Source organism: Bos mutus, chromosome 3 (assembly GCF_027580195.1).
Source record: "Bos mutus isolate GX-2022 chromosome 3, NWIPB_WYAK_1.1, whole genome shotgun sequence".
NCBI classification, from domain to species: domain Eukaryota; kingdom Metazoa; phylum Chordata; class Mammalia; order Artiodactyla; family Bovidae; genus Bos; species Bos mutus.
In genome coordinates, this window is record NC_091619.1 from 57,695,814 (window position 1) to 57,903,797 (window position 207,984).

General features: G+C 37.4%; 1 protein-coding gene across 2 annotated transcripts; it reads right to left on the reverse strand.

Annotated features, from left to right (window-relative positions):
- Positions 1-62,984: 62,984 nt before the first annotated feature.
- PRKACB (protein kinase cAMP-activated catalytic subunit beta) lies at positions 62,985-207,739 on the reverse strand. 2 transcript variants are annotated; one of them, XM_070367779.1, is made up of 10 exons: positions 207,439-207,739; positions 116,505-116,566; positions 114,000-114,128; positions 99,569-99,667; positions 98,490-98,572; positions 95,207-95,333; positions 94,206-94,301; positions 90,998-91,120; positions 77,609-77,773; positions 62,985-66,237 (listed from the first exon to the last, which is right to left on the reverse strand). In XM_070367779.1, the coding sequence occupies exons 1-10, from the start codon at positions 207,482-207,484 to the stop codon at positions 66,112-66,114; spliced, it is 1,056 nt and encodes a 351-aa protein (XP_070223880.1). In that variant the 5' UTR covers positions 207,485-207,739; the 3' UTR covers positions 62,985-66,111. The 2 variants fall into 2 exon arrangements, with proteins under 2 accessions (XP_070223880.1, XP_005887485.1); XM_005887423.3 differs by lacking the exon at positions 207,439-207,739 and adding an exon at positions 151,524-151,801.
- Positions 207,740-207,984: the final 245 nt, after the last annotated feature.

The following is a 207,984-nucleotide window of genomic DNA, read 5'->3' on the forward strand; positions in this document are numbered from 1 at the left end:
TACTCCTTTTACCCAAACACACGAGTGGCATCCTCTGCTTGGAACACCTATTGTGTGGCTCACTCAGTTGAAGCCTTGGGCATGCAAAGGGAGAGTGAGTAATTGCCCATTACATTTGGACAGCACTTTACAGTTTACAAAGCACTTTTTACTGACTTAGTTCATTTTATTAGAACCAGAAAGCAACACAGATACGCGGAGGAAAACTCAAAAATGCAAGGAGTCTTTTGTATTCGCACTTCCGGAGGTTGGGGGTCCCCCCACCCTTCGTCCTCCCCCTCCCACCCTTCGCCCTCCCCGCCCCCACCCGACCCCCCAGCACAATTCTTTTTTTCCTCCACCCCTTTTCTTAGCAGCTGGGAAGAGAGCGTAGGGAGGAGGCTGTGTCAGATGTGGTGGGCGCAATGAAAGAGGGGAGCCTGCTGTGAAGGACTTCCTTGAAAGAGCTGATAATAAATCTTTACTAAATATGGAAATAAGTGAAACCAAAAGAAGAACCTATGGACTGGAAGAATGGAGGGGGAAGGAAAAGGCAGGTGGCACAGATGCAGAGACTGAATAGGAGGTAGTGATTAGGCTAGAGACAATATGAGAAAGTTGTATCCAAAAAATTAAAATGAAAAAAAAAAGCAAAATGAGGGATTTTTTAGAAGCCAGATAGACCTAGAATCTTGCTTTGGAGCTAGTTCTGTGACCTTAGGTAAGTTGTTTAACCTCCTCAAGCCTCTTTTTCATCTTTAAATTTTAAATAATAATAATTCCTACTATGAATAATGAATCACTCCTATTTTGTCATGTGGCTGTGCAGACTAAAAGCGAGAAGCATTTAGTGTAATGCCTGGCATATAATGAACACTCAATTAAACATTATAATTGAATGTTTATGATATGCCAAGTACTGTGTGTGTGTGTGTGTGTGTGTGTGTGTGTGCGCGCGCGCTTGCGCGCTTAGTTGCTCAGTCGTGTCCAACTCTTTGTGTCCCCATGGACTGTAGCTGGTCAGTCTCCTCTGTCCATGGGACTTTCCAGGCAAGAATACTGGAGTGGGTTGCCATTTCCTACTCCAGGGAATCTTCCTGACCCACATCTCCTGCATTGCAGGCTAATTCTTTACCACTGAGCTGCCAGGGAAGTTCCTAAAGCTAAGTATAAATAATATTATTAATAGATATTAATATTTTCTGGATAAACTCCTTTTGTGGATGTATCAAAAGATAAATTGGCGTAGAAGTACTAGTTAGGAGGCTGTGACAATATTCTAAGTTATAGGTGATGAGAGTTTGAACTAGTGATAAAAAAGGAAGCAAATATGGGACACCTCAGCGGGCAAATGGACAGAACAGTACAATCAACTGGATTCAGGAGTGAGGAGTAGGAGACAAAGATGGTTGTCCTTTCTAGATTAAGGGGATGATGTTATTCACATAAATAGGTACAACTGAGGGAATAACGGGTTTTGTAGGAAGATGACTGACTTTGGACACGTATAACTGGAGGCTTTCTGTGTCTCAGTGACAAAGTGGCAGTTGGAAGTGTGACTTTGGATACCATGTGTAGAAACAGAACTCTGAGACTTAGTTGAAGATCATGTGGAGAGGAAAAAGGTCAGCAGAGGAGGGCAGGGGGAGGGGAGGAGTGAGACTATGACACCAGGCAGGAACTGGGGGAGGGGAAAGGGAAAGATGCAGGAAAGAGAAATGAGGAGAAGCTTGTCAAAGGTCCCTGGACTTACAGATCAAGATCTCTTGGGCTGAAAGTACCTCCAGGAGTTGGTTTGGAAATTCACCAGAGTGATTTTGCTTGTTCCAGTGATTGTAGGTAGGGAACTCCTGGAACGTAGTTGGTTGGACAATGACACTGGATATCTTGCAATGCCCAGGACAATCCTGCTCAGCAAAGAATTGTCCCACATCCTGTGTGAATTGATTGTCCTGCTCCTCATTCGTGTAGATGAAAAAGCTGTTTATATTTATGTGAGTCTAGAATCTATTTTATATATAAACATAAACTGTTTTTCACATAGTGAAATGACAGTGCCATTCCTGGACTTAGAATCAGCTATATAGTTCATTTTGTGCTATCCATTTCATGAAGATTCTACGGATGGATGCAAGCATCTGACTGCTTCATTGGTTCTTTTAGTTTAGGGATACCTGAGTCGTTCCACATTGAACCACATGTTTATATTTTCCTTTCAGTATTTGAATTTTTAAAAAACTACATATGTAGGTAGCTTATGACTTCCCTTTCACAGTGTTAGAGGATATTAACCCATATTTCTTGTTAAAGGGTGCATTAGGTTTCACAAGGCTGTGAACCATTTTTTTCAGTCAACGGATATCTTTTGAGTGACTGCTATGTACTAGGCATCATTCTATTAATAGATACTTGAGATGCATCAATAAATAAAACATAAAATTTTAGTGCCTTGTGGAGCTTACATTCTAATGTGTGTGGGGGAGAGATAGACAATAATTGATAAATATAAACTAAATAAATTCTATATATTAGAAAGTGACAAGTGTTATTAAAAAATAAGCAGGATAAAGCAGCTTGGGGCTCCCAGGTGGCCCTAGTGGTAAAGAATCCACCTGTCAATGCAGGAGACATAAGAGACTTGGGTTCAGTCCCTGGGTCTGGAAGATCCCCGGGAGGAGGGCATGGTAACCCACTCCAGTATTCTTGTCTGGAGAATCCCATGGACAGAGGAGCCCCGTGGGCTACAGTCCATAGAGTCGCAGAGTCAGACATGACTGAAGTGACCTAGCATGCACACAAAGGAGACTGAGAATACAGGAGAGAATGTGGGTTGAAATGTTAAGTATAGTAAATTTTATCGAGAAGGTGACTTTCAGAGGAAGAATGGGTGTTGGTAAAAGAGTGGCCTTGTGGATTTTTGAGGGAAAAACATTTCAGAGAGAGAAGAGTGAGGCATAAAGATAGGAATACCAGACCACCTTTCCTGCCTCCTGTGAAACCTGTATGCAGGTCAAGAAGCAACAGCTAGAACTGGACATGGAACAACAGACTGGTTCAAAATTGGGAAGGGAGTACAGCAGGCTGTATACTGTCACCCTGCTTGCTTAATTTTTATGTAGAGTACATCATGCAAAATGCAGGGCTGGATGAAGCACAAGCTGGAATCAAGATTGCCGGGAGAACTGTCAATAACTTCAGATATGCAAATGATACCAGTCTTATGGCAGAAAGAGAAGAGGAACTAAAGAGCCTCTTGATGAAGGTGAAAGAGGAGAGTGAAAAAACTGGTTTAAAAAACTAAAAATCTTTAGAAAACATTAAAAAAACTAAGATCATGGCATCTGGTCCTATTACTTCACACAAATAAATGGGGAAACAATGGACACAGTGACAGACTTTATTTTCTTGGGCTCCAAAATAACCGTAGATGGTGACTGCAACCATGAATTTAAAAGACACTTGCTCCTTGGAAGAAAAACTATGACAAACCTAGACAGCATGTTAAAAAGCAGAGACATTACTTTGCCAACAAAAGTCCGTTTTGTCAAAGCTATAGTTTTTCCAGTAGTTGTGTATTGATGTGAAAGTTGGATCATAAAGAAAGCTGAGCACCGAATAATTGATACTTTTGAACTGTGGTGCCAGAGAAGGCTCTTGAGAGTCCATTGGATTGCAAGGAGCTCAAACCAGTCCGTCCTAAAGGAAATCAGTCCTAAATATTCATTGGAAGGACTGATGCTGAAGCTGAAACTCCAATACTTTGGCCACCTGATGTGAAGAGCCAACTCATTTGACAAGACCCTGATGCTGGGAAAGATTGAAGGCAGGAGGAGAAGGGGCAACAACAGAGGATGAGATGGTTGGATGCCATCACCAACTCAATGGGCATGAGTTTGAGCAAGCTCCAGGAGATTGTGAGGGATAGGGAGGCCTGGAAATCTACAGTCCATGGGGTTGCAGAGTCAGACATGACTGAGTGACTGAATAACAGGGTGAGTATGTGTCTGGAGTTTTCAAGACATAGCAAGGATGCCAGTGTGTCTGGGTTAGAGAGAGTTGTGGGTGAGAAGCAGGAGAACTGAGGATGACCACTGAGTTGGAACAGGGGATGAAGGGTGGAGGACTTTACAAGCCCTTTGCTTTTCATGCTGAATGGAATGGAAAGCTACTGTAGACTTTTGGGTGGAACAATAATATGGTCAGGCATATTTTTAAAGGGTTACTCTGGCTTCTCTCTCTAGGACAAATCACAGAACAATGGTGGATATGCCAGAAGCTATTGCAGTAATGGAGGCAAGAAATAATAGTGGCTTGAACCAGAGTGGTAGCAATGAAAAGTGATGTGAGTGAGGACTCTTGAATTCCAGGACACTGTAGAAGAGTTTCAGGATTGGGGAAGCTGGAAGATCGAGACACATTAGGGGATGTTTGGAGCTTTGTTGTAACGAGACTTCAGGTGGGAACTGGGAGTCTGCTCTAGGCTTAGGGACAGGAGACAACTGTGTTTATAGAGTGATGGAACTATGAGATGTTTATTCTTGGAAGGAAGGTGGAACAGTTCTTCCCCTAAGAAAGGCAAGAAAGACAATGGAATTAATCAGGAAGATTCTAAAGAAAGAAATGTTTAAAATTTTTATTCATTATGAAGACAAACTATGTGGTAAAAATTAAAACAATCAGAAATTAATAATAGAAAGTAAAAATTCCTAATAAATCCATTTCTAGAGTAATTTATATTAAATGTTTGGTATATGTTTTCTACATTTTTTCTTCTAAGCATATGATTTCTCTTTTTTTTGAAGGTGACCTTTTTCCCTCTGCCTAGATTACTGTAGGATTTTTTTCTTCAGTCCCTGAAGTTTTAGAAAAAAGCTTTTATTAAATTTTCTTGGAATGTGGTGAGCCCTTTCAAAGTGTAATTTCAAGATCTCCTTTATTTCAGAAAATTCTTCTGTTATGTAAATTTTTACAGTTCCATTTATTCATTCACATCTTCAAAGACAAGAGTCATTCATATGTCAGTTCTCCATTGTTTCTTGTCCACATCTTTCATCTTATTGGTGATTACTTTCTTTCTAAATAATATTCTGCTAAATTCTGTGTGATTTTTTTTCAATAACTTATCCTCCAAGTTCAATTGTCTTCAGTTTAAGTTTACTTCTTGGTGTTTTTAGTGTGATTTTCAGTGATACATCTGATGCTTTTTGGGGGGGGACTTTCAAAAAAATCTTTGAATGACGTCAGTGAGATCTAAATTATTGCTCAAAAATAAAGTGAGTCATTGTCTTGCCCCCTCTCCCTGTTTACCTGTGAATCATCCACTTAAAAAGTAAACTGGAATATAGAATGTTGATGGCTTATAATCTTTGATTAGCCATTCAGTGATGGATCAGCTGAACAACAGGGAAATCTACTGTGGATGACAAAGAAAGAGAGGCAGAGAGAGATAAAGGGGAATTTACTTTTTTTTTCTACCTATTACCTACATTTTTAAACAAAGTATTCAAGTAACTTTTAATAATATAAAAAGTAATGTTAAAAATAATTTAACATCCAAATGTAAATAAAATATCAACACCAGAGGAGAAATAAAAATACAGATAGGTAGATGCAGCATCCTACAAAGTTATTAAAATTAAGTTATGACCAAATCTTTAAGTTTCCTGGCAACCAAAGCAAGAAAAAAATAATCCACATAATTAAATATATGATTCCCATTGACTCTAAAAGAAAACTAATAAGTCAGTGAGATGGAAATATTTTGTCACACTGAGTTCTGAAAAAAAAAAATGGAGCAGTGTTCCTAATGACTTTGATTAGTAAGTACAACTGTGTCGCTCTTTAAGCCATTTCTTACAGCATTGCTTAATGAAAACTGAAAACCTGGCATCTAAAATAATCCAGAGAAAACAAATCCCAGTGGCTCTAAGACAACATAACCCAAGCTTGTTGAAAGATATTCCTCTTTGGAGGAATAAATGGTCTTCCTGGACTGAATTGTGTCCTTGTGAAGGGTATGTTGAAGTCCTAATCCCCGGCATCATAGAATGTGACTTATTTGGAAACAGAGTAATCTCAGGTATAATTAGTTAAGATGAAGTCATCCTGGAGTAGGAGGAGAGCCGTACTTCTGTAAGACTGGTGTTCTCATAAGAAGAAGTAAGACACAGAGAAAGGCCTTCCTGAGTGGCTCATTGGTAGAGAATCTGTCTGTCAGTGCAGGAGACTTGGGCTTGATCTCTCGGTCAGAAAGATCCCCTGGAGGAGGTCATGGCAACCTACTCCAGTATTCTTCTCTGGAGAATCCCATGACAGAGGAGCCTGGTGGGCTACAGTCCATGGGGTTACAAAGAGTCGGACATGACTGAGCAACTGAGCACCCAAAGCAAGACACAGAGAAAGGAGAGACTATGTGAAGACACAGAGACACAGAGGGAAAGAGGGTGTTGAAGATGGGAGTTGTGCTGCCTCAAGCCAAGGACCATCTAGGGCTACAAGATGCTGGGAGGGGCAAGGCAGGAAACTCCTCTAGACACTCCAAAGGGAACTTGACTCTGTTACAACTTGATGTCAGACCCCTGGCCTCCAGATTGTGAAAGAATTTATTTCTCTTGTTTTCATAAAGTTTGTGGTCCTTTATTATGACTGCCTTAAGAAACTAATATGATAAACTGTATTTCTTTTGACAATATTTAATTTATTTAATGTATTTTATTGAAGTATAATTGATTTACATTGTGTTAATTTTTGCTGTACAGCAAAGTAATTGTTATACATGGATATATATATTCTTTTTCAAATTCCTTTCCATTATGTTTTGTTGTTGTTGTTGTTCAGTCTCTAAGTCATGTCTGACTCTTTGTGAGCCCATGGACTGCAGCATGCCAGGCCTCCCTGTCCCTCACAATCTCCCAGAGTTTTCCCAAGTTCATGTCCATTGAATCTGTGATATTATCCAACCGTCTCATCCTGTGTCCCGCTGTTCTCCTTTTACCAGCATCAAGGTCTTTTCCAATGAGTTGGCTATTCGTGTCAGGTGGCCAAAGTATTGGAGCTTCATTTTCAACATCAGTCTTACCAGTGAGTATTCAGGGTTGACTTCCCTTAGGATTGACTGGTTTGATATTCTTGCTGTCTCAAGAGTCTTCTCCAGCACTACAATTTAAAAGCATCAATTCTTCGGCGCTCAGCCTTCTTTATGGTCCAACTCTCACATCCATTCATGGTTACTGGAAAGACAATTGCTTCGACTATACAGACATTTCTCAGCAAAGGGATGCCTTTGCTTTTTAATAATGCAGTCTAGGTTTGTCATAGCCTTCCTTCCAAGAAGCAAGAGTCTTCTAATTTCATGGCTGCAATCACCATCTGCAGTGATTTTGGAGCCCAAGAAGAGAAAATCTGTCACTGCTTCCATTTTTTCCCTTTCTATTTGCCATGAAGTGATGGGACCAGATGCCATGATCTTAGTTTTCTAAAAGTTGAGTTTTAAGCCAGCTTTTTCACTCTCCTCTTTCACTTTCATCAAGAGGCTCTTTAGTTCCTCTTCACTTTCTGCCATTAAAGTGGTATCATCTGCATATCTGAGGCTGTTGATATTTCTCCCAACAATCTTGATTCCAGTTTGTAACTCATCTAGTCTGGCATTTCACGTGATGTACTCTGCATTTAAGTTAAATAAACAGGGTGACAATATACAGCTTTGTCATACTCCTTTCCCAATTTTGAACCAGTCATTTGTTCCATGTAAGGCGCTAACTGTTGCTTCTTAACCCGCATATGGGATCTCAGGAGACAGGTAAGATGATCTGGTATTCCCATCTCTTTAATAATTTTTCATGGTTTTCTTTTGTGATCAGCACAATCAAAGGCTTTAGCATAGTCGATGAAACAGATATTAATATTTTTCTGGAATCCCCTTGCTTTTTCTATGATCCAGCTGATGTTTGCAATTTGATTGCAAACAGATCTGGTTCCTCTGCTTTTTCTAAGCCTAGCTTGCATATCTGAAAATTCTCAATTCAAGTACTGCTGAAACCTAGCTTGAAGGATTTCAAACATAACCTTACTAGCATGGGAAGTAAGCCCAATTGTCCAGTAGTTTGAACATTCTTTAGCACTGCCCTTCTTTAGAACTGGGATGAAAACTGATCTTTTTTTAGACCTGTGGCCACCGCTGGGTTTTCCAAGTTCCTGACATATTGAGTCCAGCATTTTAACACCATTATCTTTTAGTATTTTAAATTGTTCAGCTGGAATTCTGTCACTTCCACTAGCTTTACTGATAGTAACGCTTCCTGAGGCCCACTTGACTTCATTTCCAGGATGTCTGGCTCTAGGTGAGTGACCACACCGTCATGGTTATCCAGGTCATCAACAACTTTTTCGTACAGTTCTTCTATGTATTCTTGCTGCATCTTCTTCTGCCTCTGTTAAGTCTTTACTGTTTCTGTCCTTTATCATGCCCATCCTTGCATGAAATGTTCCTTTGATATATCCAGTTTTCTTGAAGAGATCTCTAGTCTTTCCCATTCTATTGTTTTTCTCTATTTCTTTGCATTATTCATGGAAGAAGGCCTTCTTATCTCTCCTAGCTTTTCTCTGGATCTCTGCATTCATTGGGTACCTCTTTCCCTTTGTCCTCTGCTTTTTACTTCTCTTCTTTTCTCAGCTGTTTGTAAAGCCTCTTCAGACAATGACTTTGCCTTCTTGCATTTCTTTTTCTTTGGGATGGTTTGTTCACTGACTCTTGTATAGTGTTACCTGTGTCCATAGTTCTTCAGGCACTCTGTCTACCAGATCTAATCCCTTGAATCTATTCATCATCTGCACTGTATACCATGAGGGATTTGATTTAGGTCATACCTGAATGGCCTACTGGTTTTCCCCACTTTCTTTTCTTTTAGCCTGAATTTTGCTATAAGGAGCTGATGATAGCTTATTATCAGATCAGATCAGATCAGATCAGTTGCTCAGTCGTGTCCGACTCTTTGCGACCCCATGAATCGCAGCACGCCAGGCCTCCCTGTCCATCACCGACTCCTGGAGTTCACTGAGACTCACGTCCATCGAGTCAGTGAGGCCATCCAGCCGTCTCATCCTCTGTCGTCCCCTTCTCCTCCTGCCCCCAATCCCTCCCAGCATCAGGGTCTTTTCCAATGAGTCAACTATTTGCATGAGGTGGCCAAAGTACTGGAGTTTCAGCTTTAGCATCATTCCTTCCAAAGAAATCCCAGGGCTGATCTCCTTCAGAATGGACTGGTTGGATCTCCTTGCAGTCCAAGGGACTCTCAAGAGTCTTCTCCAACACCACAGTTCAAAAGCATCAATTCTTCGGCGCTCAGCCTTCTTCACAGTCCAACTCTCACATCCATACATGACCACAGGAAAAACCATAGCCTTGACTAGGCAGACCTTTGTTGGCAAAGTAATGTCTCTGCTTTTCAATATGCTATCTAGGTTGGTCATAACTTTCCTTCCAAGGAGTAAGCGTCTTTTAATTTCATGGCTGCAGTCACCATCTGCAGTGATTTTGGAGCCCAGAAAAATAAAGTCTGACACTGTTTCCACTGTTTCCCCGTCTATTTCCCATGAAGTGATGGGACTGGATGCCATGATCTTCATTTTCTGAATGTTGAGCTTTAAGCCGACTTTTTCACTCTCCACCTTCACTTTCATCAAGAGGCTTTTGAGTTCCTCTTCACTTTCTGCCATAAGGGTGGTGTCATCTGCATATCTGAGGTTATTAATATTTCTCCCGGCAATCTTGATTCCAGCTTGTGTTTCTTCCAGTCCAGCGTTTCTTATGATGTACTCTGCATATAAGTTAAATAAACAGGGTGACAATATACAGCCTTGACGAACTCCTTTTCCTATTTGGAACCAGTCTGTTGTTCCATGTCCAGTTCTAACTGTTGCTTCCTGACCTGCATACAAATTTCTCAAGAGGCAGATCAGGTGGTCTGGTATTCCCATCTCTTGAAGAATTATTATAGGATATTGAATATAGTTCCATGTACTATGAAGTAGGATCTTGTTGTTTATCCATCCTGTATAACAATAGTTTGCATCTGCTAATCCCAAACTCCCGGTCTTTTCTTCCCTCACCCACATTCCCGCCCTTGACAACTACAAATCTGTTCTCTCTATCTGTGAATCTGACTGTTTTATGAAAGTGGAAGTGTTAGTTACTCAGTTGCTTCCGACTCTTTGCAACCCCATGGACTGCAGCCCAATGGGCTCCTCTGTCCATGGGATTTTCTAGGCAAGAATACTGCCATTTCCTTCTCCAGGGATCTTCCCCATCCAGGGATCAAACCTGGGTCTCCCACATTGCAGGCAGACTCTTTACCAACTGAGCCATCAGGGAAGCTTGTTTTGTAGGTAAGTTCAACAATAACTTTTGTAGATAGATTGTTTTGTAGATAAGTTCAACAATGGTTTATAAATGCTTATTCTCTCAATCAAGTTTTGGTATACATTGTTGTGTGGCCAGACCACTCAGGATGGCTGTCCTCTTGCTCTTGTATACCCTGCTCAACAGGTTCCTACTTTACCTATGCCCTACTCACAAGACTAACCTTCCCTCTCAGTCATGGAGCCTAATCAGTAAATGCTTATGCACTTGCTCCTGGCCCCAGATGTTAACTGTTCTAATCTTTAGATTAGAACTATCTCCACATTAATAGTTCATCAAAGGGCAGTGGAGGGTGTGTTCCTCTGCAGGTTTCCCTGGTAACCGGTGAGCCAGCCTATAATCGGTAACTTCTCTCCCCTGCCACTTCAGACATGTAAGATCTGCTATCCATGGAACCACTGATGTCTCTGTTGCTGACTCCAGGCTCTTTGTTTGGTCTTGAAGCTGGGCAAGTACAAGAATTGCAGACCTGCAGGGTACAACCCAGCAGTTGGACAGTAGAAGGTTTGGTAAGGGACTAATGTAGTTTTTATGTGCTGATACTGAGAATGGGTCCGTATACTTTAAATGAAAAACCCTTAAATATGTGCCAGCTAAATATTCCTTGTGAACATTGTCATACCTAAGATTTACATCTGTAATGCTGGCCATCACACCTGTAGGAAATACCTGGTGTGTACATGAAAACAAGTCCAGGATTTTTTGTTTTTAACAGTGTGGGATCTGTTTTGTCACATGAAATCAAAGAACATTGCTATAATTTAGTCTAGAAAGTTTACAAAAGAGGTGATACCTGTCCCTCACTGCAAGAATTGGACTGACACATGATTACAAGCCATAAATCAGTTAAAAAAAAATGCAGGTTAATTTTAGTACAGTTGATAAGCCAGGATTTATAACAATGGATAGCAGCTCTGCTATCTGTTGAAACTACCCATAATCATTGAAACTCATCATTGGCATACAGTCTCACATTCTCTATAGTAGGAAGGACATATATACAGATTTTCCAAAAATTGTCTTCCTTCCTTCCTTCCTTCCTTTATTTCTTCCCCGTCCAGAGAATTTTATTCCCAGGCAGATGGTATTAAGAAAGCAAAATTTGTACAATTTCACCCCCTTATCCAAAGGTCAAACTTCTGGACATTCTCCAAAACCCAGCAGCTGTCTAGAAACATGAAAAGGAGGATGTAGGTCTCTGAGAAATAATTACAGATCCCTGAATTAAAATTGTGATATTTGCAGCAGAACTATGGTTAACTGGAGACAGACTCAGCAACAGGGGAAAGACACACTAAACAGCAGACGTGGGGTGACAGTGACTTACCTACAACAATGAACATTGTACAGTGAGATCTGGGTCCACAGCGAATGCGATATCTAGGGGCAGGGAAGGATCCAGTGGGAAGTTTCTTATATTTGAAGGTGTCTGCAATTACAGATAATAATAATATTAAGTTAAAATATGTGGAGGAGTTCTCTTACTCTGAAGTGCTGAACATGAGTGATGAAATATATGTCATTGTTTAAATGCATGGATACATTTTAAAGTAAGTGAGTGTGCTTAATATGTTAAAATAAATTATAAAGGAAATTAAAATGTGAAGATGGAGAAAGAGACTATATCAAAGTATCTATCATATTTTTAAAAGAACAAAATAAAACTTCTAGACATGAAAAATGAAATGATTAAAATTAAAAGGCTAGTGGAAGAATTAACAGCAGAGGATCCTGCAACTGAAGAGACAATGGGAGGGGTGTGGTGAGTATAGATTGGAGGACATTTCACAGAATGCAGCACAGAGAAATAATTGCTGGATGATTGACAGAGATGTTAAGAATTATGGAGGATAGAGTGAGAAGGTTCAGTATGCCTCTAACCAGAATTTCAAGAGGAGATAATAGAGGAAAAGACAAGGCAATATGTGAAGACACGTCAATGAGACATTTTTACAATTGATGAAAGATAGTAACCACAGATTCTAACACCCAAAGGATCCCCAGTGAGATAAATTTAAGCAGACACACACACACCTACACACACTGTTGTGAAACTTCAGAATGTCTAAGACAAAGTGAAGCTATTAAAATTAGTCAAAGAAAAAAATACAGATTACCAGTAAAGAAATGAAAATAAGACAGCTGAATTCTCAGCAACAGAGGTGGAAAAGACAAGATTGTAGGAAAATATTTTTAAATGTCCTGAGGGATAGCATCACTCATATAGAATTATTTCCCTAGTGGTTCAGATGGTAAAGAACGTACCTGTGTGCACTGGGACGACCCAGAGGGATGGTATGGAGAGGGAGGAGGGAGGAGGGTTCAGGAGAGAACACTTGTATACCTGTGGCGGATTCATTTCGATATTTGGCAAAACTAACACAATATTGTAAAGTTTAAAAATAAAATAAAATTTAAAAAAAATAATAAAAAATAAACAGTCAAAAAAAAAAAAAAAAAAGAATGTACCTGTAATGAAGGAGACCTGAGTTCAATCCTTGGGTTGGGAAGATCCCCTGGAGAAGGGAATGGTAACCCATTCCAGTATTCTTGCCTGGAGAATTCTAGGGATAGAGGAGCCTGGTGGGCTACAGTCTATGGGGTCGCAAAGAGTCGGACATGACTGAACGACTAACACTTTCACTTTCACCCCTTAAAACTATAGGCCAGATTAAGTTAGATTATGCTATGGTAACAAATTAACTCTGAAACCTCTGTGGCTTAACACAGAAGTTTCTGGCTCATATTATGCATCCAGTATAGGACAGAGGATTTTCTGCTTCACACACTCACTCAGGGCCTCAGGCTGACATAAGCTCTGCTTTCTGTAGTGGCATCACTCAGAGCTACACGACATACAACATCATTCATTTCAGGAGGGAAAGAGGGACATGGAGGAGCACAGGTTCTATCTGCTTTTGTCTGAAAGTGAAACACATCACTTCTAGTCACAGTCCTTTGGTCAGAATGAGTCTCAAAGTCCCAAAGTAATTGCGAGAGATTGGTAAATGAAGAGAACTGTGTGGATACTTGAGAAATACTAATTTTCTCTGTCACAACTGTTTTTCAAGATGGGGATGAAATAGAGGTAGTTCAGGAAAACAAACACTGAGAAAGTTTAACATCACTGACCTCTTAATAAAGGAACCTCTTAGGACATCTTCAAGAAGGGAAACAATCTGAGAAAGTCTGAGCAAAAAAACTGAAGTTAGTAAAGGAAAAAAGCAAAGTGTTGGGTAAATATAAAGGTTAAATAAAATTTAAGGTACTCTGGAAGAAGATCAAGGGTGATAGACATTTGTCTTATCAGATGATGAGACGTATTACAAAGGTATTGCACTGAAGACACTGTGATATAAGCATGCTGCTGCTGCTGCTAAGTCACTTCAGTCGTGTCCGACTCTGTGTGACCCCATAGATGTCAGCCCACCAGGCTCTCCTGCCCCTGGGATTCTCCAGGCAAGAACACTGGAGTGGGTTGCCATTTCCTTATCCAATGCATGAAAGTGAAAAGAGAAAGTGAAGTTGCTCAGTTGTGTCCGACTCTTAGCGACCCCATGGACTGCAGCCCACCAGGCTCTTCCATCCATGGGATTTTCCAGGCAAGAGTACTGGAGTGGGCTGCCATTGCCTTCTCTGATATAAGCATAGGGAGAGATAAATGGACACAAAGTATATTAGAGAGCCCTGAAACAGACCTGGCATATGAGAGAACTTAATATATGATGGAAGTGGCCTTGCAGATAAGTGTAATTGGCATTGTGATAATGGGTTAACCACTTGGGGGAAAAATGCAATGCACTTGGATCTTTGCCTCACATCATATAAAAAAACATCTACTTCAGGTGGATTGAAGACATAAATATGAAAAAAAAAAACCTTAAAATTTTTAATTGATAACGTAGGAGACTTTATGCTAGCAGGATAAAAAATTTTCTTAGAAAGATACAAAAATATAATTTATAAAGAAAAATATTGCCTGGATGGGAGGGAGTTTGTGGGACAATGGATATTTGTATATGTATGGCTGAGTTCCTTTGCTGTCTATCTGAAACTATCACAACATTGTTAATTAGCTATACTCCAATATAAAAAGTTTTAAAAAATAAAATTAAAATATTGAAGAAATTTTAATTAATTTTATTATTTAGAAACTTAGCTGCATCAGAACATAATACAAATCAGAAGATACTTGCAGCATATTTAACTGACAAAGTAGTAATATCCAGAAGAAGAAAGAATATCCAAATCTCAAGAAAAAAGCTCACAATCAAATGGATAAAAACAGGCATTTCACAGAAGAAGAAACCCATATGGCTAAAAAATTAAAATATTCAACCTCAATATTAGAAAAATAGAAATTCAAATCCTGAGATGCAGTTTCATCCCCAATGGTTTGGCAAAATTTTAATAGTTTGAAGAAGTGTGTTGTGAGGTATGGAACAGTCAGAACTCTTATTTTGCTGGATTGTAAATTAGTCTGATTATTTTGGAAAATAATTTGACATTATCATATAAAATGAAAGATCCATAAACTAGTATTCAGCAATTCAACATCTAGGCTTATACTGTGGTAGACAGAGCCTAACACCCTCCACCCCAGGATATCTGTCCACATCCTCATCCCCAGAACCTGTGAATATGTTAGGTCACATGGCGAAGAAGAATTAAGTGTGCAGATACGATTAAGGTTGCCAATCAGTTGATATCAAAATAAAGAGATTATCCTAGATTATCCAGGTGAGCCCAATAATCACAAGGAAACTTAACAGTGGAAGATGAGGCAGAAGAGTCAAACCAGAAGAAAGTGATCAGTCATTGTGGACTTTGAAGGGTCTGTAAGCCAAGGAATGTGAGCAGTTTCTGTCTGCTGCTGCTGCTGCTGCTGCTAAGTCACTTCAGTCGTGTCCGACTCTGCGGGACCCCATGGACTGCAGCCCACCAGGCTCCGCCATCCATGGGATTCTCCAGGCAAGAGTACTGGAGTGGGTTGCCATTGCCTTCTCCGCAAAGAGTCTCTAGAGGCTAGAAAAGTCTAGAACTTCCAGAAAGTAATGCAGCCCTGCTTTTATCCTAAAGAGACCCATTTCAGATTTCTGACCTCCAGATCATTAGGGTAATACATTTCTGTTGTTCAAAGCCACTGAACATCTAAATTAGAGATAATTTGTTACTATAGCCATAGGAAACTGGTACAGTAGTCTAGAGTAACTTTCGTGCAATGGCAGCAGGAGATAGATGGTGAACTTTATATAGCAGCATTGTTCAAAGTCATGAACAATTGAAAATAATCCAGATCTTCATGGTTAGGAGAGTAGATCCATAAATACTGTGGAATAATATATATCAGTGAAATGAGTAAACCACAGGCATATATCAACATGATATTGAATGGAAAAGCACGTGACAGACAGATACATAAGTTAGAATGTCATTTATATAAAATTAAAAAAAATAAAAGTCCAATATGTTGCTTAAATATACATAGTAAAATACTGTCTAAATAAAAGCAAAGGAATTATAAATACAAATCAGCGTTAATGGTTGCTTCTGGTGGTGAAGGTGGGACTTGCAGATCGGTGAAGAACATACACTTCATCATTCAGGCTTCTGTAACAAAATACCATAAATTGGATAGCTTATAAACAACATACATTTATATTTAACAGTTCTGGATGCTGGAAGTTCAAGTCAATGTGCTGGCAAATTTGGTATCTTGTTTACAGGCAGCCGTCTTTTCACTATGTTCTCACACGGCGGAAGAAACAGGAAGCCTCTTTCAGTTCAGTTCCCTTCAGTCGCTCAGTCGTGTCTGACTCTTTGCGACCCCATGAATCGCAGCACGCCAGGCCACGCTACCATCACCAACTCTCGGAGTTCACTCAAACTTACATCCATCGAGTCGGTGATGCCATCCAGACATCTCATCCTCTGTCGTCCCCTTTTCTTCCTGCCCCCAATCCCTCCCAGCATCAGAGTCTTTTCCAATGAGTCAACTCTTCACATGAGGTGGCCAAAGTCCTGGAGTTTCAGCTTCAGCATCATTCCCTCCAAAGAAATCCCAGGGCTGATCTCCTTCAGAATGGACTGGTTGGATCTCCTTGCAGTCCAAGGGACTCTCAAGAGTCTTCTCCAACACCACAGCTCAAAAGCATCAATTCTTTGGCACTCAGCTTTCTTCACAGTCCAACTCTCACATCCATACATGACCACAGGAAAAACCATAGCCTTGACTAGACGGACCTTTGTTGGCAAAGTAATGTCTCTGCTTTTCAATATGCTATCTAGGTTGGTCATAACTTTCCTTCCAAGGAGTAAGTGTCTTTTAATTTCATGGCTGCAGTCACCATCTGCAGTGATTTTGGAGCCCCCCAAAATAAAGTCTGACACTGTTTCCACCGTTTCCCCATCTATTTCCCATGAAATGATGGGACCAGATGCCATGATCTTCATTTTCTGAATGTTGAGCTTTAAGCCAACTTTTTCCCTCTCCACTTTCACCTTCATCAAGAGGCTTTTGAGTTCCTCTTCACTTTCTGCTATAAGGGTGATGTCATCTGCATATCTGAGGTTATTGATATTTCTCCCGGCAATCTTGATTCCAGCTTGTGCTTCATCCAGCCCAGCGTTTCTCATGATGTACTCTGCATATAAGTTAAATAAGCAGGGTGACAATATACAGCCTTGATGTACTCCTTTTCCTATTTGGAACCAGTCTGTTGTTCCATGTCCAGTTGCTTCCTGACCTGCATACAGATTTCTCAAGAGGCAGGTCATGTGCTCTGGTATTCCCATCTCTTTCAGAATTTTCCACAGTTTATTGTGATCCACACAGTCAAAGGCTTTGGCATAGTCAATAAAGCAGAAATAGATGTTTTTCTGGAACTCTCTTGCTTTTTCGATGATCCAGCAGATGTTGGCAGTTTGATCTCTGGTTCCTCTGCCTTTTCTAAAACCAGCTTGAACATCAGGAAGTTCATGGTTCACGTATTGCTGAAGCCTGGCTTGGAGAATTTTGAGCATTACTTTACTAGCGTGTGAGATGAGTGCAATTGTGCGGTAGTTTGAGCATTCTTTGGCATTGCCTTTCTTTGGGATTGGAATGAAAACTGACCTTTTCCAGTCCTGTGGCCACTGCTGAGTTTTCCAAATTTGCTGGCATATTGAGTGCAGCACTTTCACAGCATCATCTTTCAGGATTTGAAAGAGCTCAACTGGAATTCCATCACCTCCACTAGCTTTGTTCATAGTGATGCTTTCTAAGGCTCACTTGACTTCACATTCCAGGATGTTTGGCTCTAGGTGAGTGATCACACCATCGTGATTATCTTGGTCGTGAAGATCTTTTTTTGTACAGTTCTTCTGTGTATTCTTGCCACCTCTTCTTAATATCTTCTGCTTCTGTTAGGTCCATACCATTTCTGTCCTTTATCGAGCCCATCTTTGCATGAAATGTTCCCTTGGTATCTCTAATTTTCTTGAAGAGATCTCTAGTCTTTCCCATTCTGTTGCTTTCCTCTATTTCTTTGCATTGATCACTGAGGAAGGCTTTCTTATCTCTTCTTGCTATTCTTTGGAACTCTGCATTCAGATGCTTATATCTTTCCTTTTCTCCTTTGCTTTTCACTTCTCTTCTTTTTACAGCTATTTGTAAGGCTTCCTCAGACAGCCATTTTGCTTTTTTTTTCCATGGAGATGCTCTTGATGCCTGTCTCCTGTACAATGTCACGAAGCCTCTTTACAAGTACTCTAATCCCTTCCAAGAGGGTTCACCATCATGACACCTTCCAAAGGGCCTACCTCCCATATACCATCACTTTGGGAGTTAGGATTTCAACATATGAATTTTGCAGAAGGGACACAAACATTCAGACCGTAGCAAGCACACAGGGAGCTTCAGTGGCACTGGCAGTGTTCTAGAATACTGATTTCACTGGGTTTGTCATGATGCCTTGTAACATACATTTTGTATGTGTTGGTTTGTAAGCACTATTTACTATATTAAGAAATAGATGGGAATAAAGAATTCCTAAGTATGACAGAATGTAGATTTTGTCCTATGGTGCTTGAAATAATTAACTGAGGTGTCTGAGGCATTACAATCTGCTTGATGCTCAAGTGAGTATTAGAAATACTACTTTTACATAAACTGAGTAAGTGGGAGTTTTGTGGCTCATGTGGCTTAACTGGCAGCTGATTTTTGTCCATAGGGTCACAGCCAAGAAGTCGAGTGAAGGTGACCAGTTCATGGAGAGAACTGGGAGACCAAACAGCCTTCCTAGCACCAACTCCACCCTTAATTATTGGTCAACACTAATGCGTGCTTGCTCTGTCCAGGCACTGTTCTAACCATGTACAATTCACACAGCTACTCTTTGAAGCAGGTACTATTATTATTTCTATTTTACAAATGGTCAAAATGAGACCCAAAGATACCCTGCTCAAGACTACCCAGCTAGGAAGTGGCAGAAACTTGTTTCAAACACAGACAGATTGAGTCCAGAGCCTATACTCTTATTCACCACTGTATACTGCATCTCAACTTTATTGTCATAAGATTTACACTGAGGCAAGATCCCCTGGAGGAGGGCATGGCAACCCTCTCCAGTATTCTTGCCTGGAGAATTCCATGGACAGAGGAGCCTGGTGGGCTACAGTCTGTGGGATCACGAAGAGTTGGACATGACCAAAGTGATTTAGCACACACACACCATGCACTAAATTAAAATGCCAGTTCTTGTGACATAGTTGCTCTGAAGTAGGTCTTGAAATGAGCACTGGAATTTGCATTGTCAGGTGGCACTTAAGCATTTGCCACTAGTTTGACTTCTGTCCAATTTACCCTCCCACAAACACGATCGTACTTCTGTACTTAAAATTCTTGTGTGTTTCTCCCTGGCATCAGGACTCCAGTTCAACCCTCCTGGCTCAGCATACAGGCCCTTCATTCTCTGGCCCCTGACCATCCTTTTTGGGTCACAACCATTCCCTTAACCCTTTCTTTAGTTCCACAGACCCTCTTGCAAAACCGCATATGGTATTTCACGTGTCTGTTCCTCAGGCATGCTGCTTTTTCTCCCCAGAAACACTCTTCCAACCTCTTGACCTAGCTAACTCCTACCCATCCTTCCAATTTCTGAAACTTCATTTTATACCTTTGCCCAATATTGATTTAGAAGCCTCCCCTCTGCTCTACCATAATACCCCATGGTTTCTGAAATATCCTATAAATATTTCATGGTGGTAATGGCACTACATTGTAAACTTCAGTGTACTCAGATATTTCCTCCTTTAAGTCTGTAATAATAGTAATAAATGTCACTTATGGGACAGTTATAGGCAATTCACATATTATTTCTCATTCTTGATCCAACTCAATTTTCAGCGGCATTTGAAGGTTGAGGAACTGAGGCTTAGAGAGTAAGGTAGTCAGATCATGATCATGGCAGTATCACACTCACACCTGGTTCTGCGATATCTTTGAGTCTTTCTCCCCAGCACCAGGCATGAGTGCTGACACCTTCCTGGTTAGATGAAGGTGAATGGATGCATGGCCTGGATTGCCATAGATGCAGGTTTAGAAGAAAGAAGTGAGTGAGTGAAAGTTGCTCAGTCGTGTCCGATTCTTTGTAACCCCATGGACTACACAGTCCATGGAATTCTCTAGGCCAGAATACTGGAGTGGGAAGCCTTTCCCTTCTCCAGGGGATCCTCCCAACCCAGGGATTGAACCCAGGTCTCCCGCATTGCAGGCAGGTACTTTACCAACTGAGCCACAATGGAAGCCCTAGAAGAAAGAAAAAGCAGAGAAAAACAAAGGCAAATTTGAAGTCAGAGTGTGAAGGCTCTTGCTTAGTTTCTGCCTCTGCCTCTTCCTAGATGCTAAGATCAGCGAGTTCCCAAATGCTGAGCATGTCCACAGGCTATTAGTATGGCAAGCAGGCTTCTCTGGTTGGGAAAGAACTTTGCACTAGAGGCTGCAGATCAATGGGGAGGCCAAAAGCGTCTTAACCCAGAGGCAGAGTAGCATTAGTGCTAGTTTTCTTTGCAGAAGAATTGTGATGTCATGCAGTCTTTATCTTGGTTCCTCAGATGGGGAAATAGTGATTTGCTATCTCTGTCTGCAGCTGTGACCAGAGATTGATGTGGGCTTGGTCTCAGGGCCGGAGCTTGCACATCGCCTGCCTTTTGGTTTGTGTCCAAGGCTGCTGTTGTCTGAAAATAGAAGCTGACACTGCCTCTGACTCAGTCTCTTTCACCTCATGTTCTTTCTGGTTCATTTGTCCTAAAAGTATTGACCCATCTGATTCCTTGCTATGTGTCAGATTTGCAAACTTTGAGAGTTATTACAGAGAGATTTAAACTTTCTTTAATTCATCCCTGGAAGTTGGGTGTCTTGTGAATCAAAGGAAATATGTATTTTTTTTATGTTACCTCACTAATGATATACAAGGTCATGGGGCATTCCTTATGGTGCTTCTTTTGAATAAAGTAAAGGCGTTTGTTAAAGCCACTGCCTTGGGGTCCATCCCACCTCAGTTAGCAGGGAGTGAGGGTCTGCCTCTGGATTAGCCTTCTCAGCTCTCTGTGACTTGCTGAGCCCTCTTAAAGGCTCCTCTCTACCCTCTCTCCTTTAATGTCTTCCCTTTAAGCAACTGTTAACGAGGACTTCTCCACGCCTATCTGATCGGAAGTGGTAAGGCTGCAAGTTCTCAGCACCTGCACCAGCTCCCTCTGTGTTCTAGCCAGTCAGGCCCTCTTCTCCATTCTGCACCTCTAAGAGAAGCCATGAGTAGGCTTCTGCTTCCCCATCTCCCACCTACCTTCCTCCCCATCGAACTATGAGACTTACGCAGAGATGACTGCTTTCAGCTCATTTTGGATTTTCATCAACTGGTTAGGCTCTGTGCGTTTAATTCCCTGTGATGCAAACTCTCTTCATTGTATGTAACTAAGCCTGTCTGTTTCTCCTGACACTTGCAGGTTTACATCATCCCAGATCTACCACCATCTACTGGTTGGGCAACCCTGAGCGCATCACTTTGCCTTTCTAAACTGCAGCTCTGTCCTGTATGTGGACGCCTTAAGCTTGCTCTCCTCAGCCTCTCCCTGTGGTCCCCAGACTCATGACAGGTGCGGGAACTCGGAGTCCAGGAGGCAATGATTCCCACTGCTCTGATGCAGGTCCCCATAGGTGTAGAGGGCAGTACTCCTCCTGGAGATGTGCATGACCATGTTCTTGGAGGCCACCTGAAGGCAGCCTCTTAGAGTCTGTCTCCTCTTACCTGGGCCTGGTTTAGGGAGCTGATGCTGGGCCTTCATTTAACTGGATGTACTTTGGAGTGTAGGGGAAGAGCTACCCAGATTGTAAATCATTGATCAAGTGTCTCTGTCCACAACAAGCAGGAACTCTCCCACCCCGTTTCTGGGACTGAGGCTGCTCTTCTTTCCAGAAATGTTCCGGGTTATGCCTCATTATTTCAAAATTATGCTTCAGAAACCCTAACACACTGGGGCCCATGGGTGGAGTTTTCTTAAAGATTCCCAGGCTCTACCACTAAGTCTGAATCAGTAGATCTGGAGTAAGGCCTGGAAATCTACATTTTAGAAGCAACACACCTGATTTTATGATCAAACAGATTTGGGAAGGACAGAGCTCTTCCTGCATAATTCTCTTTGTTTAACTTTTCCTTTCTGAAGGACGGTTGCTGGGCAGCTCCTTTTCTGCAGCATAAATAAGCAGCCTTTCCCAGGTATGCTTAGCAGACAGGTGTGTCCAAGTCCCTCCACAACTTTTACCCAAGTCAGTTACTTTTATTTCTAACACAGGTCTATGATGGAATGTTCTTCCTAAGTACAAGAGATCTAGGTTTTGTTGGTCCTGAAGCTTATAATTTAGAGATACTGTTAAAGGAAAGAAAGATTAAAGTATGAATACAACATTCAAGATAGCCTTGGAAGAGCCTTCTGCTTGCGAAAAACCTGAAAGTTTAAACTTTATCACCTGTACAGCAGCTCTGCCTCTGAGCAGATCTCTCCTTCTGGAGCAAATCAAAAGAACACTGTTACTCAAATCGTCTATGAGTTCCATGTATATTACTAGATGAATTTGTGGAAATGTAAAGGGGGGAACCTCCAGAAATAGATAGTTTTGGCCCAGAAGAGTCTGGAGCTGAGTTTTTAGCCATAGCACAGTGGCCTAGGCTTAGTTGGTGTTTACTTGTTGTTATTCCATTTCTTTGACATTGGAGAAACAGTGACAGTAACATGGCTCCTTATCACCCACCTCCCGTTACTTTTTGACCACCTACCACTTTCCTCCTTGCTTCTCCTTTTCAACCACACTGGTCATCCCTGAGTCAATCCGGCTCACTCTTGCCTTGGGGCCTCTGCATTTGAGGTTCCTCTTCCTGATATGGTGTCTCCATGTTACAGAAAAAGACACATGGGTTCAGAAAAGCACAGCACTTTGACCAAGTGATTAAAGCCCATGAAAACATCCATAACGTTTTTCCAAGGGTCTCATTCTTTTTTTTTATTGAAGTATAGTTGACTTTTTCCACAGTTTATTGTGATCCACACAGTCAAAGGCTTTGGCATAGTCAATAAAGCAGAAATAGATGTTTTTCTGGACCTCTCTTGCTTTTTCCATGATCCAGCAGATGTTGGCAATTTGATCTCTGGTTTCTCTGCCTTTTCTAAAACCAGCTTGAACATCAGGAAGTTCATGGTTCACGTATTGCTGAAGCCTGGCTTGGAGAATTTTGAGCATTACTTTACTAGCATGTGAGACGAGTGCAATTGTGCGATAGTTTGAGCATTCTTTGGCATTGCCTTTCTTTGGGATTGGAATGAAAACTGACCTTTTCCAGTCCTGTGGCCACTGCTGAGTTTTCCGAATCTGCTGGCATAATGAGTGCCACACTTTCACAGCATCATCTTTTAGGATTTGAAATAGTTCAACTGGAATTCCATCACCTCCACTAGCTTTGTTTGTAGTGATGCTTTCTAAGGCCCACTTGACTTCACATTCCAGGATGTCTTGCTCTAGGTGAGTGATCACACCATTGTGATTATCTGAGTTGTGAAGATCTTTTTTGTACAGTTCTTCTGTGTATTCTTGCCACCTCTTCTTAATATCTTCTGCTTCTGTGAAGTCCATACCATTTCTGTCCTTTATCGAGCCCATTTTTGCATGAAATGTTCCCTTGGTATCTCTAATTTTCTTGAAGAAATCTCTAGTCTTTCCCATTCTGTTGTTTTCCTCTATTTCTTTGCATTGATTGCTGAGGAAAGCTTTCTTATCTCTTCTTGCTATTCTTTGAAACTCTGCATTCAGATGCCTATGTCTTTCTTTTTCTCCTTTGCTTTTTACTTCTCTTCTTTTCTTCTTTTGACTCTGGGAGTTGGTGCTGGACAGGGAGGCCTGGCGTGCTGCATTTCATGAGGTTGCAAAGAGTCGGCCACAACTGAGCAACTGAACTGATAGTTGATTTACAACTATTAGTTGCATGAGTATTTACAAATATTAGTTTCCGGCGTACAAATTAGTGATTCAACATTTTTATAGATTACACTTGATTTAAAGGTATTATAAAATATTGGCTATGTTCCTGTGCTGTACAATATATCCTTGTAGTTATTTATTTTATACACAATGCTTTGTACCTATCTCTATATTGTCCTTCCAATTCTCTCTCCCCACTGATAGCCACTAGTTGGTTCTCTGTACCTGTGAATCTGTTTCTATTGTTATATCATTTGTTTGTTTCTTTTTTTAGATCTGACATGTAAGTGAGATCTCACATCTTTCTCCATCTGACTTATTTCACGAAAGCATTAATACCCTGTAGGTCCATCCGTGTTGTTGCAAATGATAGAATTTCATTCTTTTTATGGCTAAGCAGTATTCCATAGTCACATTCCACGTATGTTATGCATCTTCTTAAACCACTCATCTGTTGATAGAAACTTAGGTTGCTCCCATATCTTGGGAACTATAAGTAATCCTCTATAAACATTGGGATGCATATATTATATATTGAAATGATACTATTTTTAATATATTTGATAAACAAAATTTATTATTAAAATAATTTTACCAGTTTCTTTTACTTTTTTAGTATAACTAAGAGAAAACAAAATGACATAGGTAGCTCACTTTTCTGGCTTCTATTATATTTACAGTTTATATCAGACAGCACTGGTCTACACTCTCCCATCCCTCCCTAAAAACTTTTCTCATCTTGTCAACTGCTCATTTCAGTGCTCGTTCACTCCCGTCCAATCCAACTGCATTGGCTTCCTTACTGTTCTTCAAACACATGACTCTATCTGGCATCCTCCTGCCTCAGGGCCTTGGCTCTTGCTAGTTCCACTCTTAGAAAATGTTCCCTCGAATTATTCGGATGATTTATTCTTTAACTTTCTCTGGACTTTATTCAAGCTTCACCTTTCCAATGAAGCCTTATCTGACCACCCTGCTGAAATTAAATTCCTCATCCACCTCCACTCCTGTATTCACTGAGCCCCTTCCCTGATTTATTTTCTTCCATAGCATTTGTCGCCATGTAACCCACTCCAGTATTCTTGCTTGGAGAATCCCAAGGACAGAGGAGCCTGGCAGGCTACAGTCCATGAGGTCGCACAGAGTCAGACATGACTGAAGTGACTTAGCAAGCATGCAGCACAGCATAGTATATATATATTTTGCATTTATTTTGTTTATTAACTAATTGAGTCTCTAGAATCCATGCAGGTGGGGAATCTTGTTAAAGCTGTACTCCTAGCATCGAGAACTATGCTTAGAACATAGTAGGTACTCAAAAAATATTTGGTGAATGAAAGGCTGAATGAGTTTTAATCAACCACTTAATGATACAGGTCAAGAACTGAGGACAAGTGGCTCTTTCAGGGTCTCATGGAGAGTGAAGGGCAGAGTGGAAGCACCCTCTGTAGATCAAGTGCTAATGACCAGAAGTGCAGGTGCCACCAGCTAGATCCCAGCCCTTTGCTTGCATTTGTGTTACTTCATTGGACTATGCCCACAATTTCATGCCACTTTTAGGACTTGTGCTTGAGAGAAGGATGTACTCCAGAAAAAATATTCTACCTCAGTTACTAAATCCAGGAGATAACCTCTAACATTCTCTTTTACTTCAAGGATAAACCTTTGAGTTTTTGTTTTTGTTTTTTTTCTAGACAAGAATTATATTTCTCTGTGGATCTGTGAAAACTAGTAACATTTTACCAGGAAAAAGATTGCTAGAAGGAAGTCATTACCTTTGATAATATAGTCAGCTTTCTGAATTTGCAGATGAGGAACCTGTGGATATAGAGGGTGGCTGTACTGCACTATTTTATGTAAGGAACTTGAGCATCTGAGGAACTTTGGGTATATGCAAGCATCCTGCAACCAATCCCCTGTGGATACTGAGGGGCAATTCTATAATGAAATACTTGTTATAACCTGAAGAGTTTAGACTGGTTCATTTATTTGACTAACCAGTACATATTTATGGATATGTGCCAGGCATCATTTTAGGCCCTGGGTGCAGATAAATGTGACATGATCTTCAAGGAGTTAACAGTCTATTGTATATGGGGGCAGGGGAGGAGGCAGAGGGCAAGGTAAATGAACAAATACAGGATGTGTTAGTTTTTATAGCTTCTGTAACAAATTTAGAGGCTCAAAATAATACCCATTTGTTCTCTTACAGTTCTGGAGATCAGAAATCCAAAATGAATCTTGTTTGGCTAAAATTAAGGTGCCAGGAGGCCACATCCTTCTGGGGGGTCTAGGGAAGTATCTGTTTTCTTGCCTTTTTTTTAGGTTTTAATGGCTGCTTGTCTTCCTGGCTTGTGGTCCCTTCCTCTACCATCAGAGCACATCACTCCAATGTCTGCTTCCATGGTCACATTGCCTTCTCCCTTCACTCTGACTCCTCCTAGGTCCCTCTTATATGGTCTCTATGATGATAACCAGGTAACCCAGGAAATCTAGATAATTCAGGAAAACTCCTCATCTCCAGATCCTTAACTTAATCACATGTGCAAAGTTCCATTTGCCGTATAAGGTAACATTTATAGGCTCTTGGGATTAGGACCTTGACATTTCGGAGGCAACATTATTCAGTGTATACCACAGAGGACAATGTGGAGGACAAAGGGTCACAGTGGAGTTAAGTACCAGATTCTTTGTAAATATAAATGACACTGCAGACAGAATGTGGGGAAGTGGGACGGCTTTATAGAGTAAGTGACGTTTTAATTGAGGCTTGCATAGTAGGAATGGATGGGTGGCATGTATGATGTCTACAGAATGCACAAGGGAAAGGAGGCTTAAATGAAGATAATTTTTGCAATAATGATCTATCACTATATAACAAATCACTCTGAAACTTGGCAGCTTACAGTAGTAAATGTCTGGGATCTCACATAGCTTCTGAGGGTCATGAATCTGGATCCTCCTGCCCTATAGTGTCTTGTGAGGTTGCTCTTAAGTGTTGGCAGGGACTGTGGTCATCTGAAGGGGCTGGAGAAGTGGTCTTCAAGGTCACTCACATGACTGTCAGCAGGAGGTCTCAGTTCTTCAGGAGGCTGAGGCTGCTCCATAGTGTTGCTCACATGACACAGCAGCTGTCTTCCCGGAGGGCAAGTAATCCAAGAGAAAGACAGTTCAAGATAGAAGCCTTAGTCATTATAACTGAATTTCAGGAGTGGTTAGATTATCATCATTCAACCATTCTATTGATCACCCAGACCCACTCTGGTACAATGTGGGAGAAGATTACACAAGGTCATGAACACCAGGAGGTGGGGATCATGAGGACCATCTTGAAGTTTGGATCCTGGAATATTCTTGAGATGATAAGAGTTTCTCATTGCTCGAATGTTTGACAATCATGAAGGATTGGTGGGGATGAGGTTGATGTGGGAAGGGAGGGCTAGAGCATGGCGGACCTATACCCTTGGCCAAGGGTTTGGAGATAATCCTTTTATTGATAGGGAATTATTGCAGGGGCTTAGAGAAGTGACGTGATCAAATTGCTTTTTAGAATGATCATGTGTGTGGTATGTATGGAGGGTGAAACAGAGAGAAAATAGATTAGAGAGTAGGAGTGGCTAAGAAGTTATTGCAATAGTGCAGGAGAGAGGGGAGGAGGCTTCATATAAGGCAAGAATATGGAAGAGCTGAGGATGACGGATTCAAGGCATATCAGGAAGTGAAATATTAGGGAGGCAGAGGGTCAGGGAAGGCCTCAGGGTGACTCTCAGGCTGCTGGTTTTCAAGATGCATGCTGCTGCTACTGCTAAGTCACTTCAGTCATGTCCGACTCTGTGCGACCCCATAGATGGCAGCCCACCAGGCTCCCCTGTCCCTGGGATTCTCCAGGCAAGAACACTGGAGTGGGTTGCCCTTTCCTTCTCCAATGCACGAAAGTGAAAAGTGAAAGTGAAGTCGCTCAGTCATGTCTGACTCTTAGGTAACATTAAAATAGTACAGAAGGAAGGATATGGTTGACATGAGAGCCAAAAATAGTTTCGTAACCTGCCTATATTTGAATGTATTGAATCTGAGCTGCCTGTAGGACTTACAGGTATAAAGACAACTGATGGCTAGTTAGGAATAAACCTTGTTTAGACTAACAACAGTAAGCCCTTCTGGGCATTTTCCAAGAGAAACTGTATTCTGGCCAGAGGAGTGCTCTTCTCACTCTGAGTTGGTATTACATCCTAAACTAAACTGAAGGTCACTTTTTAGATGCCATCCTCATAAGGTCATCATCCTTAAAACTACCAGTTTTTTTATTGCCTGCTGTATATCACACTCTGTGCTATGCACCTTGTGTTCTTTATTTCATCTTCACACTAAGATGAATGTTATGGAGATACATGATGTTATCATGGGCTTCCCTGTTGGCTCAGCAGTAAAGATCTGCCTGTCAATGCAGGAGACACGGGTTCAATCCCTAGGTTGTGAAGATCCCCTGGAGAAGGAAATGGCCACCAACTCCAGTATTCTTGCCTGGGAAATCCCAATGGACTGGTAGGCTACAGTCCATGGGGTCACAAAAGAGTCAGACACAGCTTAGTGACTAAATAACAACAATGTTATTACTTCCTTTTAAAAGATGAGAAAGCAGGTGCAACTATTCCCATTTTTTTCAGATGCAGAATATATATTGTACAATATACAATTCATTGTGAATATGTAACATCGGCTCGAGGTTATATAGTGAGTACTGGTGGACACAGGTCTCAAACTGAGATCTTTTGATTGCAGACCTTGGGCCTTTAATTGAACAGTCACCTACAAGGTGCTTTCTAGAGTCAGAGACACTTTCAAGCAGGGTGGGGTTAGGGAGTGATGATTTACCACCCGCCATACAAGAGATAGCAAATAAGGAAAGCAGGGGCAAAGTCAGAAATCCACATAGCAGTGCTGTGGAGGAAAGGTCAGACACCCTCTTCCTGTTCAACATGGAGAGATTTTGGCCTACTGACAATGTTTGCTAGCTCTTTCTTAGGACTCTCTTCCAATTTTTTTGTTTTTGTTTTTTGCTATATCTGAAAAAATGTGAGGAATTGCTTTCATTCATTTTAAAAAAAATTGTTCATTTTCTGGAAAGTATAGCATCCTGCGTTAGCCAGATGGCCTTTGGATGCAGAGGGAATTTAACCACAGCACATTTTTCATTAGAAAAGAGATAGGGGAGTGGGTGGATGAAGGATGTCAGACAGATTATGTCTTTTCCTTCAAGAAGGTTCCCATAACAGCAGATAAATTGGTCTGGAAATAGCTTCCGAGCCATTTCTTTATGTAAAACTCAGATTAAAAAAGAAAAAAATATATTCTCACATCTAAGATTGTACTGTGACATTTAAGAACAGATAAAGGGACTGGTGGTCGTGCCCAGCTTTGCAAATTCCCTGTCCTAGAGAAGAGCTGACCCCAGACCTGCTTCTCGCAGATCAGGGTGTGAGAGCACAGGATCTCACTGACTGGCAGGGAAAGTGTCACAGCTTCTCTGCAGCCGTCTGGAATTTCCCCTGAGAAAGCAGAAGACAAGGCTAAATATAGACTTTCACCTTGAAACGCCATAAAGGTAATAAAACAGGGCATGGTGGGTTATGACAGGTTCCTTTGCCATGCTCCTACTTCACATTTTCTGTGAGTTTCCAAGCAACAAGCTTATTGAAACTAGAGAAGTAGGGAAGTGAGCAATGAGTTCAGAGAACTCAGCCACAGAAATGCCCAGACAACTCTGGACATCAGAGAACTGCTTTCCCCATCTCCCTGACCTGATGCACCCCCCACCCCACCCCCCACACAGTATACCCAGAACCTGGTGAAACCAGCACGTAGTAGCTGTTCAGTTAGGACTCAGGCCTTTGCCTTTATTGATACCTGACCATACATCAGACTTTCTGTGTTTATCTAGCAGGCATCAGTGTTAGTAGGAATATGGGTTCTATCCTAATTTCTTTTGATATTTGTTAGGTAAGTTGGAGAACGCGATGGCACCCCACTCTAGTACTCTTGCCTGGAAAATCCTATGGACAGAGGAGCCTGGTAGGCTGCAGTCCATGGGGTCGCTAGGAGTCGGACACGACTGAGCGACTTCACTTTCCCTTTTCACTTTCATGCATTGGAGAAGGAAATGGCAACCCACTCCAGTGTTCTTGCCTGGAGAACCCCAGGGACGGGTGGGCTGCTGTCTCTGGGGTCGCACAGAGTCGGACACGACTGAAGCAACGCAGCAGCAGCAGCAGCAGCAGTTAGGTAAGTAAAGCAACTCAGAATCTGGGGGAGCCCTAAGTCATTATTCAAATTCCAGAACACAGCTCTCCCAGTTGTGTTTAGCTCATATGCCTTAACAGAATTTCTAGTTCTAGTTTTGGTTTTAAAATACTGGCACTTAAATAAAATTGATTTAATTAAAACCTAAAACAGGGACCTCTGTGATGATCCAGTGGTTGACTTCACCTTCCAATGCAGGGGGTGTAGGTTCGAACCCTGGTCAGGGAACTAAGATCCCACATGCCTCACAGCCATAAAACCAAAACATAAAAGAGTAGCAATAGTGTAACAAATTCAATAAAGACCTTAAAAATGGTCCACATCCAAAAAAAAAAAAATTGTTTAAAAACCAACCTAAAACATCACTGAGTTTTCTAACTAATTTAACTCATAATGATTTTTTCCTTCTCATTTTTATTTTTCTGTGCAATGAAATGTATAATAAAACTATGTAACTTCTCTGGTCCAAGTTAAGAATTAATATGATGTTTACCTTAATATAATGCCTGTCCATACGCTTCTTTGTATGAACATTGTAAAAATGCACAATTTCACACAAATGGGCTAAGGAAAGTAAAAACCATGGAAAGACTGCTTAACAGGAAATGAAGCCACACCCCAGGAGGCCCACAATAATGAAGTCAGTGCTGAATATATGAAGATTTATATGACATGTTAACAGATTATTACCACAAATTATATTACTAAGTCAGTCATGGGAAATTGGTTCAGAGCCAGAAGGAAGTCAGTCTAAGAACAAATTCAGCCTTTGGGTTGAAGCTTTTCCATCTGCCACAATCACAGAACCCTTTCAGGCACTGTAGAGTCAATGCCTACTGGACATAAGATCAGGATATTAGTCAGTGTTGACTGCGTGAGACCTAAGGAAAAATATTCTGTTCCTAAGGGGCATGACTGGTCCCTGTAATTGTCTTTCTAATTTTACTGTTATAAACTATGCCTGTTGGAGAAGTAATATTACTGAAATAGACATTGTCTGAGAGGTTTCCAGAGAACTAAAATTTTGTAAATGTATTTTTGGCTGGCCTCTGACGTGTTTGATGTTCTCCTTTTCAGGGACACATGCAGCTATCTATAGGGAGAGGAAGTGCCCCAGACCCATATGTGACAGGAGTACTCAGACTGGGGCTAGGTATTTCTGAGGTACAAATGGAACCAGTTTAGTAGCCCCAGCACCTGACTCTGACTCTAGTTTGACTTCTACCTTTGCCTCCAATTGTTGTCTTGTTAGCTTGTCCAATAGTAGCTATTCCAACTGATGGGCTTCCTTCTTCTTCCTTTTTCCATATCCTTTATCTGTTTTCTCAGGTCTATTCTTTGATCTGGCACTTGCGTCAAATACTGTCTTTGTAACTAACTTCTCCTGCTCAGTCCAGGATCACTTTCACAATACACCCCTGGGTGCTGCTGCAGGGGGCTCCTGGCCCCTGCCCTGTGAGGTCCATCTCAGTGTATCAGGGAGATCTCAACCAGCTCCTGGGTTTCTTTCAAGACTTTTTTTTTTAATCAGATTAGTTTGGGTTTATAGCAAAATTGAGAGGGAGGCACAGAGATTTTTCGTATATGTTCCTGACCCCACACATGCGTAGCCTCCCCAACATCAACATCCCCTGCCAGAAGGTACTCTTGCTATGACTGCTAAATCTGCACTGACACATCATAATCACTCAAAGTCCATGGTTTCCATTAAGGTTAATTCTTGGTGTTATACAGTCTCCCAGTTCAGAAAAATGTATAATGACATATTTCATATAGTGTTTTCATTGCCTTAAAAATTTGCTGTGATTCACCTATTCATCCCTCTCTTTCCATTCATCCCTCTCTTAGCCCTTGGTTACGGGTTATCCATAGTTTTGCTATTCTAGTATGTCAGATGCTGCTGCTGCTAAGTTGCTTCAGTCATGTCTGACTCTGTGCGATCCCATAGACGGAAGCCCACCAGGCTCCCCCGTCCCTGGGATTCTCTAGGCAAGAACACTGGAGTGGGCCGCCATTTCCTTCTCCAATGCGTGAAAGGGAAAAGTGAAAGTGAAGTCATTCAGTCGTGTCCGACTCTTAGCGACCCCATGGACTGCAGCCTACCAGGCTCTGCCATCCATGGGATTTTCCAGGCAAGAGTACTGGAGTGGGGTGCCATGTTGGAATCAAATAGTATGTATCCTTCTCAGATTGACTTCTTTCACTTAATGATATACATTCAAGTTTCCTCTGTGTTTTTTCATGACTTAATAACTCATTTCTTTTCAGTGTTGAATAATAGTCCATTGTCTGGATGTACTTCAGTTTATTTATCCATTCATCTGCTGAAACAACATCTTGGTTATTTCCAAGTTTGGGCAATTATGAGAAAAGCTGCCATAAACTTCCACATGCAGGTTTTTGTGTAGATGTAAGTTTTCAGTTCCCTTGGGTAAATACCAAGGAGCACGACTGCTGGATCATGTGGTAAGTGTGGGCTTCCCTGGTGGGCTCAGATGGTAAAGGATCTGCCTGAAATGCAGGAGACTGGGATTTGTTCCCTGGGTCAGGAAGATCTCCTGGAGAAGGGAATGGCTACCCACTCCAGTATTCTTGCCTGGAGAATTCCATGGACAGAGGAGCCTGGCAGACTACAGTCCATGGGGTTGCAAAGAGTCAGACATGACTGAATGACTAACACTATGTTTAGTTTTGTGAGAAACTGCCAATCTGTGTTCCAAACGGCTATACATTTTACATTCCCGCCAGCAGCGTGTGAGAGTTACTGTTGCTCCACCAGCATTTGTTGCCAGTGTTGTGGATCTTGGTCATTTTTCTGAGTGTATAGTGGAATCTCATTGTGTTTTTAATTTGCATTTCCCTGATGACATGTGATATTTCCTGCAAAAATTAACTCTTTCAAGGCTTGAGATACAGAGCAAGAAACTCCCAGCCTCATCCAAACCCTGTGGATCTGTTTTTCACCTAAAAAATTTTGTATTCCAAGAATAGACCTGTTCTCCTGAATAATGGCATTGACAGGAAGTGAGCACACAGAGACCTCATCTTGTGACGGAAGCCCAGCGTGACACTCTTGGTCATGACTACAGTTAGTGTGAACAGTAGCCAGTGCCTTTCTATTTCCCTACCATTTTTCAGCCTGGAGCTGCTTCTTTCCAGGGAAACAGTTCTACACTGATATGATTGACGTCCTTCTGCAGGGCTCCTCTGGGGGCCTTCATAGTAACTGTGTCACTTCAACATGTCAACATTTTCTGAAATGTGGACAGTCTGCTGAGAATGGTCTTCATACTTGAAGTAGATGTGGAAAGGCTTCATATGGTTAATTGCCATGTGTGTATCTTATTTGGTGAGTCTTGTTAGGTCTTTGGCCCACTTTTCACTGGTTTGTTTACTTCCTTATTGTTGGGTTTTAAGGGTTCTTTCAGAAAAGGCAATGGCACCCCACCCCAGTATTCTTGCCTGGAGAATCCCAGGGACAGAGGAGCCTGGTGGGCTTCCGTCTATGGGGTTGCACAGAGTCGGACACGACTGAAGTGACTTAGCAGCAGCAAGGGTTCTTTGTATATTTTGGATAACAGTTCCTTATCAGATATATGTTTTGCATAATATATTCCCTGTCTTTTGGTCATCTTCTCACTCTCTTGACATTTTCTTTTGCGGAATGGAAGTTTTTAATTTTAATGAAGTCCAGCTTATCAATTATTTCTTTCATGGAACATGATTTGTATGTGGAAAGTCATCACTTTACCCAAAGTCATCTAGATTTTCTCCTATGTTATCTTCTAGGATTTTCATAGTTTTGTGTTTTACACGTTTGATCTGTCTCTTCAAAGAAAGTGTGTGTTTTTTTTTTCCTTTTTAGTATGCCTTGCAGTTTTTTTCTTGATAACTGGGCCTGATGTACCAGTTAAAAGAAACTTCTGTAAATCGGCCTTTGGGAGTATGGCAGTGAGGTGTGGGAAGAGATGGAGAGTTCTATAGTCTTGTCTTGTTTTTAGGACTCAGTCTCTTGGTGAGCCTGTATGTCTGGACTTTGAACTTCACAAGTATTTTTCTCCACGCTTTGGTGGGACAGGATGGGATGGAGTTGAGTATACCCCTTCCCCAAGTCCAGTTAGGCTCCTGATAAGACCTCAGGCCTTTGCTCTGGTTAACAAGTTTCCCCTGTGTCCAATCTCCTGATCAGCCTTATTAAGAACAGCTGTTCTCTGACATAGTTCAAAATGGTTCCTTTTGCCTCTCCCCTGCAGGAAGCCTAAAGGAGTTTTTCTCCAAGGTTTGCTGTGAGAACCTGCTCAAGTTCTAGAAGGTAAAACTTCCAAAAATTTGGGGCTCCCCCTAAGACTGGGTCCCCTGTAGTTTTTAACTTTCAGATTTGTCCACATTGAGCCTTCTTTAATTCATTGAGTGCATTTCAGGTTTTCTATCCCGTCACTGGTTCCCACGGTAGCTTCTGCTCAAGAATCTCTGCTCAGGTAAGCTGTAACTCCCTTTATTTGCCTGTCTCTCTCCCCATTATTAGGAGCAGTGGTTTGTTCTGTGTTCTCCCTCTCTTATGAATCCCAGAGAGTTGCTTATTTTTCAGTCCATTCAGTTTTTTGGTTGCTGTTGTTTTTTGGCCGTGCTGTGTGGCCTGTGGAACTTTGCCCACCAGGGATTGAACTGGGGGCCTCCTGTAGTAGAAGCATGGAGTCTTAACTGCTGGACCACTGGGGAATTCCCACTTAGCTTTTTACTTGTTAGCCCTCAGTGGTGATTGTAAGGTCCTTATATTCAGGACTGAAAATGGTATTTGTGGGTTTCTTGCCCTAGCTGGAGGGATTTATGAGTCTCTAGGCTCCCTGGGTCCCAGCTGAGACATACTGTGTGTTATAAGCTTTTCCATTCAGGCCCAGGAGAAACATTTGCATACAGGAGAGTCTTCCTGCTCAGAAAATAAGATGGGATCCTGCCTGGGATAAGACCTGTGGATATACAGCAGTCCCTTGGGGTCTGTGAGGGACTGGTTCTAGGACTCCCTGCAAATGTGAAAAATCTGAGGATACACAAGTTCCTTATATAAAATGGCATATAGCACACATGTCTTCTTGAATACATTAAATCATCTCTAGAGTACTTATACCTGATACAATGTAAGTGAAAGTGAAGTCGCTCAGTCGTGTCCGACACTTAGCGACCCCATGGACTGCAGCCTACCAGGCTCCTCTGTCCATGGGATTTTCCAGGCAAGAACACTGGAGAGGGTTGCCATTTCCTTCTCCAATGCAGGAAAATGAAAAGTTAAAGTGAAGTCTCTCAGTCATGTCTGACTCTTAGCGACCCCATGGACTGCAGCCTACCAGGCTCCTCCGTCTGTGGGATTTTCCAGACAAGAGTACTGGAGTGGGTTGCCATTGCTTTCTCCAGATACAATGTAAATGCTATTGTAAATGGTTGTAAATACAATGTAAATGCTGTGGAAGGCAGCTATGCTAACTGTTATACCACCAGCACCTCTGTAAATGCTACATATAAATCATTGCTAGAGTGCAGAAAATTCAAGGTTTGCTTTCTGAAACTTTCTAGAATTTAATTAAAATTTTTTCTTTTGTCCTGGTTCAATTTGTGGATGTGGAACCTGTGGATAGAGAGAGCTGATTGTATAATGTAGGCCAGACAGTGAATGCTCACATGGTCAGTCATCAATCCTGTGAGCCTTGAGAATTAAACTCAAATGCCCAGAAATAACACCTAGAATCCCCAGGCTTTGTCATTTATATCCACTTTTACTGCGTAGGTCCTTTTAATGCTTTTGAAACTTCACTGTAGGTTTCTTGGCTGACAGAGTAATCTGCTGCTTGGGTGTGTGGGCTCACGTTACCCACTCTGTTCAGATGCTTCCTTTATTGTCGTGAATATGCTGACCAAGAGGATGTGGGCCCAATTTCACTGCCTACTCTTATTCTATTTTTTTTCCAGGAAAAAATGGAAAAATGGTTACTTATTTATTGTGGTAAAATATGTATAACATAAAAGGTATCATTGCAACCATCTAATGGCATTAAATACATTAATTCACACTGTTGTGTAATCTTCACCACCATCCATCTTCAGAAATTTTTCCTTTTCCTAAATGGAAACTCCATACCAGTTAAACACTAACTCCTCATTCCTCCCAGCCCTAGCTCCTGGCAACCACCATTCTGATTTCTGTCTCTCTGAATTCACTGCTATAGGTAACTCATATGGGTGGAATCACACCATATTTGTCATTTTGTGACTGACCTGTTCCTCTTAGCATAATGTTCTCAAGGTTCATCCAAGTTACAGCATGTGTCAGAATTTCCTTCCTACCACATTTTGTTAAACCATTCATCCCTCATTGAACATTTAGGTTGCTTCCACCTTTTAGCTATTATAAATAAAGCTCTATGAACATGGATGTACAAATATGTTCACATTCATGATTTCAGTTATTTTCTGTATAGACCCAGAATTGGAACTGCTGGACTGTATGGTAACCTTTGTTTTTTCTGAGGAATTGTTATGCTATTTCCCTCAATGGCTATCCCATTTTACATTGTACCCCACAGCAATTTCTCCACATTCCTACCAATACTTTCTCTCTCTCTCTTCCTCCCTCTTTCTTTCTCACTCCCTTCTTCCCTCCCTGCCTTAATGGTAATAGCCCTCCTAATGGGTGCAGAGTGGTATCTCGTTGTGGTTTTGATTTGCATTTTCCTCATGATTCCTCATGATATTCCACATCATTTCATGTGCTTATTGACCATTTGTATATGTATATCTTTGGAGAAATGTCTATTCAAGTCTTTTGTCCATTTTCTAATGAGTTTATTGGTTTTTGAGTTGGGTTATAAATCTGAATTTTTTTTTAATGGTCTTTAAAAAAAGAAGAGAAAATGAACTCGCTCAGTCGTGTCTGACTCTTTGCAACCTCATGGACTGTAGCCCACCAGGCTTCTCCATCTATGAGATTTTCCAGGCAAGAGTACTGGAGTGGATTGCCATTTCCTTTGCCTGGGGAATCTTCCCGACCCAGGGATTGAACCCAGGTCTTCTGTGTTGTAGGCAGATGCTTTACCGTCTGAGCCAAATGTCAAATAGTAGTTAAAAAATAAATATTTTTTAAAATACTGTGGAAAAAACTATGGAGGCCAAATTCCATTAGTCAGGTGGCTCTTGCCCAAGTACTGTCTGGTCACTGTCTTGGCCTTAAGTGCGGATGGCTCTGAGGGGCATTGTCCAGAAAGCAGAGCCTGGTGGGAAGGACTAAATGGAGAGCATTCACTGTTTATAACATGTTGTGTTTTATCTGAGCCACCCGGGAAGCCCTCCCTGGGTTGGGAAGATCCCCTGGAGGAGGGCATGGCAACCTACTTCAGTATTCTTGTCTGGAGAATCCCCATGAACAGAGGAACCTGGCGGGCTACAACCTGACGGGGTTGGAAAGAGTTGGACACGACTGAGCAACTCAGCACAGCACAGCACAGTCTTGCCCAAAGCCCCATTTCTTCCTTTTTATTACCAAAGCCGAAATCCATATGCCTCACGTGTGCTCACCATGGCAATGAAAGCAAATGATGTATTTATTTAATAAAGGGCTTTACCTGGTGAGGAGTCAGAGAAAGCTTCTCATCAACAGAATGTGAAGTATTAAAGACTTTGTTTAATTGTACAACTTTCCACTGAAGAATATTCCTTTATAAAACATGTATTTGATTCACTGTTTACAGGAAGAGAAAATGGCACATTTATATGAAAGTATATTAAATGAGATAACTCAAGGAGACAGCAAGTGACCAACACTGATCTCTTCCAGCACTGCTGGGAAAGGTGCTGTAAGTGGGCTCAGTGGAACTGACCTGGACTGGAAGGTCCTGGGGCTGATTTCTCTCCCTGCTACTGTCTTGCTGTCTGACCTGCCTCATTGACTTCTATCTCTTCCTGGATAAGATGGGCTTAATAACCCCTCCTTGGAGAGGTTTGTGGAAGGTATGAAAGGTCTTTTAAAGTGGAAGTGCTCTTTAGATGCAAACTGTCCTTTTTCCACATCCTCCTAGTCCTGGGAACAAGCTTGGGAGTGGGGAATGCTTGACCTGAAATATGGTCTGAGCCTCCTTGAGTGTTAACACTGAGCACCAAGGGCCCTGGACCTTGCCTCTTGAAGGTCAATCAGATTTTTTTCTGCTGTTATCATTATTGTCCTTGACATTTTCCACTTGGCAGCTTGCGAGCGTCCTCCTGACCTGCTGGGAAGCTACAGCCATTCCTGTCTATCACACCCTGGCAAAGACACTGCTGGGGGCAGCCAGGGTGGCCTCGGTCATCAGCCACCCACCCCAGGACAAGCCCAGTACTTGCTCTTAAAACTCCTTCCCACCCCTGCCCAGGGCTCAGAGGTACCCCCCGACAAGCGAGCACAGTTGTCCAGGTCAAAGTCTCTAAAGACAGAACGCCTTCTCACAGATCCTGAGAATACACTTGAGGACCTCTAGGAATCTTTGGGTCTCGGTGGAGGGAGCAGTGTTCTTGGAGACCCAGTGATGGAGGCATGGCCTTTCCACGCCCCAGACCCTCCCCGCTTCCAGGCTGTGCTAGGACAGAGCTGCTGTCTGGGTTACCTTGGGCAAGTTCATCAGCATCTTGAGCTTCAGTGTCTCTTTCTATAAAGTTAGAATGGTAATATCTATTCAATATGATGAGAGGGCTAAAAGAGACAGCAAACTTAAAGGGCCTGGTATTTGGGGTAAGCTTAAAAAAGTTAGTTCTTCAACTTAGAGGTGGAGAAAAGTACCAGGGGCAGGGCTGAGAGGCATTTTCCAGGCACATGCCTGAGGAGCAGCCTGTCCATTCTTCATCTCCATGGAGCTGGGGTCCAAGCACTGGGCACCCTCCTGCCACCCAGCAAGTCTCCTGTCCTTGGTGTTTTCCTGGGGTGTGGGAGGGCTGTAGCAGCTAGAGTTGGTGTCCTGTAGGCCCATCCTCTGTCCTCCTTAACCACTTCTCCTGGGAGGCATAGGAGCCCTGGTTCAATCACAGTTCGTGGGGGTCTGCCTGATGGCCAGATTGTCCCAGAATGAGTAGGAAGATTGGGCTCCTTGCTGTGTGCTTCTCTATAAATGACCACAGCTGTCATTATGCAGGGCTGAGCCTGTGGAGAAAATCGTGTAACTGCAGATTAGGGCCATGACAAATTTCATGGTTTTCAAAATCCACCCTTAACAATCCTTTTGTCACAGGCCAGCTCCTTCTCCTGTGTTCCCTCAGCTGCTCTTCCAAACCTTAACCCTTGCCCGGAAGTCTCCTAACTTGCCTCTGCCCTCGGCCTCTTTGCACACGCACTGGCCTCCACTGTTCCAGGAAAACCAGGTGCCAGATGCTGCCTTCGCATTCTCAGCCTGCATCTTCAACGTTGTTCATCTGGCAGCAGGCCCTCCCTCCTCCTCTCCAGCCTGAAGAGATGGGAGGCCTTGCCTTCTGCTCAAGGGCACTCCTTCTGTAGTGAACTTGTGTTCTTTTTTCTCCTCTGTGTCCCTTCTTCTAGTGAAGAAGCCCCATTGCCTCTTTGAAACCATCCTCTTTCTTTCTTTGTTCACGTGGTTGAGTTGGCATTGACCCCACCCCAGTTCCAGAGAGGACAGGTAACCAATTTAGAGCCACTCAAAACACTCCAACTTTTTGGCCACAGAAATAGGTCAGAGTGAGCACATAAATGAAACCTGGGCCCTCAGAATCAGTCCAGAGCCACTGAGATGTAGTTTATTTTACTGAGCCCATCAGGCTTATGGGTCATATAATGATGGAGGTGGGGCGCCATATTTGCTGCTACATGGGTGCAGACTGCTTGAGGAAAGTGGAGCTGGGAAGGGGAGGCGGAGGGAGAGGGAGATGCCTGACAACGTTTTGTTGAGTCTTTGGAGGCAGCAATGCCTGGATTTTTTTCAGTTACATGAATTAGTGAGTTCTCTTTCTCTTAAGTGGGTTGAGTTACTGGCACTTTCAACTAAAGAGGCCTGAAAGAAAACACCCTCCCCTTTAAACCCTAATGTCACTAGAAAAGGATTATATCTCTGTCTGTGTTTTCATTCCAGCACTCAGGGTAGTGCCTGGCACATAAGTCAGTACTCAGTAAATATTTCATTAAATAATATTAACTAAATGGCCTGTGACTAGGGCTGGTGATCCCTTCTCTTCACCTCACCTCCATCTTTATCATTTCCCTTCCTGTGTTTGGAGCCTCTCCCTTCCTTAGACATTGTAAATGTTCATGTGCCCTTAATCCTAAAAATAAAACCAAGCACATAACAACAAAATAAAAAAATCTTCCTTCCTTATGGCATTTCTTTCTAGCACCCTGACCTACTTTTCCATCTCATCTGAGCTCTTCAGAAACATATTCTTAACTCACAGCAACCTGGCTTCTGTCCCAACTCTTTAAACAATGTCACGCTTATCATCGACATGAGAGAATGTAGTCAAGACTCTGCAGCCCCTCATTATATCTGCATAGCGGGCTGATTCCCCTTCTTTCTAAGAGGCAGGATGTCCCTCAGAATCTCAGACTCTTCCCACTGAATCTCAGCTCACGGCTCTTCCTTTTGCCTGAAAACTCTGCTTGAAGTCTGGCCTTCCGTTAGAGCATCTGAAATTTCCTTCCTGCCTTGGAATTGCCGTGGCACAAGCTTTCTCCTTGGCCTTTGTATTTTTCCCCTGGTGGCAAGGTAGGTCAGGCCTCAGTCATCCAGTGTGTTCAAGGCCCACATTCGTGTCACATATTGACCTTTAGACTTATGCCAAGTCTTATACCACAGCTGGCACTCTCAGCTCAATCATTTTCAGGGGCGGCCAGTCTTCTAGGTTAGCCCTTTAGGTATTGAACTAGGAGTGTTCTCTGCCACCTCTTGGATTAGGTTAGAGTGAAGTTTCATTTTATTCAGGTTATTGTACTATTACCTAAGGCAATAGCTGGAACAACAACCACCAAAGGCCATTTCAGGAGTGAGACTATAAAAGGAAGTGCCTTGTCTTCCTGATCCAGGAATCCCTCTGAAGGTTAATCCTGGCTGGTTCTGATGACCTAACAGGTGGTAGAGGATTCCAGGCATCTAAGTCAAAAAGCATGACTTCGTCTATGCAACAAGCAAATGTGCACAAATGAATAATTTATAAAGGCTTAAGAGGTAAATGATCTCTGTTCATCCTGCTGGCTTTGGAAAACCACCACATCCTCTCGTGGCTCCATCTCTTTCATTTATCCATTCAGCAAACATTTGGCAAGTGTCTACTGCCTGCAAGGGGGTTATTATCCATATAAAAACAAAACTCATGCAGATAAATAGCTTTAATAAAATGTGCTATTAAATTTTAAATAGGTTTCCTTCTGTTAAAGGCCACATGGAGACTTAAGAGTTAAGTCAACAAGTGTGAAGGACTCATTTAATCTGGTAAACCAGAACATCTCATTCCATGATGACTAAACTTGGTTCCATATCAGAGTCTAGCTCCATCGTTTGGGGTGGACCCTGGAATTTTTAACAATGCCCCTGAGTGATTCTGATGTTTAAGTTTATCATGGATCCATTTCGCCCTTTGCCTTCAGAACTGGACTTGATATCTAGGGGTTGTTTAATGGTATCTCCTTCTTGAAAATGGGTCATTTCTTGATTCTCTGGACTTCCCAGGTGGTGTGGTGGTAAAGAATCCGCTTCCCAATGCAGGAGACATAAGAGATGGGGGTTTGATTCCTGGGTCAGGAAGATTCCCTGGAGTAGGAAACAGCAACTCACTCCAGTATTCTTGCCTGGAAAATCCCATGGACAAGGAGCCTGGTGGGCTACAGACCATGGGGTCACAAAGGGGTTGGACGCAACTAAGCAGGCATGCTCACACTCCCTCGCTGGATTCTCTAACCGTACTTCCTTTGGTTCCCTCCTGTCCCTTTTTCTCAGCCTTTTCCCCTGCTACTTCTTTTCTACGAGCCACATATTAGCTTTCTATGGCTGTCAAAACCTCAAATTTAGTGTTCTGAAATAAAACAGATTCATTATTTTACAGTTCTGTAGGTTAGAAGTCTGATGTGGGTCTCTGTGGGCAAAGACCAAAATATCAGCAGGGCTGCATTTCTTTCTGGAGATTCTAGGAGAGGATCTACTTCCTTGCCTTTTGAGCTTCTAACGGCTGGTGGCCCTTCTCCATCTTCAAAGTCTGTAATGGCTGGTTGAGTCTTTCTCACGTCACGTTGTTCTGACCATGCATCTGTAGTCACATCTCTGTTTCTGGGGCTCCTCCTTCCTTCCTGTTCTGCTTTAAGGGGCTCCTCCCTTCCTCCATCTTCAAAGCCGGCACTTCTCACACTGTGTCACTCTGACCTCGTCTTCTGTTTCCTGCTTCCACTTTGAAAGATTTCTGTTATTATGTTGGGCCCACATGGGTAATCTACCATCCTCTATTTTAAGGTCTGCTGGTGTGCAGCCTCCTGAGGGTTTGGATGTGGATGTCTTTGGGGGAGGGCATCACTCTGCGGCTGCAGGGCCCTTCGTTGTTGTTGTTTATTCTCTCTTTGCAATTTTTGGAGGCTAAACAGGCCACGTGAGTGAGTGAGGCAGGACAGAGAGACAGAGTGAACTGGATGTCCCTTTTAAATGGGCAGCAGTTAATCCACTCCCGTCATTTGTTACTATGTGAGAATGTGGTCCCAGATTTGCCAGATCTTCTTTTCTTTAATCTGGAATTTTAGATTTCCTTTCTTTATTATATCCTCCAGCGTTTCAATGTTGGCTAAGAGTTTAAATATTTAAAGGTATCTTACAAGCCAAACCAAACCCATCTACTGATGTATGCAGCCTTGAGCTGTCCATCTGTAACCTCTGCCCTGTCTGTTATCACCGGAAACAATCTCACTAAGCCCAAGCATTCAACCACCCCTGACACTATGCGGGATGACTCCCAAACCTCTGAGTCCATCTAGACGTCTCTGATAAGCTGAGAACAGCATCTATGACTACATTCCCCAGGGCCATACCCACTCATGAGCTCCCTGGAAAAATCTGCTTCTCAAGCTTGAAACCTGGGGGTCCCTTACTTTCTGATTCAATGGCCCCATAATTCATTCTACCTTTGCACTTTACAGGGGTCCTTGATTATCCCTTTGCTGGATTATTGTCCCACTCTTTATACTCATTCTGTAGGTTTCATTCTGCATCCTGACCTGATTGCAGCCTAAGCTCTAAAAGGCAACAGGCCACCTGAACTTTCACATCTACTTAACATCCTCTGTGCTTTCCAGTATCCCACAGGCTGTGGTCCAGAGTCTGCAGTATGGTCTTCCATGCCTGTCATGATAAGAGCCTGCATTACGTCTCCAACCTCCTCTCTTACTGCTTTCTAATTGCTGGCTTGGATTTCTGCATTACAGAACAGTCACTGTAGCCCCTCTGTACTTGATGTGGTATAACACCTGCTCATCCCTTGGCCTGAAGTGCCCTTCCCCACTGATATACCTGGAAACCTACTCATCCTTAAACCCAAGCTCAGGTCTTGCTCTGTGAGATGTCCCCTCTTTCCCCTCTGCCTTTTCACAGCCCTTCCTTGCAGATTTCACTGCTTTGCTTATGCATTTTTTATTGAACTTGTCTCATGTGACTTCAAGAATTTGTTCACACATACGTCTCCCATCTTTGTGTTGTATCATCTTTTTGTCACGAGTACTTAACCCTGGGCCTCACAACAGAGGTGCCTAATAATATTTCTGAATGAACGAATGAATGAAGGAGCCATGCTAGACAGATGGCATCTGTCCTATTTATAATCAAAATTACCCCAAGGAGTTGTAATTCTTTGATGAGTTTCTCATTTCTCCCTTCAAATAAGTTTCTATCTTCCGCCAGCTGCAGAAGCTCTTTGAATGATTTAAAATGCAGAATTCAAAATTGGCTGCCAAGAAATGCCACTTCATTTCCTTTCTAAAATAACGTGATTTTCCCCCGTGACCCAGACGAAGCAACAACCCTTGGCTAATGTTTCATATAAAGGGGATTTTTTTGGTAAAAGGAGGGTTAAGGGGAGTGAATTTTAGTTTTTCTCATTTCCTTGGTCTTCTGTAGGTGTTCCTGTCCAGGTGTGAAGACTCTTTCCTGTCTAGATGTGCAGGGGAAAGCCACACCACATCAGGTATTTAATACTGCAGTGACGCCACCTCAGGAAGTGCCAGGGACCTGTGAACCTTGCAGCCTCCTTCAATATAGTCATAGATCTGGGCAAGGATGACAATTTACAAGGCGTTTTTCTCTCAGACAGGGAGCAGATTAGTTTTCTAAAAATGGAAGGACAGGCACAAAGCGGCACTTGTCATCTTGGGGAGCCTGGCCAGCAAACCTTGTAGACCGACTGGAAGAGCTGGGCTGAAGACCAGCCTTAAGGGCAGTCTCACAGTCACTTACCATTGGCCCAAGAGTAGCAGGGCAGACTCCAGGGGCAAAAGTGAACATTCGGCTCCTGGACCCACAGCACTTTTCAGTTACTTACCAGACAGATTGCCTGGTAAAGATTGTAGGGAGAAATATCAATAATGTCAGATATGCAGATGACACCACTCTTATGACAGAAAGTGAAGAGAAACTAAAGAGCCTCTTGATGAAAGAGGAGAGTGAAAAAGCTGGCTTGAAACTCAACATTCAAAAAACTAAGATCATGGCATCTGGTCCCATCACTTCATGGCAAATAGATGGGAAAACAATGGAAACAGTGAAAGACTTTATTTTGGGGGGCTCCAAAATTACTATAGATGGTGAGTGGAGCCATGAAATTAAAAGATGCTTGTTCCTTGGAAGAAAAGCTTTGACCAATCTAGACAGCATATTAAAAAGCAGAGACATTGCTGACAAAGGTCCGTCTAGTCAAAGCTGTGGTTTTCCCAGTAGTCATGTATGGATGTGAGAGTTGGACCATAAAGAAAACTGAGCACCGAAGAATTGATGCTTTTGAACTGTGATGTTGGAGAAGAGAGTCCCTTGGACTGCAAGGAGATCAAACCAGTCCATCCTTAAGGAAATCAGTCCTGAATATTCATTGGAAGGACTGATGCTGAAGCTGACACTCCAATACTTTGGCCACCTGATGCAAAGAACTGACTCATTGGAAAAGACCCTGATGCTGGGAAAGATTGAAGGCAGGAGGAGAGGGGTCGACAGATGATGAGATGGTTGGATGGCATCACTGACTTGATGGACGTGAGTTTGAGCAAGCTCTGGGGCTCGGTGATGGATAGGGAAGCCTGGCATGTTACAGTCCTTGGGGTCACAAAGAGTCAGACACGACTGAGCAACTGAACTGAGCCGCACAGCAATCACTGTTTTGTTGTTTGAGGTTTTCCTCTTCCCCTATCTCCCTGGTATATCAGGCCCCCCTGCTCCTTGAGGGAAAGGCACAAGAGGAAGAAGAATTAACACCCACTGCACACCTAACGCAAACTAGGAAGTGCATTAGATGCTATAGAAGCTTTCTTCTTTTAACATATTTTAATTTTATTTGCATTCTTAAATCTCCAGTTTACAAGTGAGGAGACAGGACAGGTGAGGCCTAGTAACTCGCTCAATTCTACACAACCAGGAGATGGTAGGGCTGAGGTTTATTCCCGGTAGGTGTTATTTTAAAGCCCATGCTCATTCCACTTATGATACTGCTGATACAGGAAAATAGTTGTAAAATCTAATTTTTGTGCTTATGTACCAGAAACTTCAGCTTATGTTATCTCATCCAGCTTATGGTTTTACTGGACTAATATGTCTAAAGTATTCTTAGGCCAATATTCAGGCAATCAATCGACACACATTCTGTAAAGAGGCTACCAGATTGATCTAAAGAGGCATAAGACTCAACCCTAGCTTGCCAGTACTTACAGGCTGTATGAAGAGATGAAGAAAGTAAAGAGAAACACAAGAGCACTGTGATAGCATAGGAACTGTGGCAAGTAAGCATGTCAGCAACTCTGGATCTTTCTACTGTGACACTCACAATGTGTGATACACTCTCCTGGGTGTTTGTGGGGTCGTAGCTGTCACATCCCCTCTTTTGCCCACTTAAAGTGTGTTCAGTTCAGTTCAGTTGCTCAGTCGTGTCTGACTCTTTGCGACCCCAAGGACTGCAACACCTCAGGCTTTCCTGTCCATCACCAAGCCCTGGAGCTCACTCAAACTCATATCCATCAGGTTGGCGATGCCATCCAACCATCTCATCCTCTGTTGTCCCCTTCTCCTCCTGCCTTCATTCTTTCCCAGCATCAGGGTCTTTTGACCCTGATGAGTCAGGGTCAAAGAACTGATGAGTCAGTTCTTTGCATCAGGCGGCCAAAGTATTGGAGCTTCAGTATCAGTCCTTCCAATGAATATTCAGGACTGATTTCCTTAAGGATGGACTGGTTTGATCTCCTTGCAGTCCAAGGGACTCTGACGAGGCTTCTCCAACACCACAGTTTAAAAGCATCAATTCTTCGGCGCTCAGCTTTCTTTATGGTCCAACTCTCACATCTAAACATGACTACTGGAAAAACCACAGCTTTGACTAGATGGACCTTTGTCAACAAAGTAATGTCTCTGCTTTTTAATATGCTATCTAGGTTGGTCATAGGTTTTCTTCCAAGGAACAAGCGTCTTTTAATTTCATGATTGCAGTCACCATCTGCAGTGATTTTGGAGGCCAAGAAAATAAAGTCTGTCACTGTTTCAATTGTTTCCCCATCTATTTGGCATGAAGTGTTGGGAGCAGATGCCATAATCTTAGTTTTTTGAATGTTAAATTCAATGTAATATAAAGTGTGTTAGACTGCAAATAATTGCAAGGATTTTGTCAAAGAGATCACTCCAATCAGAAAGGATCTTTGGCATTTTAATTATTAGTAACTAAATATCAGTTGCAACCTCACAACGAATGACAGGACACTCTTGTGTGTGGAGCTGCTGAGCCCAAGAATCACTGCAGGGGACTGCCAGTGGTCTCATGTGGATACTGAGATGAGAGGAGGGGGGCCTTGATGGGGCTGAAGCACACTAGAGTGTCTTGTAGGAAATTGCAGATGCTATAGACTCAAGTCGGAGAAGGCAATGGCACCCCACTCCAGTACTCTTGCCTGGAAAATCCCATGGATGGAGGAGCCTGGAAGGCTACAGTCCATGGGGTCGCTGAGGGTCGGACACGACTGAGCGACTTCACTTTCACTTTTCACTTTTCACTTTCATGCATTGGAGAAGGAAATGGCAACCCACTCCAGTGTTCTTGCCTGGAGAATCCCAAGGACGGGGGAGCCTGGTGGGCTGCCATCTATGGAGTCGCACAGAATCGGATACAACTGAAGTGACTTAGCAGCAGATTCAAGTCTAGCGTTGTTCCTGACATATGGAGACTCACAAATGAGCTGAACTGAAAAATGCAGGGCAACAATACCAAAGACCTGCAAATCCTGGCCAGTCACATCCAAGGTCCAGCACATGGCAGGACCTCCTTCCTTCAATGCAGACAGACAGGTAACACCCCCACCTCCCTCCCTGTAGCTTCATTATCTCAGTGAATCAGGCAGACTGAATTTTCTAAAGGAACTGCATGGAACTATCAGACTGGACTATGTTTTAAATTGAATAACATGAAAACTCATTTCTCCCTTAGCCAGAGAATAGGGGCCAGAGGCAAGGTGGAGTGGCAGGAGGTGAGATTAAAAAGGGATAAAGTAAAGGAGCTACATATTCTCTGCCCTGAGTGGAGTGTGAAATTAATTTTGTGACATTGTAACATTTATATTGCTATTTGCTGGTTTTTCAATTTTAGATATTCTCTTATACCACTCCATGGCGTTTTCTCCCTTTTCATCATAATTTCTGAGAGTTAATAACACTATCTTTAGTTTTTCTATTGGTACCTTTATTCAACTTCGGATTACATGCCTAAATCTCCTTTTCTTGTCCCATCTACTTTCAGTGATGCCCCAACTTTCTATGATGTAAGATAAGGGCACTTCAAATCTTCCACCTTCTAATTTCTGTCATTTGGATAATTAATGTTTATCTTCTGTAACTATATTTGAGTCTTATTATACATTATATATAGGTTGATCAAAATAGTCAAGAATCAAAAATAAAGTTGTTACTTTGAGTATGAAATACTTTTTATGAAATACATGTCAATATCACGATGCCAGCACCTTCAGGGTCACAGCTGCCATTGTAACAAATTAAGCTTAGCACCTACTACACACCATGGTTGCATAATGGCTTGCTAAACAACGCAGATTTATAGTTTTGGGAGTCAGAAGTCCTCCGTGAGTCTCCTTGGGCTAAAATCAAGGTGTCAGCAATGCTGGTTTCTTCTGGAGGCTCCAAGGGAGAAAATTTGTTTCCCTGCCTTTTCCAGCTACTAAAGGTCACCAAAATTCCTTGGCTGGTGGCACCTTACTCCATTTTCAAAGCAGTATTTCTCTGGTCCTTCTTCACTCACCACATTTCTCTCTGACCATAGCCCGTAAAAGTCCTCTGTTACTAAAGATTTATATGGTTTGATTGGGTTTACCTGGATAATCCAGGATAATCTGCCCATCTCAAATTCCATAATTTTAATCACATGTGCAAAATCCCTCTGCTCTGTAAGGTAAGATGAGCACAGGTTCCAGAGATTAGAGCATGGACATCATTGAGGAGTTACTGTCCTGCCTACCACCCAAAATGAAATGTTCCTGATGTTGAGAAAAAATAGATTCTACCTTTTAGGCCTCATCAGTTGCTCAAAATTCACACCACATTTTTAATGTGCTTCATTTGTGGATTGCAATTTTCCTACTTAGGTTTTTTTTATTATTTTTAGTAAAGACTTTTGTTAGAAGAAGTACATTTTCTCCTTAACAAATCCTTAATAATATCTACCTACTTTTTTCTGTATTATTAATCATCTGCATCTTTCATTTTTTTAAAGATTGAAGTGTGATTGAGTATTTTTTTTTTTCCTTTTTAAAAAAAAAAAACAGTTATTTTTTGAGCTCACCTGATTCTTGTTCTAGTTTGGACCAGTTGCGCTCTAGGCCTACCGTTCTGTCTTCACCTTGGGTTTCTTGTCCTTGAATTCTTGGTAAAGCCCACTGCTTATACTCTACATTTTTATATTTGTTGTTTTTCACTCTAATTCCCAAGGAACTTTTCATGAAACGATGAAGAGAACATCTCTGAGTTCTTAGATGTGAAAAATGACCTCTCTGAATCTTTTGCATTGCTTTGTTGTATTCACTTGTATTCCCTCGATTCTGATTTCTAATATAATTTGGCTTTCTAAAAAGAAAATTATCATTTATATTTTTTCTGTGAATTATTTGTGCTTTTTCTTCAAAATTTTAGTTGGATTATCTTTTGCTAGAGCTATATTTATATGTAGTGAAGATTAATCCTTTGTAATAAATACTGCAAAATTTTCTTCCAGTATAACAGTTATTAAAAAATATTTTTGTGAATCTTTTTATTTTGTATATTTAGAATTTATCTTTTAAATTTATAGTGTTCAATCTCTTATGACTTCAGCTTTTGGGGTTTTGTTTAGAAAGACTTATGTATTCCAAGTTATACAAATATTCTGATTTTTTTCTAATAAATATGTACTTTTATTGTTTAGTTTTAATCCATCTTGAATTTGATTCTGTTTATTATAATTTGTTACAATTTTCAAACAAATCAACACCATTTAGATATTCAGTTTATCTTTTCCTCCACTGTTTGAAATACAATCTGCATTAGATTATTAGCTTGTATGTTCTTGGGACTATTTCTGAACTATTGTTTTGTGTTGATCTGGTTCCTCAGCTGTACTGTGTTGTTTTAATTACAATAGTTTTAAACTCTAGATACTCAGGACAACTTAACCTCTCCTTGTTATTTTACTGAATCATCTTAATGAATTGTATATGTGAATTCTTATAAAATCTTGAGAATAAGGTTGATAAACTCCATAAAAATTATCTAGGATTTTGATTGGATAACATTGAATTTATAGATTAACTTGAAGAAACCTCACAATATTGACTTTAAAACTCTTTTTTTTAATTGGAAGAAAATTGCTTTACAATGTTGTGTTGGTTTCAGCAGCAGTATTGAGGAACCTATTTGCAGGGAGATGCAGATATAGAGAATGGATGAGTGGACACAGCAGGGGAAGGAAAGAGTGAATGGAGTGAACGGAGAAAGTAACACTGACAAATATACGTTACCATATGTAAAGAAAAAATCGAAAAAGCAAGAGAGTTCCAGAAAAACATCTATTTATGCTTTATTGACTATGCCAAATCCTTTGACTGTGTAGATCACAACAAACTGTGGAAAATTCTTCAAGAGATGGGAATACCAGACCACCTGATCTGCCTCTTGAGAAACCTGTATGCAGGTCAGGAAGCAACAGTTAGAACTGGACATGGAACAGCAGACTGGTTCCAAATAGGAAAAGGAGTATGTCAAGGCTGTATATTGTCACCCTGCTTATTTAACTTATATGCAGAGTACATCATGAGAAACGCTGGACTGGAAGAAGCACAAGCTGGAATCAAGATTGCCGGGAGAAATATCAGTAACATCAGATATGAAGATGACACCACCCTTATGGCAGAAAGTGAAGAAGAACTAAAAAGCCTCTTGATGAAAGTGAAAGAGGAGAATGAAAAGGTTGGCTTAAAGCTCAACATTCAGAAAACTAAGATCATGACATCTGGTCCCATCACTTCATGAGAAATAGATGGGGAAACAGTGGAAACAGTGTCAGACTTTATTTTTTGAGGCTCCAAAATCACTGCAGATGGTGATTGTAACCATGAAATTAAAAGATGATTACTCCTTGGAAGGAAAGTTATGACCAACCTAGGTAGCATATTCAAAAGCAGAGACATTACTTTGCCAACAAAGGTCCATCTAGTCAAGGATATGGTTTTTCCTGTGGTCATGTATGGATGCGAGAGTTGGACTGTGAAGAAAGCTGAGCGCCGAAGAATTGATGCTTTTGAGCTGTGGTGTTGGAGAAGACTCTTGAGAGTCCCTTGGACAGCATGGAGATCCAACCAGTCCATTCTGAAGGAGATCAGTCCTGGGTGTTCTTTGGAAGGAAAGATGCTAAAGCTGAAACTCCAGTACTTTGGCCACCTCATGCGAAGAGTTGACTCATTGGAAAAGACCCTGATGCTGGGAGGGATTGGGGGTGGGAGGAGAAGGGATGACAGAGGATGAGATGGCTGGATGGCATCAGTGACTCGATGGACGTGAGTCTCAGTGAACTCCGGGAGTTGGTGATGGACAGGGAGGCCTGGCGTGCTGAGATTCATGGGGTCGGAAAGAGTCAGACATGACTGAGCGACTGAATTGAACTGAACTGAAAGAAAAAATCATTCTGACACTTGTTAAAATGGTAATGAAGACTTTATTCAGGACTACTGCAATAGGTGTCAAGACTATCACAAAACGGGAGAGAGATCAGGTTCAGTTCTAAACACAACAAAGACAAGCGAAGATTACAGCCAATGAGCAGAATGAGGGGTGTCAGTGGATGAAAAATTATTAAGACGAGACACTGAGGGAGAAGGGGTTCTTGTAAACTGGCTCAACAGGATTCTTGCTGCAGGAAGGTAATAGTGATAAGATATCAAGCGGTTGGGGGGATTCTTACTAAACTGACTTTGCAAGTTTCTTTTAATGCAGGGCAAAGCAGGCTAAAGACAGGTACCAAAGATAAAGCTGAGTGAAAAAGGGCACAGAGGAGAAGGTCTAAAATTTGGTTGGAGAGGGAGTTTTTGTCACTCTTTCTATCCAGAATCATAATGGTTTTCTATATTACTCAAATTACATACTATGTACTGCTAAAAAGATTCAGGTTTCTTTAGTTAGAACTCACTCCTTTTTTGTTATATTCATTCTTTAGTATGATACAGTTTTTGTTAATATTATGAGTGACGCTTTAAAAATTACATTTCCTATTTTTTATTTGAGTCATATGGGAAAACCTGATTTCTGTAGGTTGATTCTGTGTTTAGCCATTTTATACTTCTCTCTTATTAAGTTTAGTCATTTTTCAATTCATTGTCTTAAATTTTAAGCATGTTTTTCCACTTCCACTTCAGTTCAGTTCAGTCCAACTCGGTCGTGTCTGACTCTTTGCGACCCCATGGACAGCAGCATGCCAAGCTTCCCTGTCCATCACCAACTCCTGGAGCCTATTCAAACTCCTGTCCATTGAATCAGTGATGCCATCCAACCATCTTATCCTCTGTCATCCCCTTCTCCTCCTGCCATCAATCTTTCCCAGCATCAGGTCAGAAATAAAGAAAAATAAAGGGCAGAAATGGTATGGACCTAATAGAAGCAAAAGATAAGAAGAGGTGGCAAGAATACACAGAACTATACAAAAAAGATCTTCATTGACTTCTTTTAGGATGGACTGGTTTGATCTCCTTGCAGTCCAAGGGACTCTCAAGAGGCTTCTCCAACACCACAGTTCAAATTCAATTCTTTGGTGATCAGCTTTCTTTATAGTCCAACTCTCACATCCAAACATGACTACTGGAAAAACCATAGCTTTGACTAGACGGACCTTTCTTGGCAAAGTAATGTCTCTGCTTTTTAATATGCTGCCTAGATTGGTAATAGTTTTTCTTCGAAGGAGCAAGAGTCTTAATTTCATGGCCACAGTTAGCATCTGCAGTGATTTTGGAGCCCCCAAAAGTAGTCTCTCACTGTTTCCATTGTTTTCCCATCTGTTTGTCATGAAGTGATGGGACTGGATGCCATGATCTTACTTTTCTGAATGTTGAGTTTTAAACTGACTTTTTCACTCTCCTCTTTCACTTTCATCAAGAGGCTTTTTAGTTCTTAGCTTTCTGCCATGAGGGTGGTATCATCTGCATATCTGAGGTTATTGATATTTCTCCCGGCAATCTTGATTCCAGCTTGTGATTCTTCCGGCCCAGCATTTCTTATGATGTACTCTGCATATAAGTTAAATAAGCGGGGTGACAATATGCAGTCTTGACGACTCCTTCTCTATTTGGAACCAGTCCAGTTCTATGTCCAGTTCTACCTGTTGCTTCTTGACCTGCATACATATTTCTCAGGAAGCAGGTAAGGTGGTGTGGTATTCCCATCTCTTTAAGAACTTCCACAGTTTGTTGTGATCCACACAGTCAAAGGCTTTGGCATAGTCAATAAAGCAGAAGTAGATGTTTTTCTGGAACTTTCTTGCTTTTTTGATGATCTAGCGGATGTTGGCAATTTGATCTCTGGTTGCTCTGCCTTTTCTAAATCCAGCTTGAACATCTGGAGGTTCATGGTTCACATAATGTTGAAGCCTGGCTTGGAGAATTTTGAGCATTACTTTGCTGGCATGTGAGATGAGTGCAATTTTGCAGTAGTTTGAGCATTCTTTGGCATTGCCTTTCTTTGGGATTGGAATGAAAACTGACCTTTTCCAGTCCTGTGGCCACTGCTGAGTTTTCCAAATGTGCTGACACATTGAGTGCAACACTTTCACCGCATCATCTTTCCCAATTTGAAAGAGCTTAACTGGAATTTCATCACCTCCACTAGCTTTGTTCGTAGTGATGCTTCCTAAGGTCCGCTTGACTTCACATTCCAGGATGTCTGGCTCTAGGTGAGTGATCATACCATCGTGATTATCTGGGTCATGAATTTCCACTTTGGTGTCAATATTTCAAACTCTGTTTATTTTTTGGAATTGTTTTGTTAAGGTCTCAGGAAAAGGTTGAAATATAAATGGTGTCTTGTTCTTCACGTAAATGTAAGTGCTTCCACTGTTTCACTGTGAAGTAAATGTTTTGTGATAGTTTTTGTAGTTACCAGCATCATGTTACTATAGCTTCCTTCTATTCATAGTTTATTAATACTAAGATTTTTTTAAGAATTTTAAAATTAGGTGTGAATGCTAATGTAGTGAATTATAATAATAGAATAATCGATTTACTAAGGTTGAACTTCCTTTGAATTATTGGAGAAAAACCTATTTGAGTGTTTTTCAAAGTGTACTTAGAAATTGCTCGTGGCTTAAAAGGAAAGATCTATGCTATAATCTGCTTCATATTCATTTCACAAATTTTCCTTTTATCTATTAATGCTTACTAAGATATTTGCTAATTTCTTTGCTCACTATTGCTTCTTATATCCATCCACTCCTTCTCCTGGATTTCCTTTCTTTCTTACTGAAGTACTTAAAAAAGATTTCTGTCAGTGAGGGACTGAGTGATTAGTTCTGACTTTGAAAATGTCTTCTCTGTTTTTCCTTCTCTTCAAGGATAGCTTAGCTTGAAATGGGAGTCTAGGCTGACTGATACTTATTCTCAGCTCTTGAAAATATTACTCTGTGATCTTCCAGCATGTATACTTGCTAATAAAAAAAAGTCTGTCTAATTGCCTTTTTTGTAGGTTGTTTTTTTCTTTCTGTTTACTCTGAAGATTTTCTCCTATGCTTTGATGCTCTAGAGTTTTCTCTGCTGCTTAGTGTGAATTTGCTTTTATTTACCTTTCTTGATGTACTTATCAATCTAAAATCTCATGTTTCTTCAATTGTAGAAAATTCTCAGTCACTGTTGCTATGACAATTGAGTCTCTATTACTTTCCCTTTGATGTATTTTGGATCCTCTCATTTTATCCTATAATTCCTCTCAACTTTTACATGCTTTTATCTCTCTCTGCCGCATTCTGAGTTATTCATTCCGTTTTACTTTCCAGTTCTCAAATTCTTTCTTCAGCAGTGTGTAGATTACTATGCAATGATCTTCTGTTCCTCTCCTCAATGGATATATATATATATATATTAATGAAAGTTTTTCTTTATTTGGGTATATTTGTTGCACAATATTTTATAAGTTATAGATGTCCAACATAGTGATTCCCAATTTTTAAAGGTAATACTTCATTATTTATTATAAAATATTGTGTGTTGTAAAATACGTCCTCAAGGCATTTATTTTGTACATAATAGTTTGTACCTCTTAACCCCCTACATTTTCTCCTTCCCTCTTCCCACTGGTAAACACTACGTTTGTTCTGTATAACCGTGAGTCTGTTTCTTCTTTGTTATATTCACTACATCGTTTTATATTCCATGTACGCATGCTGTGTTAAGTCACTTCAGGGGTGTCCTGCTTTGTGCGGCTGTATGGACTGCAGCCCTCCAGGCTCTTCTGTCCATGAGGATTCTCCAGGCAAGAATACTGGAGTGGGTTGCCATCCTCTGCTCCATGGGATCTTCCCAACCCAGGGATCTAACCCATGTCTCCCAGATTCTTTACCTGCTGAACCATTGAAGAAGCCCTTTTGTCTTACAGTTTTTTTTTTTTTTTTTTCTGGATACACACCCACCCAGGAGTAGGATTGCTAGACCACATGGCAGCTTTGCTTTTAGTTTTTTAAGGAACGTCCATACTATTTTTCATGGTGGCTGCGCCAGTTTACATTCCCACCAACTGTGTGTGAGTGTTCCCTTTTCTCCACACCCTCTCCAGCATTTGTTGTTTGTAGACTTTTTGAAAGTAGCCATTCTGACTGGTGTGAGGTGATATTTCATTGTGGTTCTGAATTGCATTTCTCTAATAATTAGTGATATTGAGCATCTTTTCTTGTGCCTGTATCTGTATGCCTTCTTTGGAAAAATGTCTATTTAGGTCCTCTGCCCATTTTTTGATTGGGTTGTTTGTTTTTTTAATGTGGCCTAAGGCTGCATATTCTCTGCTGACCCTAGTGGGCAATAAAACCCCATCAGCCGTCCTAGAGCTTCGAGCTAGTCTGATATTCCATGAGCCACTCTGACATTAGCGCCTTCTCATGCCAGGTTTTGAGCTTCCTCTTGTTTTCTAGCACTGTGCTCTTTCCTTTATTTATCTTTTTTTTTTTTTTTGGAAACTGTCTGTAGCTTTACACTCTGAGCTTCATCCACGTTAAGGTTTGTAGCTCTAGTTTATTCATTTTATCTCCTATATAGAGCTCAACCCTGTGGAGTTACCTCTATTTATTTGTTCATTCTCATTTCAATGGATACTTAGATTATTTTCAAATTTTTGCTGTTACAAGTAATGTTGCAATGATTTTTTAAATACATATCTCCTACAGGACAAATGAGTTTCTCTAGACTCTATTGTATGAGTGAAACTGGGGCTCACAGAGCACATATATGGGCAATTTTACTAGACTTTTCTAGGTTTGCTTTCCAAAATGGTTGACTAGTTCATATCTCCAATGCAGTATAATAGAATTTTTTTAAATTTATTTTATTTTATTTTTTAAAGTAATTTTATTACAGTATAGTTCATTTACAGTGTTAGTTTTGGCTGTACAGCAAAGTGAATCAGTTATACATATATCATTCAGTATAAGAGAATTTTGATTGCTCCACATTTTTGCTACAATTATATGTTAAGCTTTCTAGTTTTTGCCCAACTGACAGGCATGTGATAGTCTTACTGTGGTTTTAGCCATTACATTTTTAACATTTTATGACGGTATGCCTGCTACATGTATCTTTTCCTGCATAACAAATCACCCCAAAAGTTAACTCTTAAAGCAACCCATTTACTAAGTTCAGATATTTCATGGGTCACAAATTCAAACAGGAGCAGAAATGGTTTGTCTCGCCATTAAGACGTCTGGGGCATTAACTGGGAATATTATGCAACTGGAAGCATCTCCACAGAGGGGACAAGTGCCACCTGAAAGCATCTTTACACCTCGCTTCTCAATGGGAAGAACATCAAAGAGTTTGTGACCATGTTTAGAATGGCTGTCACGCCCCACAAGTGCTGTTCAGTCATTTTCTCTTAGATAACATTCAGTTAACAGGGTGTAGTTTATTTTAAAAAATATTTTACATGTTATTCTTAAATTTCATGTTTTTATAGAAAGATATCAAATGTTTCCAAAAAGTTTATTGAAGGATAAAAATAGAAAATAACAAAATAAGTACTTCATAATACTTTTAATATCTTAAATAGTGAAGTAGATTTCAGTGAGAATATGAATTGGGAATCAGTGTATTGGAACAAGTAAATCTTTGAGATTGATGGTTTCCTAAATTATAATTGTGGCAAAGCTGTGGGACAATGAAAATGAGAAGAGGGAAGACTCAGATGTCTCTGAGAATAGAGTTTTGTGGGATTGGTCAGCCCTTGCCCCCAGCCACTGATGTTGTTTACTAGGATAATTTCTTAATAAGTGGTGTGGTGCCAGTGCTTCTGTGCCTCTCATTCTGGTAGACCTATCAAGTTTTTCCACAATGCACAAAATAATTATTTTCCATACAAATTTTTTGGTTTTTGTTGGTGAAGGTGTAGAACAGATTTTGGTGAATATCAGCTTTTTTTTCTCCTTTCTGACACATCTTTCTTCTGAGAACTATACCTCCCGCAACCCATGTAATTCTAGTGAGGCTGTTGTCATGTATATCCCCTTACTTGGGCACAGAGGTAGGTTCTGACCCAGGCAGGACCCCTAGTCCCATTCAGGTATTGACATAATTCATGAGACCTTCTCCTTCATCAAGGACTATGAACTCTTCTGAAAGTGCAAGCCTAGAGTGCTGGTGGTTTTATTTTCTGCCCCATGGAGCGTGTCTCCTGAAACTGAAGTCAATTCTGAGGAAAGCAGGGTTAAGAGGTGAAGTGAGAGAGAGGCAGAGTTCCAATGATATATAGTTTGATCTTATATTGTGACAAAAACCCACCCTTGGACTTCCTGGTTCTGAGTCCACTGCTTCCCTTTTTTGTTAAAGCTACTTTGCATTGAGTGGTCTGTCACTTGCTGAGCGAGCGAGCCTTGACTAGTATCAATTCCCAAAGTATAAAAGCAAGATTCAGTCTTCCGCCTTATAGCAAAAATTGTACTGAGCATACTAAATTAAGAATTGTGCAAAATCAGCCCCAAATACTTGACAAGTATGTATTGAGGGAAAGCAAAGTGAGAAAAAAATTGGTGGCATACTATCTAGAAAAATGTAGGTAAAGCCACTGACCAGAGATTCTACATTGGGCTTTGGGTGTTGAATTGTATGTGAAGGAAAAAGGTTCAGCAACTTTTTCATTTGTTTATCCCAGGGAAGAAAACTTTTATTTGGTTAGTGATTGTTTTCTTAGCCACAGTATAGATAGAAATGAGGTTATCTGCAGATCAGTAAGTGACAAAGAAGAACATTGCTACTTGAATGAAAAAGGCTTTTTTCTGGATGCTAGTAACCATATTTATTCATGGAGAATGTTCTGCACTTAACTGTGTATTTCTTGACTTTGACAGTTATTACAGAAAATAGTGAAAAATTTAATAACAGGGAGCTTGTGGTCACTGAGTATGAGTTTTTAGCATACTGTATGAAGGAACAGGCAGCAAAGACAAGAGTTTTTTCTCCACATGACAATGATGTTGGGTGTTAAAAGGAAGATTGCTCCTGAGCTTGGGAAATGAGGAATGAGATGAAAATATTTCTTCACGGCAATGATACTGCTGGTGATGCCATTTCAGTGACATCAGATGGCTTGCTCAAAAGTATTATTTTCAGTCATAAAAGGAATGGATCAGGATTTCTTTAGAAAGCTGAACTCTGATGGAACTGGCTTAATTGCTAAGAGTAAGTATCATAATAATTGAATTTTTAAAATGGATGAAGATATTAACGCTCTGACATGGGGCATGTTTATTTTTGAAGAATTACTTTATCATTATAAAGAATGCAAGCAATTCAGCAAAGTGCAAAGGAGAAGTTATAAAATCACTCCAAATTCCACACCGTTAGTACCATGCTGACCCACTCCAGTGTTCTGGCCTGGAGAATCCCAGGGATGGGGGAGCCTGGTGGGCTGCCGTCTATGGGGTCACACAGAGTCAGACACGACTGAAGTGACTTAGCAGCAGCAGCAGTACCATGCTGGGCTTTCCTCCATGTGCGAACAGAAACAGAAGGCTAGAGACACAGAGAGGTACTAACTAGACAGCACTTATTTAATAAAAATTATATCATACTTTTAATAGAACATCTCCCATTTAATTTTACTTATATTATAAAATCCAATTTAGTAGAAGAAACTGAAATGAAAATAAATGTAATTGGATTCAACACAAGAAGCTGAAGTAAAAATGAAAGCTGCTGATAAATGTTCTTTCCCCACAAAATAATTGCGAAATTATAAAAAGAATCATTGAGAAGTTAGAGTCATTATCTTATATTACCACATGCACTAGTTTTAGATTCTATTAGTTGACTTCCTGCCATAAAAGATAAGGAAATGACCAGTCTTACTTCCCTTTCCTACCTTCCAATTTTGTTAGCTATCTTTTTCTAATTGTGCTAAGGTTTAAAACATTTACATCTGGTTCTGTAACTTTAATTCCCACTCTTGTGTGTGTGGTTAGTAGGACAAAGAGATTCAGTGTTCACCATGGGTTTTGTATCTCTGCTTCCTCATTACTGAGTTCTTTTTCAAAGATCCAGTTGGATGTGAAGGGGCCATAGGTTTTCTTTTAATTACTCAAAGAGACTTTGTGCCTTTAACTTAAATGCAACTTGATTGGGTATACTACTCTTGGCTCACATTGTCTTTCACTTAGAACTTCACACCATCACTGTCTTTTGGCACCAACTAATACTAAGGAGACATCTGAGATAAGCCAGATTCTGCCATCACCTGGAGGGTCTTAATTTTATGCATAAAAATTTTAATCCTTGTAGTTCAAAACCTTCACTGGACTATGGTTTGGTGTTGAAACCTGTGTGTCAGTTTTTCCTGAAAAGGTATTTTTTCACACACTATTTCATCTATAGTTTCTTATTTCAAGGATGCCACTTGTGAATTATCTTTGTTCACAGTGTCCATGACCACCTCTGAATTTGAATATCGTTTTCATTTAGTATCATTATCTCACTGTAATAGAAATCTTACCTATTAGTATGTCTGTGGCTTTAGCCCCCACTTAGCACTGTGGATTTTCATCTTTTCTGTCTGTGGAGATGTTTGTCTTGTTTTGAGTGCAATCTATTAATGTATCCTTAAAGATATTTGAAAATATATTCTATCATTTCTATGTGGAAAGTAAGCAGCCTCTAGAAGCTGGAAAAGGCAAGGAAACCTAGAGCCTCTAGAAAGGAATACAAGCCTGCTAATGCTTTGATTTTTAATCTAGAAAGACTCACTTCGTATGTCAGCTCTAAGATAATAAATTTGTGTTGTTTTAAATCACAAATTTTGTGGTAATTTGTTACAGGAACCAAGGAAAAACTAACACGTTAAAGTAATCATTGGCTGTGAGTATTACTACCCCATCAATAATCAGACAATGAACCAACTGGGTTTCTCTCACCAGCCCTTTATCCCCATCCCACTTTCCTTTTGGCTGTTGGATTAACATCAGCATTAAGAGATAAACAAAGAGGACAGTGAAAAAGTTGACTTAAAACTCAACATTCAGAAAACTAAGATCATTGTGTCTGGTCCTATCACTTCATGAGATGGGCAAACAATGGGAACAGTGACAGACTTTATTTTCTTGGGCTCCAAAATCACTGTGGACAGTGACTGCAGCCAGGAAATTAAAAGATGCTTGCTCCTTGGAAGAAAAGCTATGACAAACCTGGATAGTGTATGAAAAAGCAGACATTACTTTGATGACATAGGTCTATCTAGTCAAAGCTATGGTTTTTCCAGTAGTCATGTATGGATGTGCCAGTTGGACTATAAAGAAAGCTTAGCACTGAAGAATTGATGCTTTTGAACTGTGGTGTTGGAGAAGACTCTTTGGAGTCCCTTGCAAGGAGATCCCAACCAGTCCATCCTAAAGGAGATCAGTCCTGAATATTCATTGCAAGGACTGATGCTGAAGCTGAAACTCCAATACTTTGGCCACCTGATGCAGAGAACTGAGTCATTAGAAAATACCCTGATGCTGGGTAGGATTGAAGGCAGAAAGAGAAGGGGTCGACAGAGGATAAGAGGGTTGGATGGCATCACAAACTCAATGGACATAAGTTTGAGTAAACTCAGGGAGTTGGTGATGGACAGGGAGGCCTGGTGTGCTGCAGTCCATGGGGTTGAGAGTCAGATACAACTGAGCGACTGAACTGAACTGAAAGACTCTAAACTCAATGAGTCTGGTGTGTTCAATTTTATGTTGTATTATCAAGAAGATAGTTTGATGCCAGGGGTAAGTCAGACCAGGAGTTAGTCATGGTTTCAGTTACTACGCTCTCTCTCATTAGCTACTGTTTCCTGCCAATACCCCAGGGAAGAATAGAAACAAGCAGCAGGTGAAGTGAGGTCTGTGACCATTGTTTTTTTTTTTTTTGTTTGTTTATGGTGAGTCTTGATGTTATTTAGTCACTCAGTTGTGTCTGACTCCTTGTGACCCCATGGACTGTAGCCCGCCAGGCCCCTCTGTCCATGGGATTCTCCAGGCTAGAATACTGGAGTGGATTGCCATTTCCTCCACACGATCTGTCCAACCCAGAAATCGAACTTGCTTCTTGGTGTCTCCTGCATTGCAGATGGCTTCTTTACCACTGAGCCATGGGGGAAGCCAGTATTAGCCAAGTATAAAGCATTTGAGGGGAGATGACTGGAAGCCATTCACCATGGGAGTATACTCATTGGGTGTACTTGTTTGTTAGGACTGCTTTTACAAAGTACCACAGACTGGGTGGTTAAACAACAGAAATGTATTGCCTCACATTCTTGGAGGCTAGAAGTCCAAGACCAAGGTGTCAGCAGGGTTGGCTTCTTTTGAGGCCTTTCTCTTTGGCTTGTAGATGGTCCTCTTCCTCTTATGGTCTCACATGGTCTTCCCTCAGTTTGTGTGTTCTCTGTCCTAATCTCCTCTCATAAAGACACAGTCTTATTGCATTAAGGCCCAACCATATGACCTAATTGTACCTTAATTATCCCTTAAAAGGGCCTACCTTCGAATACGATATTCTGAGGTACTGTGGGTTAGGACTTCAACATAGGAATTCTGGTAGGACACAATTCAACCCTTATCAGAAGGCATATAGAAAATGTTCAGCAAAGCTAAACTGAAGGTATTTAACGTCATATCCAATATTTGTAAGAGAAAAGTTGAGGGAATTTCAAATGATGATAGTTCTGGAGTGAAGATATACCCAGATCTTTAGAACCAGTTACATACAGAAATGAAGAAACTAGAATTTACACAAGCTTAACAATGATAAAATGAAGCAGTCACTGGCTATACAATGCATCAATGTTTATAAACGTTTGTAGTAACAAAAAATAGTAAGTTATTAATTACCTAAAAAGGTATTTCTTGAGGTAAATGACAACTGTAGTAATACACATTAATTAATCTGGCTGAAACCAGAAGAGGTAATGGTGAAGCTCAAAAACACCTCTAAAGGAAAAAAATATATAAATTTTTTTAATATATTTTTATATTTATATATATATATATATAAATATATATATATATAAAAGTTCATTATTACCAAGTAAGGGTGAGGGCTTTTCTAGTGTTAATCTTTAGAATATGAATATTTTCAACATTATTTTATGAGTAATATAGACTAATAGTATTAGGAAAAAGTAGAAACACTTTAAAGACTATGGAATAAGTCTAGTAGTTTCTCAGTGAACACCCAGTTAGAATAGGCTAGTGGCCATTTGACCCTTTATTGCTCTGTTCTCACCCAAATACATAAGAACTAGGAATCCATAAGCATCTGAAGTATACACAGAAAATAAATCAGGAAATAAGGGTACTAAATAGAATCCAAGACTCAAATTGTTCTATCCTTTTAAGATACTTTAATTTTGCAGTTATTAATTAAAAAACACAGTTGTTTTCAGCATTTCCTAGCTACAGGAGTGCATAGGAAATTCCATTCTAAATAAAGAAGTAATTAATGAAATAACAACACACCTTAACATTTTACATTGATAGGTTACAGTTTACAAGGTGCTTTCACATACATTATTTCATTTGATTCTTCAACAAGCAGAAAAAACAGTAGGAAAGAAAAATGATTTTTTTAGGTTTACAATGAGTATTTTCAGGCCAATGGGCACTCACCACAGGAACATATCAGAACAAGACAGCAATGCCCACAAGCCACAATATCATTTTGGTAGGTTGACAGTTTGATATCAATTGGATAATTAGCATCAGTGAAGGAGGAAGGAATCAGAACAGACACGAGGTTCTCATGATATTCAAAGAACTGTAAGAACACTGCAAGAATTAAGGAGAAGAAAGATGCCCTAGAATATCGGCTTACTGAGACTTACTTCAAAGCATGTTATCCCCTCAGAATGTCAAAAATCATCAAACATGGGGAAGTTAGAAGGGACCTTAGAAACTGCCTAATGGAACGCGTCCATTTCACAGATAAGAGAACTGAGGCCAAGATCACTGCTGACAGTGACAGACAAGGCTCAACACTCAGATGCCTTGACTTTCAGTCTATGGCTCCTTTCCTGACAATGTCATCTCCTTACTATGTCTTCTGTTTCAAATAATGTAATCTGAGATTAAATACTGATTCATTCCACTTATTTCTTATTCAAGTTTATATCTTATTTTTGGCTAAATTGTGGCTGAAACTGGGAGTTTTATATAATTCTAAGATATTCTAATTCAGTGTATTTGAGTGGTTGGAAACAGACTCCCTTGATGGATTGGGACAAAGCTTGCTGATATCTTTCAAATGGAAGTTCAATGGAATGGCTAAATAGCCCTCAAAACCAATGCATGCCTACGGGTCATCCACCCAGGCAGATTTTATAGCAAATTTGTGCCAGGTAACAGTAATTCAATGATTTTCTTTTTGTTTTTTTAAGAATTCATAGAAATCTTTTTAATTACTGAAAACTAAAAATGTAATAATCAAATCGCCACCCCATGATTTACTAAAATTATGTAATAATTTTACAATAATATACAACATAGGTACCATAGCATTTATAGCATACATATTGAATACATGATCAGCATGTTCTTGGGTCTAAATGAAATACAAAAAACCTAAATTATTTTATACAAATGATGTTTTAGATTTATTAACATGATATTTATTACATAAAATCTGCTACAGCAAAGTATTTCCTATTTTCCTTGCACATTTTAAATATACGTGGACCAACAAATCAGCATCAGCTTTAGGTGACATGACCATGCAGAAGCACTCGACAGCCAAAGACGTACAGACTGATGCAGAGAGCATCTCAGACACATTTCTTCAGCATCTTCAAAGGGTTTACAAAGGTGTGGTACACAGGAAAAGAAGTAGAATCGGTGACCTACCTGCCCCGATAATGAAGCAGAGTGTTTATATACATTAAGATCAATTTGATTAAACACAACCCATCTTATATGCATGTAAATTGATCATAAAAATGAACACAGTTTATTTTCAACTATTTTGGTGTGTTGTTTTAAGATAGGTCACTGACACACAGAGATAAAACCAGACAGGAAATTTAAAAGCAAAGAAAAAAAAATATTTAAAAATTGAGTTAAGCCATGGATTCTCAACAAACAGTGAACGAAATGGGCAAAAATGCTTGAAATTTCCACATGATAGCAATGTTATTAAGTCAGCTGGCAAAAAAATATTTATATAAAAAAACAAATACTAAAATTGTATTTGCATGATCATAATTCCATTTACTGAAAGAAGCTAGAAATTATGACATATCTAAAAATACCACACCTCAAAATTAAAATACAATTGTGGCAGTTTTGTCCCCTTTCCTCACTGCCGAGGCACAGGACGAAAGCTGAAGTTGCAGCAGCGCCTCTATCTCAGGCTGACACATACAGTACACCAGCATAATCACCTGGCAACAAATTTTGTTCTTAACTGTGACAAAGCAAAGCAAAGCAAAACAAACAAAATACCTCTAAACAAAAGTGCCTCTGTATCATTTACAAGAATCCAGCCATTTGTTTGGCTTAGATGAGTATTTGTTCACATCAATGTTCTTTTTAGTTCATTTCTCTTCCTTTAAAAAGTTTACAATGGGGACTTTTTGAGAAACTTAAAAATTTGTCACTTTCATTAGTCATGTTCTATTAAAATACTGTCTAAAATCCTTATGGAAAGTTAAAGTTTATAAATCTTAGAACTCTTCTCTTGATACCTACATAAGTGCTGGTACCAAGTGAGAGAATCTGGATGATTATGATCCATGTTATTAGTTTTTCCTGCAAATGAGACTGTCACACTGCACAGGTTGGTCACGTATTTACTCAAAGGGAGGATGACAGAAAAGGCAGTGAAGTGACACAGAGCTTCTGATCTGTATGAATCCAAACTGCTGGGTCTAGCTACTCTGCATTAGTGAGTTCTAGGAAAGTTAATGTTTTATTTGTGTAAATATCCTTGGTGAAAAGACATTCTATCTTTAAAAACTGTCCAGCATTTTGGCAAAAACTGAGTATGAGCTATTCAAAGTAAAAATAATTATTAGAAAGCATATCCTCAAGCAACTGACCAACACAAATATTGGTTAAGAGTTACTAAAAGCAACATTTATCCTTCCCTTCCAAAGTCACATAGCCATAACACTGCCCATTTGAAACACCAAGAAAATAAAATGAGCACTATTTGCAGAAAAATTAATGGAAATGAAACAGGACGGAATGGATGTGGAAGAAGAGAAGAATGACGAACCAAAGGGAAGCAGGAGAGTGTCTAGTTCTGTGTTATGGCACAGACAATGCTTGCTTAGCGGTGCCTTGTTACAGAGGTGGATGCAGAGTGCACACACGGATGACGGGAATAGAGACCTCACTCAGTCGCTGGAATGAAGGAACTCGGTAACTGCTTTGACAAGGAGGGTCTCGGCTCTACCTTATCTCTTAACAGAGTGCAAAGACTGAGTGTGAGCTCCGATGTCATCTTGTTGCTCTAAAATTCACAAAATTCTTTCCCACATTTTTCTGTTATAGAGACACGGATATCTTCTTCTTCATAGTCATCAAAGTTGCTGGTATCTCCAGAGCCTCTGAACTTTGGTATGAATGGAGCTTCAACCTATAATTGAGAAACAGAGAAAACAAGAGTGATACTATGATTTATTATAAGAAATACATATATATATTTGGTCTTAGTGTCAGTTCTTGGCACAAGCTCCTAAAGCCTTTGGATCTCCTGAGTTGAGCATGGCAAAGGTGTCTTTTTTATGTTAATGAGGTGTCTTTGGGAAAGCCTATAGGTAACTTAAGTAGGGTGGCTGGTTGCCAGGGTACCCAACACTGTGATTAGAAGGTTGGAACTTTCAGTTTACTACCTGACCTGGGGAAGGAGTACATCAAGGTTGTATATTGTCACCCTATTTATTTAACTTATATGCAGAGTACATCATGCAAAATGCCATGCTGGATGAAGCACAAGCTAGAATCAAGATTGCTGGGAGAAATATCAACAACCTCAGATATGCAGATGACACAACCGTTATGGCAGAAAGTGAAGAGGAACTAAAGAGCCTCTTGATGAAGATGAAAGAGGAGAGTGAAAAAGCTGGCTTAAAACTCAACATTCAGAAAACTAAAATCATGGTATCTGGTCCCATCACTTCATGGCAAGTAGATGGGGGAAACAATGGAAACAGTGACAGACTTTATTTTATTGGGCTCCAAAATCACTGTGGACAGTGACTGCAACCATGAAATTAAAAGACGCTTGCTCCTTGGAAGAAAAGCTATGACAAACCTGGATAGCGTATGAAAAAGCAGACATTACTTTGATGACATAGGTCCATCTAGTCAAAGCTATGGTTTTTCCAGCAGTCATGTATTGATGTGAGAGCTGGACCATAAAGAAGGCTGAGTGCTGAAGAATTGATTCTTTCAAACTGGGGTGCTGGAGAAGGCTCTTGAGAGTCCCTTGGACAGCAAGGAAATCAAACCAGTTAATCCTAGAGGAAATCAGTCCTGAATATTCATTGGAAGGACTGATGCTGAAGCTGAAGCTCAATACTTTGGCCACCTGATGCGAAGAGCCAACTCATTGGAAAAGACCTTGATGATGGGAAAAACTGAAGGCAGGAGGTGAAGGGGATGACAGATGATGAGATGGTTGGATGGCTTTACCAACTCAATGGACAGGAATTTGAGCAAACTCTGGGAGATAGTGAAGGACAGGGAAGCCTGGCGTGTTGCAGCCCTTGGGGTCGTAAAGAGTTGGTTGGACAGGACTGAGTGACCAAAACCACAACCTGATCTGAGGGAAGAGGGACTGGAGATTGAGTTCAATTAGACTCTCCTGGTGGCTCAGTGGTAAACAATTTGTCTGCCAATACATGAGACACAGGAGATACCAGTTCAATCCCTGGGTTGAAAGGATCCAGTGGAGGAGGAAATGGCAACCCATTCCAGTGTTCTTGCCTGGGAAATCCCATGGAAAGAGGAGTCTGGAGGACTGTAGTCCTTGGGGTAGCAAAGAGTCAGACATGACTGAGCAACTGAACACTCACACCAAAGGGCAGTAATTGAGTCAATCATGCCTATATAATGAGGTCTTCATGAAACCCCAAAAGGAAAGAGTTTGGATTTTGGAGAGCTTCTGGGGTGGTGAACCAGTGGGGACTTGGGGAGAATGGCATTCCTGGACAGAGCACGAAACTAGGATCCCCTTTCTACACACCTTGTCCTAGGCCTCTCTCCCATCTGGCTATTATTGAGTTACACCGTTTATAATAAACTGGTCACCCAGTAAACAACTTTTCTCAGTTCTGTGAGCCAGTTTAGCAAATTAATTGAACCCCAAGGTTTTGGGGGAATCTTGATCTATAGCTTGTTAGTTAGAAGCACAAACTGGACTTGCAGTTGGTATCTCCAGACAGGAAGTGTCAGAAGTGAGTTAGTTGCTTGGTTGCATGGAAAAACAGGAAAAAGAAAGGCCTGAGAATTTCTAAACACTAAGGAAAATAAATTCTTATTATTACTAATGCAGTGGCAATCTTTAAATGCCTTTAAGTCCCTAAATGATAAGAACATTAAAAGAAGAAACTAACTATAGGTTTGCTGTTAATCTTAACATTTTCATTCAAAATATGGTACAGGCCAACAAACTTGAGATTTCTAGGATAATTCACTGCTGCCATCAAAATGCTGGTACTTAAGGTTACAGAGGATGAGATGGTTGGATGGCATCACTGACTTGATGGATGTGAGTTTGAGCAAGCTCTGGGAGTTGGTGATGGACAGGGAGGCCTGGCATATTGTGGTTCATGGGGTCACAAAGAGTTGGACACAACTGAGCAACTGAACCGAATTGAAAGTTACAGAACTCTAGTTTCCCTTTATCAGTTTCTTATTTCTGAAGTCTATTTTTCTATCCTCCTTTCCTTAATTCCTTCCTGTTTATTTATTTATTTTTATTCCCAAGATTATTTTGTTTAAAATATCGGGCTATCAAACTTTCTGGGAAATTTGAACAAAAAGTCTTTTAGAATTACAAAAGTGTTAAATTCTGAACATTTTTCTCTTTGGATCCTAAAAATAAAATGTCTTTCCATTATTTAAAATAAGTCTTTATAAAGATTATGTTGTGCATTAAATATGTCTGAGGAAAAGATTTTAAAAGCTGAAAAAATAACATCACAGTTTACACAGCATCTATAATGTTTATAAATAATTATATGCATGTGGTTTCATTTCTTTCTCAAAATAACACCATGAGAGAGGCAGGGCAGGTAGCCTTATTCCCATTTTACAGATTATAAAACAGAAAGTTGATCAAGTTCATATGACTAGTAAGTAGCTAAAGTAGGTTTCAAATTCATAAGTCTTCACTTTTAGTCCAGAGCTGTTTCTAATATTTATACCAGTGATTTTCAATGAGTTTTGATTAATATGCCTTTACATCTTTTACCTGATTTGCCTCTTGAGAAATTTGTATGCAGGTCAGGAAGCAACAGTTAGAACTGGACATGGAACAACAGACTGGTTCCAAATAGGAAAAGGAGTATGTCAAGGCTGTATATTGTCACCCTGCTTATTTAACTTATATGCAGAGTACATCATGAGAAACGCTGGACTGGAAGAAGCACAAGCTGGAATCAAGATTGCCGGGAGAAATATCAATAACCTCAGATATGCAGATGACACCACCCTTATGGCAGAAAGTGAAGAGGAACTCAAAAGCCTCTTGATGAAAGTGAAAGAGGAGAGTGAAAAAGTTGGCTTAAAGCTCAACATTCAGAAAATGAAGATCATGGCATCTGGTCCCACCACTTCATGGGAAATAGATGTGGAAACAGTGGAAACAGTGTCAGACTTTATTTTTTGGGGCTCCAAAATCACTGTGGACGGTGACTGCAGCCATGAAATTAAAAGATGCTTACTCCTTGGAAGGGAAGTTATGACCAACCTAGATAGCATATTGAAAAGCAGAGACATTACTTTGCCAACAAAGGTTCGTCTAGTCAAGGCTATGGTTTTTCCTGTGGTCATGTGAGAGTTGGACTGTGAAGAAGGCTGAGTGCCGAAGAATTGATGCTTTTGGACTGTGGTGTTGGAGAAGACTCTTGAGAGCCCCTTGGACTGCAAGGAGATCCAGCCCGTCCATTCTGAAGGAGATCAGCCCTGGGATTTCTTTGGAAGGAATGATGCTAAAGCTTAAACTCCAGTACTTTGGCCACCTCATGCGAAGAGTTGACTCATTGGAAAAGACTCTGATGCTGGGAGGGATTGGGGGCAGGAGGAGAAGGGGACGACAGAGGATGAGATGGCTGGATGGCATCACTGACTCGATGGACGTGAGTCTGGGTGAACTCCGGGAGTTGGTGATGGACAGGGAGGCCTGGTGTGCTGCGATTCATGGGGTCACAAAGAGTCGGGCACAACTGAGCGACTGAACTGAACTGAACATCTTTGAGTATATATCACCAATAAATATACAGTTTTTTATTTATAAATAATTTACACACATGGCTAAATTATTACAAGATACACACAAACAAGACATCTAAAAAAATAAGGTAAAAAATAAGTAGGAATGGGAAGTCTAACTGGTTGCCTTGTGTGCCCTGTGTGGGGGCCTGCAGGTCTGCACCACACAGAAGAATGAGCTAAGCAGACAGTCGCTTCATGTCTAGCCAGGCAGTAATTTAGGATCACACCTACTGAGACAATCATCTCTAGAAAATGACTGTACAGTGTGAGCTGTCCAGGCCATTTTCTTCCATTTCTGTCTTTCTGCCAGATGACTTTGACTATTTGTTGTTCATGAGCACTTGGTCAAAGTCTACAGACTATGAAAACTATTCAAATTTACTATTATTTTTGTACTTATCTACATACTTATCACTGACATGATACTAAAACAAATGGCTATTTTAAAGTACTGAATTATTTCTATTTGTAAATTATTCAGAGATTCTCAAGTTTATTTCTGTTAATCATAAAGATTTACTATTAATCAATTTGCCCAATACAATAACCAGTTATACTGTGCTACTTCTCAGCAGACAGGCTGTTTAACCTAGATTCATCATTTGGATGAGCAGTAGCAGTTCTACCCCTTTTAAGAGTAATTGTTTAAAATACACGGTATGTATAGAATAGTAAATATTGGCTAAGTAACAGAAATGTTTATTTCTAAATATAAGTTTTAAAATAGTCAAAATACATCATAAATTTTTAGAATATTAATAAGGACAAACCTCAAGGAAATTTAATTAATTCATCTAAATATAGCATTAATAATACTATAACATAAAGATAATATAGCGATAATTACAAAGGTATATAAATGATTTTATAGGAAAATATAAAATTCTAAAATTAACTCAATAAGAGGCAAAATTTGAAGAGGCCAATATCTACAGAATTAATTTGTTTTCATTTCCAAGGTATAAATATAATTCCTATCTTTCTTAAATTTCCCAAAGGAAGATAGAAAATTTCCAACTTAATTTTATGAATCTATATAATTTCAACTCCAGAAAAACAAAAACTATAGGTTGATAAAATTTAAGACTACGGAAGTAAAAATCCTAAATAAAGCTTTAGCAAATTAATTTCAGGCAGATATTAAGATAATAATACCCTATGATTAAAGGATATTCATTTCAGGAATGTTAGGATATCTCACCAATATAACTCTTTATACTAACATGTCAAAGAAGATAAAATACAATATACTGGCACTCAAGGATATTTCCTTAACCTGATCAAGAATACTTATCCAAGACAAACGGCTAATATCATATCTGGTGGTAAAGCATAAAAAGCATTCCCATTCAAAAGAGAACAAGATAAGACTGTTCAACAGGCCCACTATTTTGAAATATTGTTCTAGACATTCTAGCATATAACAAAATGGAAATAAAAGATATTAAAAAGAAGACAAATGACACCTCTACCCACTGTGATGATCTTCCAGTAAAATCTAAGGAAATCAATAACAGAATTTACTTAGTAAGGTGGCCAATCATAATAAACATAGAAATGTTTTCTCCCCCATACTCTTAATGGGAAAGAAACATACTCACAGTAACAACCAAAATATAAATTTAAGGAAAAACTTTGAGAAAGAAATTGGACTTGTATGAAGTAAGAGGTTTCTAAAACCTTACCAAATAACAGAAAATGTTTGAATAACTGCACAAATATAACATGTTCATTATGAAGAATTTTTAAGATTTTGGTTTTCTTCTAATTAATACACGTAATCCCAATTAAGATCCCCCAATACAAAATAAATCTTTGGGAAGACCAACAAAACAAAGGAATTACTGCTTATTGGGTACAGAGTTTCAGTTCTGCAGGAGGAAGTTCTGGAGATGGATGGCGGTGATGGTGGCACAATAGTATGAATGTACTTAATGTCCCTGAACAGAACACTTACATTTGGTTAGCATATTGAATTTTATGTTATGTGTACTTTACTACAATAAAACTGGAGAAAACTGAAATATGTATTTTTCATAAATATTTATAAAAATTCCACATATTAAATATATAAGTATCTTGAAAATTGAAAAAAATCACATTATAAACCTACATAAAATGATGTGGTGGTTCCCTGATGGCTCAATGAGTAAAGCATCTTCCTGCAATGCAAGAGCTGCAGGAGACTCAGGTTTGATCCCTGGGTAGGCAAGATCCCCTGGAGGCTGGAATGGCAATCCACTCCAGTGTGCCTAAAAAGTCCCATGGACAGAGGAGCTTAGCAGGCTACATAGTTCACGGGGTTGCAAAGAGTTGGACATGACTATGTATGCATGCACAGTCTGAAGTTGAGGGGAAAGTGAAGGCCTGAAGGATGCAGATTTACTATTGAAGGTGGTTACTAAAGTCATGGGAATGGACTGTAGTGAGGAAAAGTACAGAAATAAAAGGAAGAAATATGCCAACTGTTGACAGTGGTACTGTCTGAATGATGGGATTATGATGATTTAAAATCTATTTACTTAACAAATTACCTCATGACAACTGTATGAAACACACCTCAACCAGCAAGAAAAATAGAGCCAATCTATTTACTTTTTCTCTCCAAACTACCTTCTTTTGCATTCTCTACTTTAACCTAAATGTTGAGGATGAGAAATCTGATGCTTTAAAGTAGTTAAGTAATTTCCTTGAGCTCTCACTCCTAATGGTTGGCTGATTTGGGATTCAAATCAATGTCTACATAACCCCAGAGTTCACGCTCACACTTTACTGCCTTCTGAGGCAGTCTGAAAAGGCAAAATGATAGGATACTGAAAGAGGAATGCCCCAGGTCGGTAGGTGCCCAATATGCTATTGGAGATCAGTGGAGAAATAACTCCAGAAAGACTGAAGGGATGGAGCCAAAGCAAAAACAATACCCAGTTGTGGATGTGACTGGTGATAGAAGCAAGGTCCGATGCTGTAAAGAATAATGTTGCATAGGAACCCGGAATGTTAGGTCCATGAATCAAGGCAAATTGGAAGTGGTCAAACAGGAGATGGCAAGAGTGAATGTCACATTCTAGGAATCAGCAAACTAAAATGGACTGCAATGGGTGAATTTAACTCAGATGATCATTATATCTACTACTGCAGGAATCCCTTAGAAGAAATGGAGTAGCCATCATGGTCAACAAAAGAGTCTGAAATACAGTACTTGGATGCAATCTCAAAAATGACAGAATGATCTCTGTTCGTTTCCAAGGCAAACCATTCAATATCACAGTAATCCAAGTCTATGCCCCAACCAGTAACGCTGAAGAAGCTGAAGTTGAACGGTTCTATGAAGACCTACAAGAACTTTTAGAACTAACACCCAAAAAGATGTCCTTTTCATTATAGGGGACTGGAATGCAAAAGTAGGAAGTCAAGAAAAACCTGGGGTAACAGGCAAATTTGGCCTTGGAATACGGAATGAAGCAGGGCAAAGGCTAATAGAGTTTTGCCAAGAGAACGCATTGGTCATAGCAAACACCCTCTTCCAACAACACAAGAGAAGACTCTACACATGGACATCACCAGATGGTCAACACCAAAATCAGACTGATTATATTCTTTGCAGCCAAAGATGGAGAAGCTCTATACAGTCAGCAAAAACAAGACTGGGAGCTGACTGTGGCTCAGATGATGAACTCCTTATTGCCAAATTCAGACTTAAATTGAAGAAAGTAGGGAAAACCACTAGACCATTCAGGCATGACCTAAATCATCCCTTATGATTATACAGTGGAAGTTAGAAATAGATTTAAGGGACTAGATCTGATAGATAGAGTGCCTGATGAACTATGGACTGAGGTTTGGAGACAGGGATCAAGACCATCCCCATGGAAAAGAAATGCAAAAAAGCAAAGTGGCCGTCTGGGCAGGCCTTACAAATAGCTGTGAAAAGAAGAGAAGCGAAAAGCAAAAGAGAAAAGGAAAGATATAAGCATCTGAATGCAGAGTTCCAAAGAATAGCAAGAAGAGATAAGAAAGCCTTCCTCAGTGATCAATGCAAAGAAATAGAGGAAAACAACAGAATGGGAAAGACTAGAGATCTCCAAGAAAATTAGAGATACCAAGGGAACATTTCATGCAAAGATGGGCTCGATAAAGGACAGAAATGGTATGGACCTAACAGAAGCAGAAGATATTAAGAAGAGGTGGCAAGAATACACAGAAGAACTGTACAAAAAAAGATCTTCACAACCAAGATAATCACGATGGTGTGATCACTCACCTAGAGCCAGACATCCTGGAATGTGCAGTCAGGTGGGCCTTATGAAGCATCACTAGGAACAAAGCTAGTGGAGGTGATGGAATTCCAGTTGAGCTATTTCAAATCCTGAAAGATGATCCTGTGAAAGTGCTGCACTCAATGTGCAAGCAAATTTGGAAAACTCAGCAGTGGCCACAGGACTGGAAAAGGTCAGTTTTCATTCCAATCCCAAAGAAAGGCAATGCCAAAGAATGCTCAAACTACCGCACAATTGCACTCATCTCACACGCTAGTAAAATAATGCTCAAAATTCTCCAAGCCAGGCTTCAGCAATATGTGAATCATGAACTTCCGGATGTTCAAGGTGGTTTTAGAAAAGGCAGAGGAACCAGAGATCAAATGGCCAACATCTGCTGGATCATTGAAAAAGCAAGAGAGTTCCAGAAAAACATCTATTTCTGCTTTATTGACAATGCCAAAGCCTTTGACTGTGTGGATCACAATAAACTGTGGAAAATTCTGAAAGAGATGGGAATACCAGACCACCTGACCTGCCTCTTGAGAAACCTGTGTGCAGGTCAGGAAGCAACAGTTAGAACTGGACATGGAACAACAGACTGGTTTCAAATAGGAAAAGGAGTACATTAAGGCTGTATATTGTCACCCTGCTTATTTATATGCAAAGTACATCATGAGAAACGCTGGGCTGGATGAAGCACACGCTGGAATCAAGATTGCCAGGAGAAATCTCAATAATCTCAGATATGCAGATGACACCACCCTTATGGCAGAAAGTGAAGAACTAAAGAGCCTCTTGATGAAAGTGAAGGAGGAGAGTGAAAAAGTTGACTTAAAGTTCAACATTCAGAAAACGAAGATCCCATCACTTCCGGTCCCATCACTTTATGGCAAATAGATGGGGAAAAAGTGGAAACTGTGGCTTACTTTATTTTTTTAAGCTCCAAAATTACTGCAGATGGTGATTGCAGCCATGAAATTAAAAGACACTTACTTCTTGGAAGGAAAGTTATGACCAACCTAGACAGCATATTAAAAAGCAGAGACATTACTTTGCCAACAAAGGTTCATCTAGTCAAGGCTATGGTTTTTCCAGTAGTCATGTATGGATGTGAGAGTTGGACTGTGAAGAAAGCTGAGCGCCGAAGATTTGATGTTTTTGAACTGTGGTGTTGAGAAGACTCTTAGGAGTCCCTTGGACTGCAAGGAGTCCAACCAGTCCAACCTAAAGGAAATCAGTCCTGGGTGTTCATTGGAAGGACTGATGTTGAAGCTGAAACTCCAATACTTTGGCCACCTGATGCGAAGAGTTGACTCATTTGAAAAGACCCTGATGCTGGGAGGGATTCGGGGCAAGAGGAGAAGGGGACGACAGAGGATGAGATGGCTGGATGGCATTACCGACTCGATGGACATGAGTTGGGTAAACTCTGGGAGTTGGTGCTGGATAAGGAGGCCTGGCATACTGTGGTTCATGGGGTCACAAACAGTCGGACACGATTGAGTGACTGAACTGAACTGAGCTGAAAGGACTAATGTGGTCCTGGAATTGGGAATTTGAAGAATCCAGAATTAAATATGTTGTTGTTATTTAGTTGCTAAGTCCAGTCCAACTCTTTGCAAATCCAAGGAATGTAGCCCCCCAAGGTCCTTGGGATTTCCCAGGCAAGAATACTGAAGTGAGCTGCCATTTTCTTCTCCAGGGGATGTTCCCGAGCCAGGGATTAAACCTGTGTCTTCTGTATTGACAGGTGGATTCTTTTACCACTGAGCCACCAGGGATGCTAATATAGATGTTATTTAACAGCTCAAACAATTTAAAGCATTTAACCTTTCTAAGCTGATTTTCTTATCAGTTAATTGGGAAAAATGGCATCACCTATCCCATAGAATTACTTCAAAGATTAAAATGAGACATTACAGTGTTGCTTTTATAAATTTTAGGGCACTACATTGGTGCTGGCAAATTTAGGGAAAATATGATATGTTTGTTTATTTCTGGAGGAGGAAATGGCAACCCACTCCAGTATCCTTGCCTGGAAAATCCCATGGAGAGAGGAGACTGGAGTCCATGAGGTGGTAAAGAGCTAGACATGACAGCATGAAAGCACATTATTTATTCACTACATCTAAAATCTATTTTAAGTTGCTCTGGACTTTGTTCTTGACTATATAACACATTCAGTTGAGATAATAATGCTAACAGCAATGTTTAATGAATTTAATGGTTAGAGATTATCTGAATCCCTCTTTGAGATACAAAGGCTGTACTGGACTCACTTTACTTTGGTCTTGCTATGTTTTTTATTTACTGAATTAAAATTTTTTTAAGTGTTAAAAAAATATTTTATAAGAATATAAATTAGAAAAACGACTATTTACAATTAGAGCATTTACATTTTTTTTCCCAAGGAAATTCACTCATATGGCTTGCTTCATGGCATTATTAGATATGGCAAATTTCAGAGACATTAGATGTTTTGCTTTTATAGGAAAAGAAAAAGAAAAAATTAACATATTCAAGATGAAAACACTTCATTCATATAAATTATCTTTAACTGGGCATTTAAGAAGGAAAAGGAGAGATAAAGGTAATTCAGCATAGCAAAAGTTTTCTTAAATGTCTCAATTTATCCCAAAGGTAAAGTAATGATGATTGAAAAATATCTTAATGAATCCAACAATTAAATGTTATTAAATCTGGCTGTGTACTTCTGGGTAGGTGGATATATTCGTTTACATATTGTCTTACTACTGTGACTTTACATCAGCTTTGAAGTGCAGATTATTAGGACACTAATATGTACTTGCCATGGCATGTGAAAAGTAAAAGGTATGGGTAGGAAAAATTTGACAAGGAAAATATTTCCAAATGATCATACAGACTATACGCTTTCCCTTCTATCAAGGAGAAAACTCATTTAAGTTGTGAGCTCTAAGGTTCTTTGTGGTTTAGTTGCTAAGTCATATCTGACTCTTTTGCAACCCCAATAGACTGTACTTGGCCAATCTTCTTTATCCATGGGATTTCCCAGGCAAGAACATTGGAGTGGACTGTCTCCCATTAGCAGGCATATTCTTTACCACTGAGCCACCAAGGAAGTCCTATAAAAGTTCTTTAAGTCCTACATAAGATTAATTCAAAAGGTAAAAAATATTAAAACTTTGTGCTAAGTTGAAGATACCTCTACTACATATAATTTAAATAGTAACTTAAAAAGCTTTTAAATTAAAGAAAGAACAGGCTCACCTTTCTCTGGTAAATAGCAATCCAGTCTGTTGTGGCAAACCACTTGTGAGTTTTTATGTCACTCACACCATTCTTTAGATTTCCAAACCGCTTTGTTAAGTCTACCTGCAGCAGGTTCCTTAGAAGGTCCTTGAGATCTGAACTGAAGTGAGAAGGGAATCGAACCTGCAAAACAGACCATGTGGTAAGACACGCATTCTAAGATTCAAGATACTTCTGAAAGGTATTTTTTTTAATGTGATAGATCATTATATAAACAAAAATATGTAGTGATGACTTGCAAATACTTTTAACTACATACTTCAGTCTCCATAGTAGTCCTTAAAAAAGGTAATTATTTAAGTGAATGAATTAAAACTGTTCTTTTAAGATCTTGCTTTGGTCATAAACTTTGGAGCTACTGTTGATGTGGCAAAGAATGGGACATGACTGAGTGACTTTTACCTTCACTCCAGAAAAATGGACCCCTCTTCAGAAAAATGTGCATAATTACAGAACTTTTCCAGCAATGTCAGAAGGTTTACCCATCTTCAAGAGAGACCCCTTGGATCCCATATTATAAACTTTTGTCTTAGAAACAAATTTAAACTTGTAATTTAAATAGAAAAAGCAGCATATGAAAGATATCAGTATGCACATTTTTTAAAGAGATGATCAAAAAAGCAGTCTAAAAATGATGATAAAAACCCACACTGCCTTTCATAGCATAGGAAACCACTTTTCTTTCACTAGTGGGTGACTTTTAAGCATAATTCTGCTATTATGCAATAGTACAAAAATGATTTAGGTTGGTTTAAAAGCAGTTTCCACTTTCTATATTGTGAAGATTTTATAATTAGTTGATTGGCCTCCAGCCTTAAAAACAAAGAAAAAAACTCCAAATAAGTGAAGATGTTATAAATCAGGTAATCAATAAAATAAAGTACCAGTCATTGGAGACCTAGGTCTACTTTCTGTTTTGTTTAAACACTCTTCTCCTCTAACTCTCTATTCCGACCTAACTCCCAGTTCTCACCCTATTATTAATATGAGTACTGAAAAATTAAAATGGGTACTATTAAGGGATGATTTTAGAATGAATAGCTATACCTATGCCTCCTTACTATTTTCTTTCATTATTACCTTTTCTCCATTGTCCTATGGAACTGTGTTCACTCATTTCCACTGCTCTTTTCCCCATCAAACACACACATATGTATGCATATAGCTACATGTGTGTGAGCACGTGCACTTTCATTTTAATCCCATTTTCCTGTTGTGTGCCCAATTTCATGCTCCCACCTTCACTAAACACAAACACCATTGTCTGGATTATCAGGGCCTTAACTTCAAACTGACCATAAATTTTGAAGAAATGCTTTAAAGGGTTAATAGATACATTTCTGAACCTGCATTCTTTCTTGGTTCTCTACAAGTGCCAGCAGCCCCTATAACGTGCACTGTGTATCATGACATTACCTCAGGTGATCTTCACCATGCACTCACTCATTTAACTACGCTGCAGTATTCGTGCATGTATGTCTCACCCAGCCTGTGAACTTCCGGAGGGAAGATACTGTGTCATTTTTGTGTTTGCAGTTCCAGGATTTATTAGATCACTTTAAATAAGACAGTTCACCCATCTGACAATAGTGTATTGAGTACCTACTATGTGCCAGGTACTATTCTAGGTGCTGGATGCACAACAGTGAACGAAAACAAGTCTCTGATTTCTTGGCGCTTACATCCTAATCCAATATGACATTCTTGATGAATACAGTATTACCTATATTCTGTTAATAAATACAGAGAGACTAAGATTCAGAGATATTATATGCCTTACCCAATCATCACACCAGAAAGCAGCAGAACTAGACTAGAAACGTAGTCTTACAAATCCCAGCTCCATGCATTTTACTCTTTATTACACTCCAAATGTATAGAACTTCTTACTTTATTATATTCTGACTTTGAAAAAGTTCAATGTCCTCGACACAGATTCTCACGTTCTCAAAACAGAAGTTAAAAGAGGATGCAGAGCTAGAAATTTATGGCAACACTAGGTTCATCATCATAGTCTTCTGACTGCCACTCACAGCTGTTCTGTAAACAAACGTTTCTCAAAGTGTGGTTCCAGGGATCACTTTCATCTACTAGGAAGCAGAAGATAACAATGCAGATTCCTGGGGCTTACTTCAAAGGTGATAATGGTACTGGCCTGAAAATCTGAGCTTCTGTCTCTAAACAATTCATCTATACGTGAAAGCTTGGGAAACACTATTTGCAATGCTATTTACTACATTAAGGAGAAGTTTTTGTTTTTTTTTTCTGCTAGTGACAGATTAAAAAACAATTTTAGTATAAATAATAAACTAAAATCACCATCATAACAGAGGAAAACTAGTACTTGTGTCAAGTAACCAAAGACTATTTGAAAGTTGAAGGTTTGGCATCAACTCATAGTAGTGACTAAAAAACCTCATTTTTGCAAAGCTTGTATTAGTACAGATTATAAGAGGTTATATGTTAAAAAAAAAAAACATGTGAACTACCACCCTCTCTAGTTCCTACTTTTGACACAATGGCTTATTAGAAGTTGGGCACTGTGCCAAACACTTTACATGCACTGGCTCATAAAATCCAAACTATAACAGCTAAGTATGATTGCCCTCATTTTATACCTGATGTAATTAAGACCTACAGGGATTAAGCAATTTGCTCAAGATTACAGAGCTAGTAAGTGGCAGAGCTATAATAGCAAACCAGGACTCTGACTTAAGGGTATATACTTTAACTTCAGGTTACTGTCAGGAACCTTATAGAAGACTGCAATTTTATCTTAAAAAATATCTGCACATTTCTTTATCCTACTTGGAGTAAAAAATAGAGAATACAAGGTATTCAAAGACACCCCATCCACTTGAAAAATACCACAATTATTTATAAAATGATTATATTCTAATTTTGTTTAGATTCTTAAGAAATACCTTATTTGAAGTAGACATCTTCATTTAGAATAGAGGTTTCATGAACTGTTCAATGTAATGTGTCAGTTATTCTCCCCTTCATGATGTTCAGAATGGTAGATAGTGATGTACTACAAATAAATCTTTTGAATTCAGGTAATATGCAATGAAGTGAAAAAAGAATACAGACACCTAAATAAAACAGTTCCTTACTTGGAATGCAAATACAGTGATGGTTCTGAATTAGTTAATGAGTATGTTTATTCGTTTAATCCTCAGAACAGTGTTTCTCAAGTGGGAAGTAGTGGTAGGGGGTTGTGATGATAGATATTAGAATCATTTGGGAAACTGAAATTCTATACGCGTCCTCCTCACTTCCACATCACACCTTCTTTTCCCCCAGAGATTATGATAGGTAGCCCACACTCCCACAGTAAGCCATATTAATGATGGGTATCTGTCATATCCTTTACATGAGTTTGGGTAGGCTCTGGGAGTTGGTGATAGACAGGGAGGCCTGGCATGCTGCGGTTCATGGGGTCGCAAAGAGTCGGACACGACTGAGAGACTGAACTGAACTGAACTGACTGATGTTTTAAATGGAAGAATTTTATTTATAGTATGTTAACCTGGAAACACCAAAGACTTCTATAATGAGAAAAATGATGAACTCTTCCTTCAAAACTGTATCAAATTCTGATATGCATTGTTTCTTTGCTGCTGCTGCTGCTATGTCGCTTTAGTCGTGTCTGACTCTGTGCAACTCCAAAGATGGCAGCCCACCAGGCTCCCCCGTCCCTGGGATTCTCCAGGCAAGAACACTGGAGTGGGTTGCCATTTTCTTCTCCAATGCGCGAAAGTGAAAAGTGAAAGTGAAGTCGCTCAGTCGTGTCTGACTCTTAGCAACCCCATGGACTGCAGCCCACCATGCTCCTCCACCCATGGGATTTTCCAGGCAAGAGTACTGGAGTGGGGTGCCATTGCCTTCTCTGATTGTTTCTTTAACTATTATCAATTCTAACATATGTAGATATAGAAAGTAAAATCAGAATTCTAGAATACTGCAGCTAGAGGGAGTTTAATTTAGTCTAAAGCTTCATTTTAAAGATAAGGAAACTTTTTTTTAAAAGAAATAAAAATACGGAACCTGAGCTCCAGTGAGACTATCAACTCAGTTTCATTGTTGGGAAAATAACTTGATTCTCTTGACTCCTACATCTTTCTTCAGGCCAGGATAGCACAAAATATGTGATAGGGCAAAAAATGTGAAAGCAGCTGTAAAGAGCTAGATTTGGAAAAGAGACAGTTTAACCCCATTAAACCGCTGGATCTAAGTGGTAAGGTTATTGGAAACTGGGATCATTTAACATGAAAGAGGGCTTTGTGCAGTATGTGCTCCCTAAAGTGTTTACTGGATGTTTATCCTCTAATATTTCCTGCTTAGGATTCTTTTTCAACCTTTAGAGACCAAGTTATTTCTGAGTTTCCTAATGATATATTCTTAAGAATAAATCTACTTCTGCAGTGAGGTACACACACATAAGCTTTCAATATATGATGTGCATGAAAATCATCTGAAATAATTTAAAAAATATACATATAATTGGAATATACAGAAGACCAACTGAACTGGTATCTCTGAGAGTGGGCATCTATTTCATGAAAGCTTCATGAAGGCAGAGGCTGCAACTGATTTGCTATATCTAGCACTGCTCATATACTATGAGCTTAATAAATACCTAACAAATGCATGGACTTAAATTCAATAAACACTGATTCAATACCATCTATATGCTAGGCACAGATGTGCTTGGGGTATAGTAGAAAAACCAAAGTAAGACAAAGATTCCTGCCTCCACAGTGTTCACTTCTAGTGAGAAAGAAACTTAGCAACAAACATGACCTTCTAAAAATGTTGTCATCCATCATTCCTGGCAAAACCTTTCTTTGTAAGGTTTTTAATTTTTTACTCTGAACAAAATGGGGGTCACTGCAAGGTTCTGAAAGGAGTAACAAGATCTGACAATGTTTTTTAAAGAACCACTCTAGTGACTCAAAAGAGAGCAGTATCAGTGGAGGTGGTAAGAAGTAGCTGAATTCTGTGCATATTCTAAAGATAGAGGCAATATGGTTTTCCTATGCATCAAATACAGATTGAGAACTTCGGGGTGTTTTGGCCTGAGTAGCTGAAAGTAACTGAAAGGATGATGCTGCCATCAAATGAGATGGGAAAGATGGTGAGAGGAACAGATTTGCTAAGGAAAACAAAAATCTGTCAGTTTTAGACAGGTTGAATTTGAGATATTTATTAGACCTTTGGGCTTCCCTGGTGGCTCATACAGTAAAGCATCTGCCTGCAATGCCGGAGACCCGGGTTCGATTCCTGTGTCGGGAAGATCCCCTGGAGAAGGAAATGGCAATCCACTCCAGCACTCTTGTCTGGAAAATACCATGGATGGAGGAGCCTGATAGGCTACAGTCCATGCGGTCGCAGAGTCGGACACGACTGAGGGACTTCACTTTCACTTTTCATTAGACCTCCTAGTGGAGATCTCAGGAAGTTGGATACAAAATTATGCAACTTACGAGTCACGTATAGCTAGTATTAAGCTTCCCTGGTGGCTCAGATGGTCTGCCCGCAATGAGGGAGACCTGGGTTCGATCCCTGCATTGGGAAGATCCCCTGGAGAAGGAAATGGCAACCCACTCCAGTACTCTTGCCTGGAAAATTTCATGGATGGAGGAACCTGGTAGGCTACAGTTCACGGGGTCACAAAGAGTCAGATACGACTGAGTGACTTCACTTTCTTTCTTTATAGCCAGTATTAAAAGTTATACAGAGGATGTGCCCACCAATGAAAGATGTGCAAAAAAAGAAGATCGAGCCAAAGAGATTTAGAAGGAAAGATGAGTAGAGGGTAGTGATACATGTACATATACAGCTGATTCATGCTGTTGTACAGCAGAACCTAACACAACATTGTAAAGCAATTCAGTCAGTTCAGTTCAGTCGCTCAGTCGTGTCCGACTCTTTGCGACCCCATGAATCGCAGCATGCCAGGCCTCCCTGTCCATCACCAACTCCCAGAGTTCACTCAAACTCATGTCCATTGAGTCAGTGATGCCATCCAGCTATCTCATCCTCTGTCGTCCCCTTCTCCTCCTGCCCCCAATCCCTCCCAGCATCAGGGTCTTTTCCAATGAGTCAACTCTTCGCATGAGGTGGCCAAAGCAATTATACTCCCATTAAAATAAATTTTAAAAAGAAAAAGAATGAAGATATAAATCCAAGCATTCTAGCATCCCCTTTTTAAAGAGTTTCATGAGAATTATATGTTTTTTAAGCCAATTTAAAAAAAAAGGAAACATGAGTAATTCAGAAATAAAGCCAAGATCATGAAGAATCACTGAAGCCAAATGAAGGAGTAATGAAAAAACCACTGAACTAGATTCTATTTCTTGCTTTGCCACTAACTGGCTTTTATCTTGGAGAAGGAAATGGCAACCCACTCCAGTATTCTTGCCTAGAGAATCCTGTGGACGGAGGAGCCTGGTGGGCTGCTGTCCATAGGATTGCCCAGAGTCATACACGACTGAAGCGACTTAGCAGCAGCAGCAGCTTTTATCTTTGGGCTATTCAGAGCCCTGATTTACCTACACATAGAATAAGGGAGTTAAACTAAATAAAATGGAACATTCTTGTCACCTCAAGAATTCTACTAAGCTATTTCTTTGGTAGAAAGAATACCTGGGTTCCAATCCCAACTCTAGTTCTTTATACTTTAGGCAAACTTTTACCTTTCTGATAAGTGAGATAACCTCACTTATCTCATCCATAAAATGATAAAAGTATATTTCATCTGGCAGGTATGAAAATAAATTAGGTGACTTTTATGAAACTGCCTTTTCTTTTTCCAGCCACGCTATATGTCTTGTGAGATCTTAGTTCCCTGACCAGGAATTGAACCTGGGTCTACGGCAGTGATGGAGAAGGAAATGGCAACCCGCTCCAGGATTCTTGCCTAGGAAATCCCATGGGCAGAGGAGCCTGGTGGACTACAGTCCATGTGATCACACAGTCAGACATGACTGAGCGACTGAGTACTACGGCAGTGAAATCACCAAGTCCTACCCAGTGGACTGCCAGGGAATTCCCTATGAAACTGGCCTAGTATCTTATAGGCACTAATTCAATACATGTTTCATTTTAGAATAATATCTTAATGATCTGAAGCGGAATTTCCGATTCAAAAAAGGAACCTAGAAGTCAGCAATATTTTTCATTATGTTTCCAGACTACTCAAGGACAGAGTGTACTAGAAAAGTCATTGCAGAGTATAATAAGTTCCTCTTTTCTTCTTTTCTCATGCTCCACCTTTTAAATTTGTACAACAAATTCTCTTCTTAAGGCACTTAAATTTGATAGAGTGAGGGAGAAAATAGACAACTAAAGCATTGTTTTATAAGGACAAAATTGTGAATATAGCTGATACCTTCTTAACTCTGTAAAAATATATTACACAATGTGTTAAAATAACTATGAAATTAAGTCTGAATTGAGCAAACAACCGAATATTTGTTCGGCTGTAACATCAATTATAAAGTCTTGTGCATTTTGGTTTTAGGAATAACTATTACCTTTTAAAAATTTAAGAGGAAGTTATATCCAAGAAGAAAATCAGTGCATATTGTTATAGTATCCATCCAAACAGGATGATTTAAATTCACTCTTTTTTAATTTTAGAAACAAAGTGAGACAAAAGTCAAATTTGTCTACTTTTAGCTTTATCACAGAAATTACAAAGTTGATCTCTGATTGAAGAGGAGAAAATTTTTACTGCTATTCTTTTGCAGTTATGGAGGAAAAGACTGTTCAACTAGTAACATTTTATCCTGCATCAGGATAAAATTTACTGGGCTTAGATGACTCAAAAGAGTTTGTACACAGTCAATAATCTGTCAACTTCTGCCCACATTGCATACTGGGATATTTTAAGAAATTCTCTCTCTAAATTAGTATAGCTCTAAGAAATCTATGATCCTAGTTAAAAAATTATCTAGCAAAACTGAGCATATACATTAGTTAACTTTTCAGAACACATAACTTTTCATACATACTTTCTAGCAGATATGGTGATAAGTTCCACACTATCTCACAGGACTCAGTCTCATAGGACTGGATCCTATATACATAAAAGGAAACATCTAGGACATTAACAAAATACTTATATTAGTACCATGATTGTGGGCTCTCTGATCTGTTCTCACCTATGCAGAAACAGTGCATAGATAAAATGAATTCAGATGGTTGCATAAGGCTATTATCCACCCCATCCTCATTCCATATGCAAAACAAGTTGCAATCATTTGCCGATAGGACTCCTAAAGTAAGGACTGTCTCACAGCAGGTATTAAGAATTTTAAATGTTCACAGCAAGGTGTTAAAAAACTGCCCTGGATTTTATGGATATATTATAACTGCTTTTGTATTTTATGAAAATAACTATTGAGTACTATAAGTGTCTTTGACTATAGCCATGGCCAAATAGAAAATGGCATTTTAATTTCTCAAAAAAGTATTAGCACTGGGGCCTTCAAAAAAGTGTAGTGGTATATCTGCATATGTGTATGTTATTTAGGAATATACAGAAAAGAGATAATATAGCAGGCTTGAGACTGCTACCCTTGAGGAAGGCCTGTCGGCAAGTTTGGCCCTTGGCAGGTATCTGGGAATTGGAATGGTCACAGTTCAGGAAACTGAAAAGAAATTTCCCTAAGTGACACAAGTGGCTCACTGCACCTAGATTTACTACAAATGATATGGCTTATGCTGAACATTTGCTTTTGTTGTGGGAATCTCAGATTCTGGTATATGCCAGATAGAAGATGTATATGTGATTCCAATAAAATCCTTGAGCCTTGAGTCTTTACTGTACTTCCCTGGTAGACAACATTTTATCCATGTTGCCAAAATTCATTGCTGGAGAAATAAAGTTTGCCTTCTGACCCCTTTGGGCAAGGACTCTTGAAAGTTTATGCTGGTTTCCTCTGGACATTACCATAAATGCCTTTTCCCTTTGCTGATTTCACTTTATAAACTTTCTTGTAAGATACCTTACAATGAAGGTACTTATTACAATGTAAGATATTCATTCCCTGAATATCCCTATATGATGAACTTTGTGAATCTTCCTAGTGAATCACCTAATCTGGGGGTCGTCTTGGGGACCCTAGACACAAAAGGGAATAGTCATTTGGCTGCTAATCAACCATATTTCACTTCATGTGAATGTGGATGGCCCTTTAGGAAAAAAAATTAGCCAATTCTTTTGGTTATTCTGTGTATACCTAGGTTTATAACTTGATATTTTGTATAGTGTCTTCTTGTACATATTTGGTGGTCATTAAAAATGGAATCATACTTTAGGAGCTAAGAATTTTTTTTTAATTACATAAATAAAAAATTCTTGGTTTTCACACAGCTATTACTCGCTTGCTACCTCATTTGCAAATACCATTTTTCAGTACAGTGTTAACTTTTGCATTTCTAAGAGTAATGAAGCCAGAGAGAGTTGCTGTGGAAACCATCACTGATTCTTGTTATAGAGTACATGGCACTGAGGTATTAAATTTAAAGACTATATACAGAAACTCAGCATATGTATTGCTAGGATGAGGCATAGTCAATGTGGGAATTATAAGAGTTTTCTGTTAACTAGGCATTTCTAAACCTGAATCTTAATACTGTATGAATAATTTGACATTTAAATACCACCTGCTCTGTTTTTTATTAAAGGAAAAATATGTGTAGGAGAGAATCTAACAAGCTGATTGATCATCCTTCTGTACATTGAAAAATATTAGTTTGAGCTAAAATACTGTAAATAGAGAAAGAATGTAACAATCGAATGTTCAAAAATACATATGTTAGTGAACTAATCACTTTATTAAACTTATTTGAACTTTGATAAGTCAATAATTCCTATAATCTTTATATTAATAATGTGGTTTCAAAAATATACTCATCATAAAATACTGTTGCATAAAATAACATGTTTTTTTAAAAAATCAGAAAAATTCTGAATGAAAAGTATGTTTTTAACTATTTGACATCACTAAAACCATTAAGAAAATTTAAATACAAATACAGGATCTGTAAGACCAAAACTGGATTATCAATGATCTGAACAATTAAAAAACTTGAAAACAAGTTAATCTCCAATTTGACTTTTAGCTGCTAAACAGAGAGACAATAATGCTTTATAATGTGGATAGAGACAACTTCTAGTTTGAATCTGAGTGCTGAAACAGATGGTTTTAGTGGAAAATGTGAACATGATTTCATATTTACATAATACAGATCCTAGAGATCACTCAATAATAATATTTTATTTTCATGAATTCTACTTTAGATGAGAAAAGATAATAAGAAATGAAAACAACTCTATATCCATTATGGGGAGAGATAATCTGGCACCTTTAGTTAAAAACAGCAGTACACCAAACACCTTATCATATCTAATAAAAAAGAAAAAAAGTCAGATATTGTGATATAAAATTCTATATTCCTACTCTTCTTTTCTAAGATAACCAGGATTTAAACTGTTATAATTTTAGAATATCTGCAGATTTAAATTTTACGCTAACATTGGATCCTAAATGTTAAAGTTTGATATGAACATATTCATAAATAGCCAAAAAATTTTACACAGTGTATACTGACTGACAAATAGAGGCCTATTCACACAGATGAAGATACACTTGTTTTAATGAAAGTAGTTTTCCTAAGTGAATAAAATTTAGTTATGACAATAGCATCCTTATCAGAAAGTTTGACTTCTCCTATGAAGTTTCCCTGGAGGCTCAGACGGTAAAGAATCTGCCTGCAATGCGGGAGACCTGGGTTTGATCTCTGGGTTGGGAAGATCTCCTGGAGAAGGGAATGGCTACCCACTCCAATATTCTTGCCTAGAGAATTCCATGGACAGAGGAGCCTGACAGGCTACAGTCCATGGGGTTGCCAAGAGTCAGACATGACTGAGCCACTTTCACTATGAAGTTAAAGATGTTTAAGCAATATAGTAGATTCAGGAACTTTGTAATTAACTGTAATTAAATTATTTGGAAATATTACTATAAATTCTGTACTCTTAGTCTTTGTATTAGTAAAATACACTTCTCCCATTCAGTTATTTAAAAGTATTTTAGTATATAGCCTTTGGTCTTTATTTTCTCTTGAGATGTTACATAATTACTTCTCAAATTCTTAAAAAAATAAATCACTGCTTTGTCTATTAATTTTTCTTGATTTTTTTGTTTGTTAATCTCAAAAGTTCTTTTGACTTTTAATATTCTTTTGGGTGAAAGCAATTACAAAGATAAAAAATCAGAAACCTAGAGATCTACAAGTGTAGCAAGGACAGGAGTAATACTTAATTACCTAAATATTTCATTCTGCCTTTCTATATTACTTTAGTGTAAATCTTTCAATACCTAGCTTAATTATCTATAAGAGGTATTCATTTTTTACCTTCGACATAGTTTAAGTATGTGCTCTTTAGTAAGTCCCCTAGTTTGTGAACACTGCCACAATGTAGAACTTTCCCCCTTAAAATGCAGTAAATTGGAACTGAAAACCTTGTGATCTCTGTAGACTGCATATACACTATGACATATGAACAATATTGTGTTGAGATGTGGGTTCTAGGTGGCTGGAGAGACTCATCCTATCTGTGTCTTATCCCTAAAGCTCTAGCTATGCAGCATCCAAAATTTAAATTTGAGTCTTGGTAAAAAAATAACTACATTATGAATAATCAGGGTACCTTTTGAATAGCTGACATTATAAATTTTAAGTTCATGAATGCAAAGGGTCAACTTTCATACTAAATATAGAGGATGAATCTGGTTGAGATACAAAGAAACAGATTTTTTTTTTTTCTATCACTTTCCAGATTCTTTAAAAGTTTGATCAGATTAATTTTCACCTTGATATTGTTGTTGTTTAGTCACCTAGATATGTCTAACTCTGTGACCCCATGGACTGTAGTCCACCAGGCTCTTCTGTCCATGGGATTCCCCAGGCAAGAACACTGGAGTGGGTAGCCATCCCCTTCTCCAGAGGATCTTCCAAGCCCAGGGATTAGAACCTGGGTCTCCAGTATTGCAGGCAGATTCTTTACCATCTGAGCCACCAGGGAAGTTTAGAAAGTCACAACATACAAAACAGCCAATTGAATCACATCTCAAGGTAATGTCATGTCAAGATTGATGTTATATGATCAAAAGCAAGCAAGCAAACAAACAAAAACTAATAGAGCATACCACATGGAGGAATAAGAAAAAGGAGGAAACTTCCTTCCCATGAATTCTGTCAAAAATGTATAGAAGGTCTTCCAGGAATTTTTGAAAGCTTAGTTTCTTTTCTTCGTGGTGGGAAGAATCAGGCTCATCTCTACTTAAACTGACAGCAGTATTTTTAAAAAGGACCAGAGGTATGAGTTAAGACAAGAGTCTATGGCTGACTTTAAACAAAATACACTTGGAAAACAAAATTAGGAATTATAAATGCAAAAGAAGAAAGGTTAGTATAGTACTTCAAAATGTAAGATATTCCAACTTATATCTACTCATATTCAAGAAGAACTAATGTTTTTTCCATATTTGCTAAAGATCAATGGCAATTGTAATCATATTAACGTGAAAAACCATTAACATCATTTCTTTGAATTCTCATCTTAAAAGGCTTATCTATTCTAAAATTGGGGCTTCCCAGGTGAAGTGAGTGGTACTGCAGGAGAACTGACTGCCACTGCAGGAGACATAAGAGATGCAGGTTTGATGCCTGGGCCCAGAAGATCCACTGGAGAAGGGCATGGCAACCTACTCCAATATTCTTGCCTGGAGAATTCCATGGACAAGAAGAGCCTGGAGGGCTACAGTCCATGGGGTTGCAGAGTCAGACATGACTGAAACGATGTAGCACACACATTTTATAATTATTTTCAATTTTGTGTTGTTTGACATAATTTAAACAAGTCTCTCCTAAAAAAGCATGGGCATATAAAAACAGCCCCTAAAATTACTCTCCAAGCAGATATCAACATGAAATAACTAACAATTTTTATTTATTTGAAGAAAGATAGAAGAACTATGGCTATGATCCTGAATTTTACAACTGATAATGATAATAATGATGGAAACTGCTTTATTATTTTGTCATTGTTTGTAAAATTGCCCTTTTTTACCTAAAAGACTTCAATGATTCAATATTTACTGTATCTTAAATGAGTGCTAGATATAAAGGCAGACTCTGTGGATATTTCTATATTTTTCCCAATTTAGGGTAATATCCAGATGATATCAAATAGTTTCAATCTATAATGCTTAAAACTCATGTAGAGAGATAATCAATAATTAAGGAATAATAAAATGTATTACTTACCTTTCCAGAAACAATTTTTTCATAAATCTGAATTGGTTGGTCTGCAAAGAATGGGGGGTAGCCAGCCGCCATTTCATAGATTAACACTCCTAACGCCCACCAATCCACTGCCTTATTGTAGCCCTAAGATAAACCACACCAAATGGCAATCATTACTTAATTCTCTCAGAAGAGAATGAAGTCAATTTATTTCAAAATGATCTTCAAGCACATGAAATTTTCAAAAAGGCAGTTGCTGAGCAGTTATTCAGGATAAAATAAAAAAGAATATATTCCAGATATTGAAACTGAATATTAAGAAATACTATTAAATCTTCTTCCTAAAATCATTAAGAGTATTAGAGACAATAAAATATGCCCTGTTTAATTGGGATAATTTAGTTTTTGTTCAACAATAGGAAGGGAATTGGATGAAATTACCTCTTAAAGCCTAATCTATTGTGTAATATTATGAATCAGATTTTCTAGAGAATACTTAAGAAAGGTCAAAAGTTTTGAAATGAGAGTAGATATTGTACTTCATGATAAATGCTAAAGTTGACTTCAAAATATATTGGTGGGTTTAGGAGGGTAAATATATTAGGGATAATCCCATCAGATCTTATTAAAACCAAAAGCTTAATGTGGAACCTAATGAATGTAAATATTTAAGTAAACTTTATCCATCCACTGTTTTTGTTTCTCATCTCTAAAAGGTATACAGGAAAGATACCTAATTCATGGAGTTTTATGGGGACTACATCAAGTGAAAGGAAATAATTAATATAAAAGTGTGTTATAAACCAAATGTACAATTCTAAGGTTATTCTTAATTGAGTTTTTCTTTTCATGTTAAACTTACTAAAATGAAGATCTAGAAGTATTGATAAGAAAATAAGAAAAAAATTAATATGTTTATATAAAGTTTGATAAACCATAATCAGTGTCAACTGGCACAAAAGATTATGGGGGAAAAAAAATACAACTTTATCATGGATAGAAATGAGCTGAGTTCTTGCCAGATCTTTTGGTCTACCCACTTAATTACCTTCACCACTCCCACTATTCCAACTTTTCATTAAAATTTTAGCTTTACAAATAATTTTATTTTCAAATTACTGGTTAAAATATAATGATATAGAGATTCTATTTTTCTTTTTATTTCCTGCTTCTATATGTTTTAAAGAGAGAGAGACTAGTAAAATAGGGATAACACTTTGTTTTGCTAATAGAAATGGGCATTAACTATGCTTTTCTTTAAATGCAACTCACTAATAATGTAATTACAATGTTTTTTGCTATAACAAAAGCATATACTGTTAAAATAGATCCTTTTATCAAGTTCTGATTTCTTTGTTTTAGATTGTGTGCTAATGTTTATAATAAGTATGCCAGATGCTTTTAATACCCTAGTTAAAGACAATTAAATCAATAAGAAAAACTAAATTATAATAGATAGATGGGCAAAGGACATGAACTAAGGACTCATACATACACACAAAGCAATACCAAACTGTTATTAAGCATTAAAAAATCTAATAATCAAAGTCATGAGACTTAAAATAATTAGCTATCAGTTACTATCTATCAAATTACTAATGATCTTTTAAAACAAGAATACCCAATGCTGGAGAAAGTGTGGTGAAATAGATACTCCTTAAACACTACTGAGAAGTGTAAAATGTTACAAATTTTTTTGGAAAGTCCTTTGGCAATATGTATTGAAAACCTTAAAAATATGTATGTATTGAATATGTATTGAATATATGTATGAATATGTATGTTTCAATATGTATTGAAAACCTTAAAAATATTCTCTGACCCTGTAATTTCACTTTTAGGAATCTATCTTAAAAATAATTTAAAATATAGAAAAAAGCTTTATGGACAAAGGCATTTATCACAGTCTTTTACAAAAGAAAAAAAGGGAAACAAGTTGAATATTCAACAACAGAAGAATGACAAAATACAAAATAGTGCATTTTAAAACAAGCAATTAAATTACGTTTGCAGGATAATTATTACTCAAGTGAGAAAAGCTGAATACAAAATTGTATATTCACTGAAACATGGATAGAAAAATATATTGAAATGTTTTTTAAAAAGGCTACCTCTGGGTAGTGAGATTGAAAGTTTTTTGATTCTTTCTTTATGGTTTTCTATATTTCCCAAATTTCAGACAATGAATATCTATTTCTCTACACACACACACACATTTTTTCAGGTTTTGGTGCTTACAGTGGCATCACATTATCTGTTAAATGTACTTAAAGAAAAGAAATGTTAGTGGCAATGACATTTAATTATAAAAGATTAAAAGTTATAGATGATTTAAATTATGAAAGATAATGAAAGGAAAGCTGAAAGAATTCTCTTGTTCTAACACTTCTGCAGTTAGCCAAATTTCAATTATTCAGAGGGTAGTTAATTAATGCATAAATATCAACACATATATCTTATCCTTTTCTCTTTCCTGACTCCTGTCTGAACCATTACTATCAGTTTCTCCTTTCTAGCTTTTACCACCAAGGGATGGAAGTAGAAAGGAAAACGAAAGTTAAACTACCCTTTTAGAAATGATTAAAAATTTCTCTCACCACATTTTCACTGTTGAGAAAAAGTAGAACTGTCTTCAATAAGATTACAACTGTCTTCAATAAGATTATAACTATTTAATTGCTATAATGTTTCTATTTTTAAACTAAAATTTTAAAAAATAATTCACATACTTTTTTTCCACTTAAGTGGTAAAATTGAAACAATGTGTTAGGGGAGTGTAATCTCCTCCATTCTGTCTCTTCTTAATAAAAATTTGAAGCAATGGACGTTAAAAAGCTTGTTCTAACTACCTAACAAAAGGAAGAATAGACAACTAGTACATATATATCATCTTTAATTTGCCTCTTGGTGTAACCCAGAGCAAGGACTCTCTGCCCTCCTGTTACTGGGAATAATTATGAAAAGGCTATGCTTCTGGTTTCAAAACATGGATTTAAAGGCCATATTTATTTAAACTAATTCTCTCAGCTTTAGAGTTAAAATCAACAGCTTATGAGATTAGTGGTAGACTCTAAATAATTGATTTTTAGTAATTATGCACAAAGATTTAAATTCATATGTAGATTAAATAAACATGTAAAATTAGATCATAACTTTTTTTAAAAATAAAAGTCCACAGTGATGCATGCCTTATATTTTTACTTCTTACATAATGATACTATAAATATACCTTGCTGAGAATGATTTCTGGAGCCAAATATTCTGGAGTGCCACATAATGTCCAAGTTCTGCCTTTAACTCTTTTGGCAAACCCAAAGTCTGTGACCTATAAAAGATAAAAAGCCTGTAAACATTTGTTATTTCATAATAAATATATTTACTGTACCTAAGTTGAAAGTTAAAAATCAGGGTTAAAATTAACACCCTGAAAAAAAATTAAGTCCATGTAATTGAGACTAATCCATTAAGGCCACTATTTAGTGAATAAAGATTAATGCAACACCAACCTGGAAAACCGTTCCCTGACTCAACGAAACAAATGAACCAAAAAGTTTCAATAAACATGAAGCAGTGCTAGAAGTGTTCCTGAAGTTCAACATTGTCTTCTGCCCTTAATTATATCATCAGAAGTTGCAAAGCATCATTGGGAGAATCTTAACTGTGTAAAAAGGAGTGCTCCTGATGCATTGAGAGTAGAAACGGAAAGGAAACACTGCCACCAGTCCAGTATTGGTAGCTGGGGATCCTCTGGTAACTGCACTGTAGAGTTAAAAAGCATAGTCTCAGGACAAGCTGATGGGATTTAAATTATGCTCTACCTGTGTGACCTTGCAGTATCTTAGTTTCATTAATCTTAAAATGAGAATAACAGTAGTATTTACATTTCATACTGTTATCAAAATTAAAAGAGGTGACACATGTGAAACACTTGGAACGATGCCTGGCACTAAATGAGTACTCACAAATTTGGCTATTCTTCCTTTATGCAGGAGCCTGTGCACAACCTGTGCACAGTTCACAATGAAAGGAGATATAAACAGGTTCTATCTTTGATGGAACTTTTGGTCCTCTGTAATAGCAACAGAACTGTTAATTCAATTTAAGCTATTAGGAAGAACTGTCTCCCTCAAAGGAAAAAAAAATCCAATTTTGGTAGTTGTGGTTAAAAATATATAACTTCTTACCTAGTATGTTCTCAAATAAATTACACATAATGTGTTCAAGTCATACCTGGATATAACCTTGGTGGTCAATTAAGAGATTTTCAGGTTTTAGATCTCTGTAGATGAGGTCTAGTGAATGGAGGTACTCGAATGTTAGCACTATCTGAGCTGCATAGAACCGTGCATGGGGTTCACTACGAAGAAACAAAACATTGATTTTTGGTAAAATGGGTTAACATATAGTAACTAGTAGATTACACAAAAAATAACATGAGGTAGAGGCATTTTGGGAGCAAAAGATACTTTTTTTCTTTTAAACATATGTAAAGAATCTTGTTAGTTTCCAAATATTTTTAAATCTATAAATCATCTTCAAATAATGCTTTTATATGCTTAGTGAGCAGCATATGTTGAAGAAAACTATAACTCTCAGATTGCCATTGTAATTTAAATTATTGTTGGCCATACTACAAGATACTAAGAATGAAAAGCACCAGTTAGATTGTCTATCAGGGCCATTGCTGTTGTTGATAAGCTCCATATACCTTTCCCATAAATTTCTAGTACTTAAAGAATTTCTGCTTTTATCTGCAGATTTAAGCCATTATACCCATGCTGTTACTATTACAAAAGGGATATATGCTCATTATAGGAAAAAAGCCATAAAATATTAACAAAGAATAAAGATACTAATAATCTCATTCAGAAACCAGATTCAATCCTGGTGTTTGAATTTCCAAATCTTTCACTATGCATGTTTCTACAAATATCTAAACATAGGTATAATCTGTATATTTACATAAATACACACAATTCTGGATGCATAGATTAGATTAACTGATTTGTTGCTGCTTCTGTTGTTTAGTCATGTCCAACTCTTTTGCAACTCCATGGACTATAGCCCACCAGGCTTCTCTGTCCATGGGGTTTTCCAGGCATGAATACTGGCATGGGTTGCCATTTCTTCCTCCAGGGGATCTCCTTGACCCAGGGATTGAACTGATGTGTGTATGTGAAAGTTGCTCAGTCGTGTCCAACTCTTTGCGACCCCATGGACTATACTCCAGGCCAGAATACTGGAGTGGGTAGCCTTTCCCTTCTCTAGGGGATCTTCCCAACCCAGGGATCAAATAGGGGTCTCCTGAATTGCAGGTGGATTCTTTACCAACTGAGCTATCAGGGAAGTCTCCTGCATTGGCAGGTGAATTCTTAACCACTGAGCTGCCAGGGAAGCACAGATTAACTGACAGATTAGGGTAATCTTGATGCCACATTCTAAGTATTATTCCAAAAGGATGTACTGATTTTCCAGTTTGAGTTTCTGGTTCATCTTCATTTGAATTCTGCTAATCTTCCTAGTATATTGCAATGACTTTCAGATTTGTGTCCTCAATGAACAACCTTAACTATGAATAGAATTTCCCTCAAGATGGTTCATAGGAGTTTGATTTGGTAGCACCAGAAATAGGAATTCTAAAAAAAAGATTGTATATGCTGTTCCTTTTGCTTGTCATGTACTACATTTCCAAGGTCCTAGCCTGATACATACCAAGTGCTCAGCAAATATTTGTTAAATTAATGAATGAATATGAGAAGGAAAACTTTTCTGTGGCAATATTTTATAATATCCTTCCATTTCCAGCCCTATCACAACACTGTAACAAGCTACAACACATGTTCTATGACAAGAAATGAGAATACTGTAAAGGAGACTGGAAAAATCACCCTGGTAATTGAAACATTTATCCCCAATTCTGGAAACGATTGACCTAGGAAGTCCCTTCCTATTTTCTTAATATGCCTGTTTGTATAAGATCTACTTTTATCTTATGTTTATCATCATAAACATAAGATGCACTCAGCATTTTGTATTTATGTCCACATTAATATTTGATCGGAGGTACATAAACATTACCCAGACTTTTAATCAAATTGTTGAAACGTAAGAGCAAAATATTTCTATAAGGATAGTTTAATGCTGTAGCAGCTTTAAGTCTAGACAGCTACTATGTAAGTAGAGAATCGTAACGACTCCATTGATTCTGATTAATGCTACGCTCAACAATAATTCAGTCTTGTCTCAAAGTTTCTAAGGCTGGAGTTAACAACCTTTCAAGTGTATAAATAATGTGTGAAAGGTTAGAAAGATAGTGTCTCTGTGCGAATTATGCCAACCACTGGCCTTCCTATTTATCAAGTGTTAAAGAAAGAAGAGTGTGGGGAGTTGCAAAGAAAGGAAGTAGTCACAGAAAATGGATAAACTATTTTTTGAAGACAGGCTTAGGTATGGTAATTCAGTGTTAAACTTAAAATTATCATAGGGCAATTCTGGACTGCCTGGACAAGGAGTGTAAGACAGGACAACAGGGAGTTAAAACAAAAATCATTAAATAGAAGTTACTCTGCATTAGCTCAGTGCTTGACACATATTGGATGCCCTATACATTAGGTTAATAAATGAATTGTGGTTTAGGCCTCAGGAAGCTAAAATAACTCTCATATTGGCCTATTATGAATATAATCTCATGCTAATCTCAATTCATATTTTTATAATATGAATTGAATTATCATCTTCAGTCATCTGAATTCATACTGATGTTTTAATTATATCAATATATAGTATATTGAGTGAAGTTGAACTTGCTCTTGGTTTTAGCCTAATTCTAAAAGTGATTATTAATGAATAGTAGGAGTTTACAAAGTATTATGCACAGGTAAAGCTAATAGAATCTAAAAACTATTTTAATAACTGTGTGACCTTATTAGCAATAACTTAGTAAGTTACTGCTTTTTAAAAAAATTATATACATATGTTTAAAACTGATACATACGTTTAAAACATACATATGTTTATGTATATACATATGTTTGTTACATATTTATACATATAGATATGTGTAAGTTACATACATGTGTTTAAAACTCAACATGGCAACATTAGGAGAATAAATTTGTGCAAAATGAACTTTCATAATTTTACCACCATGATACTATGATTATCTTTTCTATATATTTATTAATATATTTCTTACTTGTCTTCATACTTACATAAGCCTTTTCCTCAGAGATATATTACTAATATTTATTCACTAAATATTAGTTTAAATTCAATTAATTTTTACAGTACCTGGAAATTCTTCAAATAATGGACCCTCATGATACCTACTAATGCTAGAATATTTACACTGCTATAATGGTGTTTTTAGTTAACTTTTAAAACTCAATAATGTTTGTATAGCTAAAATATTACTAATTTAAATGAAATAAATTTTTAGCATTGACAAAAACTTATTTGGTTTAAAACAAACACACAGCATATAAGTATTTGAGAAGCATAAAGTATTAGTTACCTGAACCTTCCAATTCTTCTTAGATGTGAAAACATTTCACCACCAGGAACATATTCCATAACCATGTATAAATTAGAATTATCCTATTAAGTAAAAAGAATAAATAAATCAAAACTATGAAACTTAGATTATTTCTCATGAAAATATTTTAAGATGACACCATGTACAATTAGAAAAAGACAAGTTAAAAATCTGATAGATTACTAACATCAGGAAATAGAGAATAAATGGAACATGCTCTCACTTTTGTACACTGGGGCACTTATTTTTTTCCCTGGTACTCTTGCCACAGATTGGTCTGGGATTTTTGCTGTTCCTGCTCTTACAGGAAATACTTAACTCTTGAACAATTAAACACTGGGGTAATGACTTAATGCTATAGTGTAAGCAAAAGTTTAAAAATAATTTGAAAAATAATATTTACATTTTATGCACCTAAATAAGGTCAGAGAGATTAATAATTTTGAACATCATTCTAAATACACAGGTCTTCACTTGATTTAACGAATAAAAGAGGACAAAGGAGAAAGATTAAAATGTTCCATATTAATCCACTGGTAGAGAGATGCCAAGTATCATCCCAAATAGCTGAAAAGCTGCCAACTTAAAGAATAAATCTTTTGCAACTTTATAAGGTGCTTGAGCAGAGGGCCAAAGACTATTTTGCTTCAATAAATGAAGAGGCTAGAACACAAATTACAAGTAAAAGAAGACGGTGAGACTGCAGCAGAAAAGGTTCAAGAGGAGAAGCTATGTGGGTGTATCCATTTGTATGAGTGTAAGATATGCTTAATAAGATGTCACTATGAATTTTAATAAACTGATATACTTGATCTTATAATACCATTTCATGAAAAATTACACATTATCTTTAACAATTTCCTCAAGAACAGTAAAAACCTTTTCAAATGTCAGCTAAGTTTTTAAGCACAACAGGACTTACATAAAATCTAAATATATTACTTTTTTGTTTATCCATATTTTCCAGCTTTATCATATAGATTAGAATCCTACTACAGTTTCATATTTTAAAAAATATGAAGTTGAAAATATTTTATTTTGATAGAAGTAAAATTTACCTTAAAAGCATATTCCAGTCGAACAAGAAAAGGAAAATTCACTGCCTGTAATATTCTTTTCTCATTCAAAGTATGCTCTATTTGCTTCAGTTTAACAACCTGTAATTGAGAGGAAAAGATATATTTAATGTATTTGAACAAAATTTAAAAGTTTCTATAATTTAAAAAATTAATTAATTTATTTTAATTGGAGACTAATTACAATATTGTGGTGGTTTTGCCATACATCGACATGAATACAGGTCTGGGACAATTCAGAAGGATGGGATGGGGAGGGAGGTGGGAGGGGGTTTCAGGAAAGTTGCTATAATTTAAAAGAAGAAAATTTTCCATATAATAATGAACTTGCAGAAGCAGGATTGCCAATTTAAATACAGATAATAAGAATAATAACTACCAATGAGAATTATCAGATTCAAATGAAATACCTAACAGGGGTTTAAAATTTAGTCTTCAGAATGTCAAATATAATTTTCAGTTAAGAAGCAAGAGCTATGAAGAAAGAGGTTCATAATAAATTACCTAAAAAGTTAATATATGACAATACTTGGGTCTTAATGACTTATTGGCCACTAAAAGAACTGGTACAAATAACTGTAATAAGTAGGTATTGATTTTAAATCTTGAGAAGATAAGCAAGAAAATTAAAGATTAAGGTAAAGTCAATGATTTTTAAAAAGTGGGTAAAAATGAACAATCTGTTAATATCATTATATCTGAATAAATACAATAACAAATTCTAAAACTTCAATTTGTATAGCCACAAACTATTGACAAAAATGACTGTCTTTATAACAAATAGGTCATTTAGGATTGATCAATTGATCTATTCCACTGGATAGTCTAATCAATCAGGTCCATAGCAGGGAAAGCAACTTATCTTGACCTACTGAAGACTGTTATTTTATACCAAAAGAGGTTCTATTCTGAATTGAACATTAATACGAAAGGTAATTAAAGGGCTTCCCTGGTGGTCCAGTGGTTAAGAATCTGCCTTGCAATGCAGGAGACACACTGATCCCTGGTCCAGGAAGATTGCACATGCCTTGGAGCAACTAATCACATGCGCCACAACTCTAGAGCCTGTGTTCCGAAATGAGAAGTCACGGCAACGGGAAGCCCGTGCATCACAACTAGACAGTAGGCCCCAAATACTACAACTAGAGAAAGCCCGAGTGCAGCAACAAAGACCTAGCACAGCCAAAAACAAAAAATTCTTTAAAGTCTTTGTATAAAAAAAGGTAATCAAAGACACTGTCCATTATTAGGATATAAAATTACAGTATAAAAATAATGCTGAGTAAAGAATAGTTGACTGAGAGTCAGAAGACCTGTGTTTTAGTCTAGACCTTCTATTCAACCAGCTTTGTGACACTGGAGATACTGCAACTCACTGCTTTTTCCTACCTGAAAATATGAAGTGGCTGAATCACTATTAGTCCATACTTATTACAATAAATTATATAACATTAGCTGGAGAATTATTGTTGCTTTGTGCTTACTTTTTATTCATAGACTGATTTTATTTTTTTTTTAAAGCAGTTTCAGGTTCACAGCAGAATCAAACATAAAGTACAAGATTTCCCATGTATCTTTTGCCCCACACATGCCTAGCCTCCCCTATTATCAACATTCTTCACCAGAGTGGACATTTGCTACAATCAATGAACCTATACTGACCCATTATTATCTCCATTAGTTTGATCAGGGTTCACTCTTGGTGTTGTACATTCTATGGGTTTGAACAAATGTGTAATGACACGTACCCACCATTATAATATACAGAGTAGTTTCACTGGTTTTGATATCAGGGTGATGGTGGCCTCATTCAAAGAAGTCACAAGCATTCCCTCCTCTGTAATTTTTTGGAATAGTGTGAGAAGGATGGATGAAAACTCTTATTTGAATATTTGGTAGAATTCATCTGTGAGGACATTTGGTCCTGAACTTTTGTTTGTTGGAAGTTGTTTTTTTTTTTTTTTTATTTACTGATTCATTACTGGTAATTGGTATGTTCATATTTTCTATTTCTTCCTATTTCAAGCTTGAGAGAGTGTACTTTTCTAGGATTTCCATTTCTTATAGTTTGTCCATTTTATTAGCATTGTAATCTCTTGTGATACTCTGTATTTCTGTGGTGTCAGTTGTAACTTCTTTTTCATTTCTGATTTTATTTGAGTCTTCTCTCTTTTTTACTTGATGAGTCTGGTTAAAAGTTCTTATTAATTTTATTTATCTTTTAAAGAACCAGCTCTTGGTTTCAGAAATCTTTTCTACCGTGTTTTTTTTTTTTTTTTAGTCTCTATTTCATTTATTTCTGTTCTGATCTTTATGATTTCTTTCCCTTCTACTAAATTTGGGATTTGTTTATTTTTCTTTTTCTAGTTCCTTTAGGTGTAAGATTAGGTTGTCTGAAATTTTTTTCTTGTTTCCTAAGGCAGTCTTGTATCACTGTAAACCTCCTTCTTAGAAATGCTTCTGCTGTGTCCCACAGATTCTGGATCATTGTGTTTCATTTTCATTGTTTCCAGGTATTTGCTCATTTCCGCTTTGATTTCTTCAGTGACCCAGTGGTTGTGTAGTAGCACACTGTTTAGCTTCCATGTTGTTTGTGTTTTTTGCACTTTTTTTGTAGTTGATTTCTCATTTCATATAATTGTAGGCAGAAAAGGTGCTTGATATGATTTCAACATTCTTATATTTATTAAGATTTATTTTGTAGCCTAGCATTAATCTATCCTTGGAGAAGGCAATGGCAACCCACTCCAGTACTCTTGCCTGGAAAATCCCACGGGCGGAGGAGCCTGGTAGGCTGCAGTCCATGGGGTCACTAAGAGTCAGACATGACTGAACGACTTCACTTTGACTTTTCACTTTCATGCATTGGAGAAGGAAATGGCAACCCACTCCAGTGTTCTTGCCTGGAGAATCCCAGGGACGGTGGAGCCTAGTGGGCTGCCGTCTATGGGGTCGCACAGAGTTGGACATGACTGAAGTGACTTAGCAGTAGCAGCATTAATCTATCCTGGAGAATTTCCATGTGTGCTTGAAAAGAATGTTTATTCTGTTACTTTGGGGTGGAATTTTTTGTATATAGGTATTAAATTCATCTAGTATAATTTATCAGTTCACACCAGTGTTTATTGATTTTGTCTCACTCCAATTGAGTGATATAAGTGAGATATTAAAGTCCCCTACTATTAATATGTTACAATCAATTTCTTCCTTTATGTTTGTTAATATTTGCTATATGTATTTGGCTGCTCCTATGGTTCTTCAGTCACTCGGTTGTGTCTGTCTCTTTGCAACCCCATGGACTGCAGCCCACCAGGCTCCTCTGTCTAAGGGATTTCCCAGGCAAGAATACTGGAGTGGGTTGCCATTTTCTTCTCCACTCCCATGGTAGGTGCATATACATGTATAATTGTCATTACTTCTTCTTAGATTAACCCCCTTTGTAATTCCCTCTTTGCCTCTTATTATAGTCATTGTTTTATACTCTATTTTGTCTTAATATAAATATTCCTATTCCAGTTTTCTTTTCATTTCCATTTGCATGGCATATTTTTTTTTTTTTTTTTACCATCTCTTCACTTACAGTCTGTGTGTCTTTAAGATTTGTAGTGAGTCTCTTGTAGGCAACATATACATAGGTTTTGTTTTCTCTTTTAATCCATTCAGCTTTTAGTTCATTTACACTTAAAGTAATTATTGATAGGTATGTACTTATTGCCATTTGGGTAACTGTTTTCAGGTTTTATTTTGTTCCTTTCTTCTTTTGCTAACTTCCCTTGTGATTTGATATCTATCTTTAATGTTATGTTTGGATTCTTTCCTCTTTTTGTGTGTCTGTATTATAGATTTTTGGTTTGTGGATACAAGTAGGTTTATATATAGAAATATATATATATAGTTACTTAAATCAATCATCTCTTAAATTTTAATGCATTCTAACAATCCCACATTTTTACTTCCCCCTGCTAAACATTTACGGAGAAGGCAATGGCACCCCACTCCAGTGCTCTTGCCTGGAAAATCCCATGGACGGAGGAGCCTGGTGGGCTGCAGTCCATGGGGTCGCTAAGAGTCGGACACGACTGAGCGACTTCACTTTCACTTTTCCCTTTCATGCATTGGAGAAGGAAATGGCAACCCACTTCAGTGTTCTTGCCTGGAGAATCCCAGGAACAGGGGAGCCTGGTGGGCTGCCGTCTATGGAGTCGCACAGAGTCAGACATGACTGAAGCGACTTAGCAGCAGCAGCAGCAGCTAAACATTTAATGTTTTTAGATGCCACAAAAGATGTATTAAAACTAATAAATTATTTTAGTAAGGTTTCACAATATAAAATAAATAAGAATATTTTGTGTTTTAATACACTAAAAACAAACTATCACAAAGAGAAATCAAAACAGTCTCACTTACAATTGCATCAAAAAAAAAAAGAAAAAGTAAAACATCCAGATAAATCTAACCAAGGAGATAAAAACCTGTACTTGGAAAATGAAAACACATTGATGAAATAAACTACAAATGACACAAACAAATGGGAAGACACACTGTGCTCATGGATTGGAAGACTTAACATTATTAAAACGGCCATACTACCCACAGTAATTTACAGATTCAATGCAATCTCTTATCAAAATACCAGTGGTATTTTTCACAGAACTAGAATAAATAATTCTAAAATTTATTTGTAAACACAGCCCTGAATAGCCAAAACAATCTTGCAAAAGAACAAAGCTGCAGGTATGCTTCCTGATTTCAAAGTATACTACAAAGCTATAGTAAACAAAGCAGTATGGTACTGGTATAAAGAAAGACAAACAGACCAACAAAACAGAATAGAAAGCTCAGAAATAAACCCATACTTATATGGTCAATTAATCTACCAATGAACAAGGCAAGAATCTACAATGGGGAAAAAGACAGTCTCTTCAATAAATACTGTTGGGAAAATTGAACAGCTATAAGCAAAAGAATCAAAGTGGATTATTTTCTCATACCATATACAAAAATAAACTCAAAATAGATTAAAGACTATTGTAAGACCTGAAACTATAAAACACCTAGAAGAAAACACAGAAAGTATGCTCTTGATACTTGTCTCAGAAATATTTTTTTGGATATGTCTCCTCAAGCAAGGGAAGCAAAAACAAAAATAAACATATGGGACTACATCAAACTGAAAAGCTGGTGCACAGTAAAGGAAGCTATGAACAAAACAAGAAGACAGCCAACTAGATGAGGAAAATATCTGCAAACAATTATATGATAAAGGGTTAATACCCAAAATATACAAAAAAGTCATACAACTGAATATCAAAAAACAATCAGATTGAAAAATGGGCAGAGGACTCAAAAACACATTTTTCCAAAGATGACATACACAAAGTCAACAGGTACATGAAAAAATGTTCAATATCAGTAATTATCAGTTCAGTACAGTTCAGTTGCTCAGTTGTGTCTGACCCTTTGTGACGCCATGAATTACAGCACGCCAGGCCTCCCTGTCCATCACCAACTCCTAGAATTCTCTCAAACTCATGTGCATTGAGTTGGTGATGCCATCCAGCCATCTCATCCTCTGTCGCTCCCTTCTCCTCCTGCCCCCAATCCCTCCCAGCATCAGGGTCTTTTCCAATGAAGGCCAAAGGATTGGATTTTCAGCTTTAACATCAGTCCTTCCAGTGAACACCCAGGACTGATCTCCTTCAGGACGGATTGGTTGGATCTCCTTGCAGTCCAAGGGGATCTCAAGAGTCTTCTCCAACACCACAGTTCAAAAGCATCAATTCTTCGGCTCTCAGCCTTCTTCACAGTCCAACTCTCACATCCATACATGACCGCTGGAAAAGCATAGCTTTGACTAGACGGACCTTTGTTGGCAAAGCAGTATCTCTGCTTTTCAATATACTATCTAGGTTGGTCATAACTTTCCTTCCAAGGAGCAAGCGTCTTCCGACTTCATGGCTGCAATCACCATCTGCAGTGATTTTGGAGCCCCAAAAGGGAAATGCAAATCACAATCACAATGAGCTAACACCATATACCTATTAGAATGGCTATTATCAAAAAGACACAAATAACAACTGTTGGCAAGGACATGGAGAAAATGGAACCCTCCTGTACTGGTGATGGGAAGATAAATTGGTAAGGTCCCTATGGAAAACAGTAATGGGGTTCTGCAAAAAAATTAGAACTATTACATAATCCAGCAATTCCACTTCAGAGTATTTTTCTAAAGAACACAAAAACACTAATTCAAAAAGATATATGCACCTCTATGCTAACTGCAGTGTTATTTATAATAGCCAAAATATGGAAGTAACCTAAGTGTCCATTAATAGATGGACTGTTAAAGAAGATGGAATAAAATGGGATTGACTCAGCCATAAAAAAAGAAGGAAATCTTGCCATTAGTGACAACATAGGTGGACTTAGAGGGTATGAGGGTATTATGCTAAGTAAAATAAGTCAGACAGACAAAGAAAAATACTGTTATGATATCTCTTATATGTTGAATCTAAAAAACATATGAACAAACAAAACAAAATAGAAACAAACTCATAGATACAGAGAACTCAGAGTGGAGGGGGTTTGGTGGATGAGTGATACAGGTAAGGGAGATTAAGAGATACAAACTTTAAGAGCTTACAAAAGAAAGAGTTACAAAATAAATGAGTCACAGGTATAAAGTACACCATACGGAAAATGTGCTCATTGTGCTGTGCTTGGTTGGTCAATTAAGTCCAGATCTTTGCGATCCCATGTACTGTATCCCACCAGGCTCCTCTGTCCATGGGATTTTCCAGGCAATAATACTGGAGCGGGTTATCATTTCCTCCTCTAGGGGATCTTTCTGAGCCAGGGATTGAACCTGCGTCTCCTGCACTGGCAGGTGGATTCTTTACCACTGAGCCACCTATAATCAATAATATTATGATAACTTTGTGCAGTGACAGATGGTAATTAGATTTATTGTAGTGATCATTTTATAATGTATACACATATCAAATCATTATGTTGTACACCTGTAACTAATATAGTATTTTAGGTCTATTATGCTTCAAACAAACAGATTTGAAACATTTTGTTGTTGTGCTAGCAATACAAGTATACTAGTCACTTATCCTGTCTCAGATCCAATTATCTCATCTAGATAATTAGGTTAAGAACTAGTTGAGATGGCTCTCTAAGAGCTCCATGCTCAGATTATATAAATCAGGAGCAGAAAGTTCAAGGATGAGTTGAAGCTTGGACAAGAGTACACAGGGAAAGCATACAGAACATGAAGTAGAAAGAGTGGATAGTCCAGAGATTGAGATTAGCAGTCTTTACAGATAAGACAGAAGAAAAAAAAATAGAACAAAATATGAAAAACCACATGAAAAAGAAGAGCCCAGAGAGAAAACAGTATAATCAGGAGCATAGGGTTCCAAAAGTCCAGGGACAAGACGGTTTAAAGACAGCAGTCTGTACAGTCACAGGCTCTAAAAAAGTCACATAAGATGAGCAAAAAGAGTCCACTGGACTTGGTCATTAAGTCACTGGATTGGTGACCCATGGTAATGTTATTTCAGTGGAGTAGCAAGAAGTAGGAGATAAACAAGAAGGCAGCTAAATTGTTGTGGGTTAAAGATTAAAAGGAAGTGGGTTAGTGGGCAGGGTGATTAAACTATTTTTTCAAGAAGCATAGCTAGAAAAGATATGTGAAAGAGGGCAGAAGACAAAGATACACAAATGTGTGTATGAGTGTATTTAATTTTAGAGACTTAAGTCATTATTCCTTTTCATGTTAGAAGTTAATTTTGTTTTTGTTTTAAAGTAGAGGTTGGACTGAAACCTCAAACCAGTCTAATGTTGTGCTGTCCAACATGGTAGCCACTAACCACATGAGGTTATTTAACACTTGAAAGGTGCCAAGTTGAAGGGCAATGTACTGTTAGTGTAAAATAAACATCAGATTTTGGAACCTGATATGAAAAAAAGAATACAAAACACCTCAGTAATTTTTATGTTAATTACATATGGCAGTGATAGTATTTTAGATACCTCAGGCTAAATAAAGTTCTATTAATTAAGATTAATTTTTACTTTTTTAAAAATGGAGCTACTAAAAACCTTAAAATGACATATGTGCCTCACATTGTATTTCTGTTGAATACTACTAGTTTTATCCACCATCTATAACCCTGATTACTAGCTAAGTACTGTTTCCTCCATATTTTCCTATCTATACTCCAATAAGCCAAAATGTCATTCTTGGGTACATAACGTCTGTAAGATAACAAATCAAGATTTGCCATTTTTCTTTTACTTTCCTTCAATCATGATTACTAGAAAAATAGAAGCTTAATATTTAAAGCATGAATAATTCAGACATTCTGATTCATTTGTGCGTGCTCAGTCATGTCCAGCTCTTTGCAATCCCATGGACTGTGGCCCACCAGGCTTCTCCGTCCATGGAATTTTCTAGGCAATAATATGCAGAAGGTTGCTATTTCCTACTCTAGGGGATATTCCTGTACTAGGGATCGAACCAACATCTCTTGCATCTCAGGCAGATTCTTTACCACTTAGCCACCTGGGAAGACCTTCTAATTCATTAGGTAGTGGCAATATATTATAAATATTCAAATTTAATTTTTAATTATTTTTTTAGCTATAACTGATATATAACATTATTAGTTTGATGTGTACAATATAAAGATTTGATATTTGTTACAGTATGCAGGTTTTCAAATTTTTCCCTGCTTAACTTACATTTTAAATTAAACAACTCAATCATGTTAAACAACAAGGCTTCAACTGTCAATTAAGTCATAAAATAAATCACTAAATTTCTATTACCTCAATCTAAGGATCTAGTAATTGGTCCCTGAATTTCTCCACAAGACAAAATGTAATAGAGATGCTTGTTCTTTACATATAGAATTCAGTATTTTGTTAGAAAATATATACAAACCTATTATGTATATTGTCACCCTGTTTATTTAACTTATATGCAGAGTACATCATGAGAAATGCTGGACTGGAAGAAACACAAACTGGAATCAAGATTGCCAGGAGAAATATCAATAACCTCAGATATGCAGATGACACCACCCTTATGGCAGAAAGTGAAGAGGAACTAAAAAGCCTCGTGATGAAAGTGAAAGTGGAGAGTGAAAAAGTTGGCTTAAAGCTCAACATTCAGAAAACGAAGATCATGGCATCCGGTCCCACTACTTCATGGGAAATAGATGGGGAAACAGTGGAAACAGTGTCAGATTTTATTTTTCTGGGCTCCAAAATCACTGCAGATGGTGACTGCAGCCATGAAATTAAAAGACGCTTACTCCTTGGAAGGAAAGTTATGACCAACCTAGATAGCATGTTCAAAAGCAGAGACATTACTTTGTCAACAAAGGTTCGTCTAGTCAAGGCTATGGTTTTTCCTGTGGTCATGTATGGATGTGAGAGTTGGACTGTGAAGAAGGCTGAGAGCCAAAGAATTGATGCTTTTGAACTGTGGTGTTGGAGAAGACTCTTGAGAGCCCCTTGGACTGCAAGGAGATCCAACCAATCCATTCTGAAGGAGATCAGCCCTGGGATTTCTTTGGAAGGAATGATGCTAAAGCTGAAACTCCAGTACTTTGGCTACCTCATGCGAAGAGTTGACTCATTGGAAAAGACTCTGATGCTGGGAGGGATTGGGGGCAAGAGGAGAAGGGGACGACAGAGGATGAGATGGCTGGATGGCATCACTGACTTGATAGACGTGAGTCTGAATGAACTCCGGGAGTTGGTGATGGACAGGGAGGCCTGGCGTGCTGCGATTCATGGGGTCGCAAAGAGTCAGACACGACTGAGCGACTGATCTGATCTGATTATGTATAAATTATTATTGAAATAATAATATATCCCCGTGGGGAAATTAACAAGATGGCACCAGTCAGGCTCTCTCACCCCATGCTCTCTAGCCCTCTCGCCCTATGATCTGTCAACAATGACTTTGCTGCATTAATGACAGCTGAGATAACTTATAGCACTACTCATGCGTGTTATAAGATACTTGCTTGGTCACTGGCAATTTTGTGTGGTATGCCTGTATGAGCTTCACATGAAAGCACTGGCTGCTGCTGCTTTGGGGCTACTCTAGGGCAGCATCATGATTATTTTATGTGAGATTATGTTCTGGCTACATTATGGCTACATTATGGTTATATTGTAGCTGGTGCTATGACTGCTGCGTCAGCCAGAGGAGAGGCTATGCTATGGCCGCTGTGTGAGCCAGGAGAGAATAAATGTGTCTGCAATTCTTACAGCTGCTCGTGTCTTCTTCCAGCCTCTTAGCTAAAGCCTTGCCTACCCTGAGTTCAGTGAACAGTGTGAACAGGATCAGCGATACAATCCGCATACACTCAAACTATTACCTTTGTGTGCCATATAGTCACAATAAATAGGAATGCAAGTTAAATGTGACAATAAAATCATCTGGAGGTGTCAGTTCAGATCAGTTGCTCAGTTGTGTCCAACTCTTTGTGACCCCAAGGACTGCAGCACGCCAGGCCTCCCTGTCCATCACCAACTCCCACAGCTTACTCAAACTCATGTTCACTGAGTCGGTGATGCCATCCAAGCATCTCATCCTCTGTCGACCCCTTCTCCTCCTGTCTTCCCAGCATCTTTCCCAGCATCAGGGTCCTTTCAAATGAGTCAGTTCTTTGCATCAGGTGGCCAGAGTATCAGAGTTTCAGCTTCAGCATCTATCCTTCCAATGAATATTCAGGACTGATTTCCTTTAGGATCGACTGGTTGGATCTCCTTGCTGTCCAAGGGACTCTCAAGAGGCTTCTCCAACACCACAGTTCAAAAGCAACAGTTCTTCGGTGCTCAGCTTTCTTTATAGTTCAACTCTCACATCTATACACGACTACTGGAAAAGCCATAGCTTTGACTAGATGGACCTTTGTTGGCAAAGTAATGTCTCTGCTTTTGAATATGCTGTCTAGGTTGGTCATAACTTTTCTTCGAAGGAGCAAGTGTCTCTTAATTTCATGGCCGCAGTCACCATCTGCAGTGATTTTGGAGCCCCCCAAAATAAAGCCTATCACTGTTTCTACTGTTTCCCCATCTATTTGTCATGAAGTGAAGGGACCAGATGCCATGATCTTAGTTTTCTGGATGTTGAGTTTTAAGCCAACTTTTTCACTCTCCTCTTTCATCAAGAGGCTCTTTAGTTCTTCACTTTCTGCCATAAGGGTGGTGTCATCTGTATATCTGAGGTTATTGATATTTCTCCCTGCAATCATGATTCCAACTTGTGCTTTATCCAGTCCAGCATTTCTCATGATGTACTCTGCATATAAGTTAAATAAGCAGGGTGACAATATACAGCTTTGACATACTCCATTCCCGATTTGCAAACAGCCTGTTGTTCCATGTCCAGTTCTAACTCTTGCTTCTTGACCTGCATACAGGTTTTTCAGGAGGCATGTAAGGTGGTCTGGCATTTCCAACTCTTTAATAATTTTCCACAGTTTGTTGTGATCCACACAGTCAAAGGCTTTAGCTTTAGTCACTAAAGCAGAAGTAGATATTTTTCTGGAACTCTCTTGCTTTTTTGATGATCCAACGGATGTTGGCAATTTGATCTCTGGTTCCTCTGCCTTTTCTAAATCCAGTTTGAATATCTGGAAGTTCACGGTTCACATACTGTTGAAGCCTGGTGTCAATGTAAGTCATTCTAGTGCATGTGTTTAATAATTCAGCTGATAAAACGGAAATTTACTCTTTAGGTAAATAACAATGAATATACTAATATCATTGCTTTAGATTCCATATATAAACAATATCACGTAATATTTCTTTCTCTGTTTGACTTATTTCACTAGTATGATAATCTCTAGGTCCATCCTAGACTTAGATACTGCAAATGGCATTATTTCATTACTTTTATGGCTGAGTAAATACCCCATCATGTACATATATACCACATCTTTATTCATCTGCTGATGGACATTTATGTTGCTTCCATTTCTTGGCTACTATAAATAGTGCTGCAAAGAACATTGGGGTGCATCTGCCTTTTCAAATTATGGTTTCCTCTGGATATATACCCAGAAGTAGGATTGCAGGATCATATGGAATCTCCATTTTTAGTTTTTTAAGGAACCTTAATACTGTTCTGACTCTGATGCTGGGAGGGATTGGGGGCAGGAGGAGAAGGGGACGACAGAGGATGAGATGGCTGGATGGCATCACTGACTTGATGGACGTGAGTCTGAGTGAACTCCGGGAGTTGGTGATGGACAGGGAGGCCTGGCGTGCTGCGATTCATGGGGTCGCAAAGAGTCGGACACGACTGAGCAACTGAACTGAACTGAATACTGTTCTACACATAATGGCTGCATCAACAATGTAGCGGGTTCAAATACTGTTGAAGCCTGGTGTCAATGTAAGTCATTCTAGTGCATGTGTTTAATAATTCAGCTGATAAAACGGAAATTTACTCTTTAGGTAAATAACAATGAATATACTAATATCATTGCTTTAGATTCTTTTTCTCTATGTTGGCATATTACATATTTTTCTCAATATGTTGGCATATTACTTTGCCAACAATGGTCTGTCTAGTCAAGGCTATGGTTTTTCCTGTGGTCATATATGGATGTGAGAGTTGGATTGTGAAGAAGGCTGAGAGCCGAAGAATTGATGCTTTTGAACTGTGGTGTTGGAGAAGACTCTTGAGAGTCCCTTGGACTGCAAGGAGATCCAACCAGTCCATTCTGAAGGAGATCAGCCCTGGGATTTCTTTGGAAATCCTGGGATTTCTTTAGATTCTTTTTCTCCATATCTTCTCTAGCATTTATTATTTGTAGACTTTTGATTATGGCCATTCTGACCAGTGTGAGGTGATACCTCATTGCATTTTATATTTTCATTTCTCTAATATGGCATCCGGTCCCATCACTTCATGGGAAATAGATGGGGAAACAGTGGAAACAGTGTCAGACTTTATTTTTCTGGGTTCCAAAATCACTGCAGATGGTGACTGCAGCCATGAAATTAAAAGACGCTTACTCCTTGGAAGGAAAGTTATGACCAACCTAGACAGCATTTTCAAAAGCAGAGATATTACTTTGCCAACAATGGTCTGTCTAGTCAAGGCTATGGTTTTTCCTGTGGTCATATATGGATGTGAGAGTTGGATTGTGAAGAAGGCTGAGAGCCGAAGAATTGATGCTTTTGAACTGTGGTGTTGGAGAAGACTCTTGAGAGTCCCTTGGACTGCAAGGAGATCCAACCAGTCCATTCTGAAGGAGATCAGCCCTGGGATTTCTTTGGAAGGAATGATGCTAAAGCTGAAACTCCAGTACTTTGGCCACCTCATGCAAAGAGTTGACTCATTGGAAAAGACTCTGATGCTGGGAGGGATTGGGGGCAAGAGGAGAAGGGGATGACAGAGGATGAGATGGCTGGATGGCATCGCTGACTCGATGGACATGAGTCTGAGTGAACTCCGGGAGTTGGTGATCGACATGGAGGCCTGGCATGCTGCGATTCATGGGGTCGCAAAGAGTCGGACACGACTGAGCGACTGATCTGATCTGATCTGAATATGTAATTAGAAATACTGAGTATCCTTTCACATGCCTATTGGCCATCTGTATGTCTTCTTTTCAGAAATATCTATTTACATTTCCACCTATTTTTGATCGGATTTTATATACATATATATTGAGCTGTATAAGCTATTTATATATTATGGAAATTAATTTTTGGCAGTCAAACATCATTTGCAAATATTTTCTACCACTCTGTAGGTTGTCTTTTTATTTTATGGTTTCCTTTGCTGTACAAAAGCTTTAAATAAGTCCCATTTGTTTATTTTTGTCTTTATTTCCAATACTCTAAGAGATGGAGCCAAAAAATATTAATGTAATTTATGTTAAAGAGCGTTCTGCCTATGTTCTGCCTAGAGGTTATCACACTAAGTGAAGTAGGCAAGGTAGATAAAGACAAGTATCACATTATATTACTTACTTGTGAAATCTAAAAACATAATACAAATGAATTTATTTACAACACAGAAATAGGCTCACAGACATAGAGAGCAAATAGAAAACAAACTTATGGTTACCAACAGGGAAAGCTGGGGGATAAACTGAGAGTTTGGGATTAAAAAATACACACTAATAAATATAAAATATATTACCAACAAGAACCTGTATAGTACAAGAACTATACTCAATATCTTGTAATAACCTGTAATGGGAAAGAATCTAAAAAAGAAAAAAATATATATACAACATATAAAACTGAATCACTATGCTGTATACCTGAAGTTAACACAAAATTGTAACAGCATTGTATTTCAATTTAAAATTTAAAAAAGTTTTAAAAAATTCCAAAAGAAAACCAGACAAATAAATACACTAACCTTCTGCTTATCTAAGATCTTCATGGCATAATACTGTTCAGTGGCTTTGTGTTTCACCAACATGACTCTTCCAAATGAACCTGTTCCAAGGGTTTTTTTCCTTTCAAAATCCTCCAGCCCAGCATTATTCTAAATATACAGGAAAAAATATATTTTATAATTAGAAGTATTGATAAGAAGAATATGATAACTATAATAGACTTAATAATATATTATCAGAATAGACAGTTTATAACTATCCATTTAAAAACAATATAAAAAGACTACAGAAATTCCAGTTTATTGATTCTGTTTTTCCCTTTGAATAAGAAAGGATCTTACATTTGAGGAGAGACTTATATCATAAACAAAGAGTAATAGTAATGTGAGGAAATAAGATCCTCAGTTGAAATATAAAAGGTCACATTCCAATATGAATTCATAGTACTGGATTTATAATAAATTAGATACATATTTTGGTAATTAAAAAGTGACCAGAAGTATGTAATCATGGAAGCCACACAGTGCATTTGCAAAAAAATTGTAATGAATAGATAAGCTGAGCATCAGTCATTTCACCAGTTATCTCTGAAGAAAGCAGTGTCTTACTATCCTTTCTATGTCTTTCTATCCTTATATAAACTAGATAATAACAGCATGAGAGATCCAAATAATTTTCTCTCTCTTATGTGATAATAACCCTGTATTACCTTAAAAAGTAACAATAAGGTAAAAAGAATTCCTCACTCCCACAAAGATAACCAAAAGTTGGAATCCCAGAACAATAATCAGTCTCTTTTTCTCCTTGAATAGATGCTTTGTTACAAGCAAAATGTCTTTGTTTGGCTTTAACTATAGCATAGAAGCAAAAAATTGGAGGCATCAATCTACTGAATTTGTTGCTGCCACAACAGAATGAAGATTACAGGGAACAAATTATGCGCTTAATAGCATCAAACAGTAATTGCTGACCCATTTGTTTAATAGGTTTTCATTATAAATGTCTTCATGAAAATCTTGGAAAAAATAATTCCAAGGACCAGTCTGTATAGCATTAAGCTTAAGAAATATATGATGCAATATGGTTCTTTTATAAGTAAGGAATTTGAATTGCTACTGGAATTCACTGTAGTTGAACTTAATCTTTTGCAAATCAAACCTTGCCTTTGCTCAGAGCTTCTTAGTAAATCATTAAGGAGAAAGCAAGTGACTCTAAGTTTTTATTTATAAAACTTGTATTCATTCCTATTTCTCAATTTTAAATTGCTATGAGATTCTGTATCAATACAGAAAGAAAAAGTCCTTATAATTCTGTTTGAATTAATTAATTTTATGGATTAATATTTAATTTTTGGTTTTATCAACAATGGATTGAAATGTTTAATAAAATTCCCAAATTAATAATGAAAATAAACATTATTAATAGACAACAGAATATCTCTTTCTGCCAGTCATTGCTTTTCATACAAATATGACATCTTCCTCACCTCCCTGGAGAAGGCAATGGCACCCCACTCCAGTACTCTTGCCTGAAAAATCCCATGGATGGAGGAGCCTGGTAGGCTGCAGTCCATGGGGTCGCTAGGAGTCGGACACGACTGAGCGACTTCACTTTGACTTTTCACTTTCATGCATTGGAGGAGGAAATGGAAGCCCACTCCAGTGTTCTTGCCTGGAGAATCCCAGGGATGGGGGAGCCTGGTGGGCTGCCGTCTATGGGGTCGCACAGAGTCGGACACGACTGAAGCGACTTAGCAGCAGCAGCAGCCTCACCTCCCTTAATGTTTCAAATTAGACAATGTCTAACTTCTTTTAATCATCAGAGTGACTGTGTTTTATGGCTCATGCTCTACATCTTGGTAATGATAGCATCTTCTTAAAACAAAGCATTTTACCTAGAATTAAATATTTTTTAGTAAAAAAATATTTGAAAAGGATTTTTATGCTAGGAAAAAAGTTTTTAAAATTTAAACTACTAAAAGTCATTAATTATTTATAAAAATAGATTCAAAAAAGTTTTTGTCAAGTATAGATGGTTCTTCTTATACACAGTTTTTAGATCTTAAGATCTAAAGTACTTAAATTATATTGAACTTAACCCATCAAAACATTTATGAATCTTTGTGTACTTGGTATGTTGTCAATAGCCAAGTATTTGTGATTAAGAATTTGAAACTATACAATATGATCCCTACTGTCATAATTCATAAAAATAATAAATATTCTATCAAAGACATAAATCAAAATTACTATCAGAAACTATAAACAGTTTGTAGGAACTTGGAACTAGTATCAAAATGTACCATTGGGTATTATATTGGAAATTAGTTCCTTTTCCAATTTAGGTATACATAAAATTAGTAATGAATCAAAACCTAATGTTATAACAAAATTCTTACATTCAGCTTATATTTATTGATGCTACTTGGAAATTAAGTTTTCCAAAATAGTAAGTTATTTAGGCAAGTATCATGATTTTACTTAAAGCGAGATTTTAAATCACAGAAAATTTTAAATGTTCCTTACCGGAGCAGGATTTTCCCATTTTTTTAAAAAGTCTTCTTTGGCTTTGGCTAGAAACTCTTTCACTGAAAATATATTAAAAAAAATTGACTTGTAAGAATATCCATACTACATATATATACATACACATAAGTATACTTGCTTAAAAAACATAGACTTAGGTTAACTATAGTTGTCACGAAACATATATTCACAACCATGGTATACTAGAGAGCTATTTAGTTTCTTTAAAGAAGAAGCAAACATTTTCTCAAGTTTCTAAGAATATTTAATTCTGTTCTATATGAAGGTCACCTTGATAATAATCTAATAATAAAAATATGGTTCCTGAAAATAATGAAAAATGTTAGAAATGAATACAGGGAAAAATACTTATTGTAAAAAAAAAAGCCACCAGACATTAACAGAGCCTTTAAACATAAGAAGTGAAAACATCTATAGAATGTGAATTTATTCATTTATGGAATTTCAAAAATAAGTGACTTTGATAAAGGGCTGTTTTCAGGCATAAGGATTTACATTATTAGATTTGTATCCTCTCTACTAAAGGTAGAGAGAAAGAGGGAAAATCACAGACTAACACAAGAATAGCCACAAAGACTTAAAAATAAAACAACCAAAAACCCAAACAGCTTAAAAATCTCATTCTAAATTGAGAGCAAAACTAAATGCCTGAATGCTTAATTCATAATGTAAACTAAAGTAAAGTAATTCAAAATCAGATGGTTATATAGTGATCAATAATAGTCACATTATTTTATTGAGCTGTGGTTTGAAGTTTTAGATTTGCTAAATGATGAAACACTTAAAAGAATTCTTTTTCATAGTCTTCCCACAAAGCTATTAACAGTGACTTCTGTTTACAAAAGAACTTCAGGGTTTTAGAAACGAATAGGAAAAAAATTCCAGAGATATAAAATGGCATTAACAAAATTTATCATTGTTCCCATAGTTAAGTTTGAGATAAAAACGTAACTATAAAAGAAGTAAATCTTTTAGTCTTTCTTTTTTGGGGAAGGGAGAGTTTCCAATATTCCTCTGATATCTGAATCTATAAAGAAACAAGAAAATAGTATTTAAATAGTGTTTAAACAGTAAAGGGCAAAAAAGTGGCACATCGGCATTTATTTCAGAAGTTATAAGAATGATGAAAGGGATGATAAAAAGACAAAATTAAAAGTTCAAGTGAGGGGTTCACAAATAATTTAATAAGATCATCTACTGATACTGTATTATTAAACTACTATTTAAGTAAGATATTTAAGATATACATTCCCCTGATGAAGTACCTTTGGCAAAACACTGTTAATCAAGAGGCCTGTTGACATTTGCTTTGAGATTTCAAAATGGTGTTAAGAGGCACCAAAAGCAGACATTAGTTTTATGTAACACTCACTAGTGTGCATGTCTGAAGATAGTATTTTACTACTTTATATAAACTGTCACTTGTATTTTGCTGGAAAATACTCTCAAAATGCCTATTTTAGGAAATGAGAAAAATAATTTTTAAAATTAGAATCTTCCCATTGTATAAAAATCTCATTCACCAAAACAATGAATCAAATAATTGCACCTAATTATGCACATATGATCTAATTTCTCCCAAGGGTGGATTTGGGGCGTGGAAAATTATTACATTTTCTTTGACTTTAGGAAGGTTCAAGTCATCCTACTTCTGAAACTTAATGTACTAGTTACAATGGAAGAAGAGTGGTTTTGAAAAATTTTTCTTTTCTTTTTTGCATAAAACAGATATATCTGCACATGGCATTGACTTGGAAATGACAGCTACAAAGTAAGTTAAAAACATAATTTATTGCTAAATGCAACTGTGGCTTTTAAGAAACAACTTGTGATTCCCAAAATATACCCCTGATTTCTTTTGAAAAATATTTTTAGTTATCTTCTATCTATAGAACTTTTTGCATATCAAATTGCAGTATAAACTCTCCAGATGCCTACATGAGTATAGATAATTTGGAGACATGGAAGAAAATCAGGAAAAGAAAAAAGAATCCCTAACATCCTGTTTCAGCTTCTCCTGTCACTTTTTGCTAATTGGATCTTGAGTTAAAAAAAGTAACTGGTCAAAGGAAGGACTGGCAGTATTTGCCAAAGATGGTAAGTTGAAGGAAAATTTCCTTTTTCCTGCTTGATGAATAAACTAAAGGAAAAATTTTAAGTACTGCTTAATTTCATGCACTAATAGGATATTCAGGAAAATCTTTGAAATACATCAGTGTTCTGAGTTTACTGTCAAGTAATACTGTAGAAAGTAAATAACAATTCTCATAAAGGCCTTATATAAAAATTATCAGAAACTATGTGAATTAAAGATGTTGAATTTTACAAATTATTTCAACATATAAAGAGATTCCCTTTTAGAGTAAGGATAAGCCTTAATTATAATGTCATTAGATAGTTCCACAAAGACAATCTTGCTCCTGAAACACTTTTTGTCACATAAGTATATATATACACATACACAAATCTCTAGTTTATATGTGGACTATTTAGATACAAAGATGACATAGTTAACTCTTTGTAAAAGTATTAGTTAACCAAAATATATATTTTATAAATATAAACAAAAAATATTTCACAACATGCTAGATTAGGAATAATTCTAAAACAATAGGTAATCTAGAGACACATATATTTGCTTTGCATTTTATTAAACAGTGGTAAACTTAACTTTCTAAATGTTTATCTTCAGTTATTTTTAAAGCTTATAACCACTGATGGTGTGTGTGTGCTAAGTCACTTCAGTCATTCGGAGTGTTTGCAACCCTATGGACTGCAGCCTGCCAGGTTCCTCTGTCCATGAGACTTAACAGGCAAGAATAACAGAAAGTGAAAGTCACTCAGTTGTGTCCAACTCTTTGCTACCCCATGGACTATACAGTCCATGGAATTCTCTAGGCCAGAATATTGGAGTGGGTAGCTTTTCCCTTCTCCAGGGGATCTTCCCAACCTAGGGATTGAACCCTGGACTCCTGCATTGCAGGCAGATTCTTCACCAGCTGAGCCATGAGGGAAGACCAAGAATACTGGAGTGGGTAGTGTATCCCTTCTCCAGGGGATACTGGCGTGGGTTGCCATTTCCTACCCCAAGAGATTTTCTCAACCCCTAGGATCAAATCTACATTTCTTGTGTCTCCTGGTGTTGGTAGGCGGATTCTTTACCATTAGCTCCACCCAGGAAGCTCTCACATGTGTTGAGCTCCAAAGCCTGTGGCTGTAGCAGGATATCACAATGATTTAATTAAGTTTAAATGTAGATATGGCTTATGGGCTTCCCAGGTGGTGCAGTAGTGAAGAATCTGCCTGCCAATACAGGAGACACAAGAGACATGGGTTCAATCCCTGGGTTGGAAAGATCCCTTGGAGGTGGGCATGGCACTCCACTCCAGTATTCTTTCCTGGAGAACGCCATGGACAGAGAAGCCTGGAGGGCTAAGGTCCATAGGGTCACAAAGAGTCAGACACAACTGAAGTGACTTAACACGACATACATATATGCTGTAAAATTGGTTCTAATACTTCTTAGTAATCATAAATACCTATTTAAAAACACAGTGATTCCTAACTCTCCTTAGGAAAAATCATCTCAACAAAGGATTTTTCTGCAAATATATTTTGTTCTGTGTGCTGTGCTTAGTCGTGTCCAACTCTTTGCAACCCCATGGACAGTAGCCAGCAAGGCTCCTCTGTCCATGGGGATTCTCTAGGCAAGAATACTGGAGTGGGTTGCCAGGCCCTCCTCCAGGGGATCTTCCCAATGGAGAGATTGAATCCAATCCTCTCGAATTGCAGGCGGATCCTTTATGGTCTGAGCCACCAGAGAAGCCCAAGAATATTGGAGTAGGTAGCCTATCCCTTCTCCAGGGGAACTTCCTGACCCAGGAATCGAACTGGGGCCTCCTGCATTGCAGGTGGATTTTTTTACCACCTGACCTACCTGGGAATGGTCAATAATGGAGCAAGCTAGGTGCTAAAAAAATGAAGACACCAAAAATTAACTCAATTTCTTCCCAGAAGTATATATTTCAATTATATTTATTTTCCAAATAAAGTTTTCTCTTTTTCTCTTTTCTCTTCTCAGTTTAAGAAGTGAGCATACCAAATGAATATATATGTTCACCTAGGGTTGATTTGTAGAAATATTTACCCCTATTCATGAGATGAAGGAAGTGATACTTTTTATGAACATCCACAAGTACATTAAAAAAAACTTAATTCTTACCACCCTCAAAGTATTTTTGAATATATTTACACATAGGCTATTGTTAAAAATTTGAGTTCATTTTAAACATTAGGAAAATTTATTAAAAATTTAAGTATGGAATATTCCATGTTATGAAAATCAAGTATGAAATATTTTATGTTATTCAGATAATTCTGCAATGTTTCACTAATTATAGGTAGTATATTTATTTATTAGGCAGTTTTTGGTTCTGTGTTGCTGCTAGATTCGAGATTGCTACCTATTATAAAAAGAGCATGTTGTTAGTTACAGTATGCTGTTATGCAACATTTAAAGGAGGTTATCATTCACGTTTTATAAGAAATGTTTAGAAATCTTTTATGGTACAAATTACAACTACTCCAGACAGTGAATTCTTCAGTTTTCTTTGTAATGAGATAAATGTCACCTCCCTCTTTTGCAGTAAAAAGACAATTTTATTTAACTTCTTTTAATGGGTGTCAGAAAATAGAAGAGAAACAGAAAATAGGACAAAATAGAATATAAACTTCCTAGGGTAAATACCCAATTAAAATATTAGCTGTTTTTTTTTTTTTTCAAAATTTACAACAGCATAATTATCTTCCAAAAACCTTTCATTAACCTGGGTTATTTAAGTGGTGTGTGCTTATCAGTTTTGTGCTACCCTCTATATAAAGTGTACCATGTACACTATTTCACAGTACTATATGTTGTTTCTAAAATATAAGAAACTATAATATAAATCATTTCTGTAGATAAAACTCAACACAAAACTAAATAAGCCATTTCTTTCAACTAAAATATTTTATTAACTCAGAATATTTTATAAAAATATAACTATACTAATAGCATAACAACTTGCAAACAACCAAATAAAAAGTCTTGAAAGGTAACATTTGTTTTATTAAAAGTAGTTGCCTACCAGATACTTCTGAAGACGAGCAAGCTTGTATCCGAAAAATAAACAATGATTAAATGACACAGGACAGCATATTAGCATGAAATCACCTATACACATTTTCACAGAATATTTTGTACAGAATAAAGTATTAATGTAGAAACAATTATTTGACTGAATATATTCAAATAGAATATTTTAGGATTAAATGGTAAGGAAACAAAATCAATAATAAGTGTTTAGTGCCAACATCAATACTAATTTTCTAATTTTCCTTAAGATCACAACTAAAAGTTTAACTTCTCATAGCAATTGCACTAATAATACTAAATTTAAATATACATCCTATAACCACTGCAGTGCTATCTCTGGACTTTTGTTCTTTATTCAAAACTTCACTGTAGGCAAAGACACTGAACTGTAATACTTCGTTAAGTCCCTTCTGAGAGACAAATAATGTCTTACAGACAAACAGTGTCTTCATTGGTGCTGTTTTAACCATCTTCTTAACATTTGTAGAGCATTGTTCAATGGTACCAGAAACTGAGTCACAATTGGGGAACACAATAAAGCATAAACATATCGCTACTATTAAGCAGATGAGAAGCTAAAGGGGAGATAGATGAACCACTGTAATGGAATGTGACAAGGATTACAACTAAGAAATCTATAGGTGCTAGTCTAGTGCAAAAGAGGAAATTCTTGGGTAGTAAGTTAAGTCATAAAAGATGATGTGGCATTTGTGCTGAATCCTGAAGGATAAACAGTTCCTCTGGCAGATAAAGTTGAGGAGAAGGACAGGCTGGGATGATCTTGAATAAAAGGCATGGAGGAAAGAGCATGGTTTATTCAGGAAATGGCAACAGACTTGCAGACAGGGTAAAGGTGTACAGCAGCAGTGGCAAGTGAATGCGTAGCAAGAAAGTGCCCAATCAGGCAGGTAGCTGTTTACCACAGCCACTCTTTACAATGTGTGGGAAGGAACAGGAATAAACTGTTATTCCCAATTGCTATACTCTACTCCTGGGAAACAGGAGGCAAGATAACTTGCTAAAGAATGAGGGGAACCAGATAGAGTAAGCAGGAATACCACTGGAGATTGCAGGTCTGAATATTTTAAATCTTGATGGCATACATTTAGGGAACAGAAGGAGGAGCTGTCCCTCTAAAATTTTCTATTAGGGAAAGACTAAGTATTTGGTACTATAAGCAATTGTTTTTTACTAGTATCTTTTCTTATAATAAGTTAAAAAATTTTTTACTGAGCAAATTATAATTCATGGACCTCCCTCCCTAATCTCTTTGTAATTAAATTATTTTCATTTTCATTCTTTACCTAAATAAAAGCATATTCTATTTGAGTTATTCAGTGTATGTCAGAAAGCACAAAATAGGATGGGAATGAAGGTAAATTACCTATGAAAATACCAAGTTCTATCAACAAATAACAGTACAATCCCTTTCAAAACCTCAAGGAAGTATAAATCAAGTAAACTGTAATAGTTTGTCTTTTACCATCACTACTTCAAACACCCACCTCTTTAGAGCTCTGTATCTGTTATTTTTAAGTATACCCCCCACACACATACATGCTGTACAAAAAATTTCAGTAAGCTAATACATAAAATATTCTAGTCACAAAATACCTCATAAAAATCTAACTTAGAGCAATAAACCAACAGAATTATTCTGTAAAAATTGGATTCCTACCAGATGCTTCTGATGATTTGCGTGCTTGATCAAAAAGAATAAATTGAACAGATTAAATAACATAAAATAACATATACACAAGAAGTTATCAATCCATGTATGTTCATTAGATATTCACAAATAGGAACAGAATGAAAACCACATATTCAAAAATGTTTTATACCATGATTACAATTAATTCTTTGGATACATATTTTTTAAAACCAGTTAAAACTCTACTCTGCAAATATATTAATGAAACACCATATTTCTATCTTTTTAATCTGAAAAGCAACTGTGTTCACTTTGTTGAAGAGACATGTTGCTTCAACATATTCAAACATGTTTATTCAAAGCAAATTCACTGTAACCTTAAAATGAGCATGTATATAAAAAACAACTCTAACTACTACAACTGTATTTGTGCAGTTCAGTGGATGAGACCATGCCTACTTTTGTTTTCTAAGATATTAATTAGTCTTGCACAAAGTCACACATGGATGAGTGGCTGGAAACTTAATAGGCATTAAAGGCTCTACTTTGTGTTGCAATACTAATTTTTACTGTTCTGTCCTCTCCTTATGATTTTTATTAGTTAATTCTTTATCAAGTCTTGGTTACAAGTGAACATCATAATTGACTCACTCTTTCACTACACGGCTAAAAAAATTTAAAACTTTTGGTGAGACATATATAAATGATCAAACTATAGAAACACACACTAACTTACTTGATTAGTATCTATTTATCAATCATGGGCAGATGGATACACTAGGAATCCACACAGTGTACTAATTCACTACTAATCACACACATATGCCTTCTCTCCCAACTTTCTATCTAGGAATGCTGTGGATTTTCTAACCATCCAAACCATGTTTGACTGAAGATGTTCCCAATAGGATTTTATAATAATAAATATCACTAAATTTACAGTCATAAAACAAATGACCCAGAAAATTTTTGAAATGCTCTTTGAAATGCACTATACTTGCATAACTGTTCACTGAGGCTTTTTCTCAGAGGATATTATACCTACCACAATATATACTAAAGATTTTACATTTGGTTCTGAATTCAAATATTTTGTCTTGTTGCTGGACAATATAGAGCTAGGAGTGGATCCCTAGCTGATACGGTATGTACGTTTTCAACTAAACTAGATAATAATAAATGGCTCAATAAATGGTTGTGCCAGTTTATATTACCACCATATTCTTGATGATCCATACCTCAACAAAATGCATTACTGTTTTTTCTAATTTTTGATAATCTAGTGGGTATGAAATTTTAACTGCTTGTTAAAGATTATAAATATCTCAATAGAATTTTATAATTTTTCTCTTAAAGGTCTTATTATTCTTTTATTAGATTTATTCCTAGGGTCTTTAGAGCTCTGGTGGCTATTGTAAAAAGGAGATTTTTTTTTTTTTAATTACCATTTGTTTGTTGCTGATGTATAACACACAAATGATGTTTATATAGTGGTCTTATTACATGGCAGACTCTCTTATCAATTCTAAAATAACACTGGTAGAGTTTCTTGAATTTTCTATGTAGATAATCACATATCTATGAATAATGATACTTTGGTTTCCTCCAACATTTTCTTGTCTTACTGTTCAAGTTATGAGTCACAGTGTAATACTGTACAGACAATGAGAATCCTGTTCCTGTTACTAACTTCAGAGAACATGTTTCTAATTGATTTCTTTCCCATACTTTACTTGTAAAGTTATACTAGAATACACAGATTTAAGAAATTAAGAATATATCCTCTTTAATTCTTTGAAGTTTTGCACAAGATCAAAATTTTTGTTCTTTGTGAACTTGACTATAAAACTGTCCAGTCCTAATTTTGTTAAGTTTTTATTTTAACTATGATTAAATTTTAAATAGTTTGTAATCAAATTTTTAAAAAGTCTCCATGAACTAACCTTTGGCTCTGATGAATCTTTATTTTCTATTCCACTGATTTTTGCTCATGTCCCTATTAGTTTTCTTCTTTTGATTAACCATGCTGTGTTTTCCCTAACTTTACTTGCACACTTATATCATAAATATCTTTCCCTTTTCCTAATATACACATTTAAAAATTTGTCTCTAAATCCACTTTAGCTGTACTCTACAAGTTCTGATACATACTGAATTTTAAGTTTATTAGTTATTTCTTGACCTGTGTGTTACTGGAACTTTTTAAATCCCCAAATACAATATTTGTGTTTACTTAATTAGTCTTTTATTATTGATTAAACTTTACTGCTTTGCAGTCAGAGACCACAGTGAAAGAAAAAGTGAAAGTGTTAGTCACTTAGGATTGTCCAACCCACTGAGAACCCTATGAACTGTAGTCCTCCAGGCTCCTCTGCCTATGGAATTCTCCAGGCAATAATAATAATAATAATAATAATAATAATAATAAATGGCTGCAGTGGGTTGGTATTCCCTTCTCCAGGGGATCTTCCTGACCCAGGGATTGCACCGAGGTCTCCTGCATTGCAGGCATATTCTTTACCATCTGAAGCAACAGGGAAGCCCAGAGACCAAAGCCTATATCTCAATTCTTTAAAGTATTTCAAATATATGTAGTCAAATTTTGTAAGTGTTCTAAATATTTCTGTGTACTCTCCAATTACTGGGTAACAATTCTTTATATATATCTATAAATATTACACAGTTGTAATTTTTCTTTCTAAATGGGTCAATTTTATGTATTTTGAAGCTCTGTGGGAGGCATATATAATTTTTTCCTCATATTTCTTTTTTACGTGATTATTAATTTTGAACAGTAGTCTGAATATGAAAATTCTATTCTCTGACATTCTTGGTAGGATCTAATGCTGCAGTACCTGCTGACTATCTTTTGCTGTAGATTGTGTGTGTGTGTGTGTGTGTGTGTGTGTGTGTGCTGTGTATCTATTTTGATTTTGGATTGTGAGTTCAAAGTTTAGTTGGCCTTTATCTGTGAGAAAATCACAGGGTTTGATTTGAGGATATGCTTCATATTAGCTTCTGCCTGGCATCTGATAGATGTTACCAGCCTGACACTGTTACTATAAGGTATTTTACTTAAAATTATTAAACCACACAATTAATACAGATTAAAACATGAAATCTACTGGAGGAGAAGCAGTTGATTATAAACTCTCAGGAGAAGAATCCCATACACATGCACACACGGCCCTCCCAGTTCCCCAGGAACCAAAGCCAGGAAATGCAAGCTTCCGTATTCTCACCCTGTGTCAGAGGAGACATTTTATTTTTTAGTCTATGCTTTCACTGAGGTTATGATCCTTTGTGGATCCTGGCTTTACATAGGAATCTAAGATATCCCAAGTTGAATGGATCAAAGAAATCATCTTCTGTCTCTGTGAGGCTGTTTAAAACAAAAGCCCTTTGGTGACCAAGGTATAAAAATTTCCTCAGGATACTCAAGTATGCTCTCCATTACAGCTCTGATTTTTCACTCACCATTTGACTTTTTGCACACTGGGGATTTCTATTATATTCCTGTAAGTTCAGGTATTCATTGAAAGGGATGCTTGTTACATTTTATTTAGTACTTTCTTCTATGTGCTCTTGTATCTTTGTCAATTTTTGGTCTAGAAGAATTTTCAAATTATCCAGTCTCCAATTATGAATTTTTTTCTTTATAAGACAAACTGTGTGTTACATTGTAAGATGCAAAGAGACCTGGATGTTTGTGGAATTCCTTATTTTTATCCATGTAATTCAAAACTTCCATCAGGATATATTTAGGTGCTGGTGTTTTTGTTAAACTTTGTCAACAATGAGCTCCAAGTTATACATTTAAGTTTTTCTTCAACTAAGTTTTCCTAAATCCTAATTTTTATTATTGTTTTTGTTCTATTCATCATTATCTGTTCTGAGGGAATGCTATCCATCCGATTTGTAGAGCTTCCTACTTTATCTAACATACTTTTCACCTCGAAATTTTTATCCTATCCATTTTCCCTACATTCTGGTAAGTTTTATCAAGTTAGTTCTTTACATCATTAATTCACCTTTGTGCAGTGATTATTTTACTCTTTACTGCTTCTAATGCAGTTTTATATTCTACAAATACCAGGTTCATTTTCTTATAATCTTCTCCTACCATATCATTATTGTTCCTTTTCTATTCCTGCCTCTCACCCAGCTCTCCTCTCATCCTAGTCTCTTGTTTCATCTTTCTATCTTTCACATCTTATTTATAGAGTCCATGTTCACTTGAAATTTTTAAGAACTCCACATAGATGCTATTACAAGTTCTTATTTTAAATCCTCCCCACAAACATTTTCTAAACATAAGGTCATTCTCTTCCTCTTGAAGGCTATGAACTTATCCTTGAGCATTATCTCTTTTATAGGCTACACACTGTTGCATTTCTTGTTTATTCATTCATGAACAATGAGAAGCTTTTCATAATTTTATGAATGCTCCCACCCCAAAAAGTTGGATCCTCCCGTCTCCTATTTGGGTATGTTAAAATCAACTTTTCAGATCTTTTAGTTGATACATATACATATTTATATTATCATTTAAATAATCCAGTAACTTTCAAAAATGGGAAAGGAGCCAGGACTATATGGTTCTTCACTGGTAGTGATGCCCACTACATCAGGTAAGAGCCCTGTTACACCTGGAAGAAGAAAAGTCACTTTTCTCAACTTGAGTAGACTAACAAATTTCTAGTTGTCCCACTATTAACTGTTTTAGAATGAAAGAAATCAGCAGTGTTGGATCTTTCTCTCTTCTCTCCCACAGTCTTTCTTTTTAAAAGCCTTATCCATCCAAGTTAATAAGGGTGAAACTACTTTTATTTCTTTTCCATGAAGGCAAGCCACTCAAAATAAAACTGTTACACTTTGGTGTCTGATCTTCAATCTAATACTGTTTATTTCCAGGCAAGTACCCTTCTTTAACACCACTGATATACTGCTTCCCCAGTACTGTGTTCTTAAGTTTTCAATCTAGAAAGTATATATCTAAAAAGGGGAATTAATCAAATGCTTTTGCTCAAATCTGTAACTTTCCTGTAATTCAAAGCATAGCAAAACATTTTTTTTTCAGAGATTTGCCCTCAACTACAGCAGGGCAAACAGTTTTTATTTGAGATTTTGGTATCATGATGCTAGTTATGTTCCAATAAGCACATGAACCAAAAAAATAAAAACACATGACTGATATTCTTCACCAATAATGTAATAAAAGTGTTCAAGTATGTAAAAAATGAATAAGTTTTAATCATTCATTTACTGCACATGAATTTAAAAATTCATTGCTATGTTTGGAGTACCAAGGTAACAGCTGGAAATACATGGATGAACACTGAACTGACCCTGACTTAAGAAGTTCAAAGGATAGATATTGGAAATTGATATGCAAGTACATAAATTCAGTATAATACAAGTAATTGTTATAGTTTATAAGTTTGCTTTGAGAGTACAGAGGAATCATCTAACTCTAGAGAATCAATAATGGAAGCACTGAAAAGCATAGCTGGTTTTCAGAATTTTTATGATAAAAGGTATAAATATGGAAAGGTAGCAAGGAATAATACATAGCATAATATAACTAGATCTGAATTTTATGAGAATGATGCAGATAAAGTTAGAAAGGCAGGTCACTGATCTTGTATGCCCCACTAAGGAGTTTAGCCTTTATCTGAGAGACAAAAAGGAGTAACTGAAAATGTTGGATTAAGAAATGGACATATCTGCAATTTTAAAATGGCAGTATGGAAAATGGTCTGAAGAGATACAAAATTGGAGCTGAGACCAGTGAAGTTGTTACTGCAATAAGATTGAAAATATATAGAGTTCCTGATCTAAAGGCATTCTTAGTGTCAGTGATAATATAAAAATTTGAGTGATTTTTGAGACATTTCTAATGTAGAACCAATAGAAATTAATGGCTGAGTGCAGGTCTGGGGAGTAAGAAACATGTTCAGAGTTACTACAAGGTTTCTATTTAAGTTCCTACATGGGGAGTGGGATCATTAACAAAAACCAGAATGAATGATGGAAAGAGAAAACGCACTTTGCACTGAACATTCAGGTAACTACTGAAGATGCTGGCATGGATGAGAGCTTTCAGAGGGAACACAGCCTTAAAAGAGGGCCAAAGATAGATTCCCAGAGAAAACTATTCCTCCCCCCAAAGCTGATATTTGATAGGCAAGGAAGGAGAAAAGAAATCGCTTTTTAACTAGAAAAGTACTACATACACATAAATATCACACATATATATTGCTAAAGACTGAGGTAATAGGGTCTGGCACTTGCTTATTTTTACAAATAAAACCACGCTTCACTTGAAATTTTCCATATTTTGAAATGGCTAAGGCATGTAACCACTTATGTACAAAATTAATTGAAATTGGACAATTCTGAAAAAGTCAGAATGTTTAGCTGTCACTACTATAATTCCTGAGGTAGAAAAGGCTATAAAGGCAGACCAATATGATCAAGTATATCAAACTATCTGAAAAATCCATAGCTTTCTTGAAAGAAAAGTCAAGCAATAGAGAAGCAGTAACAATTTTCTTCAGCTAAAACCAACACATTCAATTGTAAAACTTCTAAAACACTGTCAAATAGAAAAACACACTGCCTGGATTCAAAGAAATCCATTATTTTAAGTATGATAACCAGGTATATTCAGTTTTGATTGGTATCTAAGAAGTCCTAAGAAATGTTAACATGTTGCTTTTGTAATATTAGCCCAAATTTAACACACTAGAACAGAAACATCTACATCTAACAGAAAAATAACAGGATAATAATAACAATTAATTCTTAATATGCTGCATGTAAAAATGTTCTTTTAATGTCTAATATCACTTTATAAGTAAATACCTAATAGCACTGAAGAGGTGTATATTATACAGCTAAATGTTTATTTGCAACAATAAGGTGGTCTCTAATTATGGAAGAAAAGGTTCACTTATTTTGAATTCTACCGCTATACAGCAAAAATCCATCTCTCTCAGGTTCTGAATTCCAATCCAAATCTTTTAAGTATAAATTATAGACAGTTATGAATAACCATAAAATACCTTTCCTAAACACGCATCTGATTCAAAGGTTAACCTAATAAACATCCTCTTTTTCTAGCTAAGCAAAAAGATGCTAATGAATTATGCTCTACGCAAATATTACTCACTCTAACAACAGGGTATCTATTTTTAGCTGCAGGTTTGGCTTAAAGTGAACAGCTTTTACCCTCTGATAAACTGCAGTATATACTGTAGTATATTTTCTCAAAAAACATTTTTTAGAAATGTTTAGAAAAAAATAAATCATGTTATAAAACAAAAAGGAAATCATCCCAAAAGTACTTATTCTAACAAATTATTTCCCTAAAAATTATGCTAAAAATTTTAGCCAAGCCTCCAAAACCAAAAGGCATATATTTATTTCATCATTAAATCCCTATTTCTCAATGAATTACAGTTAAAAGCAACCAATAAATCAATAAAATTTTGGCAACATCTTATTCAAGATTGAGTATTTTTTATATAACCAAAAAGAAATTGATAAAAATTAATATTAGAATGACAAAGCCAATAAATGGGAAGTTTAATTATTTTCAGGATTAGATACTAAAAAAAAATTCCTTTTACCATAGTGGATCTTTTACTCACTAATTTATAACACAATTAATAACAACATATTAGTGAATATAATAAATTAAACCATAAGATAGACTAGAAACTGATTCCTGGTATTGACTATTAATAGTGGTATTAATTGTTCACAGTTCTTAATGGATTTAAAAGGCAAATTACTGTAAGCCCTAAATGAAAAAGCATCAAGAGAAAATGTAACTCATTGTAGCTCTGGCTTTACAATTACCCCTCTGAAAAACATTTTTTCCCCTCTTACAGTTAAATATTTTTTAAAAATACAAAGTTACAGAGTCTCAGAGAGCATACTTACCACTCATGATGAAAATCAACCTTTCCAAAACATATTGCTCAAAACAACAATCCAACAGCAAAGGGAGTTATGCTAATCTCTAGAGGTAGAAGAACCGATGGTGTAAACACATACACTAGAGCATGCAGCACAGAGAAAATGAAAAGAGCTTTCTTTTGTTTTAAAAAGAAAAGCCTCTAGAAGCAAAGCTTAACTGTTCAGTGCAAGAGATCACTAGTAAACATCAGATTAATGCCAAAGATGTGTATAACTAGATTTGATTTCTTTCAAGCTATTCTAGCCTCCTTCATATACCGCTAGAACAACTCAAAATGGCAGGGAGAAAATGTTCGAACCAGGATGTATAAGATGTTCTCAATTATATCAGCATGAGTTGTTACCACGGCAACATTAGACCAGAATTATCGGTTCACTTGTAACCAAGGAGTAGCTTTTCTAAAGCTTTAATCAACCAAGACAAATAAAATCCCTTTTATTTTAGAGCCACATGATTTAAAAATTACAACGTTTCTTAAATCTAAGCATTCATCCACCCTTTTACATTTCAAAGATTTTTTTAAATTGCTATTTTCTTCAAATACTCACACAATCCCATGTTGAACCTGGCAAGGAACAAACAGCAGAATGATTGCACCTAAACGTCTTTCAATTACACCAGCTCTTACTGCTAGCTGTGGACCTCACTGATATTAAAATGCTGTGTGCTGTTGCTAGTGACTATTGGCGATGAATCTTATTGCCCAGATCGCTGATAGCTTTCATTTTTCATGAGCCAGAAAGCTATACTGCAGCACAAATGTTAACCATTTAAACATTCTATATTATGGAAAAGACAAAATATAATATATATATATATCTTCACTATTAAAGGAAAATTTTAAAGCAACTTATTTATAAATTTCCATTAAATTCAGCATCAGAGTCAGATGCCACTTATATGGTTTTCAAAAGAGGGGAATACACAAAAAAGTTACTAAAAATTATTGTTGAAGTATAAAATCCCTTAAACAGGATTAAGATAACAGATTGTACAGCAAGGTGGATGGTATGGTTAACAACTGTTTTGATTTCCAGAGACTGAAAATTTGTACCAAAATGGTACAAAGGCTCTATAGAATGGTTCTTTTTAAGTGAACATGCCATTTTAAAAGTTGCCAGGGAGACAGGACTTCCAGTGATGACAGAATAGGTAAGTCAGCAAATCTTCTAAGAAATAATTATGAAGTTGGACAAAATTATCAAAAGCAATAACTTCATGGTCCTGGACATCTAACAATCACAAACAACAATCTGAGAAGCATTTCTTCACGAAAAACTGCTGAATTCTGCATGAGCACAGTGGGAGTCTGTGGTGTTCTTGTTTAGTGCTGCTCCTGTTCCTCCACAGCTCAGTCAGTGCAGGGTGTGGCTCCATGACAAGCAGGAGCTTTACTGCCAGAGAGGGTTGACATGATTTAGAGAAGCAGCCAAAAAAACCCATATAAGTGATACTGTCTATTTAAAAAAAAAAAAAAAGCAACTGTAGGGAATGAACAGGGAAAGTATCCAGCTTTGCTAGTCTGAAATTGTGGCCTTAGTAGGGGTGACGAGTAGACAGATGGTCTAGCAAAAAAGTGAATATAAAAAATGTAAACAAGAGAGGCAAAGAAGGCCCAGATAAGCTTTTCATATATCCCAGGTTGGCAAGGAAACTATTCCATAGGAGAGATCCAAGAGGACCCAAAGGGAAGTTTAAACTGATACAGACTTGAAAGTACAATAACCCAAGCTTTATTTTTATTTATTATTTTTTAATATAAATTTATTTATTTTAATTGGGGGTTAATTACTTTACAATATTGTATTGGTTTTGGCATACATCAACATGAATCCGCCACAGGTATACATGTGTTCCCCATCCCGAACCCCACTCCCTCCCCGTACTATCCCTCTGGGTCATCCCAGTGCACCAGCCCCAAGCATCCAGTATCAAGCATCGAACCTGGACTGGCGACTCGTTTCATATATGATATTATACATGTTTCAATGCCATTCTCCCAAATCATCCCACCCTCTCCCTCTCCCACATAGTCCAAAAGACTGTTCTATACATCTTTTGCTGTCTCGCATACAGGGTTATCGTTACCATCTTTCTAAATTCCATATATATGCGTTAGTATACTGTATTGGTGTTTTTCTTTCTGGCTTACTTCACTCTGTATAATAGGCTCCAGTTTTATCCACCTCATTAGAACTGATTCAAATGTATTCTTTTTAATGGCTGAGTAATACTCCATTGTGTATATGTACAACAGCTTTCTTGTCCGTTCATCTGCTGATGGACATCTAGGTTGCTTCCATGTCCTGGCTATTATAAACAGTGCTACGATGAACATTGGGGTAACCCAAGCTTTAAAACTCACTGCAGAAGACTTGAAAACTGCCTGAATATTGAATATGCTCTTCAACACACAAACAGCCCCATCAGCATAGACTGGATCACGGTGTTTGTGCACAACCTCTGATTAATCACTGAATAATAACTAAGCTATGCAGACACAGTGTAATCCTTAGTACAGAAATCAGCAGCTGGACAATATGGCAGAAACAGTCCATAGATTACAACCAAGAAAGATATTAAAACAAAACAATATAAATAAAAACAATCCTCAAGTAAGAAAAAATAATCAGAGTGCAGAGTTGCTCTGAAATATTATTTTTAAAAGTCAAAATTCTGACAAAAACATTATGTAATCCATAATGAAGGAAAAAAGATAGAAAATGTCTCTGAATGGGCCCAGATATAGGATTTAGCAGACAAGACTTCAAAACAGCTACTATAAATATGTCAAAAGAATAAAAGGAAATTATATTTAAAGAATTAAAGGAAGATATGATGGCAATGACACAACAAAGAGAATTTCAATATAGAAAGAGAAACTATTTAAAATATAAAAGTTATAGACTTGGAAAGTACAATAACTCAGACTTTAAAACTCACTCCTTAAGCCCAAGAGCAGGTTGAGGTCAAAAGACTCAGACTCAGTCAGAACTTGAAGATAAATCAATAGAGATCATCCAGTCTGAAGAATACAGAGAACAAAAAACACGAAAAAAAAAAAAAATGAACAGAGCCTCAGAATCTTGTAGGATATAAACAGTATCAGCATACATGTAATAAGAAGCTTAGAAGGAGAGAGACAAAGGGCAAAGAAAAAATATTTGCAGAAATAATGGTTGACAATGTCCCAATCTGATGAAAAACATTAACCTTTAATTCAAGAAGTTCAAACAATGCCAAGTATGGTAAGCACAAAGAAATTCATACAGAGACACCTCATATTCAAGTTGTTAAAAGACAAAGAAAACATCTTCAAAGCAGCAAGATAAAATGACTAATCATATACAAGGGAAAGCAATATGATTAATGCTGACTTGTTCACAAAAATGAGAGAGGCCGGAAGGCAGTGGAATAACATATTCAAGGTGCTAAAAGAAAAAACCTTTTTACAATTCTTTATTCAGTAACACTATCTTACAAAAACAAAGGTGAAATAAAGATATTTCCAGATAAACAACAATTGAAGATATGTGTTATTAGCAGAAATAGTTAACAGAAGTTGTCCCAGATGAAAGGAGAAGACACTGGACAATACTCAAATTGACAGGAAGAAATAAAGAGTACTAGAAATGGTAAATATGTAAGTAAAAAACTATATAAACACATTTATCTTTCTTGTCTTAATTTCTTTAAAGATCTTACAATTGTATGAAGCAATCATTGTAACACTGCATTTCTAGGTTCATAAAAATATAAATGCAACGTGAAATTAATAACACAAAGCTGGAGAAGAAATGGAGCTATACTGGATCAAAGTAACTATATTTTACTAGAATAAGTCAATACTATAGCTCCACAAAATGGAGCTATACTGCATCAAAGTAGCTATATTTTACTTGGAGAAGGAAATGGTAACCCATTCTAGTATTCTTGCCTGGAGAATCCCATGGACAGAGGTGCCTGGCAGGCTACAGTCTATGGGGTCCTAAGAATTGGACACGACTGAGCGACTAAGCACAGCACACAGAATTAAGTCAATATTTTACTAGAATTAGTCATTAATACAATATTGGAGAAGAAATGGAGCTATATTGGATCAAAGTAGCTACATTTCCCTAGAATTAAGCCAATTAAGTAGATTCTGATAAGACAAAATGCATAATTTAACCCCTAAATCAATTATTAAGAAACTGTCTTTTAAAAATATAGTTTAAAAATCAGAGAGGAATTAAAACGGCCTCCTACAAGTATCTGTTTAACACAAAAGAAGGAAGAGAGGAACAATAATACAAAAAGCCCTAAGACATATAGAAAACAAACAGCACATTGGAAGATGTAAATCCAACCATATCAATAACTACATTAAATGTGAATGGAATAAACAGATCAAAGGCAGAAATTATCAGAGTGTATAAAAAAGATATATATGCTGTCTACAATGGTCACACTTTAGATTTTAATATAAAAACAGGATGCAGGTAGGAGAGAAAAAGATATACCATATAAAGAGTAACCATAAGACAGATGGAATACCTGTATCAGTATCAGACAAAATAGACTTCAAGACAAGAAATATTACTAAAGTTAAAAAAAAAAAAAGGAAATTTCATAATAAAGGGCCAATAATTCTGGGAGATTTAACAATTAAAAATGTATAGGCACTGAACAAGAGTCTCCAAAATGCTAAAACAAAAATGACAGAATCGAAAGGAGAACTGAGTAATTCCACAATTACAGTTGAAAATTTAAATAGTCCTCTCAATAATTCATGGAAAAAACAGAATCAATGGAATATAGAAAACGAATTATATAATTAAAATAACATTTATAAAACACAGCTTCTAACAGCAGAATACATTCTTTTCAGGTAGACATGAAAATTCTCCATTTAATCATATGCTAAGCAATATAACAAATCTCAAAATAATTGGAATGGAAAATATGATCTTTCATTATAGCAGAATTAAATTAGGAATCAACAACAGAGAGTAATTTTGGAAATACTAGCACTGGATTTAAATAACAAAGAAATCTGAAAGAAATCAGAAATACACACACATACACACACACATATAGATGTGTGTGTGTGTGTGTGTGTGTGTGTGTATATATATATATATATATGTTTGGAATTAGAAAATACTTTGAACTGAATGGAAAAAACCTACAAGAAATCAACGTGCTTAGGATATAGATAAAGCATAGCTTAAAAGGAAATTCACAACTTTAAACCCCCCCAAAAAAGAAAGGTCTCAAATCAATTTAAGTTTCCACTTTAAGAAACTTAGAGTGAGCAAATTAAACCAAAACCAAAAAGATCACAGTAAAATTCAATGAAATGGAACATAAAAACAACAGAGAAAATGAAGAGACCAAAAGTCTTACTGATAAACTTTTACCTAGACTGACCAAAATAAAGATAAAACAAAACAAGACAAAATACTTAATTACCAAGGTCAGGAATGAAAAGATGACACCACCATTGATGCCAGAGAAATTAAAAGGATTATAAGAGGATACTATAAACAACTTCATGCAAACTATATAATTTAGACAAACTGAACAAATTCACAGAAAGAAACAAATTACCAAAATTAACTCAAGAAGAAATAGAAAATATAAAAATACCCAGAAACAAATAAAAATACTGTCAGTAATTAAACATTTTCCCACAAAGAAAAGCTTGGGTCTAGATGGCTTTAATGGGGAATTCTATGAAACATTCAGAGCTATCATACCAACCTGACCCAAACTTTTTTAGAATATAAAGGAGAATCTAACTCTTTCCAACTTATTCTGAGACCTTATGCCAAAACTAGACAAAGATCAAAAGAAAATTACAAATAAATATCCATTACAGTACAAAAATCTTTATCATAAACTTAGCAAACCTAATTCAGCAGTATATAAACAAGACTATACACCAGGGCCACATAGGATTTATCCCAGGAAGACAAGGTTGTTTCAATACTGAAAATTAATTAATGGAATAGAATAAAATAATAATAGAATAAAAGACAAAACTACATAACATCTCAATGTATATAGCCGAATCATTCCACAAAATCCAATACCTGTGATAAAACCTCTCAACAAACTGTGACTAGAAGGGAATTTCCTCAAGCTGATAAAGGGTGAGTGTGGGGGTGAGGTGAGGAGGGGAACCCTATGGCTTAGATTATATATAAAGAAAGATAAATGTGAAAGATGGAATGTTTTTCCTAAGAATGGGAATAAAGCAAAGATGTCTGAACTCACCACTTCTATGCAACTTTGTACTAAAGGTTCTAGCCAGTACAACAAGGTAAGAAAAAGATATTTTAAAAAGATATTAAAGAAAAAAAATAATAAAGGTATACAAATAGACAAGAAAGAAAACTGTCTTTTTTTGTGGATGATTCTATATGTATAAAATTCTTTAGAATCTATAAAGAACTAATAAATAAGGTAATCAATATCACAGGATATAATATATAAAAATCAATAGTATTTTAATATACTAGGAACAAATAATCCAAAAATGAAATTAAAAGAACAGCTCCATTCACAATGGTATTAACAGAAAAAAACTATTCAGGAATCCACTTTAACATGACTTGTTCACTAAAAAAAAAATGAAAAAGAAAACATTTCACAGAAATTAAAGAACTTCTAAATAAACAGAGAGTTATTTCATTTTCATAGGTTGTAAGACTCAGTATTTTTAAGAGAGGATTCTCCACAAATTAATCCATAGATTGAATGAAATGTCTATGAAAATCCCAGCAGGTCTTTAGAAACTGACAGGCTGACATTAAAATTTATATGCAAATGTAAAGGACCCAGAACAGCCAAAAAATTTTGGAAAAACAAAGCTTGAGGACCTACACTTTTTGATTTCAAAACATTGTTTAAAGTTACAGTAACCAAGACAGTGATATTAGCATAGCACAGATATAAATTGATCACTTGGAAAACATTGAAAATTCAAAAGTGAATCCCTCCATTTATGGTCAATTGACTTTTGATAAAAGGTACCAAGATGACTAATGGAGAAAAAAGTCTTTTCAACAAATGCAGTAAAAATTGGATATCTATGTGAGTAAAAAAAAGAAAAATAAAAACAAAACCCCAAACTCCACTCCATACCTCACACCATATACAAAACAACTCAAAAAATGAATTTCCAAATGAAAGCATAGAAAAAATATCTCTATTACCTTGAGTTAGATACAAGTTTCTTTTTTTTTTTTGGATAAAGATTTCTTAATATTTGGTACCAACAGTACCATCAAGAGAAAAAATTATAAACTGGACTTCATTAAAACTACAAACTTTTGCTCTTCAAGGATATCTTTTAAGAAGATAAGACAAGGGGATTTCCCTGATGGGCCAGTGGTTAAGAATCTGCCTTGCAATGCAGGGAATGTGGATTCGATCCCTGGTCAGGGAAATGTGTCCCACATGCCTCAGAGCAACTAAGCCTGTGCACCACAACTTAAGACATGCCACCAATGAGGAGAAAATAACTGCAAGTTATCTATTTGGCAAAGAACTTGTGTTCAGAATTTATAAAGAACTTTAAAGAGTTGAAATAGGAAAAACACCCTCAATTGGGCAACAGATTTGAAAATATATTTTTCCAAAGTAGATACACCGGTGATTTATAAGAACATGAAAAAATGCTCATTATCATGAATCCTTGGAAAAATACAAACTGAAACCATAATTAACTGCTAATTCACACACAACAGAATGACTAAAATAAAAATGACTGATGATACCAAGTGTTTTTAATAATAATGTGAAGAAACTGTAACCCTCCTAACATTGTTGATGGGAATATAAAATATTAAGCTTCTCAGAAAAATAATTCAGAATTTTCTTAAAAAGAGAAACATAAATTTACCATATAACCCAGTAATGCTTCTAGATATCAACACAAGAATGAAAGCATGTCCACCCAGTCTTGCATGCAGATAGATACAGCAACACTATCCAAATAAACCCCAAACTGAAAACAGACCTAATGTTCATGTTCATCAGTTGCCGAACAGATAAACAGAAAAACAGATGTTATATCCACACAACACAGTATCATAAATAAAAAGGAACCAACTATTGATATATTCCATAACATGGACAAACCTCAAAAGCATTATTATAAGTTCAAGAAACCAGAAACAATAGATTACATATACTGTCTAATTCCAGTTTTATAAAACAGTCAGAAAAGGAAGTCCATGAAAGTGAAAGTCGCTCAGTTGTGTCTGACTCTTTGGGACCCTATGGACTATACAGTCCATGGAATTCTCCAGGCCAGAATACTGGAGTGGATAGCCTTTCCCTTCTCCAGGGGATCTTCCAAACCAGGGATCAAACCCACGTCTCTCGCATTGCAGGCAGATTCCTTGCCAGCTGAGCCACAAGGAAAGCCCAAGAATACTGGAGGGGGTAGCCTATCCCTTCTCCAGCACATCTTCCCGGGAATTGAACTGGGGTCTCCCGCATTGCAGGCGGATTCTTTACCAACTGAGTTATGAGGGAAGCCCATGATCAGTGTTTGTCTGAGGCTGACGTGAAAGTGCGATTGATTGCAAAAGAGCACAGAAGAACTGTTGGCAGTAATGAAAATGTTCTAAAGCTGAATTGTAATGATGGCTGCATTTTTCTTATAAACTTACAGAAAGATTTTACAGAACAGTGATCAAGAATATGGGCCCTGGATTCAGACTGTCTGGGTTCAGATTTTATCTTGTTAGTTATGTTACCTTGAGAAAACTACTTTACCTCAATGTATTTCAGTCTCTTCATCTATAAGATGTTAATAATAATAGAATCTATTTTATTGGGTTTTTTTAAAGCATTACATAAACTAATATACGCAATGTGCTTAGAATGATGCCTGACAGTAAATAAATGTTGCATGTATACATGTAATAATGTATTGTTATTGTCATAATAATATTGTCATATACATGTAATAATGTATTATACATGTAATTATATATTATACATGTAATTATATACATGTAATAATATATATGACAATATTCTACCCTGGAAATGTGGGAGTGGAGTGGTATGAATCGCTGCTATTTTGCACAATCAGAACTAGAAAATATACTGTATAATACGAATGAATCTCCAACCCAAGCAGATTATCATGTTGATTACTAAAGATAATGCTCTATTCAACAACTAAAACATGTCTCAGACCATTTGCTAATAATTGACCAATTTTGAAAAGGAGGAAAGTTTCTGATAAACACTAACATAAAAAAGAAAATAAAGCACACCGTGTACCAGAAAATTATACTATAGAATTTAAACATGTCTTCTCTGAATACTGAAAAAAATTATTTAGTCATTTAGCATAAAATTTTTTTTTAATTGAAAGATTATTGTTTTACAGAATTTTGTGGTTTTCTGTCATACATCAACAATAATGAGCCATAGGTACACTCATGTCCCCTCCCTCCTGAACCTCCCTCCCATCTCCCTCTTCATCCCAACCTTCAGCCTGTCACAGAGTCCCTGTTTGAGCTCCCTAAGTCATACAGCAAATTCCCACGGGCTATCTATTTTACATATGGTATTGTAAGTTTCCATGTTACTCTCTCCACATATCTCCTGTTCTCCCTCCTCCTCTACCCTCATGTCCATGGTCTGTTCTCTATGTTTCTCCACTGTTGCCCTGGAAATAAGTTCATCAGTACCATCTTTCTAGATTCCATATATATGTTAGTATACTTCACTCTGTGTAATAGGCTCTAGGTTCATCCACCTCGTTAGAACTGACTCAAATGTGTTCCTTTTTATGGCCGAGTAGTACTTCATTGCAGAGAAGGCAATGGCATCCCACTCCAGTACTCTTGCCTGGAAAACCCCATGGACGGAGGAGCTTGGTAGGCTGAAGTCCATGGGGTCGCGAAGAGTCGGACACGACTGAGCGACTTCACTTTCATTTTTCACTTTCATGAATTGGAAAAGGAAATGGCAACCCACTCCAGTGTTCTTGCCTGGGGAATCCCAGGGACTGGGGAGCCTGGTGGGCTGCCGTCTATGGGGGTAGCACAGAGTCGGACACGACTGAAGCGACTTAGCAGCAGCAGCAGTACTTCATTGTATGTATGTACCACAGCTTTTTTATCTGTTCATCTGTCAATGGACATCTAGGTTGCTTCCCTGTTATAGCTGTTGTAAATAGCGCTGCAATGAACACTGGGGTACATGTGTCTTTTTCAATTTTGGTTTCCTCAGGGTATAAACCTAGGAGTGGGATTGCTGGGTCATATGGTGGTTTTATTCCTAGCTTTTTAAGGAATCTCTATACCATCTTCCATAGTGGCTGTTTCAGTTTACATTCCCACCAAAAACGCAAGAGTGTTCCCTTTTCTTAGCATCCTCTTCAGCATTTATTGTTTGTAGATTTTTTGATGATGGCCATTCTGACTGGTGTGAGATGGTATCTCATTGTAGTTTTAATTTGTATTTTCTATAATAATAAGTGATGCTGAGCATCTTTTCATGTGCTTGTTAGTCATCTGCAGGTCTTCTTTGGAGAAATTTCTCTTCAGGTCCCCTTCCCACTGTTTGATTGGATTGTTTGCTTTTCTGGTATTGAGTTGTATGAGCTTGCTGTATATTTTGGAAATTAATTCTTTGTCAGTTGCTTCCCTTGCTATTATTTTCTCCCATAATGAGGGCTGTCTTTTCACCTTGTTTGTAGTTTCCTTTGCTTTGCAAAAGCTTTTAAGTTTAATTAGGTCCCACTTGTTTATTTTTGTTTTTATTTCCATTACTGTAGGAGGTGGGTCATAGAAGATCTTGCTTTGATTTATGTCGAGTGTTCTACCTATGTTTTCCTCTAAGAATTTTATAGTTTCTGGTCTTACATGTAGATCTTTAATCCATTTTGAGTTTATCTTTGTGTGTGATGTTAGGTAGTGTTCTAATTTCATTCTTTTGCACATAGCTGTCCAGTTTTCCCAGCACCACTTATTGAAGCTGCTGTCTTTGCCTCATTGCATATTCTTGTCTCCTTTGTCAAAAATAAGGTACCCATAAGTGTGTGGGTTTATCTCTGGGTTCTCTATCTTGTTCCATTGGTCTATATTTCTGTTTTTGTGCCAGTACCATACCCTCTTGATGACTATAGCTTTGTAGTATAGACCGAAGTCAGGAAAGTTGATTCCTCCAGCTCCATTCTTCTTTCTCAAGACTGCTTTGGCTATTTGGAATCTTTTGTGTTTCCATGTGAACTGTGAAATTTTTGTTCTAGTTCTGTGAAAAATGCCATTGGTAATTTGATAGGGATCACGTTGAGTCTGTAGACTGCATTTGGTAGTGTAGTCATTTTCACACTGTTGATTCTTCCTACACAGGAACATGGAATATCTCTCCATCTGTTTATGTCATCTTTGATTTCTTTCATCAGTGTCTTATAATTTTTCTGTATACAGGTCTTTTGTCTCCTTAGGTAGGTTTATTCCTAGGTATTTTATTCTTTTTGTTGCAATGGTGAATGGGATTGATTCCTTAATTTCTTTCTGATTTTTCATTGTTAGTATATAGGAATGCAAGTGATTTCTGTGTACTGACCTTGTATCCTGCAACTTTGCTGAATTCACTGATTAGCTCTAGTAATTTTCTGATAGTTTCTGTTGGGTTTCTATTTATAGTATCATGCCATCTGCAAACAGTTAGAGTTTTACTTCTTCTTTTCTGATATGGACTCCTTTTATTTCTTTTTCTTCTCTAATTGCCATAGCTAGGGCTTCCAAAACTATGTTGAATAATAGTGGTGAGCCTGGACACCCTTGTCTTGTTCCTGATCTCAGAGGGAATGCTTTCAGTTTTTCACCACTGAGAATAATGTTTGCTGTGGGCTTTTCATATATAGCCTTACTATGTGGAGGTAGGTTCCTTCTATGCCCATTTTTGAAGCATTTTTATTATAAATGGATGCTGAATTCTCTTGAAGGCCTTTCCTGCATCTATTGAGATGATCATATGGTTTTTATCTTTGAATTTGCTAATATGGTGTATCACATTGATTGATTTGTATATATTGAAGAATCCTTGCATCCTTGGAATAAACCTGACTTGATCATGGTGTATGAGCTTTTTAATGTGTCGCTGAATTCTGCTTGCTAGAATTTTGTTGAGGATTTTTGCATCTATGTTCCTCAGTGATATTGGCCTGTAGTTTTCTTTTTTTGTGTTGTCTTTGGTTTGGTATCAGGATGATGGTGGCCTCATAGAATGAGTTTGGACATGTTCCTTCCTCTGCAATTTTTTGGAAGTTTCAGAAAAATAGGCATTAACTCTTCTCTAAATGTTTTATAGAATTCCCCTGGGAAGCCATCTGGCCCTGGGCTTTTGTTTTTTGGGAGATTTTTGATCACTGTTTCGATTTCAGTGTTTGTAACTGGGTTGTTCATAATTTCTATTTCCTTCCCAGTTCGGTCTTGGGAGGCTGACCTATTTTAAGAATCTGTCCGTTTCCTCTAGATTGTCCTCTAGGTTGTCTCATATTCTCTTATGGTCTGTTATATTTCTGTGTTTTCTGTTGTAACCTCTCCTTTTTCATTTCTAATTTTGTTGATTTGATCTTTCTCCTTTTTTTCTCTTGATGAGTCTGACTAGTGGTTTGTCAATTTTGTTTATCTTCTCAAGGAAACAGCTTTTAGTTTTATTAATCTTTGCTATCTGCTAATCTTAGGTATTCTTTTTTTTCCATTTATTTCTGCTCTAATCTTTATGATTTCTTTCCTTCTGTTGACTTTGGGATTTATTTGTTCTTCTTTTTCCAGCTGCTTTAGATGTAGAGTTAGGTTGTCTATTCAATGCTTTTCTTGTTTCTTAATGAATTACTGTATTGCTATAAACTTTCCTCTTAGAACTGCTTTTGCTGAATCCCTTAAGTTTTGGGTCATCATGTTTTCATTGTCATTTGTTTCTAGGAATCTTTTGATTTCTTCAGTAACTTTTAGTAATGTATTGTTTAATATCCATGAGTTTTTATTTATTGCAGTTTTCTTTTTTTTTCATGCAGTTGATATCTAGTCTCACAGCATTGTGGTCAGAGAAGATATATGATACAATTTCAATTTTCTTAAATTTATTGAGGCTTGATTTGTGGCCCAAGATGTGGTCTCTCCTGGAGAATGTTCCATGTGCACTTCAGAAGAAAGTGTATTCTTCTGCATTTGGATGGAGAGTCCTGAAGATATCCATTAGGTCCATATGGTCTAATGTTTCATTTAAGGTTTCTGTTTCCTTATTGATTCTTTGTTTTGATTATCTGTCCAATGGTGTAAGTGGGGTGTTAAAGTCCACTACTATTATTTTGTTACTGTCAATTTCCCCTCTTATGCCTGTTAGTGTTTCCCTTATGTATTGAGGTGCTCCTATGTTGGGTGCATAAATATTTACAATTGTTATGTCTTCTTCTTGGATTGATCATTATGTACTGTCCTTGTCTCTTATAACATTCTTTATTTTAAAGTCTATTTTGTCTGAAATAAGGATTGTCACTCCAGCTTTCTTTTGCTTTCCATTTGCATGTAAGATCTTTTCCATCCTTTTACTTTCAGTCTGTATGTGTCTCTAGTTCTGAAGTGCGTCTCCAGTAGGCAGCATGTGTGTGTGTATATATATATATATATATATACGGGTCTTGTTTTTATATCCATTCAGTCAGTCTGTATCTTTGGTTGGTGCATTTAATCTGTTTACATTTAAGATAATTATTGATATATATGTTACTATTGGCATTTTCTCGATTGTTTTGGGTTTGCTTTTGCAGTTCTTTCCTTTCTCTTGTGTTTACTGGCTATGTAAGTCCCTTTAGTATACACTGCAAAGCTGGTTTGCTGGTGCTAAGTTTTCTTAACTTTTGCTTGTCTGTAAAGCTTTTGATTTCTCCATGAATTTTGAATGAGATCTTTGCCAGGTATAGTAATCTTGGTGGTAGATTTTTCTCTTTCAGTACTTTAAATATATCTTACCATTCCCTTCTGGCCTGCAGAGTTTCTGCTGAAAGATCCACTGTTAATCATATAGGTTTTCCCTTGTATGTTACTTGTTGCTTTTCCTTTGCTGCTTTTAATAATCTTTCTTTGCATTTAGCACTTTTTTAATAAACTTCAAACTTTTTATTTTGTATTGGGATGCAACCAATTTGAAACAAATTTAATTCTGAAAGAATACAGTACATGTGTATCTGGGACAGAATTTAATACAAAAGTCTTAAAATGGTTATAACAATTCTCTACATTTGTTCTATAAAATATAAATATAATGAAATGCACAAAGATTTAGCTACAAAGATGTTTATCACGGCAGTTTTTTTATAAAACAGCAAAAAATTAAAAGTCTAGATAGCTAGTGATGGTATAAATTGTGGTACATCCTTAAGACTGAATACAAAAAAGCCATTTGTACTGTAGAACAATCTCTATGATAAGGCAAAATGTTATGACATATGTATCAAGAGATTCCAATTTACAGTGGAAATTTGTGTACCTATGCATAAAACAGATATGCATAGAACAAGGTTATCTTTTGGTAGGATTGCATGTGATTTTTTACTTTGTTCTTTTCTACAGTTTGAAAATTTTCTCCAATGAAGGCATAATATTTGTAATCAGATAAAGTGTTTCTCAAACTTTAATGTGCATATCAATCAGCTAGGTAATCTTATTAAAGTTCAGATTCTGACTCACTAGATCTAGATCTGGGCCTGACTTTTAACAGGCTCCTGGGTGATGCTAATGCTACTAGACTGGGATGAAACTTGAGCAAGACACTATATAATATTATATACTCAGTCTTCCTTCTATAACCATGTAGATTATGAAGATCACAATAGAACAATTTTTTAGAGAAAGCTTGTTACTGTAAGACTGTAGTGATATTTAATGTTGGTCTAACAATTCAACATTAACTGAGAAATACGCTGGCAATACAAAAACAAACTGACAAATTCTATGCCTTTTAGGAGTTTAAAATCAAATAGGGGAGAGAGGTAACTTGAGGACTAATGTAACATAATTTTAATACTATATAATAAAGCATAACAGAAGTGAGTATAGATGTTATAGAACACAGGAAGAGATCATGAATTCTAAAAAGGATAAACGTCAGAGGAACAGAATGCTTCAGTGATTTTGTTACAGAGATAGTATGTGAGCAGAGGCTTAAAGTAGGATATATCCCCATCATTGGCAGTAGTAGGAAAAGGAAATTCCAAGTAGAAGAAACACCTTACATTGTTGTTATAATGGGATTCCACCGTCTGACTACTCGTTATCATGTTCACATAGTGGCCAAAAGTGTTAGTTCTGCATAGCTAATTATTAAGAGAAATGCAAAAATCAAAACCACACAAAGCTATCACCTCATGCCTCACAGAATGGCTATAATCCAAAATGTACAAATAACAAATGTTGGAGAAGATATGGAGAAAAGGAAAGTCTCGTAAACTGTTGATGGGCATGTAAACTGGTGCAGCCACTAGGGGGAACAGTAACTACCATATGATCCAGCAATTCCACTCTAGGGTATATATATCCAAAAACATTTTTAAAAATGAAAATAATAATTCAAAAAGATACATGCACCCCAACTTTCATAGCAGCACTGTTTACAATAGCCAAGACATGGAAGCAACCCAAATGTCCATCAATAGACAACTGGAAGGTATGGCATATGAACGTGTGTATATATGTGTGTGAATGTGTATATGTGTGTGTGTATATATATATGTAGGTGTACATGTGTATACAAAATATATATATAAATATAAACATACATAATACTCAGCTACTAAAAATAATGAAATACTGCCATTTTCAGTAGCGTGGATGGCCCTAGAGAATATTATGCTTAGTGAAGTAAGTTAGAGAAAGACAAATATGACTCACAGACAGAAACAGACTCACAGACATAGAAAACCAACTCACAGACATTGAAAATAAACTTGTGGTTACCAAAGTAGAGAGGGAAAGGGTGGGCACAAATTAATGGTATGAGATTAACATATGCAAATTACTATATATAAAGTACAGAAGCAACAAGGATTTAATGTACAGCACAGGGAATTATACCCAGTATCTTGATAATGGAATAGAATCTGCAAAGAGCTAAAGCTGTTATAATAGACCAGTTTAGGCAGTTTTAACTTTCCAAAGTTCATACAGTCTTTAAGGCAGTTTACTCCCATGCTTTAGTGCAGGGGTCTCCAACCTCCAGGATCTAATGCATGATAATTTGAGGTGGAGCTGATGTAATAATAATAGAAATAAAGTGCACAGTCAGTGTAATGCACTTCAATCATCCTTCCCCCAGTCTGTGGAAAAACTGTCTTCCCCTGGTGCCTAAAAGGTTGGAGACAGCTGCTTTAGTGTACTATATCTGTATCTTTGTAACTTCTAAGCTAAAAGACCTCCCACATTATCTTTTCATCTACTTTTTTCATCTGCAATATTCCACTGCTTCTTGGTAGTAATTAAGTTTTTGAGGATTTACAATATTATAGCCTGAAAACTAGGCTATGGGAAAAATAAGATTGAATTATTACCCTCAAAAACAAGAGCAGAAAGAGCAAACATACAGACAACATAGTAGTCAAGGAACAATGAAATAGGAGCTTAAAAATGTATAAGTAACTTTCTGTGGGAGTTTAGCACTGAAGAAGAAATTAGCATTAAGAAGAAGATGGAGCTTTCAAGTATACTGAAGAATGAATTTTGAGACTCAGAGGAGGAAAACGTGACTGCAGCCATGAAATTAAAAGACACTTACTTCTTGGAAGGAAAGTTATGACCAACCTAGACAGAATATTAAAAAGCAGAGACATTACTTTGCCAACAAAGGTCTGTCTAGTCAAGGCTATGGTTTTTCCAGCAGTCATGTATGGATGTGAGAGTTGGACTATAAAGAAGGCTGAGCGCTGAAGAATTGATGCTTTTGAACTGTGGTGTTGGAGAAGACTCTTGAGAGTCCCTTGGACTGCAAGGAGATCCAACCAGTCTTCCTAAAGAAGATCAGTCCTGAATGTTCACTGGAAGGACTGATGTTGAAGCTGAAACTCCAATACTTTGGCCACCTGATGCAAAGAGCTGACTCATTTGAAAAGACCCTGATGCTGGGAAAGATTGAGGGCACGAGGAGAAGGGGATGACAGAGGATGAGATGGTTGGATGGTATCACCAACTCTATGGACATGAATTTTGGTAAACTCTGGGAGTTGGTGATGGACAGGGAGGCCTGGCGTGCTGTGGTTCATGGGGTCGCAAAGAGTTGGACACAACTGAGCGACTGAACTGAACTGAACTTAGCTCTGATTCTATCTGAAAAAAAATCCATATACAAAATTGCTCATTTGTTCAATACAGTATTTTTATCTAAACTTCACTAATATGGATTTGTATCTGCCAGAGAAATAACCCATCAATTCACAGGAAAGAATATGTAAAGTATTTGATGGTATTCATCTATTCAGTGCTTAAAGTGTTGCAATTAGACATTAAATATATAAAGTCCGACATTTAAAATGTGCAAAACTTCCATCAAGTTCAGCATTGTATAACTCAACACACCATTTATGATCAAAGAAAGATTTAGAAGCTAACCATAACAAATTTGCTAGAAAGAAAACTCAGTGGAATGTCAATATTCCCTTTCATTCTGAGTTAGAATAAAAAGAATTCCTTCATGTTTTTGTTTTGAACTTCATGTACTTATATGTTCATGGAATCAGCTGTTAAATATTTATGTTATCAAACAGGAATTCCTGTTACTTTAGTAGTAAAAGATAAAACACATTTAAGGCACCTGGAAACCACTATATGGCCTTTATTTTTTGTTTCTTCTTAAATTTAATGTCATTGAAGAATAAAGAAACTTGTATTAAAATTGTTACATTTCATATATACCTAAATTGATCATTATAATCTTTACTCAATAGTTCAGAAACCTAATTTTTAATAAAATTTAATGTAGTTTCTGTGCTTATTTCCTAAATAGAACTTTTGAAACAAGCATACTCAGAGAGCTTATCAGCAGGAGATATTACATTCTTTTTTCTTATCAAACAAATCATGCAAGTAAACTGTTCTAAATAGCATAAAGAATGTAGTTTGCATGAAAACTGCATACTGTCAAAGTGCCTTCCATAACTCACACTATAAATGAGTAAAAATTTGCGTTTCCACCAAAAATAAACCTTGGAATTTTGAAACAAAAGGATTCCTCTGTTTCTGTTGTATCCTTATTTTCTCCTCTACATCAAAACATTTCATAATAGGAAACCAGAACTCCATGCCTACCATACTCATCACTACATATATACAATTATTTTGTCTATGATATTCTGGGATATGAAATAGAAAGTGAAAGAATGCTTGATTAATGAACAGTCACTCTTTAAGTATTTCTTATATCACATCTATTATTTGAATGGCTACAAAGTTTGTACTTCATTTCACTGTGCACACACAGAAGTCGCTTAGTTGTGTCCGACTCTTTGCGACCCCATGGATTGTAGCCCACCAGGCTCCTCGGTCCATGGGATTTTCCAGGCATGAATACTGGAGTGGGTTGCTGTTTCCTTCTCACTGTGCACTATGATCCTATTATTTTGTGACATCACAATAAAGAAAAATGTTAACAGCATTTTATTTGTTTCTCCAAAAGAAATCATAGTTCCTGATATTACCTTCAGTTGCTAGATTTTAATATGTGTCTCAGAAAGTGTTATAAGCCCCACCCATTTTTTTAAATGTTGAGGGTACAGCTCAAACACAACTTTTCATTATTAAAAGCCCATGACATTCATTATTTGTGACACATTTACTAAATACCCTCTATTTGTAGAAATAGGGGCTAGTGTACTAATCCAGTGCTGTCCTCATTCCTCATTGAATGTTTAATTAAAAGATCCCTGAAATGCATAAAAATGATTTCCAAAAGGCCTTAGGAGACTGCAATTTAACAGAACAGGGCTAGTAGAATGAACAGCAAACTTTTGTTGCTTGGTAAATTTTAATAATGTACTCCTATTTCAATATTCAACAGTTCATTACCTTGAAGATATTTGCAATTTCTCATTACCAACTTGCTACATAGTAAGGATTAATTATAAATCATCAAAATCTCTAGAAGGAAAAAAAGTACAAATACATGTTTTTTACTTTCTCCTTAATATAACTTAAAGGTAAAAAAAATTCTGATGTGATTAAAAAAAATTCAAATAAGCTTCTGTGGAACTATGAAGCTACTATATAAACAAAGGTACCGATTCTGCAAGCCATTCTTGTTCTGTTGTTGCTTTCTGAGCTGAGTTTTCTTAACTGCTATGGAGTATATAAACAGAAAGAGGCAAAACCTAGTGCTATTTGGTGATCAAAGACACTAAAAAGCACCAAGAGTAATTCTATTGTTCCTTTAATCAGAGGGACAAAAATACTGTGAGGAAGGTCCAAGGTGGGATGTGGAATGGCAGCATTGGTATTGTTTATAATTGAAATGTATCCTTTAAAAATTGCATGTCACAAAAAATCATTACGTATCACCATTTCAGCCAAGCAGTAAGTCCAAACACTTTACCATGTCTGGAAAGAATGTGATGCATGCATAAACAAGTACCCTCCACTATAAGAAAGCTTCTGATATTTTTAATGTTATAAATGTAAGATTTCACATAGAATACATAGAGTAATCATAGTATGCTTTCATATTATAAATCCTGCTTGTTAAACTAAAGTAACTTTTACACATGCATTTAAAAATAAAATATGGCAAACATAATAAAAATTTAATTATAAATTCAAGGGTTCTTTTACCCCCTTTTGAATTTTAAGGCTTAAAATGTATGACATTTAAAAAAATAAACTGATTATCTCTCAAATGTAGGCATTTCACTTTTACATAAAAACAAAAAATAGAAACAAAACTATAATACACACTAGAAATTTAAATCTTGCAGAAAATTTTCCCACTGATACTCAATTTAACTGATTGTATTTAAAACAAAACCATGAGCTATATGATTCAGCTCAATTTATAATCAAGCTTTTGTGGATTTTTTTCAACTTTACCTTGCAAAATATATTTGTGCAAATTACAAAAAAGACAACTAAAAAACACCCCCATAGTTCTCTGAGTGATTCTAAAACTCCAATTAGTATTTTAGCTTCTAGTTACAATGTATCAAAAAACAAAAACAAAACTTACTTGATCTGTCCCATAAGGCAGTATGTTCAGAGAAATGAAGGCTGTCATTTTCCAGAGCTGTTTTCTGATCATGTGCAGTACCTTTGGAGTGTCTATGAAATAATCGGCTAGCAAAACCTTCCAATTTCTGAAGAGCAGTAGTACCTGTATACTGGTTACAGGGTACTTCTCTGTAAGCTGCCATTCATGTGTATTTACACTTAACTTATCGTAACTGAAAATATTTCCAGAAGGAGCTCAACAACTACTTACACAGAAGCTAAGAGCTATGCATGTGTCAAACTTCCTGTTTGCAGAGTATTCAAACCACTACTGCTGTTCTGTTTCCTGTTAATATAAAACAGCACATTACTGAGCCTTAAAACTGTCCAACTAGAGATGAAGATTTTAAAGACTTGCAATATCATCCTAAAAGGGTCTATGTTTGAGTGTTTTAATACTAACACACAGGTTAATGAGAACATTAAATATAAAGCTTTAAATATAAATAATAAGCTGAAAAAAATTTTAAAAAGAAAAACTATTTAAACATACATTACAACCCTATATAAATAACTGAAGGTCAAACCACTCTCTGAATATAATGTTTAAAAGATTGTATGGTTTTTTCCCCCAGCAAATCAGCTAATACAGACTAGTATAGACTTTATAGATCCTTATAAACAGTTAACTTTTCATTGAAAACTGGTATGGAACAGATATTGCAAAACATTAAAAAACAAACATAACTTTTAATGAAAAAAATGTGAACTATAATTTAAAAAACCTCAACATTGCTAACTCACTGACTTAAATCTAATACATACAGAAATTACAAAAACTTAGTATGGTAGTTGCTGCTGCTGCTGCTAAGTCGCTTCAGTCATGTCCGACTCTGTGTGACCCCATAGACGGCAGCCCATTAGGCTCCTCTGTCCCTGGGATTCTTTGCTTACCAAACATAATTTGCTGACAAGTGGACATCAGCAGTACATTTTAAAACATTCTATGATTTGAAAAAATATTAAGATTTAAAATATATAAAATCAGTCACAGCAAGAAATTTCAATTGAGAGGAAAAAAATCCTTCTAGTTGACTGAGATATGTTAATTTCTAGACTTGACACTGAGGATTGCTCTTACCTGATCTCTTGATTTAGGGATCTCACTTTGAAACAGCTCCTTCAGGTAAAAGTAAACTGTCCATTTGCACAAAAAAGTAACCTGTGACATTTAAAAATGATTCGGGGTATTTGCCTTGTGACATTTTTATTTAAGGATGATAAGGGGGGAGGAAGGAGGGAAAGGAAAGATCTTTTAAAAAAAATCAAATGGGAGATGGAAGGGTGACTCGAGAGGGAGGGAATATGTGTATACCTATGGCTGATTCATGTTGAGGTTTGACAGAAAACAACAAAATTCTGTAAAGCAATTATCCTTCAATTAAAAAATAAATAAATTATAAAGTAATCTATCAAAAAATCTTATGATTTCCTGCCTACTGCTTAGCAAACAAAATAAATAGAAACAATAATGACAAGCAGAATAAAAAGGAATAATATGTAATCAAATTAGGATACCACACACACACACACACACACACACACACACACACGCATACAAAGGAAACACTGACTAATGCATTTTGCCAAGAAAGAGCTCATTTGTGTACATTTTATTTTGTACAATAAAATTAGTACCAATCTAAACAAACAGGCAACAGTATCTACAAGACCAAACTTCTTAAATTGTAGCTTTCTGAGAAATGTGTGTATATAATAGATAATTTCTTTATTAACAACCGACTTTACACAAAACACACCATCAACAGGTGTCTACAGTCTTTAATAAACATCTATAGACTATTAGAGAAGGCAATGGCACCCCACTCCAGTACTCTTGCCTGGAAAATCCCATGGATGGAGGAGCCTGGTAGGCTGCAGTCCGTGGGGTCGAGAAGAGTCGGACACGACTGAGCGACTTCACTTTCCTTTTTTACTTTTATGCACTGGAGAAGGAAATGGCAACCCACTCCAGTGTTCTTGCCTGGAGAATCCCAGGGACGGGGGAGCCTGGTGGGCTGCTGTCTATGGGGTAGCACAGAGTCAGACATGACTGAAGTGACTTAGCTTAGCAGACTATGAGCTGTCTCTTTATGGGTGTAAAGTGGATAAAATTCCTGAATCTTTCACTTGCTTTCTTGGGATAAATTCTATTCATCCTCAAGGCTCAGCAAAGATGTCACCTCTTCATGGAATGTTTCCCACACATTTCCTGGAAAAGTAAACTGCTCTCTCCACTGTTTCCAATAATCTTGGAATTTTATGTTAAAATTTGTTTATAAATTTATGTCTCAAATTGTGCAATGCACATATTACATAATAAACATACATATAAAAGTATTCATTCATTTTTAATAAGTTAAGGTCTAAGTAGAATCAAACACTTGAAAATATTTTACTTATGATAGGATCATATTTGTAAATTATCCAACAACCACCTAGCTGTTTATATATAGAGACAACAGCAATGGAAGTAATGTCATTTAACTTCTCTATTTAATCTGTTACAAAATTTTATTCATTCTTTGAGTTTCATTTTTATTAGTGCAAATGTGGATTTCTAAAATAACTTATTTTCCCTTCTTCCAGCCACTCCTTGCAATCACTCATCTCTGACATATGAACCTCCCCAAATATTACACTCACAGTATTCCCTTGCCAAAAGTACAAGCTAATTCTAATATTTCAGCCCAAAATATTTGTTTTTAACACATGTCTAGCTAGACAGATCCAACATTGCTGGAGTTTTGTACAAATATTCCAGATTTCTAATTATAACACTCAGATTAATTTATTTAAAGCAATGTATAAACTTTATAACAAAATTACCATAGGAAGGAGGGGGAGGAGGTGGAGGAAGCAGAGAAGGGAGTAATCTTCAACATTTAAAATTTATCCTTTTTCTTCAATAAAACTCTTTTTTATGTTACAAAGTCCTTATAGAAAGCAAAATGTTTAGTCCTTACAGCAGTATTTCTATATATAGTAATGTGACCAGGAAGCTGTTGTTATATAAGTACTTAGGCAATTTGATTCTTACTACAAAGAACTCTACTGTCATCTACTGCTAGAAAGAAATAACTACAGCTTTAACTAAAACTGAATTTCTTCATAATTCAAATTAATATTAAGAAGTATTTTGCTTGTTACCCTGATAGTATCTTCATAACCTGAATTTGTGCTAAGATGTCTAGCCATCTACCCAAAACTTGCTGTAACAACATATCTTATATTCTATTAATAGTTTAAATAATGTATGATAATAAATTATACCAGGGCTTCCCTGGTAGCTCAGATGGTAAAGAATCTGCCTGCATTGCTGGAGACCTGGGTTTGATCCCTGGGTCGGGAAGATCTCCTGGAGAAGAGAAGGCAAACCACTCCAGCATTCTCGCCTGGAGAATCCCATGGGCAGACCATGGGATCACAAAGAGTCTGACATGACTAAGCGACTAACACTTTCACTACGATAATAAAACTAGAGAGTAATCAACCTAGAAGTTATAAAATCTTTATTATTCATTCTGCATTAATTCTAAAATTCATAATAATTTTCAGAGTTGAACCTCCTTTGATTGTCATATCACAAAATATTGCTTTATTTCTGATGTTTAATAATAGTAATGATGATACCTTACATTTACAAAAACCTTTTACAACATATAAAATGGTTTCCACTGATTTCAAAAGAAGCAAACAGGACAGGTATTATTATCCTTATTTTAAGATTAGAAAACAAACATATAAAATATTAAGTGACTTGCCAAAAGTCACCTATGTCCTCTGCTTCCTGCTGCTGCTGCTAAGTTGCTTCAGTCGTGTCCGACTCTGTGAGACCCCATCAAGGTTATCTGTACTGACAAAATGATTCCCACAGTAAAGACTTTTTCAAACAAGGGTAGGGAAGTAGAGATTAACGGCTAGTAGGAGATGGAAATAGTTTCCAAAGTCTGAGATTCTGCTACGAGAAAATGTTCATTCAGATGGTTACCTTATTAGCCATGCAATTTCACTGTCCACATTTATGTTTATAATCATGTTGGGGCCAAGTAGAACTATATACTTTAGAGTTTGAAGGTTAAATTAAAAAAACAAACAAACACGGAAGCATATTTGATACGTAAATAATATATCTGCTGCAGGCAGAGAGGAAATGATATGACCATGACCCCTGCTATACAAACAAAGGTTTTGGAGTAATAGTTTTGCCTTTCCCAAAATGGATTCATACCTTTTATAAGTGAATTCAACTATTTAAGACTGGCTGATTGCATTTAGCACAGCATAACAACAGAGGTTCATCCATGTTGTGTTTTTCAATAGCTTACTAATTTTTTATTGACTAGTACTCCACTGTATGGACTTACCACAATTTATATATACATGTACAATCAAATTGCCTTTGCACCTTTGTCAAAAATCAGTTACCCATAACTGAGTAGGTCTATTCTAGATTTTCTACATTGTTCTACTGACCTATGTGCCAGTTCTTTCATCAGTGGGATACTGTGTTGGGTACTGTATCTTTTAAGTAAGTCTTCTTAAAAGATACAGTACCCAACACAGTATCCCACTGATTGTATAAATCTTTCAACATTTTTTTGTAAATTGTTTTGGCTATTATAGTTTCTTAACTTCTCTATATAAATTTTAAAAGTTTGTCCATGTCTACAAAAAGAATGTTGCTAGAACTTAATTGAGATTGTTTATTGAGAGAAATGATAACAATAGGTTGAGTCTTTCAATCCATGATCATATCGTATCTCATTTTTCAGGGCCTTTGGTTTCCTTCATCAATGTTTTATATTTTTCAGCATACAGATCCTGTACATATTTTGTCAGTCTTATCCCTAAGTACTTACTGCTCTTTAATTGGAGCTATTATAAGTGGTACTTTGAAAGATGTTTGCAGCTGTTCGTTGCTAGTATATTGAAATACGACTTATTTTTGTATGCTAACCTTGTGTACTGGAACATGGCTAAACCCACTTATTAAGCTTTGGGGATCTTTTCCTTTTGTAGATTGCTTGAGATTTTCTTTGTAGAAAATTGTTACCTTTGAACAGATACAGTTTGGTTTATTTTTCCTTTTTAATTCCTTTGTTATTTACTTTTCTTGCCATACTGTACTGCCTAGGACTTCCGGGAACACGTTAAACAAGTGGTAAGACTGAACATTCTTGCCTTATTCCCAATCTTAGGAACAAAGGGTTCAGTTTCTCATCATTAATTTTGATGTGAACTGTAGAAATTTTTTGTAGGTGCTCCGTACTGAGATAAAGAACTTCACTTGTAATCCTAGTTAGCCGAGTGCTTATATAAAAAGGATGAATTTCATTAAATGGTTTTTCACATTTGTTGGTTTGATCATATGGCTTTAGTCTTCTTTAGTCTGCTAATATGGTGGATAACAGTTACTAATTTTCAAACATTCAGAAAATGAAGATCATGGCATCCGGTCCCATCACTTCATGAGAAATAGATGGAGAAACAGTGGAAACAGTGTCAGACTTTATTTTGGGGGGCTCCAAAATCACTGCAGATGGTGACTGCGGCCATGAAATTAAAAGACGCTTACTCCTTGGAAGGAAAGTTATGACCAACCTAGATAGCATATTCAAAAGCAGAGACATTACTTTGCCAACAAAGGTCCGTCTAGTCAAGGCTATGGTTTTTCCTGTGGTCATGTATGGATGTGAGAGTTGGACTGTGAAGAAGGCTGAGAACCAAAGAATTGATGCTTTTGAACTGTGGTGTTGGAGAAGACTCTTGAGAGTCCCTTGGACTGCAAGGAGATCCAACCAGTCCATTCTGAAGGAGATTAGCCCTGGGATTTCTTTGGAAGGAATGATGCTAAAGCTGAAACTCCAGTACTTTGGCCACCTCATGCGAAGAGTTGACTCATTGGAAAAAACTCTGATGCTGGGAGGGATTGGGGGCAGGAGGAGAAGGGGACGATGGAGGATGAGATGGCCGGATGGCATCGCTGACTCGATGGACGTGAGCCTAGGTGAACTCAGGGAGTTGGTGATGGACAGGGAGGCCTGGCGTGCTGTGATTCATGGGGTTGCAAAGAGTTGGACACGACTGAGCAACTGAACTGAACTGAACTGAAACCAGACTTGAATTCCCAACATAAATACCTCTTGGTCTTGGTGTACTATTCTTTTCTAAATCGCTGAATTCAATTTAGTAATATTTTATTAAAGATTGGTATATGTTTACAAGATATATTGTTTTGAAGTTTTATTTTTATGTACAGTCTTTGCATGATTTTGACATCAGATTAAGAAAGGCTGCATAAAATAGAGGATTCTTTTATTGAATTTTTATTATCTTTTTTTATTAGAAGGATAATTGATTTACAGAACCTAATTGTTTTCTGCCAAATATCAACATGAATCAGCCATAGATTTACATATGTCCCCTCCCTCTTGAATTTCCCTCCCATCTCCTCCCCCATCATATCCCTCTAGACTGTTTCAGAGTCCCTATTTGAGCTCCCTGAGTCATACAGCAAATTCCCATTAGATATCTATTTTATTTATGGTATTGTAAGTTTCCATGTTACTCTCTCCATACATCTCACCCTCTTCTTCCTCCCCTCTTCCCCATGTCCATAAGTCTGTTCCCTATGTCTGTTTCTCCATTGTTGTGCTACAAATAAATTTATCAATTCCATCTTATTAGATTCCATATATATGCAGTAGTATACGATATTTATCTTTCTCTTTCTGACTTACTTCACCTCTGTATAATAGGCTATAGGTTTGTCCATCTCATTAGAACTGACTCAAATATGTTCCTTTTTATGGCTGAGTAAGATAATCACGTTGGTGTGATCACTCACCTAGAGCCAGACATCCTGGAATGTGAAGTCAAGTGGGCCTTAGAAAGCATCACTACTAACAAAGCTAGTGGAGGTGATGGAATCCAGTTGAGCTATTTCAAATCCTGAAAGATGATGCTGTGAAAGTGCTGCACTCAATATGCCAGCAAATATGGAAAACTCAGCAGTGGCTACAGGACTGGAAAAGGTCAGTTTTCATTCCAATCCCAAAGAAAGGCAATACCAAAGAATGCTCAAACTACCACACAATTGCACTCATCTCACATGCTAGTAAAGTAATGCTCAAAATTCTCCAAGCCATGTTTCAGCAATACATGAACCATGAACTTCCAGATGTTCAAGCTGGCTTTAGAAAAGGCAGAGGAACCAGAGATCAAATTGCCAACATCCGCTGGATCATGGAAAAAGCAAGAGAGTTCCAGAAAAACATCTATTTCTGCTTTATTGACTATGCCAAAGCCTTTGACTGTGTGGATCACAATAAACTGTGAAAAATTCTTCAAGAGATGGGAATACCAGACCACCTGATCTGCCTCTTGAGAAATCTGTATGCAGGTCAGGAAGCAACAGTTAGAACTGGACATGGAACAACAGACTGGTTCCAAATAGGAAAAGGAGTACGTCAAGGCTGTATATTGTCACCCAGCTTATTTAACTTATATGCAGAGTACATCATGAGAAATGCTGGACTGGAAGAAGCACAAGCTGGAATCAAGATTGCCAGGAGAAATATCAATAACCTTAGATATGCAGATGATACCACCCTTATGGCAGAAAGTGAAGAGGAACTCAAAAGCCTCTTGATGAAAGTGAAAGAGGAGAGTGAAAAAGTTGGCTTAAAGCTCAACATTCAGAAAACGAAGATCATGGCATCCGGTCCCATCACTTCATGGGAAGTAGGTGGGGAAACAGTGGACACAGTGTCAGACTTTATTTTTCTGGGCTCCAAAATCACTGCAGATGGTGACTGCAGCAATGAAATTAAAAGACGCTTACCCCTTGGAAGGAAAGTTATGACCAACCTAGATAGCATGTTCAAAAGCAGAGACATTACTTTGCCAACAAAGGTCTGTCTAGTCAAGGCTATGGTTTTTCCTGTGGTCATGTATGGATGTGAGAGTTGGACTGCAAAGAAAGCTGAGCACCGAAGAATTGATGCTTTTGAACTGTGGTGTTGGAGAAGACTCTTGACAGTGCCTTGGACTGCAAGGAGATCCAACCAGTCCATTCTGAAGGAGATCAGCCCTGGGATTTCTTTGGAAGGAATGATGCTAAAGCTGAAATTCCAGTACTTTGGCTACCTCATGCGAAGAGTTGACTCATTGGAAAAAACTCTGATGCTGGGAGGGATTGGGGGCAGGAGGAGAAGGGGACGATGTAGGATGAGATGGCTGGATGGCATCGCTGACTCGATGGACGTGAGTCTGAGTGAACTCTGGGAGTTGGTGATGAACAGGGAGGCCTGGCGTGCTGCGATTCATGGGGTCGCAAAGAGTCGGACACGACTCAGCGACTGAACTGAACTGAACTGAAACTTATTTTAGAATAGTTTTAGATTTACAGAAAAAATTGCTAAGATACTAGTACAGACAGGTACCATATACCCAACATCAGTTTCCATTATTATCAACATCTCACATTAACATGGTAGATTTGTACAGTTAATAAACCAATATTAATACCGTATTGTTACTAAAGTCCAAAGTTTACTCAGATTTCCTTTTTCAGTTTTTACCTAATTATTTCCTTTCCTGTTCCAGGATCTCCTCTAGGATACTGCATTACATTTAGTGTTCAAGTCTCCTTAGGCACTTCTTGGCTGTGATGGTTTCTCCAACTCTCCTTGCTTTGATGATCTTGACAATTTTCAGCTTTGGTCATGTATGTTGTAGAGTATACCTCTGTTGGTATTTGTGTGATTTTTTTTTTATGATTAGCTAGGGTTATGGTTCTTAATAAGAGGAAGAGGACAACAGAAGCAAAGTTGCATTTATATCATATCAAAGCTATATACTATCAACAAGGCTTATCACTGTGGATGCTGACCTGGATGCATTGATCACCTAGCTGAAGTAGTTATCAGGTGACTTCACTTATAATTACTTCTCCCCGTTTCTTTCCATACTGTACTCTTTGAAATAAACTCACTATGCCCAGGGCACACTTCAAGAATAGGGAGTTATACTATCTCATTGAAGGCATAGTGGAATTCTGCCTAGGAAATGTATCTCTTCTGCCTATTTATTTATTCAATCACTTATTAACATCAACATGAACTCATGGATATTTATTCTATACTTTGGACCCTAATCCAATACTACATTATTTTGTTGTTAAAATTACTCAAGCTTTGAGCACTGGAAACTCAATTGCCTCTATGTCTTTTGACACGTAATCGTGTGTGCATACACACATGTGCATGCATGCGTATTTGAGCACTTACTTATTTTCTACCACTATAAAATGCTGCCGCTGCTGCTAAGTCACTATAAAATGGGCCATGCTCATTTTCTGTACTTACTGCTCCAGTCCCCAAATCAGTCATTTCTCCAATAAGCCCTACTTCCTTTACTAGAGCATAGTATTAGAAATCAAGACTTTCAAACTAGGTGTGCTTACAGCTACTGGGATGTTGTTGCTTCCAGGCCCTCTTAGCTGTGAAAGAGAGAAATGTATGTGAATACTAACATATATGTATATCCATTTTTATAAATATTTCTATATGTAACCACCTACATCTAAAGTAAGATAAACATAAGTTCTTCCTGGTACTGCTAACTCTAATTCATTACTCTACAATTCATTTTAGCTTCCTCCCTTGCTTACCTGAAAACTCCCACTTCAATAGTGAAACTTGGCTTCCACCATTAGCCATCCATTTACTTACTTGTTTAATTTCAGTATACACACATGGCAACACCAGCATTGTGAATCTGATCCAGTTAAAAACGTTATCCCCATGGGAAACAACTTTATCAACCAGAGTACACTACTATGCAGTTTCTTTAGCCTCTGCTATTAGAGACTCTACTTACTTCCAAATTTACTTAGGTCAGCACCTACTGTGTCATGTTTAGTGAAGCTGTTTCACACATTTGTAATACAGTTAGAATGTTTTCTCACATTCTGCCTTTCATTCTTGGATTCCTCAGCCTATTAAATGATTTCTTTTTAATTTTGCGTACATTAAAGTTTACTCTTTGTACTTCAAAAGCTATAGGTTTGAATAAATACATACTGTCATGTATCCACAATTATGCATCATACAGAATAAACTACCACCTTAGTATTAATAAATCTCCAATGCATCCCTATCTTTGGCACCTCCTGACTTTTTTTTTATAATTACCAGAAATTTGCCTTTTCCAGAATGTCATTTAACTCAAATCATACTCCATAGAATCTCTCAGACTGTAATCACTTAGCAGTATGCATTTAAAATTTGTACGTATCTTTTTGTGCCTTTACAGTTCATTTGTTAATAATCATTGAATAATTTTCCATTATATGGATATACCACAGCTTGTTTATACATTTACCTCCTGAAGGATATTTCGGTTGCTTCTAGTTTTCAGCAATCATGAATAACACTGCCACCATCTTTCATGTGCAGGTTGTTGTGTGAACATAGTATTTAAATCTCTATAATAAATTCCCAGGAGTGTGACTGCTAGATTGTAGAACGACTATGTTTAGCTTTCCAAAAAATTGCCAAAATGGCTATACCACTTTTCATTACTACTAGCAATAAAAATGAACTTCCAGATGATCAAGCTGGCTTTAGAAAAGGCAGAGGAACCAGAGGCCAAATTGCCAAAATCCACTGGATCATCAAAAAAGCAAGAAATGTCCAGAAAAACGTCTATTTCTGGTTTATTGACTATGCCAAAGCCTTTGACTGTGTGGATCACAACAGACTGTGGGAAATTCTGAAAGAGATGGGAATACCAGACCACCTGACCTGCCTCTTGAGAAACCTATATGCAGGTCAGGAAGCAACAGTTAGAAGTGGACATGGAACAGACTGATTCCAAATAGGAAAAGGAGTACATCAAGGCTGTATATTGTCACCCTGCTTATTTAACTTATATGCAGAGTACATCATGAGAAACGCTGGACTGGAAGAAGCACAAGCTAGGATCAAGTTTGCTGGGAGAAACATCAATAACCTCAGATATTCAGATGACACCCCCCTTATGGCGGAAAGTGAAGAGGAACTAAAGAGCCTCTTGATGAAAGCGAAAGAGGAGAGTGAAAAAATTGGCTTAAAGCTCAACATTCAGAAAACGAAGATCATGGCATCCAGTCCCATCACTTCATGGCAAACAGATGGGGAAACAGTGGCTGACTTCATTTTTTTGGGCTCCAAAATCACTGCAGATGGTGACTGCAGCCATGAAATTAAAAGAGGCTTGCTCCTTGGAAGGAAAGTTATGACCAACCTAGACAGCATATTAAAAAGCAGAGACATTACTTTCCCAACAAAGGTCCATCTAATCAAGGTCATGGTTTCTCCAGTAGTCATGTAAGGATGTGAGAGTTGGACTATAAAGAAAGCTGAGCGCTGAAGAATTGATGTTTTTAAACTGTGGTGTTGGAGAAGACTCTTGAGAGTTCCTTGGACTGCAAGGAGACCCAAGCAGTCCATCCTAAAGGAGATCAGTCCTGGGTGTTCATTGGAAGGACTGATGTTGAAGCTGAAACTCCAGTACTTTGGCCACCTGATGCGAAGAGCTGACTCATTCGAAAAGACCCTGATGCTGGGAAAGACTGGGGGCAGGAAGAGAAAGGGACAACAGAGGATGAGATGGTTGGATGGCATCACCAACTCAATGGACATGAGTTTGTGTAAACTCCGGGAGTTGGTGATGCACAGGGAGGCCGGCGTGCTCCAGTCCATGGGGTCACAAAGAGTTGGACAAGACTGAGCAACTGAACTGAACTGAAGCGCTAAAAAGTTCCTATTGCTCTGCATCCTTGTCAGGAATTTGCAGTTGTGTGTGTGTGTGTGTGTTTAATTATTCTAATTCTAAAAGATGTACAGTGGTATCTCATTGTTGTTTTAACTTTCAAATCCGTAGTAACAAAGTTAAGCATCTTTTCATATGCTTATATGCCATCTTTAGGGAATTTAGATGATTATTTTTTCCAGTGCATGCATTCAAGGTTATAAATTGCCTTCTAAGTACTGCTTTTTCTAAATCCCCCAAATTTTGATAAGTTGTATTTTTATTTTATTTTTTTTAATTCTTCCAATTTTATTTTTAAACTTTACATAATTGTATTAGTTTTGCCAAATATCAAAATGAATCCGCCACAGGTATACATGTGTTCCCCATCCCGAACCCTCCTCCCTCCTCCCTCCCCATACCATCCCTCTGGGCCGTCCCAGTGCACCAGCCCCAAGCATCCAGCATCATGCATCGAACCTGGACTGGCAACTCATTTCCTACATGATATTTTACATGTTTCATTGCCATTCTCCCAAATCTTCCCACCCTCTCCCTCTCCCACAGAGTCCATAAGACATAATAAAAAATTAGTTCAAAAGTTTTTTTAAAAATTTCTCAAGACCTCGTCTTTTGACCCATGTGTTACTTAGATGTATGGTCTGTAATTAACTTCCAAGTATTTGGAAATTTTTCTAGTTTACTTTTTATAATCAGTTTTTCATTCAGTTCCATTGTGATCTACAAATATACTTTGCATGAGTACTATTTTTTAAACTTTCAAGGTGTGGTATACAGCCCATAATGTGCTCTATCTTGGTGAATTTTCCATGCAAGTTGGAGAAGAATGTAGATTCTGTTGAAACGACAAAATCTACATTCTGTTAAATATGTTGTTGGCATATTCTATACATGTTATTAGCTCAAGTTGACTAATTGATAGTGTTGTAGGTCATCAACATACTTACTGATTTTTATGCCTGCTTGGCATATCAAGTATCAAAACAGGGATCTAAGTCTCCAACTATAATAGTGCATCTGTCTATTTTTCCTTTCAATTCTATCTGCTTTTGCCTCATGTATTTTGACACTCTGTTGTTAAAAGCTAATTTTTAGAATTGTTAAAACTTGGAGAACTGACCACCAAATCATTATATAATGTTCCTTTGTATTCCTCATAATTTTCATTGTTCTAAAATATGCTTTGTCTAAAATTAATATAGGTAATCCAAGTAACTTTTGGTTAGCGATAACATGGCATATCTTTTCTCCTTTCATTTTCTTTTGTCAGGTAGATAAAAAAAAAGGGAGTCCAAGATAGTGCAATCACACAAATGGAGAACAAGCCTATAAGAGGGGAATCAAGAACCTGAATGAGAACCTGTGGTCATGGGTATAACCAGTCAGGTGAATGCTGGTACCAACCCCTCCCTATTTGCATAGGACCTAAACTGGGAAAACACACCCTCTCCTGTGACTAGTCCTGGCTGTAACCAATCAGGTGAACACTGGTACCCATCCCCTATTTTGCATACAGTGTAACCAATCAGGAACCATGGGGAGGAGACAAAAAGTATAAAAGGGGGAGCCAAGAAGACACGGAGCTGCCTCCTGGGCCACCGTGCCCTTGCCTCGTGGTAGCCTGCTGCCCAGTTGACCTGTAACTAAGCTGTAACTAGCTTGTCCTAGGAGAAGGCAACGGCAACCCACTCCAGTACTCTTGCCTGGAAAATCCCATGGACGGAGGGGCCTGGTGGGCTGCAGTCCATGGGGTCGCTAGGAGTCGGAAAGGACTGAGCGACTTCACTTTCACTTTTCACTTTCATGCATTGGAGAAGGAAATGGCAACCCACTCCAGTGTTCTTGCCTGGAGAATCCCAGGGATGGGGGAGCCTGGTGGGCTGCCATCTATGGGGTCACACAGAGTCGGACACGACTGAAGCGACTTAGCAGCAGCAGCAGCAGCAGCTTGTCCTAGGAACACAGCCTGCTGCCCACTTAATACAAATCCTGCCTCTTTGAGCTACAAGTGGTCCAGCCTTCCAAATCTTTGTTAGGAGGAGACAAGATCCAAGAGAGAGAAATATAACAACCTGACACTTTTTACCTGATTCCTTGTATTTAAAGTGAATTTCTTACAAGCAACAGATAGCTGGGTCTTCTTTTTTTATACATGAGGGTCTTGTTTTTTAATCCACTCTGACAATCTCTTTTGATGTATTTATACCATTCATATTTAAAGTGACTGTTGAAACAGATTAATATTCACTGTTGTTTGTAACTGTTTCCTACTTCTTGTAGCACTTTTTTTCCCCCTGTTTTTCTGCTTCCTCTGATTTTATTTGACGTTTTATACAATTTTAATCTCCTCTCAACACATCAATTATACTTCTTTTCAAAATTTTTTAGTTGTTGTCCTAGTGTTTGCAATATACATTTTTAACTGAATTAAGTCCATCTTTAAATAACAGTATATTGCTTCATTTGTAGTGCAGCTACATTCTAACAGTGTATTCCCAAGTCCTTTCTCTTATCCCTTATGACACTGCTGTCATTCATCTCCCTTAGCCATATGCTAGAATCACCCTGTATATTGTTACCATTATTAAACAGTTGCCTTTTAGAGCAATGATGAATAAGAAAAGATTTTTATTTTACCTTCACTTTTATCCAATACTTTTCCTTTCTTTATGTACATCCAAATTTCTAACCTACGTAATTTTTGTTCTCCATGAAGAACTTTTACAATTTTTGCAAGACAGATATGCTGGCAATGAATAGCCTTCATTTTTGTTTGTCTGAGAGAGTCTCTGTCCTTCACTTTTGAAGGATAATTTCACTGGATATAAAATTAATTATAGGTTAGTGGGTTTTTTCTTTCTCCTCTTAAATATTTTACTGCCCTCTCTTCTTGCCTGCATAGTGATGAGAAGCCTGCCATAATTCTTATTCTGTGATGCTTCAAATAAGTTTTTTTCCATCTCCTCTGACTTCTTTCAAGATTCTTTTAGTCTTTGGTTTTCTGCAGTATTTAATGATGTGCCCAAGTGTAGTTATTTTGGTATTTACTTTGCTTGATACTTTCAAACTAGGCTTCCTGGGCCTGTATTTTGATGTCTATCATTAATTTTGTAACACTTTCTCTGCCATTATCACTTCAAAAATTTCTTTTGCTGCTTTTACTTCTCCTTCTGGTATTCCAATTATGCTGTATGTTACACTTTTCAAAACTGTCCCATAATCCTTGGATGTTCTATTCTGGGTTTCTTTCCATTCTTTTTTCTCATTGTACTTCAATTTAGACAGTTTCTATCAACCAATCTTCAGCCTCATTGATACCTTCCTCTGTTCTGTCCAATCTGTTGATGAACCCATCAAAACATTTATTTCTGTTACTGTATTTTTTTTTTTTACGTTTACCATTTTCTTTTGATTCCAAAGACTTGCTCTCACAAGTTTTTCACTCTCATGCAAGTCCATACTCAGCCTCCAGAAACTTAATAATATTATCATTTAAATGTCCTAATGATGATGTATGGCTCCAGTGGCTTCTGCTCTCAACTTCGTAAGCTCATCTTTGCTGCAAGTCTCTGGATTTGCCTCACTCCAGATTTCAGGTTGGTGGCAGCTCTTGTAAGATCAGGAGTGATGGTTCACTGGTTAAGACTCTGTGCTTCCACTGCAGGGGGCATAGGTTTGATCCCTGGTTGAGGAACTAAGATCTCACACACTATGTGTGTGAGATCTAACCTAACCAAAAATAAATAAAAGCTCTTTAAAAATTAAAAAAAAAAAAAAAAAAAAGGAGTGATGACTTCTAGCTTTGTAATACCATCAGAGCTGAAACTAGAAGTCTCTTTCCTTCCTCTTTTATTCCTGTTTCCTTGTTCTTGCATTCTTTCTTACTTGAATACTGCACATTTATATAGTTGGGGTTTTTTTTGGTGTTTTTCTAGAGATTACAATATACATACTTCACTTCTCATAGTCTACTTAGATTAAAATTTTACTTCAAGTGAAATTTATGAGCCTTATAAACATTTGGTTTCCTTTAAATTCTTCCTTTATATTGCAGTTGTCATGTTTATACATCAACATACATTGGAGATCCCATAAGACATTATAATTTTTTATTTCAACCATCATATTTCAATCAACCCAAGAGAAAAACAGTCTGTTACATTTATCCAGATATTTACCATTTCTGTTGCTCCTTGTCCTTTCATGAAGTTCTAAATTTTTCTCTGGTATCTTTTCTTTTCTGCCTGAATAACTTCATCTACCATTTCTTTTAGAGCAAAACTTCTGGTGAAAAATTATCCTTGGTTTTAGTAATTTCACTACGATGTATTTGGGTGTGATTTTCTTGAGCTTCTTAAATTTTTAAATTATGTTTTGCCAAATTTGGGGAATTTTAAGACATATTTCTTCATTTTTTTCTGCATTAATCTTTTTCCTCTCCTACTATAATTTTAATGTGTCAATGAAAAAATTGTGCCTGCCATCTCAATACACAAAGGATATTGCAGCCATCAAGCCATCACATATAGCTGCCCCTCCAGTGAGCCCTGAGGAAACTCGGATAGAAACAGGATGCCTGCCACCAAGCCATGAGCCACTATAACCACCCTCAAGTGGTGAACCCTGAGAAGACAGCACAGGCCCCAGATAGCTGAGGTGTATGTCAAAGGAATGATTCAATAAGCCCAGACTTTTCATCTTCACATACATAGAAAAGCACTACATCATTAACTAGAGATGCCTGGTTTTCTTTAACAGGAATCTTTTGATGTTCCTACTGCCTGGCCTTTGTTGCAAAAATTCTTATATGTCCTGGCTCCTCCCTTACCTCTTCAGAGCAGTCTCTCAGAGCTATCTGAGAGGCTTGTCCCAGATTTAAGTCCTCAGTTTTGTCTGCTAAATAAGACATAATTCTCAACTTTCAGGTTGTGCATAACTTTCAGTCACCAAATGACATGTATATTAGATATTTTTCTATTGTCCCACAGTTTCTAAAGCTCTGTTCTTTTAAAATTATTGATTTTCTGTTATTTACATTTAAAAAATTCTTTGGACCTTCTATACTAATTCTCTGTCATCTCATTCTCTCTGAGAGCTTTAGGCAGCTGTACAGTGGCTGTTGTTCCCACCACTGCCACAGGAGTGCAGTGTTACTTAGAGACAGGATATGGAAAAAAAATTTTCCTCACATGTTACTTCCTGAAAAAGCTTCAGTTCTGGGATGCAGACTACCTTGAATCTAAACAGCGATATGTGAGAGGAAACAGAAAAACAAGGAAATTCACTAATGTATCTTTCTTCAAATTTGGATTTCCATTCTCATCTGCTTACTACTATTTTCAAAATCTTCCCATAACTACACAACATGTTATGTTCAATGAGTTTAGGTGTAATCAGTAGGATAGACAGCATTATATATGCTTATTCCACTTTAATTGGTACTAGCAAGCAATTTCACCACTTTTAATTTTAATAGTAATTTAAAGGATACAATTGAACTTTCAATATGCTCCACCTTGATCAGTGTACAATTAACAAATATATCCTCTAAATAAACCCACAATAACACTGTAGTATTTTGCTACTGTACTTCATGTGACAAAAAAGTTAAATGCATACATTTCTTTGAAAAATATAGCACATAAAATTTACTAATAACAAAGATGGTACCATCATTAATATGGAATTAACTTACATGCCTGGAAAACTGATACATTTTCAAATATATAAACAAAATTTCTGGAGAAAAGACAATCTCTTTAACAAGTGGTGCTGGGAAAACTGGTCAACCACTTGTAAAAGAATGAAACTAGAACACTTTCTAACACCATATACAAAAATAAACTCAAAATAGATTAAAGATCTAAATGTAAGACCAGAACTATAAAACTCCTAGAGGAAAACATAAATCTCTGACATAAATCACAAGCAGAATCCTCTATGACCCACCTCCCAGAGTAATGAAAATAAAAGCAAAAATAAACAAATGGGACCTGCTGCTGCTGCTGCTGCTGCTAAGTCGCTTCAGTTGCGTCCAACTCTGTGTGACCCCATAGATGGTAGCCCACCAGGCTCCCCAGTCCCTGGGATTCTCCAGGCAAGAATACTGGAGTGGGTTGCCATTTCCTTCTCCAGTGCATGAAAGTGAAAAGTGAAAGTGAAGTCGCTCAGTCGTGCCCGACTCTTAGCGACCCCATGGACTGCAGCCTACCAGCTCCTCCGTCCATGGGATTTTCCAGGCAAGAGTACTGGAGTGGGTTGCCATTGCCTTCTCTGAAATGGGACCTAATTAAACTTAAAAGCTTTTGCACAACGAAGGAAACTATAAGCAAGGTGAAAAGACAGCCTTTAGAATGGAGAAAACAGCATCAAATGAAGCAACTGACAAAGAATTAATCTCAAAAATATACAAGCAACTCCTGCAGCTCAAGTCCAGAAAAATAAATGACCCAATCAAAAAACGAGCCAAAGAACTAAACAGACATTTCTCCAAGGAAGACATGCAGATGACTAACAAACACATGAAAAGATGCTCAACATCACTCATTATCAGAGAAATCCAAATCAAAACCACAATGAGGTACCATCTCATGCTGGTCAGAATGGCTGCTATGCCAAAATCTACAAACAATACATGCTGGAGAGGGTGTGGAGAAAAGGGAACCCTCTTACACGGTTGGTGGGAATGCAAACTAGTACAGCCACTATGGAGAACAGTGTGGAGATTCCTTAAAAAGCTGGAAACAGAACTGCCATATGACCCAGCAATCCCACTGCTGGGCATACATACTGAGGAAACCAGAATTGAAAGAGACACGTGTACCCCAATGTTCATCGCAGCACTGTTTATAATAGCCAGGACATGGAAGCAACCTAGATGTCCATTGGCAGACCACTGGATAAGACAGCTGTGGTACATATACACAATGGAATATTACTCAGCCATTAAAAAGAATACATTTGAATCAGTTCTAATGAGGTGGATGAAACTGGAGCCTATTATACAGAGTGAAGTAAGCCAGAAAGAAAAACACCAATACAGTATACTAACGCATATATATGGAATTTAGAAAGATGGTAACAATAACCCTGTATGCAAGACAGCAAAAGAGACACAGATGTATAGAACAGTCTATTGGACTCTGTAGGAGAGGGAGAGGGTGGGATGATCTGAGGGAATAGCATTGAGACATGTATATTATCATATGTGAAATGGATCACCAGTCTAGGTTTGATGCATGAGACAGGGTGCTCAGGGCTGGTGCACTGGGATGACCCAGAGGGATGGGATAGGGAGGGAGGTGGGAGGGGGGGTTCAGGATGGGGAACACATGTACACCCATGGCTGATTCATGTCAGTGTATGGCAAAAACCATTACAATATTGTAAAGTAATTAGCCTCCAATTAAAATTAACAAATTTAAAAAAATAAACAAAATTTCATGGTCATACTCCATATTTTCATTCTTAAGCTACCCATAACACCTAAAGATAACACATAAATCCCAGTGTATAACAATCTAAAGAAGTTTATAATCTTGCTAAATGGTAAGCAATAAGATAAATTAGTACAAGAAACAAAGATAGTATTTTACTAATCTACATCAAATGAGGATTTGATTCCACATTTGAATCCACAATCCACATTATATGAATCTTGAAATATTAATGTAAGAACATATAATTGCTCAAAAAGCATATTTTTACATTGAAAGAGAAATATTCTATAATTTCTTTTTCAAGATTTTAAACTACTTTATTCAGACATTTGAGTCTAGAATACACTGTCCAATATGGTAGTCGCAACAAGTGGCTGTCTAAATTAAAATTCACCAACATTCACCAAAGTTGAACTCTATTTTCAATTACACTAGTTATACATCAAATGCTGAATAGCCATATTTGGTTAGTGGTTGCCTTTTAAATAATATAGATATAGAACATTTTCATCATCCGAGAAAGTTCTATTAGACAGAACTGGGCAATAGAAACATTCAGAATTTTATGGAGTTCCTGAGATATCCATAGGCCAGAACTCTGTGAGCCCTTACTAGTTTACACTTAGGGTGAGAAGAATTTTAAACTATTATGTTTTAAATATAAACTTATTTTTGAATTTCCCATTGGAATTATTTTCAGGACTTCTTGCATATTATGATTTATTTAAACCTGTGATTTCATCAAGCCATATGTTTGAGTCAATGCTTGACTTATTAAATAACCAAATAAATTATTAAATGACATTAAAATCACTTAAATTTTATAATAGAATTTTATAATAGATCTTCCTCAACTAACTAGGGTTACACCCCAATAAACCCACTGTAAGCTGAAAATGCATTCAATACACTTATCCTACCAACCATCATAGTCTAGCCTACCAGAAAACTTACATTTACTTAGAGTTAAGCAAAACCATCTAATACAAAGCCTACTGTATAAAAAAGTATTGAATATCTCAGGTAATTTCTTGAATACGGTATTGAAAGTAAAAAACAGAATGGTTATATGGGCACAAAACAGATGTAAGTGCGTCTGTTGTTTTCCCTCACAATAGTGTGGCTGATTGGGAGCTGCAGCTTGCTGGTGGCTAGCATGATGACAGAGTATTGTATTCGCATATGTATTTGCATATTGCCATGCTGGGAAAATATGAAAACTTGGAAGTACAGTTTCTAATGAATGCTTTTACACCATCATAAAGCTGAAAAGTTATTAAGTCAAACTATCAAAAGTCAGGGGGGCCATCTGTACTAGAAATAAAAACAAACATAACAAAACATATTTGATTAAATACCCAGGATCAAACGATATAGGAAAAAAGATGTTGAAAGTTGTATTATCTGTGCTGATTATCCACTTAATCACTGAATAACCATAAACATCTTGATAATATTTTAATAAACCGCTGATAGATATTACTTTTTGTAAGTGTTCTGAATAGAATATTTGAAGAGAATACTATAGATGGGAAGAACTATGGAAACCAGGATTAGTTATTTCTATGAATTAACTGACTCCTTTCACGTTGAGTATTTTAAAGAACCTAGGATTTGTTATGCTTGCTGAGAGATGGGTTTATGACATTTTAAACTAGTCAGTTTTTTCTACAATTCTTGGTTTCCTCTTCCACAAAACAAGATCATTAATACCTTACCTGACTATATCATTGGTTTTATGTGTGACTCAAATAAGATGATGTAAGTGAAATGGCTTTGTAATATTATAAAAATACAGACTGGTATTACATTAACATATTTGGTTAATAATATATGGCAATTATTAACTTAGATTAAGGAAGGTCAAAGTATATTTTAGTATCATCTTTTAATGTCTAGATGCTGGAAGCATTCAAATACCAAAAAGTGCAAGTAAGATTTTTTTGAAACTATTGTGTTGTAATATTGTAATAGCAGAAAATGAAGAAGAATTAAAGAACCTCTTGATGAGAGCGAAAGAGGAGAGTGAAAAGTTCAGCTTAAAACTCAACATTCTAAAAACTAAGATCATGGAATCCAGTCCCATCACTTCAAGGCAAATAGATGGGGAAACAATGGAAACAGTAACAGACTATTTTCTTGGGCTCCAAAATCACTGAGGATGGTCTGCAGCCATGAAATTAGAAGATGCTTGCTTCTTGAAAGGAAAACTATAACAAAACTGGACAGCATATCAAAAAGCAGAGACATTACTTTGCCAACAAATGTCTGTCTAGTCAAAGCTATGGTTTTTCCAGTAGTCGTGTAGAGATGTGAGAGTTGGACAATAAAGAAGGCAGAGTACTGAAGAACTGATGCTTTCGAAATGTGGTACTAGAGAAGACCTTGAGAGTCCCTTGGACAGGAAGGAGATCAAACCAGTCAATCCTAAAAGAAATCAACCCTGAATACTCATTGGAGGGACTAATGCTGAAGTTGAAGCTCCAATGCTTGGCTGGCTTATTGAAAAAGACCCTGATGCTGGGAAAGTTTTGAAGGCAAAAAGAGAAGATGGTGGCGAAAGATGAGATGGTTGGATAGCATTACTGATTCAATGGACGTAAGTTTGAACAAACTCCAGGACATAGTGGAGTACAGGGAAGCCTGGCATGCTACATGCAATCTATGGGGGTCGCAAAGATTCAGACACGATTTATCAACTGAACAACAACAACAAATAAGAAAGCAGTTGGTGTGCCATAGCAGTCAATTTATGCAGTCTGCACAGAACACTGTAGGTCTGACTAGACAGTCCAATGACATCAAGACAATCAGTTCAGTTCAGTTCAGTCACTCAGTCATGTCCGACTCTTTGTAACCCCATGGACCTCCAGGGCCTCCCTGTCCGTCACCAACTCCAGGAGTTTACTCAAACTCATTTCCATTGAGTTGGTGATGCCATCCAGCCATCTCATCCTCTGTTGTCCCCTTCTCCTCCTGCCCTCAATCTTTCCCAGCATCAGGGTCTTTTCAAATGAGTCAGCTCTTTGCATCAGGTGGCCAAAATACTGGAGTTTCAGCTTCAACATCAGTCCTCCCAATGAACACCCAGGACTGATCTCCTTTAGGATGGACTGGTTGGATCTCCTTGTAGTCCAAGGGACTCTCAAGAGTCTTCTCCAACACCACAGTTAAGCATCAATTCTTCAGCGCTCAACTTTCTTTATGATCCAACTCTCACATCCCTACATGACTACTGGAAAAACCATAGCCTTGACTAGACAGACCTTTGTTGGCAAACTAATTGCTCTTAATATATGAGAGGTGTCAATTTTCTGTGTCCCATACTGTCTAATACATCTTACATATCAAGACATCCTTTTTAAAATCATGCTTTTTAGAAGGTAAGACACCTATATTATGAAAATAATTGTAATAAAAAATAGATTAGATTCTGAACTGTCCTGGGCAAAGCCTTTTGTTTGCATAATGAAAAACTCTGCAAATCAGTTTTCTTAAAATAAAAACTCTCAGTGAATATATATTTATCTTTAATATAATTCTATGATATAAAAATAAGAAATTTTATGTTTTATTCAAAACACAAAATGTTTTCACTGGAAGTACTTTGAAAACTAATAAATCTCCAGATAAAAAGAGCCAATACAGACAATTCAATGTGTTATTAAAATATCTTCAAGAGTCAGAGTCCAACAGGGACTAAACTTGCTGTGTATGGCTATCAAATATAAGAAAAAAAGAAAAAAACACAAACTTTTCACTTATACCACAGTCAGATACAGTCCACTAGTAATACACTACTGCTGCTGCTGCTGCTGCTGCTGCATCACTTCAGTCGTGTCCGACTCTGTGCAACCCCATAGACGGCAGCCCACCAGGCTCCCCTGTCCCTGGGATTCTCCAGGCAAGAACACTGGAGTGGGTTGCCATTTCCTTCTCCAATGCATGAAAGTGAAAAGTGAAAGTGAAGTCGCTCAAGGGATAATTAAACATTTGTTCTTGAAGAATTTTTAACAAAGTAACTCTAATGATACACTAATCCAAACACATTTGTGAAATAACTTCTGACATATCAAGGAACGCCAGCCACTCGATCTGTATGGAAGACATTATAGCAAATATAAAGTTTGGTAATTTTAGAAGTCTAATACCCCTGACCATTAGTATGTTCAATTTAAGGGGCTTTAAAGGACTAAGGAAACTTTAAAGCTCCACAAAGAAAGGAGCTTTCTTTAGAAAGGTAAGTTCTGTGTATACTAGGTTTTGAGAAAATGCAATGGACTATATGAAATTTGAGAAGGGTCTTGGAGAACAGGTAAAATTTAGATAGGCCAGAAAAAGTAAAAAGTGTAATTCAAGAAGATAAAAATATATGAATAAAGGCAAGAATGACACACTCTATTCTCCCCATTCACTCTCTTTTTCACATTAAGAAACATAAAAAAGAAAATAAGAGACGAAATGTCAGAATAACATGACTTTTTTTGCATTGTAAGATCTGAAGTATTATTAAAAGGAGAAAGTTGAGGGAAGATGGAAAAAGAGTACATCAGGCAGAAGGAACAATGAGTTAAATATTTTGAAAGAAAAATGAGGCAGAAACAGTATAGCTACTGGGCTGAGAATGGACTGTGAAACAGAGAAAACCACTGAGAGTACTGGTAACAGTCCAAATAAGAGATGGTAGCCACTTGAACTGAGATACTGGTGGGAGAGAGAAAAATGGACACATTATATATATATTTTTTTGGAGTAATAGGGGGATTTGCTGATAGATGGAATGAATAAAAGGACATTATCAAAAAATATTACCTATATTTTTGGCTTGAGTATCTGGGTAAACAGTGATGCCAATAACTAAGAGGAGGAAGGGTGAAGAACGAAGAGGTTGGAAGGATGTTCTAATAAAGAAAGATTTTGTTAAACACATTTATTAGACATCAAATTGGAGATTCCAAAAAGAGAGCAGGATATGAGTCTAGAACACATCATTGTTTTCTAAGTTTTATTTTACCTACAGCATATCTGTTATCAACTGTTCTACATTTCTGGTTATTCAGGGAAATAAAGAATGGCTTAATTTTACTTTTAACTACTAAATAAATCCTCCTTTCAAGGTGACTGTGAGTCTGATATGCATTCCAAAGGTCAGTCTCTCTGTACTTCCTCTTCTCTCCAAACTCCCAACATCTTCGATCTGATTCTCATCGTATTTGTCATACATGATTCCATGTCATTCCCAAGGAAAACAAACTCAAATTGACTTCCCATGGCCTAAAAAATCCAAATTCCTAGCATATTAATCCAGGACCTTTGGGAATCTTCAACAGATCTCCATTTAGCTCCATTTTACCAGTTTATATCTCAACAATAATAGTACCAAATTAACAGCCATTTCTTGAGAACATTTCTTACCCTTTCCTTAACTCTGTGCATTTGCATAAACAATCTCCGATTTGGTTCAAAAACCATACTTGAAAGCTAACAGACTTGTGATATGCAAAAATCCCCTCCTCTCCCCCAATTTGTCCTATCTATTGCCTGGAACCTGTAAATATGCTACAATACATGGCTAAAGAAATGCTGCAGGTACAGGTAAGGTTACTAATGAATCACTTTAAAATAAATCCTGGTGGATTATCTAGGTGGGCCCAATCTAATTACACATGCTCTTAAAAGTGGAGAACTTTCTCCAGCTTGAAGCAGAAAAGAGCCTAGCCAAGAAATTGTCAGATTCCATGGATGAAAATGATTGACTGCACCACTCCTGGCTCTAAAATATTAGGGTCCATGTGTAAAGACCAGAGAGAGGCCTCTAGGAGTTAAGGGCAGTCCCAAGGTGACACAGCAAAGAAACAGAGACCTTGATCCCATAATCACTAGAAACTGAATTCTGCCAAAATATGAATGAGCTTGGAAGTGGATTCTTCCCCAGAAACCCTAGATAAGAGCCTGTCAGAATTCTGACTTATAGAATTGTGAGATAATAAATGGGTATTGCTTTTAACTTTTAAATTTATGGTAATCTGTTATGGCAGCAATAGAAAATACCATATCTAAATGTAATGAGGTGACAAGGATCGCAAAAGTGGTATTCTATTTCCAGAGTACCAAACTATATGAAGTATGAAAATATAAAACTTCTAATCATGATTGACACAGGCACTCTCTCCCTCTAGCCCTTTAGTTCTTCATGGAGATTAGCACTTTACCATTGACCACTACTGACACATTACCCAAGATAATGTACAGGCAGCCCCATATCTAAATTTCCACTTAAGGACTTTCTAAATACCTGGAACAGAAATAAAGAAGATGAAAATTATCCTCTCAACTCCCACCACCACTATACAAATGAAGTCACTCTTCTCACCCACATGAGTGTCCTCATCAGTGTACACAAGGGCAAGTTCTAGGCCTGAGGCACCTGACTGATAGCATGGTAGGTCTGGCTCCACAGAACAGGGAGTGAATGCAGGGAGCTACTGGCTCAGAGAGCACACGGCAAATGTCCGCCCAGAAAGATACAGTTCATCTTTACCTAGAATTACTATGATGGAAGTCCAGTCTTCCCTATTAAAATACAAATACTTGAAAACCTCATTCTTGAGGGAATGTGGATATGAAATGCAGTTATAGTATAGTTTTTAAGTCACTAAGATGTGCTTGACTCTTTTGAGATCTCATGGACTATAGCCTGCCAGGCTCTTCTGTCCATAGGATTTCCAAGGCAAGACACTGGAATGGATTGTTATTTCCTTCTCCAGGGTATCTTCCCAACCCTGGGATCGAACCTGTGTCTTCTGCATTAGCATGCAGATTCTTTACCAGTGAGCCACCTGGGAAGCCCCAAGTATAGTAGCACTATTATGAAATTTTAGAATGTACAGAAAAACCAGTAGTCCAAAAAAATCAACCTAAAAGTTTTATTTATGTAAGATGATTTTCTCCCAGCAAATTCTCAGCTGTTACTTAAAGTCTATTTAAATGTTACTTCCTCTATTCTAGCTCCTAAAATGTATTAACACCCACATTATTGTACTCACACATTGTACAATAATTATATGCTTATACTTCTCTTTTTGAGCTTCTTCCATAATTTTCTACTTCTAGAATCTAACACAATAGTAACCACATAAAAAACATTTAAGAAATGGTTTTGAATTGATTAAATTTTTAGAGCACCACAGCTCTTTTGGGGATAATTTTAGGTTTCTCAAGTCAAAGATGAGTTGTACATGGAAATGCATGTGTGCGTACTAATTCGCTTCAGTCATGTCTGACTCTTTGCGACGCTGTGGACTGTGGCCAACTAGGCTCCTCTGTCTATGGGATTCTCCAGGCAAGAATACTGGAGTGGGTTGCCATGCCCTCCTCCAGGGGATCTTTCTGACCCAGGGATCAAACGTGAGTCGCTTTTGTCTCCTGCATTGGCAGGAAGGTTCTTTACCGCTAGTGCCACTTGAGAAGCCCTGTACATGGAAATAGAGGGCCTTCATTAGGCTACAGTACATCACATCTATTTCTACGCTATTTCCACTATCTTCAATTTCTCTAATTTTAAAAAATATTGGATATAAAACTATAGGAAAATACAAAATTTACTGTCTAGGATATTTTGGAATCTATTTACTTATAAATTATATAAAATATGTAATATATTCTGAATGTTGTAAAATTGTTGATAATGTTAACTTCTTAGTATGTTAGGTATTGTTCTTAAGCATTTTATATGAAATAACATTTATTCCTCACAACTCACCTCTAACTGAGTCTTATTATCTAATTTTCCAGAGGTACAGAGAGGTAAAGCATGTTGTAAAAAGTGACAATACTGCAATCTTCTTTATTAAGTCTTACTTCCTACCTTCCCCCAGGAAGAATATCATACTTTAAAAAAATGAATTACATTTTTAAGTTTTAAGCCTTTACCAAAATCTTTTGTAATAAATGAAAGTAGACTTTAGAGTCATAAAACCTAGTGTATAAAATACCAAGATTTCATTAACACACCATTTTTCCTTTTAGAACTTTGATAAGTGATTACTGAATGTGACATGTTTCTCTATAAGAACTTAGCAGCAATTTCAGCAACTTTGATTTCTCTCTCATTCTCCAAGTATTTTTCTTATTTTGACCATGAGAAACATCTAACAAACTTGATATAGTTTTAGTATCGATGGAAAAGCAATAGTAGTTGTAAACATATAACGTTAGAGGAAATAACCCAACACATCATCATGTGGTACCCTATTTCAATAAGCTCTGACGTTTTAGAATTATGAAATAAACATGAGCCTAAGGCACAAGAACCACATTACAGTTTAACCAGACTACAACTGAAATCTCTGGGTCCCCAAATAGATGATCTGATGCCAGCCATAGCAGAAACAGTTAGATGACACTAAATTCATAGCACTATAAGATATGGAGTCAGCCAGAAGGTGGCAGAATGAGGCCACTTATGCTTCACATACAAATCCACAAAAATCTTTTGTTGTCATTATCTTAGGTTTTAACAGTACACAAAAATCACAATTTTAGATCCTTATATAAGTAAGAATTTTATGTACTAGATATATGCAAAAGCATTATTTCATGTATAGAAAGCAAACTATTAATCTCCCACATAGACAACCATATTAGAAATGAATCTTCATTCTCCCCCCTTGACAGGTTTTCCCTATTTTCACACTATGAAAAAATGAAGCCCTCCAAAGTAACCCATGCTTCCCTTGTGGCTCAGCTGGTAAAGAATCCACCTGCAATGTGCGAAACCTGGGTTCAATCCCTGGGTTGGGAAGATCCCCTGGAGAAGGGAAAGGCTACCCATTCCAGTATTCTGGCCTGGAGAATTCCATGGACTGTATAGTCCATGGGGTCACAAAGAGTCAGACAAGACTGAGCATTGACTTTCAAAGTCACCCATATTATTCCAATATCACATCTGAATTCACTAACAATCTGAGGAAGAACTACTACTAAATGTTTTATTATGTAATATATTTAATTTCATAAGTTCAATCATAGTTACTAACAGCTGCTAAGAAATGGAATATTTCCTGCATCAGTAAGCAAGGATGTCATAGTCATCAATGCTTGCAGGCCTCCAGTGTGGCCTGGTGACCCCTGGGGGCACTCAGGAAGGAGAATAATACCTGTGATCTTGCAGCCTTCAGACTTCAGCCACTCCCTATGGTGAGCCCCAAGGAAGCTCAGGATGTGAAAAAGACAGGATATTGGCTCTAGGATAGCTGAGAAACATATAAAAGGAATGATTTCGGCGAGCCCAGACTCTTGAATCTTCCCATACATGGAAAAGTGCTAAATTCCTTAACTTATCTGGTTTTTTTAATTAACAATAATCTTTTGATGCTCAGACTATCTGCCCTTTGTTGTAAAACTTTTATATAATCAGGCTCCTCCCCTTGCCTCTTGGGAGCAGTTCTCCCAGGCTTGAAGTCCTAAAAATTCCCACCAAATAAAACATAACTTTCAACTTTTAGGTTATGACTATTTTTAAGTCAATGTGGAAAAGTGAAATCTTCTGTAAAATCTCATATAACTTCAAATAAAACAGTTGTTTTTACACTGGGTTTTTAAAATGGGGTTTAAGCACTATGGTTTAACATATGGCAGGTTAACCACATTACTCTTCATATTGTATTTGAATGCTCACAAAGGGTTTCCTAGGTGGAGCCAGTGGTAAACAATCCACCTGCTACTGCAGGAGACACAAAAGATATGGGTTCAATCCCTGGGTTGGGAAGAGCCCTGGAGTAGGAAATGGAAACCCGCTCCAGTATTCTTGCCTTGGAAATCCCATGGACAGAGGAGCCTGGTGGCCTACAGTTCATGGGGCTACAGAGAGTCGGACACAACTGAGCAACTAAACACACATGCAATAGACCATTTACCTTTGCATTCATGGTACTTATTGTAGGACCTAGAACACGTAAGCAGGGTATCAAGGAGAAAACAGAAGGCTAAAAGCAATGAAGCAGATATCTAACCTGTTTTCTTTATTTTTCCATCAGGTGACCAGCCCTCAAACAGAACACAAAATAATAGGTACTAATTCCTCTCAATTAAGGACTAGGCTACTTACAAACTAACAGATCATAAAACCAGATATATTAACATTAGCCAATTTACATCAGAGATAGATGCTGAAGAGTCTGGGAGACAACTGTAGTGGATTAAGTTGTGAGATAGGCAACATCGTTTAGGAGAAGAGGTGTTTCACCCTCATCTCAAATCAAATGAGGTGCTTCTAGGGAACCACTCAAAGATTTGACATTCTCAAGAGTTGACAGTAGTTAGGAGCTATTACAGAGACTCACCAAATGTATTAAATGTAGATACTTAATGGTGGATGGAGCCACCTAAGCCCAGTGGCAGACTAAAGACTTGTCAGAACACCCTTTGCAATGGCAGGGAAAATGCATCTCTATCCTCTGGATCTCAGAAAAAGGAGGGTGAGGAAAGCAGTCATAAGTGGTCAAGCAGAGGAGAGGCATTCCTATCTCATAAAGGGAACTGTTAGGGGAAGTACACTGACTGAAACCACCCACCCTGGCCAGACACCATAGTAACAATTTGCATGAGTTGTTTTACAACAAGATGTCCTGGTAAGGAAAATGGAACTAATTAGCCACCACCAATTGGACGAGTTCAGGAAAGGTCAAAAGGTGACACCACATGTCCAACCACCTCCCAGAATCCTTCTCGCTGGGATCTATCTTGGTGGAGCAATGTGTGAGCTACCAGGAAGGACTCTGAGTCAGAATGATTGTCCAAAGACAACTTGGAAACTAATCCCATCACCATAAAACCTGAGACTGTGACCAGAGCAGTCTCAGCAGTTCTCCTGGGTTCCCTTACCCTACTGCTGTCTGCCTGGCTCTCCTTCCCAATAAAATCTTTTGCATTGTCAGTACATGTGTCTCCTTGGACAATTCATTTCCGAGTGTTAGACAAGAGCCCACTTCCAAGCCCTGGAAGGGGTCCCCCTTGCTGCAACAGAACTAAAACCCAAAATTCACAGAGGTATACTGTGAAGCTAAAGAAGCTTAAAATTCAGAAACCCTCAGGTGCAGGGGAAATTCTAACACTCTGGGAGAGACTCTAGTATTGTGCTCACAAAGATATATGATTTTGTAAACTTTGCAAAGATATTTTAACTACAATCTGTTCAAACTGTTCTTTTCATTCCAACCATTCCTCCTTTACACTTCCTATTATGTCAGGAATGACTGAAAGCATTTTAGAGACTTTGCTAAAGTAAAACTGAGATAGGAATATGTCATTCTAACTGTAATTAGGAAGAAATTTGAGAATTTTTCAATAAAAAAAGAAATTACAAACTCATGATTTGAACATATTTGAAAAGCATCTTGGCTTTTTTAATCTTTAAATTAATGTATATTTTAAAAAGATAAAACTTAGATAAAACATAATGGAATACACAAACATAATAGAAGATGAAAAATACCTTTGAATAAATAAAAATTATTCTTATTTAGAAAAGTAAATCATAAAAGTTTCTAGATCAAACAAAAGAACTAAATTATTTTTTTAATTCTAAGTAAAATAATGATTAGGCACCTGAATTATTTCATAATCAAATTAACAAACAGAATGAAATATTTTTAAGTTTCTTGCTGATTTAACACAAAATTCTAACACTGATGGAGATACATAAAACTCCCAATAGCCAGTACCATGAAGACACCAAAGAAAAAAATGATAAATGAACACTGTTAGTTCAAACTTAAAAATTACTGCCAAGAAAACCTGAAGTTTCCTGAAATCTTACAACTCATATACAAAAGAAATGTCAGTCACCAGTATATGGCGGTGGTGCTTCTTCAACCAGAAAACACAGATATGGGAACCACTGGAATAAAGCTGAGAGTGGCAGACCTCACCATTTACTTCACTGAATCTAAGACTGCCATTATAAGACTCATCACTATTTTATGCGCCACTAAGAAAGAAAGTGTAACAATTAAATTACAACGTTATGCTTTGTTACAATTTTTATATTTAAGAGAAGAGGCAAAAAAAAAGGAGTTATTATTGTTTAGGTATTTAATCTTGGTTATCTATAATCTTGGTTATACATTCTTGCTACAAAATGTACGCAGGGAAGAAAAAGACTGGAACCCAAGAGATCTTGTGGGAGTATATTCTTATAATTTCCATACTGAGTGGTGAAAAGGCTAGGATACTTCACAATCCAATATAGGAAACACTATCAAGGTCTCAATAACTCAAGAATGATGGTCTAAACTACAATTTTGAACAACTATTCTGAAATAGAACCCTTTCTACTTTATATGCTGGCAGAGGGAATAACAGTGAAGGTGCTGTGAAGATGTTACATATACATATATATATATATATATTTACACACACACCCATCCCAATTTCTAGACAGAATAATGATAGTAACAGCTACTTATAAATACCACCTTGCTCTGCTATGTGTATGTATATGTGTGTGTGCATATATCTAACACATCAATATCCTTCTCTCCTTTCCTTAGCAATTTTATGTAAGTCATGATAGAGATGGTGGACTTTACAATGTAGCACAGGGAGGAGAAAATTACAGTGATATCATGGCTAACTGAGATGAGTATCATCTAGAGATTGACACAAGGATTGATGGAATTTTGACTCTCTCCCTCCTAAGAAAAAAACCATAGCTTTGACCAGACGGACCTTTATTGGCAAAGTAACATTAAGTTAGATGTAGCATATTGCAATTGCCATTATGTATGGGAATGTCAGTAGAAGGGTATATGTAAGGTGCTAAACAGTAAAGTGGACTTTATTACATGTTGCAAACTGGCTCTTGTAACATACTTTCCATTCAGACAAGGCTGAAAAGCTAGAAAATGGATAAGCTCTTTTTCTATTTTCTATTTATAATAGGAGAGGTTGAAAGGCTATAAAATATACCTCCTGGACTTCCTATTCCAAAGTTTGAGATGCAAATAACATTTTTCCCACTAGATGTCCTTGTAAGATATTTGGAAGGTAGAACTGGAACCCCTTTTTTGTATTTTTCTGATGGCAAGCATGGTCATGAAAATAAGGTTTCCCAGAAGTAGTGATTCCATGACATCCAGCTTCTGCCCATGAAAAAGATCCTATCAACACTATACCATATAAGAAGACAGGGAGAAAGATAAATCTAATAGTATCATTTGAGGTCCTAGATTCTGCAATACCTAAAGCCAGATTATCATCTGAACTTTCAAATTCCTTTAAAATATTCTTTGTTTCAATCAGTTTGAATTGGTTTCTGCTTCTTGCAATTGAAAGACACTCACTTAATACATATTCTGAAAATAAGTATAATTTTTTGATTATCTCACTTCTTATAAAAATCAGCAGTTTTCTATATATAAACTCATTTTAAGAGCAGCTAGGTAATGAGAAGCGAGTTCCCAACTTCCTGAACTGAAAAAGTGAATAGTGTTACAGTGATTTCAAACACACTGTCAAATTTTATAAGCAAGATTATTGCTGAATAAAAATGGAGAATGGCAAGTGTGTCACATGTGGCTATAAATGTTCAAAGTATTATAATATGGATTATAATGGCCCCTGCCAATAAAATACCATGATCCCTAAACTCCCTCTGTTTCCAGAAAGAATCCTAGGTTTTCCTGCTGTGGTAAATGGAAAAGGTCAGTTTTTCATTCCAATCCCAAAGAAAGGCAATGCCAAAGAATACACGAACTACCACACAATTGCACTCATCTCACACACTAGTAAAGTGATGCTTAAAATTCTCCAAGCCAGGCTTCAGCAATACATGAACCAAAACTTCCAAATGTTCAAACTGGTTTTAGAAAAGGTACAGGAACCAGAGATCAAATTGCCAACATCCGCTGGATCATGGAAAAAGCAAGAGAGTTCCAGAAAAACATCTATTTCTGGTTTATTGACATGCTAAAGCCTTTGACTGTGTGGATCACAATAAACTGTGGAAAATTCTTCAAGAGATGAGAATACCAGACCACCTGACCTGCCTCTTGAGAAACCTATATGCAGGTCAGGAAGCAACAGTTAGAACTGGACATGGAACAACAGACTGGTTCCAAATAGGAAAAGGAGTACATCAAGGCTGTATATTGTCACCCTGCTTATTTAACTTATATGCAGAGAACATCATGAGAAATGCTGGGCTGGATGAAGCACAAGCTGGAATCAAGATTGCCAGGAGAAATATCAATAACCTCAGATATGCAGATGACACCACCCTTATGGCAGAAAGTGAAGAGGAACTAAAGAGCCTCTTGATGAAAGTGAAAGAGGAGAGTGAAAAAGTTGGCTTAGAGCTCAACATTCAGAAAACAAAGATCATGGCATCCGGTCCCATCACTTCATGGGAAATAGATGGGGAAACAGTGGTTGACTTTATTTTTCTGGGCTCCAAAATCATTGCAGATGGTGACTGCAGCCATGAAATTAAAAGACCCTTACTTCTTGGAAGGAAAGTTATGACCAACCTAGACAGAATATTAAAAAGCAGAGACATTACTTTGCCAACAAAGGTCTGTCTAGTCAAGGCTATGGTTTTTCCAGTGGTCAGGTATGGATGTGAGAGTTGGACTATAAAGAAAACTGAATGCCAAAGAATTGATGCTTTTGAACTGTGGTGTTGGAGGAGACTCTTGAGAGTCCCTTGGTCTGCAAGGAGATCCAACCAGTCCATCCTAAAGAGATCAGTCCTGGGTATTCATTGGAAGGACTGATGTTGAAGCTGAAGCTCCAATACTTTGGCCACCTGATGCGAAGAGCTGACTCATTTGAAAAGACCCTGATGCTGGGGAAGATTGAGGGCAGGAGGAGAAGGGGACGGCAGAGGATGAGATGGTTGGATGGCATCAGTGAATTAACGGACATGGGTTTGGGTGGACTCCAGGAGTTGGTGATGGACAGGGAGGCCTGGAGTGCTGTGGTTCATGGGGTCGCAAAGAGTCAGACACGATTGAGTGATTGAATTGAACTGAAATGATGTTCTGTTCCAAGACTCATTGACCTTGATGGTAAGCTGTTGCTCTGCTCCTCTCCTCTTCCTCAGATCGCCTGTGTTTGGGCTTGCAGGGTTATCAGTGCCACTTCTCAGACTTTTTTTTTTTTCACTTTTACATTTTCAATAATTTTCTACAGCTCTACAATAGCTAATTAAAAAGAAGGATGCTCTTTTATATTTGTTTCTTGGATTTAGTTCTCTCCTCATCCTTATTTCCGCCATCCAGAAATATTGTTGTTCAGTTGTCGTGTCCAACTCTTTGTGATCTCATGGACTATAGCAAAGCAGGCTCCTCTGTCCTCCACTATCTCCAGGAATTCACTCAAATTCATGTCCATTGACTCGGTGATACTACCCAACCATCTCATCCTCTGCCACCTCTTCTCCCCTCCTCAATCTTTCCGAGAATCAAGGTCTTTTCCAATGAGTCAGCTCTTCACATCAAATGGCCAAAGTACTGGAGCTTCAGCATCAGTTCTTCCAATGAATATTCAGGGTTGATTTCCTTTAGTATTGACTGGTTTGATCTCCCTGCAGTCCAAGGAATTCTCCAGAGTCTTCTCTAGCATAATTACAAAGCTTAAGTTCTTCAGTACTCAGCCTTCATTATGGTCCAACTCTCACATCTCTACATGACTACTGCAAAAACCATAGTTTTGACTATCCAGAAATACTGCTATTTATATTTTAGAATATTTGCTTAAAGTCAATTTTTTCTGTTTATACTGTAAAAAATTATACTATTTTGAATGTAGTATTTATTTAGAAATTAGATCATATACAGTACTAAAGGCCCTCTTGATTTCCACCCTATCCCGATTCTCTTGCTCTGCTCCCTAGAAGCAACCACTATTCTAAATTTTCTTGTAGCCTTAAAGTTCCTTTTTTATATTTTTACATATGTAGTTTCCACAAATATCATATATACTAATTTTTAATATACCTGAATGGTATCATGATCTGCATACCTTTTTGCAAGTTACTTATTTCAAATCCATCATATTTCACTTAGCTGTTTCTCTATTGATGCCTTTAGGTTATTCAGTTTCCATTGTTACAAACAAAGTGTAAGGAACATCTGTATTCTTCCCTCTTCCCTCTCCTCTCTCTATATCTTCCTCTCCCCCTCATCTCTTCCCTCTGTTTCTCATTTTATTTCTCCTAATAAAAGACATGCTATACCTCTGGTCTTAATTTTTTCCACAATCCTTCATGCAAGTGTTTGCCTACCATCTTAGGTTACAATGTTTATAAAGTCCCCAGCCAATAATAATTTTTAACAGTTTTAACGATATAATTTACATACCATAAATTAACCAGTACTAAGTGTACAGTTCAGTGGGGTTTTTAAAGTAATTTTATAGTTGTACAACCAACTCCACTACTAAATTTTAGATACCCATCACTCCAAAAGGAACCTCATGCCCATTTGCAGTCATTCTCCATTTCCACCACATGCCCTGAGCAACCACTATGCTACTTTCTATCTATAGATTTTTTTCACTTTCATATAAACGAAATTACACAATACACAGTCTTTTGTGTCTCACTTCTTCCACCTAGCATAATGTTTTTGAGGTTCATCCATGTAGTAGCATGTAATACTTTGCTAAGTTTTATTGCTGAATAGTATTCCATTGTACCGATACACCACATTCTGTTTCACCAGTTGTTTCCACTTCATGGCTATCATAAATAACGCTGCTATGAGCATTCATGTACAAGTTGTTGGGTAGACATATGTTTTTAAATCTCCTGGATAAATTTCTAAGAGTAAAAAGTGCTGGGTATGGTAATTTGGTGCTTAACATTTTGAGAAACTGGTAAACAGTTTCCAAAGTGGCTGCACCATCTTACATTTCCACTGGAAGTGTATGAGGGTCCAATTTCTTCACACTTTTGCCAATACTTGTCTTTATTAAAAATACAAATTTATTTTTGGACATGTGTAAGTGTTTCCATCAAGAAGATACCTAAAAGGGGAATTCCTGGATTATTGTTTATACCCATTTTCAGTTGTAATAGTTAGAACCATATCATCTCAGGAGGAGCTACCTCAATTTACACTCAACATGCTTGCCGTACATAATACTGTGTGACCTGTTCATCTCTGCTAATCTGATGAATGAAAAAAAGACATCTCATTTTAAATCACACTTCACTGATTATTACTAAAGTCAAATACCTTTCATATGTCAATTGATCACCTGACTTCATCTTCAGTAATGTACCTATTCATATCCTTTACTGTATTTTTCTTTCATTTATATATCTTTTTTGTTGACTTATAAAATAATTTTTATTCTGGATATTAATCCTGTCAGTTTTATGCATTAAAAATATTTCCTCTCAATCTCTTAAGAAATTTGGAGTAACATCTTTCAGAGTTCTATGCAAAACATTTCTCCCAACTACTATCAATTACAGTCTTATGCTCCTTGATTCCTGTGACTAAGAACTTAACTATCCATGCTAAGAGTACATTTCATTGTTTCCCTGGGAGTCCTATGAAATATGCATACAAATAAGACCTCTAGCTGCCTTTCCTGGGAGGACAAATGAATTAGGCTACTTTTGGACATGTACTAGTCAGTTTGTTAAAAAAAAAAACCAAAAGCAAACAACAACATAAAAACTGATATTCGTATTTTAAGGAAAAAAAAAAAAGGAATTCATTAAATGGGTAGAGTATAGAATGGTTAGGAAAACAACATCAGATTAAGGCAGGCACCAAAGGAGGTAATCCACAATTGAGAAGCAATGCATTTAAGACCCCCTTCATGGATCACAGCTGTGTTATAGCAAAGGTGCTTGCATAACTCAATGAAGCTATGAGCCATGCCATGCAAGCCCACCTAAGATGGGTCATAGTGAAGAGTTCTGACAAAAGGCAGTCCACTGAAGGAGGAAAAGGCAACCCACTCCAATACTCTTGCCTGGAAAACCCCATGGTCAGTATGAAAAGGCAGAAAGATATGACACTGGAAGAATGGCCCCCCATGTCAGAAGGTGTCCGATATGCTACTGGGGAAGAGCAGAAGGCAATTACTAGTACCTCCAGAAAGAATGAAGTGGTTGGGCCAAAGCAGAAATGATGCCCAACAGTGGATGCATCTGGTGGTGAAAGTAAAGTCTGATGCTGTAAAGAACAACGTTCCATAGGAACCTGGAATGTTAGGTCCATGAATCAAGGTAAACTGGATGTGGTCAAGCAGGAGAGGGCACAACTGAACATCAACATCTTAGGAATCAGTGAACTAAAATAAACAGGAATGGGTGAATTTAATTCAGATGACCACTGTAACTACTACTGTGGGCAAGGATCCCTTAGAAGAAGAGCAGCCCTCATAGTCAACAAAAGGGTCCAAAATGCAATATTTACGTACAATCTCAAAAATGATGGAATTACAGCTGAACTATTTAAAATCCTAAAAGATGTGCTGCACTCAATATGTCAGAAAATTTGGAAAACTCAACAGTGGCCATAGAACTGGAAAAGGTCCAGTTTTCATTCCAATCCCAAAGAAGGTCAATGCCAAAGAACATTCAAACTACTATACAATTGTGCTCATTTCACATGCTAGCAACTGCTACTGCTAAGTCATTTCAGTCGTGTCCGACTCTGTGCGAACCCATAGATGGCAGCCCACCAGGCTCCCCTGTCCCTGGGATTCTCCAGTCAAGAACACTAGAGTGGGTTGCCATTTCCTTCTCCAATGAGTGAAAGTGAAAAGTGAAAGTGAAGTCGCTCAGTAGTGTCTGACTCTTCGCGACCCCAAGGACTGCAGCCTACCAGGCTCCTCCACCCATGGGATTGTCCAGGCAAGAGTACTGGAGTGGGGTGCCATTGCCTTCTCTGACATGCTAGCAAGGTTATATTTAAAGTCCTTCAAGCTAGACTTCAGCAGTATATGAACTGAGAACTTTCAGATGTACCAGCTGGGTTTCGAAGAGGCAGAGGGACCAAAGATCAAACTGCCAACATTTGCTGGATCATGGAGAAAGCAAGGGAGTGTCAGAAAAATATCTACTTCTACTTCATTGACTATGCTAGAGACTTTGGCTGTGTGGATCACAACAAACTATGGAAAATTCTTGAAGAGATGGGAAAACCAGACCACTTTAACTTGTCTCCTGAGAAACCTGTATGCAGGTCAAGAAGGAACGGTTAGAATCGGACATAGAATTGACAGGCTCAAAACTGGGAAAGGTGTTTGGCAAGGCTGTATATTGTCGCCCTACTTATTTAACTTATAAGCAGGGTATATGGATACAAAATGCCAGGCTAGATGAAACACATGTTAGAATCAAGATTGCCAGGTGAAACATTAACAACCACAAATATGCAGATACCACTCTGAAGACAGAAAATGCAGAGGAACTAAAGAGCCTCTTGATGAGGGTGAAAGAGGAGAGTGAAAACACTGGCTTGAAACTCAACATCAAAAAAAAAAGCTAAGCTCATGGTATCCAGCCCCATCACTTCATGGAAAATAAAAGGAGAAAAAGTGGAAGCAGTGACAGATTTTATTTTCTTGGGCTCCAAAATCCCTGTGGGTGGTGGCTGCAGCCATGAAATTAAAAGACTCTTGCTCCTTGAAAGGAAAGCTATGACAAACCTAAGACAGCATATTAAAAACCAGAGACATCACTTTGCTGACAAAGGTCTGTATATTCAAAGCTATGGTTTTTCCAGTAGTCATATACAGATGTGAAGAAGGATGAGCACTGAAGAACTGATGCTTTCAAACTTTGGTATTGTAGAGTATTCTTGACAGTCCCTTGGACTGCAAGGAGATCAAACCACTTAATCCTAAAGGAAGTCAATCCTGAATATTCATTGGAAGGACTGTTGCTGAAGCTCCAACACTTTGGCCACCTGATACAAAGAGCTGACTCACTGGAAAAGACCCTTATGGTAGGAAAGGCTGAAGGCAAAAGGAGAAGGGGACAGCAGAGAATGAGATGGTTAGATAGCATCACAGACATGAATCTGAGCAAAGTCCAGGTAACAGTGGAGGACAGAGGAGCCTGGTGTGTTACAGTTCCTGAGGCTGCAAAGAGTCAGACACAGCTTTGCGACTGAACAACAACAAGAAGCACTGAATATATTGTCTATTATGAATAGACAGATACTCAACCTCCAATCTGATGGCAATGCCATCAATGGATATTCATTGCTATACCACTATATTCTCAATTCTGCAAAATAAATCTCCGTTTGATCTTCTGTTTTTGAGTCAAGCTCACAAGACTCACTTGCAATATTAGTTTCTTGTTAAGACATTGCTTCTAATATAACAAGTAAACCAGGCCTGAAGTTCAAGTAAAAGTGAAAGTGGCTCAGTCATGTCCGACTCTTTGCGACCATGGATTACACAGTCCATGGAATTCTCCAGGCCATAATACTGGAGTGAGTGGCCTTTCCCTTCTGCAGGGGACCTTCCCAACCCAGGAACCGAACCAGGGTCTCCTGCATTGCAGGCGGGTTCAAGTACAAAGATATAATTATTTCAAGGAACATAATTAGTCTTCTCTACCACCCAGCAGAAGTATTTTGAGGGCTATCTCTCCAATCTTATATTAGAAATATATACAAAATAAAAACTATAAGCACAGTTGGCATATCATTTTATAGGATCAGTAGATATTTTTTACAGTAATTTTTAAATATATCAAGATTATTATGACTATATTTAAAACAAGCATCTCTCAGAAAAAAACACTGCCAGTTTATCCTCTTCTGTCTATCAAGAAACTGTATTCCTCTATTCACCAAGTATTTCCTGAGTCTCTACTATGCGCTGAGCATATCACCATGTGATAGATTTCAGTCAACAGCAAAAACTGACATTATAATTTAGTGGGGAAAATTGTACTATTAAAACAAAATGGCATGATTCCATGAAAATATATAACAGGAGACCTTAATCTAGTATGGGGAGATCAGAGAACATCTTCCTGAAAGCATAATAATTGAAATAAAATATGAAGGATGTGATAAAGTGTTAATAAGGTGAAAGGAAAAGAGAAAAAAAGACTTTCAGACAAGAAACAGTATGGGTAAAGGTCTTATAAAAGAAAAATATCAGGGTGAATTTCAGAAATTATAGCTTAAAAAGGGTATTTTTAATTGTCAGGAAATCAGTAATTATGTATAGGTACTATTTATATCTTTCGTTAATTCCTTTGAGAGGCTCCTCTGTCCACAGAATTCTCCAGGCAAGAATACTGCAGTGGGCTGTCATTCCCTTCTCTGGGGGATGTTTCCAACTCAGGGATCAAACCCAGGTCTCCTTCATTGCAGGCAGATTCTTTACCATCTGAGACATGCACAATTCTCTTTTGAGAGGTTTATATAAAATCAGAAAATGGAAGAAGAAATTTGGCACAATAAATTTTCAATAATCCATACTAATGGGAGATATTAATATAGATAAGCAAGAAATAGCAGACAAAATTATCTTGATTTAGTTTTGAATTAACCCAATACATTTTTCCCACAGTAGACTGATTTGTTTTGCTCAAACTAATTATTTGTAATATATTAATAAACATTAGCTAGCAAAACAATCATCTTTCATTTGGGGCATGCTTCTGAATACTACAGCTTTGGGTGTTAAAGTCAGTAACAATGCCAAGGTAATCATAGTAATAACAATGTCTTATTGTATCTTAAAATGCGCTATAAGAAGTGATAGGAAGGAAGTCAAACAAGATACAAGGGTCAAATTATGACAGGCGTTATACGCCATGCTAAGAATAGATTCTATTGTACATTCAATGGAGTAAAATAAAAATTATTTAAGTAGGGAGCAACCAGATCAGATTTGGGAGATAGCTAAGAAAACTGAGGTTTTCCCAGGTGGCACAGTGGTAAAGAATCCGCCTGTCAATGCAGGAGATGCAACAAAAGATGAGGGCTCGATCCCTGGGTCAGGAAGATCCCCTGGAGGAGGAAATGGTGACTCATTCCAGTATTCTTGCCTGGAAATTCCACGGACAGAGTAGTGTGGCGGCCTTCAGTACATAGGGTCACAAAGAATCAGACACAACTGAGCACAAACGTACACATACACACAAGAAAACCAAAGGTAAGGAGACTGATGAAGCAAATATTTTTAGATATCCTGGAAAGGGATGATAACTGAACTAAGATAGGAGGACTATAAGGAGAAATGAGAGGACAAATTACTGACAAGACTCAGTTACCAATGAGAGGTAGGGGAAAAGGACAATGAAACAATCTAAAATGACTCCCAGATTTCTGGCTTACATGACTTATTTCTCCATTTTCACCAAAATAGGGGATACAGATTTAGGGGAAAGAAAATTTCCTCAACTTGGCTTCCCAGGTAACATACCCAAGTAAAAATTAAACATGACTGGAGAACTGAAAAAAGACATCTATTAGCACAAAGATAGGAATAGGAAGTGGCAGCACCTGAAGTAACTTGAGTGGATGACTCACTGGGGAAACACCACGAACAGAGAAACTAAAGAAAAAAGGTCAAAAAGAGGATTACTGATGATACTTACCAAAGCAGGCAGGAATAGAGATCAACCTTAGGATTTGAAGTATAAAAGGAAAGAAAGTAGAAACTGTGAAATCAGCCTATTAAGAAGTTTGGTTTTGAAGGAGATTTGATAAAAACGAGAGAATACAGCATAGAGGAAGAAAGTTTACATTTTCATATTATTTTTCAAATGATAAAACTTGAATATACATATATATATTTACAGTACAAATGTAATGTACATGTATTACATGTATATATGTACACATATACATAGAGTACATGTATATATGTACACATATACATACATAAAGTGGAAGAAGAGAGTGGAATTGAATAGTTGAAAATATGAGTAGGTCTTTTAAAGCATGATACCAAAGATAAAAACTGTGAAACATACTTTTGATTACATAAAAATTTAAATTTTTGTAAAGCTGAAAGATAAATAGGAAAAGTTTATAACACAGAGCCAGAAAAAGGTTAATAATGGTAATAAAGACACTCAAATATTTCAACTGAAATATAAGCACAGGTTACTCATTAAAAATACAAAAATGACTAAAAAACAGAAAGTTCAACTTTTGCGGGCAATAAAATCAACTGAAAAATATGAGATGCTATTTTACACTGAGTAACTAAAAATCTAAAAGTTACAGTAACATTCTTATATTTCAATGAAACAAACCCTCATGTTTTTGTACATTTATGTACATAGAAAACATGTATCAGGAGTCTTAAAAAATAAATCTACAATAATACTAATCTCAACACTTTTCAAAAAAGAATGAAAACAACTTAAATGTCCAACAACAGGAGCTGCCTTTTTTAAAAGATAGTACATAATCATACAATGGAACACAAGTATTTTGCTACAGTAAAAAAGGAAAGAAAACCCAAAAGTTGTTGAGATTGTACAACATGAGAAGGCTCATACAATGGTGATAGTAATGCAAATTGGCACCACAACCTCAGAAGACTATTAACCATATCTATTAAAACTGAATTCTACAACTATGTATATACTCAATAGAAATTCATACATATGTTCACCTGTATACATGTACCAGAATGTTTAGAGGAGCACCATTATAATAGCCTTCAAATAGAAACTTAACATATAACAACACAGAATGAGTAAATTGTGATATACTCAAACAATAGAATACAATACAGCCAAGAGAATGGACAGTTTCTAACTATACTCAACAGTAGGGATGAATCAGACACAAAAGATTACCCAGTGTATGATTGCATTTATAAAGTAACCAAAACTAATCAATGCTATTGGAAGTAGGGAGAATGGTTACTATTGAAGTGAAGAGTTAAAAAATTAGTTCTATAAATGTTATTATTTTAATAAATTTAATACACTGTACATTAAAAATTCCCTACAGAATGACATCTGACTGTATGGGAAAATTCATGACATAAAAATGAAAAAAGTACAATGTATACTATAGATGGCAGATTAGGTAATGGTTAAAACTGCAGGTTCTAAAGACTACTTGGGCTTCCCAAGTGGCACTAATAGTAAAGAACCCACCTGCCAATGCAGGAGACATAAGAGATATGGGTTCAATCCCTGAGTCAGGAAGATCCCCTGGAGGAGGGCACAGCTACCCACTTCAATATTCTTGCCTGGAAAATCCCATAGACAGAGGAACCTGGCAGGCTACATAGGATTATTAAGAGTCAGACACAACTGAAGTGACTGAGCAGCCAAGACTACTTGAATTTGAATCCCAGTTTATATGCTATTGGGCAAATTAGTTAACTGCTTCAGTTTCTTCACCTGCAAATGGTGTTAATGAAATTACAGACCACATTGGGCTGTGAGGTGGATCAGATAAAATAAATGGGATTAAAGCACTTATGATACTGTCTGGTACATTATAAGTACTACACTATTATCATTACCCCCAAATAAGAATTACTCCCCCAAAAGTAGTAATAACTGCAGGCAACTTTCTGAAACCCTCCTTCTTGTATCTAGGATTCTAGAGAGATTTCTCTCTTTTATTAAACAATAGTTATCTTATGAATTATGTAGACCAAAGCTCCTTGTTTTTAGATAGATTAAATTTCTGTTAGAATTCAATACTGAATTCCTGTTAGAATTTCAGTGAATTCAAAAGAGGTTCTATACTGTGTAACTCCCTTGCCATGTAAAAAGTGCTAAATTTTATGCTCAAATATAGTAACTAATCTCACTATCAGTTTTCTGGTTCAATCTTTCTCTGCCTTTTATTTTGAGACTCCTGTTTATTTTTTTAAATTCTACTTTAAAGATAACATGGTTCATATAAATGCCTTCTCTAGCAAAACATTTGAAATCTTTAGCTGTGGTAATAGCAAGGGGGCTGGGGGGGCTGATGTTGAGGAGGTCCAAGAGTGATTAATAAATAAATGAAGACTGACAATAAAATAGAAAGTTCCATTTCTGGCTTAGGAAAATGAAAAGCTTCCCCCACCCTCCAGCTCAGGGTTAAAAAAGAAAAAGATGTCTGAGATAAATCTGGCTAGGGCACAGTCTTCAGATAATCAAATACTAATCTAGGTGTTGCTGTGAAGGTATTTTGTAGATGTGATGAAAAGTCCATAATCAGGTCACTTGAAATAAAGAAGATTATCCTAGATAAACTGAGTGGGTCTGATTCAATCAACTGAAAGGTCTTGGAAGAGCAAAACTGAAGCCTCCCTGAAGTCAGCCTGTGGACTGCAGCTTCAGCCTATATCTGAGAGTTCCAGCATGCTCTTCCTGACAATCTACCCCATGGATTTCAGACTTGCCTAGCCAGCCCCCAACTTGCAGTATAGCTCTTAATATATAGCCTATGAACAATGTTTCTCTGGCAGAACCCTTGCTAATATAGGACTGAGTTTTCTAGCACTGGTAAGATTATTATGAAAGAGTTAACTAAAGCATTTATAAATTTTTAATGAAGTAGCTAATATGACATGGTGGTTAAGAACACAGACTCTAGAGCCACACTGCCTAGGTTCAAATTCCAGCTTGACTACTTACTATCCATGATACATCTAGCAAGCTGAACTAGAATAGGAGGAGCTAAATTATAAACAGAACTGACTCTTACAAAAGAAGCTAAGTAACATCTGTACAAACATGTTCTCTCAACTTTGTGGCTCACATACCACAGTGGTCTGCTGATGCTCTATAGTCTTCTACTCGAATAAGTGGTACAGAAATTGAATACTTATTTTATTAAGTAGGACCCCAAAATAATGAGATCTCAACACAATATCTTTAATTTTTTGAGTCAAGGTCCAGATGGATAATACAGATATTACAGATTTCCCAAGGACTTACAGGTTTAGATTCAACAGTTGTTTTACTAGAAAACAAAAGTTTTAAGTCACTGAAAAGTTAACATTATATGAACAGTAGGCAACAGGGAATACAACCTTAAAACAATGGCCATAAAGCCTGGGACTTCATACCTTTTAATAGCAAGTCAGCTAAAGATAGGGAATTTACATTGGATTTTGTGAGGCAGTCCTAATGTCAAATGTGCCACAGAATCAGCCCTCACTGTGAACTGTCAATTATTTCATTTCTCTAAAGGAGTCCCAAATTTGGTTCAGAAAACTATCCACAAAGATACAGAACATTACTGAATCTAATTTATATTATAATCAAAAAGTGAAAAGCCAAATTATTACCACAGGAAATACTCTATACTGTACTTCCAACAAAATTCTCGTGTTTGTAGATTTGCTTATTTAAAGCTTTCACTATACTATGAGCAACAAGCAGGCAACTCTCTATCTCCTTCATGACCCTCCTCCAAAATAAAAAATATATATAAATGAATAGACAAATTATAATACATTAAAATATAAAAATTTAAGCTATATCTCCATTTCTATTTAAGCAATTTAAGTTACACCTTCAATCAGGGGAAATAATTTATTACTTGCATTATGAAGGCGATGGCACCCCACTCCAGTACTCTAGCCTGGAAAATCCCATGGGCAGAGGAGCCTGGTGGGCTGCAGTCCATGGGGTCGTGAAGAGTCGGACACGACTGAGCGACTTCATTTTACTTTTCACTTTCTTGCATTGGAGAAGGAAATGGCAACCCACTCCAGTGTTCTTGCCTGGAGAATCCTGGGGATGGGGGAACCTGGTGGGCTTTCGTCTATGGGGTCACACAGAGTCCGACACGACTGAATCGACTTAGCAGTAGCAGTATAACCTCAATATTAACGAGAAAGAAGTCTATTTGTTACTATTGATGAGCATTTTTGAAGCTGTAAGGGACTGAAAGGGTTACAAAATCTACAAAAAAAAAGAAAAAAAGAGTAAAAAAAAAAAAAAGCATCAATGTTTTCCAGCAATTTTTAGGTTACTAAAGATACTAGCTGAATTTATTAAAACAAATGCTTTTACCTTTAAACACAAGATTGTGCTTAAAAGCATTTGTTTTAATAAATTCAGCTAGTATCTTTAGTAACCTAAAAATTGCTGGAAAACATTGATGCTTTTTTTTTTTACTCTTTTTTTCTTTTTTTTTCTTTTGAACTGTGGTGTTGGAGAAGACTCTTGAGAGTCCCTTGGACTGCAAGGAGATCCAACCAGTCCATTCTCAAGGAGATCAGCCCTGGGATTTCTTTGGAGGGAATGATGCTGAAGCTGAAACTCCAGTACTTTGGCCACCTCATGCGAAGAGCTGACTCATTGGAAAAGACTCTGGTGCTGGGAGGGATTGGGGGCAGGAGGAGAAGGGGACGACAGAAGATGAGATGGCTGGATGGCATCACTGACTCCATGGACGTGAGTCTCAGTGAACTCCAGGAGTTGGTGATGGACAGGTAGGCCTGGTGTGCTGCGATTCATGGGGTCGCACAGAGTCGGACACGACTGAGCGACTGATCTGATCTGAACAATTTTCTCTACCCATACTATTTGGTTTATATACTTAAATCATGTAGACCTATTACAGAATAAAGAGTTCCAGGTTTGTTTTTAGTTTATCCTTAAACAACAGATGTTCGATTCTCTTGCTCCCATTAGCTGTCCCTGATTTTAACTTTTCTCCACTTCTGCTATACACAAAACATCAATACTACACATAACATCCTAAGGGTTTTTCACTAAGAATAGAATTTTTTTTTTTTTTTTATTCTTCCAATTTTATTTTTAAACTTTACATAATTGTATTAGTTTTGCCAAATATCAAAATGAATCTGCCACAGGTATACATGTGTTCCCCATCCCGAACCCTCCTCCCTCCTCCCTCCCCATACCATCCCTCTGGGCCGTCCCAGTGCACCAGCCCCAAGCATCCAGCATCATGCATCGAACCTGGACTGGCAACTCGTTTCCTACATGATATTTTACATGTTTCATTGCCATTCTCCCAAATCTTCCCACCTCTCCCTCTCCCACAGAGTCCATAAGACTGTTCTATACATCAGTGTCTCTTTTGCTGTCTCGCATAATCGGGTTATTGTTACCATCTTTCTAAATTCCATATATATGCGTTAGTATACTGTATTTATGTTTTTCCTTCTGGCTTACTTCACTCTGTATAATAGGCTCCAGTTTCATCCACCTCATTAGAACTGATTCAAATGTATTCTTTTTAATGGCTGAGTAATACTCCATTGTGTATATGTACCACAGCTTTCTTATCCATTCATCTGCTGATGGACATCTAGGTTGCTTCCATGTCTTGGCTATTATAAACAGTGCTGCGATGAACATTGGGGTACACGTGTCTCTTTCCCTTCTGGTTTCCTCAGTATGTATGCCCAGCAGTGGGGTTGCTGGATCATAAGGCAGTTCTATTTCCAGTTTTTTAAGGAATCTCCACACTGTTCTCCATAGTGGCTGTACTAGAATGTTTTATGTCTTGTTTCGAATCTACTCCCCTGATGACCAATATTTAGATGGTCTCTTTACCTACAGTAGAACATGAGAATATCTTCAAAGATCAATACAGTGATTCAAAATTTGTTTCTCAGGCCAAAATTCAGAAACTATAATTCTTTAAGTACAGATCAAAAAATTTCCCCTAAATATATTACTGTGTATTTGCTTACACTGAGGCTCATTTGCCAATTCTCTACCCACATAATTTTGTGATAGTCTTTAATTCTCAAGTCTTGCTACTTTAAAAATAAACCTTCTTTCTTTTAATAAACATATATGGAAATCACTGAACTATAAGGCCAGAAAAGATCATAACCTCTGTAACAAATTTGTCCTTCTTAATTTTATAGTACAGCTTGGAGGTATTAAAACACTTATCTAAAGTGAACTAATGGAAAGAATCAGAAGATAGAATTTAGATTTTTCTTATTCTGAGTTCACACTCTTACTATTAAATCACACTTTAACTTTTCAATATCTATTTTAAAGATCTCTGGGAGAAGAATATTGATACTTAGTACAATATATGTTGGTACAATAGTTTACATGTTTTTCTGCTACTCCACATGACTCTACAAAGTTCAATAGCTTACAGGATGCATACTTTAATTATGAAAGTAACACATTTTATCTGACTTTAATTTTGTTTCTTTAAAACTTACACTGTTCTCATCAGTGCTCTGGCTTTTACTTTTTTCAAAAAAAGCTAAACTTTTGGTTTCTACAGTTCTTAATTTATAGAAGTTACATCAGATGTCATACACAGTTCTATAGATTCTAAACAGCTGGCCTTAGAAGGGGAGCAAACTGAGATGCTCGATCCCCTGAGATGATCAGAAAAGAGCATCCGATCATCCAAGGTCATTTTTCCCCCACGGTTGAGAGAATTATAGACAATCCATATATGAAATAACCAATCAGATATCATTTCTCAGAAATTCCATAGGCACCCTAGGTTCAACATGCCCCCCCCCCCAAATCTGTTTCTTCCCTTATATTTATTTCCTGACTCCATTACTGGCATCACAACCCACCCACCAAGGCAAAGAAGCTAAAAACTTGGGAGTTACTCCCAATCCCTCCTTTACTTCATTTCCCAAATGCAATCAGTAAAGCATAGTCTGCTCATTTTTAGTTTCCAAATTTCTTACATTTTAGGTCCTTCCTGTACCCTACCTTTACCATCTTGATCCAGACCCTCAAAGTCCCTCACTTGAGAGAGAGAGTCTTCTAATAGATTTCCTGCCTCCACTTCACTTGTTCCATATGCCATTTTCACATCACCATCTAAATAATCTCTCTAAAATCCAAATTTTATCATATCTTTCTCTTATTTCAGAGTCCACAGTAGCTTTGATAGTTTTATCCCATAGGATGAAATTCAAACTCTGCATTTTATGGTCTCTGTCCATTTCTTGAGTCTAATCTTGCATCGTACAATCTCCCCTCTTCCCTACCACCAACCCTGTCCTTTTTAGTCATAATGAACAACTTACTTTCTTCCTAGAATATGTCATGCTGTTTCAACCCTCTAGATCTTTGCTCACTCTGTGTGTTCCGTCTTCTCAGAACACACTTCTTCCTGTAATTCTACTGTTGAACACTTATCGTTTTCAATGCTCAACCCAGGGCTCACCTCTTCTTTAAAGTCCTTTTTGGACTTCATTCCCCACCCACCTCAGTGGAAATGACTATACTTTCTACTGGTTCCCCCAGTGAACTCAAGAAGCCATTTTTAACAGTTGTTTTTTGTTTTTTGTTTTAATTAAGTTGTTGACATGTCTGTCTCCCTCTTCTGAAATACGGGCATTCTGGAGCAGGTACTGGGTCCTATTCAATCTTTATTCCCACAGACTTGCATAAAGTCTGTCACGTTTTAGGCACTCAATATATTAGAATGAATAAATGAAAGCATGACTGAATGAACAAAGAAAAGAACAATAGAAGATACTCTTGAAGGAATATTTTTTAAATTAAGAAAAATACTCAATATTATATGGTACTCACCTAGGTATATTTACCTCCCATAAATTCCACATTTTTCTATTTAACGTAGTTTTCTTCTTTCCCCACTAAAAACCTATGATTTATTCCTTTGAGGAAATTTGGACATATATGTGTACTAGCATTTATTATCACATAAGTATACAGACAATTTTATAAACTATACTAATTACTTATTTTATTAATTTAATGGAATATGAGAATGATTATGGTCAACTCCTGACTATCTGGGCTTCCCAGCTGGGGCTAGTGGGAAAGAACCCACCTGCCAATGCACGAGAGGTAAAAGACGCAGGTTCGATCCCTTTCCAACCCCTGGAGGAGGGCATGGCAACCCATTCCAGTATTCTTGCCTGGAGAATCCCATGGTCAGAGGAGCCTGGCAGGCTACAGCCCATGGGGTCGCAAATAGTGGGACATGACCGAAGTAACTTAGCATACACTATCTGAAAGAATCTTAATAGCTATATGCTGACTTACTTAGGATCTTTTCATGTGCTGCTTCTGCCACTCAGCCATGGCTTACTTTTCTAAACTAGCTTTCATGGCTCTAATTATCCTGTTGCTGGCAATGAAAAGCAACAATATCCTAAGTGCAGGACACTGACCAGGAGAATGGGAAAAATGACTCATGAACAGGAGGTAACTTTATACAGTAAATAATCTGCACAAAATTGAATTACAGAATCATGGAACTGAATGTGATATTAATAAAATGTATTTAACATCCAAATAGTGTGGCTGTTTGTTTTGATTTTATTTTTTAAACTAATGAAGATTATTTCAAAATTCTGCGAATCTATCAAAATGGAACGTTACCAATTTTCCTTTAAAAACTAACTGAAAGTTTAAAGACATGAATAAGATATGAGATCACTAAATTTGTTCTTATTCAAAGCTATAAAAATTTTCATTGAAATATATTCACTGAGTTCCAGTATTAAAAACTAAAAAATTCTACTTCTAGTAGAGTCCAATAAGGAAATTAACTTTGTACCTAACTCTACAGATTATATACAAATTACTAGTTCACTAGGTTTGTAAAAGCTTATTTAGAGGAAAAACTGAAGAAATAAGTTAATGTCTAGTATGAGAAAATATAAATATAGCATTTTGTTCATATATGAACACTTGTGAGGATCTACAAATTACAAAGATGATGGAAAGATAGGTTGGTGTTTTTATTACATGCTATGCTCTAAACTTGAGAAGGAAAGGGCAACCTATTCCAGTATTCTTGCCTGGAGAATCCCATAGATAGAGGAGCCTGGCAGGCTACAGTCCATGGGGTCGCAAGAGTCGGACACGACTTAGCGACTAAATCACCACCATCACCATGCTCTAAACTCTGCTATGCTCTAAACCTGTGCTGTCCAATATATCAAACACTAACTGCCGCATGTAAGTTAAAAATTCAGTTTCTCAGTTGCCCTGGTTACATTTCAAGTGCTCAATAGCTGCAGGCAGTTAGTGGCAACCACAGAAGACAATATAGATAGGAACATTTCTATCACAGCAGAAAGTCTGATCGGATAGTGCCAAACCATGCAAACCATGGTATAAAATGCAAATTTCCAAATACTTTTCAAATGGCAGTACAAGTTCAAAAAGTAATTTTTCAATTGGCTATTTCACAGAAAGGGAAACTATACATATATGAATGAGAAGAAAAAATTAAATACAAATATTAATGAAGGTTTAAGTATATAAAATCAATTTTCTATGGCTTACTCTGAAATTATACCATATTAAATCTGAAAAGACTTTCAAGGTAATTTAATCCTTCATCCTCATTTTATAGAAATTGAATCTAGAAGACAGCACAAGGAAAAAAAAATAACTTTCATTTAAGATATCTATTATATCCAAATAGTCACTATTGAAAACAACCAAAATTTCCTATAATAATACTGATTAAAGTGAAGTCTAAGCTATTCTGTGTGTCTGAGAATAAGCTTTTCTGTTACATACAGAGGATGTTTGCACAGTGGTTAGGATTTCAGGTTCTAAGGTTAACCTGCCTAGTTCAAATGTTACCCTTTCACTGAACGAGCTGTGCAACCTTAGGCAAGTCATTTAGGCTCTCTGAGCCTCCTTTTTCTCATCTATAATATAAAATGGAGAATAACTGAACTATGTTATATAGCTGAAAAGATTAAGAAAATCATGCATGCAAACTTGAAAGAATCTGGCACATAGTAAACCCTTAAAAAATGCTGGTTTTTATGAAACCTACATTTTGGTTGAACCTAGTCTACTAGTGGGTGACTTTCTTTAGCTTCATCTTCAAAAGTTCTTAAGACAGAGAAACACTCTGGAAAACATAAAAATAAAAATCATTGTATGAACACTAGTGGCTCTAGCACTTGCAGTCACAGAAGAATGTGCATCCAAACCTCTACCAACACTGTAACCACAGGCCTCAGCACCATGGTTCTGACAGTGTTACACATAAAGCCCACAGGCAACATGCGAGGGGAACGGAAATCCACTGTGTGTGTGTGGCTTTTCTTTTTTTTTCATGAAATTAAAAAAAACTTTCAGGTCAAAATAGGTGACATGATTTTTATGTTGGGGACTGTGAATAAAGTGAAAGACAGGATAAGTGAAACAATTTTGAATGACAAGTTTAAAATTTCTCAGAGAATTTTATATGTTCACTTATTTTTCTAAAATTTATACTTCTGCCTATTAGCTGACGTTTAAATAACTACATTCAAATTTTGAGACCCCTATATTTATGAGAAGACTCCTATATTTATTTACTATATTTAGGAGAAGGGGATGACAGGATGAAACAGTTGGATGGCATCACCGATTCGATGGACATGTGTTTGACCAAGCTCCAGGAGTTGGTGATGGACAGGGAAGCCTGGCGTGCTACAGTCCATGCGGTCACAAAGAGCAGGACACAACTGAGCAACTGAACTGACTGATATTTATGAGAATAACTTTTTTTTAAATACACAAAACAAGCAGGTATGTAAAAGTAAGAGTTGCTCTTTCATTAAGTTTTAAGACATCTCAATACAATTTCCCAGTTTACCACAGTAGAATAGGTACCCAACTTAATGTTGGGCTTCCCAGGTGGCACAGTGGTAAAGGATCCACCTGCTAATGGGGAAGACGCAAAAGAGACATGCATTCAATCCCCGGGTCGAGAAGATCGCCTGGAGAAGGAAATAGCAACCCACTCCAATATTCTTGCCTGGAAAATTCCATGGACAGAGGAGTCTGGTGGCCTACAGCCCATGGGGTCACAAAGAGTTGGACATGACTGAGCGCAGTACAGTAAGCATTGGAGTACAGATTTCAATACAGTATAACATAAGCACCAGATGGTCCAAGCTAACTAAGACCCTTCTCAAATATTTTTATGCCCAACTTTATTGTTCTGGAATATTTTTAGAACTAAGGTCCAGAGTCACCTGTATGAGGCATGAGTCAAACCTCAAATCCTAACTGATCTGATATTTTTAAATCATTTCAAATCAAACACTTTCCTATTGGTAGTTTTCAGAGTTTTAATCTCATATTCCATAATGTTAGCATTTGTCATATTTTGCTTTTCAGTTAACTTTTATATGTATATTTTCTCTTTCACATTAGATAGTAAAACTTCTTGAGCTTTTACTTACAGGGTCTCCATATGAAACTAATACACTTGGTAGACACTTTGAAAATATTTGTGTTACTTGATTAGTTAGTGATGCAGAATGGATCAGGGGACCAGATTCAATTCCTTACTCTGATATCACTAACAGTATGATCTCAGCTCCTGCTTCTTCAAAGGTCAAGTTCTCTGGCTTTGAAAAGGAATGATTACATAGGTTGATCTCTAGGACCACTTACATTTCTAAAAGCTTACACTTTTATGTGTTGGTTGAAGTTTAAATTCAACTCAGTTGCTCAGTTGTGTCCTACCCTTTGGCCCATGGATGACAGCATGCCAGGTTTAAATAACTACATTCAAAGTCTGAAAGGCATATATTGAAGTTTAAATATTCAAATTTTGAAAGCCATATATTTTCAAACGTAATTTTTAAAAACTATACAAATCAGTTAGCTATATAATGGTATAAGTTATTCTTTCATTAAATATTAAGATACATAGATTAAAATGTCTTTGTTCACCATGGTAGACCAGCAGCAACATGTACCTGATAACATTGCTCCAAATCAAATTACAAACTAATCAACATGTGACATTTCAAATGATTGTCCAGTGAGACAGTTATTTTCTCTTATCACTTCAGAATATGTATTCAAACTACTATAATGACCTTCAGTTTCCATAAATAAACTTCTATAAAAAGCTGGCTAACATACTTAAGAACTAGGCTGTCACTAACAGTTAAAGCTTATGAAAGAATTTACTCAAACATTTTTAAAGTTTCCATTCTGTTTCCAGTAAATATTCTAAGATTATCTCATAGCTAGGAGCTTCAAATGTCTAGGGGAGAAATTGTTTGATAACCTTAATAATGGAAATATATAGATCACAAAAGAGTCTACTATCACCATTAAAAATATAAACATTGTACAGGCCAGTACTTGTTAATAAAAAAATCACTGATACGATTCAATTACCAAGCACATTTTGTAATACATTAATACATATTTTATCTTTATGTTAATAGAACTTCAAATTAGGAAAATGACAAAAGGCAGAAACAATTCTTTACACTTCCCTCATTTTTAATACTTTCTATACAGTTACATTTGTGCAATTATAAGAAAAAAGACCACTGAAGTTCCACCTCTACATTATTTTTTAAAAAATGTCCATCTCACGTATTGAAGACATTCAACTTTTCTGGAGCTCCTGAAAATTAACACCAAGATCTTATTGGTGAAACACAAACCACATAATTTGACCTAACTATTCATATTAAACAAAATGAATGACTAGATCTTTCCAAATTGATCCTGCTTTACTGATATGGGGGAAGTGAAGTGAAGTCAAAGTCTATCAGTTGTGTCTGACTCTGCAACACCATGGACTTTACTGTCCATGGAATTCTACAGGCCAGAATACTGGGTAGCCTTTCCCTTCTCCAGGGGATCTTCCCAACCCAGGGATCGAACCCAGGTCTCCCGCATTGCAGGCGGATTCTTTACCAGCTGAGCCATAAGAGAAGCCCTGATTTGGGGTGGGAGGAAGACTAAATTATGAAATTAACTTAAAACACGTTACAAACACAGAAACATTAAAAGATACTGTTTACACAAATTGGAATAAATCATCAGGTATCTCCTATTCATCTGGCATTGCCTCAAGGGCTTACATGTCATTTACTCCTAGTGACAAAACAAATGTTATCTGTTCATTCTGAACTATAAGATCTGAGTTGTACTGGGCAAAGGCAAAAACCATCCAGATTTACTGATTGACTAATAGACAGACTCACAGATAAATAAACAAAACCATATGGCCATACAGTAAAGTGCAGAGTGCCTGCACTTGCAGCTCTCAGAAGAAATCCACGGTATTCTGGAAGCACTTCAACTCGGAGTAACCTTTAAGTTTTAGACATTGTAGCAAATTTTTTAATGTCTTAAGAGAAGGCAAATCTGTCCTGCTTTTTTTCTCTAATGGGAAAAGTTGCTGCTCACTCTTAATATATTTTCAGCTCCTAACCTGAAGAGATGGAGGATCTCTAAAACAGTTACCCATTTAGGATTAACCTCACCTGCGGAGAACCAGAGCAGCAGTCCCTCACCTGATGATAAAATTGGGTTAGACCCAAGTGATGGAGGGAAGAGAGACAACACTACCTGTGGCTCCCAAAGCGGGGGACGGGGTCGGGGGGCGGGGAGGGAGAGACGGCTTGGGATGGTCAACGAGACTTCTTTATCCCGACCATATTTGGGGAAGTGTCTAATCTTGGGAGTCCCCCCGCTCTAGTGTAAAAGGGAGTCACGGGGACCTCTCTCCTCCCTCGCCCTCTCCATCCGGCCCTCGACGCTCAGCTCTCTCGCCGGAGCTGGGGGGAGGGAGTGGGGGAGGAAGGCAGCTGGTCCCTAGGGCCCCCTTGAGTGGTTCCCGGCGGCCGCTGAGGCCTGGACCATGCCTGCGGCCTCCCGGCTCCGACCCCGCGCCAGCCCGCCCAGCGAGCCCCCAGACCCGGCCCTTGACTCACCGCTCTCCACCTCGCTGCCTTTCTTGGCGGTCGCCGCGTTCCCCATGACTGGGGCGATGGGAGGAAGGGGTGAGGGAAGGGAAGGGAAGCGGGGCTGGCACCGTCCCCGCCGCTCCACAGGCTACGGCAGCTCCCGCTTCTACACCGGTCACAGCACTCAGTGCTCCTGGGGCTGGCGCCCAGAATGCGGGAGGGAAGACTAGGCAGGTTCTGAAGCCAAGGCTTCAGCTAACTCAGCCCCGGCGGCGGCGGCGGTGGCGGCGGCGGCGGCGGCGGGCAGACACTCCCCCTTCCCCCGCCCCGCCCCCCCTGCGCGCCCCCGGGCAGTCGCGCACCCGGGCCCGGGACCCTGTCCCTCTTCGCCAGCGGGCGCGCGCGCCGGAAGTGACGTGCCGGCCCGGGACGCGGGCGGCGGGCTGAGGGGATCCTCGGTCCGGGTAACCCGGCCTGGCACCTCAGCGGCCCACGGGGCTGGCGTGTGGTGGCCCGGGCTTACTCTCGGATGTCCATCCCAGAGATATGGGAGGCGGCGTGGGGACCGTTAGC

Excerpts from the sequence above, each read along its gene's own strand:
- PRKACB (XM_005887423.3), bottom strand. The coding sequence starts at position 151,707 with ATGGCAGCTTACAGAGAAGTACCCTGTAACCAGTATACAGGTACTACT. Across the intron at positions 94,302-95,206 it reads ACCACCAAGGTTATATCCAG|GTCACAGACTTTGGGTTTGC; the intron begins GTATGACTTGAA and ends TATCTTTTATAG. Across the intron at positions 77,774-90,997 it reads AAAAAATTGTTTCTGGAAAG|GTTCGATTCCCTTCTCACTT; the intron begins GTAAGTAATACA and ends TCTGTTTTGCAG.